The sequence below is a fragment of the Ixodes scapularis genome, unplaced genomic scaffold (assembly GCF_016920785.2).
Source record: "Ixodes scapularis isolate PalLabHiFi unplaced genomic scaffold, ASM1692078v2 PGA_scaffold11__112_contigs__length_91849675, whole genome shotgun sequence".
Classification (NCBI taxonomy): domain Eukaryota; kingdom Metazoa; phylum Arthropoda; class Arachnida; order Ixodida; family Ixodidae; genus Ixodes; species Ixodes scapularis.
Genome location: NW_024609837.1, coordinates 33,238,763 through 33,527,120, shown reverse-complemented (window position 1 = coordinate 33,527,120; position 288,358 = coordinate 33,238,763). Strand labels below are relative to the sequence as shown.

General features: G+C 45.9%; 4 protein-coding genes across 4 annotated transcripts; all 4 read right to left on the bottom strand.

Annotated features, from left to right (window-relative positions):
- Nucleotides 1–38,994: 38,994 nt before the first annotated feature.
- LOC8042435 (calmodulin-beta-like) lies at nucleotides 38,995–41,679 on the bottom strand. Its single transcript, XM_029973171.3, has 2 exons — nucleotides 41,389–41,679; nucleotides 38,995–39,171 (listed from the first exon to the last, which is right to left on the bottom strand). The coding sequence occupies exons 1-2, from the start codon at nucleotides 41,653–41,655 to the stop codon at nucleotides 38,995–38,997; spliced, it is 444 nt and encodes a 147-aa protein (XP_029829031.1). The 5' UTR covers nucleotides 41,656–41,679.
- A 28,904-nt stretch (nucleotides 41,680–70,583) lies between these two features.
- On the bottom strand, nucleotides 70,584–147,767 carry LOC8028838 (focadhesin). Its single transcript, XM_029973218.3, has 36 exons — nucleotides 147,548–147,767; nucleotides 147,355–147,429; nucleotides 144,024–144,181; nucleotides 142,976–143,080; nucleotides 138,592–138,693; nucleotides 137,374–137,539; nucleotides 136,198–136,395; nucleotides 133,625–133,715; nucleotides 130,608–130,885; nucleotides 128,848–129,051; nucleotides 128,110–128,214; nucleotides 126,700–126,914; nucleotides 126,007–126,133; nucleotides 123,124–123,182; nucleotides 122,392–122,605; nucleotides 119,094–119,238; nucleotides 118,027–118,212; nucleotides 116,976–117,094; nucleotides 112,893–113,083; nucleotides 106,920–106,961; nucleotides 103,742–103,967; nucleotides 102,548–102,796; nucleotides 101,034–101,107; nucleotides 100,459–100,603; nucleotides 98,534–98,650; nucleotides 97,684–97,806; nucleotides 96,647–96,724; nucleotides 94,052–94,220; nucleotides 92,348–92,428; nucleotides 90,227–90,343; nucleotides 88,548–88,663; nucleotides 82,259–82,396; nucleotides 81,129–81,433; nucleotides 74,462–74,609; nucleotides 71,464–71,637; nucleotides 70,584–70,798 (listed from the first exon to the last, which is right to left on the bottom strand). Exons 1-36 carry the CDS (start codon nucleotides 147,599–147,601, stop codon nucleotides 70,646–70,648), a joined length of 5,247 nt encoding a protein of 1,748 aa, XP_029829078.2. The 5' UTR covers nucleotides 147,602–147,767; the 3' UTR covers nucleotides 70,584–70,645.
- Nucleotides 147,768–150,076: 2,309 nt separating this feature from the next.
- LOC115314117 (DENN domain-containing protein Crag) lies at nucleotides 150,077–227,202 on the bottom strand. Its single transcript, XM_029973163.4, has 41 exons — nucleotides 227,076–227,202; nucleotides 220,116–220,248; nucleotides 216,052–216,497; nucleotides 215,108–215,294; nucleotides 210,800–210,856; nucleotides 210,640–210,709; nucleotides 209,395–209,564; nucleotides 207,705–207,937; nucleotides 205,790–205,856; nucleotides 205,129–205,184; nucleotides 198,407–198,551; nucleotides 196,743–196,836; nucleotides 196,563–196,644; nucleotides 196,427–196,469; nucleotides 195,122–195,274; nucleotides 193,050–193,191; nucleotides 190,182–190,369; nucleotides 186,798–187,055; nucleotides 186,428–186,468; nucleotides 186,200–186,344; nucleotides 185,611–185,739; nucleotides 184,617–184,866; nucleotides 183,635–183,772; nucleotides 179,136–179,294; nucleotides 178,070–178,238; nucleotides 177,049–177,283; nucleotides 176,123–176,638; nucleotides 175,084–175,140; nucleotides 174,624–174,969; nucleotides 173,626–173,814; nucleotides 172,516–172,717; nucleotides 169,309–169,360; nucleotides 165,284–165,548; nucleotides 164,345–164,547; nucleotides 161,411–161,591; nucleotides 160,193–160,386; nucleotides 159,460–159,543; nucleotides 157,322–157,439; nucleotides 155,793–155,850; nucleotides 152,595–152,764; nucleotides 150,077–151,945 (listed from the first exon to the last, which is right to left on the bottom strand). Exons 3-41 carry the CDS (start codon nucleotides 216,348–216,350, stop codon nucleotides 151,800–151,802), a joined length of 6,291 nt encoding a protein of 2,096 aa, XP_029829023.2. The 5' UTR covers nucleotides 216,351–216,497; nucleotides 220,116–220,248; nucleotides 227,076–227,202; the 3' UTR covers nucleotides 150,077–151,799.
- A 32,497-nt stretch (nucleotides 227,203–259,699) lies between these two features.
- On the bottom strand, nucleotides 259,700–278,571 carry LOC8042685 (lachesin). The gene is made up of 8 exons (XM_040217657.3): nucleotides 278,364–278,571; nucleotides 272,214–272,384; nucleotides 269,850–269,978; nucleotides 267,555–267,842; nucleotides 265,133–265,195; nucleotides 264,920–265,033; nucleotides 261,933–262,022; nucleotides 259,700–259,788 (listed from the first exon to the last, which is right to left on the bottom strand). The coding sequence occupies exons 1-8, from the start codon at nucleotides 278,554–278,556 to the stop codon at nucleotides 259,700–259,702; spliced, it is 1,137 nt and encodes a 378-aa protein (XP_040073591.2). The 5' UTR covers nucleotides 278,557–278,571.
- Nucleotides 278,572–288,358: the final 9,787 nt, after the last annotated feature.

Below are 288,358 nucleotides of genomic sequence, written 5' to 3'. Positions count from 1 at the left end.
ACACAAAAAAATGTGGGGAGGGAGTACTTTGTACAATAGACTCGAGTCGTTTGGAGTCGAAAGGTGCCCGTGTCTCGATGTAAGCGGAGATGACTGTGATACGACGCGATTTGTTTTTAATAGCTGCACAAACGTATTCATTAGTATCATTAGGGGCTACATCAACTACGTCATAAATAAGATATTTTCGTACACCTAATAACGCGCGGCTAATCCCGGATGCCTTTCTTGAGGCTATAAATGTATAGCCCGAAATTTTGAAATTTGAATAATCACTAATGTTAGGTTCTGTAATTGCAAGTGCAGGAAAGCGGTATTTCCAAACAAGTTGTTTGAAATCAGAAAGTTTTGACCGGAGGCCATTTGCATCCCACTGAAACACAGTCGTTGAGCTCAAACTATCTTGAAAACATTCTACTTTATCCAATTAAAAATAAAAGGAGTGAGGAGATCAAGACCTTTCTTGATTACTGTGGCCCATTCTGACTTTTGAGTATTCAGAAAACGGCGCACCATGTCAACAAACATTCTGAGTGCTGAGCTCCAGAAGGATTCGTCGGTTTTTTAAAAATTAGGTTCCGAGGTGTCTGATGTCCTCGATGTAGTATTTTGACGTACTTGGGAATGTTCTTTTTCTGCTGTTATGTCTGGTACTAGTTTTCTGACCGACGGTGAATTCTCTGATTTCTTAGCGTCGTTCTCTAAAGTAGGCGGCTGCCGAAAGTTGGTGGCTTTCAGAGATTCACTGTATGTGCGGTTCACAACGATGGGCCGCGACTGACCCGGGTTGGTTGGTTTTCCTTTCCCTGTGGGCGTTGATGTAAGCTGAGGAAAGTCATCTAGATTGCTGAGTTGAGGTTGTCGCTGATGGTGGTATCCTGTCGGACAAGAGTTTGGACGGTATCAGAGACTGTGGTGTGTCCTTGTTTGCGAACTTCTGCTAGCCTTTTTTGTTCCTCTCGTTTCGGGCATGCTTGAGCTAGAGCGTCGTGGCAGCTGCCGCAGTTGACACAGTTTGGCTCTTCTGACTGACAGCAGCTTCGGTCGTGCTTTCCTCCACACCGGCTGCACATTTTTTCTCAAAAACACGTGACAGATTTGTGCCCATAGCGGCCACAGTTCGCACACTGTAAGAGACGCTCCTCGAAGGGAAATACTCTGTAACGGACGTGAGATAGAAGAGCATAATCTGGCAGCTTTGTGGAAGCAAATTGCACCTTCACGATACTAGACTTGCCAAGTCTGCGAGCATATAAAACCGGCTTCGATTGAGCACTGAGTCCTCCTTGAAGTTGAGCGTCACTGACCTCTGGATCTACCCCCTTGATGACACCAACTGCAGCTGAGCGTGGGCTAGGCTCGTAAGCCTTCACGCCCACGTTACACAGGGAAGTAACCTTGAGCAAGGTTTCTGTAGCCTGCGCATTGCGTGTATCGACGGCAATCAAATTAAGGCGTGTGTTAGGGCGAATCATTATGATACATTCCTGACACAGCTGCTGAAGTGTCTCCGAAAGTTTTAGGCTATTGATCTTTGTCAGGGGGGTTTCGGGATCTACTGGAACAAAAATAACTGTCAAACCTGTTTGTTCGTTAGAAGCTGTCAGCTGACTATTTTCCCGTGTTAGGTCACTGTTTATAAGAGGACACTTGCGTTTGCGTGATGAGACGACCGTGAAGTTGGCCTCGTCGGTGCTTGGGGCTTCATTCATAGATTCAGTGATGTCCTCGGGCTCGTGTTGTGCAGGAGTGATGTCAGGAGACTGTGAGTACTTGGTGACGTTGCAATCAGGAACTATTTTTTCTTGAGTGGTGGTCGTAGTCGATGAGTAAGAGTGGTCCATCGCCTGGTCTGGTGAGGCGGAAGTCCCCTGATCTTCATGGCTTTGTTCCATCGCCGTTCGCTTTCGGGTTCTTGGTGGTTGGACCGGGAGCGTAGGTGCTCCTTCTTAGCCGGGAGATCTTGCAAATTAAGGAGCAGAATTGACTGTCTAGGAAAGCAATTGAGGACAAGGTCGCTGGAACGTCTGCGTTCTTGTCTGCTTCTTCGTCCTTCCAACGTGGGCTTCATATCTGAAGCTTCTTCTTTCTCTTTCTTTCACATTGCATAAGGTGGGAGTCAGCGTCCCTTCCTGTGTTTTGTTATCTTCCTCCTCTGCTTCTGCGCTGTTTTAGGTATGTCTTCTAAGCACCAGCTAGCTCAACTCTCTATGTTACTACGAGAACAAGCGCCAAATTAGAGCGCTACGGATCGGATTGTTTCGGCTACACCCGAAGCGGGATGGCCGAACGAGTCGAGGCCGATCCAAGGCCAAAAGAAAATGGCGGAAGAGAAGGCTCCCGCGCGCGTTCGCTTCTCGATCGACGATGACATTTATGTGATACGCGAAGTGTACGCCACTAACCCATTCCAGGATTCCAGGAGATGGACTTCAATTGTCGAAAGGGTCTCCGAAGCAATCGGAAGAAATTTCCCCACGCGGGCCATCCGCGACCGGGTCGACCTAGAGCCACTCGATATGGCAGCGTAGCTGCCAGAGTAGCGCCACGCTTTTCCCTGTGCCGCCTCTCACCGCGATTGGTCACACGCGGTACCATAGCAACGAGCTGAGCTGGCTCGGTTTCCGTAGCAACCGAGTGACGACTCGTCACGTGACCTCTCAAGAGCCGTGACGTCACCGGTAAGATGACAGCGCCCAGAGCTGGTGGATACGAGTTTGTTCGGTGCGCGGTAGTCGTAATGTGCCGCTGCTTGCCGACGATTTCGGACTTCGCCGTGCTCTCTGACGCAGGTATAACGTGAAGATCTGAAAAAATGTGACTTTCTACCTTTTCTGTGCAAGATCGCTCTGGATATTAGCACCTGTGCGACAGCATCAGTCATATCGCTGTAACGGTGCTCATATTCCTGGATGTGTTCGAGGATCGATGACATTTTGCATGCAATTTTCGCATACTCCTAGCCTTGTTTGAACGTTGGTATGTCTGACAATCAATGCGAATTGTATGCGTCGCATGTTGGACCTTGGGGAAGTTGTTTCAGCCCCAGGTATTCGCGTAATCACATACTTTTAGCGAGGAAGCTCCTGCGATCTTTACGTTTTGTACTAATCAACGATCTTACGATATAGCTTTTAGGATAACATTTTCGCATTTTCTAGCTTCCTTTGAATGTTGGAATTTTTGAGAATCAAAACGAAAGGTATACGTCGTGTGTAGGGCTTAGGGGAATTCGTTTCAGCCCTGGGTCACCGAATAATCACAGCAACTTTAAGCGAGGAAGCGGCTGCGACCTTTAACCTTTTGTACTAATCGACGGTTTTACGAATTGACAGTTCTGAAGATTTTGATATAGCGTGCTTTTTTACCAATAGCTTGCTTTTGATCGCAGTGTTTTTTGTTGTTTTTTTTTCAAGTGACAAGCTGGCGTTTGCTTAAATGACGTATATGAAATGACCTGTTCTATAAGAATGCGTCATCACACACTATTAAATTTATATCCTTAGAGGTGTGTTCGTCTTTGTAATTAACAAGTCACAGACAATTATTTTTTACGAGTGTAATATTTATTTTCTGTAGCTGGGCCCGTTTTCTACTCATTAATGTTCGTGTGCTATGATGCTATCATCATGTGTGTATGGTTCTAAATATCCTCTTTCCAATGCCTACAAAAACCAAAATGACGTCAGCCGACCCCAGCTCACGCATTTGACACGAAAACTGCGTCACTGGACGTATGCGCTCGTAAACAATCATTTCGTCGATGAATATTTGAGTTCGCGTTCGTGGCCAACGAGTGCACATGAGTGCACTTGCGAATGACAAGTTCTATGGTGTGCTTAAAAAGCACGGTGGAAGCTTGGGGTCATCGCACCGGTGCCCTAGCATGTCACGACCGCGTGATTCCACTGTTCTCTTTTGAGTTGAGGATTAAAGCTAATGAAGAAGAAGTTAAAGAATCATTTCATGGCCCCTTTAAAGCGGGTATGCGTGCTACACCAGATAAAATATTGACATTTTGCATGCCGGTAAACTTCCGGACGACCACTTGGCCTGTCGGCAAGAACACCTCATATCCGGCGTCCGTCTCTTTTGATGGCGTTAACAATCCTCTGTAGACCACCGTGCTGTCCTTCTTGGTTTAACTCCGTCGACTGTTCATCACCCAAAACTAGGGTGATACCGTCGTCGACGTCGCTCCCCGCCAGTCGGTGAGATAATCTCATCTTGAATGAATGATTGGGTCTTGAAGAAGTATGGTGCTAACCATACATTCTCTTACTATGGGGCAGTCGAGCAGCAGTCCTGTCCCAAGGCAATCGTCCTGTCCTGGCCGGCGTAATCGGATTTTGTTCCATAGGAGCGAAGTCGGAAAGTACAAAGACGGTACGTTCGTCCCACGAAGCCGCCGCCATCCCGGCGGCGCGGAAAACCCCTCGCCTTGTCCGTACACGCTGCAAATCGTCTCATTTCACAGAAGAACAGGCACCGCTCCTCCAGAGGCCCGTGCCGTACCACCATGCAAAGCGTCTTTTAGGTCTTTTACCACTTTCCATTAACGAATGGAGATATCAACTAGATGAAGGTTGCCACCCGGTGTCGCTAGCAGTACGGTTACCATAGAAACCTCCCAGGCCCAAAATGGAGATCACTATAGGCGCCTCTGATGTCGTGTATCTAGATAATTTTGCGTCGTGTCGCTACTCTGGCAGCTACGCTGCCATATAGAGTGGCTCTAGGTCGACCTGCTGCTGGCACAATTTAATACGAAGCACAGATTTCCCGGTTACTTTTCGTAACGCAACGTAAAAAAAAAAAAGAAAAAGAAAGAAACGGGTCTGTGTGAACGAGCCTTTAGCCGCGGAGTAGCAATACGTCACCACGTCAACAGTTACGACGTATGTTTAGGCTTAAGAACGGCCAGAATCAGGTACGATCTTTAAAATGGGGCGAGCCCACCGCTCATTCTTTGTGACTTGAGCGAGATTAAGCAAAGCGAAAGCCGGTTGCACTATTCATTGGCAATGAAATTGGCTAATACTGCAGCGACCATGACGAATTTGCACCGAAGCGAGCGAAAAGGGCGCCGCCATTTTTGCCGATACAACCCGGCCCCAAGCAATTGGGGGCCCCACGTTATTAGAGAGTTTTAGAATAGGGGGCCCCAACGCTTTGGGGAACCCAACGCTTTGGGGTACCCAACGCAACGACACCTCACGCAGCGTGCTTATAGACCGACACGCGGAGCGGCTCTGTTTACCAACACGGCCGGAAGGCCGCGCATGCGCGGTAGCTATGTGGGCATAAGCAGCCCGGCTCTCCGTGTTTTCGCCTTTGCGCTCTATGGCGTGCGCTCGTTGTTGACGTTGTAGGGACGCTTGTATCTTTATTTGTGCGTCGTATTTCCTCATAACGTATGTCGTATGCTATGCCCGACTATTTGAGCTCGTTGCCCGAGCCTGAACGGTAGCGGTATCGAAACAAACTGTGTGTGGACGGCGTTGCGTACGAGGATCCGTACGCAGTAAACAAGGCCTGCTGGGCTTCCGACATAAAGTTGCTGCCACGGAAGTCGAGGGCTCAGGTCGTCGTTTATTTAGTTTTTTCGCCAAGCCAGTTCACGGCCGACACGGTGCGGGCGTACAAGTCTCTCGAGGCCTACGATTACATCTAGTCGGTTTCCGCACTGCCGGCGGGATCAGCACACTGTGGGACTGCGGAAGTGTCTGTATTCATTAATTGATTAAATACACAGAGCGTCTTCAAGTCAAGGTATGATATTTTTCATACCCTCATGACCACAAGGCATTACAACCAGTAAAGGTTTGTCCGTTCTGCAGTCTTGGCGGTAACAGGTTACAAGTAACGGCGTTACCAGGAACGCGTTACTTTTTTTAGTAACGTAGTAACCTACTCGTTACGTTTTCGACACAGTAACGGGTAACGTACTTATGTTACTACTTCAAGTAACGTAGTTTCGTTAGTCGTTACTACTTCCCAAGCCTTAAAGAAATTACACTTCAATTGTTTCGTGTTTAAGGCACCAAGCCATGTTTTTCTTTGCGTTTTTTTTTTCTCGTAAGTATTTAGGTGAAACCGTAAAAAGAGATAAAGTAATTATGTTCAGTTTCTGCATGAGCATAATGTTTCTTGATATATGACCTCTATCGTCAAAACCGTAAAATGTGCTAAATCGTAATTTAAAAAAAGTAACGCAGAAGTAGCGTGCCTTACTTTTTATCGGTAGAGGTAAGGCGTTCCTTTTATTTTTAGATAACGTAGCTCAGTAACGCGTACCTTTTATTTGCAAGTAACGAGTAACGTATTTTGTTACTTTTTTTTTTTTTGGTAACGCCTATAACACTGCCGTTCTGTCGCCGATCTCCTTCTGTTCGGTAGCACGGGCGTAGCGAGCCTCCGACGAGCGCTTGGCCGGGGCGTTGTACGCGAACGCCGTGGGAACAAAATCGGGGTGGTCTCGACCAGACAACGGTTTCCCTGCACATAAGCAAGCCTCGGGACGGAGATTGAAATGGAAGCCTCACTTGCCTCCAAGAAAGTGTTTGCCGCACAAACGGTCGTTCGCGCGAGGCGACCATTCTTTTCGATCCACGGATATTATCCACCTTCTATGCCTTTCAGAGTCTGCCGGGAACTTGTGGAAACTCACTCCGCTGCTTTTCTTGTACATTTCGATGCAATTAATGGGAACACAGCTTCGCGGCATGCTGAAATGCTATGACGCCCATGCGAAACGTGCGCGCTTTTGCCCACACCCCCCGGCTCCGGCGCGATCGCAGCGCCGCCGCAGCTCCGTGACGTCAAGCATCGCGGCACGCTCGCCTTTTTTGCATGCAGCGCCACTGTGGACAACGAACGAACTTCTTAACAGTGAAAAATTATTAAAAGGCAAAACATTTGCGCTGAAACGACACTTTATTGTGGCTTGTGGTTCAGGTAATAGGGAGGGTAACACCAGTTGGAACGGCACAGCAAGACCCATCTGCCGACCGTCTCTGGATCAGAAGATTTACTTCTCTGGTCACAAGAGAGTGCACGCCCTCAAATACCAGGCTATCATGTACGCCAATGGAATTATCTGCGAACTCAACGGGGCCATTCTCCGGTCGCAGGTACGCCGCTGGTAGGTGTAGCTTGCTTTTAGCCCATCCTGTAGCTGAAGCAGCACGACAGTTATAGAGAGTTTTATAATAGGGGGTCCCAAAGCTTTGGGGCCCCAAACAAATAGGGGCTCAGCACTGCGCATGCGTAGAACCCAAACTCCGTTTGGGGTTTTGGGTTGGCCCGCGCCCTCAACGTGAAATTCGAGAAATAGCGTGGGGCCCCCAATGGACTACTTCCAAAACCGACGCGCCCCATTGCGGCGAAATACCGCGCAATGCACTCTGGGAACTAGTTGGCCACTCAGTTTCGGTTTCGACTTAGCAGCTTCATCTCATGCTATCACGCCGCGACCGAACGCGCTGCTTGCCTTTTCGGTTATCTGACTTATCACGAACGTACAATACACTTATTCTCGAGCGATACAAAACGAAGACCGGGGCACTTTCCTTGGTTCCCGAAACACCGGATATTGTGCGTGCGTATGCGAACGTAGTAAGTCGTGGCTTTGTCACCTCACCCCACGAGTGCATGTTTGAGCTCAATTTCAATAATCCCGTTTAGTACCAGTGAACTACAACTGAAATTTGGTCACCTTGAGCCCTGCACGTATTTTGTTTGCCAAACGTCCATTTCTTGTTACTTCATTGGGCGAAAAGCAAGCCGCATCCTCACAGGGTATCAAAATTGAGCCCAGCGTTTACGCATAAAATTTTAAGGAAACAGCAATAAATTCGACCTCACTACTGCACAAAATTGCTATGATGTCTTCCTCGTGTCATCATATATCTCCCACTAAAATTTTATGCTGATAGAAGATTAACTTTTCGCAAACGCTGAGATCGGCTAGCTACGACGGAGGCCCTAACAAGCGTCCCCTACTCCTCGCTAAGCCTTTTTGCACGAGTTTTTACTGACGCTCAAGATCTGTGCCTCAACGGTGTGTCTGAAATTATCTCGGCATACTCAGGCAGAAAGAAAACAAACACATAACAAATATTATGGCCGTTAGCAACCGTCAAACGCGCTTTGAATTCGTTCGAGCACTTGTGTGAAGAATGTCGCACCGTGCGCCGGACGGGCGTGAACCCCTATGCGGTGCGCATAGGGGTTCATGCCCGTCCGGCGCACTTCCGGCGAACGGTGCGACATTCTTCACACAAGTGCTTGACTTTTTCTTTCTTAAAACGGTCTGTATGTGGCATTGCAGGATAACTCTATGCGCATACGCGATGTTGAATATTAGTGGAAAGCAAGCGGGTGGGGCCTTCACTTCGTGCAGTGCTGCGGGTCAGTAAGAGATAAGAGGTGTGTTAAATTGAGCTTTTCAGTGGCGCCTCCAAGGTTTACCTCGCATACTCAGGCATATTAAGAAAAACGGTAATTGCAAAAAGTAATATTTCGTCTATGGACGCACGAAACAAACAAACTTCCTGATCAACAACACTAATGTAAAGGCGCGAGCTCGATGTATGCGTACTAATTGGTTGCTACAGCTCGTTGATTCGTTCACAAGCAAGATCCCCGAGCTTCGCAGCGTCGAGATCCCCAGCACTGGCTCGTCCACATACCTCGATTGGAGTGCTAAAAGGAAGGCTCAAGTACTAAAATACAACAAGCATGTGTTAAGCCAAGCTATACGTCTCAGGCTTGTGCTAAAGCTTCGAGGTCTGGCAATTTAGGTTAGTTTAGAGACCACAAATGACGCTCTCGGGACCAGAAAACGATCTCTTGTTGACGTGTCGATCGAAACCGAAACCATGCCACCCTCCTCCCTGGCCAACTAGTTCCCTGCATGCAACGCGCGCCGTGTTGCATGCAGGGCTTTATGGAAGTAGTCTATTGCTTGGGGCCGGGTTGTGTCGGCAAACATGGCGGCGCCCTTTCCGCTCGCTTCGGTGCAAATTCGTCATGGTCGCTGCAGTATTAGCCAATTTCATTGCCAATGAATAGTGCAACCGGCTTTCGCTTTGCTTTATCTCACTCAAGTCACAAAGAATGAGCGGTGGGCTCGCCCCATTTTAAAGATCATACCTGATTCTGGCCGTTACTAAGCCTAAACATACGTCGTAACTATTGACATGGTGACATATTGCTACTCCGTGGCTAAAACCTCGTTCACACAGACCCCTTTTTTACGTTACGTTACGAAAAGTCACCGGGAAATCTGTGCTTCGTATTAAACTGTGCCAGCAGCAGGTCGACCCGGTCGCGGATGGCCCTCGTGGGGAAATTTCTTCCGATTGCTTCGGAGATCCTTTCGGCAATTGAAGTCCATCTCCTGGAATCCTGAAATGGGTTAGTGGCGTACACTTCGCGTAGCACATAAATGTCATCGTCGATCAAGAAGCGAAAGCGCGCGGGAGCCTTCTCTTCCGCCATTTTCTTCTGGCCTTAAATCGGCCTCGACTATACTTTGTTTCACCTTATCTGCGAGCGAAGCCAAAGCTAAAAGCACGAGACCAGCGCTTTTTGCGTTTCTCCCCAGCTCGCGCGCTCGAGCAAAGCCTGAACGCACGGAGCTTTCGTGCTCGCGCTTCCAGCTTTGCCCTCGCTCGCACATAAGGTGAAACGAAGTATAGTTCGGCCATCCCGCTTCGGGTGTAGCCGAAACAATCCAATCCGTAGCGGTCTAATTTGACGCTTGTTTTCGTAGTAGCATAGAGAGTTGAGCTAGCTGGTACTTAAAGGAGCTGTGCAACGATATTCAATTGGAATGTTTTTCTCTCTACACGAGCTTACTGGCACACCTGGGACTCAAGGATACTCACACGCAACGCCATTGGCCAAGAAACTCCTTTGTTGCGGTGCAATTTCAAGGACAAAAGCGATCATTTTCATTCAATCTCTCCTTTGCAAATTTTGATGACGTAACTCGGGGATCGCAGTACACCCAAGTGACGATATTTGAATGCGGTTCAAAGATTGGACCCGAGCATTGCGTGGGCACTCGACTTGGGCTCGTGACAATTGCTAGCTCGAGAAGCATTCGGGTTGTGACCCGTGTCCAATCGCTGCAACGACGACAATAGCCAAGCCATAACAATGTCTGGAACTCAGCGCGTGTCCTGCGCTTTGCCAACCCCAGCGCGTGGCTATGATCAACACTGGCGGCATATAATCGGCTCCAGATCACGTGGCCACTTGTTCTGGCTGCGAGTTGAGGGAGTGAACGCTGCTCGTTTTTGTTAAATTTTTTTCTGGGACTTCTATTGCGTGGGGTGAAAAACGAACGCGTGTTTCATAGGTCATTAACGTTACGGATCCGCTTTAAGCGGTATTTGTGCACAGTACAAAAATTGTTGCATCGCTCCTTTAAGGCTGCGGTCCCACGGCAGCCATCTTGAACAAGGCGTTAGTTCAACCAATAGATGGCGACACGCACCCGTGGGGTGGCCGAAACATTGGTTCACAGTGGGATGGCTCGAGCACCATCACGTTCCCCTCGTGGCCTTGCTCGCGCCGCTGCCAGCTGTGCTCAGCTAGCTCAAGTAGCGTGGCCCAGCAAACGGATGTATGCGAGAATGTCAGGCTGGGTATAAATTGTTGTCTGATATAGGGAGATGCGGTCGGCGGTTGTAACGTGCTTTCGCAATAAATCTTACCCAGAAGGAATCAAATGTTGATTGACGTGTCAATATTCTATCAATGAAAATTTCCTCTGCAGGAATGCACGCTCAGTAGACTCAACCAGTGGAAGCGGACGTCCAGTAAACTGCTTCGCGATTTACGGTACTTACCTCACCATTTTAATCACGACTAAAAGAACGTCACGAAATATTGTGTTTCACGGGGTCCGGAAGATGTTGTAAAGGTTGTTACGCCGTTCCAATATTTTCGGAAGTACCGACACACATTATGTTGTAAGTACAACTTAGGGAAACCATCAGAAGAAATAGGAAGACGTTTATTTGCAATCAAGACGCTATGAATGAACGGCGTTTAGCGACGGCAAGTTATGAGCGTTCGGGAATTTATAAGTTGACGTGATTGCTAACCATGGACATGCGGACAATGAAGACCAGTTTTGTCGGGAGATGGTGTTGTGGTGATGACCGGATATCGGACGACTCATGGCAGACGAACAAGCAAGTTTCTTCTCAGCGATTGGTAAGTGTCCAGTCTCAAGCACAACACGTGGCTACCGACGTTGTCGACGTTTCGAACACTTACCGCTTTCTACAAAAGTCCTGGCACCTGGGCTAACTTTGTGGAAAGACTCGAACAGTAACTGAAAACGATCCACTATTCAGTCGGTGGGTGGCGAAACGTATCCACATCTGCGGAGTCATGTACGATGCGTACTCTAAGTGGCTGGAAGTTTACACGATGTCTGCCACGACGTCCAAACACGTCATTGACGTTCCACGGTCTCTTTTACCTACTTTTGCCCTACCGAAAATACTTTTCTCTGATAACGCGCCAAATCTTGCTTCAAATAAAATAAACAAGTTTTTGAAGAAAAAAAAAACGGCATCAGGCATCACATTAGTGCACCATACCATCCTGCAACTAATGGGCAAGCAGAACAGATGGTGTGCGAAACGAAAAAAAAAAATCCCTTTTGAAGCTTACGGAAGAAGCAGTTCAGTGAAGAATCGCCAGGTTCTTGTTCCGGCAGCACGCATCGGTCTCATCTTACACGGAAAAAAACCCGCCGAAGCAATATTTGGCGGAAGAATAGCCACACCCCTGGATCTCATGATACTATCGCTTACGAACAAAGATCGAGAGATAACCACATCGGGAGTAATGGCAGTTTATTCGGTCGGACAACTCGTCTACGTGAGGAATTTCAGCGGAAGTCTGGCCTTCCATGTAAAACTTAAGTATAAAAGGCTCTATGTTGGTTGACCAGGAGGTGTCATCTCTCTGAATAGGTTGGATATCAATGCCTTTAAGTGTAAATATAACTAAATCACAAACCTTTCTTTGTGTATTGTGTAACTGCCCTTGTATTTGATAGTAGAAGCTACGGTGGTGATCTGGACCTTTCACACCAGACTCCTTTTTCTTATTTTTCGCCTCATACTCCTTTGCGGTTTAAGTATGCTTCAAGAATCTTTTGGAACGGGGACACTTTACGTCAACGAGGCCATTTGTTCCAAGTAGTCAATCAGGGAATGCTGCTAGAAATCCGTCCCTCATATTAACGAATAAGCCGCGCTTCTGCACTGTGCAGTTTTCCTGTTCCACGTATAGTTGTAAAGCAACATCCTCATTGATTCTACCATATACTGTTGCGGGTGAAGAAAGTCTTTGGGTACACGATACTTGAAACAAGTCTGGCACTGTACGTTGTGGTTCAACACCCATTAATGTCGTCGTCCTTATAGAGCCTCATCATTTAATCATTACCTCGTCACCTCATATTGCTCTTCATCAACAGTAAGTACAATAGGCTACCGCCAGATTACAATCCAAGAATTGAAAAATTAAGTCGTTCAGTCCTTCAACCAGTTTATAATTTATATAAAGTTATTACGTTGCATTACCTCGAGACGATCGACGTCCATTGTCGATCTTCAAATACTTATACCTGTGTATAAATTAGACGCCCAAGGGGGGGTTGGTTGCCGAGTGCATGGTCTAGCGCACACCAGCTCGGAGCACTGGGAGCGAAAGCTCGAGCTGCAGAACCCACTCCGCCCCTGCCCGTTTCGATCTGGAAGAGCATCGTACCGGCGTGCGGTCGTGCATCACTACTGCGTGGCGCACGTTGAAGACCCCAGGTTTTCGGTTGTACCGCACTGGCTAAATTGCTCATCTACAGCTGAGACACCAGACGCCCACTAAGGCAGACTAACTTCCGGCTGAATAAACATACACACAACAATTTGCAATTAGACGCATAATAACAAAGAACACAGTGTGCCGCCTCTTTTCTTTGGATGCGGGGGATCGGTGGCCGAGTGGTCTAGCGCACACCAGCTCGGAGCACGTGGAGCGAAAGCTCGCGCTGCAGAACCCAGGGATCCTGGGTTCGAGCCCCACCCCTGCCCGTTTCGATCTGGATGAGCATCGTACCGGCGTGCGGTCGTGTATCACTACTGCGTGATGCACGTTAAAGACCCCAGGCTAGCGGCTGTACCGCACTGGCTAAATTTCTCATCTACAGCTGGGAGACTCGTCGCCCCTGTGAGGCAGACCAAGTTCTAGGCTGTATAAACACACACACAACCCAATTTTTTTTTTTCTTTGGATGCCTTTTTTTCTAAACCAGCGCAAGCTCGTGCGTTCTCTCTTTTGAGACGGTTAGAACGGTCGCGTATAAAACCCGCGTTTCTCCTACCCGCCCGCTTCCTCCTCTCATTATGTGTAATTGGTTATAACTAAATAAGCTATAATAATGGTGTATTATTCATATTTACTTTCACTTTCAGTCAGGGAAAAGGAGTTTCGCGGCAACTAGAGCCAATAAATGAGCTGCGCTTAGAGTATCGGCACTCTCTTCCCCGACAGTGTTGTGAACGCCGCCATTTTGGTGCTTGTGCAGAGCAGGCGCAACTGCCGATCGTCATGATTTAAAAGTGCGACATCGTCAGCATTAGATTCGGTGTTAGGAAGCTCATGTAATGTTGCTTTGCTTTGTCGCAAACTGTTTAAAGTGGGGGACGGAAAAGCGTTTCTTGTGATTTCAGATAAAGCTTCAAATAACTGGCAACCATAATTTTAAGCCATACTAAGGCCAAGCGTGGCTACTCTGAAGCGTAGCTTATTTAATAACACTATTCATGCTCTTGTTCAAGAGGCTCGTAATACCTAGGGTGCCTCAATGTCCTTCCGTTTAGGGTGATGCCACCCTCTGTAGTACCCGATGCCCACAGCACGCGCTCACGGGGAAAATACAAAGAAATCGACGAAAACAAAATGTCGCCATAGCACAATCAGCGCCACGAGCGCGTGCAGGGACACGCTCTTTCACGCGCTTCTGAACAAAAAATAAAAATAAAAGAAGGGGACAAAATGGCCAGATGTCGTGCTCCACCCTAAGCAAAGGGCACATGAAGTGCTCCACCCAGTAATACCTGGAGGGGCCATATCGTAAGCCCCGTGGATTCCACAAGCCACTACCTTTTGACACCTGCCTCTTCTTCATTGTTCCCGCTTGTGCCAGTAAATTAGCTACGGTTCAGAGTAACGACACTTGGCCATATTGTGGCTTAAAATCATGGTTGCCAGTTATATGAAGCTTTATCTAAAATCACAGGCAACGCTTTTCCCTCCCTCACAAATGTTTAGACCACCCGCGGCAGAGCATTGCAATATTGCATCAGCTTCCTAGCACCGCATCTAATGCTGAGGAAGTCGTACTTTTAGATCAAGATGATCGGCAGTTGCGTTTGCTCTGAGCAAGACCCAAAATGGCGGCGCGCAAAACAATTTTGGGGAACGGAGTGCCGATACTTTAAAGCTCATTTAGTGACTCTACGCATAAAGTGAACTCGGGTGTATTCTTTTCCTCTTCGTCTTCATTGTTTATTGATTTCAATCATATCGAATAATGAACACATTATATCACGCTACGCTTGTGTAAATATTGGTCTTAGATTTATTAACCTGACCCAGTACTTAAACCATTCAGTTATCGATAGTAAATCTTCCAATATATTTTTTAAATGTGAGGGTAAAAAGACACGGAGATTGATGATGATACAGACGCCAACGCCGCCCTCGGAAGTTTTTTGAACATTAGAAATCAGCAGTTTGTCTGCCATCCGCCAGGTAGCGCAACAAAACACCCAAGCAGTTTTTAATTGTTTTTAAAATTAGCTAAGCTCTACACCTATTAAGAAACCAAAGCAATATCATTGTGAAAATTTAATACATCGCAATGCATATCTATTCCAAACTATAAATGTTATTAAATGCCAATAAATCTGTTTGATGTCCAAAACAGATATGCGTCAAAAACAGGTAAGTTTGAAGGGCTCCTGGAGCGTTATGACTTTGAAAATGAAAAAAAGCCATCGTCCACCTCTTGGGCAACCATTGTAGCTCTAAATGTTATAAAATATTTAATCATAGTTTAATTATTTCTTCAGCGGCATTTGAACTACCATGACACGAAGCACAAAAAAGTGCTACGTTTGATATAAAATTTCTAAACAAAAAAAATTTACACAACATTAAATTTTTTTCTGCACATTACCAATTATAAGCACTACATGTGTAGCTGATTTCATTGCCGTAGCTCTTGTCATTAAAAACATATTTGTGCGGAAAAATGTCAATTTTAGGGCAATATTTGGAGGGATGAAAAAAACAAAGTAGTGCAAATATCAAAAAAGTGGATCGTTAGATTCTGCTCCGACATCATCTTAACAAAACTGCTATAATGGAACCGTTCTATCTTTAATGGATCGTTCATAAAACATGAACTAGCGGAGCAAGTGAGGATCCGCGCCATCATATTCGCAACGCAACAAATGCGCATGAACAGTAAAAACCAACAGATACATAATATCAAATGAAAGAGGATTGCATTGCCTTTCAAATGGCATCAATCCCACAAAACAGTATTTAAAAGGAGATGAGTAATGGCCTGCCGAAAAGTACCTAAACTGCCACATTCAGTGGGACCGTGGCCTTAAGACATACCTAAAACAGCGCACAAGCACAGGAGGTATATAACAAAACACAGGAAGGGGCGCCGACTCCCATCTTATGTATTCTGAAAGAAAGAAAAAGAGGAACCTCCAGATATGAAGCCCACGTTGTTGTTCTGTCTTCTAGTCACCTAGCTGTGTTTGGAGATTTGGGTTTGTCCTTTGTCCCTCTTGTTCCCCTTCTCCAGGGATTATTTTCATCGATCTTTCCTGTGTTCTATTTTCTTCCTTCTATACTTGCGCGCTTTTTTAGGTATGGCTCGTTCTCGAATTTTTTGGGGCGTTCGTGTGCGCTTGGACCATCTGCAGCCGAAGATTTAGGCCTTCAACTATGCCGAGACTGAGACGAACGCGAGCGCGCATACTCTGCGAGCAGCTCCACTATTTAGATCTGAGCTTGAACGACTTTGAAGCCTTGAAATACTTGTTTTCAAGGTGCAGGTATCGTGCCACGAACGAAATCTACTCGGAGCCACGGAGGAGCAATACGTTCCCATGTCAACGGTTACCGCGTATGTTTAGGCTTAGGAGCGGCCAGAATCGGGGGCGATCTTTAAAATGGGGCGAGCCCACCACTCATTCTTTGTGGTTCGAGCGAGATAAACCAAAGCGAAAGCCGGTCGCACTATTCACTGGCATTGAAATGGGCTAATACTGCAGCGACCATGACGAATTTGCTCCGAAGCGAGCGGAAAGGGCGCCGCCATGTTTGCCGACGCAACCGCGGCCCCAAGTGCCAACCCAAAGCCCCAAACCGAGTTTCGGTTCTGCGCATGCGCAGTGGTGAGCCCCTATTTCTTTGGGGCCCCCAAGCTTTGGGGGACCCTATTCTAAAACTCTCTATTTCTCGAATTTCACGTTGGGGGCGCGAGCCAACCCAAAACCCCAAGCAGAGTTTGGGTTCTACGCATGCGCAGTGCTGAGCCCCTATTTCTTTGGGGCCCCAAAGCTTTGGGACCCCTATCATAAAACTCTCTATAACTGTCGTGCTGCATCAGCTACAGGATGGGCTAAAAGCAAGCTACACCTACCAGCGTCGTGCCTGCGACCGGGAAATGGCCCGTCGAGTTCGCAGATAGTTCCACTGGCGCACATGATAGCCTGGTATTTGAGGACGTGCAATCTTTTGTGACCAGAGAAGTAAATCTTCTGAATCAGAGACGGTCGGCAGATGGGCCTTGCTGTGCCGTTGCAACTGGTGTTACCCTCCCTATTATTTGAACAGCAAGCCACAATAAAGTTTCGTTTTGGCGCAAATGTTTTGCGTTTTAATAATTTTTCACAGTTAAGACGTTCGTTCGCTGTCCACAATGGCGCTGCATGCGAAAAAGGCTAGCGTGCCGCGTTGCGTCGTCACAAACCCTATTCTATAAGCACGCTGCGTGAGGTGTCGTTGCGTTGGGTACCCCAAAGCTTTGGGTTACCCAAAGCGTTGGGGCCCCGTATTCTAAAACTCTCTCATGTATTTCGTCGTGAATCGGTGTAGCAACAGCCGTAATATCGGCATATGTTTTTTTTTGTATATAAATTGTGGGAACCATGGGGCTCCCTCTATCCCTATCTAGGCCTAGCTTCAAGCAGGCCGTGGGAGTCGTCGTCGCCAATGGCGTCGGCCTCCCGGATACAAGGAACCACGAGGCCGAATTCCCCGAAGGGGCCGGCTCTCCCTTGCCCTTTCTGGGTGAACGCGCCATCGGCACACCCTTGGGAGTGATTATGGACGCGTCCCGTTTTCGAGGGACCTTCTACCGGCCTCCCCGGGCGCGTCTATTTCCCGCAGGCTACATAAGCCGGCCACCCACCTGTGGGCTCTTGGTTAGGGGGGGCTACGCTCGACGGAGCATTCATCGTTATTTTACTGTTCCCCCTTTTCCGTGATCCTGCCAGTTAAGGCAGCGCGGACCTTTCTCCTGGTGATCCTGTCAATTAAGGCAGCGCCAACCTCATTTCTCTTTTGTTCCGCCTACGGGCGCAAAGCGTGTGGCGTAAGCCTAATAAACACGTTTCTACGATATCCCTGTGTTTCGTGTGGTCTCCCGTCCATCGGAGCCTAACGGCAGGCAACGGACGGACCCGGCCGTAGCCGCCATAGCAGCGACCTACGGAGTGCGTGTTGCCTCACAGCGATCAGCAAGGTAAGTCGAAACCCGCTTTATTGCAACCGACGAGTTAAGTAGTGGGTATTGGCCTCACTGAGGACTTTGGGGTAAACTAGAATCCCACAACTGGCGCCCCAACGTGCGGCCCGTCCGGCGTCTGCAAACAAAGCAGCACGTTCGCAATGACAGCGAACCAGGCCAATTTCCGGCCTTGGACTTCGTGGACGGAGGGAGAGGCGAACGCCCGAAACCCGACGCTACCCAACGGCTTAGTGGCCACGTCAGCCACGCACGGACACAATGCAGTGTCTTTTGAGCCGAGCTAAGCGGAGGCGACCCAACATGTCCGGAATGCGCCCGAGGCATCCCCCTCCGCGACGCGCCAGCCCACTCTGCTGAGCGAAGCGCACCTGCGCTTGTCGAGGTCAACTCCGCGCTCGCACAAAGCGCGGCGATGCAACAGGCAAATACAGCCTCGTACTGCGATGACCTTCTGACCCCAGACTGGCCTGCAGCTTCCGCACAAACGGAAGACACTGCCGCCGTCTGCGAGCAATGGCCCAGCTCAGCGGCTTTATGCGCAACGGGACACACGGCGGCACGCGGCGGCCCACAGCCAGTGTACAGCTCGCCAGCCGAAAGCGTATCTCATCAAAGAGAAAATGCGCTAAACTCGTACCAGCCACTGCTACATAACGCAGCACGAGTTATCGAGAGTTTGACGGGAGCGCTGCAAACAGCGACGAGGCCCCCGCCGCCCACGCGGCCACCGGTCAGAATTCCTATCCCGACATACCGAGGATACGGAGACCGAATGAGCGCCACGGACTTCCTCGAGGACCTGAAAAGTTATCAAAAGGCCATGGGAATGTCGGACAACGAGAGGCTGGAACGCATCCTGCCAATCTCGTTGGTGGACCAAGCAGCGCGATGGTTCCGTCTAACCGGAAACCAGCTGCTGACTATCGAGCAGTTCCGAAAGGCTTTTCGCCAGGAATTCCTCCCCGCTGACTACGAGCGCAGGATGAGGAGAGAGCTCGAGCGACGGACCCAGCACCCAGACGAGTCACTGTTGGAGTTCGTAAGGGCGATGCAAGAGCTCTTCGAGCTAGCAGAACCCTCCGCGCCACATGCAGAGCGGGTAGAGCGCGTCATTCGACAGGCGCACTCGACTTTTGCGGCGTACCTCCGAGGCAGTCGCTTCCGCGACCTGAACGAACTAGCCTCGGAAGCTCGGCGGATCCAGGGAGACATTCTAGCCGCCCGAGCGTACCGACCTCCGCCGCCTGCGTCATCGGCACTTGAGCCGCGCTGCGCATGGAATGGCGAAACGGCGCCCCGTAACAGGAGGCACGAAGCCGCCCGCTACGCCGACGGACCGGGTCGAAACACGTACGACATCTCCGATCGTGCGCTCGACCCATACTCTAGCCGCGTCCCACTAGAGCGACAGACAGCGACAAACGACAGCGACACACGACAACGAGCGACAGACGACACCGACAGACAGCCTGTTTGTCGAAGTCCGCCGTCCCACTTGGCGGACACGACGCAGAACACAGAGACAAGGAAACTTGTTTCCTAGTGGGACTGGAGTTGTCAACAAAACACTTCGAAATACACAGACAAACTGAGTCTGGCGACGCGGTTTTCGTGTTTTGCTCTTTGGGCATAAAACGCGCCGACAAACACGGTGTCGATTACTTTATTTCTTGATTAAAGCATTCACTTGTCTTTATTTGCCGTTGGCGACCTTCCGCAAACAGTCGTGACAATCGACACCAAGCTTTTTCCGAGTTAGAATCACCGAATCGTTCCTTTTTTGAGTCGTTCGAGGAATTCTAGGTGAGCGCCACGGAACTTCACGCCGATTTCGACGATTTCGAGAATGTTTATAACCTCGAATCCGAATGATCAAGGGCAGGCGTTTTTTTGGAGAACAATAAGGCATCCCGATTATCACAGAACGTGATGACAAGTCTCTCGTCTGCCGGAATGGCTTGCCGCGGAACGTGGTGTCCTACTTCGTGTTGAGAGGTCTTACTTTGGTTAGTCCTCGAACATGAGTGGGTATCCATCCTGATGCAGGGCCGTAGACCTCGGCGTCTTGAAGCACCACCTCACGCACCAAGTTTTCGCGAGCAAAACCAACCACAGCAAATTCCCCTTCGCAACCCGACCGCCCGGCGCAAGCAAGCAAGCCGCGCCCGCGACGAGCAATCGAGGGACCGGAACTGCGGGAACGAGGAGTGGCCGCCAAGGGCTTTTCTGAAGGTCTAGCGGCGAAGCGAGCCACGGGAGGACGGGAGGAAGGGTAGAAGGGTGGGAAGGGAGGCAACAGAAGGCACAACCGGGCGAGGAGGATACGTTTGGCTCCGAGACATGTTCCTCAGTGGGACTGCTTGCGGCGTTTCAAGTCCAACGACAGACAAGGACTCGTCCGTCGTCGATCGTTTGTCGGCGCGTGTCGGCGATTGTCGCGGGCATTGGTCGTTGTAGTGGGACAGCATCGGAGACACGGAACTTTGTGGTGTCGTCGGACAAAAATCGGTGTTTGTCGCTCTAGTGGGACGAGGCAGAGGCGAACAGCAGAACCCGCGCCGCAGTGGCAAAGGCGAGATCGGAACAGACAAGAGTTACCGACGCCCCGGGAGCAAACGCGGCCAATGCGTCCAAATGCACAGGACGAAAGGTCCGGCGCGCAGCAGAACGTGCGACGCGACTCGAGAAGGGTTGCGCAACCACGCTGCTTTCGCTGCAACAGCGCCGACCACCTGGTTCGACAATGCCCAGAACGGCAGAACCCCGGTTTCCAACAGTCGGGAAACGAGCTAAGCTGCCGATAACCAACCCGGTGGCTCTAAACGGCACGGAGCAAGATACTCTTTTGCCGTCCGCCTACAGAATAGGCTTTCCGACAGGCACGCCAACGCCATTCATAGCGTTGACGATCGTTGGTCGGACGTTCAAGGCGCTGCTCGACACGGGCGCAAGCGCATCGCTTTTCGGTGACGAAGTGTTGACCCACCTCCGGCAAAACTCTGTCCGAATGAGGGAGGGAAGCACGACCTTTCGACTCGCGTGCGGCACCACACATTCAAGCGGTACCGTCCGGTTGGTTGCGAGATGGGAGAATCGAGCAAGACGGCAACGCTTCGTTCATCTCCCCAGTCTTTCCGTTCCGATCATCCTGGGCAGAGATTTTCTCGCCAAAACAGGGATCGTGATCGATGTGAGTAGCGGTGGCTACCGAGAGGGCACTTTCGCTCCTCTGAAACCTTTCTGCGAACCCCCAACCCCAGAAAAACCGCTGGTTAATGGGGCAGGCAACAGCAGCCGAAACGAGGCAACAGCCTCCCAAGGTGAACCCTCTCCGACGCGGTTGCAAGCGAGCGCCGTAGCGTCGGAGATAACGCACCCCCTGCTGACTGAGTCATGCAGCGTGTCAGGGCAAGAAAAAGCCCGTCTGTCGGCATTGTTACGACATTATGACAAGATGTTCACAGATCGACCCGGGTGCACCAATGTAGTGCGACACCGGATCGACACGGGCGATGCGCTCCCTCGGAGGCAAAACGCACGACCCGTTAGTTTGGCTAAACGAAAGCCATTGACGTTGCACTGGATGAAATGATCGACACCGGAGTTGTCCGGCGGTCAAACAGTCCCTGGGGATTCCCCGTCGTGTTGGTCCCAAAGAAGGACGGCACTTCACGTCTGTGCATCGACTATCGCCGTCTAAATGACGTCACGCGGAAAGACGCATATCCGCTACCAAGCATTGACTCGATCCTGTCCAACCTCGGCAGCGCACGGTATTTTACAACCTTAGACGCCAGCCGAGGCTACCTCCAAGTTCAAATGGAGAGGGGTGACGAGGCGAAAACGGCCTTTGTTTGTCACCGCGGGCTTTTCGAATTCACAAGAATGCCCTTCGGTCTGTGCGGAGCGCCCATGACGTTCCAGCGGTTGATCGACCGCATACTGGGAGAAGCCAAATGGAAACATGCAATGGCCTATCTCGACGACATTGTCGTCTACTCGAACACCTTCGAAGATCATCTCAGAGACCTGAAGGATGTGTTCGACCGGCTAAAAGCCGCGGGAATCACGCTGAACCCGGAAAAGGCTCAAATAGCCGAAACCCGAATCAACTTGCTCGGCTTCACACTCGATTGCGGACGCATTGCGCCAAACGCCGAGAAGCTAGAAGCTATCCGGGAGTTCCCCGCACCAACGGACGTAAGCTCACTCCGTCGCTATTTGGGAATGGTGAATTTTTATCGCCAATTCATCCCGAACTGCGCCTCCCTCCAAGCGCCACTAACGCGGCTACTCAGAAAAGCCGTGAGCTGGAGTTGGGGTCCCGAGCAGGAGGCAGCTTTCCGCTGTACTTCGAAAGCACTCGCGGACACCGCGGAACTAAAGCTTCCCGACTTGAACAAGCCTTTCGTGATCCAAACGGACGCGAGCAAACTGGGCTTGGGAGCGATCCTGCTCCAAGAGCACGAAGGTGTGCTTCGTCCCGTGGCTTTCGCTAGCCGCTCGCTCGTGCCGGCAGAGGTGAACTACAGCACCTGCGAACAAGAGTGCTTGGCTATTGTATTTGCCTTAAAGCGCTTCGACATTTATGTCGACGGGACCACATTCACGATCGAAACGGATCACCAGAGCCTAATATGGCTGTCAAGACTTCGCGAACCCGCAGGGCGGTTGGCGAGATGGGCTTTGCTACTGCAAAAATACGACTATGTCGTGCGGTACCGGAAAGGCAGCACAAACGTTGTGGCCGACGCACTGTCGCGAGCCCCCGTAGACTGCGCAAATCTTTCCGCGGGGAGCCTGGCCGAGCCAACGGCACACGCAATGCCGCCCGGCGAAGCCGAAATTCAGTCCCAAAAGGAGGCAGCACCACTGACCTCCTCGGACGAGAGCTTGAACCACGTAGACGCAGTGAGCGCAGTGGGGATCGTGTTCAGCAAAGAAGAGCTACTGAAAGCTCAGCAGAATGATCCGTTTTGTCGAAAGGTGATCGACGGACTCTCGAGTGAGTCGGACTCCGTGGAGTCGGGCGGCGCGTCCGCCGGGCGTACGACTGCTGGTATTGCAGTAAACGCCGAGTGTCGGGATGTATCTGGTACTGGTACTGACACGCTGGATCAATTTCTGCTGAACGCCGATGGGCTCCTGCTGAAGTATATCCCATCCGAGAAGGACACAGATAATGTGTTCAAGGTGGTAGTGCCAAAAAGTCTGAGGTGCGCAGTAATGCGTTACTATCACGACTCGCACTTGGCCGGACATGCGAGCGGCTCCAAGACTTACACAAAGTTATGTCACATCGCAACCTGGCCGGGCATGAAAAGGGACGTATTCCGCTACGCCCGCACGTGCCACACTTGCCAAAGCTTCAAACCAAGAGGCGGCAAACCTCCGGGCCTAATGCAGCCGACCCACAGCCAAGAACCATGGTCTTTGGCGGCTTGCGACGTGGTCGGCCCTTTGCCGAGGAGCCCCAAAGGACACCAATATTTGTTGGTTGTCACGGATCACTTCAGCAAATGGGTAGAACTTTTCCCACTACGAAAGCTGACAGCCCGAGCGACCATGGAGAAGCTCATGGAGGTATTCACCCGATGCGGGTTCCCGGAAGCTCTCCTAACAGATCGAGCAAGCTACTTCGTCGGGACGGTATTTGTGGACGCTTGCAAAGCCCTGGGCATCAAGCACAAAACAACCACACCCTACCACCCACAGGCGAACATCACGGAGCGATGCAACAGAAACATCCAACCCATGCTGGCAGCATTTGCCGAAAAGCACCGCGACTGGGACGCATACATTCCTGAAATTGGGTTTGCTCTCCGTTCCACTGTCAATCGTTCGACAGGCTTCACCCCCGCCTTCCTCACATTCGGAAGAGAGTTGGCGAATCCCATGGACCGTGTCCTAAGGGCGAACGCCGGGGCAAACGACGCGCAGTCGACACAGACTGAACACGCGCGCTTGCTACAAACTCGGATGACGGAAGCCTTCTCGGAGGCCCGTCGCAATCTCGGGGTAGCGCGAGCTAAACAAAAGGCTCAGTACGATCGCTCTCGCCGAGATCTCCGCTACAAAGTAGGCGATCTCGTGCTCAGACGAAACCACGTTTTGAGCGATGCCAGCAAAGGCTTTTCTGCTTCGCTGGCACCAAAGTGGCTGGGCCCGTACGAAGTGCGAGAAATAGTTTCACCGCTCGTGTACAAGCTGACCGACCAAGAGTCACGAAAAGTCGGAGGGCCAGTGCATATTTGCGATCTCAAACCCTACCACAGAAGGGAAAACGAGCAGCAAAACCCAAAGCCACTCTTGCGCAAGAATGCACGTGAAACGCGAGACGATGCCAAAAACGAGGCGCCCCGCTACAATCTGCGAACTCGGAGAAACTAATATCCGGAGTTTTCGCAAAGGTAGTCCCAATAAGTGGCGAAATGTCCCACTAAGGGAAGCGCCAGGGCAAAGAATGCGCCAGCTGCCTTCGCGAACGCGTCAGCCACCATTGTTGGCAAGCCGTGACCTAGATACAAGGCCACCCCGTTCGCTCCCGGATCATCCCGTACGGGGATTCCCCTACATACGGCATCTGAGGGAAAGGGTAGGCCACCGCCCATTGGTCAGGTTTGTCGCCCGATGCTCTAATCTCGCCCACCAGGGAACACGAGAGGAGTTTTCCTCGAAGACAACACTCGACCAAAAGGTCAGTCGTCTTCTTGTTTCCGTCCTGCGATGTCTGCCCACCCCCAAAGGATGCGAGCCCCAGGTCGCCGTGGAGAGCGGTGCGATCGTGCGCCCCACCGGAACGGCGGTCGGTCCCGTTCTTCCCATGGGGTGCCGCCGGTGGAGACAAGGACCGTGACCACCTGGACGTACCAGGAGGGCCAGGAGCCACCCCAGTTCTTTGTCTCGGCGGCCCCCTGGGAGGAGCAACCTCGGGTGCCCAGGAGACCGGCGGAGGCGCAGGTGGAGGAGCCGTTCCGCGGCAGGACTGTTTCTGACATCGTTGAGGCGGGCCCCCTACCTCTACCGGCGGAGAACCTGGGCCTAATGGACCTCGGGGCCGACATGGTGCAGTTGCTGCACGACGAGGAGGACGTCCTCCTCTAACGCCCGCGGGGCAGCTTCAAGGTACCGGACGCGGTCGTTTTTTTTTTCTAAGTTCTTTTTGTTTTGAGAGCCGGTAGGACGTTTTGTTTTATTTCTAGTCCTAAGCCTTAAAAAGGGGGGAGTGTGGGAACCATGGGGCTCCCTCTATCCCTATCTAGGCCTAGCTTCAAGCAGGCCGTGGGAGTCGTCGTCGCCAATGGCGTCGGCCTCCCGGATACAAGGAACCACGAGGCCGAATTCCCCGAAGGGGCCGGCTCTCCCTTGCCCTTTCTGGGTGAACGCGCCATCGGCACACCCTTGGGAGTGATTATGGACGCGTCCCGTTTTCGAGGGACCTTCTACCGGCCTCCCCGGGCGCGTCTATTTCCCGCAGGCTACATAAGCCGGCCACCCACCTGTGGCCGGGGCTCTTGGTTAGGGGGGGCTACGCTCGACGGAGCATTCATCGTTATTTTACTGTTCCCCCTTTTCCGTGATCCTGCCAGTTAAGGCAGCGCGGACCTTTCTCCTGGTGATCCTGTCAATTAAGGCAGTGCCAACCTCATTTCTCTTTTGTTCCGCCTACGGGCGCAAAGCGTGTGGCGTAAGCCTAATAAACACGTTTCTACGATATCCCTGTGTTTCGTGTGGTCTCCCGTCCATCGGAGCCTAACGGCAGGCAACGGACGGACCCGGCCGTAGCCGCCATAGCAGCGACCTACGGAGTGGGTGTTGCCTCACAGCGATCAGCAAGGTAAGTCGAAACCCTCTTTATTGCAACCGACGAGTTAAGTAGTGGGTAATGGCCTCACTGAGGACTTTGGCGTAAACTAGAATCCCACAAAATAAAGTTCTCCTGATTTAATGTTTGACAAAGTTATGGGGTAAAAAATCGAAACTTTGTTTTCCCAAAAAAACTTTGGAGGAGAAAATCGTTCTTCTCAAAGCAATAATCAAAGAAAGAATAAAAACACTTAGGGACAATCACATACAGCAGAGTTCTTGAAAGAACTGTGCTGTCTGTCCTTGTCCCTAAGTGCTTTTAATCTTTCCTTGATTCTTGTATTTTCACCAACCCGCCCTTTGGTCTTTGTTGGGGGGGGGGGGGGGGGGGGGGGTAAAGGAAATGCTGTACATAAGCTAACGTGAAGAATTGTTACAGAAACAAAACTTGGTGCTTCACAGATTGTGATTTCAGGTGGTGTTCCTGACTGGACATAAATGGCTTTTTTTTTTTTTTCAAACCCGCATTTTTTTTTCAGTTTGCGCAATAAAACTTATAAGAGATGTTGGTTATGTCACAATCGCTTGGTTTTTTTTTCCCCGCTCCACTGAGAAGGGCCTGCCAAGTGGCTCTTTTTGCCAGCTCAGGCAATCGAATGCCACAAGCTTACTGGTGGCGGAATATTAATACTGTAGGGTGGGCAATTGGACGATTAACCTACCGAATAATGGATGGATGAACTAACAGCGATTAATTTTTTTAACTGGCTAATCGGTAAAATTTCGACGATAAAAAAAACGAGTAAAAATTAAACGCTTTAACCCCTTACACATGGACAAGAACACTTGCTTAAAGCGCAACCCTTAGGTAAAATTTGAACCTAAAGTAAAGGTCCGTTCACACTCTTGCAACCTAGTACGACCGAGAGAGACCAAACCGGTTTTTAAGCCTCTTGCGATCTCTTAGGACCAGCTCCGCTCAGCGCATCCGGTCCCAAGAAGTCTTTCTCGGTCGTACTCGGTTGCAAGAGTGAACGCGCCTTAAAATGCAGGGGCAGGATATGTAACTTCTGAAAGGTGCAGCAGGTTACGCATGTCCCACCCGGCCGCTTCAACGCCGTGCGAGTGCCCGTTCAGCTCAGCAGATGCTATTGTGAACAAAAGGGGGTCGCTCTTCGTAAGAGAATGTCAACGAAAATCTCTTTGTATCATGCAGCTGAACTAAGAATCTGAGAGTGTCAGTGTCTTTGAACCTGTCTCAACTACACATCAAGTTTGATTCCTGATCTGAACTCTATTGCCTCGTTTATCAGATTATCAACAAAGGCCAAAAGAAAAAAAAATACTCTTTAAATTATTATGCTGGAAAATGAAAGAGAGATTAATCGATTAATAATTCGGTAGGAAAGGTTGGCAATTAATCGGGTTAAAATGCTTAATCGACGCCCAACCTTAATAATGCCACGAATAACTGGCAGAGACACAGTTAGTGCAGTGGGAAACAAAACGTTTAATAGGGGGGGGTCGAACTTATGCCCAAAATAAAAACACTTAGAACATTCGAACCTCCACCAGACGACTAGGTTCTCGCACTTACGAGAACGCTAAGTTGAAAGAATAAATAAAAGGAGCTTCCACTTCCAGGAATCGAACCTGGGGCCTCCGCGCGGAAGTCAAGCACACGGTAACCATTCGACCACGCTTGCACGCGCGTGGCAATAATAAGGTTTTGGAGACCCGCCACTTCTACGCTTTTTTAAGCAGTGAGTGACTATGAATCAGTGAGTCAGAAGCACAGAAAATATAGTTAAGAATAAACAGTTGTATGGAAATATTTTCTATATGTATTTAAACAAAGCCAGTTTCTATTATGGGTATGAAACGCAATACTACACCTTCCGTTAGGTCTTGGGTTAGATCTGAAACCAAGAACAAAAAAATTCAAATCATAAAGCGTTTTTCAGTGTGTACAATCCCTTCGCGTGTATTAGAGTGTCATTCAAAGTTAAAACGCACTTTACCTAGTACGATTGTTCTCTTCTTCTTATAAATAATTCACGCTGCTATATGTCGTAGCTACAATTTTGTACCAAAAAGGCAGCTAAAACATATTTACCACTTTTCTACCAACGTGTTCCTTGTCAAGTGGAACTTCAGAAAATTTAGCAAACGTTGCCACTTACGCATTACGTGTAGCAGAGTCCACATTAGAGGCAACGAACGGCACATACTCGTTAAATACATTGCTCGAAATGTTTAGCCGAACAGCCCACCTTGTAGACTCATAAGCTAATGAATACTCGAGTTGACACGTGTAAAGATGCTCCATACAAGTGAATTGATTGATGTTCTCTCGGTAATTCAAATAATAGTGCTAGCCAGCTGTCCATTGTTTACCTCTATTCAACTAACATACGGGCATTCATGCCCGGAGATTAGCTGAATAGGGCTCAACTTTTGTTAGTGGGATAGCTCTATTGAAGTCATCTCTTGCTAATACGGACCCCCTTAGACTGGATACCACGAAATATAGACATCATTTTTCAGGACGAAGAAGATAAATGCATGTATTTTTGTCTCGTTAAATATGTTGAACGGAGGTGTCCATATTAACGAGACATCACTTATCTTAATAAACAACGGAATACCTACATGTTCCGTCCTTCCACTTGATCAGGCTGAAGCTAGCTTAATGAATTGTAATTATCTTAGGAATTATGACTTCAACATTCTTTAATATTTCCTTAGCAGGCGGATATCGCGCCTACGTTTTGTCCGCATTAAACATTCCAAAGCAATTGTTCACAAACTTGGGAGTAGCTTAAAATAGGACGTGGATTTTCCCCAAGACGTTATAAAAAAAAAACATTGTTTCCTGCCTTTCGCATACAAGCTACCAATACATCTGGCTGTTGTGACTGTTCGTGCTTCTATCATTTTGTAATATGGAGTGAACACTAAACAGTATTAGTGAAAGATCCCTGGTAGGATATCCAAACTCGGCCTCGATATATATTAGCACATATTATATGGTTTATATCATGAACGTCTTCATGTATGGATTTTCGTCTCTCCCTTGAACTGCTTTATTTTATTCATTCATTCATTCATTTACACATCTACAGCACCCAAGGAGCATCACAGTCATGTGATGCTCCTTCATTATGCGAATTGTCTGCGATAACGAGACAACAGTTTATGCATTTACCCAATTCGTCCCTGGAAATCTTGTATATATAGCGCGGTTTCCATATTAGCGACACACCACCGTATCTAAGGAATCAACAAAACTAAAAAATACCAGCTATTACCCACATTAAATAAGTAAAAAAAAAAAAACATGAACCGAAGTAGCGCATGGACATGTAGGCATTAAAGTATAGAACGCTTGTTGTTCACGACTTCCTTCAAAAGAGAGATTAATGGCGATCCATAAAAAAACGTGAATAAAACAATTAATCAAACATTTCAGTTAATTAGTCCAACGATCGTAACGGCTACCCCCCCCCCCCCCCCCCCCCTTCTAATGTTTGTTGAGCCCGGTAACCGCGCAGTGAAAACGAGACCTATGTGACGGTTTACCTTTCTTTGATATGTAGCAATTACAAACAAACACCCCGTATAGTATATGTAAAATTAGTGGCATTAGGCCTGTATAAAGAAATAACAGACTCCTTCCCGAACTCAGTGCCATTTAGTGGATCAAATATCAACCCAAATTCGTGCATGCTCATGACGGTTAAAATGCAGTACCTATTAGTCAACGGCAAACGTACGAAAGTTACGTTGTTCTTCGATGTACAGTTATTTTTCTATTAGTTCAAGTTTCGATGGAAACAACCAGTCTGTTCGACGCGCTTAGTTGAGTAAAACTCTCGATAAAATGATTTACATTTTATTGTCGTGAGCGCCTGGGTCGTGTCGAAGCCACGCATTCTAAAGATTTAGATGACATCATCAAAAGCGTAGCTCGTAGAAGCTTATAAGACTCGTCACGGTGGCGTCGAACAATACAGCGAAATAACGTCTGGAATGTTCAGGCTTCCCGTCGGTGCCTGTTTTCAAATTCTAGCTTCACCGGCCATCAAAGGCTGCCATTAGCATGTGCAGATGACATACAGTTAGATAATGATAGTTATCGAAATAAGTAGGCCGAATTTCAGAAAGTGTCTATTGTCGTTGAATTCGCACTGGATAATATTTAACGAAACGTGAGACGTTTTGAACCTGAGGATTCGTCGTCGGTCAAAACAAAACTTCGTGTTTGTGTTTATTATTCTTATTTTATTTGCAAGAGTAATATGACGTTTTCAACCTGCTGGAAAGTCATACTGCATCAGCTAAATTTGAAATCTACGGAATGAACCAATTTCGTTCTTCGACATTGGTTCATTTTCTTTTTTTTTTTATCAATAGCAGCCGAAGTGTGTTTCCTTAAAAAATGAGTTTTTGCCTTAATCAATAAACACTGGGCGAGATTCGAATCATTTCACATGTTTCTTCGCTTACAGAACAACGACAGCGAACATTGGGCAATCATTTTGTGATATATTTGAATCACCAGGGCTTGCACTCTATGCACTTTCTGAGTTTCGAAGCAATGCAAAACAAATTAAATACAACATACCCATAGCAAAGTTTTTGTTCGAATCCCGAATTTTAATGAATAGATCGTTTTTACATTTTTTTGCCGCATAAACGAAAACTACAACAGTTTATTAGAAGAGTTTTAAATAATCGACATCTCAGTACTTTTACGGAGGGACATTTCGAACCTGAGGGAAAGCAGGAGACAAGAATGCGCGGGGACATCAGAATGCCGAGCTCTGATTGGACGGATTAGTGGGTCGACTTTGAGGAGACAAAGGCACGCTTTACGTGTACCCACTAATCTATCCAATCAGAGCTAAGCGTTCTGACGTCCCTTCTCGTCTCCACCTCTTTCTCATTTTCTCGGCGCATAGCATTACGTGCCAAGTGGGTGTGAGAAACGGTGCGTACAAAATGAAGAGCACAACGAAGCGCCAGTTCTTTTTTTAAAGCCTTTGTTCTCGCAACAATTATTAAAGAGCTCGCGCAAGTCAAAACACTAATCCCGGCGCGAAGTAGTTGGCACACAATCCACAGAACTGTGTGCAGAAAGTCTCCGTCGCGCATTATAATCAAAGATTTGTTCAATTATCGGACGATTAGAGTGCATTTAAAACTCGTACCTGCTCCACTGTTTCAACAAGACTCGTCCGAATTTCTTGGGGGACTGTAGGGTTCGCCTGACGGCCGAATGCGATTCAAATCGAATTATCTAAATATATCGATAATTCCGAGTGTTACTCGGGCGTAAAATGTTTTTTTCTAAATGAACCAAATGATTGAGAGCAATTAAACTTTTCACAGAGCTGTCTTTTCGTGGTGCATTCATCACGCTCAAACTGTTTACTTTTTCTACGCACAGGGAAGACAACGGCCAAAACTGTCTGGTTAGGGTTACAACTACAAATGGCACAACATAAGGCAAAAACGTGAAAGCTTCATTGATACCAAGGCGCAGATCTAGCAGATCCCGGCTTGTGCGGTAACATATCTGATTAGCAATTTCGATTTCCAAACGCTTTTTTTTTTTTGTCTCTGCCGTTTGCCTTTTTGTGCATAGCACACACAAAAAATATTTCGACGCCTATATCTTGTTTCTGAAACCTACACTCATGAAGTTTGAGTAGGGTCGATTTACTACCTAAAGAAACATTTGTGAAAAGTCTTCTATTGCACTTAGTTCTTTGGTTTATTTATACGAATTCCTATACGCCCTAACAGCACTCAGGAACATCCTGTAGACACACTGCAGGTGATGTTATCTTTCAACACGCGGATAATTTTGAGGGCTACTCCATTTTAATTGATCAAGAGGTTTATATATTTGAAGGGTTGAGCGTGTTCGTGATTAGAACGAAAGAACAAAACAGGTACACTCCGCGGCACTGTTAGGTCGAACAAGCCATCACTTGTTTTTTGTTTTTTTTTATCTTAGTATCGAAAGTCTATCATCAAAACAACTGCGTGGATGATGGTATTCAGTCGATGTACTACCCTACACCCTAAAAAAAAAAAAAAATCCGTCCTTGAAAAGTTATTTGATGCCCCAAGAACTCTTTCAGCTAGTAAAAACGCAACTGGGTAAAAAACTCTTTCGTTAAAAACAAAAATAGATTAAAAGAACCCCTTATTAGGTTCTCACGAAGAACCCTTTCAGGGGGTGCTTAAATAAACCTTTCAGGGTGCAATATATGAAGAAGCCAAAAAAAACCCTAAGAGTTTTTTTTACGATCAGATATATTTTAGAGTGTAAGGGGCTACATTTTTATGCCCGCCAAAACCCTTTCGAAGTGAAACGCGCAAAGCCGCCGAAGGTGTGTTCGCACTAACAGTTTATCGCAGCGTACATAGAAGGCAATACAGACGACACGAGCTTTCTACTTTCAACAAAGTCGTTTTCTGGCATGAGCTCAATAAACGACTTCGTTGAAAGCTGAGAGCCCGTGTCGTCTGTATTGACTTCTACGTGTCTCCCACTTTTTTTATTATTATTAATATTGACGTCTTTACCGTGTAGGAATCTGTGAAACAAATAGAACGCGCACGCTGGTTCACAGACAGCTGTGCAGCAAGGTTAACCGAATGCATATAACTTTCAAACCGACTGTCCTAGACATGACAAAAAAAAAAGAGAGCTATGGACACTTTTAAAGACGAAGACTGTTTATACGAATAGAATAAAAAAAAAGTATTACGCATTGTTAAATTGGCAATGCGGGCGAGTTAGTGCATGGGTATAAACATTCAAACACAACATAAAAAAGCACGAACTGATGTAAGAAGTATACACAAAAACCCTGGTCCTGTGTACTTTTTTTTATCAGTCTGTGTTTTTTTGTACGCTCTTTTTAAACGTTTTTATAGACGTTTACCTTGCCTGCACCTTGCAAACGGACTGATACGTCCGAGGAATGAAAACAATCTTTGGAGAGGGCTGCTCGTGCTGTTTTATCTTGCAGTGGACCACAGCGTTGGGAGCCATTTCGGCCATCCAATCCAGTGCCGTGAATATATCACGTGGCTACGCTAACCGCGTGTCGCTGCGACCATCCCGAAGATCACGTGATGCTCATACCACATTGGATTGACTTCGATGGCTCGCGGCGTCACCTCACCCTTTCAGAAATTTAATGTCATCTAGCGGTTCAAATGTCAGTCTAAATTTATGTATTCTGATGGCGATCAAATTCCAGTATTTATTCGTAAACGGAAGACGTACGAAAGTTAGTGTCCTTGTACAATTCTCTCTCAACTCGTTTCAGTTTCAATGGTGTCACGAAACTACCGCTGTGTACGAGGCACTTACCTGAGTAAATATCTTTATAACATTCACCACATGTTATTGCGATAGGGAGTATACACATGGTACGCCATATTGTTGGACGTTGTTTACAGCGCATGCTCAGAACTAGCTCCCATTTATTTTCTTCTAAGAACAATGATTTCGATTCTGTGGAATGGATGTTGAACGTCCATTCTTGTGCACTCCTCGCAGGCAGTGCAGCCAAAGCTATGGATATCCGTGCGCTCGCGGACCCTGAGCACCGATCAAAGCTGCGCACGCGCGGTGTTCGCTTCTTCTAAAATGCCAGAAACAGATGTCCTCCAGGATCGTTCTGAGCGTGCGCTGCGAACAACGCCCAACAAAATGGCGTCCCTTGAATACCCCCTATAGGCGACGTGAACGATCGAAAGCGTCGCTGTGATCGGCCTTTCACGATTGGTCAAATGCTGGCTATGACGTCAGCAAAGGATTTCTGATTGACGGAAATAAGAGCAATATAAGAGCTTTAATCTTGACGGTGTTGGCAGTGCCATTAGAAGCACCATCAAACTCTTTGTTCGCAAGGTAATGACGTCACGAAAGGAAACTATAGGAGGGCGCCACCAAAACATCTCGCCGCTAATAGGCCGTCGGGAACGTGCAGAGCATTCCAAGGATTTAATTGGCACACTCAAACGCCTAGCGCACAAAAGTATATATCTTGTCACGCTGACATCAAACAGCAAAGCAACGGGTTAACATACGGAATGCTCATGTTCCGCATTGGCGCCCAAATTTTTCCTTCATTTGCCATTAAATGTTTGCGCTTACTTCTTTGTTTAAATGTGGTCTACGTTGTGCTGGCAGGCCGGGAATGCTGTCGGCGGAAATTTAAGACAACTAGTTTTAAAACGAATTAACAGATTTCGAAATTGCGCCTGCTGGCGGTCTGTGAAGCTCCGTTGGAATGCCGTCCCGTCATGGTCCTCTAGAGTTCTTGTTGTAGAGGATGTTTCCTCTACATCGCGTTTCGATCTGCATTATTTACAAGAACTTAAATGCCGTGGTCCGAAAGCATCTTGAGTCGATGCGGGGCCTCCTCGTTTCCCCGTGACCATCTTCTTCTGCCTCTCCGGCTGGTCACTACAGTACTTTCCCCCTAGTGAGGAGGCGGAAGTTACGACCGTCTCAGTGTCTGAGATGTCCGGTGTGGTGTTGTGATGTCTGTCGCGATACATGTTTTGAGTTTTGCCGGAACGGAAACGAACTTGACGAGTTTCCTGGACTAGTGTTGCTGCTGACTCGCAAAAGTCGGTGTCAAGATGAGTGGACTTCATTCACTGGGTCTAACGAAACGATTATGTCCTCACCGCTGACTAGCAGCGTCATAGTCCTTCGATCGCGTCGTAGGACCTGAAACGGTCCGTCATACGGAGGCTGTAGTGACTTCTTGACGCCGTCTTATCTCAAGAAGACGTGCAGCACCATAGTATATCACTCGAGTTAGAGTTGTACACTCTCAGAAAAAAAAAAAAAAAAAAAAGAAGCATATTCTTACTTCCCTTGTCCCACATACGACATCCCAAAACTTCAGTTCAACGTACAGCATGCTGGCGTCGAACAGACGGCACCAACTTTTACGAGGGACTTTAGAACGGTAATATATACATCATTAAACAGCTAAATTACGTATTAAAGACTACAAAAAAAATGATGTTTTTTAAACAAGAAAAGAAAAGTCCGATTGCTTTTTTTTTGCATTCGGTAACACGTGCATTACCTATTTTAATAAATTATACCACTCGGCTATCAAAATGACAAAGGATGCCAGTTGCCTTCTGCTTGCTGCTGTAGAACGGCTCCCACTGCGCCATCTGGGGCATCGACCGTGATGGAGACAGACCCCCGGCTCTTAGGACCCATGAGCATGGTGGCATTAGCCATGGCATCCTTCAGCGTCTGGAAAGCTTGATGAGCCTCCTGTAGTCCAGCGGCGACGTTTTCATATTGTTGCCTTTGAGGAAGTCGTGGAGGGGCTGACAGACACTTGCGCAGTGGGGAACAAATCGGCAGTAAAATTTAACTAGCCCAAGAAATTCTCGAAGCTTCGTTGCCGCCGTCGGGGCTGGGAAGCTCCTGATGACGTCTACTGTCTCAAGCAACCGTTGAATCTCGTGACTGTCAACATGGTGCCCAAGAAAATGTGGTTCTTCGACGCCGACTTCATATTTGATCACGTTGACAACGAGACCATATTCTTGCAGCCGAGAAAAGAGCTGTCGTAAGTGGTCGGCGTGCTCTTCTGGTGTGCGACTGAATACCAAGATGTCCTCGATGTAACAAATGGGAATGTAAAACCACGAAGTACTTGGTCAAGAAGTCGTTGAAAGGTACGAGCCGCGTTGCGAACTCCAAAAGGCACTCGCGAAAATTCGAACAACCCTAACAGAGTGACGATGGCAGTTTTGGGAATATCAGCGTGCTCGATGGAGATTTGGTGATAAGCCTTAACCAAATCTACTTTGCTGAATATAGTAGCGCCCTCTACGAGGCCTCCAAAATCCTGGATATCGGATATTGAATAACGATCGGGAAGAGCAGCCTTGTTCAATGCCCGATAATCTCCACAGGGCCGCCAGTCTCCTGCCTTCTTGGGTACCATGTGTAGCGGTGAAGACCACGAGCTGGAAGATGGTCGTACATAACTGAATGTAAGCATGTGATCAAACTCATTTTTGGCTATTTGAAGACGATCGGATGCTAGGCGTCTATAGGTCTTGCAAACACCGGAGGGCCCTTCGTCTCGATGTGATGAGTGGTTTTGTGCTGGGCGCTCTGGTCGGGCACCGACTGTAGTATTCTGAGTTGAGCGGTCGTACTATACTTCGTTTCAGCTTCGGTCCAGACGCAGCCAAAGCTACAAGCGCGAGCTCCGGGCTTTCAGCATCCCTGCCAAGCACGCGCGCTCGTGCAGTGCAAGCACTGTTCTGGGCCCCATGCTCGCGCTTGTAGCATCGGCTGCGTCTGGACCGAAGCTGAAACGAAGTATAGGTCGTACGGGCTTGAATTCTGAACCAGAGAAGCGTGCCCCACACGCAGTGTCGCGTGCTCAGCTCGTGCATGCTAGTATCGCTTTCGAACAGTTGACCCCGGGATTCGGAATAAACAAGTCGACAGTCACCGGTGTCCTTCCTCGCCCTCGGCGGGGCCCGCGCAGACGCGGGCCCCCGCCGTTACCGGGTAACCCTTCGCGGATGAGCCCGACGTCTACTCCCCGGCATCGACGACGGCTGCAGCAGCGGCTGCCACTCCTTTCCCGACATTGACAAGGCAAAACATCGCCACCACCGGCACTCAAGGCAATCCACGGAGCCCTGCGCCGGTACCCGACATCACCTCTCGGACCAACATCGGCCACCACCACCTCATAAAATACAATAGGAACACAGTTGGGAACTCGTCAACAATGAGCTTCCACGGGTGTCCACTTTCGCTCGTGAGAGGATAGGATTTAGAAGTGCTGACTGAAAGTTGTCGCTCAGCTCACCACAAGACCCAGGAGGAGCGTATACCTGGTTGAGTCGGGAGTCGCCTGGTCTCGGGTCACCAATATGTAGAGGACGTTTCTTCTACATCGCGTTTTCATTTACAATATTTACGAGAGCTTAAATGTATAAGCTCTCGTAAAAATAATAATAATAATAATAATAATAATAATAATAATAATAATAATTATTATTATTATTATTATTACTATACTTGCACTACTGAATAAATTTTATTATTTATTTCTTTATTATTTATTTATTATTGTTAATGCCGTTGTTTGAAAGCATCTTGACTCGATGCGGGGGTATCCCCGTGACCATCCTTTTCTTCTTCTCTGGCTGGTGACTATATGTGCTCCCTACGAGCCAGAGTTGCGCGTCTGTTTTCCACATGCCGCCGCGCCACTAGAGTACACTCTAGCGCCACTATTCGCCGAGATAGATCGCGAGAGGAGCCAAGAATCCCATGCCGTGCAGGTAAGTTACCGATATGGTCGCTTTGCCGACGTTGCACGCTCCCCGGCGTATGTTCCCCTGCTTTTGCCTCCTCTTCCTCCTTTCCTGTTCTTCATGCGCGGCGGCGCGCGCAGCGCCGCTATTCGCCAAGTTCAGTCACGTGATCGGCGGCAATCGACGGAGCACGGCTCCTACACGTGCGAGGAGTGGCTTTCCCACATAACTCAGGATTTCAAGGTGGCTAAATGCGCAACTCTGGCTCCTGTTGGGAGCCTGTACAGGAAATCTATGGGCCTCTAAAGCGTGTTTCACATGCAGCAATTTTGGCCTTAGAGCGGCGCGATTTCTGCCGTCGCGGCGATCGTGCCGGTCAACCGCTGCGGCTGGCCAGAGCGCCGCGACGGCAGAAATCGCGCCGCATGTGAAACACGCTTGAGAAGCAGCTACAGTTGGATCTCTCGACGTCGATACTGAAAATTGCAAGCTGAATCGGACCAAGCGAACCAGGCATAACAAGTAGGTGATCTCTTTGTATCTACTGTTTACACCAAACCTACTTACCCCAACCAACCTTCAAACTTAAACGTCTTTTGATGCTTGCATTTACTTCGTACTCACAACTACCGGGTATTGAAAGGAGCAGACGACAACACGCAGACATGTTTGAAAAAAACAGACGTCAGTTAGAACAATCAGGTGACCGTTTGAATTTGAAGACGCACTTAACGTAGTCCGCGGGCGGTCCGGACAGCTTGGCAATGTTTCCCTGTTCATGTTGGAACGAAACAAATAATCGGACGACAACAAGCACCCATGAATTTAACCCAAAGTGCTTCCCGCACAAGCAATCGTCGTCCGACAGCGCCTGGCTTTATTTTTCACGGCACTTATCCACTTCCTCCGACTTACCGGGCATGCAGAAAAAACATGAAAACTGATCTTCAAACATTTCACGACTCTTTTGGTACAGCCCCGGCCGAGGGGTTTTGACGAGAAGGCAGGTTTTAGTCTGGATTCTTCCAAAACAACACAGGAATGCACGTCCCGCATGGTGACTTCCGCCCACAGTCTCAGAGAGGGAGTGCGCCCGGCGCGACGTAACAAAGTTGAGTTCGTGTGTACCCATGGAAGCACTGCCGACAAATTAGATTTATCACACAGTTCAACGTTCAAAACATGTTTATGTAATATGCATATTTCATTCCCGCGGGCGGATGCTATTTCTATTCGATTAGACGTTTTAAATAAACACAGATTTTTTTTTACAATGAACTATCAAGTAATCAACAACAAACGTCAAAAGCCTTAATAATAGGATATTTTCAAAGCCCATCAAGTAACATTGATGATGTCAATTTCTTTGGCACAAAGCGTTTGACTCTGTCCGAGTCGAACGCTTACACAGTCGAAAGCTTATACTTGCTCCAAGTACGTGCCCAACCAATGGCGGGATTCGGATCATTTGCGAAGGAGCTTCTTTGTTTCACTGTACCACGACAAACAGTGAACTGTACGGCCTCTTCAAGCCAATCGGAGCGACAAAGGCGAAGCGCGTGACAGCCATTACCAGTACAGGGGCGAGAGCGCAACCAAGGCGTAACCCCACCTGTTGGGGAACAGGGGACGGAGCTCCCCTCTTCCCCGAACAAAGTAATTGCCCTGAACTCTCCTTCGTGTGTTCCAGACACCGCTTTGGTCCTCTTCGGAGATACGTAACCCTGTCGATCGAAATTCGCATAAAAGCGGCTTTCCTTAGTCCCGTTCGTTGCTTCGACAGCCCTGCCTGCAACTTGTGAGGTGAGGTACGGCCACCTGTCTCCCTCCGGTGCACTGACTGGCTCACTGGGACCATTGCCTTTGCCGTTCGCCAAGTTACGGTGAGGATAGATGGCGCACTTCTGAAAAAGGTCCACCCCATATAGACGAACAGACTGCTCCATGTACACACAGTTTAATGGTCAGGTGGAGGTCATGAGAGCCACAAACTCCTCGTAGTTTATCTGCCCGTCGCCGTCGACGTCGGCCTCGCGGATCATTTCGTCGACCTCTTCATCGGTGAGCTTCTCGCCCAAGGTGGTCATCACGTGACGCAACTCCGCAGCCGTTATGAAACCGTTGCCGTCCCTGTCGAATACCTGTGAGTCCCCACCAAAGCAGGTAATGAGACGCTGAAACACAGGACGCTTCTCGTGGTGTAACGTTATGTCATTATTCCCCGTTATCATTGTCTTGGAAGTACCACTTATCTACGGCATAAATTCAATGCGAAAAATAGAACGTTTGCATACGGCAATATACCAGAACGGGGGACCCAATGGATGCCTTCTAAAACCCCATCAATCAAAACTGTCGGGATCGCCATTCCTTGGGTTACGAAATTGCAGAGGGTGGGCAAATTGGCGAAGGAAAAAAATCATACTTTGGTTCTTAATTTCTAAACTAGGTTGTGCAACCTACCGACCGTTACAAAGGTTACAGCCGTTAGCATTCATCCATCCATTGGACACGAAACGAGACTGAATCCGAGGGGAGTTGCTATTTGCACAGCATCAACCGAGGGGTCGCCTGATGCTCCAATCACGTCGTTTCTCTGCGTCACGCATTTCTGTTGGTTATAATCAGATTTGTGCCTATCTCAAATACTCTATCAAGATACTGTATTTCAAATACGTTTTGAACTATCTTGATATCTTGCAAATACTTTTGACTGAGAGTATTTGATACTGTATTTTAATTACATTTCTGGGTATCTTGTACTCGTTATCTCAAATACATTATTTTTGACACTCCTTCTTTTCCCGAGTTTTTCGGTATGAAGTGGCGTGGGCGTGGCACGAGCAAACGTGAACATTCGAGCAACCAAATCCCGTTGCGAGCTCCGATAAGTTACTATGGCTTAGATTGAGCTCGCGAAAACATCGCTTTTGCGCCGATTGTTACTCATATTTCACCCCAAAGTTCGTACGATTAGGGTTTCCATTCAACTTCTCAAAGGCACATTTAAGTGTCCTAGAGTTTACCTCAAAAATCCTCAAACAAAAGATGTGGTTTTACGGAAGTAAAGATTGACACACTGGAGGCGCAACGCAGAACGGGAAACGACCCACGACAACAATGCAGGCTTCAGTGTCCAGAAAATAACAAATAGAAGAAAATGAGAAGTGGACACAAAAAAAATACAGTTTTTTTGCTTGTATATTTAACCCCGCCACAACAAAACGTCAATTTTTTTTTTCGTCAGTTCGGCATTTATTGGTTTCGTGAACACTGTTTGTAAGCGAACGTTGATAAGCAGAGAACAGGACGGGAAACGAACTTTGATGCGGATGACCTCTCAGAATGCCAACAAAGTGCCCCCAACGTTGATTGCCTTTCTGAAAGCCACTTATTGAAGAAGGTGCGACTAAAGTTACTGGATCTGGGAAAGTAGCGCCATTGCCTTCCCACTTGCTAGCCGGACACAAACAAAAACCAACAGAAAGATGACAAAAACTCTCAAGGTGATTGGTTCATCGCTGTCGGTTGCTATGATGATCGCCATTTTGGACCCTTTCAAAGCTTCCAAAGGGTCGTTAAAACCAGTCGCACCAAGATCGCTATGGAGCATCATCGTACTGGAAGCGTCCCTCGGCCAATATGAGCGTCTTTGGCACTGTGCATGCAATAAACCTATCACTCATGCTTATTTCCCCAGATCTCTTACAATTATGTTGCTCTTCTTGAGGGTTTTTAAGAGAGCTTAACGATAGACGAACCCGAATAACGCAAACCGACAAAGGGCGAAGAAAGGGAAGGTCGCGTGGCCCTCACCGGCAGAGATGCGTGACGGAGAGGAGTGGTGTCAATGGAGTGTCACGTGACTCCCTGGTTTATGCTGTGCAGATAGCAAATCCCGAATCCGAGTCCTCACTGAACGCTGACGTAGCACTCGTATCCAGTACACGCTCAGAATGCGTGCCCTAAATGGCAGACTCGCAGAATTGGAGCAGACGCTATTAAATGGCCCGAACCTTTGGAAAGGGCCTATTCCGCAACTGCAAGCTATCTGTCGTCAACCGCTGTTTGTGCGTAGGGGCAAAAAGTTACAAAAACGAAATATAGTCGAGTCGTCGAGCGTATCCTAATAGTCGCATATGAATAGACGGATCTTAATGGCTTCACGCTGCGGGCGACGTGGGTTCTGTCACATACCGACACGTTATGATGAAAATATGTGCGTAAGAACAAATATAACAGAAGATTGACCGAGCATGAAATAGAACGCAACGGGCAAACAAAGCATCAGGTTTAGCGTTCTATAAGGAACCAACAAAGTGGCAGGCTGTTAGTAACCCAGGACGCGGGCGGTTCACCTTGAAGGCTTCACGAATCTCGTCCTCGCTGTCCACCGTCCGCGTCTTCTTGGTCATCATGGCCAGGAACTCGGGAAAGTCGATGTTTCCCGAACCATCAATGTCCACCTCCGCGATCATGTCCTTCAGCTCGGCCTCGGTCGGGTTCTGGCCCAGGGCGCGCATCACGGTTCCCAGCTCTTTGGTCGAGATGACGCCGTCGCCGTCCTTGTCGAACAGCGCGAACGCCTCGCGGAACTCCGCGATTACCTCCTCGGACAGCTGCATGTTCTGGGCGGACGCCGGCGACGCGCCGGCGGTCACCGGTGTCTTCTTCACCGGCACACCGGGGCCCAGTGTCCCCGCAGAAATGACGGCTTTGGAGGTCGCCTTGAGAGTCGGCTTGGCGCCGGCGTTCGGGACGGAAGCGGAGCCGGGGACTGTCCCGGAGCTCGCGTCCGGGTCGGTAGGGGGGTTCGCGGACGGGTCCGCTGATGGCCCGCTTGGCGTGGACGAGCTCGTGGAAGTCGGCTTCATGGGTACGCACGTGGTACGAGACGCGAAGCACCGCAGTTCGCCATGTCGCTTCTTCTTCACTTCTTGTGACAGTGATGGGGATATTTATCTTAGCTCAGGCGGGCCGGTTCAATCCCCGCCCCTGCCAGTTTCGATCTGGATGAGCATCGCACCGAAGTGCGGTCGTCTACAACTTTTGTGTGATGAACGTTAAAGCCCCTAAGTGAGCGGTCGTACTGCACTGGCCGAATTCTCCATCTCCAGTGGGTAACAATGTCGCCATGTTCTGCACGACTAAACTCCTGTTGCGTAAACTACTAACGATTATTTTTTTTTTTTTTTTTAGGAGATACGTGGCGTTGCATGAAGGCAAGTCGCCCGTACCATGACCTCCGAGGTTCTTGGCGCTCAAAGCTCTCCTCGGGCCATTCCATTCGTCAGAAAATACTCACATTCCGAAAAAAAAAAAAAAAATGGCTCGAGGTTGTTTCCGCCGCGCAGTGGCTCTAGAGCCACTCTATATGGCAGCGTAGCTGCCAGAGTAGCGACACGACGCAAAATTATCTAGATGCACGACGTCAGAAGCGCTGATAGTGATCTCCATTTTGGGCCTGGGAGGTTGCCATGGTAACCGTGCTTCTAGCGACGCCGGGCGGCAACCTTTGTAGTCTAGTTGATATCTCCATTCGTTCATTGAAAAGTGGTATACAGTGTTGCCAGGTCTACTGATTTATCAGTAGATCTACTGATCTCGTTCCGGGTCTACTGATTCACTGAAAAACAAGAAAATCTACTGACTTTTTTTTTAGTAAACATATTAAAAATTTATTATATGGCCCCTTCAGTTCCCAGTGCCGCCCATCAAAGGAAACTCATAATGTCCCAGAATTAAAAACGAAGCACTAGCTAGATGACCCAGAAGCCCGTCCTATTCGAGTGACGTAGACGTATATTCATCTATCTATTCACCCAGAGCAGGTTCGGCAGGTTCGACGGTGACATCCGGGCCAGAGCCATATATGGAGAGAGTTTGGCTAGTCTATGATCTCGCCGTAACGTCCCTCTCCCGAGTGAGCCAATCAGCCCGTGGCGCAGAGCGAGAGGTGTTTGCGCATGCGCCTGAACTCTCGGCTGCTCCTATACTATCTACTAGAATAGCTTCGAGTTGAGCGGAGAGAGCCGCAATTTTCATTCATTCGTTCGGCGGAATGCATGGGATCGACATCCAAATTTCAGTTATTTTCTTTTATTTGGCAGGCTGTGGCAAGAAAATGATATAATCCTATTCCTCGGTGGCTTAAAAAGCTAACGAATGAAGTTTCGCCACGTTTGAACGCAAACTTTGGGTCAGGCGAAAAAGAAATAAGCCCGTAGCAGACAACGCGTAGCCTCAACAGTGCTCCGGACCAACAGCGTTGCTTCAAAAACCTTCCACAGTCCAGTGAGGAAAGATGGCAGCATGCAGAGGACTTCCATTGGACATGTTCGCGCGCACTTGCCGGAGCGTCTTGTTTCGGTTTTGTTTCAATAATAGCGACAGGTGAACGTCGCACTGTCGCCTTCATCTGTGATCCCAAAAGTGCCTCAGTCTCGATTCTAAAGAATAATCCTCGAAACAGTCAATAATGACTAAAACAAAAACATTTATGGTGTCATTTTAATTTGTCCTTCATATAAAGTTACTTGAGAACTGGTCTTGTTTTTTTTCTTTCATTTTTATTTGTATTTATTACCATGTTATTTGTTACCCTATACTATTTCTTTGAAGTGTGTATTAATGGAGATAGCAAAACATGGCAAAACACATATTTCGTGGAATCTACTGATTTTTGTGCAAATCTACTGACTTTTTGGGGATCAATCTGCTGACTTTTTTTTTCTCCATCTGGCAACACTGGTGGTATAAGACGCTTGGCATCGCGGTACGGCAATAACGTCTGGAAAAACGGTGCCTGTTTTTTCTGAAAAGTGAGACGATTTGCAGCCCGGAGACTGTCGGGCGACGATAGCTGCTATGGCATCGTACGTGCACGGACAAGGCGAGTAATTTTCGGCGCTGCCGGGATGGCGGCCGCTTCGCGGGACGAACGCACCGTCCTAGTACTTTCGGACTTCGCTCCGATGGAACAAAATCCGATTACGCCGGCCACGACAGGACGATTCGCTCGGAACATGACTGCTGCTCGACTGCACCATAGTGAGCGAGTATATATGTTTAGCATCATACTTCTTCAAGACCCGATCATCTCTTCAAGATGAGATTTCCTCACCGACTGGTGAGGAGCGACGTCGACGGGGTTCAACCGAGAAGGACGGCATGGTGGTCTCTAGAGAACTGTTGACGCCATCAAAAGAGACGGACGCCGGATATGAGGTGTTCTTGCCGACATGCCAAATGGTCGTTCGGAAGTTTACCGGCATTCAAAAAGTCAATATTTTTATCTGGTGTAGCACACATATCGGTGTTAAAGGGGCCACGAAATTATTTTTAAACTTCTTCTTTACCTATAATCCTCAACTCAGAAGAGAACTGTGAAATCACACAGTCGTGACATGCTAGGGCACCTGTGCGATGACCCCAAGCTTTCACCGTGCTTTTTAAGCACACCGTAGAACTTGGCATTCGCAAGTAATGATAAGTTCCGTCAGGGCACTCATTCGCCAGGAACGTGAATTCAAATATCCATGGACGAATTGATTGCTGACGAGCGCATACATCCGAGCGACGCAGTTTTCGTGTCCAATGCGTGTGTTGGGGTCGGCTGACGTCATTTTGGCCTTTGTAGGCACTGTACAGAGGATATTTAGAACCATACACACATGATGATAACGTCATAGCACACTGACATTAAGGAGCACAAAACGGGCCCAGCTACAGAAAATAAATATTACACTTGTAAGAAATAAATACGTCTGTAACTTGTTAATTACAAAGACGAACACACCTCTGAGCACCTAAGTTTAATAGTATGTGTTGATGCATTGTCATAGAGCAGGACATTTCATACACGTCACTTGAGCAAACGACAGTTTTTCACTTGAAAAACAAACCAAAAAACACTGCGATCAAATGCAAGCTATTGCAACGAAAGAAAGTTATATCAAAAGCTTCAGAACTGCCATTTCGTAAAATTGGCGATTAGTAAAAAAGGTTAAAGATCGCAGGAGCTTCCTCGCTAAAAAATGCTGTGATTATTCGGTGACCCAGGGCTGAAAAAATTTCCCCTAGGCCCTACACGCGCCGTATAGACGCTTTCAGGCAGCTGTGCATGGGCGCCGCCATAACCGACCTTCAGTTTTTGTTCCCTCTTATTCCGTTCGCTTCACTTCACCGTTGTCGCAGCAAAACAGGTCATTGCCACTTTAGGTGCTACTGTGTCCTTCTCCCCAGCATAGTCCCTTGTGGAGACTCGTCAACGCTCGCTTCGATGGCTCGGCATCTCGTTAAGACAAGAGAAGGTCGGCCATGGCGGCTCAATCTGGCGCGCGATGAAAGCGTCTATACCTTTCGTTATGATTCTCAGAAATTCAGACTTTCAAAGGAAGCTAGAAAAATGCGAAAATTTTATCCCAAAAGCTATGTGGAGCGCAAGTTCGTCTGCTTCTTTTTGCAGGGGTTGTGGTGACGTCAGAACGCCGAGATCTGAGTGGCTCCGATCGAAGGATAGTGAGTAGACCTAAAAGCGAGCTGCATTGAGGTCTACCCACTATTCTTTATTCAGAACCAATCAGAGCTCGGCGTTCTGACGTCGCCACAATCCCTACTAAAAGAAACAGACGAACTTGCGCTGCGAATATCGTAAAATCGTTGATTAGTATACTTGGGAGTTGTGTGAATATTTATACAGCGTGTAGTAGGTCAGCCATTTCAAAGTTGCGACGAGTCACTCGCTGTAGATGAGCAATTTAGTCAGTGCAGTATAACCGCTAGCCTGGCCGGGGTCTATAGGTCTTTAAGGTGCACCACGCAGTAGTGATACACAACCGCAGGCCGGTACGATGCTCATCCAGATCGAAACGGGCAGGGGTGGGGATTGAACCCAGGTTCCCTGGCTCATTAGTACAAAACGTAAACATCGCAAAAGCTTCCTCGCTAAAAGTTGGTGATCATGCGGTTACCTGGGGAAAAAACAAATTCCCCAAGGCCCAACATGCGACGCATAGATTTCGCATCGACTCTCAGACACTCCAACGTTCAAATAAAGCTAAGAGAATGCGAAAATTGCATGCTAAATTTCTTATCGATCCTCAAACACATCCGGAAACCCGAGCACCGCTAAGGCGATATGAATGATGCTGTCGCACAGGTGCTAATATCCAGAGCGATCTTGCACAGAAAGGGTATAAAGTATCATTTCTTTCAGATCTTCATGTTATACCTACGTCAGAAAGCACGAAGAAGCCCTAAATCGTCGACAAGCTGCGGCACATCACGACTAAGGGCCCCGAACAAACTCGCATCCACCAGCTCTGGGCGCTGCCATCTTACCGATGACATCACGGCTCTTGAGAGGTCACGTGACGAGTCGTCACTTGGTTGCTACGGAAACCGAGCCAGCTCAGCTCGTTGCTATGGTACCGCGTGTGACCAATCGCGGTGAGAGGCGGCACAGGGAAAAGCGTGGCGCTACTCTGGCAGCTACGCTGCCATATCGAGTGGCTCTAAGTGGCTCTAGGTGCAAGGCCGAAAATCGTCAGCATCGAGCTTGCTCGGCTAGCTGCCCGGATATAAAGGCGTTCGTTCGGCCGATTTATACAAATTAAGTATTATATGTATGTTTAGACAATTTGGACAATATCTAAGTGAGAGTTACAATAATGAAAATAAAATGTGCCTCTCTACCTGCACCACCAAACGGTATAACAGGGTCAAACCCATTCAAATAAATAAATAAGGTCTGATATGACCAAAGAGGAAATTTTGATTCAAAAGTCAATGAACAAAGAAAAATAGGGAGGCAGCGAAAGTACTATGTTTGGACAAACGAATGATAGTCTACCCTAGAGCCACTAAATGAGCTACGCTTATACCCTTGTTACACGGGCACACGTAACTGCAGTTACGCTAAACCGCAATTAGCGCACAATACTTGCCGACAACATTCTGCGGCGATGCAGCCAGAGCTATGGGCGGACGTGCGCTTGAGCATCTTGAGCACCCATCAAAGCAGTGCACGCGCTCTCTTCGCTTCTTTTGAAATAGCTGTCCGAGCGTATAGTGCGGCATCTGTGCTGCCACGTAACCGCAGTTAAAGCTGAGTTAACCGCGGTTAAGTGTGCCCGTGTAACAGGGGTATTAGAGTATCGGCACTCTATTCCCCATTGTTCTGTCCGTTCTTTTATTGTTTCTACAAGAGCCACTAAATGAGCTGCGCTTAGAGTATCGGCACTCCGTTCCGCGACATTGTTGTGGGCGCCGCCATTTTGGTGCTTGTACAGAGCAGACGCAACTAGAGTCACTAAATAAGCTACGCTTTCAGAGTACCGCGTTCCTTTTCTTTGGCATTTTTCCGACAATACAGTCGGTCTATTCAACAATATTCTGGTTCGCTGCGGCATCATTGGACAGCGGCAGTCACGTGAGTCGCCATCTTCATCGTCGCGTTTTTTCAGCGCCACCATCTTGGGTCCAGCGATCCGCTGCCTGCTGCTGTTTTAGTTTGTGAATGGGGCCAGCTGAACATAAAAAACACACAGAGAAAAAAATATAACATTCGCATTGCTGGACTAGCAACATTTAATGATGCATCTTTTTCCTGTTCTGCTAATCCTTGATTCCGGTTTTCCTTTTCTTTGCACTAACTTAGATGATTTTTTAATTCTTTACACTTGATTTACGTTTTCTTTTTCTTTACACTTAATTCTGAAAATTTCTTCCTTAAACGCATTGTCCACTCTGCTGTCGGAATGTTCTCATCCCTTTTCTTCTGTCTTCTTTAAGCGGTCTTCCTCTTTTTGATACTACGTGAGAGCATTCTTCCTCGGCAGACTTGCGTTGCGATTAAGAGACAGAGGTCATGCGGTTCAAGGAAGTTAAAAGAGATAAAAGGCGTGCTCAGTGAACTAGAAAGGTACCTTGTTATTGGCTTAAGCTGAGCAAGTTGGTTCATTGCTTGTGAATGGGGCCAGCTGAACATGAAAAACACAGAAAAAAAATATAAGATTCGCACCGCTGGACTAGCAACATTTAATGATGCCTCTTTTTCCTTTTCTGCTAATCTTTGATTCCGGTTTTCCTTTTCTTTGCACTAACTTAGATTTTTTCATTCTTTACAGTTGATTTACGTTTTCTTTTTCTTTACACCTTTAGTGTTTACTGCGCGCACACACTGAAGTCCGTCGCTCAGCATGCATTTTTTCCTTCTCACGTCGAGATACGAACAACACGACCTTGATTCGCTGTCACAGCTGCCACAGCAGCTGGCGCAGGCGACAGCTACAGCTCGGCTTGGCTCAGCTACAGTCACTCCTCCATCTGCGAGTGGACCCAAGATGGCGACGCGTAGTTTGGGAGTTTCGGTACTCTGAAAGCGTAGCTTTACGCAACTGCCGACCGTCATGATTCAAAAGTACGGCTTCCTCAGCATTAGATTCGGTGTTAAGAAGCTCATGTAATATTGCTTTGCTTTGTCGCGAACTGTTTAAACATTTGTGGAGAACGGAAAAGTGTTTCCGGTGATTTCAGATAAAGCTTCAGATAACTGGCAACCATGATTTTAAGCCACAATATGGTCAAGTGCCGTTACTCTGAAGCGTAGCTTATTTAGTGGCACTAGCCTCCTCTATAGGAGGTATTCACTGGACGCCATATTTGTGGGTGCTGTTTAGAGCGCATGCTCAGAACAAGCTCACATTAATAGCCTGCTAAGACCGGCAACTTTGATGGTGCTAAATGCACGCTCCCAAAGGACTGCGGAAGCTCGCCGTCAGCACGCGCTCAGCAGCAGCGCACACAGATATGGCCGCCAGTGCCTGGCAGATAGCCACGCGACGCGGCCGCCGAAAGTGGATAGGTAGAGCGGCAAGCAACGGATAAAGCCTAGTTCACATGCAGCGGTTTTGGCCCTAGAGCGGCGCGATTTCTGCCGTCGCGGCGCTCTGGCCAGCACCAACGGTTAAGCGGCACGAGCGCCGCGACGGCAGAAATCGCGCCGCTTTAGGGCCAAAATCGCCACATGTGAAACCCGCTTAATGCCTGATTCACATGGTGCGAATTTGCCTGCGATTTCGCAATTGCGACGCCGTTCTTGCGGCACAACGCAGTTGCGGTGCGAATTCGACTAATTCGCAACTCCGTATTTTGCCAATCTTTCCTTGCGAACGGCCGCTCTTGCGAAGGGGACGGACAGCCAATCAAACGCGGCTCGTGAAAGGCGTCACGGTGGTCATAGCAACGTGGGAATCAAAAATGCGAAAAATGCGTCACCTACGTCGTCGTCTTCGAAATTCGCTGCGGGGGTGGGGCGGCGGATGTTCTTCTTCCATGTGAATATTTTTCGCCGGGGGATGTAAGCTTCAGTACGGCATTAAAACGAACTGGCGTTTGCGTACCACGAGAGGGTTGTGGTTGCTTCCTTTGTAAAATCGCAGGCGATAACAATTGACGCTTCTGTTCGATCACTTTGCGTAAGGGACTCGTGGCATAGAAGAAAGATCCTTTCTTCAAATCTGTTTGCAGATGACGCGAAAGTCTGTCTAGAAACTGAGAAACGCTGAACAGAACCTTGTTATTAAAGCCATTTGATAAAAATCGAGCTTCACATTTTTACGTATAGTGAAAATAACTAATTGATATGTAAACGCGCTGGACGCGTGCTACGCGAGCGACACGCGTGTAAAATGGCTTTAATTACAAAGTGCCGATCAGCGATTCTCTGTTTCTGGACAGACCTTCGTGTCAGATCCCCAAACAGATTTCTAGAAAGGGTCTTTCTACTATTCAATGAGTCCCCTACGCAAATGTCACACGTGCCACGCGTGACATTTGTCATAGAAATCTTGTGACAATTTGGTTTTGTGCATAGTTTGCGATTATTTCACCAACATGATTGTTTTGGCTTTTTTTTTTTTGCATCTGAAAACCTGTGGTTTTTTTATTTATGTCGTTTCCTTTATCTTCAGTGTTTTTGTCATGTTCGCAATCGCTAATATTGTTTTGAATTAAAAAAAAGCTTAATATTTACGTTAGCTTGTTCATGCTGACCTACACTGAGGAAGTACAGAATGTGTTTTGCACGTCCAGCGTGTCGTTCATTTCATGAAAGTCGGCCGATAAAACGAATTCTGGTTTTGGTAAAGACCCGATTGGGCAGCGTAGGTCCAACGAAAACAGTAAAATAGCACCTTACCCTGTGGGGAATCAGCCAGTACTCTGTCGATCTACTTTGGGTTATACCTGCCACAAAAAGTGTCCGCCAGTTTGTCCGTAAAAGGGGCAAAGACCACAACCAATTTTCTACAAAAAAATTGACTGATTTGCAGGCAACAGGCCCGGGGTGGAAATGAACTAGAGAGATGACATGATGCAGGGGTGATTCAGAAATCACTTTTTTATTGCTGGCTTTAAATGTTGAAAGATAACAACTAACAAAAGACAAAAAAGATGCAATTACAAAAGAAAAAAAAATCAAGTACAGGCTCACCTTTTTGGCAGACATCAAATATGAATAAAGAGGAACATAACAGGTTGCTGGAGTCATGGGGTGCACCGGCGCCAAAAGGCAAATATTTGCATTGTGCGCCGGTGTTGCAAGGCAGCCCACTCATCTACGCACGCCACCGACGATCCGAGTACCCCTTGTCAATGGTCCGACGAAATCGACCCCTACGTGACCCGGAAGCTACAACGCAAGGCACGACGAGAAGGAAACTCGCCGTGCCTTCTGTTATAGTTTCGTCGTAACCACATAACCCCCTACAGCCCACTCCACACTGCAGAGAGGGCAGATGCTACGCTTCTTCGGCGTGTACAAACACACTCCCTCTCAACACTACACTACCTCCAGCACGTTGCAGATCTACCTGAACCACCTCAATGCACATACTTCCGGAGACTACTCAAATAACTCTCACACACCAAGTTAAAAGGAAGCTGAAGCGGTTTTGTATTTGAGGAAGCACACTTAAGTCGGCTTCATTTCACCTCCAGGATCTCGAATATCGAAATTATTTTTTTTAAATAATTTGGGGCATGGAGGTTGCAGAAAATCATTTTCAGAGTACCACCGAAGGCCCTCCTTCCAGGAGCGTGTCGCCATAAAAGGAGTTCTCGGAATCTTCCTTCCAGCAGCGTCCACCACAGCTATGCACGCGTACTCTTGCTATTTTTTTTTTTTTTTTTTAAGAAGGGCAGAAAAAGATGTTAACACTTGTGCCAGTACGGGGGAATACACCTGGCAAGCTAGGGATTGCATGCGCGGCCCTCGAGTGACACGAGCTTTGCGGCCGAAAGGTCCTCTTACGACGCCACGACAGGTCGGGTGTTTTTCGTGTTTTCTCGCGCTAAGTTACATTTTCGGGGAAAACGAACGCGATATTCATATCCACGGGATAAAGCTACGCTAGAATCAAGCTCTGTCTCATTTTTTTTTAAAGAAGTGTTCCGGCTTCCCTTTAAGGACTGCGCCTCAGCTCAGGATCTTGCAGAACGTGCACTGAAAACACTCGTCCCACTTATCCAACCAAGGATCTCAGAGGACTGTGTCACTCCTCCACGGGTGGCAGAGTATAAATTACGTCCACCCCTGGTTAAGCACATTAATAGCGTACATGAACAGGGAGAGTCCCTAATTTCATCCCCCTCCAGTAGCACCGGTCTTGGTACAATACAAATGTTTCACTTTCTCTGTTCAAAGTCCTAGTGGGCCTCACACGGAAGCCGTCTCTCACCAGAGCGCCCGTTCAAAAGTAGCGAACTCGCAGCGGCAGAATATTGTTGTAATGGTGGCCTCAGCTCCCTGTTCCACCGGAAATAGGTCAGACGATCCTCACACACAAAAACTTGAAAACTTCGTGATTTGTCACCATACCGCTGACACTACTTAGGATTTCAGTCCAGCGCGGTTCCTTTGCCATGACACTGCAGCTTCCTTTACCAAATACCTACGGTACAGGTCTCTCACTGCGGTGGCCACTATGTTGCATTTTCGGACAGATTGGTCGACGTGCCGCGATCTCAGCCTCGGTAGGTGGAGCAACGCGTTTGTCTGTTGAGAGACCTCCTTGCGCCACTGGCCATCAACGATGTTGCCGAAGTGGTCGACTTCAATCAGCATTGGCATTTAGCATGTGCAACTTGTCGTCTTGTAGGTAGTTGTACAGTACACAAGCTGCGCGGACGACTCCAGTGGCGTGGTCTGGGAGGAGGTCGATTGGCCTGCGGAAGATGCAAAATCTAGTAGCCAAAATTTCGAATGCGTTCTGGACGCACCTTCTGGAAATGGGACAAAGACAACACTGTGATTTTTGTTATTATAATGCAAGTGCAACAATTCTAAAGGTTACCTCGCTCTACACAGTCGATAGTTGAATATTTTTAGATAATCGCTGAGGTATCAACCAGGACAGGGCCTCAGAAAGTCCGACCTCAGTTGAAATGCCTCGTCTCCAATGAAGACGGACGCGGCGATAACATGGGAAGATGGCGGCAGATTTGGTGGTGGACAATTCAAGGCAGCTTGACGGAGGCACTGTCCTATCCTTGATGCCTTGAAGACGCCACCATCACTTTGGTGGCCATACGCTCCAGCGTCTGTGGCCATAAACCTCGACTTGCTGTCCACGACGGCCATCAGCACTACAGAGTAGGTTACCCTGAAAAGCCGAATGTTACGTCACTTCATGCGCTCTTCCAAAACATGATATGTGTTAAAGTAAATTTGTAGACCCATAAACAGCACCTTGTAGTTATAGTACAGGCTTCAAGAATCGGCAAGGGCTTCGATATGTCCGTGTTTTCCGTCAACGTTCCCCACACAATGAGGAAAATTCCGCCCTGTCTCAAAGCCCTTGGCAATTTCCCTTAGTCTGTGATTCTTGGTGGGAGCTAGAAGTACAGCACAAAGTTCACACATGGTTTTACGTTGTTATTTAAAAGCCGTTCATGTAATCTTTACCTATAGTAATACTGGTAATAAATGCATCCTCAAATATGAGAAATACTTGTTGACGCTTAACAATTGCGAATAATTTTGTAACTCGATCTGAAAAGCTGTGTGTCCGTCTTTTTTTTCTCCCTCGCTCCTTTTTTTCTACGTTCAGCTGGAAACTTTCAGAAGCATGTTTAGCCAACTAACCCAGCTCCAGGCACACACCACCTACTTTTGTAAGCTATCATATTATGCCCAAGTCAGGCTGGTGTCAGACTGCTTATACAAAAGACAAAAAAAGAGTCTGCAGACATCGATCGAACGCGACTCACTGACGCATCTGCGTTTCATAAGCCGCGTGACAGGCTGCTCCTTTCATTGGTTGCTGTGCGACATAAAAAAGCAGGGATGCTGCGGTGCCTCAAATTACTATTTGTCTGCAAACTGTATTCGTAGGATGCGTAATGTGTGACCCCGTCTTTCGAAGGTGGCGCAGTAATAGCATTGGGGCCCTCAACATCCTCAGGTCTGCAGCCCTTTCTTCCCAAGTTCGCCCCTAGAATCATAAATCAATGGCTCTCTGTTGTGTAAACTTTTTGAGAAACCATTTTTGACAGTACAGCTTTCAACATGATTCATTTAGATATTTCGGCTGCGAATAGTTAGGAGCAGCTGCAAAGGACGAGTTAGCTGCAGTGATTTGTACACCCGACTCCCATAATTATCTCCAGGTGAGGTGTGACCCCCCCCCCCAGGATGTCTTAAGCAATGTATATAAACCTAAAGCCAGCCCCTTCTAACACCCGCTTATTTATCTCCAGGTTGGGGGCGACACCCCTCAGAATTTCTTGACCAATGCATCTAGACCTAAGGCCACCCCCTCCAAACAGCCCCCCCCCCCCCCCCCCCCCGAATAATTGCAACACCCCCTGATTTAGAATTCTGGATGATTACGTGGTTTGGTAGTGTGTAGAAAGAGTACACCGGGGCAGGGGGAACTTGAATTCATCAATTTCCCAAGACCACCACTGTGAGTCTTGTTGTTCGTCATGATCTACATCTTTAAAGGCGGTATTTAGTGGACGCCGTATTGGCGCGCATTGTTCGCAGCTAGAGCTCAAAAAGAACTGCTACGTACTGCTGGCAAAGATAAACAATCTTGACGGTGTGAAATATACGTTGCAGAAGCGTTGTGCAGATTCACTAACAGCACGTGCTCTCAACAGCAACCAGCGCAAGCTATGGCCCCCAGTGAATACCGCACGACCGGAATACCACCTCCATTTTCAAGTGTTTTTTTCATTGCGAGAGGCCAGCGATTCTTTCACAGCATGCATGCGACACTAAGGATATGGTTGGTTTTGGATGAGGCGTGTTTTTATTGGCTGTCTTTTCGTACCGTCGCAGCGGCGCTGGTGACGTCTCGAAAGATGTTTGACAATTGACGCAGCTCCGATTATTTCATAATCGCATTGAACCTGCCTGTTTGCCGCAACAGCGCCGTCGCAACGGCGAAATCGCAACTAAAATCGCTCCATGTGAAGCCGTCCTCTTTTCCACAAGTTACCAAAAACGAAATCAGATTTCTTTGCTTACCTTCATGTGTTTTGGGTGAAGCACCTTTCATATATTCGGACATCTCTCATGCACAATGGATGCCCCTGTTGACACTCCAACCTTGAATTGCAGTGCAAGATCCTGCATTGACGTTGCCGATGACAGGTACCTGAATAAAAACAAAACATTGCTGTGTACATCAATGTCTGGAAGCCGAGAAACTAGTAATGAGTTCGCCATATAAACCAGTTTAATTGCACCTCGTATTCACTCCAAACAGTGAAGTTTAAAGAGAATACCATTTTACCTTAAAGTGATAGCAAGCCGCACCCGCGACGAAATGGGCTCTCTGACGACATATTGCTTCGTAAGCTTTGTTTCCAGGCGAGTGTGGAGTCTTTCAAAGGCGTTCCGCATTATCCGGTAATATCTTCGAAACTGCTCCGGGTCGCTGTGCAGCATAAAAAGGGTCTGCAGAGAAAAAGTATTCCAGAAACCTGCTCGCAGAAAAGCACAAGTCGACTTACCAATGAGTAAAACTCCGATTCTTTGGCTCTGTATTGCCAGCACGGCCTGACCCGCCATCACCGCGGGCTGCCGTCTAGGAGCAGGAGTTTCTTTTCCGCAGAAGTAGGTATTCCTTTTTACAGAGCAGTCTGAACTCGTCGTCATCAGCGGCCATTATGCTCCATGAAAGTAAAGACGCGCTGCTACTTGCCATCTTTCAATATGGAACATCGTCCACGTGACGAAGCCACCGGGACAACTGTTCGCCTTGCGCGACATGCCAAGCAACGCAACAACTAGCTTGCTCAAGCAGTTATGAGCTGTGACTCTCCCGGTGTCCTTGTCGCGTTCGTCGTACTCGTTGTTTTCGTCGTTTTCGTTGATGCGAATGCAGTCGATGCAAACGTCTGATACGGCCCTAAATATAAGTATACGGCGTACTTTTTACCAGAAGCTAATAAATAAATCTGAAAATTTTATAATTTTGTTAAATATCGAAATTAGTATCGCCAAACGAATTCAAGGGTTCCAACCATGTGCTTCGCAAGTGCGAAAAATCGCATATGTTCTCAATCAATGTGAAAGGAAACGCGAAATTTCGCATGTGCGGTTCATCGCTTCACCGATTTCGCAGGAGAAAATCGCACCATGTGAATCAGGCTTAAGGGGAGAGTCATGTAACATGCGCCCCGCTGTGGCGAGACGCCGAAACACACTATACTTTTTTTTCTCCTGTTGGCAGGAGTATACATGGACCGCCACCCCTACCCCGTTCCTCCGTTTCGGTTTCGTCTGTTTCGTTTGTGCTCGAAATTGTGCGGCACACTGCCGGGGCTGATTGATTACATTACCGATATTGATACACGGGAACAGCGTCGAAAGGTCAGTATGCAAGATGACGACGACGACGCTGAGAGGATGACACACCGGGCGACGGCAGTGCCTCAATCTGAGCCGTGGGCCTCGATTCCTCAAAAGCGGCAGCTTCTGCGTTGGCTGGGCTACCTCCTTGGAGCCTGATGCTTCTACCCCTGTGGACCCCAGTGAGCAACAACGCCATAATGTCCCTGGGGTTCCTTCATGCACCGATCGAACGGCGTGACAGATCCCCATGGCTCGCTGATCACCCGCCTCCACGAAATCTGGACTTATGCGAATCGGACTGCCATCCTCCCCAATGCCAACAAGTCATGTCGTCGTCATCTTGCATGTATATACTCGCCACATTGTTATGTTCACTAGACGCGGCACCGCGGGCCTCCATGGTACGGGCTGCAGCCTTTCCGCGATACCGCGGCTCTCCAGAGCAAAAAAATAAAGACTAAAGACTAAAGACCATTCCCTGCTTGGTGTTTTCAGCGGTCCATGCGCCATAGGGTGCACATAACTGCCGAGAAAACGCAGTTTATGTGGACGTCCTCAGTTGGTCGAGACGTCTTTGTCCCGACGAAGACGTCGTCGGGACGCCCGGAACTAGTCGGGACATTCTGGTCCGTTCAAAGATGTCTTGAGGACATTCTTCAAGTTCCCTTATTTAGGAAGACCAAAAAAGTCTTCTTCCGAATGATTTCCTATCGTACAAAATGCTTCTATGCCGGGAAGTGAAAACGAAATTAGAATGAGTACGAAAATAAATATTCGTTAAATGATATTTTTACTGAGCATTTTAAATGCGAATACGGCGATTGTGGCCGCCAAGGCCTGTGGCCTCGGCGGCCACAATCGTCTGTTTTGACATTAGCAGTCATCGGTTTCTCCCGAGCAAACAGTGTGTTTCGGGTCCCAGACGCTCAAAAGCTGTGCGCTCACTACCAGACTCCCCGTGAAATGTTCTGTGCTACCAGATCCTCCCGCTCTAAATCTGCGACCGGGAACTCTATGGTTCCGTCGTCGAACTACCAGGCTTTGTAAGTATAGAGGAGACTAAGCTCAAGGTTACTATGGATGGTTGATTGTCGTGGGCGCCGCTATCTTAGAGAATCAGAGCAGACGAAGCTGCCGATCGTCATGATTCGAAAGTGACACTAGTCTGCCCCAATGGGCGTCAGGTTTCTCAGCTGTAGATGAGAAATTTCTCAGGTTTTTCAGCTGTAGATGATGAAGAAGTGCAGTAAAGGTTCATTAACATTGTCATTCGAATTGCAACCGCGAAGCGAGTCCGCTCGTTTTCATCATCAAACGCGCGTGAAATTGTATTGAATCTTTAAGCAATCGCGTTCGCAACCGCTTTGCGAATGCGGTTCAACCGCCAGTGTGAATACGGCGTACCACTGCTAGCCTGGGGTCTTTAATGTGCACCACGCAGTAGTGACACACGTCCGCGCGCAGGTACAATGCTCAATCAGATCGAAGCCGGCAAGGGTATACTGGCAGGAGTGGGGATTGAATCCAGGACACGGTGACCCTAGTGCCACTAAATAAGCTACGCTTATTTAGTGGCTCTAGGTGACCCAGGACCCCCGTGTTCTACAGCTCGAGCTTTCGCTACACGCACACCGAGCTGCGGTGCGCTAAAGGGACACTGGCAACCCCAAAATCGATTTTTTTTAGAGTGCAGCTCTTAGGCGCCCGTTTCCGGCTTGAGCGGCGTCGGCGTCGCCGTCGGCGTAACCACGTGACGCCCCAGGTCACGTGGCGGGGGGGGGGGGGGGCTCGCGCGGTGCATTATGGGACATTTCCCATAATGCACCGCGTGACCAGCCCCCCCCCCCCCCCCCCCCGAGGTCACGTGACCCCCCCCTTCCCCCCCCCCCCCCCGGAGGACACTGAAGAATGAGGGGAGGAGGAGGAGGAGAAGGGGTATACCCTACACTGAGTACCCTTCCCGCCTCATCCTCAAGAGCTGCGCTCCAATTCAGCATTACAGGGAGTTGTAAAGGGCTTTCATTTTTTTACCGTCTCACACTTTTTAAACACAACATTTTTTTAAAAAGTCACCCCGAAAAAAAATATTTGCCGCGCGATAGAGCTTGTTAAAGGGAAGATGGGGCACTTCTACATTTGAGAAAAAACGCTTTAATTGCGTTCATTTGACCTTCAGAATAACAGATATCACAATTATATTTCAATGCGACGCGCCGGAGAGCCGTAAGAGCAATTTGAAAATAGGGCTGAAGCCCCGCCTCCCTAGCCTTGGCAAGCCAAAATATCCGTCGATGACGTCACGGACAGCGACTGTCTTTCGCGTTTTTCTCGCGTTTAACAATACTTGCGCGGCAAATGGTTTTGGTATTCGGGTTCACGAGGTAAGAATACACTAGAATTCACTTCTAACTCATTTTTTTCAAGAAGCTCCGTAGCTTCCCTTTAAAGGCGCGATGCAACGATTTTTGTATTTTGCGCAAATACCGCTTAGAACAGATCCCTGACGTTAATAGGGAGTTTTCGTAGATCGTTTTCGCCGTCCCGCAAGGCCCTCCGCAACCCGTTACAATAGCGGGAACTCCACAGTCAAGGCTATCGGCGCGCAGGCGCAGTAGCAACTTCTTCATTGCGGAACGCTTAGCGGAGGGGGCAGCGCGGTCTACGAAAACTCCCTAATGACCTGTGAAATACCCGTTCGTTTCTCACCACACGCAATCGAAGTCGCAGTAAAAAACAAAGAAAAACGAGCAGAATTCATCCCCTCAACTCGCAGCCAGAACAAGCGGCCACGTGATCTGGAGCCGATTATATGCCGCCAATGTTGATCACAGCCATGCGCTGGGGTTGGCAAGGCATAGGACGCGTGCTGAGTTCCAGACATTGTTATGGTTCGGCTGTTGTCGTCATTGCAGCGATTGGACACAGGACACTACCCGAATGCCTCTCGAGCTATCGATTATCACGAGCCCAAACCGAGTGTCCACGCCATGCTCGGGTTCAATCTATGAGCCGCATTCAAATATCGTCACTGGGCGGTACTGCTACCGCCTAGCTGCGTCATCCGGTTTGCGAAGGAGAGATTGAATGAAAACAGTCGGTTTAGTCCTCGAAATTACAGTGCAACGATGGAGTTTCTTGGTCAGTGGCGTTGCGTGCGAGTATCTTTGAGTACCACTAGTGCCAGTAAGCTCGTGTAAAGTGAAAAACATTCCAATTGAATATCGTTGCACCGCCCCTTTAAAGTTTATGTGTCCTCCTCCCCCAATTTGAGTTCCTCCTCGTTTTTTTTTGTTTTTTTTTTCTGGTGGCGTAATTGGCGAAGGCGCTTTTGAAAGCGTTAAGAGGTGTCGCAAGTTGTATGTCTGTAATAAATATTACTGTCATTAATAATTTCCTTTCTTTATGACGTCTGCAAAGGCACTGTAATGTTGACCTCGAAAAATAGATTAAAGATTAAAGGCGAAGCATCGGCTGTCTCCTAGCTTTTTCTTCATGCTGTCAACATGGCGGCACCTGGCGGCTGCGCTGGGGGCGTTGACAGGGGTGCGTACGACGGGGAAGTCGAGGACGGCTCGTATGAGTTCTTTTTTTCGTTACCGAATAACCTCACGTCGCTCACCAAAGGCTGCTACACATCGTTTTCTTCGCTATATTTTTTGAGAACGTTTTAGACCGACTAAACTGCTAGAGAAAGAGGCATTGAAATGCGAAGCGTCGTCTGCACGCGAAGAAAGGTCTCGCGAAATACTCTCGTGGTTGGCCGCATTACACGTGCGCGTGAAAGTTAAAAGGCACTTTATGTTTGAAGTCATCGAGAAAGTGGTTCGAGCCCCACCCCTGCCCGTCTCGATCTGGATGAGCATCGTACCGGCGTGCGGTCGTGTATCACTATTGTGTGATGCACGTTAAAGACCCCAGGCTAGCGGCTGTACCGCACTGGCTAAATTTCTCATCTACAGCTGGGAGACTCGTCGCCCCTCTGAGGCAGACCAAGTTCTAGGCTGTATAAACACACACACAACCCAATTATTATTCATCGAGAAAGTAAAGAAGGGCGGTAGTAAGCTGGGCTAGTTGGTATGCATTAAACACAATCATAGACCGCGCACAAATAGACAGACCAGACGGGATTTTCTTCCGTTCTCTTCTTACCTCGTCTGTTCTGTCAATTTGTGCGCGGTCTATCATTATGTGTAAAGAAGGACACCATTTCGCAAAATACGTCATAAATACAGGCGAGCGTTTCAATCAATATCGATTTTTTGGGGCCATTAGTTACTGAGCAGAAGGTCTAGAAAGTAACCATAGAAGATGCATAGTCTGCCGGAGTGGTCATATCCTCTTTAGAATCTCATGGGATTGTTTCTTCGGGGGCTTTGCAACCAACTGTTCATACGGATGACCTCTTCGTCACCTCTTCGTCCAAATAACGCCCTGTTACGCGGAATCGTGACGTACTGTGAATACACGGCTTTGTTCGGATGACCGAGTTTACATATGCCTTCTGTAATATCTGAGAGGACGAAAACGGCAGAGAGTCTTTCGAAGGCCCGGCTTCCAGCACGAGCTCCATGTTTTCCGCCGTGCTTTAGCTGCACCTGAACACTCAAAGGGGCGATGCAACAATTTTTGTACTTTGCGCAAATACCGTTTAAAACGGATCCCTGACGTTAAAGGGGCGATGCAACAATTTTTGTACTTAGCGCAAATACCGCTTAGAACGGATCCCTGACGTTAATGACCTGTGAAATACCCGTTCGTTTTTCACCCCACGGAATAGAAGTCCCAGAAAGAAATTAAAGAAAAACGAGCAGCGTTCACCCCCTCAACTCGCAGCCAGAACAAGCGGCCACGTGATCTGGAGCCGATTATATGCCGCCAATGTTGATCATAGCCATGCGCTGGGGTTGGCAAAGCACAGGACACGCGCTGAGTTTCAGACATTGCTATGGCTCGGCTATTGCCGTCGCAGCGATTGGACACGGGCCCCCTACCCGAATGCTTCTCGAGCTAGTAATTATAACGAGCCCAAATCGAGTGCCCACGCCATGCTCGGGTCCAATCTATGAACCGCATTAAAATATCGTCTCTGGGGGTGCACTGCGATCCCACCGTTACGTCATCAAATTTTGCAAAGGAAAGATTGAATGAAAATGATCGCTTTTGTCCTTGAAATTACACCGCAACAAAGGAGTTTCTTGGCCAGTGGCGTTGCGTGCGAGTATCCTTGAGTCCCACTGGTGCCAGCAAGCTCGTGTAAAGTGAAAAACATTCCAATTGAATATCGTTGCACCGCTCCTTTAATGACCTACAAAACACGCGTTCGTTTTTCGCCCCACGCAATAGAACTTCAAAAAAAAAAAAATTAAAGAAAAACGAGCACCGTTCACACCCTCAACTCGCAGCCAGAACAAGCGGCCACGTGATCTGGACCCGATTATATGCCGCCAATGTTGATCATAACCACACGCTGGGGTTGGGCAAAGCACAGGACACGCGCTAAGTTCCAGACATTGTTATGGCTCGGCTATTGTCGTCGTTGCAGTGATTGGACACGGGCCACTACCCGAATGCATGTCGAGGCATCGATTGTCACGAGCCCAGATCGAATGCGTACGCAGTCTTCGCGTCCACTGTGTGAGCAGCACTTCAATATCGTCACCGCAAAGCTCGATGACGCATTCCCGGGAATCGTACTGTTGCCATTGTCCCCACAGCTCCGTTAGCTCCGTCATCAAATTTCGCGAAGAAGCAAAAGGTGTCTTTGGAAGGAGAGACTGATGGTATATTCAGCTGGTCGTTTTTCGGCCTCTTGGAGCACTCTGGTGGAGCACCGCCAGTGCTGCTGGCGAAGCTAGCAGACAGCGACAACACCAGCAGCTCGGACTACGACGACGAGGACCGTGCTTGCGAAGCGAAGTTTGCCGAGTTGTTTGACGCACCTTGTACCTAACGTTGCCTTGTACGGTGCCCAAGGTCAAAGCTTATGTTTTTATAGTGCGAACCTACTCGGACAAAGCGGTAAGTACAAAAGTACGAGAGTTTTCAAGCTGTAATGTTGTCTTTTTTTTAGTTTCGCAGGAACTTCCGCTTGGCACGGCTGGCTTGCGAGGACCTTATCAGCGTTCGCGTTGACGGCTGCCATTTTTCAAGGATTTACGGATGGATGGATCACTGAATACTGCTCAACCCTTTGAATCCAAAGAGCAAAAGTTCCGCTAGAGGGTGGCTCGCGCCGTCCTCTAGTGGCGCACGCCACCCTCTATCCGCTCGGCTTGCCGCTCCGAAAAGTTGAAGAGCGTTCGGCGGGGCGAGCCGATTCTCTCGCTCCGATGCGGAGGCGCTCCGGGATCTGGTGGCTACGACTCGGATGATTGGAGTGCTCGAAAGTGACCAGCCGAATATACCATGAAAGAAAGCTCCGCTTTCATCCTTTGAATTCCGCCACGACGAAGACGCTTCTTGGTCAGTGGCGTTGCGTGCGAGAATTCTTGGGTCCCACTAGTGCCAGGAAGTTGGTGTAAAGTAAGAAATATTCCTACCCAATGTCGTTGCACAGCCCCTTCAAGGCTCACAAGACCACAAAGCGAAGGTAGAAATTGCTCTAGTGTCATTCACGATACCAACGTATGCAGCGTCTCCCCGACCCTCTCCACTTAGGCTGTCAATACATTTGCGGCCGTCGTTTACCGCCAAGGAGGTTAGATTCTCCATGTTTACCGCCACCCTGAAACCACCCAGGCCAATCCTCCAGGAGCTAGGGAGCGCGATTCCCACACCGCGGTACCACCATCGCTAAAAGTTGCGAATACTTTACTAGAGGGAATACATTCCACTCTGCTCATTTGCATTAGACAGAACGCCTAGAGTGCCGAATCCAGCCCTGACGGTATGGCGTCCGCGTCAGTCCACGCGCAAGTGCACGTGGATGTTCGCGGAGGCCGCGGCGGTGTCGTCTCTGATTCCACCTAAAGTCCATGTTTCAAAAGTAGCGCAAGGTGCGTCGATGCACGAGGCACGTGCAACCCTTGGGAAGATTATGGCGGCACAGCGCAGCAAAGTATTTAGCGCACCACTGAGCTATATTTTAGACGCCATGTTATAGGTGACATTCACTTGACGTCACTCGCTAGGTGCGCTGGCATCGGCCACCACGGTCGCCATCTTCGAGGTCTCCTTTTATCCCACGTAGGTGTCAGGTGCCGTCTGGCCGGACCTTTCAGCGCGGGCTAGCAGCATTTTACAACTTTAAAGGGTCTTTTTGGCCGAAACTAGGGGTTATTTTTAGACTTTGGGGCTTTTGAAGCGCCATACGAATATTTTTTGTGTGTGTTTTAGTTCGTTTTTGTCGCTATCGGACTTTTCCGCCGCGGCCGCGTTGCTCCCTCGGCTCCATGCAGCGCTCAGTGTCGCGCGCCGTGCCCACGGCGGTAGCTCTTTTGCAAGAACTGTGATTTTCTACTTTGGGGTTTTTGTAGCACGGTGTGATTACTCTTTGTTTTGTTTTGCTAGTTTCCTTATTGTTTTTTTTTTTTTTTTCTCTAGCGGATTTTCTGCACTACGGCCGTGTAACCGTGTTGCTCCATCGCCTCCGCGTCGTACGTCGTGCCTTCGGTGTTCGTTCAGTGCAGAAACGTACCGTGCGGCTCGCCGAGTGCGCTGCTAATGAAAAATGCGTGGCATTTTTCATTAGCCCGAACGATTTAATATTGCGTGCAAGCGATTTGGCGAGCGACGATACAAGCGACGGCGACCCGCTTCGCTGTCGCTCGGTCAATCGCGGAACGAGGCAAACCGCATGAAAGCGACGGAAGCAAACGACCAAAGCGATGAGCGCTAAGTTTTCTAAAAATCCAGAAACTGAGCTACGCGACGAGCGACAGTGAAGGGTGAACCTCATGTAAGCGATTTACCGAGCGACGGCGACAGCGACGGGAGTCGGCGACGAGCGACGGAGATTTCTCACGGTTGCTCGTCGCGTCGTTCGGTTTTTAGATTTCTGGAAATCGTCGCTCATAGTCTTGGTAGCTTGCTCCCGTCGCTTTCATGCGGTCTGCCTCCTCGCGCGAGTGAAAGAGCGACAGCGAAGCGGGTCGTCGTCGCTTGTCTCACCACCGTCGCTCGTCTCGTCTCGTGGCTCGCTAAATTGCTTACGTGCGGTTCAGCCTTTACACACGGTACTCGGCGGCAACAAAGGAATTAAAACGGCCCGCCCCCGAGGTAGACTGTTTTCTCTATTCTGTTCAACGAAGCTGCTTCAACGATATGAAATTAGCACTCAACCAACTGGCGACCGCATACACAATCCAATCAAACTTCAAATCGCGACCTCGAAGATGGCGGATCGACGGTGGCTCAGTGAATACCACCTATTCTTAGGAGTGGCGCGCGGCACGTGTCTCGCGCATCTCCAAAGCAATGAATTTGGTATGTAGAACAACCCAGAGCCTTTTATAAAAGGCTCTGGAACAACCATCATCAATATCGTCATTTACCGCTCGATAGCCGAGACCTCCACGACGATAGATGGCTCTCGCCAAACACAGAAAACCTGTCCGCGCCGAGGCTATTGTATTTGAGAGGAGTGGAATGTATTCCCCCTAGTAAAGTATTTGATACCTCGTTTCCTCCTCTCTTCGCTTCGCCCCCCTCAAAACGGTGAGGCGGAGGAGACGCGAGGCCGGCCCCTCTTCTCCGAGAAACATGACGTAAACATATCTGTCAAATGCGCCTTTTTTTTTTTTTTTTTTCAAATACGGTCATCTGTTTGATATCGCTGTACGAGTGATGTTTCGGTGTTTGTAGCATCCCGTTGCACGCTTTTGCCGCGTGTTTTGTGGAATCCAGATTTCGGTTCAGCATCTCTTTGGAGTCATGAAACTCTTTTCCAGCTTTTTCCTGTTTAGCTTTCCTCCTCAACTCATAAATCGCGCATTCTACCAAACACTTTTGCTCGGACTCTCGTTTGTGCACCCGGACACAGCCCATTCTCCCCCTAGATGATTTAGCTCGTCGCTCAAAATTCAGACAAGAGTTGCTTTCCCTACCCCGTTCACCCCGAAGCTGAAAGTGCTGTGAAAGATACGTGCTCGTTGGGCCAGCCACACTTTTGCCACGTGATCAGGCTCTCTCGCGCATACCCACGTGCAGAGAATGAGGTCAGGTGATGAAAGATTGGTCCGGCAAGCGCGTAGCTTCCACTGCAATGTCAGCTTAGGGGTGAAGGGAATAAGTATGGTTCGGTGTCGTGTGACGTGCGCTTGGGCCCGGCGATGCGCTGCGGGGACCACGGATGTATCGGAGTGAAAGGAACGAAGAGAAGGAGGTACAAAATAGTCTGCTCAGTTTCCAAATTTTCGTACCGAAAGTCAGGCTTTTGACTTTCTACCTTTTTCTCTTTTGGCCAACTGAACGATGTGCTATTAGTAAAATCCCAATATAAATTTATTTATTCCAGCCCAAAATTCGTTTCACGGGCCCTTTAGCTTACGAACTTCTTAGCTAAGTTGTAAGCTAAGAAGCTCTTCCTGAATCTGGCCTCCGTAAGAGTAGTTTGGATATGGGCGTACCAACCGGGGGGGGGGGGGGGGGGGGGGGGGGGGGGGGGCAAGGCATGTGTTTTGCTTCCCCCCCCCCCCCCACCCCCCCCCCGGAACAGCCGCCACTGGGCAGGGTAAACACTGGTCAGCGAAGACCACAGGATACCAAGGGCACCACCCTTGGGTGTGGGGGGGGGGGGGGGTCTGGTTTGCCCCCCCCCCCCCACCAAAAAACAAGTTGGTACGCCACTGAGTTTGGACCATACCCAAGAACTGGTTTATAACTTCGGCAATCTGAGACAGCTTTTTTTTTTTTTTACAGCGGAGCAGTTAAGGGCTAGTTTCCCCAGGATCATGTCCGGTACCAACCAAATGTCGACACAACACTCTGATTGCCGCCGTGGCTGATATAGACCGTTCCATTAGGGTCATAGCAGAGAGGGTAAAAGAGAAAAAAAAATGCACTCCCCCTCTCCCCCGCAAGCTGTCCGCTCCGCCGAGTGGGCTGTAGCTAGCGGCCGGCTGGCGTGCAAACTCTGTTTAAAATCGCGTCATTTTGGAACTTTCAAGCGCAGATGCGCAGATTTTGGTATGCCAGTTATCGTGTAATACTATGCTAGATAAAAAGACTCACAGGGTCCAATTGCACTGTTACCTGCGTGCAAATAAAAAAACAAAAATAGGGAAAACTGTGTCAGATTGGCCGGTCTCTTTGGCGAAAAGAAAATCCGGTTGCTGAACATTTTTTACGATACCAAAGTTCGTACTGGTGTAGGCCTTTAGCGACCATGAGTGGAAGTCTGAAATAATAAATAAAAACGTGCTCTCCTGCCGCAATACACGCAGTAGTTGAGGGTAGTACTGCCGGCTGACTCAACTGCTATTTAAGTAACGGAAAAAAGATATGCTAGTTTATCATTTAGCAAAATAGAACAACAGAGAGCTATAGGCTGATTTTGGAGTAGCCACAACTATTCTAAGAACGCGAACCACTTCACAACGGCAGCCACGAGCGGGAGTTCGGTGTTTGGTAGAGCCCGCCGATACAGCCCAAAGATGGAGAACGGCAACCTCCCGGTTTGTCGTCTGCTAGCGGAGTCGGCGGCGTGCCCTCTCTCTCGTTTTACCCCGCCGAACCCGATGAACTTCCCGGATGTGTGGAGAGGGCGCTGCGGTCGAACAAAATGGTGCCGCCCAGAGAGCGCTAAGTGGAATTTCGCGAACTTTTGTCGAACCAGATTTTTTGGTCGAACTTCCGGGGTTCGACTGAGTCGAACCGGTTCGACGAACCTTCGAACTTTTTACCAGATTCGACCGGTTCGACTTTATGGACAGTGTGGCCAGACCTTAATACAAGCATGTCTAGGTTTGGAGAATTTTTTTTTATGCAAGGGGTTATTTTATTTTGTGAACAGCTGCAATTAAAAGAAACTAATTCTAATCACTGAATAAGTTAATAACTTAATGTTTAGTACTGTATTGACTAAAATAGACAATCAGCGCTGCACTTAATTCATCTTTTAGCCATTACCATCCAATCCGAAGCCAACTGGTCAGCCTGTCGCGCATGCGCACACGAGTCGAACCTCAATACAAGGTTCGTCGAACTTTCCACTAAAAGTTCGAAAAAGTCGAACCTGGTCGAACTCGAACCGCGGCCGGTTCGCGACACCCCTAGTCTATACTGCGGTAGCTGTCCAGTGTTGTGTTTGCCGGTTGTCTGCTTGCTGCCGTCCCGTACGAAAATGTAAGATCGGATCGGTTCCAGTTCGGATCCGTCCGGTTCTAAACTTGTGGACAGTTCAGATCCGCGCGAATCCGACTTGGTACCGCGCGGTTCTGGGTGTAACCAGTCGGATCCAGTGAGACGCAACGCACTGGTATCGCACGGTGATGGGTGGATCCGATCCGTTCCCCTTGGTGCCAGAGGGTCTGCTCCCAGCCAGCGGGCGCGCACATGCGCGACCTGCGGTCTCTCGTAGGTCACATGTTAGGGACAGGTGCATCCGCTACGCAGGCGCTGCGAGCGGGGTTCTCCGCGCGCGCGCCTCGCTTTGTCTGTTGCAGTCGGCGGCAGCGCTCAGAGTTTAGGTTCTTCGCTCTCGTCGGACTGTCGGTCGGCGCTCTCCCGGCGGCGACGTTCGCGCTGCGGGCGCACGGATACTGACGCGCCCATCGTTGCCCTGGATGGATGCCCACTGACCTCGGCTTTGAATCTTCATAGTGTGAAGCTGCCGACCCATTGCACTTTGGCTCGGCATCTGGATGCGCTAGGCGCTGGTGTGCTTGGTGACAATGCTTGGACAACTCGGATACCGCCTGCCCGCCGGAACTTCCCGATGCGCTCAACACTGGATACTCTGCTTGTGCAAGCTGTGTGCGTGTACTGTGCACTGTGTTTGGTGACGACGCCTGCACGACCGTGTGCGCCGCCGGAATTCCCGCTGCGCTCACCATTGGACTCTACAAAAGTATTTCGCGCAATGCCCTTAGCCGTAACAAGCGAGATCGTCGCAATTTCAGACCCAGGCGGAAGAGCTTGGGTCTGAAATCGCGACGATCTCGCTTGTAATGGCTAAGGCATAACACGAAATTCTTTTGTAGAGTCCAGTGGTGAGCGCAGCGGGAATTCCGGCGGTGCACCGCCTGGGTTTAAAATTGGGGATGGAAATGCGCGGTTCCAGACTGGATACAAACTGGTGCCCCAATTTTGGGTCTAGTTGGAACCGGCATTTTTCATTCCGGCCTGATTCTGACATTTTTGTACGGGTGAGTGCGTGAGGGGTATGAGTGAGCGAGGGCCGTGAGGGCCATGAGTGCGTGAGGGGTATGAGTGCGTCAGGGGCGTCCGGGCCATGAGTGCGGGGGGATGAGGGCCATGTGTGCATGAGGAGCGTGAGGGCCATGAGTGCATGAGGGGTATGAGTGCGTGAGGACGGTGAGGACCATGAGTGCGTGAGGGGCTTGAGGGCCACGAGTGCGTGAGGGGTATGAGTGCGTGAGGATGGTGAGTGTGTGAGGCCGCTGAGTGCGCGGTTGCTGCTTCATCCCGGTACACCGGCGCGCGGTGGGAAAGCATACTCAATGAAGCTAACTGAAGTAACCCCTCGGAATAGATCAGGGCACGGTGGACCAAGGGCTCCATCTGGAGACTTATTGAAACAGTCGGCAAGGAATTTGATTGCCGCGATTCGCCGGTGCCAAGGTCAAGCCTGACGCCGGCCAATCATAACTGCCGGATTCCTTGACGACTCTTTCTCAAAGTGTCCACAGTAGAGCCCCAGGAACATCTTCCGAGTAACAGCACTGTTTGACTCGGAGATGAAACCGAATAGTATGTTCATTAAAAGTTCACAAGATTTGTACGAGCCTACCGTAACAATCCGACCAAGTAGTGGGACCTCACCGATTATATTTTCAATACTAATAGGGCAAAGTCCAGTTTTGGCACAGCGTACGCACAAATTCCTTACATTTTGGCAGAATGAAGCAGGGTCAGCAAGTTGGCAAAGTTTGTTGCAGATGGTGCACCAATCACACCAGTACATGCAAGGTCAGTCAGCCAGCACGTACCATATTCGCAAGTCTCGGATGACCAAATTGAAGTTGAAAGACAGCAAAAGGCAGTCCAAAGACGATTCAAACAAAAAGGAATAGCTCTTTAGCCTCTTGACATACCATAGAGTCCACCTGTGTTGACGCCAAGTCGTGCTGCAAATATAAGTGATATTTGTTTGTTTCATTATTATTAAACTGTCTTCACATTGCTGCTGCTTTTGGGTAAAACTGTGCTGCTGCCGCCATCGGCACGTCTGTTAAAACGAACCTCGCGTTGCCATCTGCTAAATCAAGCACAGTTAAAATGTGATTATGCCACACTATTTTCCAGCGAACCGGCAACTACCATGCGAGATTATGGTTTTCTTCCAGTTCGACATCAAATGCTCAATTTCAGTACTGTTCCGGGTTCGGTTCAACATTCTGGTTGCCGTATATTAAACTGTTCCAACAGACACAAAGAAGAGCAATGATGATTTACAGGGATACCATCACTGCAGCAAGATCGAAGTGATCCACCACCAAAAACTTCAGTCTTATAAACTACAACCTTTCCTACAGTTATAGCACGGCAGCAAACCAGCACATCAACCAAGCCGACATCCATGTATCTTTTTTTTAAAACAAATTCACTCTATCATGCAGGCTGCAGATTGCAGGGAAAGGCAAGAAAAGGATATGCAAGTTTTCCACTTTCCGTGGCCACTGCAGGCGAGAGGAGTACCGCATCTACAAGCGAGTCTTTGTCGAAACGGATGCAAGGCTGCTATGTCAGAAGTTCAACCACATACATTGGTAGATTGTCTGGGACAAAGGCACCCATTGTGTACTGGACGGCACAAAGCCCACGCGTCCTCTGTCACATTCACTGATCTTACGATCTTAGAAGCGTGGTCATGATAAACACTGTCGGAGCCATTGTTGGTGACGGCATAGTCATGCTCAAGCTGCTGCCGCTCGTACCGTGGTGCTTCGCACGTTGTGCTACTTTCTATTTGGTCATTTGCACTGTACATTTATTAACATCTCAAGGTCAAGCAAGTTGGGCAAGGCTCGCGTCCGACAACCAAAACTCTCGTTGCAGGACGCCACGTCATACCAGAACCCACAGATGCGTCGTTCACACTGTGTCTGCACAGGTGACACATTACTTGAGATGTGCGACACAAAGACTAAACGACCGCTTTCTTTGGCGCCTTCCTCTTGCCATCAAAAGTATCTCAATGTGTATACTGTGAAATACCCCTAGAACAAATTTCAAGGAGCCTAAAAAAAGTTTGTTCAACTGAAAGTTTGTTTAACAGAATGCACTGGACGTAACGAAAGGTTGCTCATCTGAATAGATTGCTCAACTAGAGTCCTTTCAAGTGTTATTTCACAAACGAGGTTGTGCAAAGAAGTCGCACAGCAGGGTTCATTTCCCTGTCAGCAACACGGTGGCAAAATCAGGTGAGAGTATGTGTTAAAAACATCGGCGTTCTGCGAACGTCCGCGGGCCCCGGTGTCGCCACTCAAAGAATACCTCGGGAAATGTTAATTTCAGGTGAACCCGAAGCCTCCCTGTCCGGTAAACAAAAAAGACATCCGGTTGCATAACAAGGTTCGCACACTTTTAGTAAAAAGAGAAAACTTTCCGCAGCAGAAATGGTCCTAGCAAAGTCCCACGTGTGGCACGGCCCGTGCCCACAATGACGGAGACTTAAACTGGTCCACGGAGCGCAAGGAACAGACAGATCCCAGAAGCAGGTCCTTGAATTCTTGTGGGATAGGCTCGTTCACGAGGCCCACGAGCCATTCCAGCACCTGGAGAGCATTGAAACCAGAACTTGAAATATTGGCTTGGGCCATGTTTCACACAGATCAGAAAAGATGGCACAAGAGCCTACCCCTTGTGACGGACAAGTCACTACCACTCAAACCTTCAGTCTCTCCAGTCACTGCAGATATTTTTGTGTTTGTCTTTTTTTAAGCCTTCTGGTTACGCGTGTTTAGTGGTCTGAGATCCAGAGGTTCAAAAGAACCAATGAGGGTATCCACTGTGCACATCCAGTACAAACGGCGAATACGCACTGACTGGAACTTGCGGCAGTCTCTGTCATGTGAGAACAACAAGCGTGGCCGCTTTTAGTCCGTGTGGCAGAAAATGGTTTCGTTTGCTCGACAGTGAAGCTACATTTCACAAGCAATTCAGGCGTGAAAAAGAAGTCGAGCCTTTGGTTCAGTGTATCTCCTGTCCATTCTGGCTTGATGCACTAAATGAATATTATCTACTTTTTTTCAAACTTCTTGTACTTGGGCACTTAAATATGGCCCATCCCAGGGGGGGAGGGCCATGTTTTAGTGGGCCTATATTGTGGTAATTCCATTTCTGCTCGAGGAAAAACGAGATCTGTATGTTACTCTTAAGTGTAGCATTTAGGGCTCTGCACCTATCTATGCGCTGCACCTAGGTTCGAGCTCCCACTTACCACTTGATTGATACCCTCCCATTTGGGAAGTCTGAGCAGACATCTTAGCGCCCTTGGCAGGAGAAGCAACAGGACACTGGCTAAATCGGACTGCTCGACAGCATTCTGCCGGATGTAGAGGCCTCCAAAAGCGATTGAAAACAGCGAAACAAGCTGGAGCTGGAATCTCAGCAACTGCAAAACAGCAAGACAGAGCCTTCAGACTAATTCCCACACAAATTCAAAATACAGGGTGTTTTTTTTTAAGTAAAACGTGTTAATTAACTTTTTATTAGTGACATGGTTCGAATTAGAAACTTGCTGAGCTTCATCAAAAACCATTATATCAGTAATTTCTAGAAAGACTAAGCAAGGCTACCGGTGTGATAACGTGCCAGTGCGCATTTTCTGGCCTTGTACCTGCCCCCTGAGTAGTGCCTTTAGCGCACTACAACGCACTCTACGAGCTCAGTGTTTTTGAAAATGGCTGATTTAATGGTTTTCAATGATGCTCAGCAAGTTTCTAATTGGAACTATGTCCAATTGCACTAATTAAAGGATTAACAAATTTTGCTTAATGAGCTGAATGATCATCACGATTAGCCCCCTATGCTATGACCCCCCGGCTATATAACTCACCTGTACAAACTGCATACGTGTAGCTTTTTTTAAACAAATCTGTTAAGCTGTAAAAAAGCACCCTGTAGTTTGTACCAGACACAACTTTGTACACCAGTGAAGACAAAAACTAAACCCGTGCCAACACTGGAAATCTAGTGGGACCTCTCAATACACATTTTGTATACCCACATACCCCGTTAATATGGTTGCCCCGCAATATAGTAGAAAAAACTTCTGGAGACAGACTGAAATGCTTTATGCTGAAAAAAAAAATTCTCTGTATTGGCTTATAGACTGACAGTATCCAAAATAAATAAAATAGTAATGAATAATATAGTGAAGGCATGAAAATAGCAAAGCAAAGTTGAAGCACACTTGTAACACGGTACAGGCATTTCAGGTGCCAACATAGCGAGACGTCTTCCTAAAAAAGCCGACTTCACTTAGGAGGCTTTACTTTACAAGCATCCAGCATTTTCTTTTCATACTCTTCAGAACCGGCCTAAATGCATGAAGTGCGCACAAATTTAACCCAAGCTGAAACCCACTTTCAAATTTTGGTTTGTGTTATCTCAAGCTTTCGAGTGAGCAGTTGTTCCGTGTTTTAATGAAATAATCAGGGTTGTGCAAATATTAGAAATTTCTAATAGTAGCAGTTTCTAATATTACACTATTCAATATTTGTTTCGAGATGAACTGCAGTATTCACGTTTTTCAAACTGTTGATCGCAGCGGGTTAGCCTTGCTGAGTGCGATTCTTGTTGAGCATGGGCGCACCATGGAGAAGCAACACTCGCAAAAGTGAGCTTCGTGGGTGTAGCTTATCCGCAGTGCACCGGTGCTCGCTAAAAAGCACACTGAACAGGGTCAACACTTGCAAAAGTATGAATATCGTAATTGCGTGCTTGGGAGAAAACCATGCTTTCAAAGCGGGACGGTGCATGCGTGAGTCCGGCGCATTTAAAATGAAACGGAAACTTTGTAAACGTTCTTATCTACATTGCAGCAAAATTTTCAAAATTACACTGTGGCTGTTACGCAAGAGTACATGTTAGGCAGAGATGCCCTGACAACCTGCGTTCATCATTCACGATTCCTCTTTTTCAAGATCAGGCATGAAGAGAGAATATTTGCATAGAGCAAGATTTGTAAATTCACTCAATTAGGTATAGCTGGGCATCTCTATAAGCATAAATCTACGCTAAATCCACTTCCTGAGGTCACAGTTCATAAATATTGTTTAATTAAAATTAGCCTATAAATGGACAAGAGGAAGCTTGGGAACAACCTTCACGAGTTTAGCTGGGTTTTCGTTTAAGGGGGGACACAACCCAGAAAAAAAGTTTTCTGAAAAAAAAAGTTTATTTTGAAAACTGCCCTATTTACATCTGCCAACATCTAGAGAGTATTCCCAGAAAGTTTTATTTGTTTACAGTGCATAGTTATTTTTTTTATATATATAATATAAATTATTGTCAGACCACTAATGCAAAAGAAAATGTAGAGGTTCTAGCACTTCGAATGTGTTTTTCTCCAATCCACTTTCTGGCATAAATCCCACCTTAATTAAACTATTGCTTCCGTATGAAACTATCGAGACACTTAATATTTGCAGTTTATATGCCGAAATGTTATAGAACCACTTACTATAAAATTAGACTTTGCATTTTCATGTTCCTTCATTATCGAAAATTGTAATTTACAAAAGTTGGTAAATGTAAAAAAAAATCCTCGTTTCATACTTTTTTTTTATTTGAAAAATCCATATTTTCTGAAATTTCCTTTTACAGCAACCGGCAACAGGTATTCCCAGTATGCATTCCACCATAAAAAAATATGCTTAGCAACACCATTTCTTAACGATAGGTTCATTCAGCATATTCTATGCAAAGCTATGCTTTACTTCGTTCTGGGGTTATAGTACCTCATAAAATTAGTTCACAAGGCTGAAACCTTGCATGGCCTCCTTCTACATGACTACAAACACCACCTGCAAATATCACACCGATTGAGTGAGCAGTCCAAAAGTTGACATTGCCAGATAGTGTCCCCTTTTAAGCAGGGTGCAACAGTAGTGAAAGGCTTAGAGAAACTATTCAATCTCCGATTCAGAAATATTCAGGCAAAACCACTATTCGCTTTGAACTCTAAATCCACCATTCGCTCAGGACTAGAAATGAGTTTTCAAGAAAACAGAAGTTAATTTAAACTGCCTTGTCATCAATGCCAAGTTGAAAGTGACACTGTTTTTGTCTGGCTCGGGCACTTCCGTAATGAGAGACTCGTATTTCCTATAACCTCACATTGTGCTAGCTTCAATGCATTTAAAACACAGATTAAAACCGATCACGAGGCAGGCCTGCCCGAAAGCCGCAAGAAAAGATGTGAAATTGCTCACCGCCACGTCTAGACTAGGTGACTGGGTGGTTTCTTTGACGGCCATCAAGCAGTCGGCAAACCACCCGATAACGTCCGACGTCGCACCGGCTTCGGAGCTCTCAAGGTCCAGACACGTTAACAGCATCCGAAGAACATCTGCTCTTTCTCTGTAAAAATGGTAGTAGTATAGTACCCACAACCGTGAAGCAATACACCCCAAGTGCAGCTCCGGTAAATACCGCCTTATTTAGACAGGATCAGGGTTCTCCCCACGGTGGGCGGTAGTGGCTTTGCCGCCCACTGCTCCAACTGACCGCCCATTGCTCTGACTGACCACCTACCGTTCGATTATGCCGCAGGATGACAATGCAATTTTCCCTACGCACATGGATGCAGCCCGTCGTACTCGGTATGCTCGCGCACCGCCACGTCATCGCGTGCTACTGCATTGCCGACTGCCGCCACTCCCTCAAACGGAGAGTGGAGCCAACACCTTCTAGATAACAAAGCCATAGTGCTAAATAAGACTGCATGATCAGAGAAGGTCAATGCTGGACACAGATTGGAAACGTGCACTGCCTCAATGCTCGGCTTTGTGTCAAGTTTGAGCCGACCAAAGACAAAATTGTTGCGTCCAATCTGTGCACAGCGTTGGGCTTCTTTGATGGCGTCATTTTATTCGGCCTTTCGGCTTTGTTATCTAGGAGGTGTTGGCGGAGCACCACCCGCAGTGTGGGGAGGGTGAGAAGGGGGGGGGTGCTTGTCCAAGCAGAAACACACACACAAAAAAGAATTGTGACGGACACGCGCTGCGCAGCAGTTCTCTCCGCAGATGGTGAGCGGCGGAAAGCAGAGCCAAGAAGACTCTTTTTAGGGGCGAAGCTCCTTGGGGGCTAGCCATGTCCATGCCGTACGGCGTGCCCCTGCTCGTGAGCTCACGAGCAGGAGCTAACAAGCTCCTGCTCGTGAGTTCAGCAGCAGCGAGAGCAAGAAAAAAAGTGAAAGCCGCTTACAACTCCCTGTAACGCCGAATTAGAGCGCAGCTCTTGAGGAGGAGGGAAGGGCACTGGGGGGGGGTTCAACTAACCAGGGGGGTCACGTGACCTTGGGGGGTCACGTGACCTTGGGGGTCACGTGACCCCCAAATGCCGATGATGTCATCACTGACGTCACTGATGACGTCATCAGTGACAATGACGATGCGGGTACCGATGACGTCATTAGTGACGTCACTGATGACTTCACCAGTGATGATGACGATGACGATGTGGATGCCGGTGACGACATCAGTGACGTCACTGATGACGTCATCAGTGATGATTACGATGACGATGCGGATATCGGTAACGTCATCAGTGATGATGACGATGACGATGCGGATGCCGGTGACGTCATCAGTGATGATGACGATGACGATGCGGATGCTGGTGACGTCATCAGTGACGATGACGATGACGATGTGGATGCCGGTGACGACATCAGTGACGTCACTGATGACGTCATCAGTGATGATGACGATGACGATGCGGATGTCGGGAACGTCATCAGTGATGATGACGATGACGATGCGGATGCTGGTGACGTCATCAGTGATGATGACGATGACGATGTGGATGCCGGTGACGTCATCAGTGATGATGACGATGACGATGTGGATGTCGGTGACGTCATCAGTGATGATGACGATGACGATGTAGATGCCGGTGACGTCATCAGTGACGATGACGTCATTGGGGGGTCACGCGACATCGGCGGGGGTCACGTGACCTCAGAGGAGTCACGTGACCCCGGTGGGGGGCTCGCGCGGTGCATTATGGGACATTTCCCATGATGCACCGGGGTCACGTGACCTCGAGGGGGTCACGTGCCCCCCCCCCCCCCCCCCACGAGGTCACGTGACCCCGGTGGGGGGCTCGCGCGGTGCATTATGGGACATTTCCCATGATGCACCGCGCGGTTACGCCGACGCCGACGGCGACGCCGCTCAAGCCGGAAACGAGCCCCTAAGAGCTGCGCTCTAAAAAATGGAAAAAACGTCTGGCGTGCCCCTGCTCGTGAGCTCACGAGCAGGAGTTCACGAGCTCCTGCTCTTGAGTTCAGCAGGGAGAGCAAGAAAAAAAGATGAAAAGAAAAAGAACAGAAAAAAATAGGGGGCTCTGAGATGCCATCCCATCTGTCTTCTTAAAAAAAGAAAAAGAAGAAAACCACACATTCTTCTACTGACTTGAATGAAAACGGCACCATCAGCACTACCTATGACCAAAAGCAGTATCAAGAAAAAAAAAAAAAGAGTAGGGGGTTCTGAGTTGTCATCCCATCTGTCTTCTTAAAAAGAAGAAAACCACACATTTTTTTACTGACATGAATGAAAACGGCACCATCAGCACTACCTATGACCAAAATCAGTACAGTGTAGACCGCATATAACGTATGTCGCGGGAGTTGCGAAAATCCGCACTATAAGCGGTACCGCACTATAACCAAAACATCAATTTTTCAGGCCAAAATACATGCCATGAGACAACTTACACTTGTGAAAAGAATTTATTTTATGTTAGATGAAAAATAAAGCTTAGTTTGAGGAAAGTCTTTATTTCACCTGACTAGTACAGTTCTGTCTCAAGTGTGTCACACATTTTGAAAGAAATGAGCAGCTTTTGCCTGGCGCAGCCTTTTAACGGCGTCGCGGGTTGCGGACGGACGTTGAGAGCGTTCAGGATTGCTAACCCTAATCACTTTTCTCCGGAGATGAAAACGTGTGAAAATTCGCATCCTTCACACGGTACGCGCCAGTAATACCTTGAACTTGAGCGCACGCATGAAGTGCGCCAAATAAGAAATCCGGGCGATGTTCGAGGACAGAAATGCTTAGAAATCACCACTGTAGTCGAAGAAAGCAAACACGACGACACGGACGTTTCTGCCGTCTTGAGAGCGCCGCCACGACATCGCCGCACGAGTAGGTGGATCTCCCCTTCTAGTACGTGCTGGGTTATCATAGCGACACACAACGAAAATTCACAGTCAAGGATAGCGCTTTTACGCGGAACGATGAGATGAACGCCGTCTACGACGACGATCACAACCGACGCTGTGTTTGCGGATAGAAGCAGCCGGCCCGCGACCGGCATGTAACGCGCGCAACACTTCTCCTCGACCTGCGATTGGTCTGTCGCTGCGGTTGTTTGTTTCCAACGCAGCGGAGGGACGCACGCACGTGAACGACACGTGCGTGCGTCCCTCCGTCGCTATGGCAACTGAAGCCTTTCGCTTCTTCCCGCTTCTTCGAGCAACTCGGCTCTGGAGCAACTGCCACGCGAGTGCCGCTCGCTGCTCGCGCCGTCAGCGCCGTTATCTAGTGTCGCACAGGGAAGCGCGCTCGCTGCTCCGGTCGTCGGCGCGGCCGGCGGGCTGTGCCAGAAACCGCACTATAACCGGTATTTCCCTTCGCGCGCCTGCATTTTAAGCGGTATGTAATTACATGGAGTTCTATGGGAGACGAACCAGTGGTTTAAAAAAACCGCGTTATACCCGGTCCTGCACTATAAGCGGTTACATTGTAAGTGGTCTATACTGTATCATCAGCACCACCCGAGCTTCGCCCCAATCAACATCATTCACCACGTGGAGATGCGGTTAATTTTCACTGCTCAATGTTAGCTCGTGCCCCGTGGCTTGCTTTATCTTCGCCTCTTCACTCGCTCCCCGCCTTTTTTTTTTCTTTTCTTAGTTTTTTTTTTGAGGCGTCTTGGTTTTTGTTTTATCACCACGGCTTGGCACCACTAACAGGGCCGCAAAGTTAGAGAGCCTACACAAAGTACGTTCTGTCAGCAAGTCAGATTGTGCCGCATTGCAACCCCTTGCCGCACGCGTGGTGGTCATGTCCACCCCTAGAAAATTCCTTGGGAGAATGTTGCACAGGATATATGAAGACCTTTCTTAGTTTACTCAGAGCTCACATACTGTAAACAACTTTTATTTTCGTGAGGACCTCAAATTCATGAATATTGCGACTTCCAAAACGTTGAAAAAATTGGTCTCGTGAATAGGTTCGCCCATGGTAACAAACACACGGCGTATCACTTTAAATCACAAAATTTTATGCCTACAAAATATTCCTGAAGCCTGCAAAACTCTAGAAATACTGAGCCTGCAAAGAGATAGTCGTTTACAATACTACCATGAAAAACCTATTACTTGTGAGAAAGTTGATGCTGCAGAGAGGAAGATTGTAGTACACATCTTATGCCTCAAAGGTGTGAACATTGTCGCACAAAGAGTCATTGAAGGAACGTTCTGGCAAAACACTCTTGCAGTCACGCATCCCGGCCTCGACTCCCACTATTTCACGTCTCCGTTTCCTCCGATGCACACGCTTGTTCTCTTCCCCTGGCGCTCTGCACACTCTCCCGCCACATGTGCGAGCAACCCCCTCAACACCGCCTAATAACAAGGTCGTAGTGCTAAACTTCCCGGGTGCCCTCTGGAGGCTAGGACAGGGCCACAATGCAAAATTTATATAGGTGTGGACATGGCAGGGGTTGCAGCTGCCAGATAAAGTCCTCTCTTTGCCTCGGTTGAAAGCGGCGCCACCAGATGGCTCCTCGATATGCGGCTATAGGCAGCCCGTTGCGGGCCCGTTTCCCGCGCTCCTCTACGGGAGGGATGCTCGTTTTTAAAGTTGTTTTCAGGGTGTGCCCCCTAATGTAGCCCTTGCCACTTGTGCTACGTGTCCTGCTTAGACACTGCTTCGACGTCGGTCATAGTTTTATATCTGACACCCAGGTGCCACAAAAATAAAACACTGTTTTTGCCTTTTTTTTTTTCCTCAGTTGCGTCGCCTGGATGGCGGGAATGCTGTCCGCTGTGGCTACTTGGGCATGCGCCAAGAAAACTTTATCTGTTCAATTGCGTCGCAGCATTTGCTATATTGCATATCCTTAACTAAATGCATCTTACACTGTGGGTCGGGTACATATTGGGTCGCGTACGACTGGCACTCATACTCAATCAAATTTGGCGACGCTCTCTGAAGTTTGACTAAAAACCCTCAGACTAGGACGAGAAGGGAACACCAAGTCTCAAACACAGCTCGCTTTGTGTTGGATTCCTGGTCATTGGGTTCATTGCGTGCTTTCAGTTAGGTATAGTGTTTCGGGTTTCGCCAGAAAAGTGTACATTTCGAGGGTTTCTTGAGACGTCTTTCTTTTTGGGTTTCTTTTGGGCGCTGCCGGTTTGGACAATGTTGAAATGACCATTGTATAAAGGAGGTCACTGCATCTCAGTGCTAATGCAAAAGTTGCAATGCTTTTTTTTTTATAAAGGAGGACATTGCTTCTCAGTCCTATTGTAAAGGTTGCTTTGTTGTACTGCTTGGAACACGGGATTCCCCCATTTCTCCCTCTCTCTCGTCTCTAGTGTTTTGTGTAGGATTTGATACCTATATAAACGTCCTTCGTTATTGAATAAAGTTCAGCTGTGTTTGAGACTTTGTGTTTGTCCGTCCCTTCTCATGCCAGTCTCGGGGTTTTTAGTCAAATGTTTAACCACCACTAGTTTGTGTGCGCCCTAATCTTTTGTTCATCTTCAAAATATCTGCGAGGATCCTTGTTACCATATTTGTTTCCATAATCAACACTCACATAATGTATGCATACCCCCACATCGGTCATTAATATCTGCATTTTCATACGTCAATTAAGCCACCAAGCGGCCAGGTCAAGCCAAGAGCAGCAGAATACACGCACGTTATGGCTGCGAGTGAGAAGTTTCAGAAGTGACCAACTCAGCAGCACGCAGATGCATTATGTCGACAAACAGGCCGTCGTCTGTGGTTTACTTTCGGACAGTGAAATTGTGAAAGTGGTTAGGCTCGTCGCTCTTCGCAACCAATTGAGCTGCTTTTTCTTTAGCAAAAAAGGTGCCGAAGGTACCCTAAAAAAGGTTAGCAATTTGTAGAGCACAGTTACTGTAGTGCACGCATGACCAGCCGTGGGTGCGCCTCCGTCGACGAAGACATGCAACAGTAACACCCCTGTCGGATGGGCACCTAAAGTGACATTTATACAAAATGTGTAAATGCCCAGAATTTCAACCAAAATATGCGTCAGTTTTACCGGAAAAGAGGTGCGTGCAGAAGTAGTATGTGATAGGGCAGACATCACCACTTTGCACCGCGGCACTTGAAGAGGGTGAAGAGGAAAAGCACCTTGGTCAGCTATACGAGGGCTCGGACGTCTACGAAGGACGTCCGATATGTCCTTTGCCTATAGTCTGACAGGCCAAGAACGAAGCGGAAGCTCCTCCCACCTCTTTTTTCTTCAGCACAGAGTAAGCCGGGGAGGAAGTAGCCTCCTCTCCAGCATTCGCTCCACTAAAGTGGAAAGACGTGCAAAAAGCTTCCGCTTCGTTCTTGACCTGTCACCGACTATAGTTTTGAAATGTTTCAAAAGTAGCATGTAGACGCTTGTTGTGATATGCGCTACCTCACGCATCATGTCACCATCATCATTTTTGACGACACGGTAACACATTCCGCATTTAAAACTGGGAATGCACCAGATGTGCGGGAGTGCAACTGAGTAACAGGAATTTCGCCTAGATACTCATTATCCTACATTAGCAGCAAGGACGACGATATCTTTGCGAGTGAACTTTCTAAAATTTTCATCAAGAGCCTCGTTTACCCCTGAGGCAGGCTGCAGGCTGCAGTGAACGGGTTGCAGATAGACCCGATGCTCCGCTTGCCCTTTCTGAACAACTGGCAGTGGAGGTATATCATGAGGGTCAGAGACTTCGTTCCGTCCAACAAGGTGGCTTGGGCGCTTTCAGGCAGCAGCACAAAGCAGTCGGCCAGCACTTCCGAGCGACTGTTTCCCAAGAAAGCTCGGAAGGAATTCTCCAGCCTGGAAAACAATTCCACCACTGTCTCGCAGACCAACAGCGTCGTACTTGGCTGGAGGTCCGAAGACTGGAGCACCTCTTTCAGACCCTGCATTCGAGGAAGGAACGTTGTCGTGAGGCTGACTGCAGTTCATAGCTTCTTTGCAATGCAGGCTGTGAAACCGCCAAAAGCAGCACGTTCGATTGTTGTTGAGCCGTCCCAAGTTCACAGCTTGCCTGCAATGCAGCAAAGACTATGAAACCTTTAAAGGTAACGCTTTTGAGCTAACCTGCTGTCCACCTTCAACGGCGCTTGCAGCCAATTAAAACTCGGACATTCCCCCAACCATCACATCTCGATGAAACTACTTCCTTTTTCGCACGATCTGCGCATCGCTACAGCACTTTTGAACTTCAACAGCTCACACAATTATAGAAGCATCTCATTTCATAAAGCATTACACCCATCGCAATAAAACCTACTGGTATGTACCTGCAGGTGCAATGCTTGTAAATTTCCAATACTTTGGACTATCTACCTACACTGGGGTCATTCGATTTACCTGCACCAGCCTACACCGATGCAGAAAAGTGGAGTGCGGCACAGGAAAGTGCAGGGCAGTGCACTTTTGGTCTGTGTTTTATGATTGGATGCACTCATAAATCGAATACGGCAGCGTGCACCGAGTGTAACTTGTGCAGGAGGTGTAGGTACATCAAACGAGCCTATTGTACGTCCCACCGTGGAATTCATGAAAACTTTTAAAGATATTATGCTTACAGAAATCTGTTCACTGCTTCAGGTATTGCACGGACCATTGTAGAAACAGCGGTGGGGTCTACAAGTACCGTAAGCGACTTTGATCCGTTACAATGCTGTGTGTGTCGGAACAGAAACTACTGCAGACTCCCAGAATGAAATGGGACGCTTTACCTTGACGGCGACCTCTGCACCTTGGCTGGAGGAGGCGGCCCTGATCGCCACGAGTTTCAGGAAAGGCCGTAGCTTGCTTGACGGAACCACCCTCACAACAGTGCTGAGAGCTGACACCAGAAGGTCCACACATTCAGGCTGCACAAATATGCATGCCCAGATAGTAAGTCACAAAAACCACATTGGTTATACTGCACCGATTGTTTATAACGAAGTCGGTTATAACAAAATAGCGGCTATTGCAAAGTGATCACAATTTCCCATTCCCGTTCGCACTTTTTCAATGTATTTGTTTCTGTTTTTAGCAAAAGAAATTGAACAGCTCCCACGAATATGACGAAGAGAAATTTTGTGATAATTAAAAAAAATATTAAGATTTGGAAAGTTTACTAAGTCGCAAACCACTGCACTTTGTGCTGAGGCTGAGCAGCCACCCAAAACGGACTGCAGACGTGCTACAAAAGCTGCAGGCGGCAGCCTCTGCACAGTCATCTGCTTCTTGCTTATTATCTGAAAAGCGGCTTTTCCACATCGTATGTGGAGAAGCTGTCGTGGCGTGCCAACAGGGACGTTCGGGGCATTAGCAACAACGTACCGACGGAGACGACAACAAGAGCCCAGATTTAAGCGAGGGAGCAACTCCAACCACCAAGAGCATTTGTAATGTAGTGGCAGATGCCTCCTGGGCAGATAATAGTGATGGGCCGAACTTTTGCCAAATCGAAAATTCGATGCTGAATCTTAGGATTCGGCAAAGTTGAATTTTCGTCGAACTTTTCTTGAGATGCGGCAAAGATTCGGCAAAATTACATTGTCGCCAGACCTAAAAGTTGATATTTCGTTTTTCCGGGCAAAACAAGTTTTTATTTTTTATTTTTAATGCATATTGACACAGTTGTTACTAGATAAGGTAATATTAAGGCCAAAGCCTTATATGTCTTATCATTCAGTCGACCTTCAGTCCTTCAGCGAAAACACATTGGCAACACGAAAGGTATGAAAACGAAAGGCACCAATGAAACGACGCCAAAAGTGCGTCGTCAGACAACGCGCTGTCTTCAGAGGTTCACTATCGCCAAGACCACAGCCGACACCACGATCCGAGTCAGCCAATGAAATGGCGCCAAAAGCGCATCATCAGAGAGCACGCTGTCTTCGGAGGTTCACTATCACCGGGACCACAGCCGACACCACGATCTCTGACGACGCCAAAAGTGCGTCGCCAGAGAGCGTGCTGTCTTTGGAGGTCCGCTGTCACGCTTACATCGGCGCTTGGGCTTTCACCTTCAAGTCGTCTTAGAGATAAAATAAGAGACCTTGTGAATTTTTCTACAATATAATTGTATTGGTGTCATTTTTGTGTGTTTACTGGCAATTTTACAGCAACCTTTTACAGAAGCGGTGTGACAACGAGGTTGGGTTTTGAGGCCTCATCGGAGTAAGCTTGCAAGTGTGTACATTGTTGAAATAAAGGTGGTAACACTGTGTTCTTACTTTTTCTGTGAGTCACCATTTTGTGCGCAAAAATGAATGCATTGGACTGCTGAGCCTTCACCAGAGGAGATAACAATGTTATTGTAAATATGCATGTTTGTTTGTTTTTTTTCCTTGAATTTGAGTCACTTCAGCTTTGCATGAAAGCGTGCGTCTCATATTCACGATGTCTCGATTCTAACTTTTAAAATTCTTGTTTCTGATGTTAGAACACATACGGATGTTTAGGAGTTAGGAATGTCGGATGTGCAACGTCGAGCATGATAGTTCTGTGTTTAGTTTTATGCAAACTGATGAAAACCGCAAAATAATGCTAATTAAAAAGCAATAATACTATGTTGTTTTGGCACAAACTTCTTGTGAGCGGGGAACAGGATTGCTATAATGGCGAGGAGTTGACATTGACAAGTACTTTTAAGTACTTGTCAATGTTACAAATAACTTCTGCACACTAAAAATTTCAAATAAAAGTCACGTTATCCAGAATGTACCGCATCATTTGTCACTTGCGCAGAAGACTGCGTTAATTCGTGGTCAATCTTCTGTTCTTGAGGCAGAAAATATTGAAGAAAACCACACTCACAAACACACAGCTACCATATACTCCGCACCTCAATGTAACCGCCCGTAGTACTACACTGTAAGATGATAACCGCACGGCGGCCATTTGCATTCATGGCCCCGCAACCCCATCGCGTTCTCGCGCGTGCGCAGGCATTTGCCGAATTTTTGCCGAATCTTTGCAGAACTTTTCTTCAAAAGTCTGGCACGGGCCGAACTTTGCCGAATCTGTAGTTCGGCAGATTCGACCCATCACCGGCAGATAGGCACAAAATTTGGTTGTTTCCCGGCCAGCGTGGTGAAGAAACCGGGCAGAGAGGCGGACACGTCTGCAGGAGATGAACGCTTTTGACTCCTCGCAGTCCACAGCTTGTTGTACAGACGCGGCCGGCCCACAAACCACGTGACGTTGATGCAGCAGTTGCCCCCTCTTTTAAATCTAGGCTCTCTATACCAACGAAACACGAACCTGAGAGCGAACTCGGTGCTGTGCGCGCTTTTTGTTTGCTTCGAGTCCCGTGTCAGCGTCGCTGATCGGTGTGGTCGCTCTCTGTGCGAAAGTCTAGCTTTGCTCAAGGACTGATTCAGTGATTCGTCGCCACTCAACCAACTCAACGACGCAATTCCCGGCCCTGCCAGCACCTCGACGGAGAAGACGAAGGCAATCTCCTTGAAACAAAAGCGTGCCGCCATCCTCAACGAAGTGCGCATAAATGTAAAGAATGCCATCTGCTGTCGGCATCCTCCTTAGCAACCGTCGCAGCTGTCGACACGGTCCATACGTAGCTCACAGTATCTTTTTTCGTTCGGAGCTTCTCGCAGTTGGCGAGAAGCTGCTCCAATCTAGCAGAGGGCGTGTGCAGGGAAGCCTTGACCGCTTTCTGCAGACATGATGAACATGTGCCCGTAACGACCCGGGTTATCCTTTTTTCTTTTTTTTTTTTCGTGTCACTTTGATGGAGTTTAGATATAACGAAGAAGCGGATATAGCGAAGTGATTTCAAATTCCCGTTAACTTCATTATAACCGGTCTCGACAGTAAATAGAGCACCCCTACAGAAAGTCAATAAGAAAAAATATTTACAATGTCAGCATTGATGCTAATCAGTACCTCAAATTCCTGCAGCAGGTTAACAAGGTGTTTGTGGAGAATAACATAGAGGACGAAAACAGGACGACACGTTTCTCCAACTGGCAGCATACATTTATTTTGACGCCCGTCACCGAACGCGACAGTCACCGCGCGGAGTTGGAAGGGTTGAGGAGGACAGAGAAGGAAGGGAGGGTGGGGGTGGAGAGAGGATGGAGATGGAGGGAAAGAGAAACATGTTTTTAGCCGGCAGCGCACGCCGAAGTCAAAAAAGGGGGGGGGGGGGGGGGGGGGGGGGGGGGATAATAAGGGAAGTGACCTTGAGGAGGGAAGGGCGACCCTACTTCAAAGGCGCCTACGTTTGTCGCAACTCCGGACGCAGAAAGGAAACGTCGGCGTCGGAGTGACAAAGCGATGGGGACCCGATGTTTTGCGGTGAATGGCGCATAGCGAAGGCTTCGATAATCTCGCGGCCGTATCTTGACCTGTGTGTGCCCACTGTCGTGGTGGCCGGAAACTCTGGTTCGCAGGAGGGGCACGAACCGACGTGCTGGGCAATTGGGTGCAGGGAATGGAGGGATGGGTTGGAAGCCGCCTGTTGTACCTCGTTGGCGTGCTCCCTTAGGCGGTCGTTTAGACATCGGCCTGTCTGGCCGATGTATTGCGCGCCGCACCCAAGCGGGATCGAGTAGACGCTGGCCTGTCTGCAAGGAACGAACTTGGTGGCGTGTTTTTTGGAGCACGGCTTTGGGGCGGTTGGGTTGTTGACCTTCCTGCAGAGCGAGGAGAGCCTGAGGCTCTCCTCGCTCTGCAGGAAGGTCAACCCAACCGCCCCAACAACCCAACCGCCCCAAAGCCGTGCTCCAAAAAACACGCCACCAAGTTCGTTCCTTGCAGACAGGCCAGCGTCTACTCGATCCCGCTCGGGTGCGGCGCGCAATACATCGGCCAGACAGGCCGATGTCTAAACGACCGCCTAAGGGAGCACGCCAACGAGGTACAGCAGGCGGCTTCCAACCCATCCCTCCATTCCCTGCACCCCAATTGCCCAGCACGTCGGTTCGTGCCCCTCCTGCGAACCAGAGTTTCCGGCCACCACGACAGTGGGCACACACAGGTCAAGATACGGGCCGCGAGATTATCGAAGCCTTCGCTATGCGCCATTCACCGCAAAACATCGGGTCCCCATCGCTTTGTCTCTCCGACGCCGACGTTTCCTTTCTGCGTCCGGAGTTGCGACAAACGTAGGCGCCTTTGAAGTAGGGTCGCCCTTCCCTCCTCAAGGTCACTTCCCTTATTATCACCCCCCCCCCCCCCCCCCCCCTTTTTTGACTTCGGCGTGCGCTGCCGGCTAAAAACATGTTTCTCTTTCCCTCCATCTCCATCCTCTCTCCACCCCCACCCTCCCTTCCTTCTCTGTCCTCCTCAACCCTTCCAACTCCGCGCGGTGACTGTCGCGTTCGGTGACGGGCGTCAAAATAAATGTATGCTGCCAGTTGGAGAAACGTGTCGTCCTGTTTTCGTCCTCTATGTTATTCTCCACAAACACCGTAACTTAACCAGCACGCTCCATTTCCACGAGGTTAACAAGCTTACCCAAACTTTACTGTATAAAATAAAGACTGTAGAAAGCTCATGACTGATACAGGAAGTTGAGATACTGACACAAAAAAAAAAAATAATGCCGGAACCATGTTTTCCTTATAAATTCTAACAGATGCTCAATCGCTATCCATAATAAGCAATAATATTTTTCGTAGCCATCAGGTTAGACCTCGCTGCTAAGTGACTGGTAGACTGGGTGACTTAGCTGAGGCTTTCAGTACCAATAAAAAAATTCTAATGGCCATTTTTCAACAATTACAACTACAATATGTGACATGGTAACCCTAGGGTGCCTACACGTTTCCGCGCTCCGCTGTTTAGGGTGGCGACAACGTTTGTGATACCTGTTGCCGACAAACCAGTGTTGCCTACCTCGTTACCATGGCAACCTCTGCTGTTTTCGTCGACCGTTTTGTCACACTCGCTGGTCGTGCGCTAGGAATACGCCGCTAACCCTCGTTAGGACTAGGGAGCGCTAACCGCTCTCGTTCCGATGGCGAGGTTTCGGCATTCAATGCCGATCTGTTGCGTTCCATTTTGTCGCGGGAACTCGCGTTTCGATAAAAGCAACGCACACTTCCTGCTTGCAACTTCAAAATATAAAACACCCGAATAAAGAGAGCGACAGCCACGATGACCACCATCCCGCTGAGCCTCCGACTCCTCTTATGAACAGAAACGGAAGTGGCCTCACAGTGTTGCTGGTGTGTCGAGACTACAGAAACTCAACGTTGTTTACATTTAGCGAAATAAGAAGTGGGAAAAAATGGCGGTGGTAGAGGGTCTGGGAAAGGGTAACAAGAAGTTGGCGCCACCCTAAGGCAAATGCGGAAACATGTAGGCACCCTAGGTAACCCTGGAGCCAGGAAAAAGGGGGAACGTAAAACAGACACAAAACTCCAAACACAGCTAAATATTTATTTCACCGTCACGTCCTTAAATAGACCTATGACCAAGCGACGCAGACACAAAAGGTTTGACAACAAAGAACCTACGTACGACTTCTTTTCCCCGGCTCCAGGGTCACCATGTCAGTATTGAACCAGCTCGCCTGCACCCTTGCTTTAGTTACAATAGGTGGGATTATGATTAAACAAAAAGCGGAGAAAAGGAGGATGGTCACGCAGCAAACAAATTATGGCTATCAAATGTTAAATTTCACAGTCCCACACTGTCTAGTCTTTGTATTGATAATTATGATTTTGACAATTTAACTTTCAAGGAATGCACTTATATTTTTGTACATGATTATCATTTTGGTTTCACGTTTTGCGTTTAGGTGAACTTTGGTTTGCATGCATATGAACTGCAGATGTGCAATGTTTCTACCCTATAAGTCGTCTTTTGTATATTTTCCGCATGCATGCGGTTGACCAGTGTAAAAGGCCCGAAGACCAGTCAGCTACCCACAGGAGCTTTTTTCCTTTTGGGCTCCACCATCATAATCAATGAAAATACTGTTATTATTATTAGTAGTAGTATTATGCAAGGCACCCTTGACACAGGCAGGTAGGAAAAACGAAGGAACAAGCTGCTCACCAAGAGTGTGTGGAGTACGGGGAGAGATGCGCAGGAAGCCAAGAATGAGCCCATGGAAAGGGAAGACACGCCATTGCGCACGGCAACGCCCAGTATCAGCGTGGCCAGGTCCGCGTCTACGTGGAGAGAGAGCAATCATCCACCGCATATTACACGCAGGAGTTGCAATACAGTGATACAAGATTCCACTCGCCACCTATGGTGTTCGGGAAGTGCCTTCACGGAAAGGGTGCCCTCACATAGATGAGAGAAAGAAAAAAAATTGTAGAGTCCTTCCACTTCACGTGAAGATGGAGGACCAGTGAAGCTGCTATTTTTACGTCTAGGACGATGCCTAGAGGAAGACGTCTAGGACGACCTCAAGGACGACCTCTAGGACGACCTCGAGGAGGATGCCTAGGACAACCTCTCGGACGACTTCTAGGACGCCCTCGAGGACGCCGCCTAGAGGACGACCTCAAGGATGACTTCTAGGACGACCTCGAGGACGACTTCTAGGACGACCTCGAGGACGACGGTTAAGACGACCTCGATGACGACCTCAAGGACGACTTTTAGGACGACGTCTAGGACGACCTTAAGGACTTCTGGACGACCTCAAGGACGACGCCTAGGACGACTTCTTGGACAACCTCAAGGACGACTTTTAGGACGACTTTTAGGACGCCCTCGAGGATGACGCCAAGAGGATGACCTCGAGGACGACCTCAAGGACAACTTCTAGGATGACCTAGAGGACGATGCCTAGAGATGATAACAAGGGATCAGGACCTCACTATCTAATAAAGGCAAGGAAGGCTGACTATTTATTCATATTTGCCATGACCAATGGGAAGTTTTCTGTCAACATCCGCGGACACATTTTTTTCCAGATCCTAGCGCATAACAGCTTCGCTGTAAAAAAATATTTCAGCTTTCTACTTTGCTTGGAGCCGCTATCAATCAATGTACTACAGTCATGCGACCGTTAATGTGCACCTCTTTGTTTCCCCCCCCCCCCCTTTCCCAAAATCTTCCATAATACGAGTCGTCCTTAGTAACAAGACAAAAATGCATGTACCCAGTTCGTCCCCGAAAATTTTGTTTATGTAGCGGGGCATCATTGTTAACGGGGTTCATGTTAACGAGACATAGCCACACTGGCAGACCCAGCTTTGCAAAGGGATTTTATCTACATAACCCTCCCCTGCAGAAAATTAGCCAGCCAAGTGGAAATCTGTTTGTTAGCCCACGTGTAACTTGTTCGTAGTTTGTAATCGAGCGCAACTCACTTGAAATAAAATTTGTTATAACAAACTCTTCGAAGAGATACATACAGTGGTACCAGAAAACTTTGGGTAAAATCGTGCTAAGCAAATAAATTTGCCATAGAAAGCTCCACTATACAAGTGGACAAACATATAGAAGATGTCTTTAATAAGGCACTTGGACTGCTTTAAAGGTGCCAAAGAAAACTGTAGCTTGTTATAAATGAGTTGTACAATATAAACACAAAAGAGAATGTGCACGGCACAAGAAAAGCAAGCAAGATGGAAGGATGTTTTGGGACAGCCCAAGCCTAACTAGGGAACTTTAAATAAACATTTATCAATAAGATCTCAATAAATGATAGAAACGTGTCTGACGCACATATCCGACGCACGAGTGAAAGTAGGTCTATGAACACCAATTCAACTTACCGTCGGTGTCCTTGAGGATGGGAGTCAGCAAGGAAGTCCAGTTAAACGGTGGCAGGGCACGCGGAAAGTCTTGGTTCAGGGCACGCAGGCACGCAAACACGTGGGCATTCACCAAGCCTGTGCCGTCAGAACAGTAGCATGCAATAGAACCATACAAAAGCGTTCCACCATTAACTCTTATTCCGCAGTAAAATGTTAATGTGTTTGGGCCCCCCCGAAGAAGGATATTAAGGAGGGACGCGGGGATTAAAAACCAAGAAATCGTGAAAAAGTAGATTTTTGGAAAACCACTTTTTTGGATTGTATATTCCATCAACTACCTCCTCTATAATTATCAACACCTAAATCACTGAAAAAAATATGTTAAAAAAAATTATTTATGAGGTTCAAGCAACCTCCAAATTGTACTAAACATACAAAATCAAGCTGGACTATGAACGCTTTTCGCTCTTGTTCAACTTGGTGCACAGCCGCGCCTCGAGATTGCAAAGCACTGATTAGCCAAAGCGCCCGCTCAAAGGAGAGCGCTACCATTGGCCACGACGTTTGGTTTCCTTCTGTTGCCATGTCTACCACGCTGCCGGGGTGTGTCTCGCCGCCTCGCGTCGTCTGCTTGTTCCCGCGCTTTGTCAACTTTGCTTTGCTTTTCGCCATCTTTATGGTCGTTTGCAGCACTTTGTTTTAGTAGCTTTGTAAACTTTGCCCGTGTGTTTCGTGGCCACAAGATATGCGGGGAATGAATTAGGAGACTGCATGCATTCAATGCACAGAAGCGGTTCATGCAAGTTTCTTTGCATGGAGATCATCAAAAGCAGCATTGGCAGCCTGCGTCTGCTTGGCGGAATACCGATGCTCATTGCACCGCTACTTCCGATTGCGATTCTTTTATCTATACTGGCCATCGAAACTAAGTAAAGACAACAGCGAAACAAAGAGAAAGAATGCAAGGACACATCCAGCTACTCCACGGGTAAATCCGTTTGAGATGGTGCAATCATGCTTGCGATTTTCGTGATTTTCGGTTGCAGCGTTACTTGCTCGAGAGAAAACAAATGAATAAAAGCCATGGACGGTGACTTATGAGCGTGCGTACGTATATCTTGGGATCTGTTAAGTGAATTTGCATGCAGTATTTTTTTTTTATTCCGTTCCTAAATACATTTGTGAGGGCATGACAAGCTTCCTTTTTTAGAAAATTATGTTAAAAATTTATAATACTCAAATTAAATTTGATATACAAGGATATGACCAACAATATAAAATTCAATGTTGTACAAAAATGTTTTTGAAAAGAAATTAATAAAAAGGTCTTTGTTATGCCCCAAGGTGCCTATCCAGGAATGCTTATGATAAATTTCAGATTGCCACTATGTTTTTCTATTTCTCCAGGCCTGGGATAAAAGAAGCAAGTGAACCATATTGAAATTTTTTTTTGTAAATCTGAAACTTAGCAGCTACTCTTATATATGTGCTATGAATGTACCCTGAGCATTTCATACACATAGCTCTAAAAATAAAAAAAAGTTTGTTTCATGCGAGCTTCCCTCTTTAAGCAGAGGTGTTAAAAGCAAAAGCAGCAGGAAAGCTGTTAGGAAACATCATAATCTAAACCCTGTAAAAATAAAACACCGGACATCACGACAGAAACTCAGATTTTGTCTCGTGTTGTTTGCTATTTTATCCCTCCGTATGTCAGGGCTTAGGTTATGACAGGTGCGAAGTTGTGCTAAGATGGAAACCACTCGTGCACATCAGTGAGAATTTCGTCTTCATCTGCTACACAGCAAAGATGATGGTGATGATGAAGGTGACGGTTGCACACATTTAGTGAAGCCATAGTAAAAGTCACGATTAGTTTGGCAGGCTTTCTATTCAAAATCTTTTACCACTGATGTAACGAGGATAGGCTGCAATCGCACGATTCAGAAACCATAACCTAAAGTGTTTGAATTATAAGCACATGCGCTTTGCTGTCTCGTCACCTTTTAACTATATATGAATGTTTTTATTTTACAACAAATCTGAATACATTGATGGCTGGCTCACAAAAAACATTTTCAGGTTCGCAAGAAAATAAAAAACAGTGCTGCGCAAAAGACGACGCTGAAGACAAAATCATACCTGACTTCGTGGCTGCAGACACAAAGTTTGTTAGGGGCCTCAGGACACTTTGATCGCTCAGGTAGGCATAGCTTGCCGGAACTGCAAGGTCGGGCCAGACAAAAAAGGGGCTGCTCATACTCATCTCTCAGCTCATGTCTGGCAACCTATCGAGCGACGTGAAGCACTAAGCCAATAAGGGCTAGAGCATAGACCTTTCCATATGCCTAGAGTAGAATGAGGATAATTGAGAATATAACGAGGAAACAACAGAAGCATACTTCCTGTTGCATTGCACAGAGCTTTACGATTCAACAGGGTGTTTCCTCATGACACCAATCTACCATTTTGTTGTTGGTTGTCACTTCGCGTCTCCCAAGACCGGCAAAGTGTGGTGGTGGGAAGGAAGTGCTCGGGGAACTCACTAATTGCACGTGCCCAACAACAAGATAGCGGAGAGGAGTGTGCCAATGAGAACACGTTACGTGCACAGCATGTGATTAAGCATGTGACATGTGATTAACGTGACATTAAACAAATGTTATCTACACAGGATCATCTCAATCTTGGTCAATTCAGTATTAATTTGGAGGTTTCAAGCTTACTCTGAAAGCTTGAATAATCTTCGTTTGAAGTACACTTTCAGTAATATATCCACTTACACAAAAGCTCAATATGTCCGGGGTGCCCATTAATATGGACACCCCGGACAAAATTTTCGGTGACCAATCTTTCGCCATGCAATTTTGTCCCATTTAGTATGGAAACCCACAGTTCAAACTACGGAGAGAAATTTCGGACACGATTTAGGTAAATACAGGCAATTTGTCAAGGTGTTATGAACAATACCCCAGTTGAAAAAACAACAACAGAAACTCTTTTATTTTAGTGAACCCAAGACGTCAATGTGCGCCTAAACGTTCGTTGCAAGTCTTGCGATGACAACTGCGCACCAAAAGGCGTTTTTGTTTCATCTTTTACGTAAAGTGGGTCATTACTGCTTGCGGCCCATTGTTGCTCGAGATTGTGCACAACCCACCAACAGAGACAAAGAAGGACGAACTCTAAAGCGACAAGGTAACCTCACTGTAGATCTTGTCACTGTTTGGAAAACGCGAGAAAGTAGCTTTGAACCCAGAAAGCTACTTTCTCTTAAGCTCCGTTTCGCCGTAACTCGGCAGACAGCCGACGCTTCAGACCGAGCGAGCCAATCAGCACACTGGAGGGACACACGTGGCTCACTAGGTGCGCGAATGTGCTGTCAAAGGCACAGGTGGGAGAGAGAAGAATGCTGCATCTCTCTACGAATTTTCGAGTGACGGGGGACAAAGCGATGTCTGGAGCATGCAAAAGAGGATTCGGACACGAGTTCCTCCTTCCCCTCTTCACCAACCGTTACGTACAAGCCACGTACACTCTTGCCCCCATACTTTTTTTTTGGTAAGGACTATCACGTGCCAATCCGTAATTATGGATTACTCATGCTATGGACGAGCTTTCTGGGGAACGGAGGCATCTGTGTTAACTAGACACGACTTTACCAGCTGTTTAACTCGAACCGGTACTCCTGACAATTCCAGATGGGAATGTTGGGGCCTCGATTCCGAAAAACTGAAAGGAACCCTCACCTTCCATTTAGCTAACTAGAATGCTTTAAAAGAGACCGAGCAATTGAACGAGAAATCAACGAGCCGTGACCAGCACTCCTAGGGCTGCCATGTTCACCTGAAGACGTAGACTGCGTCTGACCGCTCAGTGCAATGTGCAGCTGTCCCAGAATCCAGGCCGAACAGTTCATTAAGCCCGTGTCCTTGGAGACGTTCAGGAGGCTGGTGAGCAACTCGGACGCCTGCTTCAGGCCCTTGGTTGTGTTCGCCGATGGCTCTTCCATGTTCTGAAAGAAACAAAGAACCGAGCGTGCTTTCCTCACAGCCCTGGTCACTTCGGGTTTTGCTCAGTAAAGGTCCAGTAGTTCTCAAATAGTGGTGTCCAGGTACCTCGGGGTCCTTGAAAGAACATTAAGGGTCCAGGAAGTAATGGGCTATGCTACAGACAGCCTAAGAAGGAGTCTCCTATCGTTTTGGCTAAGAGGCTGAATTAGGAATCTGTCGCTGTCTCATGGGCCGGGAAAAAAGAGTATAATCATAAAAATCTAAGAAATACATAAATAAACCTCGGTAAACACTTGAACCCGGATATTAATGTCGGAGCCTTAAAAAAAGACTCCAAGGTTTATGAATACTCAAATTTAAACGACCGTGAACACCGTCGCTTGAACGTGGCGGTGTTTGCGATCTTCACCAACTAAGCTCTTTAGGGAGGCGTTATTTGGCAAGGTCCCGTTTGTCGCGGCCTTCGGTATTAGCAGAGACGCACGGAAGTTTCAACTGGAGCTAAAGTCAACATATTTTGTATATCAGATTATCAATATATCAAACTATTCTTTGATCCCCTTTGAATTCAATATATCCGGGATCGACTGTAGTTCCATCGTTCTACTTAGTCTTCTGCACTGCGTGAATGGGTCGAAGTTCCCATGCACCTTGATTTGTGCTTGGCGAGTTCCCTTGGAAACATTTCTTGTGTAACGTCCTAACCTCCTCACAGCACCGTCGACAAAACACAAAATAATTTAAAAAATTGAAAATGAAAAAAGTGAGCCGCATAAAAATAAACTTTTGATCCATAGAATTAAGCAAGCAACAAAAAAGAAACCTTACAAAATTCAGGCAGCAAAAAAAAAAGGGCAAAAAAAGAGAAAAAAAAAAAACGGGCAGAGCCATAACGGCGAAAGGAAAAGGTAAACAAAGATAAGGCATTCAAAGTGTGATTGCTCAACCGTCATTGTCAACTACGCTTGACAAAGACTTTTTTTTTTCTTTTTTTTTTTTTGCTTCTTTTGGGGCTAAGGAGTTGCGCAGCGACAGTAGTGTTCGAGGAAAGAGCGCATGCTACCATTCCAACAGTGGGCACTCCCTGTCCTCCCTACACGTGTGCGTGCCCTTTCCCTTGCTTTTGCCATCCTCCACTATTTTTTTCTTTTTTTTTTTACAGTTGCTTTTTGCTGCGTATCCCCATGCATGCGCTGTGCGTATGCTGGCTTGGCGGTCTGCCAGCCCCACAAAAGCCCCGCAACGCAAGCTATGTGCTCGCCACCAGCGCAATACGACCCCAGGAGAAGCGAGGCGGCCGTGCTTACTTTATCGAGTGTCCCCACTGTGGAGTTTGATACGGAAAAACAACGCTCCTATACTATGACATGTAACTTTCAAGATGTTTGGACTGTTCGTTATAAACAATATTTCCAAATACCTGGGTGCGATATAACTGGGTTCAGGGCTGGCTCGACTGTAATTTTGACAATGTGCAATAGTTGCGACAGAGGACACTAAGCACAATATACATGAGAGTGCAAAGGAATTCCTACATAGCTACACAGACATGAAGACAGGGACAAACAATAGTGACGCTGGTGATGAAAATGTTCAATTAATAATATGGCGAAAGGACCTGCATAACGATGTAATTTCCCTCATCTTTCTGGTATCTTCGTTTGTACATAGGGAGTGCGTCGCGGCACCATTTCTTTACGCGCACTTCTTTCTGTGCCTCTAGCAGCGGGTCTGATCGAAGTGGTCGCAGAACAGGGCTTTATTGAAAGGACCGTGGCCAGCCACGGGCCGGTCGGAAGACTTCGGCGGGATGGACGTGGCCCGCGGGCCGAGGTTTGGATACCCCTGGCCTAGAGCATTTCTCTCGGTGCATTTGTGCATTGCAGAGAGGCATGTCTGTACCCCCTTGAAAAAGCACGAAGCTGCTCACAATTTAGCAGCATGTACAACTAAAAAGAACCCCCCAAAAAATTAAGTACAATTTGATCTAATAAAAACTAAACAACTCCCCTGTATGTGTAATAATGTAAAAAGCTATACAAAAGTCACTATGCACATATCTATAACTGCATCAGTTTTGTAGAATTTCAAAAATACACCTCCTGAAGTTAAATATAAATTGTCATAAATGAAAGTATATACTGTAAACGACTTAGTTTTCACGGGCTCAATATTTAGCGATTTAGGTGAAAGCTAAGTTTTGAAATAATTTGCGGGTTCTAATTTCTGTGACGCCGTGAAATATCAATATTAATTCCAATATGTTTACATTTTACTTGGATTGTTTGCAAAACCTATTTTTCGCGAAATGTAGGCGATTCGCCAAATGTGCGAAAATTAGGTCCTTGCAAAAATTAAGTTGTTTGCAGTACATCAGACACATGTGACACGACGAGAATAAAGAAGAGACGCATCCACAGAGACTGACCATAAGCAAAACTCGACCTCCAGTCAGCAGGACACACAACCCCTTGATGGCTGCAAGCCGAGACAAAGTCGGCTGGCTCTGAAAATCAAAATATTTTGTCAGATGAATCGCTGCTATGCTCTCAAAATGCTTTGGTGAAAATGTTTGGATGTGCAATAAGTCATACCCACTGCATGCTCCCCATAGCCCACTTGTCTTTATTCTCCCTTAAGTATTACCACAAAAATAAATAACACACCTATTGCATTCGCTAGATGACACCAGTGCCAATAGTTAGCGAGGAAACTTCTTCCCCGCTCTGTCTTTACCGAAAGTAACCTTGTACAAGAAACAGATTAGTACAAAATTAGAATATGCCGCTGCCATAAGAAAACCGTCTTTTATCGCTAATCACTTCAACTGAATTCATTCAAAATCTCTCGGCACACTTCATCCCAAGCAACTATCATCCCACTGCCGGATTATTATTGTAAAAAACTCTTTATGCCTGTTGTTTTTTAAGCAAAGCAGTAAAATCCTTCATTCATGTTATTTTCGTGAAATATTACGTCGAAACACTATACTTTGTTATTAGCTAGTCGATCCACTATTCTACATCTCCTTTTGCATTGATCATTGTCATTAAGTTTGTAATCCCATTTTTAAAACATCATGGTTCCTTGAAAATTGTTAGTGTTCTTTTATAAGCTAATTGCTAATTGATTTGAACCGCCTTCCCCCTTTCACTGCTAACATTATCAATATTGTTTTCTTTAAGGACGCTCTTAATATGTGCACTTTCCAATTGTTCTTGTAAGATCACTCTCCTCTTTAACATATTACCTCCAGAGTATTTTTAATTAAAAGTAAATAAGGTTGACTACGACCTTACGAGCCTTTGACCAAAACTATAGAACACATGGGCGACATTTTGTACACACTTCACAAATTGAAAAGCTGCACTAAGATAGTAGTCAAAACCAGCACCAAACAACAACAAATTACGACGAAAAAATTTAAAAAACAAAAATTGTAAACATATGGTAGTAGTACCTTACCTCAGAAGCCACAACTGAAAGCCAGTGGCTCAGGAGAGAACTGTGCAAGATTTCTCCCTTGGAATGGTTCATCCCAACCATCGTGTGGACCAGGAGTCCCAGGGACATGGACGTTCCTGCGCACTGAAAGTGAGCGAAAAAACTACAAACTCGCACAAAGGAGAAGAGGTCGGGGAAAGTGTGGTGCATAGAAACACATCTTCGACTGGTGTGTTCGGTAACCCATACCGCCTGTGCAGTGAATGTAATCTCCAAGTAGCCATGAATTACGTCACGAGGGCCGGCATGTCAGACTGTCGGACGTCGCGACTTTGGCAGTTGGTTGTAGGCGTTCTGCCGAAAAAGTATGAGTGGATGCAAGTGTCGCCGTCATCACGGTTTGCAAACTCGTTGACGCCGGAGCTTCTGCAAACGGCAATGCAAAAGAGTGGCCTACGGCAGAACAAGCATCTGCCACACCCACCATCGCTACTGTGCCCGTCAGTATCACAACAGGTGACGTGACACTTGTACGATATCATTTGGCAGAAATCGAGACCAAAAATGAGGGCACTGTCAACACCAGCCGGAGGCACATTCCCGGCACCACACTGAACCCAGGTAAGCAAGCCACGAGTTAGCTGAAAAGAATACCCACAATAGAAGTAGACAGAACCCCAGGGTCTGGCAAGTGGGTTACTTCAGTCAACCTAAAGCAGTTGCTTCAAATATTCTGCAATGAAGGCACCTTCACCAAATAATATGACCTAAAGGTCTCTTTTCAATATCGGCAAAACATACACCAATGCCCCATCGTGCAATCCAAACATCGCTCGGGTCAGGTTGTTGTAGACCAGCCAGATTCGCACACCTGAGGATGCTCCTGGCGCCGCTTCTCAAACCAGAGGAAAAGCTCCTCGACGTTCTCGATCGTCAAGAGCGTCGACGCTGCGCTGCAGATCAGAATGCTGGTGCAGAGGCAGTGAACCTGCACACCAGACGTCAACACTTAGCAGTCGAATGAATCATAGAGTCTATGCCTTCGTTCGGGCAAATTTTTCGGGTGCCCAGCTTCCCTCCAAAATGTAAGTGCTGCCGTTTCAGCAAGGCAGATATGAACACACATACTACGCCGAAGCAATCTTAAACATGTGAGGAAAGAATGAAGATACAGGGTAGCTGTAAAATATAGCGACAACTCGACACCAAGATGAGGGTGGACAAAAATGGGTGCACCGCAGCACTGGCTTAGCTTAGGCAAAGGTAGTGAAGTTAGCTTGGTTTAGCTAGGGTACGCTACACCGAGGCTGTGTTCCACAATTTACTTGATCTTACTCCACAATAAGGGTTTCATACCTTAATGTTCGGACACCTACCTGCATCCAGCGTTTTTCTATCTGCGTTGTCACGCGACATGACCCATCGCAGTAACTCGGATCCATTTGGGTAAGATTCGAAACTCAGCCCAAGTGTACTTCCGTACAACAGCTCAAGTAACAGTTACTTTACAAACAAAGTAAGGTAGCACACTACCAGGGATGGGCAGTATTTCAAATACAAGTAATTGAAATACGTATCTTAAATACTTCGTGTATTTTGCATTTGTATTTAATTACAAATTGGGTAATGTATTTGACGTGTGTATTTAAATACTAAAACGTGGGTATTTCAAATACAATTGTAATTAAATACAATTTTGTGGGCGAAAATACATCCCTCAAATTTATTGTCACTGTCCAGAGCAGGAAGAAAACTACGTTCTGCATCGAATGCAGTGTCTCTCAATCAAGCACAAGTGTTTAGTGACTTTGTGATTACGGTGCTAGTCCAGGGCAAGAATAGTGACGAAATCGACGTTCACAGACAGACTGGCTAAATAAGTGCCTGTGACAACTTGTGATGCTTTCCAGTCCGATTTCCATCCATATTTTTATTTGGAACATTCTAAATGCGTGGGTCGTCCAGATTTTCTTAACTGGTGAGAGTTGCAACAATAAAAAATTCTCTAGCTAGTGCTGCGCGTCCTGGTCGTCTCCGTTCTTTGTTGGTCTATACCAAAATGTAATCGGCAAAAAAAAAAACTGCTTGAAGCTCTGTACTTTTTTCACCTATTACGTCCAAGCTGATTACATTTTTTGTGTGATTATATTTCTATTACGTTACTACAGCCTCGCACACTAACTCCCGAGTGTGCGATGCAAAATTAAAATGAGATAGCCAGAAACCCGTTGCAGGTGCCCTGAAGTCGCTGACGCAAATTTTGAGGAATGTATTTGGAAAAGTAATTGGAGGAGACCAAATACATTTGGTTGTATTTCTATCTTGTAATTAAATGCTTTTTTGGAAATGTAATTAGATTTGTAATTAAATACGTTTTTGACGAAGTATTTAGTATTTGTATTACGATTCATATTTGCATGTATTTTTCCCATCCCTGCACACTACCATAAACGCAGCTAAAGCTTAGCTACACCAAGTATGAATACCTAATGCACACAGTACGGCACTGTTAGCGTGAACAAACCATCGCCACATTTTCCCGTTTTCTCCTAAAATTGAACAGCTTCCTTAAAAAAAAACAAGTGTGGCAGAAAGTCCTCATTTCACGCAGTAACTTGCACTCTAAAGTTTGATGCTTATGAATACCCCGTTCGAGTAAAGACAAAAAAAGTGCCGACATGTCCGTGCCGACGGCGTTGTGCAGTGCTTGTTAGGGAAAACCTCAGCTCCCTCCAAATCTCCTCTCTCACTGGAAGTTACACAAAACAGAGAGTGCAGACACAAAATGGGAATTACCTCAAACGAACAAGACCTCGAGTCCATGGTGTGGAGGAGCTCGCAGAACTGGGCGCACGCCTTGAGGACCGTGTTCTTGAGGTCCTCGTCCCTCGCCTGGCTCAGGCCCGAAAGGCAGAGAGTGAGGCAGACAAGGTCGCCCACCCTGTCGAAGAGAGTTTACGGACACTGCCGGCATCGCCGATCCCGGCACGTGGCCCAGAACACATTTCGACCCGGCGCGTTTGGTGCCCCGTTCCACCCGTGCACCTAAAGCAGTCCCAAAGTGACAAAATAGTCGAGTCTTAGAAGCCGGAGCGCCGTGCTGTCGGATGTCGCGGCGCTCCAACTCCCAGCCGCCGAAACTTCCGTGAAATGTCGCGCCGGAGATTGACCCATAGCGGGACGGGCGTCTGCCACACCCACCCGTGCCGCTGCGCTACAGCCGTCGGAATCCTGGCGGGCAACGGCGCGACACTTCTACAACACCATCAGGCAGAAATCGAGCGACCACTTTTGGGGACACGGTAAGTGAGCGTACCAGTCGGAGACGTATTCCAATAACTATGGTCCGAACACCGGCTGGACAATCTTACCTCGGTTCGCTGTCCTCGCCTGCAAAGCAGGCTGCTGTCAGGTTTTTGGTCAGGTACGCCACGAGCCCTTTCCCCTGAAACCAGAGCGAGAAGGTGCTCCAGTCAGGCGCTGCAAGTACTTTGCGAGGTTTCAACGTAAGCACCTCGCAATTCAGATTTCCTTAGCAATACTTTTGTCACCGAGTGACGAAAAAATTCGAAGAGAAAAGTGTGCTGGTCAGGTAGCATGTCGAAAACAAACAAAAAGAGACAGAGAATGTTGCCTTAACAAGTGTGCACTTCTTTAATCCCTTCCGACATGCCGTGACGGAAGAACAGCAACTAAAACATGGGTCCTCAAACTGGGTTCCTGGGAACACAAAGTTTCCCCAGAGCACTCTCAGGGGTTCCTTGAGATGGGGTCCACCCACTGGTACTAAATACATAAAGCACAAGTAAAGAGAGGACATGAAGAAGACAGGACAGGTCCTGTCTACTTTTTCACAAAATGCGCCGCAAGACAAGGACAGAGTAAGTGACACAACATGAAGCGCTTGTGTTGTGTCACTTACTCTGTCCTTGTCTTGCGGCGCATTTTGTGAAAAAGTAGTCATGTACCAACTGGCCCATCTGTCACTATTGATGCTGTCCTGTTTTTTTTATGTCTTCTTCTGTACTATCTTGCATCTTATACAGTGATATTCTTTAATGAAAACAGAATTTTTAAAAGAGTGAAAACTGCTAGCTGAGTGCTGTCTTCACTAAGTGTTTCTCAAGTTCAGCAAACATTAGCTAAGGATATAATTGTCATGCCAAGTAGGCTTATTAACTAAATTCTGTTAATAGACTTTTTAATTAATGGCTTTACAGGTCATGTTGTACTTGCAGAGTTGACAACAATTACATTTAGAGGCCAGATCAATTAAAAGAATTTGCAAAATTTTATTCATTTTTTCAGATATTAATAAATCGATTTTTACATTATTTAACACAATTTAAAAATTGTCCGCAAGAAGTGCGCCGCAAGCCCTGCCCACAATGATGCTGAGAAGACTGACCACGCTACTCCTCCAAGCGTCATCGTGGTCAGAACTCGCAGCGCACTTTTTGCGCACAATTTTCAAATCCGGCTAAAAAACGTAACTGATCTCAAACACTAATAAACCTACAAAATTCATTACATTTGTCTGGACTCCAATAGCACTTGCCATCAATTCCGCAATTGCAACATGACCCATAAAACCAAAAGTTAATCGACAAATTTCAGTTAATCAGCCAACTTACCATGACAACCATTTCCTCGGCTAATGTCGGCCGAACTCGAGAAATGCCCGGCGAAGACGGCATTCAGCCAGCAGCTTGCACTCTTCCTTAAAGATTTTGTCTCTATTAAAACGTGCCACCCAGTGTATTTAGTATGTTGAACCTAATGGTGCGCACCTTAATATTTTAGCAGCCACCGATGCATAACAAGTATGGGCCAATATCGCTCCCTAGTATGCGAATTCTTGTCTACAAGGCACGGAGTCACTCACCCCGGTCCCTTCGGAGGTCTCGAGAATGCCCTCCCTGGCAGCAGCTTGAACAAAGGAGCCAAGGCCTATGCCCACAAAGAGCTGGGTGGTCTTAGACTGCTCGGTGTTCAGGTGGTTCATCATCTGCTCAAGCAGTATTGACAGGGCCTTGGGGTCCTTCTGGTGCAGGTAAGGCAGGATCCAGCGCGTACTTACGGCCGCACACCCGCGCAGCAAAGACGCCGCGCTTGAACCTGCCTTGGTCGAGTTCTAAAAATAAATTTGAAAATTTGCCCTTTTATTTTTTTTTTTCTAAGTGCAACAACACAGCAACGGCCAGTGCCTTCCAGTCATTACGGGCAGCTTCGCCATTTACTAGCTGAAACCCATTTTACATCATAGCTTATGTTGCAGAAGTCTTACTGTACATACTACTCTACTTATCTTTTCTTCATGGTATATTATGCCAAAACAACACGGACGAAAACAAAGGAAGAACTGGAAAGGACGCAGCGTAACTTTAAACTGAATGGTTTATTTTGATGACATACTTTTAAAAATATAAAAACAGGCACACTTGGCAGAACGCTTCGTTTTCATCAGTGTTGTTTCGGTGTATTACACCATGGTGTAAAACAAACTAGCCTAACTAGCCATCTTTATCTTTTCCTTTCAATAGAACGCCACTACGGCAGTTTTTGTCTTTTCCTTTGCCGAAACTCATTTTTCGTCTTTTCGCTTTGATGGGATGCCGTTGCTACTCTTTACTTGATGGAAGCCTGTTTTTGATCCGTTTGTTTCGATTGAATGCCGTCTCACGGCAGTTTTACCAATCCCGTGTTTAAAATTATTTTTAGGAATAGCGGAAGTTGCGAGAATCTTGCTACGCTTACTTTTTTGTTTCGACAAAATAACATTGACGGGAGTTTTTCAATACCACAAGCCATTCTGCTAAAGAAACTGACACTGTCACGGCAGTTTTACCAATCCCGTGTTTTAGCGGAAGTGGAAAGTGTCTTGCTACGCTTATTTTTTTGTTTCGACAAAATTAGATTGACGGGAGTTTTTCACTACCACAAGTCATCCTGCTAAAGAAACTGACACTTAAAAAGCTGTAGAACAAAGCAAGAGTCTGCAAAGTGACAGTAATCCTTAACTTGCTCGGCTATGTCGCATGTGCGAAGAGCTTAGCGGTGATCCGAGAATATTCCTTGCCTTGAAGATCCACTCAAACATGTTCCCACGGTAGTCTAGCTTGTCGTTCAGGCAGGCGGACACAATCTCCAAGCCGGCATTGGTCCAATCCGTCGGACTAACGTGGTCGGATGCGTGCGAAGCGTGCTGCTTAGAGGCTGTGTCGAGTCCGTTGTAATACTCCATCACCGTGACCAGCAATGCTGAGAGAGCCAGCAGAGCATTGCCTTGCAGAGAAGCTCGGCCTCTGAAAGAGGAGGAGGAGCTTCATCAGTTCTGGCAATACCTATGTGCCATAGCAGTACAGCTGAACAGCTGCTACACTGCATTCTCAATGCTATCAAGGTAAAAGAACTGTAGAAAAATCTCCAATATGTATTACGTGAAATTAGTTCTCGTGTTAGCAGTCTCCAGTAAGAGAACTAGCCTTTAGAACCAGTAAACTGTTGCTAAAGACTCCGAGAGACGATCCTTGCCCTGCAGTCCGACCAGCGAACGCCCTGGAGCGTCGTCGCCAGGTGGCTCCTGTCAGCTGCGCCTGGAAGCAAAGGGAGAGGCGCCTTGGGGTCGCCAAGGTGGCCTTTAACAAGCAATTATTGAGTTGCCTAAAAAAGTGTCAACACGGGACGTAATTATTATCCGGCCCCTAGTTGCCCCGACAGCCTTGGAGCACTCCTGGACAAAGAAGGGGGCTTTGCGTCCTCTCTCCATCTTCGAGCGTTTATGGGATTACTATCCCCTTAGCGCACAGAAATCAAGATGCATGCACTTGTGGACAATTATATCTTTGCCCCATCTGGACTTTGATGGCGCCGGTGAACGACGAGACTGACCGGCGACAGAGTGACCAAGGACCTTCAACCCCTCGCTGTGCATGACGCTAGTGGCGGTGTGTAAGGGGGAGGGGGAGGGTGGGGGTGGAGCGTGCCTGGACATTACAAACAATGGCCCCACTGCTTTGGTCGAGGTCTTGACCATAAGGATTCCCTGCTAGGGATATGGGGAAATGCGACGCTATAAAAGGAGCAGCAGGCGGCTGCTGGCGTGTGTTCTCTAGTGTTCTCAATCGCTCTCCACTTGATGTTGAACCTGTCAATAGGTACATAAACACAGATATACGAGACACTCCTCCTGCTCCCTGGTCCTTCACCATGAGGTCCTGCCCTGGTTCGGCTCCCTGATGCACACCAAGTCGCGGGCAACCGCTCGGTCGCAACAAAACTCACTTGAAATTGAATACTTTGTACTTGTCAACCTGTTTGTGATACCGGTATATTGCAATTTGTTTATTATTATCTGGGTATTCTGTGCAATATCAGTTGAGCTCTTGAGGTCAAACATGGCAGTTATATGATGTCATTATCTTTGTTATAATGGCATTATCCTCATTATGGTGGTATTATGCTCAATATGATGGAATTGGGGCATTATACAGGGCACCCCATGGAGCAGTAAATTTAGACTGCTCTGCTTTCTCTAGAGTAGGCTTGAAATAATTCAAACTTGGATATTTTGTACTTCTGGTTAATTCAAACAAACTTCAAAATTTGAGTTGTCTCGCTGCAACGACGAGCACTTACTAGCTGATTGTAAAAAATAGTGGGTAAGACCTCGAGGCATCTAGCCATTGAGGTCTACCCACTATCCTTTCAATCAAAGCCAATCGGAGCTCGGCGTCGTTCTGACGTCACCGCAGCCCCTGCACAAGAAGCAGACGACTTGCATCCACGTAGGTCCACATCACAACGTCTGCGCAAGATGCTATGAAAACTGCCACGCAATGCCCGTTTTCATTGCTCATGTGTCTCCCACATAACAGTCCAGAGCGAACAACTTTTTAAAGCGAGAGCCTTACGAGCAACACTTTGCAGGGATTTCACTCTCAGTGCTTGTTGTCCGTCGCCACAGCGGAGACGGAAAAACTCCTCTCTCCCCTCATGGCACGAAAAGAGAAAAGACAAGCATTCCAGCGTCCCCATTGGCCATGCCACGCGAAGAGGAGAGATCATGCGTCCCCCTCTCCGCTCGTTGCTGAACGTCAACGTTACCGACTCCCCTTAACGCTCAATAACACCGAAAAATCTGCGCCTTCGCTTGCGTCGTTCTTGCCGCAGACTTTTGCGCTGCCGCGCCAAGGCCATACTCCATCCCCGGGAGCAAGCGCAGAGGGAACGGCTCGCTTCTGCGGCCCCCGCCGGTGAACACCTTCGACGCAGCCAACCAGCAACGGGCATTTCACAGATTTTGTGCTTTGCTGATTCCGTGCTCTGTACCACAACAACTCATCGTAACCGGTGACTTCAACGTTGACCTCGGAGGCCACAAGAACGAGTGGTCCCGCAGCTTCGTCACAGTGGAATCGGGCCTTCGCATGGTGTCCGATGTCGGCGCACCGAGGCCGCGTGCTTACAAAAACATTAACTCGCGCATCCCATGTCTCGTCTTGCCCAGTTACTTCACTGACCACCGAGCACTTGTGGCAGTTGTCGGTTACGTCCATGACGCCAACCCTGTGGCAACGCGCATTGACCGCTTAGCGCCTCCGTCCTTGGATACGTGACACCGTTTTACACGCATTGTGCGACTGTGCTACTGTCGAGACCGGTTATAACGAAGTCGGTTATAACGAATTAGCGGTTACAGCGAACAATCATGATTTCCCATTCCTTTCTGCACTTCGTTATAACCGAGGTCGGTTATATTGAAATAGCAGATATAGCGAAGTGATTTCCGATTCCCGTTGACTTTGTTATAACCGGTCTCAATAGTATGACTATTGTTTTTACATTTTTCGCACGTTGCAGGTGAAAAAGGTGCCTTTTTATTCCAGAAAATTTAATTTTGTTTTGAGGTATCACATGCTGTCTAAACAGTCCACAATAAACAACTTTTTTAAGGAGTGAATAAACTTATGTTATCCATTTCACCAATGTTTCATATGTGGCACACCTGCTTAAGATTAGTAGGCCTGTGTTGAGGAAGTCATCAAATATATGCTTTGTATGTGTAACCATCCATATAGCAAATCATAATTTCATCTTGCATCATATTTTGATAAACTTTTGATAATTAAAACTTCTGGTGATTCAAACAAAACTCGTGGCTTCCTGGAGTTTGAATTAACGAGACTCTACTGAAGTTGACCCTTTAAGATTGAGTCTGGATTGAAATGACTGAGGAAACAGCAAAAGGGACTCACATGCAGCTTTTCCTGATAGCATCAGTCAACATATCCCTTGCCCTGAAAGGAAAGCGGTCATATAAACCAAGGGTTATGAACGAATGAATGAATGTTTATTTTTACGGAATCAACCGAAATGGAGACAGGGATTAAAGGCATGAAGCCTGACAAGGTCTCTGTCCCCATTACGGCACTTTCCAGCAGCACACAGTTTACTATGGGTCAATCGAATTGTTCCAATTCAAGACTCTCTAGACCTACAGAGAATTACTAACAATGACAGCAAGGATCAGTCAAGTAAAAAAACTTATATTTTGAAAATATATTAATTTTTTTAGCTCCATGCAACGTTATTACAGTCGCCGACCGATTTTTCGAACTTCGCAGGGGCCCAAAAAACGTTTAAATAATTGAGTAGTCAGAAAAATCAGCAGATTAAAAAGCTTGCCTTTATTACGTCTAAGCAGGCTTAAAAAACTTTCAGCCTTTCCACTCTGCTGAAGGAAGACCAGCGAAGCTGTACTATGGTGGGGATGAAGTAATGGTCAGCTGCAAGTCGGCAAGCCAGAATGGACAGGCTCGAAAGGTTGCCGCCATCTATGAGCGATGGCGGCAACGTAAGAAGGCATTATTTACACTCTGATGAAAACCAGAGTGGAAAGGCTGGAAAGGTTGCTGCCGTCACTCATAGATGGCGGTAGCTGTCCAAAGTTTTGTGTCGACATTTGTTTGCCCGCGAACACGATACTGGGGAAACTAGCCCTTAACAGCTCCGCTGTAAAAAAAAAACTAAAGTTCCTCGAAAAAATTTACGCTTACGAGTACTGCCACCATTGTTGTGGAAACGTGCAAGACAAAAGCCACGAGCGGGTGCTCTGCTGCCATTTGCTTCCAAGGGCCACTCCTTTCAGTGCTGCGCCGCCATTTGCTTCCAAAAGCCACTCGAGACATGAGCCTCGTGCACTTGAAAGACAAGTGCAAACACATTGAGGGGCCTTAACAAAAACCGTAGCATAGCGTCACCTAGCGGTAGGACTTTGCAGTACTCAGGTAGCGCTGTCAAACCAAGCCAATCCATGTTGTGTTTCTCGCTGATCGCTTGCAACGATTCTGTCCAAAAAATCTAACTTCCGGATTTCAAGTTGTTTGAAACATCTAATGCTGTGTCCGACTTCGTCCCAGCTTGACGTTTGATTGCTTTTGCAGGCCAGTGGTTTCATCTTCAGCGATGCAACAGAACTAAAACATGCCATTATCGCGAGTTGGTGCCTAAATAGTGCAAGAGAATTGCACTTTCGATTACGACAAGGACGAAATGTAGCACACCACTGTCGCAACACTTGCAACGTCGAGACACTTGAAAAGGTTACCCCGCTCGAAGCCAGCCTAAGCTTCATCATCATTGTTTATCAAAGGAGTTAATTTGGCTAGAGCAGTGCGTCTCTGTTCACTCGTTACAAAGAAAACTGCCAATGCAATTCGGTCCAAATCCAATGCAGTGCTAGTATTTGTCTAGAGGGCCTGAGCAGGCATTATACAAGGGAGTGGCCAACATACAAAAATGAAGTCATCACAACACAAACACAATACAAAAGAACTAATCTAATTAGGGGTTTACAGAGGAAGAGGGTAGCAGCTGTGGAAAGTCATTAGTGTTAAGGCCTGTACACTCAATCACCACACACATACATACAAACATACATATTAACATACATTATATGTTTATACACACATTAAGTATGGCATGCTAAAACAAAATTATTTTTTTATGTTCCCATACCTGCTACGGCCCACATTTGTGAGCCACGAAAACCTTAACCCCTTGCCTGCTGAAATTTTTGCTTCAAGGAACGTGCAGCAAAACTATATTTTAAACATTCAATTTGCATGAAACAAAGACAAAAACATTTCCTCAATTTCCAGGTGTGGTATTGCTCAAAATCAGGACTTCTGGTCTTGTATTAAGGGGGGACACTGGCTAGAGATTCAGCTTCTGAACTACTCAAGTGATTGGAATGAAATTTGCAGGGGAGATTTAACATCACATGTATGTGTATTGTGCAAACTTTCAGCACTCCAGGACAATTCAATAAACCTGGATAAGATGTGTCACTCTTCGTTAAGAAATCTATATTTAAATGAAGCTATCAACCCATTCACTACTGCACGCGTCGTGCACTGCCAGGCCGTCCACACCGCATGTTTTTTTACCAAAAACAGTTCTACACTAAGCGTGACTATTTTGCTTGTATAATAAGCTTTTACAGCAAAACCCAGTGCAGAAAACAAGAAAACATGTTTATTTACAAACTTAAGTGATTTGTTCAAGTCTATAAATTACTAGGCCCTCACAGATTCTTTCTCGTATGAAAGATCTTAAAGCACTCCATCCTCGGTCACTTAGGCGTCGCACGACCAGTGCGCTCTTGTCGTGATTCGGACTCGGAACTGCTATTGGAATAGCTCCCGTCAACAACAAAAGTCTCCGAAAACTCACTATCCCCATTAGACGTCCCGTCGTCACTGCTGTCAAAGAGGAGATCTATGATTTCATCGTCAGAAAGGCCACACCATACACTTAAAACTGCCATCTTCTCCAAGCAGGCAGCGATCGAGCGGGAAAGATGACACACAAAAGAACAACCTCAAACAAACACGGCGAACAGAACGACCTTTGCCATCTGTTGCTAACGCATCTAACTGCACTACCCCAAGTCTACATAGCGTGGTATCTATCAATGGCTCTTTAAAACAGAAATTTATGCAGCCCAGCGAATTGCCGGCTTTGGCAATATGGTCCCTGACGGCACGCCCAGCGATTCACCGGCTTTGGTAGCGAATGGGTTAAGCACCATTTTGACTGCTTGAATATGAGGGGGGGAGGGGGGAAGGGGGGGGGGGGGGGGGGGTGTAGGAATTCGGGCTATGTAGTTTTTATAACTTAAATGTGAATATCTCAGGAAGAGTCATTAGCTCAAAATATGAGATGCATATCTGTCCTATGTCAATTTCTGAAAACATTGTTTTTTTCTCAATGAGGACTTCTACTAAAAACAAAATAAAGTAGATAGCCCAATTCCCCAGTAAATCGTGGTTCCGTTGCCGCCGCTCAAGCCGGAAACGGGCCCCTAAGAGCTGCACTCTAAAAACAAGGAAGATAACAGCATGAAACTTCCTCGCCATTCAGGGATGGCGAGGTCAGGGAACGCCCCATATTCTGAAATGCAACCGCGGAGTGTAAGGTCAAAGGCCGCCTCCACAGAAGTAAGGTCACCATGAACCCGCTCGTTCTCCTGGAACGTTGCGACCATGGTTGGTAAGGTTGTGCGATGTTTGAGACAAAGTCAACAGGTAAATAAAGATTCGATAGAACCTCGTGTACAGACGTTTGTAGAGCGTCCCATTTCGAGCTCAGTGTTTGCTGATCTGTCCATGCCACAAAGCAATGCTGCCTCGCCCCGTGTTGATAGCACAACGTGCACGGACACACACATGTATGCACCAAACAAGAAAGTTGAGCAAGAGCCTGTGCCTTACAATTGACAAGGCGCACGACTTGGCCCGACGCCAAAGTATTTCCCTACGAGATCACCGGCTTTTCCGCTACTTCAGCATCGCTCTTCGTTGCTTCTTTCATCCATTCACTCGTTTGCTGCGCCTACCGTAAAATACCGGGCAAGCGCCCACTCAAAATTTAGAGATAATCGCGAAAAAATGGGGGATGAGCGCTTGGCCGGTCATCAATTATACATATCAATGTACTCTGCATATTTTCTCAGATCTTACAAATTTGCGAATGGGCGCTTAATGTGGAATGGGTGGATGCTCGGTATTCTACGGTAGTTGGTTTTTCTATTTTTAGAGTGCAGCTCTTGGGCGCCCGTTTCCGGGTTGAGCGGCGTCGGCATTGGCGTCGGCGTAACCTCGCATTGCATTATGGGACGTTTCCCATAATGATATCACGAGTAAAATTTTCCTGCTAAATTTGGCGGGAAAATTTTTCGTTAATCTGGCAGGAAATTTTTTTGACAAATTTAGCATGAAACTTTTTGCTGACAAATTTAGCGGGAAAATTTTTCCACTAAATTTCCCGCCAAATTTAGAGGAAAAGTTTACCCTTTTGACGTCACATAAGATTTAGCAGACATTATTCTGCTAAATTTAGCAGAAAAGTGTTGGTAAATTCCCGCTAAATATAGCGGGAAAAATTTCGCTTAATTTCGCAGGAAATTTAGCGAAACTTTTCTGCTAAATGCGAGGGGAGCAGAAGAGTACAAGGGGAGGGTACGGAGGGGGAGCAGGGGCATACCCTCCACTCCGTACCTTCCCCTCCTCCTCCTCCTCCTCAAGAGCTGCACTCTAGTTTCGCATTACAGAGAATTGTAAACGTCTTTCATTTTTCTTGTTGACTTTTTATTTTTTTTATTAATGAAGATAACATAGCGGTATTAGAAACATGCTTTCACAGAACAAATGTTCGCACTGTATGCCGATCGGCGGTATTCAATGCGCGTATGCAGGCAACAAACTTTGCAATGGTAGAACATTCTGTCACAACATTTCTTGCATAAAGCAATGGAACTAATTCGAGTTTTAAGTTTAATGTTTTTCTTGTGCAACCGCGCTCGATACGTACAAAGAAATAGGCGTTTTTTAACTTTTTCTTAACTTTTTTTGTGCTGACCCACCAAGACATGGCCCACCCCACTTTTTCACTTTTTCGCGGGTCAAACGCTTATGACCGCACACTTCTTTTACGGCGATAGCTGTTAGTGGGACACTTTGCGGTTTCGCGCCATCGACCACACTTTATATCGATGCAGGACATTTTCGGTACTTCACCAAAACATTTCATGGGCCGCTGATAACAAGAAAACAAGCAAGCAGGATAACATGCATGGTCATGCATGGCCGCAAGATAATGTGCATGGTCAGTAAAACAGCCCCGCCAAGCAATCTGGTGGTGCACTGGGATAAGTGCCCATGGGACTCAGAATTAGCACAAACAACAACTCTCGGGAGCTAAGCAAATAAAACTGCCTTAGAATTTTACGATGCATTCTCTATCAGAAAACAAGGGGAAAGCAAATGCATTAGTGCCCCATCAATGCAACTGACAGGTGCAGTTTTATTTTCTAAACGAAAAGCCAGACAGATGGTGTTAATAGCATGTGTTTGTTTCAATAAACCTTCAATTGAGAGTGCACTTCGTCTTGTCTACTTCCATGTCCCCATTTAATCGGCACTTTTCGTTTAGTATGTGTGACTATTTGTACCAAAGTGAAGTACGAAAACATGCCCCCCTCTTACGCAGACAGCTGAAATGCTCTCTACTTAACCCTCATTAGTTCCAAAACACTATGGAATTTTCGTCCGGTGTGTTAATCGGTTTGGTATGACACGCCTATGCGGACTCTATGGCGCGTGCTCGCACCTTTACCATTCATTCAGTATATTTTCTCTGAAATGACACCTTAGCCGCTCCGACGTCACACCTCAGCTGCCGCTGTGCTTCACCTTATGGGTTACCTAAGTGTTTACAATTTTTTCTTTTCCTTGGCTGAATGGGGCGTTTTTGTTGTTTTTTTCCATCAAACAGCAATACAATTGAGCAAACAAACTAAGGTAAATTGAGCAACAGGGGTGGTTCTGCCACCTGACTGAGATTCCGCTAAACAAGCGCCGAAGCCGAAACATGAGTCGCACTTGTGGCCGGCTTTTATGGTGCTGGCTGTGTGCTCAATCCCTTTTTTTTCCTGCTGACACCCACACAATGCAGTGCTAACTCAGTCCTGAGTTAGTACTGACAGTAGTGCTGACATAGAGCTTATATAGTGCTGACAGTAGTGCTGACTTTGCATTACCTCAGCGCTAAGATGCATAAGCGAATTGGCCTCTGTGCTCTCGACAGAAAGTGAAGGGAAAACTAATTTTTCCCTGCCTCCCACCCCTGTTCGCGGCGGAGGAAAACCGATATTAACTTGAACGTACCAGAGCCAGCATGTGCCGAGACGGGCTGCAACCTCTTCTGCAGTGCCGGGCAGTTTCCCATGGGACCGCAGGTACTCCAGCTCTGCCCTGCGGCTTTCCTCTGCTGCCCTGAACGCACGCTCCATAAAAAGGCACCACGCCGAAGGGACCAGGAAGGACCGATACCAGTCGTTCGCATCCAGGGGAACGTCCTGCGAGGCATATTAACCGAATCGCCGCTTTGTTACAGAATGTCTAATTTTTCAGCCCAGCTCTAACAATGTCTGAAGCTCACCCCATGCTCTATGCTTTGCCATCCCCAGTGCATGACAAGGATAAACACAGACAGTACATAATCAGCGTCAGATCACGTGGTGTTCTAATTGCAAGTTAAGAAGGGGAAACACGTTTCTTCCCTTACTTTTTCTGCGTCTGCCTTTGCTTGGAAAGGAAACCTAATGGGTGTCTTGCACCTTATCAACATCAGAGATTAGTTCTTAACGGCATTTTTTGAGAGTAGGAAAATTGTTGCATGACTTATTTTACGTGTAGACCCAACTGAGGCACCCAAACATGCTTTTATTGTTGCTGAACTGCCCCAGAAAGTTGTCCCCAAGAATAGAAGCACTGGAAGGACTAAATGTGACTTATCAATCCGACGTTACATAGAACTAGTGTGTACGAAGGGAGACCTGAAAAGAAAGATCCTGGTGACCTCAGAGAGAGAGCCAAACGTTGGCAGCCGCTCTAATGTCTCGCAGGAGCGTCATTCTCACGTTCTTCCCCAAGCTTCCACCTCGTCCGTATCTTGTTTAAACTTCGCAATTATTGGGTGCAAAATATAACAGCAATGGAGGATTACTGTTAACAGCTGACTCAAATATAACTGTCGAGTTAACAACTCCAAACGAAGGAATAAAAGGTATTTTCTCGAGAAACAACGAAAAAAAAAGTCAGAGGAGACCTAAGCACTTCTTATGAGTTGTGAATGCGAAAGCATGCTGCCTGCGGCATATTGCTTCCGCCTCACGTTGTCAAAGAGCCTTGTCTTCTTGCCACCTGAGACGCTTAGAATCGCAATCTGCTTGCGCCTCACGCTTTCGAAAGGATGTGTTATGTCTTTTAGCACAGTGTGCTGCTGCTTGTTCCCCCGTCGCTGGAGGTAAACGTCTCAAAGACCACATATGAAGTGGTCACGTAGCTAACATCCACTAAAAGAACTGCAGATGTTAGTAACTGTTACTAACTCCCGGTGCCACTTGCCAATTGTTGGGTAGTGAAGCTGCTTGACGCTTGCGCGGTTGTTGTGGCAGGTCCCACAGCGTGACCGTTGTCATGCCAAAGTTGCAATCTTTTGCAAGAGCTCGCAGAGCATCGACATATTCGGAAATGGTTTCGTGGGGCTCCTAATCACGTTTGTGAAGTCGCCATCTCCCGAGTAGTTCCGATGGACCAGACTCGAAATGGTGTGGTAGACGTTGCAGAACATCGTAATAGGAGAGCCCAAATGGCACTTGAGGGTGAAGTAAATCACGAACCCTGCCATAGGTTTCCTCTCCACATAGGCTGAACAGTAGCGCTCGCTTCTTCGTCAGCTCTGTGACGTCGTTGGCCTCAAAATAGAATTCGCGCCGTTCCTTCCAGGACGTCCAACCTATACCAGGAGTGTAGTCCAGAATTCGAACTTGTGCCATCCTCGCCGAACCATCCAGGTTTATCCTTGTCACCAGTGTTACGTGGTGGTCTATTTACATATTATTTACAAGAGAAGACTGTAAGAGATTGGTGGTGAGCTACGAGCCATGCGAACATGTCGCTGGCTCGATCAGGAACAGTGCATGGGGCGAGGCCCAAGCTGAGACCACAGGTCTTGGCACTTGCTGAATGAAGACGACGAAGTCCTATCGTAACATTTGCCCTGAGATCTATCCTGTGCGCACACAGTCCTTTTTGGTATACCCTCCGACCCGGCGTTTCACTGCCAAACAGTAAACAAAAGACATATTTCCACAGATCAGCTCAACAGCTGGCGTATTTTCGAGTATCGTCCTCTCGTGTCGGTCTCAAGCGGTTATGTGAACCATGTTGAATTAACCTGAGACTGGGGTAGAGGAGAAACATCAAAACATAGAAGAGACAGAAATTAGAGAGGACGACATTGAGACGTCGTCCTGTCTATTTTCTGTCCCTTCTACCTTTTAATGTTTCCTCTCTACCCCAGCCTCAGGTTAATTCAACACGGTTAATATTCACCAGCTCACCTGCCCCCTTAAGATATTTTCTCTGGTTATGTGAACTTCATAAAATCAAATTTATTGATGAGAATAAAAATATATTTAATTACTCACCGAAGATTTGATAACATCAACAAAGGGCTGATAACCTTAAAGGGCAACTCTGGTCAAATTTCGATGTTGAGAAAACAATGCAGTCCTACGTCGTATCATCTGAAAGGTCTCCACATAAAATATTACGACACGATTCCGCCTAAAAGTTTATTAAACAGGCCAACGAAGTCGCAGCGGCTCCACGGTCAACAAAATCCGCCCAACCTATCGGGGGACATGCAAAGCAGCGCAGTCAATGTTGTTGTGTGGACACAGCCAACACTGCGCGGAACGTCAACAACTGGAAGAATTGTTTTTTTCGTTTCTTACTTCTTCAGGTGTGAGGTGCAAGGGCAAGAGAGAAAAAAGAGAGTGTGGGGAGCCGTCCACCGCTTTCTTTGATGACATAGCGGATGTCTCCATATCACGTGATGTACAGTAGTTGACGAGCAGGACCAATGTTGCCTGCCACGAGCAAGGCTTCGGCTTCGCTTTGTGATTTTTGTTTAAATGAGGTTTGCGAGAAAACTATTTAAGTTTTCGGAAAATGAATGGCATAGAACCGTTTATTAGTAGTTTTGACATAATAATCACCTGTAATCTCAGAATTTTTGGAATTGACCAGAGTTGCCCTTTAAATACAGACATGATAAGTAAATGCACCCCCAGATTATCTGATTGGAAGTTGCCCTGCAAATCTTTTCCAGCATTTTTATTCTCGATATACACGTGTATTAGTAGTTTGAGAGAGCCTTAAGAAATTGCTGATTTTGAAGTTGATTGATTTAAATAAATATGTGTTTTAGATACATTAATACCTTTTTAAGCATATAGAAGTCTGTTCCTGCCTCTTTCATGTGATCAACATAAATTTTATGTGCCTGTCGGCTGGACAAAAAGAAAATACACAGGGCCACGTGGCGAAACTATGAAGATTACGCACGCAGATTGCCAGAAGGCGACCATTCGTGAATTTTGCAACTTGAAAATAATTACGAAAAATTGATCGCGAAAATATATTATTTTATGGCAACAAATACATACCATACTACTCCCATTCGCGAAAATTTGTGAATGCGAAATATTCCCACAACCCACACTTCGTGAGATTTGCAGAATATCAAGACCACAAAAATAAAAGCGTTCACAGTTTGTTACTCAGAAGATCGAAATACTCTGAGCACCTCCCTTCAAAGAGATCCCTTATCATGAAGGATGCTTGCAATAATATTGTCACCATAGCACCTATAACATAATAGAAATGAAACAATAGGTGCCAAATGGTCAATTGGATATTCCATGCATTTGTTTTCCTCCCAACCTATGAAAATTGCCAGCACACAGGTATGAAAGTATTTTTTTGATAAACATACTGCAGATTGAAAACCCTATTTATATGTTTTACATACGACAGAGCTTGCGGATAAGCACATGCCAAAGACGCACATAAAAGCAACCAGTACTCTATCTTCCACAAATAAAAAGGCAAATAAAAGCAAATGTGGCAAATAGTAAGAAGGTGAAAAAACATACTGACCCGTGTTTCTAACCTCTAGTTTTAGGTTTTATTCAGGATACTTAGCCTCAGGTCTTATTAAAAAAAAACACAGGTCAGCTTGCCAGGTGCAACTGTACTCGGGGACAACTTTTCTTGTCAATGAAGCCAAAGCTATGGATACTAATGCACATGCTGTCTTCACTTCTTAAGAAACGCCAGGAAAAGCTGACTTCGAGTGTAGCTACTTTCAAAGTTGGAGCAAATTTAGAGATGACCGACCTGAAGGAGGGAGCCCAACAGGTGCTTGTAGAATCTGTTCTGGTTTATGAGGGCATCCTTTGTTGGGTTCCCAGCAGAATCACACTGGAGGGGCGGTTCGTAAGTCAGCAGCGTTCCAACTGCAGTCAAACCCCCCTTCAAAGGTTAGACAAAGCTTCCCTCAAACAAACAAAACAATTCCATAACTTATTTCCACTGATATGCCATTACGAGCTAGGAATATCCATGTCAACTAAGAGCACATTGCCTCACTACCCGACAAAAGACAATGCTTGCACAATTCAGTCTCGACAAACACCAAAGAAATGCACTAAAAAGCAGCTATATGATCAGTTGCACGTGGCTCATGAATAAGACCCATTCATATTACCGAAATGATCCAATGTGTCAAAAGTTATGAATAGCCTATTTACAGCAGAAGGCCACTCAAATTACCACATCTGCATCATACCAGCACTATCGCTAATACACTGAAAATCACTGACTACTCGTCAAGTAGCCCAATCCATACTATCTTATTTGTTGGGCCCTTGTGCAGGGGATTGAATTCGTTTCGGGAGAAGCTCCTGTCGAAATATTTTGCCAGCGGCACACAGAAATGCGCAAGAAAATGCACCCTTCTAGGTGTTGCTTCCCCTCGGTGCACCCGAGCAAGCAGGGAGAAAACGTTCCCCCCCCCTGTGGCAATTCTCTGCAACAAAACTGCATGCATGGGACAAAAACATCTCTCAGGCACAAGCATATAGTAAATTAGATGCAATATTACCACGCCTAAATAGAGAAGCGTACATCCATGTCAATACACTAACACACCTGGATAACTTTGAGCCGAAATAATACGAAATCATAGTCGCAGGATTAGAATCGCGGGACAAGCCCCTCCGAAGAAGCTCTCCGCTTGCCACGACTGGTGCTTTCCTCCTCTATAGCATTCGCTTTGCTAAAAAAGAAAGAGCTGACGGCTCTGTGCAAGGAGCTTGTACCGCTCTTCTTAATAACCTGCAACAGACTATAGTTGTCCCAGCGAGGTGCACCAAGAATGCTCACATACTTGCAATGCTGCTCTGGATGCTTGGGTGTCGGTTTCCTTCATACAGTGAGCAAAGCAGTTGCGGCGCTGCCTTCAGGTTTCTGTCCTTCGTGTCGGGCCTCAATCGAAGATGTAGCGTCGAGTACGCAGAGCGTGGCATCGAGTTCACTTCGCTTCGCAGTAATGCCGACAGGAACTCCACGTAGTCTGCAGGTGTGAGCGAGACACCCGGGCTGTGAATATCGTTATGATCTCCTAGCCCCCCAATTAATATTGATTGTATCGTTATGATAGAGGCCTGAGCGAGCCGATGCTTCATTGTAGGAAGAAACAGCGCGAAAGGACGAGGACACAACAGGGAGACACGCAAGAGAGATGGACAGAAGGCGCTGCCTTACAATTTCGGTATATACCAGGGTATACCAGAGTTGTAAAACAGCGTCCTTTGTCTTTGTTGTGTTCTTGTCCTTCTATGCTGTTGCTTACTACAGTAAATTTCGGCAATTAACGAAGCCAGGTCTACAAGAAATAAACACAAGCTAACAATCATTGAACCATTGTGTAGAACCAAATTGTTTAAATCGTCCCTCTTCCCTAACACAATAGGCGAGTGGAATAATCTCTAAAATTGTTATCAATTTAGAATCACTGGCCATTTTAACGAAGCGCTACTCAAGCATTTTTTGGCAATTAGCTTGCCTGTATTGCATTGGCATGTTTTGTTTTTGTCATTTTTGTTGTGTGCATTGTCTGCCTTGGCATTTATAAAAAATGCCGGCAGTATACAAAAATAAGTAAATACTGACATACAGTATTGCTCTGCTTTTTTTTTACTTTTCAAGCAGTGCCAATTTTTTATTTCTTAGACACCACCTTCCCTTTTCCTCTCATGTGTTCCTCATCGTGCACACTTTGTGTGCACAGTGAGGCAAGACCATATCCCTAGTAGTAAAACTGTCATTTAATCAACTTAAATTACGAAGAATTCGAAAGGCGAAAATTCAGGTTCAGGAAAAATTGCACTAGAGTGTAACTTTGCTTAATGCTTAGAATGGCTAGTATGGTTGACCACAATGTATCTTATTCACCTTTCAGGATTCCAGGATCCTCTATGCTTTGCAGTAAATCAATGAAACAATAGCCCGGCGCGTAGTTCAGCACATCTTCGGGATTTCGTCCGAGGTCCATTGGTGTTGATATTTTAGATGCTGGGATCTTCAGGTTCTTTTTGGCCTTCAAGAAGAATTAAGTCCAATGTATTAAATTCCTATTATTAAAATCTTCAGCAAAACTTTCTTAAAAATATAACGTATTAGAAAAATCTTTGAGAAAAAAGTTGAAAGAGTTAAATTGGCTAAGAGAAAAAGACTCTACCCCCCCCCCCCCCCCCCCCCAAAAAAAAAAAGAATTCTGCAAAAAAAAAAAGTTGATTTTGCTAACTACCATATTTACATCCACCAACATCTAGAGATTATTCCCAAAAAGTTTTATTTGTTTACACTGCATAGTTATTTTTTTTATAAAATATTTTTGGTCCACCGATGCTAAAGAAAAGGCAGAGGTTTGAGCACTTTGAACATATCTTTCTCTGTTCCACTTTTTGGCTATCACTCGAGGAAAACTATTGTTTGGTAATGGGACAAAAGGAAAGGCTCACTCATTGTTTTTCCTCACTGGAATTTAATGGCCAATGCAAGTGTGGCATTGTTGTCTTTACTTTGTGGGTGTATTTTTATAAAAGATGCCAAGATTTTGTCAGCGACATAAGGTAAAAACTTCATATGATTTTTCAGCACGATGGTAGCATTAAAAAAATTGCTTTTTAGAAATATTGTTTTTACGGTTGCACTCTCCAGGTATTCTACTGCATATCTAGTGAAGAAAAATTTGGGGTGCTACATTAGGTTTCCAACGATAGTTTTTCTAAACAATGTCAGTGTGTTCCTGACAAAAGTAAATATTATTTCTTTCAAAATTCATGAACAAAGATGAAATTCTGCACGGCATACTGCCTCGCAACTGCCAGTATATACTGCAAATTTCATTCATTTTAAGCCAAAGGTTCAAAAGATTATCTTTTTAAGTAGCGTCCTTCCTTAATAGAATGAGTGCCTCTAAAACCACAACTGCAAAATGTCCAATATAACTAAATCCCCGCATATCTGCGGATTACCTGAGGATCATCTGCAGATATCCGCAGTCAACTGGTGGATGGGGATAAAAATTAATCAGATTTCACGGATTGCGGATTGGATGAGGATGCCAGGGGCTGTGGATGTGGATATCTGTAGGTCAAGATCTATGTTTTTGACGAGGCAGCCCATAAACAAGCGCGACTGCACAGTGAATAAGCGAGAGACACTATGAAGTGCATCGCCAAATGTTTTGTGGGAGCAAATTACTCACATAGAAAAAGAAGAGGTGTGAATCAACAAGAAACTTGTCCTTTACACCAAAAAACACCCGATTCTCACTGAGAATCGAGTTTAGGGCGTTCTATCAAGCCAAAAGTTAGAATAGCGCACACTAAAGTTTTGCGTACGCAAAGAGTAGCATCGTCGCCACTGCGCATGCGCCGAACGCTAACCACATTTTGCACTTTGCATGCGCTATTTTTCGGAAATTGCATGCATACGCAGAGTCTTCGCACTCCTCCTCCGAGGAGGATTCGTGATGAAAAGTACCATAGGCTAAAGCCAAGACGAGCACAGTTAAAAAATGGCGGCTCCAAGGACCATGGCTGCGGCTGCTTTGGCAGCGGCGTAAGCGTGTTGCAACGTCGGCGGCATCCTCGCGACTGCGATTTTCTATATGGGACGACATTGCACTCGGTTTGGAAAACCCAGTAAGGTGGGCAACGATCGCCAACAACTTGATGCCTGCAATGCGCAAACATTTCTCGGCAAAGGTATGGTGTGCGAAGGTCAGCACACGCTTGCGTCGCACAAGCGGACACGACCAGTGAACCGCTAGCGTCACATTCTCAAGTTTGAACAAATCTAAAATGTTACTATGGGCAAAAAAACTTGTTTGTTTTCTCAAGTTACATCATTTCGCGCATGAAATAAAAAATGTGACTGTATCTTGGCGGCGTTGCAAGCGCGAGATGCTTGGGCTTTTGCGTAGTGGTGGAGAAACGTTTTCTAAAACTCTCTTGCGTAGCGTGTACTAATGCGAACGCTACGTTTAGCGCTAGCGTGCGCTAAAACTGCGTAAGGTATTCTAAAACTCCCTAACGTGTGTGGATCAGATGTGAATACAATAATTTAACGACAGTGAGGATGAGATTTGAGTGCTGAAACAAAGTCTGCAAATACGGATCGGATGCGGATGATCAAAAAGTTATCCACGCAGGGCTCTACATAAAACTATTATTATTGTTACAATGTTTGGTGGGATTAAGAGACGAGACGTCTACTTGATGTCAGGTTTTAATTCCAACCGATCCCGCAGGCTCATGACTGCTGTTGCTGCCACAGCACCAGCGACAGCCTGTCTTCCTCTTCTTCATAGCAACACCAAAGTTACCAGATGCAAGACGTCGCAATTGCTGAATTAACCAACTTAATGCGACGGTTATTCCTCATCTAACATCTGCCAAGCCCAATTAATACGCACAAACTGTCAGCCCTTTTTAATAGATGTGAAGTAAACCTAAACAAATTTGGTCGTAACAACAAAAATGTTTTCTGCAGATGCATTTTCCATGTTTCAATGAAATAAGAAGTCCGGTAGATATCAAATGCTGACACAATTAGTACCCCAGTTCACCGTGTATAATGGGAGAAATTTGTAATGTTCTGCGAGCTGACAAGCCGTTGTTTTCTACTAGTACGACTCTTGCCAAACTCTAGGAAGCCGAACTGTGAGGGGCGCTTTGTCCCGCTTGTTTCCTAGAGGGCTTGATGTTTTCCAAACAGATTCTCTACGTCGTCGGCCTCAACAGAGCACAAGGCACAGGTTAGACACATCGGTACTGCCTGGGAAGGCACAACAAGTTGGCTTTAAATCGGATGCACCTTCCCAGGCAGTACTGGCAGAGGCATAATATTTTTAATTGATCTATAGTCCTCACCCCAACTCAATGTTTGACGCAAGTGCTGCGTCAGTGTTCGGCTGCGACTAGTTTTCGACTGGTGCTCCACCGTTCGAACGCGACCTTCAGCTAAACGCTGACGGGGCGGCATTCGTCTACATCAACCAAACGCCGTGTAAAAAAAAAACAAAAAAACTTTACGTCGTTGCTGTTTTTGAGGTTACAGTTCTCAACTTGGCCGCTGAAGGTGCGACGGTTAGATATCCTCGCCAATCGGTGCATATACGGTGGGAGGTTAAATGCAAATGATAAAAGAAGCTACTATATCTTAAAAGAAGAGCGGAACCTACGGCATCGGGTAGAACCTTGAGCGTGTGGCAGGAGGTCGAAAAAGCAGCCAGGGCCCTGTAGGCCCCACCAGTGGTCGCCGGTTCGTTGACTTTGTCGACGACCTTCCAGAGTTTGGCTGCCGTCTCCATCTCAAACTTCTCGTACTCGATGGAAGGCACCGACAGCACGGGCACCACGGACATCAGGTGGTAAAGGCTTCTCAGCACTTGGGGCCTTTGCCGACGCGTGCGAGAAAAGTTTGGGCGCAAATTGTCGACCGTCCGCAGAGTGGCCAATGTCGAATTCAGCTTCTCCAAAGATATCGCTCGTTTATAAACGAAAAGGATCCCAGCACGTTCGGCTGCCTCAGTTTGAGGAATAAATGCATAACAGAAATTACTCTATTAATAAATCGCAAATATAAAAAGTGCTCTGGCACTTGTAAACAGCATTACTATTAGCTTTTATGCACGAATTTCCAACTGTAGTTACCAACAGGATTAGAACGGCATAAGAAATCAATTCATTACAAATACGGAAAGATCTACTGCATAGATTTAGAGTTTTTAGACACAAATAATTAACATAATAATGCGCACTTAAAAAAAAAAAAAATCCAATGTATTTGGTTAGTTTAGTTTCAAAGTATACATTAATTCACAGTTCAAATTGCAAGTATAAAAATAAATCTGACAGTCACAAACAGTGTGAAAGGTTGAGCAAAACCTGCATACAATTCTCTGGAATCTGACCTTTCGTCCCTCCATAGCTTGGGGACAATCGCTGCTAAGGTTGTCTTCACATCTATCACCTGGAAAAGTAAACAAGTGAAGACTGAATGCTCCATGCTCATAAAGAAGAACACAGTTAATAATGAGCAAATAAAAAAAAAAAAAAAAAAAAATACTGGCAGAGAATTTGGTGCTATGTCAGCCCAATAATGCCCAGAAATACTTATCACAAACTGAAGCCGTTAGAGCAACCAAAAACAAGTGACCATAAGTTGATCTCGTTGTCATATATTCTCACTTTAATGAGAGGTTTTAAGATAAACTGGCCTTTTTAGCATCTACAAATTATCAAGTTAATTCTACATTAAATAACAAAAAACTAAAAAATTAAATTTTTGTTTTTAAAAATTACAATTTTGAGATTTTACGGTACCTCCGCACAAAATACAATTGCTGAATTCAATCTTTAGCTATTCTAAAAACACCAAGTTTCAAGTCTCAAGTCGCTGGATTTAAAGTATAAGAGAAATTGAGAGGGAATTTCTCGTTTTGACTTTTTAGTCAAAATCATGGGGGTTTTAACAATGCCCTTCTAAATGGATTTCAGGGAACTTGGTATTGCTGTTTTCTGCAATGACTTAACTGCACCCTAGAGCTCTACTTTTCACAATATACTCAATAAATAAAAAGTAATTAGCATCAACTTAAGGCACTTATCATTCCACCTGTTTTATTTTCACAATTGATTCATTTCACAACTGATTCATTTATAATAAATATTACCACCTTATAAATATTTTATTAGCTTTAGGATGTATGATGGACCTTTGGGAATCCCTATATATAATTAGAAAGAAAGATTTTTAGTGAGAAATTACCCTAATGACCCATAAGAAATAACCTATTGAGGCTTCTATATTTTGCCATTTTTTTTGTTTTAGAAAATATATTTCAAATCTGATTTCAGATTCAACATCATCATTAAAGGGACACTGACATTCCCCAAAAATGTTTTTTTATTTTTTGCCAGGCGCTTCATTATGGTGTCGGAGGACTACCCAATTAATATTTTGCAACAGAGTAGCGTATTTTTTTAATAAAGCCAAAAGACGCAACTGCTCGAAACCGAAACCGAAACCCGACGGAGGTCGGAGAAGTGGAGAGAAGAGAGTGAGTGGCGGAAGTCACGTGGCTACACCCGACTGTGCTTTTTTTTTTTGTTGTTTTCTCCGGTAGCAGACGACACGACATGCGGCGTGCGATGCGCCGTGCGGGAACTGCTCGTCGTGTGATTCTTTTGCAGTCATGTTTGTTCCGCTCGTTGTTCTGTACTCCAAGATTAGTTGTTTTGCACATTGAGGAGTTGGAGATGAGTAGTGAGTGCCCGTGGTGAATTTCCATGATCGGCTCCGAAAAGAATACACCCAAGATGTTGCGTGAAGAGCTCACATGTCCTGCGTCCGAAAAAAAAAAGGGAGCATTGTGCGACAGAGTTTCCGAAAGATCAACGGGATCGGGACAAATGGCTGGCTGCAATTCCTGTAGAACATATACGGGCACCTCGGAAAGCGGACGCTACCTGATTTATATGCTCCTTGCATTTTGTGGAAAGTGACTACATTGAGTTCGCAGGTGTCAAAAAGGAAATCCCATACCATTTAATTCAGCGAAGTGTCGTCCACAACATTTGTTTGTTTCTTCGGTGATAATTGTAAAAAAGAAAAAAAAAAGAAGAAATATGTAAACATAAAAAATGTAAAGAAAAAAAAAGTTTTACGGGGGATTGAACCCGGTTCTACCACGTGTGAAACGGACGTCTTTCCCACTGAGCTACTGCCGCTTCTCTTTACTGGCAGATCTCTTTCCTTAGTAATAATTCAGCCGGTAAACTGTACGTTGGAAAGTTTGCTGCCGATTTTCCTCTAGCAAAAGCGCTCCCGGGTCGAAGTCGGGAAGCACCACGCATTGGCGACATTCGCACCTAGTAAAGAAATCGTACGCGTGCGTATTCAACTCGAAGTAGACAGGTCGTGCTTGACGTTTGCGCGAGCGATGTCTTCAGCCACGAGAAGGGAGTGACGGCTCGGCGACGTCTTCGTGCAAATCGGCTTGGTGGTCGGGCGTGTCGCACGGGAAGAATGCCAATTCTTTTGATCAGTCCCAAATTTCCCTTTTACAGATAGACAGAATTCGCCGGTACCGCGAACGACAGTTCTGTAATAGAGGTCCCACGCCCGTCGTCCGCTGCCGTCGCCGTCCCCGCGAGTCCCACGACACGCGAAACGACGAACGCACAGAATGCTTCCGGTTGTCTGTGGAACTTTTTTTTTCAATCAACGTATTTACAGCTTTTTAGAAGCCACAAAAAATGGGTTTCATATTTTTTCTATTTTTAATACTGAGGGTGTGCCTTCAGTGACCCACGACTTTGATTAAATTTGGTGGTCGTATCGATACCTTAGAAAACGGCCCGTGACCGCGGAAAAGAGAGTGAGCGAGACTCAAACCGGCCAGTTCTTGATCGGCGGTTTTCGGGCGGAAAGGAACCGAATTTCGATCCACAAATTCTGTTCTGGGTAGTTGAGCTCTCATATAACACATACAACTAAAAACCTCGGCGAGCATAAATACCCTGTCAGTGTCCCTTTAAGAGATACATCTACATAGGTACTGTATTTGAGTGACATATGGTAATGAATAAAATATATATATATATATATATTTAAGAACCCTAATTTCCTCTTAAAAGATAAAAACCGAGGATAAAAATGACAACCTCTCATTTGCTCTTGCCGTATCATGCTCTATAAAAAGCCTGAGACTTTAGAAAGAGGCAATTTACACAATCAACCCGCACGAATATGCCGTCCATACACAAGCAGGCGAGCTTTTGTCTGGACACACCTCGGACTTGCAGAGGTTGTAGATGCCTTGCAATGCAAGCACCACAGCAGCAGACTGGTGGTACTTGCTGTGCTTGCTCACAATCAGGGAAAGCGGACCCAGCATGTCCACGCCATGCATCGAGGGGCTGCGAGCCAACAACACACATTGCCAGCGCATGATAGTGTGACCACTGCTACAAAGGCAGATGCACCATTTAACACTTCTCAAACTTTTTGGTCGCACGGAACCCGAGGAAGCCACAAAAATTGTGCACAACAAAGTACAATCGTAGGAAATTTTGCTTGTGTTGCTTTTCATACATCCCCACCATTTAAATTGTGATGTCAGTGCAAAGTGAGATGAAGGCGCTTTGCATGGCCCTGGGGAGGGAGGGTGCAATTTGGGTGTTTGCAGAACCCACAAGACCAGCTCACAGAAACCCTGTGTTTTGCGGAACCCAGTTTGAGAACCCCTGATTTAACGCACAGCACGCTATGCATTCCAAGATGACATGTTCTTCAAAAGTGCTTGACTTGAGGTCACTGATAAAATTTGCACCCCATTCGAGCAATCAGAGGGGGAAGGGGGGTTACAGCGTGCTTGGCCCCCTCCCCACGCCTGCAGGGGTGATGAGTACAAAAGGTTAACTGCCACATAAATGTGGAAGAATACACTGAAATAACGGCTGAGAGAACAACTCCCTGCGCTCACTCGTGTTTGATGACGTCGCCGATGGCAGCCGCCTTTGCGAGCAGCACGTCGTCGTAGCACGAGTCCTCTTCTTCTTCGCGCAGCGCCTTGAGCAGGAGGGGGAAGCTTTGCGGCTGCTTGGCGTAAAGCTGGGCCATGCTGGCGATGCAGCACGCCTTCAGCACAGGGTTGGCAGACAGGGCTTGCAAGGCATTGTACAGCGGTGGGATGCAGTACTGTTCGATTCCAAGAACAAGGGGCGGGGGAGGGGGTGGGGAACAGGACGACAGGTTTCCTTCAAGAGAAATGATCCAGTACGGCGTCTGCCGCCACTCGGTAATGCTACAGTACCACTTCGCTCGAAGAGTCAAATTGAAGTCAAACTTAAGGGTCTTTTGTAAAGAACCGACGAAGGGCAACTGGCATACCTTTGAGGGGGGGCTGGGGATTAGTTTCAACCACCTGGGGATCTTTTGACATGCAACCGAAACCTCGGTTGCACAGAGGTCCTCTCCGCAATCAGCCTCCGTGAGATTGCAAGCATCTTGGCTTTACTCGCAACAGTGCAAATGTACTGTTGGGTGTGATAGAACATCTCCCATAATAATTGCACAATGTTAACATCAAATTATTGTGTCAGCAGCTCCGTTCCTAAAAACAAATTGCTCGCTACTCTTCTAAAATGCTACGCCACAACATAAAGAAGGTTATGAGCAGACCTCCATACTTACAACGAGAAAAAATTTTGCGGTCATGCGTTAATCCACATTACGGTAAGAGCGATAGCTCCGACACATCACGGCGAAGTTGTTGGGCGTCGGCATCGCGTTCATGCACAGTGGGGTGTGTGAACAGATGCATTCGGAACGAAATGGATATCTGCTTTGCTCCGAACGCTTTTAGCTTGTTCCATTTGGTTCCGAACAGTTGTGTTTCTTTTCTTGTTCAGCAGCGCATGAAAGCGCATCTCCTGGCACGAGCTCTTGGCATTGACAGTGCTACAACAACATTGTTATCAACAATGTTTTTTTTTTTCTCTGAGATTGCGTGCAGTAAGCATCTGGTACTACAAAAAACCTGTATATAAGGCAGGTTATTAACGCTGTGGCTTAGCTTAGTGCCAACGCTTCCGCTTCGCACGCAGCAAACCCTGGTTCGATTCCCGCGGGTGGCGGGCAATCTTTTTCAAAGATATGGCAACATCGACGGCGGACACCCCCCCTACGCCCTATTACGCCAACTACAACAACATCAACTATAACATTGACAATGAACATCATTTCCGGTGGTAGGAAGATCCTATAACAGCTAGCACTGTAAAACATCACATTAAAGCTAAAAAAAGGAATTTAAATGATTTGCATTACAGACGACTTGGTATGAAGCGAGCTCTGTTGAACAATATTAGCGGTAATAGCAATTGAGACTAACTTTGTGGACGGCAGTCTTGGGGAGGCTTTTGAGGAGAACTAAGATTGTGTCGGGGGCCCTGCATCTGCCCAGCTTGTACAGCATCAGAGGAAAGACGGACGTTCCCTGAAACAAAGTGTTCCCATCGTGAAAATCACATAGCAGTTGAAAACATTGAAAGCAGCAGTCATGCAATGCAGCAAGTTTTTTTTTGTTCCTCTTTATAATTGGGGCCGAGTTTGTTTCTGCTGCATTCTCATAGCCTAATTTTCACAACCTATCTCGGCAAACAGACAAAGTATGCACATTGGCCAAGATGTTCTGATACTAAGTTAAATCATCAAACACAAAACTTACAAAGCTTCTAATACCCAAAGTTTGTCATACAATTACTTTGCTTTCAGGCACACTATACTCAATACCTGCAGACGCTACACCAAGTGTTCAAATTGCTCTTCCAAAACTGCACACAAAAAAAGCATATAATCCATATCGAAGTTAATGTTTGGGCAGCATACATGCTAAGGTAAATGCTACATGATACGATGCCACGTTTGTAAAAAATCACAGCCGTCTTTTCATTTCGTGCTGAAAAAGGCAATTCTTTCAATACGTCAGGCAGCACCATTTTGTACAGTACAGCAGTCCTAGAATTCCGCACTGAGTGGCACAGAGTGCCACAAAGAAAACGCGAGAGCCTTGTAAAGAGCAAACGTTCTAAAAAGTGCCGATACAAGCTGTAAGTATCTCGGCACTCACCAACTCGACGGTTGCAGAAATGGTGCTCAAAATGACGCCCAAGGCAGCACCAACCACGCCGGCGTCCTCGGTCGATGTGACAATAGCCGATGCAGTCAAGGCGATAAGGAAATTTGGGTGTTCTCTCGAACGGTGCATTCCACCGAGGGTCTTGATGAATGGTTCGCGTCTCTCACAGTCCAACTGATTGTACTCGTAGAGGACCTTGCAAAAAGGTTGAGATAGCAGTTCGCATGAGACGACAGGGTTTGCCCTTTTTGATGACATATAAATCCAAACATGCGGGTGATTAATTTTAGTGATAAAATAAAAGTGCAAGCTAGAAAGCCGCCATGAAAGGAATATTGGCGGGCCAGGATCTGAACCTAGGTCTTCTCCCTCCTTACCAGTGAGATAGCTCGCCAAGCGAGGTGTAGTGCAGGATGTGGTACACCTCACCAGTGATGAGCAAACCTAGGTTCTCAAATAAGTTGCCTTCTTAAACTTCTACTACAGCCACCGAAAGCCATATCCATATTATTTCATATCCTTCATTAGAATAAATAGCTTTCTAGCTGTCGCCTGTTGCATTTTTTTATTAGTGCACGAGTTTCTTAAGTTATGCTTTCAACAATTAGATATGTTTAACTTCAGTCGTGCAACTTTGCTATCTATGCAACCTCAACCAAGAAACAAGCAAGTGTAACGAACTAAAGCGCTAGCAGTAAGTAAATATTGAAAGCGTTAAGCCCATTCTTCGAAGTGTGAGAGTTTGACGCTCCTCTCATTAAATGGACAGGAGCGCTGCCAGAGACAATCGAGTGCGCTCTTCGTGTACCTGGTATTTCTCGGAGCGCGAGCGACTTTATTCGTGCTCCACGACGTCACGTCCACAAACAAGATGGCTGCCGTGTCGTCGAGACCGTCGAGACGAAGAGCGCAGCCGGACAACTGCCCTTTTTAGTTGAATAGGGGTCAATCCAGCAGGTAAAAGCAATTTGATTTAAAGGCCAAGACAGCAATTAGCGTTCTGAAGGTTAGTTTGTGCATTTCTCCTGAAAACTAATTCATATATCGAACAGTAGCGTGACGATAGCACAGCGACAGAGGAGTTGTTGAGCTGAGAAGACATTGGGACCGCTGCCCTTTTTAGAATGCTTAGCCCAGCGAATAAAAGTATTTGGACTGGAAAGCCGAAACATCAGTTAGTGCTGCAGAAAAGGTTTGTCCAAATCATTGCCCGATAACGAATTGAAGTGCTATCAATTGAACGGTGGTGTGCCGGTTTCGGCGTAGCACATCGACGAGTTCTATCTCGTGCTGCAAGACGGCACGGGACACCTGGCAAGTTTGACAGCTTCCTGCTCAAAAACAAGTGAGTTCAAGAATGTTGTCTTCCATTTAAACCTGAACAGCGTGCATGGTCAATAAATAGATTGGCCAAGGTAACTGTCAGCACATGTGCTCGAAGAGAATCTTCAAACCTTTCAGGAATATTAAAACATTCTTAGAAACTTTCTCGTGTCAGTCTTTTTTTACTTTATACTCCGCCGCTTCACAAAGGCCCTAATTAATTTATCTTCGGAGTAATTTCGACCTCTGCCACCCGTATCACGAGACGCCGGGTTCGTCATAACTGTGTGGTCGGAAGCGGCTCATGGAGCTCGTCTATAGTTTCGGTGTGTAAGCTATGCTTCGTTTAGTTACTGCACTCGGAGTATGACACTAGGAGCGTCGGAGTAGGAGTAAAGGAGCGCGGACTTAACGCACCCATTGAATACCTTGGCAACCAGCATGGCATCGCAGAGAAGCTCGCAAGTTCCACCAAGGTTCGTTAGCGGAGCGCGAAACCGGTGCGGCAATAAGGGCCGCTTCTTGGAATCTTCCGGATCAAATGCTTCCATCTGTTTGAGGAGTGCCACAGCGCTTGCTTGGAGTCTCGACCTCTGTCCGGCGGAAGGACCGGAGTCTGGAGGCTGAACCACCAGTTGTGCCAACGGCAAGGTGAGAACCCAAGCAACCAGTGAGGAGCCAGCATTCTGCTTCAGCAGAACGTCACCTGAAACATAGAACGTGAAAAAAAAAAAAAACGCTCTAAAAAATCGCAGACAATCCCGGGACACGTCGGCACCGTCTGCATGGACGGTACTAACATCTCCACAGAAACCATCATTTCTCAAAGAAAGCCATAGAATGTACCTGGCCCCTTCGTCACTGCCCTGAACTTAGGTTGCGCTGCACCCGTAAAGTTTGGTTTGCACGCTTGCGCTAAAGTTGGATCAACCGCGTTACAACTACAGTTGAATCTCGTTACAACTACAGTTGAATCTCGTTAATTCAAACTCGAGGGGGACCGAAAATTTGTTCGAATTAAACGAACTTCAAATTAGAGAAAGCTCATTAAATGAAGTAATAACATGCAGCGCTGCGTTGGGCAGCGCATGTGCACTGAGCTAACACATGAGTGACGGGTTCCGGGACATTTTTTTACACGGATCACGGACATTTTTTTACACGGATTTTTACACGGCCTGTGCGCGGTTTCTCAGTCGTGAATCAAAGAACACCGCTTGGAGCTTGGAGACTACCTCTAATGTAGCATTTGCATTCTCCTGGCAAGAGAAGTAGTGCACAGTTGTGTCCAGCATGTAGGAAGCAAGGCAATTTTTCAGCTCCCCGGATAGCCACTCTTTGCATGCGGCTCTGTTCACGTCCGCCTTCTTACCACGAACGGTCTTGAAGGTAAGGCCGTGACTTTCCTTAAACTGCAACAGCCACCCGTTCGATGCCGAAAATTCTTCAATAGCCATCTGGCTTGCGAACTCCATCGCCTTGGCTGCAATTATTAGCCCACTCAGTGGAAGGTTTCTGCTACGAACCTGTTTTATCCACCTGACAAGAGTGCCTTCAAGCTGGGGATGTGCTGACGTCTGCAGCCTCTTCCTGGCAGGTTTATGCTCCTTTTCATATCCAGCAAAGATGGCCTCCCTGTTCTTTATGTATGTTGATAGAGTACCCTTCATGATGCCGTGATTCTTCGCTATTTCCGTCTTGGAAAGGGCAGGCGCCTTGGTCAACTTCTTGCAGTATCTTTACCTTCGTCTTGAGGTCCTTTGGTGGGCGATACGTGCCCTGGCTTGCCACGATGCTTGGAATCGAGATAACGTCAGTCACGTGCCCACCGAAAACACGTTGAACCGCAGCTACGCGTGAGTGCAAGCCAAGAAACATAACTGTCGCACTCCCCCCGAAAACGCGCTGTAGAGCAGCGGCACAACAAACATCAGTCGCGCGCCCACCGAAAACATGATGAACCACAGCAATGCGCGAGTGCAAGGCAAGAAACATAACTGCCACGCTCCTGCTGAAAACACGCCGAAGAGCAGCGACGCAGCACTGTCACCGTGCAAGAGAGAGAATGACAACAGCCACTGCCAGCACTGCACCACTCATCGCAGCTTTTGAGGTCACCACGTGATCGGCTGTCATGGTTACTTGGAACTGGAGACAGGAGTAGCAACTGGTGCACGGAGTAGCGCGGCCACAAAGCCGGGTCGGAGGTGCCGTAGCGTGAGTTAGCCTGCTCCTGAAAACATGGGCAGCAGCGCGGATGTTTAAGCGATCGAATTACCGGGCGTTTTCGCACATTGAAATACATACAGTGTAGTACGAGCCACAGCGTCAGTTCAAATAAACCAAAAGTTTGAATTAAGTGTGTTCGAAATACTAATGAGATTCGACTGTACTTGTAATTGCTCGTGACGAGAGTGTGCGCTGGCGGCACCTGTCGGGCAGCTCCGGAACAATTCCGATCTGCCCATCTTCCACACTCCACTGTACTTGAAATAATTCCAAAAATCTTAAAAAGAGACCATTACTCATAGGTAGTGCATATGTTTGATATCGCATATAGTGCAATACCTCCGGTCTAGCTACTAGTTGGAAGGATTCCACGACTACGCAACAGTGGCACCAGTCTGTTTGAGTAGTATGTGCTCTCGTAAGCGGTTACGAGCGGCTGCAATGCAGTTGAGTCGATCACACTCAAGTGCAAACGTGTGAACCAGGCCCAAGTGGAGCAAAACCTCACAAGCACCAACCCTTTACTTGCGATGCATCGCGTAGCGCGGCCTTATCAGAAACCGAGTGCAGAAGCAGTTATATAAAGACACAAATTTATTTAGCAATATTACTGGCCCATTTCTGGGGCTGGAGTTGAATGGCTGAACAGTGATTGTTTGAAATATAGCATAGTGAGCAACAGTCAAATACCAAAATATGATAAAAAAAAATGTCCCACATTGAGACAAAAAATGACAGCAATTTGGCCTGTAGAATAGCGGTATGAATGAAATGTCTGCAATGAATTTTGCAAACCACTGAAACTCTCCCTCAATTCCTCGTCAAAATTTAGTTTACCCGTCTTTTGCCACACTGTAGATAGGTGCCTAGAGTGATGTTTCAGAAAACAGTCGAGCTAAATCTGACAAACATCTAGAGAAGATGACCCTAATCACTGTCTATCAATGATCCCAGACTACAGTATCTGGCATGGAAGCGTACACAAGTTACCCACAATGAACATGACAAAACAGCTGAACATGTTCTTGGAACGATTTGTTCAAATGATGAACAGTTGCAAAGTTTTGAATGGTAGTTAAAGTAAAGAGAAAAACCTTCAGTTACTCAAAGTCGCCTGGACCAAAGAGACAAACAGACACAGTTGTATTTTTACAGGCACTGAAGATCAAAAAGATGAAGGGCCCAGTAACCTTTTTGAAGGAACATTCTTACTCACATATGTGAAGAAGCCTTCCGATGTATGGCAGCGAAGCTTTTGTCAGGAAGACAGATAGCACAACAATGCAAACATCTGTCAAAAAGTCACACTAGAAAAAAAGAGATCCATACATATTTGTTCAACATACACATTATTAGGCCAATGAAAGACTTCAGAGTAACAGGCAACACTAGAATTATGATGTTGCTGCTGCCACATGGTGTTTATTATCATCTTGCAAAACTTTTATCAAACAATAACTCCAATCTTACAATCGCCCCCTAGTTTATTTTCCTTTTAAATTAAATTTTAAGTGTTTGTGATGAGCAAATTTACTTTCGTCGAACATGCCAGTCAATATATTTTGAAAATGAAGTATTTGTTAATATTTTAAAAGCAGTCTTAAAACACACTGCTACCAGAGTTTATAGAGTAGATTTCCTGCCCTGTGTGAGTAGGAAAAGAGAAATAGACCCAAATTAATAAGCAGAAAAACAATTGTGAAGGTTGATAGTTCTCCTTGGCTTTAATACATTTCCCCGAGGTTACCATTTTTTGTTCCCACGGAGGAACAAATATGGCTGGGACACTGCTTTGTGCAACGACTGAACTCGAGACAAACAAGCACACTGTTCGGGTTCAGCATGCAGACATTGCCTTCTTTACTTTAGCTCACTTCACTTCACCAACTTTCTTTCGCGACAGATTTTTCATGTACTGGGTTCCCTCTCAAAAGAAAGCCCATCGAGAGAAACCTAGGTACTATTCAATACTTTGTTTCGTTGCATGACGGCATGGCTGCCGGCACGCTAGCGTCAAAGCGTCGAAACATCCTTGCATGTGTCGTCTCGTTGAAAAAATTTTAAGAAAACGCAAGACGAGGCCCACGAGATGCACCAGACGACGAGAGGGTGAAACGAGAGATGCCAGGAAAACCATGCAAGACCGGATGGACAATTGACGCAGGGTCCTTTGTGTTGAGTGGCCGCTTGCACCACCTAGCCCCCCCGCACGCTCAATTATGGTGCTCAGTTTAGTTTCGGTTTTGAAAGGCGACCGAAATTGGTACTTTGGCACAGGCTTGGAGCAGATTACCATATTTTAGCAAAACGTAGCAGGGTGTAGCAGGGTTAGCTCCATGGCGCAGTCTGGTGCTATTGGCACAGCAATCACATCACTGCATGTTGGTCTAGATCTGGCACCCAACAGTTTCAACCCATCTTGGCACTGACCCTACAAGACCGAGGTAAGTGCCTTGAATAAGATTGTGCCAGATTTGTAAGCACTGGTCGCTAAATCCCTATTATTAGAAGGAGGAGATCTGTGAGCTCTAAGCTGGTGCCCCATCGCATTCCAGATGTATAGGATTGATATCTGATCAGTTAGTTGGCCAGGACATCAACTGGAATTTATCATGCTCTTCCATCTACAGTAGCACAATTCTGGCCCTGTGAGCATTATCCTGTTGGAAGATTCCAGTTCCGATGTGGAAGACAGGCCACCAATAGGTGTAGTAACTGGTCAGGCCTTTGTCAAAGTCGCTTAAATCAACAGCCTTTCTTATTGCCCGCGCACGTAGTCGACAAAATGATCCCTCGCATCCCCCGGTAGCCATCATGTACCATCTGCACCAGAAGATAAAAAATAATGCAGCTTCAGCTAGAGGTGCGCTCATTCCCAAAATGAAAGGATGGTCATAATGTTTTGGCTGCTCAGGGTATAACTATGGAACCTAAAGGGGCAATGCGACAATTTTCGGGCTTTGGTTAATTAACTGCGAGAATTAATCTGTGTCCCCTATAGAACGGAGAACAGAAAACCCATCTTTCTCGTGCGTGCTAGTTTTCATTTTGAAAAATTTTTAAAAATCGAAAATCAAAGTACCCTTCAACTCTCACGCTGTCTTTCGAGCAACGTCACTGGGGGGGACCACTTGGTTTCCCCCCATTGGGTTCTGTCTTCAGAGCCCTCTTCCACACCTTCCGCCGTTGTCGACTTTTCGAGGATCAGCATTGCCAAAGGTCGCAACGAGCGATTGAGATGAGACGGTTTGCCACGGTGCCAACGTCGAGTGTAGCACTTCCGCGTGTACCCCAGTGACGCGACGCTGGAATTGCCATCACCGCCACACGCAGCCGCATATCAACAAATCATTTATTTTATTTTTTTTGCGATTATGCAGCGGAAAAGCAGTCTTTCGGGAGAAGGTGGAGCGTTATTTCTCACTTGTGCATAGCAATATCAATAGCAATTTTCAGCGATTAAAAAATATGAGCTGCAAATTCTTTCAATGTTACAATCGTTGCAATGCCCCTTTAACTGAAAAAATTATTTGCCACGGGGGTAATATTTCTCATTTAATTCGTTGACAAGGATATTGACTCTCTCTCGCTTGCACATATGTTGCAGTCATAGCATACACGTACGGGCTTTTCAATGCAGTTTCACCGTGCCGACCGTACGAGTACCTACATAGGTGCAACTCATATACAAATTTTGTTCTCTAAAAAGAGTCGTTTATTGGGGTTGCGATTTATAAACCGGAAATTATGTTAAAAGCAGGTGGAAAAACAAGCAAGAAAAGCGGTCACCTCCTTCGACGCCTCGCAGAGCCTTTGCACCTGACGCAGCAACATGAGGCAAGTGACTTGATGTTGGTGAGCGTGAAGACAGACTGACAGCGTGTATGTAGCACACCAGCCACATAAATTAGGATAGTGAAGCTCCACCAGTGGACAAAGCTCTTCAAGTATCGCCACAACCTGAGCAAGTTCTGCAGCATCCGTCAACTGCAAGAAACAACGGCGGAAATCGGAGCTCCTGTGTGCCAACGGAAGAATATTTAAAGGGGCACTAAAGAGGTTTTTGAAATTGTCTACTCTCGCACAAACTCAACCCATGTGCCCTAAGCATCCTAGAAAACCTGGAAATACATTAACATGTGGCCTTTTTCCCTTTTAAAACTCCAACCAAACATCAGGACACTCCCCTTTAATAAAAAAAAAAAAGAGGGCAATCAGAATTTTTGGTCACGGAAAAAGGTGACACATGATCATAATATATTCAATTTTATAGGACGTGAGGGCACATAGTAAAGTTATAGTCATAAAAGGACAATCTCAAAATCCACTTTAGTGTCTCTTTAGGTGGACAGTCAATTGCAGTAAAAAAGTTCTACTAATTTTTTTAATGTTATCTATAACATATAACAAAGAACTAGTCACGTCTTTTGCAGAACTGCTGAACTACTGTAAACAACATTTCATGCATAATAAGAGGCAGCTCTTGAAAAACACAAATTCCGTTACTATTCGCCTGGGTTTCATTTCTCTGAATCAAAAAATTATAAACACTGATGAGGGATGTCATACATTAGGCTTTCATAAGCTGCACTTTCATGCTAGAGTGGCACACTCTTCAAACTTCCCATTTTTGGGTGAACACAAAAACTATCCCTGTTGTTTATCATTTTTGAGGCGTGTTAACACATATACCTCAGTGCTAACTAAGTGCCATATACAAAGTGCTGACTTTGTGCTACATCAGCACTGTATCAGTGTTCCATTGCATCTGACCCTACCTCTTTTAAAGCTTACATACACAATGCAACACTACCGTAACTCAGCACTGAGTTATGGTAGTGATGCACATTGACAACAGTGCTGATGCAACCCCAATTGTATTATCTCAGCACAGCAATGCAGGTGTAAAGTAGACCTGGGGGCTTAACAAAATGACGACATGTGGAGTCTCAGTAACAGGCTTACAGGTAGCCACTGCAGGGACGCCCTCAGAAAGGCCTCTTGCTGGTGGCAGAATTTCGGACCACCGATTATCCTGAAGAGCCCCATCCGCAAAGCAGCATGCTCCAAGGGCCATAGCGGACTGAGCAGCACATAGTCAAAGAGTGGCGAGAGCATCTCAAATGTCTCCCTGAAACAAAACATTAAATTCTTCCCTCCGTGAGACGGCATGTAAGAAAGCGACTGACAGAAACCATTTAGCAACATCCAGCATACAAAAGAAAAAAGGCTCCATCTTGTAAGATGGGTACAGGAAAGACAGATGGAGAAAATCGCCACGAGTGTGCAATAATTCAAAGATAATTTTAAATATTTAAACTATCTGACCATATTTGTTGTTATGGGTGAAGCTCGTATAACTTCAAATAATTTCTTTAATTAAGTCCAACATTTACCGTACAATAGACCCATCTCAACGGCTAGTTTGACTCCGCCACTGCTGCCGCAATGCATCAAAGAAATTTTATGTCTTTCTGCACGTGCAACCACCTCTCTGGAGCTTTGCGCGTGTAGAGCATGAAAAGGCACTGCAATCTGCCTCCTGTGAACTAAAGTTCTGGCGGCGTCACGCATGCACCGAACACTTGGTGAAACCGCTCCACTAAGCCGTCTGTTAGTGGGGATTTTTACCACTGGGATTAATGAAGCAAATCGACAACAAATAATGCCATGCCATTATAAAAAAATCATGAGAAGTATGAGGTACCATACCTGAGCTCAGGGTTTCTCAATCTTTTCAATCTCAAGGAACACTTATTTCCACTGATTGAGAGATGAGGAACCCCCCCTCCCCCTTTGGCATTATTGCAATAAAGCAGTTCAGATGCCCACAGTTTGTCAATATTAATGCCCAAAACAAGGGATTGTTTGGCCACACAACAAAACGAATTATGCACCCCTTGATCTCTAGACAACTGGAAGTAGCATGTTATGTGTATGTAGCTCCTTTCAAGGACTCTTTGAACACATCCTATAGGCCCTAAGTACAAGCCAGTATTGGGCGAACGGACAATGCGCAGAAATATTCATAGTGCTGACAATCCTGCAGCCAATCTGGGAAATGAAGCAGAAGTGTGTCTGTGCTAATCTTTCAATAACGGCCGTATGTCAGGGCTAGCGCCACATTCAGTTTGCTTCCCGTGGCATTGAAATAGTTCGTAGCCAGCAAAGTTCCTGCCTTACCATCCCTGATGTTCGTCGAACGAAAGCTGGACCACTTCCAGCACGGATCTCCAAGAATCCGGCTTTTCTCGGAGAACAAGCACAAGTGGATGTGTGGGGCTCCTGCAAACAATAGTCCAAACGGGACGGATCCCTTGCTGATCAACAGTGCACAAAAAAAATTAAAAATAATGGTCCTTCTACAAATATGTCACATAAATTTAAGATAGAGACGCTGTTAAATGGTGCATAATTCCTTCCCTTAAAATATCAAGAGCTACCTTTCTTTGAACTTAAAGGTCCTCAAATCAAACCAGAAGATTAGATTTTCTAAATTTCAACAATAGTGAAATCATAATGTGATGCATGAAGTTAACTAACAGCTGCATTATGAACACATTAGGAAATAAACTCTACAATAAATGCAAAACGAAACCAAATAAGCAATGTAGAAAGTGTCGATGCTCGTCTCTTCTCGTCATGAGCTGGAATCTTCTATACCTCCTATCTCGAGAAACTGGCTGATGCAATCTGCTTTAAAGCCACAGAACCTTGTTACACAATCTTCGTTTATATGTTTTCGCAACTATTAAGCTTACGAACGCTGGTGCCGTTGAACCCCCAAAGAAATATGTGTATCGATTCCCCGTTTGCAGTGTTTGCCTTCCCGCATGACTCAGAATTAAGCAGGTTTGAACAAGATTGGGGCTTTCGCAATCATCTGTTCATCCTTTGATTCTTTTTCCCATGCACACACATATTTTGTTTTTCCTGGTTCCACTAGTTTCGTTTCGGATGGAGTTCAAAGTTTGTAATCATGCACTGTGCACTCAGGGGGACACGAGTTGAATACATTGCATTAGCGGTTGTACTGCACTGGCTAAATTGCTCATCTACAGTGAGCGACTCATAGCAACTTTGAAATGACCAACCAACTACATGCTGTATAAATATTCACACAACCCCAATTATTAATACTTCGCATTGGCGTGTTAAAGGGTAACTGCAAAGAAAAAAAGTGTTTTTTTAAACAGCCCTATTGGGACAAGCATGTCAAAAAACAATTTTTCCCGAACAAAAAATATTTTTACAGCAATATTTATTGCGCGAGACTGATTTTAGTTTGTAGATATTTCGTCTGTTTTAATTCGCGCGCCACAAAGAGGGTATTATACGTCACGGAGTGGCTGCTATACTTTTCATTGGCTAAGAGAATGATTGACAGCTTAGATCTTGGTTGTTAAACCTTTGTGATATGTTGTAATTTCCTTTTGAGCGACATATTCTTATGTCTAAGGAATAACCCATGTAATTAGAGTTATTATTCTTTACAAAAGGTTTACAAGAAAGCACTTCCGTTTGGATTCATACCATAACGAACAAAAGCTTCACCATTTTCTTCATGGCCGCCGAAGTCCCTGCTCCCGCTTGTCTCGCCTACCTCGACTAGTCGTTTCGTCTAAGTAATCAGTGTTTCGCGTTGACCCAGCTGCTTGAGTGAGACTTCTTGAAGTGGACTATTGTGAGTTTAGCAGCTGTCGCAGGTGTTAGTGATAGGAAGCAACGCGGGGTTTTGGCTTTGATAGCATTGTTTGTTACTTTCACTTTCAGCTTTTCTTTCTTTGCGTACTATCCTTTTTTTTTTTTTTTGCTTGCACATGCAAATGTGGACTTTTTGGAGATGTCAGCTTCTCTACAGCGGCGTCGTTGCTCCGTAAAGTAATGCCAGATGAGTGATCTCGACAGCAAGTCTTTCAGCAGCCTTGTCGCCCCGAAAGATGGCAAGCTATGCCACTTGGCTGGAGGCAATCGGGCATTCGCATAGCGACAAACGTGTCCAGGTATGTTCTCGTCATTTCACCCCGGAGGCCTTCAAAATTTGCATTGGGTGCATTGAACATCCGCGACTGAGACACAGCTGTTACATAAAAAAACCTGGCGTAGCCAGGTTATTACGAGCTGTCTGCAGAAGCCTTCGAACGTCCGAACTCTGCGTTAGCCGACATTTTTTTTTTTCTCGGCTTCTGAACCATCTTACGTAAAGTTGTTCGAGTTGAATGTGTTATCGTAAATGTGTACCGCTATCGTAAATCTTGGCTTCTGATTGTGCCTTTGTAGATCATCTTCTTCGTTTTGCTCGAGACACAAACGACGGGTATAACAAAATTGTTTGCATATTCCACATACCTCGCAAGAGCACTTACCCAGTTACCTTCCGAAAAGTGTGAAACACGGAGACCGCACCGTCCTGACTTTCCAGTCTTTTACCTGCTTTAGAGCAGTTTCTACCTGCTAGTAGGTATGTCTATGAAACTGCAACTTGAAACTATGGGCAGTGCCAGAGAGAAAAGAAACAAAGTTGGGAAAGCTTGCTCGCTTTCCCCAATTCCTGAACTCTCAAGTGATTGTATCATAATAAATGCACCAATGCCTCTTCCCAAAATAAAGAAAGAGCACTATGTTCACTACGTAAAAAGTGGTCTCAGTTCATGCATCTGTGGGAGGGTGGGAAATCTTGCCCTAATTTATTTGCGCTAAATGATGAGCACAACAAACTAGCACAAGATTTACAGGAAAATATCGGTAGTGACTTATGTTTCCCTGATATTCTGTATAACCGGTCGTTTGCAGGACCGAATCATCTACTCGAGTGGTGTGCGTCGCTGTGCTAACATGTTGCTGTGAAAACACAGTACAACAACACGAAGCATAAAAATGGCAGATTTAGGACAACAATCCATAGTCCATTGTTCAATTAAAACGACATAATTTTGCTGAAAACGCCCGGCAGCGTTTTACACGGGGAGTATTCAACATTTTGAAACGGAACGAAGGAAGATTTACTTTCGAAGACGCTCGCTGCGTCTTCCCGTACCAGCTGGACCAGATGAGCTGACGACGACGGGACTGAACCCATTGAACCTCAACCCCACAACCGATCTGTGCTCCGTGTTTGTGTGGGTTTCTACTTACAAGCCCCGCACCACACACGACGAACGTTTCAGTTTTTGTCGCATCGCCGTGTTGCACCAAACAGAACGAGATCGCCGAAGTCAATGCAGCGCTGTCGTGAACGTTGGCTTGTGGTTGTGCACTCGTGGACCCTGTGACTCCCTTCACTTTCAAACCACACACGACGATTACGAATAATACTTTATGTCTTTCGGGAACATCACCGGGGTGCTTCACCGGTCACGTCATCGCAACATGTGCTCGCAAACCACGGAGATTCTCGCATCCTGTCGAAACAAAACAATACCGGCACCATGTTGAACGTGTGTTGTTGCCAGATTTTTTTTTCGACCAAATGAAAACAACAAAAGCGAACCGGCTCTAGCTTTCAGCGTATATCATTGGCTCCTTCTCTCGTCCCGTCCCCCTCCCCCCTCCCCTGATCCGTGGTGTATCTCCGACAAGACACAATGGAAATTGAGACGCTGCGTACGTCGTTCAACCTTGCAACCAAGCCAATCCAAGAGCAAATCCAAGAGTGAGGAATGGGCGTACTTCTTCTCCGTGCGGGTCGAAAGAGGAGTTTCAAATGTGGAAAGGTTCTGAATCCAATTAAATTACGTCCTGTAACGTAAATATTGCTAGAAAAATGTTCTTTTCATGGAAGATTTGTTTTCTGACATGCTTGTCCCAATTACGCTGTTTAAAAAAACACTTTTTTTTCTTTGCAGTTACCCTTTCAGAGCAGCATTTGATGCAGGGGAGCGTCTGCATTAGCTCTATGGGATCAAAATTTGTGCGCACTCTTTGCACATTCCTTGGTTAGATTTATTGATAGAACCCAACCTTTAAACAACAATTCTGAAAAAAAAAAAAAAAAAGAATCTTTTGTTTGAGTTTAAACGGTAGAGCTCCACAGCCATCCATGTGAAATAAACTGCTGTGTGTTTCCTCCTGTCTCATATATAGGCCCCAAAAATGTTATCACTTATGGTTTCATGGATTATGCATTCTTTTTATCACAGACCCCCGAAGAATGCATCAATAAGGTTCTACATACCGAAAAAGGCAAACCATGTTTTTCTCACCACGAGTATGAACTAATATATATATATCACTGAAAGCTCAGGCTAGACCAGAATGCAGCGCTTTACGTAGGGTAAAACGCCTTAGTTTCAAAAGAAAACATGGTGAATTCCAAAGTTAAAAGCAATTTTTGTACATTTTTATTTAGAGAAGGCTGTTAAGTTTTTGGTAGCATACACTAGTCCCCTCCACGTATTCATGCAGTCCGAAAACTGCTTCTATCTTTTTACCAAGCTAAGGCTAAGTTCTAAAACTTTTAAACTATTCCAAGCTACTAGAGCTACATTTAGGCAAAATCTAATCTTTTGGAGATAGGTAGAACATTACTTGTGGCACAAAAACACTTTACAGAAGGCTTGCAGCTCACCGAAGTGCAAACGGACACTTGTACTTTGCCTTTGCTTGTATTTCTCCTTGCATTTGAGTTTGGAGAAGCTTTCCTATGACCAAGATGGCAGCACCCGTGTTGTTTCTAGAAAAGATATCAGCATACAGCTTCCTAATGTGCTTCAAGAGACACTGTATTCTCAGTTTAACACTTGGACAATTGTAATGTGTTCAAAGAGAGGAGATTAACCTCTAGATATATTTTTTATTGAAGGAAGTGTTTTCTAACACTTATTAAACAAAGGCAATTTTTTTCCTTCTACCCTTTTCATCTGTAGGTCAGAAGGAATGCCATAAGCACATAGGAACACAAAGAAAGTTACTTGGATGAGTACAAAGCAGTCTCTGTCTACAGTCTGACTACAAATAGAGCCAAAGGATTAGGTAGTCAAGGCTATCTACACTGTCATGCCAATGCATAGTATGTCAGAACTGCACATGAAACATTTCTTTTTTATGTTACAGCAGTAAGGATATTTGCCACATTACTAGGCTTTGGGTGCCCATTTACCTAAGCATAAAAATAATAAATGAATATGTTTTTGGGCTTTATGTGCCAAACCAACAAAGGACATCTGGCATATTCCAGAGAAGGACTGAGGATTAGCTTGGACCATGTCAGAACCTTCCGGCACGCAACCGAAATCTGTCACCCACAATAAACCTCCATCAAACTGCGGAACCTTCAGCTGGGATTCAGACATACCAACGTTTCCTACCCATCCAATGATTTTAAGCCCATCCATTACACTGTCAGTGGAATACTAATTGTGTTGAAAAGCAGTTCCCAGAAAGAGGGGTGGGTGAAGCAGAAGGTGACGCTTGGTCCCGGTTTCTGTATGCTGTTATTCAGCCTGATCAATGTGCGCCTACTTGCCAATATTCACCCTGTTGTCAGCAACTCTGGACATACGCCATCCTTAATTCCTTATTGTTAAAAACCAACCCAAAATTTAACTCAGTGCCCCTTTAAAAGGAGGTGAAAAACCCAATTCTCCAAACAATGAGAACAAAAATAAATTGCTCACTTGGATGCATAGAGTGCTCCTAGTAGCTGAGTAATGGCAAACTTCCAGTCCAGGTGGCCATTCACGACAAGCGCAAGCAAAGCTTCACAGCAGTCGTGGCTCACTACAGAGTTGCTGTGGCAACAGCTTTCAAGCAGCAAGTCGAACTCTGCAGGTTTCTGCAGAAAGACAATTAGAAATGTGTCTTTTTCTTGTGTATGTACCCCGAGCCATCAGGAAGCACTGGTCCCTGGGCACCTGATGAATAAACGACTGCCAAAAATGCATTACTGATGGTGTTTATATTCAATAAACAGCAGTAAGGCAATACTCGACACTGCTCAAACTTTATCAGCACAATTCCTTGCATTGTTTCCTGGCAACAGGCATTTAGGGGCGTGATAGGACAAATATTTCTAATACGGCACATGATGCAAAATTGTGAAATGATGCATACACTATGCGCAGCCACCATTAGTTTGGTGTCATCGCTTCCGGCGTAAAGCCCATGATTGGTTCCAAGTTTGTGTCGAGCACTGACACAACACTCGCGTGGAATGCGTTTCGATCCGAGTACACTCTGAATGCTGACAAAGGGCTTGTGTCCAATGTGTGCTCATACTGCGTGACCAACTAATGGCAGTTGAGCATAATTTATGCATCATTTGGAAAAAAGTCTATTATGAAGGTCTTGTCTTACTCAAGCAATTAACAAACAAAAACACTGCTTGCAAACCTGACAAATACGACATGCAAGCAATAAGTCCCTATCATTTTGTAAAAACATGTTTCATGAAAACATGTTTCGTAAACAACTTTTTATGGACACATGTTTCGTAGACACTGAGATGTTTCATGCAAACTCGTTTCGTAGACACGTCCTTCTGCAACGTTTCATCGACGACATATTTTTTTACTAAGTGGATTGGATTCAGTTACTAGACCCATTTTGTTCGCTAAAAGCATACTGCACCTAAAGCAAACTACTCACATGCCTCCAGTAGAGCAAAAAGAAACTTGAAAGCCCTAATCCTAAACTCCCAAACAGTTCGCACCATGTGTGGACACCCCTTGCTTTGCTTGGGAAAACATTAATAGGCTCGAGCTTGCACTAGGCCTCATCGGAACCGCCAAGGCTCGGCAAGCTAGGATATCATCCAGATACCAGCGACCGGGCCGACTTAAAGGGGCACTCCGCCGATTTTTGAGCTACCTCAACTAACTATATTTTCTGACTCCCCGGCCTTTACCCTTTCTGGTATGCTATTTAGTATCGTGAAATTCATAATAGTTATTGCGAAATCGGCAAATGAAAATCATGCAAAAACAAACATTCAAATATACCCGCCCTTTTCAGGGCCGTGACGTCATTGGAAGGTCAGCTTGCCAGTCGGGCGAGCAGTCTAAAAAATAGAAGATGTCAATCATTTGTTCCGTGATGGAGCGTGGGGACTGGAGCTAGCTTCCAAAGCATTCATTTGACACCATGAAACTGCTTCAAATCAGTTGGGAACAAATTCTACAGTTCAAAGAGTGAACCCCTGCACTTCCAATGACGTCACTTTTTCATTGTTGCCAGTAGAGACTTTCAGTTTGAAAAACACGGTGAGGACCAAAATTGTAAATTCAATAACTTCATGAAAAAAAAATTATTTTGACCTAATATTTGGGATACTATTTTGGCGATGTTGTTTGGCGAGTTCAGCAAAATTTCAAGCAAATCGGGGACCATGAAAAAATCCGCGGAGTTCCCCTTTAAGTGGAAAGACACTTTTGACGAAACATCTCAAGATGTTTTCAACTTCACAGTGCACAAATATGTTTGTCCTAAATACATTCGTATTTAGGAAAAACAGACAACATACAGACCACACTGTCAGTATAGTATGCATGTTGTGTGTTTGTCTTACTAATCTGTGTGTGTGATATTTGTGCACTGTGAAGTCAGCAATATGTTCAACCAACCCTCCCAAGCTGCAGTTTTGACAAGTATCAAGGTATGTCTATGAAACGAATGCGGGAGCCTTTCGATGAAGTAAACTGTTGATTAAATGTCGCCGTGTTGACGAAAAAATCTGTTGATGAAACATTGTTCAACGGCTGATTGCCACCAGTAACTGTAAGCAAACTTGTTAGTGCTTAAAATTTCCGTTTTTTTTTTTGTTTTTTTTTCGTTTTTAATTTTAAGCTTTAGATTTGGTAGGAATGAGAAAAGGGAATCTTGACAAAGTTGCAGAGAATTTGAAGAATTTGGCAAGAAACATGACAAAACTTTGGTACTGAAAAAAAATTGCAAGGAACAAAGCACTTGTTACGAGTTGTGAATGCGAAAGCATGAATGTCGTTCTACCGTTCCCTTAGTTTGTCTGCGGTGTACTGGCCTGGACGGCCATGTTTCAATACTGCCAAGGTAGCAGCCGGCAGCCGAGCGTGCGCTCTCGTGAAGCGGCTGCCAAAGGTTATCTAGGAGCCGTTTTGCTCAGCCAATGGGAAAATGGGCATTTCTTTCGCGTTTTTTTGTGGTTACAGACGTCGCCGGCTCCACTCTATGGGATAGTTAATGCTTTTGCATTAAAAAATACCGGAATAAATGTCATGTGTTACATCATTTTAATGTGCTGTCAAAGGCCACGACAAGTGTGATAATGCAGCGCGATGCACTTGAACTGCTCCAGCTTTTTATTCAACAACTCTTTCCTATCACAACCACGCAGAGGTATCTGTCAAAGCAGTTTCTCAGTTGGTTTTCTAACTTTGTACTAGCCACCTCGCTTTCTAGCTCTCGCCCCGCACAGTGTAACTTTAAACTCAAAGCAAGTCATCGACCTGCAGTTTAAACAAAGAAATTATTAGGAAAAAAAAAAAAAGGAGGGAAATGTGGAGGAATATGTTAAGTATGTGCGGTATATGTGCTCAAAAGAGGGATTTTTTTGTTGGCGAACTATACTTCGCTTCGCAGCCGAAGCTACAAGCACTACAAGCGCGCGCATGTGGCCCTGAACAGTGCTTGCACTGCACGAGCGCGCGTGCTTGGCAGGGACGCTGAAAGCCTGGAGATCGCTCTTGTAGCTTCTGCTACAAGGAATGGCAGTGGCTGATTTTTGCACAAGGAATGGCGGTGGCTTGATAGTAACGACTGGCCAGAAAAGAACCATGTGAAAATAACATGTTAGCAAACAAGCAGTATTACAAACACGATTGCACGAGTCATCAAAAGCTGAATTTGATGTGCCGCTAGACAAAGTCTGGTACTACCGTGATGGCGCAGGCGAGCTGGGTATAAGTTTACCTTTGGTTTAACAAAATGGAAAACGTTAGGTGCCTGCATGTCGCGAAGGCCCGCAAAACTCACTTTAGTGCTGTCCGCTGCAAGCGGTTGTCCAGGCGCCACGCTGAGGGTAATCCGCTCGGAAATCTTTTTCACGGCCTGAAGACAGTGATAGTAGTAAGGTGTTAAACACCGTCGTAACTTTGTCAACTGTACTTTATTTTCGCAGGTTCGGAAAATGAGACAGCGCGCGATCTGGCACAGCGGCGTCACTTACTTTGCGCTGAACCGACGCTCCGTCAAAGTTCAGCATTGCCTTTAGGTCCTCCATTGCAGCGTGTTATTGCCGTTTATATTTGCCGTAGCATTCGATGCGTCGTATCGAAATACTCATGAGTTCCAGTTGAAACCGTGGCACCTCACGTGCAAACTTGGCGAACGTAGTTTTTCATGATGCCGCCATTCCGCGATGTCGCTTTCAATTGCCTGACTAGTATGGATAGAGCATTGCGTTGTGTGTCTTGTTTCGATTTCGGATCCACTACAAGTGCGAGTATGTTGTTTTCGGCGGCGCTTGCTCTCTACAAACGCGTGTGCACAGTAAAGCACGAGACCCACGTATCCTTTTTGTGAATATTTCCACAAAATCATATATTTTTCGGCAAATTAAAATGCCACATCTCGCAAAACCGTTTTACAGCGAAGCTATTATGCGCTAGGATTTAGGGGAAAAATGCGCCCGCGGATGTGAACAGAAAACTCCCCATTGGCCGTGGCAAGTATCAATAAATAAAAATTATGGTGCCTGGAGCGCGTCTTCGACTGGTGTGTTTAGCGTCCTATCCCGCCCATACATCAAAAGTGGTCCCGATGTGGCAACAAATGACGCGAGTGTCATGCTGTTGCCTGTCGCGATCCTGGCGGTTGGCCGTAGAAATGCTGGCAAAAAGCACGAGCGAACGCGAGTGTCGCTGTCGTCACGGCGTCCCTTTAGGCGTCCCAACTTCCGGCTGCACTAGCTTCCGTGAGCTGTCACAGTGGAAAGCGACCTGCAGCAGAACAGGCATCTGCTACATACACCATAACTGTTGAGACGCCACCAGGGTCGCGACCGGCGACAGCATGACACTTTTATGACGTCATCAGGCGGAAATTGAGGGACCACTTTTTTGGCCGTGGTAAACAGACCAGTCGGAGACGCGTTCCAGGCACCATAATAAAAATAAAGAGTCCTGATCTCTTGTTATAATCTCGAGGCATATCGTCCTCGAGGTTGTCTTAGACGTAGTCCTAGAAGTCGTTCTCCTCTAAGCATCCTCATAGACGTCGTAAAAATAACAGATCCTCCTGGGAAGTGGAAGGGATGTACAATTTCTTATATGTGCAGTGCACACTAAGTGCACATAGCTTCCTGTGGACATGCGCGCATTTAGAGTGTGAGGCTAATATATGTCCCTTTCCGCCTAGATATCATCCTATTAAAGTTGAGGTATTTGGGGAACAAAAGGGGCGAACGCCTACCCGCGCATTAATTCTTTCCTACCGGAGTTGAATTACTGCCACGGAAAATGCATGTTTTAAGATATGTAATCGTGCGCGAATAGGTTTTGGCCAAATATTTTCGAATCGAATATAAAATTCACTGGACGCCATATTTGAGGGCACTGTTCACTCGGCATGGCGATGAATACACCCGATAGTTTCTCCAAGCTTTTCACTGCGTTGCACCATATATGCTTGAACGAAAACTAAGCCAAACTCGTGAAGGTTGTTTCGGTTAATTTTAATCCGGACGGTGACCTCAGAAAGTCCGATGAATTGGGATGGCAATTAAACTACCGATTTGACATTACCTAATTACCGTAAATCCCGAGTCATCGCCCACCCTACGTTTTGGGTGAACAGATTTCCAGAAACACATCTTTAGTGTTGCACAACACTAAAGATGTGTAAAAAAAATTGTAGAGCCCTTCCACTTCACGTGAAGATGGAGGACCAGCGAAGCTGTTATTTTTACGTCTAGGACGATGCCTAGAGGACGTTGTCTAGGATGACCTCAAGGACGACGCCTAAAGGACGACCTCAAGGATAAGATTTAGGACGACCTCAAGGACAATGTCTAGGACGAGCTCTTGGATGACTCGTAGGATGACCTCGAGGACGCCTAGAGGGTTACCTCAAGGACATCTAGAGGACGCCGCCTAGGACGACCTCTCGGACCATACCTAGAGATAACAAGGGATCAGGGCCTCACTATCTAATAATGCCAAGGAAGGCTGACTCATGCTGGTTGCCCCCTTTTTTTTAATTCATTCTTGCCACGACCAATGGGGAGTTTTCTGTCAACATCTGCAGACACATTTTTTCTCAGATTCTAGCGCATAACAGCTTTGCTGTAAAATGAATTCAGTATTTGCAGTACTCAATCTTTTTCCGCAAGGCAGAAGCAGATGCAGCCTCTGAACAAACAAGGATATTTCACAAGAGTCAAACTATCATGAGGCACTATGCCAAATGGTTGTAAAGAATAAAAAATGTCAAATAGTAAAAAAAAAAAAAAAAAAAAAAAAATTAGCACTCTAGATTTCATAAAACAAACAGATTACAATTTTATGTAACAGAACTGATTCATAAACTAATTATACTAAACATTATTCATTTTCCCAGCTACGCCCTGTGGCAGGGTTCAATACGACATTCACATTTTTTTTCTATGTGATGCAGACTTTTGCCGGAACGAATTGGTCAGTGTTCCGAGAAACGCCCTACACATTCGATGATGCTCATGCAAGAGACCAACAGCATGTAATTACTGCAAACCATTTTAATTTCCTTATTCCTATTTGCATTCACAGATAACATGGACATAAAATGCCAACATATGTACATTTGTAGACAAGAAAAAAAAAAACGGGAGAAAACTTTATCATTACACTATCACACTTCGGACTACAGTCTGAGACAAAAGAACCCATGACCCAACCCTGCAGAAATGCAATTCCCAAGAACCCCCATTGTTGTTTATTTTCGAAGCCCGATATCCCGGGGAAATGTATTAATATACAAGAGAAGGTGGTAGTGGTGTCATATAATACAGTTGCAACAAGGGGCAATGTTTAAAAAAAAACGTTACAGGTGTAAAGAAAAGTGTAAAGCACACAGGACACACACACACACACACCAGTGCACGAGTCTCCGGCGCTACACCGGCACGGTTACACGATGCCTCCGGGCCAGTTTAACAGGAACAATGGCTTCAGGTTGAAAAGACATGCATCGAGAATGTCCACCGAGCCAACGCAACTTTTCAGGTAAACTTGGCAACGAGTTTAACACAGCACGGTCGCCGAAGTTTGTGAAGGAGCACCTAGGTAGGTGGTTTCAGTAGCCAGGAAACCACACCTGATCTTTTGGACACATCGCATCTAAGCTGCACCAATTTACGAGTTGTTTTGATTTGCTGAGGAGAGCGGCCCACGACCAACCAGGAGCTAGCTTCTGGTCGCACCCGGCCGTGTTGTACCGTTTTTGTATGTCGACGTTCGGCGATAAAACGGCGCGACGGTGGGAGAACGAAACGCGGTGAATAAACAGCAACTAGGTTAGTGATAATATAACATGCCGTCGACATCGAACTGTTAAAAAAGGGACGGCCGTATAAGCCGCCGGCTCACCGCGCAGGGTGCAACATTAAAAGAAAACTGGGCAGAAAAAAAAAAAATAAAAGCTGAACTATATTGTACAGGAATCTCCTAAATATTTACAAAGGCTAGAAAAAAAAACCAGAAAAACGAGCCTAGGCATGCAACAGAAAGCACATGCAAGTGCATGCCCCTACAATAACGTACCAATAACGGCCCTGCCGAAAAACGAGCAGAGACTCGGCGAACTCGTAAATAGCGTTCCTTTTCCTCTTTGCCGAGCCGGTACGTCAACTATAAAAAAAAATGAAGGACCAACAAAACCAAGCTTCGAAAGCCCAGTTCAACGATTTGCCAGCCATTATTTGATTACTTACACTGCAAGATTAAAAAAACAAAATTGCAGGGGGGAGAAACTAACAACGCCGTGTAACAGATCAAGCAACACCAACTGTTGGGCTAGCAAAAACAAACCACGGCCCGAGACTCGCTGAGCAATAACGATTTCCGACCGTCCTGCAACAAACCTCGGACTTTTCCGTTGTCAACCATTATGCGGCCAGACATATTGGTGCTTAGCCAACTAGTATTTTACGGGCCAACATTTCAACTTTTACCGTTTCGTGGCAAGAGCTCTGGTGGCAGACCGTTTCATACCTTTTGTGGCAGACCATTTCGTCACACTCCGATTTGGGGCAGACATTTCTTGGCCAACAACCGCTTTGCTACAAATCACGACGCGAAAAATGGCGAGGCCACACAAACGTTGCCTTGGAACCACAACAAAAAAGATATCTAGCAGAGATCCCTGGGAGAGCTTCAGAGAAACCTCGAACCTCTCAATCAAGGGATGGCGCAGGGCTACTGTGACTGTACTTTGCGACGCAATCACGAGACAGGCCACAGCTCCAGATCCCTGAAGTATTTGCGACACAGCATCGCACACACTGAAGGGTGCTTGTCGTACTTGAACAGGGATACGCGCTTGGCGGCCAGTTCTTCATACGCTTTCAGGTAGTCCAAGTAGAATGATTCTGCAAAGATACAACACCCAACAGAGCAATTAAGGCCTTGCAAGTATGTAGAATGTGATAGCACTGAAAATAAATGAATGAATGAATGAATGAATGAATTAATAAATGAATAAAAATTTGGTAACTTTTTTTGTGTCACACCAGTGGAGGGCATCTGGCACACCCCAGCGGAGGTCTGAGGATTCATTTGGACTGCCTGGGAATCTTTTGATTTGCACGCAAAATCTCGGTTCTCTGCAATTATGGTAGACTATCAGACTGCTGGTTCCTCGACCGGTACTCAAACCCGCCAACTAGGTATCCATGGCGTTACTGGTCATTACACTTTCCCAGATCATTCATTCTTTTATAGCGGCACCCCTGGGAACATCATCATAACAAATCAACATCCTGCAAAGCTTTGGAGTTTGTCACAAGTGGTTTGCACAGCACTATATTATCTCGGACACGAGACTTGCTGAAACAAAAATTACTACAAATACAAATGACTAGAAATATCAGAAATGCAACAGTGAGCTTCCCATAAAAATACCGACGCAGTAAGGACTTTCTGGCTTTGAATAAGTCAGTCTTGCTGAGAGAGGTTAACTATGGTGAAAGATGAGAGGTCCAATAAGCCTGACAATGATGTACGGCAGTCGACACATACGCTGGTTGATGGCATCTTTGCCCAGTGTGGCGAGCGCAAGGAACAGCACGTCCCTGTACAGGCTCGGCCTACGCTGGACGCTTCGAGTCTTTTGTCGCTCTGCCAGGAGCGACACCACCGCCTCCCGGACGTTGTTCTGTTGGACGCTCCAGAGCACTCGATCACGCAGACTGGACACAAAGAAAAGATACGAAATAAAAACACAGTGAGGTTACTTTGTTAACCAACACCGATGTTCGGAAGCAGTATGAATTTCCCAAGTACTTGCATTTTGCTTCAAGCATACTTCGGTAGAATATGTATACATTTTTCAAAAGTGGTCTGCAGAAAACGGCGGACAACGTTGAGGGTACCTGCTGCTTTGCAGTCGAAGGCTTTTTCTTGCACCCTAGAGCAAATATTTCCTCTCTTCTTTGACTCTACATAAAGGGGTATTTCGGTGTTTTCTTTACAGACCCCAATTTACCTAAAAATTTGCTAAATGCACCAACGAACATTGTTAAAATAGTAACCCAAATACTGGGCTAAAATTAATTTTTACAGCGGAGCTGTTAAGGACTAGGTTCCCCAGGATCGTGTCCGTGTATGTCGACACAAACCTACCTGGACAGCTACCGCCATCTATAAGCGATGGCGGCAAGCACACAACCAATATGGCTTCCGCCGTCGCTCATAGATGGCGGCAACCTTTCCAGCTATAATAGAAGAATGGATAGTTGGGCACGTTGGTGGGAATTCATCGTAGGAAACAGCGTGAAAAACAGACAATGACGAAGAAGAAGCACACAGTGTATCGAGTACAGCTCCGCTGGTCTTCTTTCTTCACGAGAGTGGAAAGGCTGAACATTTTTTTTAGCCCAGTTATTGAATTTACAATTCTGGTCCTCACCGTGTTTTTCAAAGTGAGTCTCTCTTGGCAACAATGAAAAAGTGACGTGAGGGGAAGGCACGAGTTCACTTTTTGGACTGTAGACTTTGTTCTGAACTGTTTACAAGCAGTTTCTTAGTGTCAAATGAATGCTAAGGAAGCTGGCTCCTATACCCACGCAGCTGTGCGATACAAATGCTTGGCATAGTCCATTTTTAGACTGCTCGTTTTACCTGCAAACCCGCATTCCCGACGTCATGCCAGTGAAAAGCACGGGTACATTTGAATGTTGGTTTTGGGGTCATTTTCACTTGACAATTTCACAATAACTATTCTGAATTCCGCAATACTAAATAGCATACCGGAAAGGGTAAAGGCCGGTGATTCCAGAAGTACAGTTAGTTGGGATAGCCGAAAAAAATCGCCAGGGTACCCCCTTTGAAGTTTAGAAGCTCCCAGCTACCTTATACCACACCTAAAATAGTTTTAGATGTACACCGCATGATACAGTTAGAACAAACTCAACATTGGCATTTTGCTACAACTAAGTGAACACACCAATACTGAATGCCACACTTTACCGCCTAAGCTAGTGTGAAACGAAATCACTCCGTCTTACTCGTAGCATTTTCAAGCTGTATGAAGATAAAAGAGAAAAAATATGGTAGCTGCGCGGTTGTGCTGTTTCACTCTCTACATGACAAAGCAATAATCCACAAACACTTGTGCATGGTTAGTGTTTTGAGCCAAGAAAATCTGTGATGTCATTACAGCAAATCTAAAAGCAAGGGGTGTGCCAATACTAAAAATTTCGAATATGAATCGAATATTTTCCTTATTCAATACATATTTGATTCGAGAATAGCATTTTCGAAATTTCCCGAATATTCGGCCACGGATGAATATTTAGGTAAATAAGGAATAATATTGTCAAGACCGGTTATAACAAAGTCAACGAAAATCGGAAATCACCTCACTATATCCGCTATTTCGTTATAACCGACTTCGGTTAAAGAGTGTGCAAAAGGGAATGGGAACTTGTGATCGCTTTGCTAAAGTCGCTATTTCGTTATAACCGACTTCGACAGTATGTGCAGTGTATGCCCTGAACATTCTGGAGTATCTCAGGATGTTTAGTCACTGAAATCTACACGCGGTGCATTCATTATCTGTTCTGTATCGGCTCTGTTTTCGTTTTGTATAAAACTCTTATTGTCCTCACAAAACAGCAATAGTTTTGGTTCGTTTTTTTTTTTATCAAGTAAGTTGTGTATTATTTTTTAGCGATATACATCATGTACTCTTTGCATAATAAAAATAGGCAAAACAATAAGCTCATCTCGATAATGTTTCCTCAAAGTATTTATAAATGTTTGGAAAGTAAAAAAAAAACTTTCAGCCTTTCCACTCTGGTGAAGGAAGACCAGCGGAGCTGCACTATGGTGGGAATGAAGTAATGGCCGGCCGCAAGTCGGCAAGCCTGAGTGGAAAGGTCTGGAAAGGTTGCCGCCATCTATAAGCAATGGCGGCAACCAGACAACCGGCAAACCCAACACTCTGGACAGCTACCGCCATCGCTCATAGATGGCGGTCGCTGTCCAGAGTGTTGTCTCGACATTTCATAGCTGAGGGACACGATCCTGGGGAAACTAGCCCTGAACGGCTCTGCTGTAAAAAGAAAAAGCTTCAAGAACATCGCACCGCCGTAGACAAGAACTCAACTACTGGACAAGATGGCTACCATCACCTTGTATGCTTTGTTTGGCAACTTATCAGCCACACTAGCTACTCTAGGGCGGTACCGTCCTCGTTCGAATGTGTTGTCAGAGTATAGCTTCAGCCGCAGTTGGTGAACCACCGAGCAGGCAAGGAACGAAAGCCGGAAAAAGTCTTCTCTGGTAATATCACACAAAACCCTCGCCGCTGACAGCTCAGTGGAAGTCGTGCAAAACTATTCTTCGAACGCCGACGGGAACATCTACAACGCTCCAAAACCACCTAAACAACAGCCTTGGTCGATAGAAGAATGTAAAAAGGACTCTGCAAGTAGGCCATCAGGGAGTGAACCAACACAACGACATGGTTCAACAGAGGCAAAAGACAGGTTGTTACCACTTCTGATTACTGCACATATTCAATTCAATATGCAAATTCAGTTTCTTACCATATTCATATTCAATTCATTTTCAAAAATTTCAACATTCGCACACCCCTGCTAAAAGCACCTCTGGCAGACACTGATAACTTGCTGCTAAAATTGAGCCTGAAGTACGGCACAACCAAGTGAGCAAAAAAGAAGGAAAAGAAAGAAAAAAGAAAGCAGGTCTCACCTTTTCATGGGTTTCTCATTATCCTCCATTGCCAGAGAGAGCAGCAGCGGCGATACACCTGTGGCACCATCACACGTAAAGAAATTAAGGGTGGTACTAAAGCTCAGACACTTCGTGGCAGAAAAAGATCAGGTTATGCACCTCACCTTCAGGCATAAAAGCCTCAAGGCCAACATCCCTTCTAAGACTAAAGAACACAGCTGTACCGACTGAAGCACCAGCACTAGTGGCAGGGCACTTTAGGCACCACACATCAAGAAAGTGGCGTGTGGTACGGTTGCAACAGCCTCAAAACTATCCAACGACACATGGCAATTTGCTTGTGACCCCGACGAGTGTCTCTCATGACACAAGACAGTCATGTCTGTACCAATGAGGTATGGTAGACTCTCGTTAATTCAAACTCTAGGAAGCCACAAATTTTGTTTGAATTATCAGAAATTCATCTAAATATGATGGGAGATAAAACTATGCTTTGCCATATGAATGGCTACATATACAAAGCAGATATTTCATAATTTCCTCTACAGAGGCCTACTGATCGTAAGCAGGTATGCCACACATGAAACATTTGTGAAAAGTACGACAAGCTCATTTACCTCTCAAAAATGATTGTTCATCGTAGACTGTTCAGACAGCACGTGACAACTCAAAACAAAATTAAGTTTGTTCATTACGCCAAGAAGTTGTCTAATGCGGACTATTAAGCAGGGGACACAAGAACAATGAAAACGGGCACCGTGCGGCAGTTTTCATAGCAGCGAACGCTGTGACGTGGACCTATGCCATGTTACCACGTCATAACGTCTGTGTATGTTGTTATGGAAATTTTTGCGTGGTGCCCGTTTTCATAGCTCATGTGTGTCCGCTTGAGCCCCGTTGAGTGCGCCTCCCAGCAGGCACCGGTGCATTGCGGAGAAGCAAAATCCGCGGAAGCAAGCTGCACATGTGTTGCTTCTCTGCAGTGCACTGGTGCTCGAAAAAAAGCGCACTCAACGGGGCCGCGAAAACAAAAAGTAAGAATCGCATGAAAACATTGTTCGAATTAAACAGCTTATAAATACATTAAAAAGATAGCGGGACAAAAAAAAAAAAATTTGAATTTGAATTAACCAGAAGCAGAAAATATTTGAGCTTGAATTATCGCGAGCCTATTGTAAAGAGGCCAATCAAGAGAAAATAAGCAAAACAATCACAGACCAATCAATCCTAGAGGGTAAGAAAAGAAAGCACAGTTCATGCATATTTTAAAGTATGTTCAATCAAACAGTTCATCTATCAATACTAAAGTAGAAAGGTGTACACTGAAATGCGCAGGAGGAAACTGGCATATAGTCAAACAATCAATCAATCCATTTACCAGAAATAAAAAAAATAAAAAAAACACCGAAGTGTTAGTGAAAAATCTGTTTCCTTACAATATTTCAGTAGGCAATTCATAACACAATTAAAAAAAACCCACAACTTAATGTGGATGAATAGATCGATTAGGCAGTGAATGGCTGTGCATGGCTAGACTGGCACTCAACTGTTTTTGTGGATCTGGGTGTACATGAAAGGCACCATGTTCACGTGCAGCCTCGGATTGTCCCAGCAACAGCTGATGCTCACCACCTTGCCTTCTGGAGACTTCCACTGCTCTGGAATCTGATTGGGCAACAAGGGGCAGCCACTCAGACGCAGGCACATGCTACTATAACTAGCGTTTACCGTAAAATATCGGGCAAGCGCCTACTCAAACTTTGGAGATAATCGCAAAAAATGGGGGATGGGCTCTTTTCCGGTCATCAATTTTACATATCTATGTACTATGCGCATTTTCTCAGATGTTACAGATTTGGGAATGGGCGCTTAATGTGGAATGGGTGGATGCACGGTATTCTACGGTACCCTTTTGTACTGCGTTGTCAAGGCTAGCAAAGTTTCTGTAGTGCTGTCAAAGCTTCTTGTGTGAGTGAAAATAAAATGATCAATGAAGCCATGCGTTCGAGCAGCAACGTGTGCCTACAGCACAGTGGAGACTACGCCGGCCACGAGAGTGCAGCACAACAGAGTCGACGCCGAGTGTTAATCTGGGGGCTGGCCATCAAAATGGAGTGAATGCTGCCACTGCAGTCGAACCTGGATAGTGTAAGCTCGTTATAACAGACCTTGATTTTGACCAAGGTTTCGGTCTGTTGTAAGAGGAGTATGTTGTATGCAGATATGAAGTTGAGCCAATGGTATGTAGAGGAAAACCAGCCAAACTTAACAAATCGGTAAGTTATATCCAAATGCCTGTTGTAATGAGCTTAGACTGTATATCGAACTCAAAGGGGATCGTAAAATAGTTTGGCACCGCAGTCAAACCCGGATATATAGAATTCAAAGGGGATCGTAAAATACTTCAACAGATCGATAATTTGATATACAAAAATATGTTCACTTAAGCTCCAGTTAAAATTTCCGCACGTCTCTGCTAATATCGAAGGTCGCGACAAACGGAAACTTACCAAAGAGAGCATCCAAGAAACCCTAAATACAGTAGAGCATAGTTTGCGCAGACAACGCACGCCTGGCCGTGACCTCCACATAGGGTGACAAAACACAATAATAATAAAAAAAAAATTAAAAGAAAAAAAAAAAAAAAACGAGATGCATAATAAAATCTCTTGATCCATAGAAGAAAGGTTAAGCGAGCAACAAAAAAGAAAGCTCACTAAAGTCAGGAAAAAAAAAAAAGAAAAACACAAACAAAAAGAAACAGGCAAAAAGCAATAACGGCAAAAGAAAAAGGTAAAGATAAACAAGGTGTTCAAAGTGCGATTCCACAACCGTTGCCAACACACTCGACATGCCGAAGACTTTTTTTTTCCTTCTTGTTGCTTATTTTATTTTGGGCCTAAGGAGTTGCGCAGCGACAGCAGTGTTTGGGGAAAGAGCACTCACTACCGTTCCGACCATCAGGCACTCCCTGCCCTCCCTTCCCCTTGCTTTTGCCATCCTTCACTTTTTTTACGGTTGTCCTTGTCTCTCCTCTTTCTCACAACCGTTCTTTTGCTACGTCTCTTCGTGCGTGTATGCTGGCTTGGTGGTCTCCCAGCCATGCAACCAACATGAGCGATGTGCTCGCCACCAGCACAATCGTGGCACAATCGCATCACGGGAAAAGCGATGAGTGGCTGGGCTTCGTGTGCTATACCGAGTGTCCCCACCATGAGAGTTGGATACAAACAAAAACAACGCTCCTACACTATGACATGCGATTTTCAAGGAGATGTCTGGACCGTTCGATATAAACACCAATTCGAAATACCCGAGTGTGATATATCCGGGCTCGGGCTCCACTGCCAAAATATAAGCACCCGCAGGAAAGCTGGTGTCACGCCACAAATAATCGAGCATAAGGAGCATCAAGCACCCAACCTAAACTTTGGACACGGACGACGCAAGAGCAGCTCGATTTGCAAAGCCCATATAAAACAAACAGAAGAAAAAAAAAAATATAGAGCACATGACAAAATGAGAAATTACCACTCTACCAACCCCCATCAAGTATACACCCTAAAAAACACAGCCGATTTTGATGAGCTAGCCAGCTCTTTATGGCGAGCGATAAGTCATCGTCATCAGCGTAATACCATTATCTTTTTTTTTTTTCAATAAGCAAGTGACAAGTGGCACTTACTTCACGGCCCCTCGTCAGAGAGGACGCTTGCAGACTGAGTTCAGGCAAGTGGCTGGGCAGATTCAGCCGCTTGAAATACCACATCTACAAACAAAGAAATGGCTTAATTGACACACACCCTGATATAATGCATATTTTGCACCCCAAAATTCAAATCCCGATCAGAAGCAAGAAGTGGCATTACATAACGCTTTAAATTTTGAGAACAGCCCTTTCGCCATCTGTTGGCATTGTATCCAACTACACTACCCCAAGTCTACATAGTGTGCCATCTATGAATGGCTCTTTAAAACAAAAATTCATGCAGACCGGCGAATCGCCGGTTTTGGCAATATCGCCCGACGGCACGCCCAGCGATTCACCGGCTTTGGTAGCGAATGGGTTAAATGGACCTCTCCAGGTCAAGATTCCAGGACCCCTCCACCAGTCTTGGAGAGGTCCCAAGACCGAATCCCAGATCGGGTGGATTTCTTTGAGCGACCGCCAGTAGCCTAGAGGGTGCAAGTTCCGCTCAATTTAAGGCTGAAGCCAATCTATTCTCAAGTAAATCTTCACCTCGAAGACGTCCCCTAAAAATCACTATATAGTATCCATAAATATTGCTGAGATTTCGTATTGCATGTATGCCCGTTTCACTCGAATTCTAAACTCTCCTTTTGGTTAGTACGATTTGTCTCAATGACGTTTACAATGCGAAAGAATGAGTCCGAGAGCCATGCGAGACAAAACACACCAGGTTCCAGTAGAGGATCGGGTGATGGTCTACGAAGCCGGGGCTGAGTAGGCACTCATCCCCCTCGTGCTCCAACACATTCTCCACTTCCTTGCGAAGCACGAGTGGGCTCAGGTACGGAACCGTCAGAGGATCCAGGGTCACTGAGGGCCCTGCTGGAACCGCCAGACTGGCCCGCGAACGCGGAAGGCTCCCTGCACGTCGAGAAAGAAAGGCAGTTTATCTATCAGTGTGTCAGTGAAAAATATTAATTAATCAAACATCTATGAGAGACACTCTCACACCACCAGCGAAGTATGTCAAACGAATCTGCTGACCTGAGACTGGCTTATGTTTTACCCGTGGAAGGAAGGGTGCATTGCTCCCACGTTTCAGGGTATGGTAAAAAAAACAACTCATGTTTATGTTTTGTGACAGCAAATACGCTTGACGAAGAGACTTGGGCTGTTGCATGCCCAGACTCTCCCATCGATGGAATAGTATAGAGGCGTCGACTGACGTGCGAGCAACCAACTTCATTGAAATGTCCGACGCGTAAACGGGTCTTGCGTTTCCATGGGGTGTCGAACAGGAGAAGGGCCACATACCTTTCGACAAGGCCAAATTAAATTAGAAAAATGTATGACACATTGCTAGGTTCCATACGTGAAATGTTACAGCATCACAAACGTTTATATCTTCATTTAGCAGCGCATCTAACCTGTTCAGCCAGACGCCTACTTTCACGACGCTCGACATCGGATAATTTAACGCGTGGCATATGTACACTTGAAATGATAAACCTGGTATCTTCCAGAACCTTCTAACCCACCCCTCCCCTCCCACCTCGCCTAATTCTCCTCTTCACTCCACCCCTGGTCACATGACCTCCCCGTTAACCAATCAGTGTCAAGCACCTCACTCCTCCCTTCCCACCCAACAACCAATCAGTGTTCAGCCTCGCGGTCACACTTTTATGCAGGCTTCAGCTTTAGTCTTCACGAAATACCAAACACCCAGCCAAAGGACGTTTCACAATAAAAAGCGCACATTCTTGTCCCCCTAAAGGCATTTGCCGATCGCACGTTCCGCAAGCAATCGCGGACCGCACACCTTGCGCTGCATGCTTTACTCTTCACTGAAACTACATCCTGAAATTGAACTTGAAACTGCATAGAGCTGACTCAATAAATGCTATGCATTTAGAATCGAAGGAACATGAGAGTGGACGTCACTGACCTGCCCCCAGCTTGAAGATGGGAGTGCCGCCCCCCCGCGGGCCTGGCGCCAGGAGGTCCCCTCCAACCCCCAGCAGTTGCGGCGACTGCAGTCCCAGTGGCCGGTCCCCTACCGTGACCCTCCGCGACCGCTCGTCCGCCATTTCCGACGGACCGCCATTGGAGCCCGACGAAGTTGCAGCCTGGGTCGGAAAAGCGACGGCCGTCGTGAAAAAGGAAAACAACCCAGAAAAAAAAAATTCTGCAAGAAAAGTTGATTTTGAAAAATGCCAGCCACCAACATCTAGAAAGTATTAACAGAAAGTTTCATTTGTTTACACAGCATAGTTATTTTTTTATAAATTATTTTCGGCCCACAGATGCTAAAGAAAAGGTAGACGTTCAAGCACTTGGAATGCGTTTTTTTCAGTTCAGCTTTTTGGCAGCAAATCCCCCCTCAATAAAACTATTGTTTCAGTATGGAACTTTAATATTTGCGGCTTATATGCCGAAATTTTATGGAGCCGGTTACTACGAGTTTCGATTTTGCATTTTCATGTTCCTTTATTATGAAAAATTGCAATTTGCCAAACTTGGTAAATGTAAAATTTGCTTTTGTTTTCATCAATCTTTTTATTTGAAAATTGCATATATTTTTTATTACTTTTCATAGCAACTGGCAACAGGTATGTCAGTATGCATTCAGCCAGAAAAATAGGTGGTTATCAACACGATTTCTCAACGATAGATTCACTGAGCAGATTCCATGCAAAGCTACGTTCTGGGGGTGTAGTACCTCATAAGATTGGTTCACAGGGCTGAAACTTTGCATGCCCTCCTTCTATATGGCTACAAACACGACCTGTAAATATCACGCCGATTGAGTGAGCGGTTCAAAAGTCGACATTCCCAGGTAGTGTCCCCCCATAAGAAAGGACGCTCGTTTGGTGCCCGCGCGTGACCACAAAGAATCTCTAGGCGTCCCGACTGACAACAAAGCCAAGGAACGTCCCCCAGTTTCGGCACCGACGCAATAAAGCGGTGCACAAGCCCACAGACCGTGTAAACGGTAATGTAAAAGGCCCGATCGAGAAAACGAAGAGCGTTTTTTCGACCCCGGTGGTAACAGAATGCGAAAGTTTGAGAACATGACGTTACCCTAAAGAAATACAGGATCCAGGTAACAATCATCTTCTCAAACTTTCGCATCTTGTCAGCGTCCCATTCTCACGGAGCTTCAGCTCTCCGAGACACACAATTTTTGCAGGCTGAAGAGCTGCGTCTTATTTCCTCAATCAACCCCTGTACAAACTAGGCAGCATTCGGCTCAAACTAAAAGCGCGCTTTGCTTAGGGACAGGGATGGTTGAGAGCATTTGGGAGCTTGAGGAACTCAACAGCACGATGGGGCATCTCCACATTCCTAGGAACTCGTTTGAGAACCCACGCCCTAGACCATTGGGTTGCAACACGAATTTCTGAAATAGGGGGCGGCTCGAAACGGGCAACTGGGTCCAACGATTCGGATCTAGATGCTTGAAGCGGCAGCAACCATTCACGGACAGAATGTTTTCGCGCGACTCTCCCCTGCGGCGATGACAACGATGATTGAACACTCTGCTCTGGTTTGCATTACACTGTTTACCGGACAAAATGGTTTCGGGGGAATCGAAGAGTATTCTCGACGCTATTTAAGGGGAAACTGAAGCCATTGTGTATTTGAGGAAACACACTTAGATCGTCTTCGTTTGGCCTCCAGAATCTCGAATATCGAGATAAAGATATACCGTATTTGCACGAATATAACGAGAGTTTTTTTTCGAAATTACGTGCTCCAAAACGCACCTCGCGTTATATTCGGAATCGAGTTCAGCCACGAGGCGCGCGAGTCTGGAGAAAGACAGAGGAGAGAGCCATCCCTCCGGCTTAATGCAAAATATTCGGTGTGAAAAGAAGTGGGGGTGTGGAAGGGAATTTATTAGCTATTGGGCCACGTGAAGGGGCGAATAGAAAACATAAAAAAGCATTTTTATCGGTTTTGTGTTTGCACAACGTGCGCACGCCGCAGAAACTCGGCGCGCGCGCCCGCCATGCGGGCACTGGCCAATTCGAGCCAAGCCAAGCCGGGCCAAGTCAAGCCAAGTCAAGCCAAGCCAAGACCACCAACCGCGTTTACGCAATCGTGCAACACGAGCACGGTGAACACGAGGCATTTGTTTATGCAGAGGGACCAGAACAAGAAGTGTGATCGTGTTTCGGATTCAGCAGTCTTTTTTTCTGCCTGCGCTTTGTTTAGTTTCTGCTCCCGAGTGATCTGGTGTTTATGTGTTGGTGCTTCTGCTTGGTGCCTTGTTTGAATTGTGGGCGGCCGAGGAGCTCGCACGGAAGAAAAAGGAACTACCAGACAAGCAGGTGCCGTGCTGCTGCTTATCTGCGTAGTCGCCAAGTTGGTTTGTAAACGGAAGGAGCTGAGCAGTGAGGATGAGTGCAGCCAAAACATAAACTGATATTTCTTCTATTTCCATTGACTTTTTACATCTGCTATGCCCCCGAGTGCGAGAAATTGACGCGGCTTCGGTTCGCGTTATAATAGTAATAATATTTTTTTTTTCTTTTTGAGGGCATCAAAACCTGCCCTCGCGTTATATTCGTGGTCGCGTTATATTCGTGCAAATACGGTATACACTAAGATCAACCTCCATCTAATTTTTTGAAAGAAGTGTTTCAGCTTCTCTTTAAAGACATAAAAACATGCTACCAACCCTTGACTTAGTGTCTTAACAGCATAGGAAAGCTTATAACTTTAATGACGCTGACAACAAGATGCAGCGATCCGAGCTTTAGCGGTTGCCGCAGGTGAATGTGAGAGGACTGTGTCGCCAAAGTTGCGACGCCAAGATGCAGGTAAAAACTGTACTGTCTGAAGCAGGTTTTCTAGCCGCGTCGTTGCAACCCACCAGCTCCGAGCTAGGCGGCCCATCCAGGGAAATGAGGTCTTCGGTGGCAGACGAAGATGCCGTGGCGAAGGGGATGTCCATAGGCTCCGACAGCGTCCGGGGGATCGAGTCCGTGCCCGAGACGGACAGGAACCCATTGTCTGCACGTTTGGGGCTGCCCAGCGGCGTTTCCGTGCAGGACTCTGGGGGTCTCGCGACGTCCGCTGGAACACATTGTTATGCAGAAAGTAATGCAAACGAGACTTTAAATGGATGAGCGGAAAAATAGTGTTTGGCAGAGAATTCCACAACCGGAATTCTCGGCCAAACGACATTCGGAGGAAACTAGATGCGTGGGACGAGACCGCCACCCCGGGAGAGCAGAAGGAAAGGAAACTAGGCACGCAAGCATTTGGAATGACAATAAAGAGACGGCGGTGCGAGCGTAGACATAGCCCACGCGAATCACACAGCATCAAATCTTTGAGAAACCTTTATTATCTACGTGAGAGTCTACTGATCTTGAAAATGGTGCCTCTTGATAACTAATCTACTGAACAGACCTATTGCTAAATTACCCAAGCATCAAGGTGAATGCAGGGAATGGTGTTCCATGTGCCGCACGTGCCAACGTCTGCAGCAGTAACTGTTTTAAAGCAAAAGCGCAAAACAATTGGCATCTTGCACGCGGGTTCGTCAACGATCTATTTCGGTTATTTACTTTGAACCTTTTATACGGGGAAGACGTGCGTCTGCGGCGGTGCGAGCATAGAGTTTTTAGTCACCACACACGAAAAATCCACGAAACTCTAGCCGTTGTGTCTGGCAATAAAAAGTCCCGTAACAGCTATCGCCGTTAAAAAGAAAGAAAAAAAAAGGAAGGAAACTGCAAGCATTTGGCCAACCCGTAAATTATGCTGTCTCGTGGGTTCGATGCGAGGGGAAATGGGCGAGACTGACCCGCGTCGGGACTCTCCTCGAAGAGCAGGAAGGTCTCGTTGCCGCTATCCACGCTCCCAGGCCTCGAGTTCCTCCGCAGTGCCTCCTGCTGGCCGGAGGGCGTGCAGGGGCTGGCCTCTTCCGCCACCTCTGGGGATTCCCGATGCGCCGAGGCACGTTCCAGCTGCGTCGGTCGCACGAGCGTTGGGGCGCTCTGCAGGCTGTCCGAGGACTGGGCCGGGCTGAGCAACGCGCTCCCACAGCTCTCTTCTTCCAGCCGGTAGTCCTGCGGAACGACGCCGAATCGAATGAATTGCCGTACAGAGAAACGAAAGCTAGAGCATAGGGTAATACCAAATTCATATATTTTTTGAGAGGCTGCGGTAGGAGGTGCGCCACGCAGAAAAACGTAACAAGCGTAACTCTTTTGGGCCGACCTACAGATAAAAACAGAATGCCAATGCCACGTGGCAGCTTATTTCACGTCGACTTCAATGGGCGTGAAGAACTATGATGTATTTATGTATTTAAATATCGACCAGCATTCAAAGTTGGCTCTAAAGGACTATCTTGAGATTGAATTGTGAAAATGCAACAGGCAATCTCCGTCAGCGAAAAAAAAAGGGATGTTGCAGCTCGATTTTGAATACCCCAAAGTTTGCTTTCTACAGTCCAAACAGTAGAGAAATTTTCCCCTTTCTCTAAGGCGACTCATGCAGCATAGCAACGGAAGAAGTAATTAACAACTCCATTTTAAAGGAGTTCGCACAAACTTAAGAATGGGATATTTTACAAGCCTTGTGGGTCTTTGAATGCCAAGCGTCACCAGTGCTATTACCTCTTAACGAGGACAAAGAAGAGAGATACAAGGGACAAGCACTGGTGACACACATGGAAAGAGATACACTGGACAGCGCTTGTACAGTTTCTCTCTCTCCTTTGCCGTCATCCAAGCCGCGCCGTTTTCCCCTATGAACTCCTAACAACTCGCTCAAACGTCCATTCTAATAGGTATCATCTAGCAAGATGAAAACGAAAGTTACTGTCCACTTTCCCCACCAATAAATAATATTTTTGACGAGTGTTTAGGCCCGAAAAAGGCACATAGCTAAAGAACCAGGAAAAGGCTGATTCGTAAATGTCTTTGTATGGTAGGCGTCAAATTTTGAAGTAGCAACATTTAAATGTAATCAAGTGAACTGCGCACTTTACCAACTTGCTATATTGTGGTGTGACTGTAGTAGCTGTCATGCAGCGAGACTCGCCAGAGAAAAACATACCGTATTTACCCGAAAATAGGTCGACCACGAAAATAGGTCGACCCCTATTTATTGAGCCCATCGAGAATAAAAAAAAATAATTCAAATATAAGTCAACCTTTCTTTTTTTTAAGAAACAGGGGAAAGTTAGGGCAAAAGGAACAAACCTTTATTTACAGCACTCTCAGCTAAATCACAGGGCGATGTCAAAAACTTATTCATCGTCAGAACTTTCGGACATATCATCGTCCGAAGCTTCGTCAGCTTGGTAGACATCCTCGCAAATTGGCAGCAATATCTCACCGACACCGTTGTAAAATGACGACAAGAAACGAAAGAAGGTGGAGACGGGCGAGCAACGAAAGACCAAATACAAAGACACGAGCAACGCTGCGAGCACGCGACCCGCCGAAAAAAACAAACTAAAGTACCTCCGTTTTTTTTTTTTTTTTTTGTGCGCGTTTGCGAGGGGAGGAATGGAGCGCATAGGAGGGCCAAGTGCATGGCGCATCGCGTTCTTCTCTCTCCCCTTCCCCCTTGCCCAGCGAGGGGAACGCTACAGTCATGATGGCGAAACCAACACCTTCTCTAGGAGGTGTTGGCGAAACCCGACGCCGAGGGAATGTGCGCGAGAGCCGTAGCCGGCGGCCACGGGCTGTCGGCTGCTGCTGTTCGGTTGTTTTTGTGCATCAAAAGCTTTTTGAAGCAAGAAGCCGCGCGGCTCTACCGCGACGCCGGCTAGGTGATTGATAGCTCCATACCCTCGGTAGCGTTTCAAATTTTGGTCGCGAATTAGGTCGAAATTTTTTGGTCACGATTATAGGTCGACCCTTAATTTTTGACAACATTTCCGAAAAAAAAAGGTCGACCTATATTCGAATAAATACGGTACTTTGTTTCACTTAAATGTGCATACAGTAAAACCTCGTTATAACAAAGTTGAAGGAGCGGTCGTAATTATTTCGTTATAACCATTAGTTTGTTATAGCCAATGTCCATTTCTTCCCACTATTAGTAAGCAAGGGGAATTATGATTGCTTTGTTATATCCATTAGTTTGTTATATCCCATTTTGTTATAACGAGGTTTTACTGTATTACAGTGTTGCTATAGTCAACTAACATGTACTCACATCGAGCACTGAACAGAATTTGGTTTTCTGATTGCGGAAGACGACTGCAGCAGTAGATTGGCACAAATGCGAGGAACTCCGTGGGGAAAAATGCAGAAACAAGAAAGAATCCCGACATTTTTAAACCCTGAAGGGTGGGGAATATTGTCTGTACACTTGCATTAAGTTAAAAGAATCTTGTGAAGTTTCTCACGCAGTGATGCGATTGACCCAAGTCATTTTGTCGAACCTCTTAGGGCAGCCAAAAGTCAATTATGGAGCGGTAAAAAGTACTTTTGCAGCACAAGCACACACTTCATTTTTATTCATACCACTGTGAATATAATATATGTTAAGATTTGCGTGTTGGTCTATGCAACTAAAAAAAACATGTATGCTTTGCCCTCACACTTCTGTGCAATGGCAGGTTGGTTTCCTTAAACATAGAACTAGATGTTTAGTTGCACATAAAAGCACTAGGCATGGCAACAAGATGCTGACCAATGATGAACAGTATGAACTGCTGTGAATGGTCATTTAGCTACAAAATAAAATGTAAACCAAATAGTACATTCCACTAAAATAATGATAGAATAATCTTGAGCACACAAATTGATGTCTCATTTAAGTTCTAAAGGTTGTAATAAAACAAAAATTCTTAATTCCGATTAAAAAAAAAATTTGACAATAAATTATGAAAATGACTGACATCTTGTATGTACAACCTCATAATAACAAGGATTGAGAAGTGAACGATAAGTATGCCTTCTTAAAAAAGTCCAACCAAAGTTTCTAAGGGTTGTTTCCCGAGCTTCCTCCTACTGCTTCATTTAATTTAGTTTTAGTTTATTCTACTGACTGTGCCTTGAACGGATAAAATATATATAAAGGTGACAACTAAACAATGAAGTTCAGATAAAAATAAGCTTATTTATTTATTTATCTGGTTCTTCGTGCCTCAAAACGACCAAAGTCTTTGTATGAGAGTTCGGCTTGAAGGATTTTCTGAGACCTATAGAGCACTTCATGTAAATTTTCATGCGAGTTCCCTCGCCAAATCACGAATTTGAAAAAGATGTTGCTAGAACACCGTAGTCTATCATAAAAAATAGCCCCAGTATAAGTCAGAAATGTTTACTTCAACTAAGAGTTGTCACATTAATGCTCACAAAGTCCCTTTTCTTCATATAGCTGACGCTTGGGTGTTTAACGTCCCGCTCTGGGGGAATGCACTTGGATGCACTGCGGCGAAGCAAGATAAGCAAAACTGCGACGCTTGCTTCCCACTTACCGCTTCACTGCAGTACACAAGAGCGCAATAAGAAGCGCGCTCAAAAAAGTTAACTTACATGCCAGAGCAGACTTGGAACATGAGAGATATTGCAAAACTCCAAGTAATGTCAGTGTTTGATACTGATAGAGAGATAGAATAGAATAGTATGTTTGTTGCAGGCTAAAATCGAAAGCTCTGAAAATTTGTGCAAGCCTACCGTAACGATCCGGACATGTGGCGGGGCCTGAGCCATTGTATTTTCAGTATTTAATAACGTGAAATCACGTTTTGGCGCAATGTTGATGCAAGTTCCTCACATTTGGGCTAAATGTAGCAGGATGTAGCGGGGAAAGCCCTTTGGCGCAGTTTGGCGCAAATGGTGCAGCAATCACATCACTGCTCACCTTGATGCTAACAGTGAGCAGGGGCACCAAGGTGTCGTTGCAGAAATAACACCTGCAAGGAAAGAAACAATATTGGAAGGAAAAACTTTCTAGTCTGACCTTAACCACACCTGGGTAAAGCCCCCTAAGCGCAACCTGGTAACTACAATTCCGCTTAGAAGTTCCACAGAATCACATAGTACTGTATTTGTACAAATAATAGCCACACTTCTTATGAACAAAGCCTGTGGCCCTGATCAGCAGAAAAATAGCAGTGATTTACGACACAAAAATAACGCCCTAATGCGAAATTGATATCTGCTCAGATTGAACTTTTACAGAGAATCGGGTTCTCAACCTTGTTATTCGCCGTTTTCTTTAAGCAGAACATAGTGATTGGCTGTATGTGTGCTTTGCAAGAAATCGACGCAAGGGCCTAGCTCGTGAAAAGTGCGGCTTTTCCTCGAGCAAATACGGTATTCATACAATTTAGGATAAAAGTTTAGTCCAAAAAGCAGAGCTGTAGCATAACTAAGAATACTCAAGCTACTGTAATTAGTTACACTGTTAGCAACTAAAGTACTACATAAATTACAATGAAATTTAAGTGACTAACTACACCTTAATTATACTTTAGGGGCTATTTCTAATTTGTATGCAAGTTCACCAGTATTTACCTATTGCATTTATTCAAATAAAAATCAACCATTTTTTTTTTCTTTCGGAAATGTAAAAAATTAGAGGTAAGATCTACCATCTTGACCAGAGAGTTTCTAACTACATTCGTGACCAAAGTCACAGCGGTGCTCATGTCTTTATATCTGGTCTTTCGTCGCTTCGCCCGGCTTCACCTCCTTCGTTTCTTGTTGTCGCCATTTTGCATGGTGTCAGTGAGGTACTGTTGCGAATTTGTGAGGATGTCGACGAAGCTTCGGACGGCTATGACATGTCCGCAAGTTCTGATGATGATTAAGGTTTTGGCATCATACTGTGATTTAGCTGAGAGCACTGTAAATAAGGGTTTGTTTTTCTTTTGCCCAAACTTACCTCTGTGTTTAAAAAAAAAAAGAAAAAGAAAAGGTAAATTTATGTTTGAGACGTTGTGCTGTGTTTGTCCCCTTCCGTGTTCCTGAGTCTTGGGTTTTTATTACCATGAATCACCACCAACTCGCTTGTTTTTTTAAGTATTGTTGAACCTATATTCCAATTATATATAAAGGCATCATGCTATATTCATGGTCAACTTATATTCGAGTAAATATGGTAGTCTCAATGTTAGCACTATACGGTGTCAGTGCTAACTCTGCCTTGTGCAGAGTGTTGAATGTAAACAGAACCATGCCAACATCTCTTCTACCTCGAAAACTGTTGCTCAGCAACCTCGGCACACATCTCGACATTGCGGGATACCTTAATAGCAATATAAATGCAACTTAGTTCCCATTTATAAGAAACCTGCACGGTAACGACATACATTTGTCAGAATGTAGATCTATCTAACTTAAGGGGGGAGGCTGGTCTTTAACTGTTCGTTTTTTATTTTTCATTTATCGTGCTGAAATTTACTATACTGATGTATTTCTCAGTGATGATTTCAAATATGCAATTTGTTTTCAGATAGCTCTACTAGATCTTGAGTTATTAATAAATTTGTAATTTTAATTAGGTCCTCCTTACGGGTCTTTACTACAAAATTGGTCAAAATATATCAGAAATTTTTATAGAATTGCATTCACCAAGGCATGTTTTGTGCGGTGATGCTATTTTAAACTGATTTAATGATATTACATCTGTAAAAAACATTTGCAACCAAGTTGCATAAAACGGGAAGCTATATCTTTTTGAGACTAAATAATTAAAATTATTGTATGATATATAAAGCAACAAAAATAGCATCACCGCACAAAACATGTCTTGGTGAATGCAATTCTATAAAAATTTCTGATATATTCTGAAAACTCTTACGCTAACGACCCGTAAAGAGGACCTAATTAAAATGACAAATTTATTGGTAACTCAAGATCTAGTAAAGCTATCTGAAAACAAATTGCATATTTGAAATCATCACTGAGAAATACATCAGTATAGTAAATTTCAGCACGATAAATGAAAAATAAAAAACAAAAGGTTAAAGACCAGCCTCCCCCCTTAACAATGAAAACTTTTTCTTTTCTTTTCGGGAAACAGTTTGCTTGAGATCAGTACCTACACTATGCAAGCCCCTGAAATACCCATGCGAAGCACAAGGTCGTCTGCTTCTTGCACATTGGTTGCGATTATGTCAGGACACTGAGCTCTTATTGGCCGATTTAAAAAAATATTGGGTATACATCAAGGCATCTAGCATTGAGGTCTACACACTATCCTTTTAATCAAAGTCAACCAGACCTCGGCGTCGTTCTGACATCTCAACTCCTGCGCAAGAAGCAGACGACTTACTCTCCGCATGGCTCATTCCAATTTATTAAGCCTACTTTATGAACTGTGATTGGGTCCCTTCTGTGCGCATCTCAAATTCAACATGGTAGGAGCCCAAATCAAAATCAAGATAAAAAGAAAAATCATGAGCCGTTCCACTGTGTGAAGGTAAATAACCAGCGAAGCTGTTTAGCACACGACACAGACCCGCCCTGAAGAATCGGAGGAAACTAGACATGCGCGACGGGACTGTCACCCAGCGGAAATTAGGCACGCGCGTGTCTACTTTCCGCCACCTGGTGGAAAGTAGACACGCGCGACGGGACCGCCACCCCGGGAGAGCCGAAGGAAAGGAAACTAGGTACGCAAGAGCTTGAAACGACGACAAAGAGAGGGCGGTGCGAGCGTAGACATGGCTGACATAGGTCGCACAGCGGCAAATCTTTGAGAAACCTTTATTATCTACCTGAGAGTCTACTGATCTTGAAAATGGTGCTTGTTGACAACTGATCTATTGAATAGACCTATTGCTAAATTACCCAAGCATCGAAAAGAATGCAGGAAATGGTGTTCCACGTGCCGCACGTGCCAACGTCTGCAGCAGTAACTGTTCTAAAGCAAAAGCCTAAAACAAATGGCATCTCGCACGCGCGTTCGTCAATGCTTCGTTTTGGTTATTTACTTTGAATCTTTCATATGGGGAAGGCGTGCGCGTGCGAACATAGAGTTTTTAGTCACTGCACACAAATTCTGCGGAACCCTAGCCATAAACAGCTTCGTTGTAAAAAGAAGAAAGAAATGGACGCTTACTTGGTGTTGAGGTTGGAATCGTCGGCAGACCAGCCGTCCATGATCTCTTCGTCGTAGAGGAGAGACTTGCACGTGTTGCACTGGGAACATGAGGTCAGCCACACCTCCAGAGCAAGCTTGGTTGCAGAGGTGGGCCGTTCAGACACCGCCTCGAGGCTGTCGAAGTTGCGGGTGGCCGGAGACACAAAGGCCGGTGCGCTACCTGCAGAGACATGGTACAATGCCATTTGCAAAAAGGTGTCGTTGCAAGTGGCTTCTGTTCTACTCGCAGGCCACCAATGTTTTCGGGAGTGGGCTTTGGTTATTAAATATGTAGCATTTACAGGGCCAGCTCTTAGCACACTTGGCCATCAGGAAAGCATGTGACCTGATGTTCTTTCCGGATGGTGATGTGACATAATTTCACGTGAGGCCGTTACGTCAGGTGACAACATAACAAAGGACGTATAAATGTTATGCAATTAGGGTGCCTTTCAGCTATACCAAAGAGACGGGCAGTTTTATTTACTTACTGCAAAACAGCAAGCAAATGCCTAGCCAAAAGTTTGAGAGAATTTTAAAAAACTGGGGGATGGGTGCCTTTTGAGTCTGAGAGCAACCTCGCAGGAGCAGCACAAGGAAAGCTAGGCTTCAACAATTTACACAGCTGCATGCACGTCAAGCCCACGCTCAGAAAAGCGGGGGTGATGCAGAGGAGCACCTTGGTTGGTTAGGTGGGGGAAAGTCTTGGGCCAGTGCACGATATGTGCATCTGCTTCCTTTTTTAACGTTTTAGAGCACTTGAATTTTGTTGTGTGGTCACTCCAATGATGAATAATGCTACTTGAATGGTAATGTGCGGTAAGAAAAAAACTTAGGATGCAATAGAACAATCATTGTTCCTCGCAGGGTCCTGCAAATGAACTGTGGTGACGTCCGAGGCTCTGCACTGTACACAGACAGAGTAGACACGATCACACTGCCCACAGATTTCTCCACCACCTATAAAAATTGATCAGCGTACAGCACACACTATACACATTATTATGATACAATACGTCATGTGGTGTTATCTGGGTTGGTACATTCCAATGTGCAACAGAGGGCACGCAAGAGCGCGGCAACACTTGCCCACTGGGTGGAGAGGCACGGAGTCACCGGTGAGGAGAGAGTCCAGGTCGTCTCCCAGAAGGTCCTCCCCTCTGCCCAGGAGGAGGTCCATACTTTGGCGACGACTGGACTCCAGGGACATGTTGCTGCCCTGGTCGTCGTCTTCGAGCAGCAGCTGGTCAAAGCCCCGCGGCAGCGAATACGACGACCCTGCACGCGCGGCGGCACCACCAAAGCCTCACTTCCCATTCATTAACACTGCACAATAATAACACAGCGATTTAGTAATAATGATGTTGACATACAGTTAAGGTTTCAGTTCATTTTGACAAGGCAATGCAGGATTGTACAATTTTTTAGTGCATATGCGAGATTGAGCGATTAAAAGTAGTTACCTTCAAAATACCACCATGTATGCAAATTGACGTTAAAAGTGACACTCAGAGAAGCAAACAAAATAAACTAGAGCTACCTGTACAATGTAAGGGGAAGCATGGGCTGGATATGCCACTAATCCTACGTCTAAAGTCCCTGATTTGTCTGAAAATTTTCTAAACACACCGACAAACAATGCTGATATAGTATCCCAAATTTTGGATAAAAATATATTTTCTTTTTTTTGCAAAGGTATTGAATGTACAATTTTGGTCCTCACCATGGTTTTCAAACTGAAAGTCTCTATTGGCCACAACAAAAAAGTGATGCCAGCGGAAGGTTTACTCTTTGGACCAAACTATTTTTTCCACGAGTTTGATTCCCGCCGGGGCACGTGTAGGTTTTCATTTTCTCTTCTCAATTTACCACCCTTTTGTACGAACTGTCCCCTGAAGTATGCATTACATGTTTCATAATGGTTTCCACAGCATTCCGTTAGACTTTACGCGGAGATTTCAGCCCTCAAACACGTTCTGTGTTAAAACTTGCCCGCAAAAAAAAAAAAAAAAAAAAAAAAAAACGTTCGGAAACGGTTAGACTGAAAAAAAATTTTCCGCTGGGTGTAGCAACATGGCTGCCCTCACCCCTGGTGGGCGTGTTGGACGTGGAGAGGGACTGCTTGATCTCGGTCAGCTTGGAGGCCATGGAGGTGGCGGCCAGCCGCAAAGAGTCCACCAGGTACTCCGAGTGCTTGGCCGACAGCCGAGGCAGGGCAAAGGTCGATGACTGCGGAGACTGGCCCAAGGTCGGCGTCACGCTGGCAGGGGCCTCTTTGGACAGCGGGGCCGCTGCCACCGGGGAAGGGGTGTAACGGCGCCGGGGGGAGTACGGCAGGGTTGACGACCTTGACAACCCCCGAGGGGCCCCCTCGAGAAGCGGGGAGGGCGGGGCTGCCGGGGGAGACACCGCAGGCGCCAGCGCAGGCTTCACCTGGTCGCAGCAGAGGGGAAAGGGCTCGCGCTCCACAATCCACCCGTTTGTCTCGCAACGATGTCTCTAATCTCTACATTTTTCTCGAATCACTTTTATTTTAAAACTTCATACCGTATTTTCCGGACTATCGTCCGCACCCGATGTGTAGTCAGCAAAGGCAAACTTCAACTGAAAAAAAAGTTTTTCCTTAGATAGTCTACATCCAGTGTGTAGTTTGCAACTATGCACTGAACTACTTTCAGCAAGCGTCTAATTGGAAGCATATGTTTATTTTGACTAATTAAAAAGTCAAATAACAAATTTTAGCTAACAATCTTACCACGACGATTAGCCCTCTATATTGTCACCCAGGCCTTACAACTGGAGCACATTGCAGGAAGTGCCTAGGAGCACGCTCTGGTGCTCGTTGCTGCGAGAGTTCTGCACGGACGCATTTTACTCGCCGTCCTTAAACTGCAGCCCTGCCCCTATCCATCTTCTTTTTAACTTCCTCGTATATATGCACACTGCGCGAAAATCTTAGCATGAATGAGCGATCGACGGTTTATAATGCTTTTTTCTTACTATTGATGGGCTGTCTTTAAAACTGCTACAGTGGTAGAAAGTGCTCGTACAATCCACCAAGCTAAGCGAGAAAATTTGATGCCCGCCAGTCTCTTTTTGAAGCAGACTGCGAAAAAGTGAAATTGTTCCATGACTGTACTTTCCAGTCAGCAACGTTTGTTTATATCACGCCATAGCTAACTAGCCACATCTACGCCGAGGCCATTGTTGATCCCAACACTACTATTACTCAGCGTGGGCTATCTTTTGGTGTGTAAAGAAATATAGCAAATCGAGCTAAAAATGGGGGACGAACTATCTTTTCGAGATAAAAATGGGGGACGAACTATCTTTCGGGGGTGGGGCATCTCTCAGGATTTTATGGCACCTGTTAGTTGTTTGCAAGGCATCACAAGCCTACGGGTGTGGGCCTGAGGCTTTCCGTGGTGACCCGACTCCCTAGAGTTAAACGAAAAATACAAATATACGTTCCGCATTAAAGCACAAGAGACCACCCTAATGACCCATTTCAAGACTATTCTTCGATCTCAGTCTTACGCGAGACACAGCCTCGCATATTTTCAAAACCCGGCACGTTAGCACTCACCTGCTCGGCGAGGCTCTCCATCTGCGATGTGGAGCGGGCCGGAGACGACCGCGCTGAGCTGGCCTTCTCCCTTCCACCGTGGAACGTCGAGCTCCGCGTCACCGTTGAGGTCATCTTCGATCCCAGTGAGAACTTCCGCGCTTTAAGTCCCAGCGACGACGAGAATGACGCCGCCGCTCCCGAGAAGTCGATCTGCTGCCAGGCATCGCGCAGCGGGCTCAGCGTCGAGCTGAGGAACTCGCGCGACTGCTCGATGGTCCGCACCAGGTTCGCCGGTGACCCGCTGGAGGTGCGGTGCTGCGACGCCGAGGAGCGCGACGGAGGCGTGGATCGCCTCGGCGGGGTCGACTGCTTCGACCGTGGTGGCGTTGGGTGCAAAGATGACGTTTCCGATCCGAGGGGTGTGTCGGGCGGCGAGTTGGGAAACTGTGGCGTCGTTTGAGGTGAGGCTTCGGTCTCGGAGCCGAGGTCGTCGTCTAGCAACGAAGGTTCGGGTTTGTCGACTGCTTCCCGCTGCTGGAAAAGACGGAGGCAAAAGGCATGAAAGCGTCAGCTACAGATGCACGAGATCTCTTATAGCGAGGAATCGGTATTCATATTTTTTCGAGCGTCGATTGCAGCGGGGCGGCCCCATAGAGCGCACTTCTTACCGAGCACCAGTGGAGAAGCAACACTCACGCAGCTCGCTTCCACGGGTGCTGCTTCTCCGCAGTGCCCTGGTGCTCGGTAAGAAGTACGCTCGATGGGGCTGACCCGCCGTAATCGACACTTCGAAAAAGTACAAGTATTACTTTGCACACAGGGGCATTGCGCTCCAAGCGTTTCTACTTATTGCAGTTACTTCCACTTTCCACCCCCAGTTTGTTTTCCCACCCCGTGATCGTAACACCCCTGCAATGAGTGCTCCGAAGCAGACAAAAGAGTACCTTGAGTGAAGATCCAAGCAGGTCATTCTCGTGGCTGCCCGAAAGCGAGGCATCTGCTGCCGATCTCTCGCATGGCGAGGCAGCCTCCACCAGCGGCGTCAGCCTAGACTCCTCCGGGGCCCGCGTCAGGCTCTCTCTACGCTCGCGCGTGGGGCCCAAGCCATCCGCGACCGGGTTCAACGACCTCCCAAACAACCGGGCGGAGCCCTCCCTGGCTTCCGTTGCACCACGACAGCTGCGAGAAGTTTAGGATGTCAAGAACAACAAAACGGGGATGTCCCAACAAAATTTCACAAATAATGTTTGACGATGCTAAAAAAAAGTCTTCGGTGTGCCACGACTAAATAACAACATCTATTCTTTATTTCTCCTTCCTGCATTTTGTACAAAAAAAAGAAAAAAGATTAGTTTTTTCACCTTTAACTTTACGCTGCCACAATGAACAAAGAACAAGGAAAGCATATGCTCTGCTGCGCATTCTCATTTCCCTTTTCACCGCGTAAAGCGAAGAGACTCGACTCCACTAAAATAGCACGCATATTTGAGGTGCGCACAATCGGCATTATAAAAATATCCCCAAATCAGCGACTTCAAGTTTCAAGGATTGCCAAGAATGGGCCCAATTTATGTTTAGCATAGAATGCAGTCAAAACTACTGCAGACAAAGCTACTGCTCGTGACCTCATCCATGGTCACCGACAGGGTGCCGCTCTCGCATCCCCGCCGTCCAGCACACGTTTGCTGTCTTTGGTCCAACTTTGGCTGCACGTACAAGCTCGAAGCTCCTCAGCAACTGAAAGACTCCCCGCCATTCTAATCCTGTCCTTGATCATTGCATCTCATTTCTGCACGAGTGCGCACAAATCAAATGCTACATCGAGACAAAAGGCTCAAGCCAGCAGCTTTGCCGGGTATAAAACGAGGGTATACTAATCCCCTTCTGTATAAAGAAAAAAAAAAAAAAAAAAAAAAACCCAGCAGAAACAAAGTTTTTGGCTTGATACACAAAAGAAAGACTTACCTGGTGCCGTTGTTGATGGTGCAGCCGGCTGCGTGGTCGTTGGCGCTACGGTGGCGCCGGCGCATGTGCAGGCAGCGCAGCGCTCCGACGCCGGTGCCGCCGTTACGCCGGAGGAACTCGTCGGCCTGCCGCATCGCCTCGCTCGTTATGAGTACGCCCGCTGACGGAACTGCACGACAGCCGTTCAGTAGCGGTTGGCGCCGCTTCGATCCAGCAGTGTACCGAGCGCTTCGCTTCATTGTGCATTTGGTTCGGTGGATGACATGAATCGATTGCGCAACCTTATGACTTGCAACTTTTCGCAAAGTTGTACACAGGTGAAGATTTGGTTTTAAACTTTTGAGCGTACGCAATTCTATAGGATGAGAATTACAAATCGGACCTAATCCTTTCTTGTGGCCGAGTGCTCATTTCTGTAAAACTGAGAGAAACGGCTAAGAAGACTATGTTCAAGTGAAGAAACGTGCAAATTAATGTCCAAGATTCAAAGAACGCCGCTAAAAATATTTCACAATGACATATCAAGATCACTAAAAAGTATTAACAATGCCAGCTCCTAGTTCATGCAAACACTGTTAAAGAAAAGAAATATAGGTACTGGCTCAACTGACCAATGTTTGGAGGAGCTCAAGAAATAATTGGCATTTTATTCATCGACTAGACTAAATATACTACTAGTCTTTAGTTAGGAATGGGAAAGGAGTAAAACATATCCAATGCAACTGCCGAACAGCTGACAGCACTTCTAAAATAGATAACAATGGGCTTCTGCGCTTGTACGATGCAAAATCACAATAATACAATCAAACACCGACACCCAAACACTACAAACTGTCAAAACCGCCTCTCAACTGGAACCAGAAACTGTCAGCGAAGTCACCGAGCTGATACCATAACCGGGAACAATGGCATCTCTAGCTGGAAACCAAGCGGAAGCAAAGACACCTCTAAACTTGAACCAGGAAACGGAACTGGAAGCGGGCGTCTCTAAACTAGAACCGGAAACGAGGAGCAAAGCCATCTTTAAACGGGTGACAGAATAAGGAGAAACAGCAGAGGGACCCACCGAGCGTGTCCGAGAACGATGATCCACTTCCGAAGACTCCGGCTGAGCTGCGGACCACGCTATTCACTCGGTTCCGGAAGCGGTCCGACTCTGAGAAGTCCAGCTCGTCGAACCGAAGACTCTGCACCACGCCGCTTCTTCGCTGTCTCTGGTGCGGAGCTGCAAAAAATGGTCCCCGGGTCACCCCACCCTTTTTGTGGAGTCCACAAAACAGCATCAGAGTCTCCTACTCCTGATCAGACCAAACCATTATTGCGGCAATCAAATGAATGCATGGAATAAAAATGCTAACAGTGTTTGCTAGTGGTTTTTTAGACTTTTTGCACACGCATAGTCCTTTGCTTACTTGGTGCCTCGAGGCTGTGTTACGTCTGACAGTTTGAGCAGCGAAACCAACTAAAACCAATATGTTCTTTTCTCAGCTGGAACTGTTGTAACTCTTTATGAAGATCACATCTTATTACAGTGTCATCTTTTTATATACATCCGTTAACCTCCCTACCGTAATATCCAGAATCATTGCCCACTCCCTGCTGCCTGAGATTCATTAAAAAAAAAGTGGGGTGGGCCATCTCTCGGTGGGTAAGCATGAGAAACATTTAGAAAAAGCTAGTAAAACAGCCATTTTTGCTGAACATATCTACCGCAGCTGCACAAGAGATACATTAAACTCAGAACTTGAATTAGCTTCACTGTTTTATGCAAGAAATACTCACAAAAGACTGTATTACTATCGCAAAGTCCGTTACTTGCATACGAGCGATAAACGCTGCCGATCGGTTTATTAAGCAGATGTTTGTTCCGTAAAAGCACGTTTCTAACACCACTACGTTCTCTTCATTAGTAAAAAAAAAAAAAAATTATAAAAAATAGAAAAACACACCAGGCGCAACGAGCGAGCGAGCCAGCGAGTGGGCAAAAGAAGCGACGAAGAGCGATGCTGGAGAAGCAGAAAATCCGACGATCGCGTTAGCAAATACTTTGGCATCAGGCCAATTTGGGTGCCTTGCCAATCAGGAGCAGGCACTTGCGCAACATTCTTGTTTGGTGCATACATCCGTGCGTCCGTGTACTATCAACGCGGGTAGGTTGAGGTGACACTGCTGCGTGGCGTGGATGGCACCATGAACACAGAGATTGAAAAGCTTTACAAACGTCTGTGTGTGGTATTCGAGCAAATCTATATTTACCTGTTGGCTTTGTCTCAAACATTGCACAATGTTGCCAACTGCGGTTACAACATTCAGGGAGAAGGAGCAGATTTGCGGTGACCCTATTTCGGTGGAGACAGACCTTAGACTCCGCAGTTATGTTCCCGGATGTAGGTCGTTCGCTGATATCGCAGAAAGGGTTACTGGTTCTGTTATCTTTCAGACGTTTTTTTTTTGTCCTATCTTTGTTGTAAGCAAAACAAAGTTTCTTTTTGTTACCTTCATGATTTTCCTTTAGCACGCATGTACTTCGACTTTGAGTCGCGAAAATCGAGGAGGAAATGCGTAAACAAAATGAAGTGTCTTTCTCTCCTTCGTTTTACTTTGTCACTGATCTTTTCCAACTGTTAACATCCGTGGCCGCATCGTTCGGGTAAGATGAATGTTTGCGGATCGCGGAGTCCGCGTTGTGTGTTTGTAAAGGTGGACGATCCCTTTGTCTTTTTGAAAATCGATATTCGCCCAAAAAGTGGGGTGGGCGACGACTCAATATTCCGGTAATCTTGTTCTCTACTCTTTCCCTCCTGCTTCCCCTTCACTCTTCTGGTTGCACACTCAATGGTGCCTTTTGGAAACTGGAAGCAGTCATCTGGAGGCAGTCTCTGGTAGTTGAAAGGCTGAAAGGTGTGGTATTGTAATCCCTTGTCTTACACATTTATTCTTTCTTTTGTTTTGTCCCCCCCCCCCCCCTCCCAAAAAGAAAACAAAGTAAGCTTGGGTGTAATATTTGTGAACACATATTACAAGTCTTCAAAGCTGCAAAGATCTATACAAAATAAATTATTGGGAGACAGTCACTCCCTCTTTAACCTACTACTATTAGCCCCGAGAAGTTCGCGTGGCGCCCCCTTACGGCGAACCGGGGTGACGTCACGGCGAGGAGAGAATTTTTCCCCGACCCGCCCCGCTCGCTCTGCGGAGGCTGTGACGACGCTAGCTGTCGGCGCGCTCGTTTCTATTTAATTTTTTTAGGCGTATTTTCCGTAGGAAGTGTAAATTTTTATATGTGCCTTTATTTAGGTATGGCCTGTAGCTACAGGCGAAACTTCAACCAACATTTTAAGCATGCTTGACAGGGCAGGCACGCATGAATCGCAGCTGGTATATGAAAATAAACAAATATGGCCACAATTGCAGCAGCATCATCATAGGTTTACATCTCGCACAATAAATGCTGTTGATGGTCTGAATAAATTGGCAGGTTATGTATTCTATTTTTCTTTTATATCTCTGTTTTTAAACAAGATCGCCGAAGCAGAAAAACTGCATGCTCCTCGAACAACATGCTAAATACAGTCTGGGCCATGGAAAGAGAATCACAAGACAGCCCAAGTGCAGGAGCAAAGTGAAAAAAAAAACAACAACAAAAAAACAAGGAACATTTAATATATACATTGCTCGCATTTAACCTTTGCTGGATTCGAATAGTATTTCAAAGGACTACACGGGTGATATTTGTGGACTTGTTTATATCAACCCTCAAGTAATGTATAACAAACGTAAGCGAAGGTGTCTAGCTCGTTATTAGTCCCTTAAGCACTAAAATTGAGATTTTACTTAAATCGAAGTGTCCTGAAGCTAAAATACCAGAAGCTTATCTCACGCAGGCTGTCGCCCTTCACAGGTTCCACATTTTCTGCTACTAGTGCTGCATCTACCACTGGACAGACGTTCGAATGCTTGCTGTTACTCCTGTTTTGCTCTGTTGTCAGAGAGTCCAGCTGTAGGGAGTTTGGAGGCTGAGGAAGATTTTGGGGACCTGCAGCAGTATCTTTTACTGGAAATGACAATTCAGACTAAACCGTGTATTTTTAATACCCAAGGCTGGAATAAAGAATGTCAGAAAAAAGTATAAACATTCCAAATTACAGCACTATTGCTGTGCATATTTTGGGCAGCTCAATACATATCATACAGGCACCTGGGGGCGATTCGGCCGTTTTTGCTGCTACCATACAAACTAACTTTCAGTAATTGTGCATCTTCTAAAAAATATGCCTGCATACGTGTATAAAGTATATAACTAATTCACGAAGAAGCTACATTTATGTAAAACAGCCCTGTTCCACGAGCACTTCAAAGATCATCAGACGCAGGGCCTTTAATACATCTGCGAACCAGCGCATGCAGAGTGGTAGCGCAGAGTCGGGGTCGCGAGCTAATTTGCCGACCACCCAAAGGCCCATGATATAAATGCCACTTCAAATGCCTTTGAAAGCGGGATGTAATATCGTCCTAAATCATGAACAGGCAAGGAACAGAATTCCAGCGTCTGAAACACTTGCGCCACCGCCTCACCGACCCCTCGCAAGATTGCCTTGTGTCGTGTGGACGGGCGGGAAGGTTCATCGGCAGAATTGCCTCCTCCGATAGCTTTCGGGATTTGTAACCCAATTTTAAAGGTAAAAGAGACGAGCAGGCTTACAAAATGTACGGAAGCACGTCAATGTCGGCCTAACTCAACGTCTTGTACACCGGGTAGACGAAGTCCAGCTCCTCGAAGAGCTTGCGGCACACAACGCCAAACCAGGAAACCGGTGCAGGGAAGCGAGCCGATGCGAGATCGCGGAGCGGAGTCCTCCCCCTGACGTCACGGTACGCCTCACCCAATCAGGGCGCGGCGACCGCAGCGACGCTTGTGTTCGCTCTCGGGGCTAATAGCCTCTCCAAGAGTGTCAACGGTTGCTACATTTTCCCAGATCACACTTTTTCTATTGCCGTCCCTCGAAAAAAGGCATAAAAAAAAAAAGGCTCGAGGTACACCTGAGCACTTCTTTTGAGTTGTGAATGCGAAAGCATGAATGTCGTTCTTGCTTGCATTCTCGTGAAGTGGCCGCTGCACCACACTCTGGAGTATGCTCGAACGGGCTCTCTGTGGGAGGCCCCACCAGCCAAACACTTCCTTTTCCCGGTGCGCTCTGGCGCGAACATGTAGCGCCATGAGGTGGCTCTCCTTGAAACTAACGCACCTCGGCCAATGGGAGCCTTCGTCCTTGAAACTGTGACGCGTGCCAGCCAATGGGAGCCCTATCCATCAAATTCCAGCTTCACTTGGAGAGGGGAATTTATTCGCCGTTTGGCTCGGCTTTTTGCACGGCTTCAAAGCTGGGAGCCTTCAGATTTCGGCTTCACTCAGAGAGGGTGCCATTTGGCACGGCAGCTGATGATGTCGACTCGCTCCATGGAACAGTTAATGCTTTTGCATTAAAAAGTTCTACTGCAGCCACTGACATCGACCCAACCCAATGGTTCCCCCATTACTGACCGAGGATTGGGACAAGGCCTTACCTGTCGGTTCTTTAGCTTGGAAAAGAGGTCCGGCGAATTCCTGAGAGCCCTCGACTGCATACGATTCGCTGGACTGCGAGGAGGACTTGGCATGCTCCTCCTGATTGGTCGAGCCGTACCCAGCGTCCGATTGGCCCCCTGTGCAGTTGTTGCCTGTCAGTTGGAAACCTCCCCCTAGAACTAGAGCGGCAGTGAAAAGCTCACCAATTTTTGAAAGGATAGGTAGGACACTTGCAAAAGTGAAACGGGAGAACACGACGACACAACAAAAAGACCTACAAATCCCGTTTTACAGTTGTACGAACACGTAAGGTGGATACCTAACCCACCTCTATAGCTTCACAAGTCTTGCTCACTGAAGCTATACAAGAGGTCGTCGGGCAGTTGTTCAAAATTACGGCCATGTCACAATATGTTGCCTGCATGTTGTTATTAAACCATTTAGAAAGTACTGTCGGTAAACCAAAACTCCCTACACATCAAAAGTGTAGGAAGTTAAATCACTTGCTAGAGGTTTATTTTTGGTACAGATACGACTTTGGCTATACCTGCCTCATACAGGACCGCCAGGCTAGTGAGGGAAGGGCAGTTTCATTGGTTTCGGCATCAACACGTTAGTGAGGAAATGCAAAACAAATTCATTGTTGGTACACGAATCTAACTCCAGCTAAAATCTACCGCAGCGGTAATCAAACTTTTCAATCTTGAGGAACAATACCTGCCTTGAATGGCAGCAAGGGAACCACTCCTGGTCCTGACACCGATGCAATAAAGCAGTGAGGAAGCCTCCATGACCTTATAAACATCATGATCATGCTAGGGAGCATTGAGCACATACACACATCATTGACTGAAATTATGCTCAAAACTTAGAAAAATTATGGGCAGGGATGGCAGAAAAAATTTGGGAACTCCGGCAACTAATGTGGGTACTCTGGAGAACCCCTGCATGCCCACAAACCCAGTTCGAGAACCCGCTCACCGGAGCTGGAGTGGTCATCGGCCGCCGTCCTTCCGGTGAGAAGGTCCGGCAGCAGGTCCGCAGGCAGAAGCCCCGAGTGGTCCAGGGAGGGCCTGGCTGAGGAGTCTTCCAGGCTGGTGCGACTGCTGGCCACACTGGTCCGCTGGCGCCGCACCAGGCCCTGCTTGAACTGGGACACCGCCTGGACCACGTTGCGCAGCTTGGCCCAGCGCGCGCTCTCCCCCGTCGGCCAGTCACACTCCAGCACCGCCTGCTCGGGGGGACGTGTCACGCACCCGCCGCTTTAACAGTCTGTTTGGCCCTTGCCCGGGGACGGAGACAGTTATTGGCGAATCCGAACAACAATCGCCCGCAATGTCGCGAAATGACACGCAAGTTGTCGGCTCGAAGAGCAGAAAATGTTACGTGTCAATAGGTCCACTTTGATGGCTCAACTGAAAATTGTTGCTCCAGTCTTTCTGAATTTGCACCACTACAGACTACTGTAGAAATAAAGTAATGTTTCTCCGCATCATTATCAAAGCCTTAGCTGTTCATGAATACAAAAAAAGAGAGTAGTAAACTAAAAAAAGACTAAGAGGCCATTTTTGTAAAAAACCCGAGACTGAGGTATTGACAGACGATGACAAGGAAGAAGAGAACGTCTCAAACACAGCTCTGTTTGAGACGTTCTCCTTCTCTTCCTTGTCATCGTCTGTCAATACCTCAGTCTCGGGTTTTTCACAAAAATGTTTGATATACTCCACCTCACTTGCACCCTTACATTCTGTTCATAAAGAGAGCGACTGCTTACGTGTATGAATGCGAAAGCATTCCTACAAGCAACGCGCTACGTCTTCCATTTTCACACGGCGCTCTGGCGGTGACATTACGCACCCCACTGCGGAGGCACGGCGAACCCAGCGGGCTCCACGGCTTCACACCATGTAAATTTTCTTTTGTGACACCCTGTACAACGTATAAATCCGGTACGAAATTAGTGAGGCAGAATTACCTTGTTGTAGTAACCGTAGGTGATGGCATTAGGTTGGATGCCATGCTTCTTCATGTCAAACAGCACCTTGACAGCCAGTGCCGGCTGGCTGTACTGGCCACACAACAGCATCAGAATCCGGTAGCAAACCTGAAACGTCAAAACAAAACCGTAGATACTTTCTCCCCCCTGTGCTGCCGCAGCCCACAGACAACAGACAAGAGCCCATAACCGCTATCACTGTAAAAGAACATAGAGCACTCACAAGCAATAAATGTAGGCGATGTGTGTTAGGCCTGCCACTTCCATCACCAGTGTATAAATGTCTTTGTAGTCCATGACAGGCTAAGAATACCTACAGCATGAGCTTTCTGCCTTTAACAGCACATCGGTATACATGCAACAAAGTACAATATGGAGATGAGTGTGAATTGAAGGCTTAACCTCTCCTAAGACATGTGGACATTCACTTAGTAAGCGCGATACATTATTATTTCAGTACATGGCCGAGAAGAGGAAGAAAAGCTAATACGCTCCCACATCAAGCCCAATCTGCCTAAAAAACAATGTCAGGGTGATGAAGTTTTAGAGGGGGGGGAGGGGAACGAACCTCATCTGGGGCTGGGAGCCTGAGGAACTGCATGCGATGAAGAACTTCGTCGGCCAGTCGCAGCGACTTCACCTTGGAAGGAAACGTCTTGGAGTACGCTGGCAGGTGCAGGAACCACACACTGTAGGTGGTGCCTGCCAGACACCTGGAGGGAACGCAATGCAGGTTTTTTTGTCAGTGAACGTGGCAATATAGGGAGTGGTTCACGCACGAGAGAACATCACTCACTTTGCCCACTGGACTGGATTTTCAGCCTGCATTCTTGCAGCCTGAAAGAGGCAGAAACCACATGACTCAAGATTGTAAAAAAGAATTTTACGCATACCATAAAATACCGGAGGAGCGCCCACCCCACTTTCACTGAAAACTGGGTTAATCCAGACATGTGCTTGTCCGATCAAATCAAACGGTTAATGTGTAATTTGCAAAATTCCCAAGTAATTCCGAAAAAAAACAAAAAAAAACAGAAGAAAACTTGCATTATATTTGAGCAAATACGGTAATAGGCCATTGCATGCCACACTTAATGATACTGAAATATGAAAACAAATGAACTAAATTTATCAACCTTGTCGAAACCAGAAATCTTCCGCCTTACCCTGAGCGCAGACTTCACTTCCTGTTTGGTTCGCCTGGCAATGGGACTGGCGGTCGGTGCGCCTTCGCTGGGCACGCTCAACAAAGATGTTGCGGGCTGGCGGTGGTACAGAGCCGGATTCAGGGAGCCGAAGCCGCCAAAAGCCACAGATGCGGCCGAAGCCACTGCGGCTGCCTGCTGTTTCTCGGACGGCGGCTGTGTCGACTCGGGCGCCGAGATGAACACCGTGTGTTCGTGGCTATGCGCAGATCCCGCCACCTGTGAAAGGCAAGCCAAAACAAACAGTGTTCCTCAACACACGTGGACGGCTACACAGAAGAAAATTCTAAGTATTTTTTTCAAGGAACCTTGATATCTCGAAAGATGTTCCAACCCCAAAAGATAACTCACCCCATATTTTTGGCACCAGTTGCTATTTTTTCAAAAAAACACCAAAAGATAGCCCACTTCTAGCAAGTACAGGGACCCGGTCAATGGTGACCGTGGCAGAAATGGCGTTTTTTAGCCAAGGCTAAGTGAACATTGCTGACTGGGAAGGACATTAGCCTTTGGTTCATCGCCCCTCCCTGCAATCACAAGTTTCGCAGGTAACAAAATCTAAAACTAACATTTTTGCCATTTTTTTTTTTGTCGCACACCGAAAATTAGTTAACTCCTTTTCTTCACCTGATTTGCTTTCGATTCTAGGTGGGCTATCTCTCAAAATATTAAAGTAGATATTTTTTTTTAAAATTTCTGAGGGCAGTTTGCAGTAGCACACAACGTTTTTCTACAATTTTTGGTTTCCACAAGACCGAGCGTGAAAAATCTAGACAGCCGCCGAAACCGCAACTTCAATCGATGTGCGAGAGAGCAAATGCAATGTTTTATTCATGTTCGTGCAAGCAATTGTGAAGACCAAAAGTTGGTGCACATTTCTGTCGTTTATTAGCCATTTTTGGGAAATTGTGCGTGTACGCAAACAGTCTTTGCACTCATCGAAAGAGGATTCGTGATAAGAGGTTGGCTAAAGCCAAGACGAGCACAGTTAAAAAATGGCAGCTCCCAGGACCATGGCTGCGGCCACTTTGGCGGCGTTATAGGCGCGACATCAGCGGCATCCTCACGACTGTGATTTTCTATATGGGAAGACATTGCACTTGGTTTGGAAAACCCAGTAAGGCGGGCAATGATTACCGGCAACTTGATGCTTGCGAGGAGCGAACATTTATCAACAAAGGTACAGTTTGCGAAGGTCGGTACACAAGACCTTTCTTGCCGAGGCAATGCAGGCGGAAACGACCGGTTGACTGCTCGCGTCACATTCTCATGTTTAAACAAATCTAAACTAATTCCCTGGTCCAAAAAACTTGTTTTAGAGCGCAGCTCTTAGGGGCCCGTTCCCGGCTTGAGCGGCGTCGGCGTCGCCGTAACCAAGGTCACCCCAAGGTCACGCGACCCCCAAGGTCATCCCAAGGTCACGTGACCCCCAAGGTCGTCCCAAGGTCACGTGACCCCCAAGGTGTGACCCCCAGAGGTCACGTGACCCCCCCCCTGAAGTCACGTGACCCCCCCCCCCCCCCCCGAGGTCACGTGACCACCCCCAGGGTCACGTGACCCCCCCGATGACGTCATCGTCACTGATGACGTCACCGGTATCCGCATCGTCATCATCACTGATGACGTCATCAGTGACGTCACTGATGATGTCACCGGCATCCGCATCGTCATCGTCATCATCACGAATGACGTCATCAGTGACGTCACTGATGACGTCACCGGCATCCGCATCGTCATCGTCGTTGATGACGTCATCGGAGTCCGCATCGTCATCGTCACTGATGATGTCATCAGTGACGTCACTGATGAGATCATAGGCATCGTCACGTGACCCCCAAGGTCACGTGACCCCCCCCCCCCCCCCCAGGTCACTTCACCCCCCCAGTACCCTTCCCTCCTCCTCCTCCTCAAGAGCTGCGCTCTAATTCGGTGTTACAGGGAGTTGTAAACGGCTTTCACTTTTTTTTCTCAATTTACAGCATTTCGTGTGTGAAACAAAAATTGTGACTGTATCTTGGTAGCGTTGCAAGCGCGAGATGCTTAAGCTTTTGCGTCATGGCTGTGAAATGCTCCTCTAAAACTCCTAAGCAGTGAGAAAGTGCAGGCGAGCTGGTAATTAATTGACATCTTATAAACCCTGAGATGGGGAACGATAAACAAAATGATAAAAAAATGGTTAAAAAAAAACGATAAAAATAAAAAACGATAAAGAACGGTTGTGTTTGTCCGTTTTTTTATCGTTCCCCATCTCAGGGTTTACAAGATGTTCTAAAACTCTCTTGTGTAGCATGCACTAACGGAAGCGCTAAATTAGCAATAGCGTACGCTAAAATTGTGTACGTTGTTCTAAAAGTCCCCATTATCTGTGGAACCACTCCTACATTTTACAAACAGTAAAATTGGGCTTTGAAAATCTCTTCAGGCATTGTTTAAAGAGTGACCAAAAACAGTTTCAAAGTGCTTTAAAACAATGATTTCCTAGATCGTAATAAGGCTCCCAAAGACAGCATATTTTGTCAGAAATTTCTAGGCCAGCTTCAAACGAGAGTTTTGTAAAACATTAGAATTGAGAGAATTGAGGCCTCTTAAATCTTCATCTAAACATTAAAAAAAACACTAGTGCGACATCGAAATCTGTGTCGGTACGTCTGAAAATATAGAATATGGGTTCATCGAACTGCATACAGTTTATAAAAGACAAATAAATTAACTCAGCTATGAACTTACCGAACTGCATATAGTTTATAAAAGATAAATAAATTAATTCAACTATGAACTTTTTCACTTGTTTTTAGAAGTTCAAGGAAAGTGTATCACTTGTGATTTAGTCATGTTTCTTCCCTTACTGTATGTACAGCCCTCCTAGGGCCTGTCGGCTGTTTGGGGCACAAACAGTTGTCGATTGATTATTGTCGGCCCTGTAAACATGAACCAGAGTGCCATATTTTCCAGACTACATGTTTCAAAGTTCAACTTTTACACAGTGCAGACCATCTGCAAATGCAAACTACACAGTTTTTTTTTAGATTGTTCATTACAAGGAGTTGCGATAGAGTTTGTGAATGACAAAGTATGATCATGATGATTTCATGTATGACACACGCTTCTTTGAGAGATAATAAAGCAGGCATTTGTCAAGGTGTCCCGTGTACGGGAATCTTTTAACATGCAAACTCTGTACACCTGGCGGAAGGCTAAGGAAAAACTTTCTTTATTTCATTTCCAACCATACTTTGCTTTTGCGGAGCACAGTCCGCAAAACAGGACAACTTTCTCTCGGTGCACCACACGACCGCCAAACGGAAAGCAGGGCGTCGAGCAAAGGAGCGAGGAGGGGAAGCTCACCTCGAGGAGCAGGTGCTCCGAGGACTCCCCGCTGGCGTCGACGCGCTCGGAGCACTCGTCGAAGAACGCCAGGCTCACATCCTTGTCCGAGACGAAGGAGCGCTCCTCGATGAAGCGCGTGAACATCTGCGTGTGCATCATCATCGAGTAGAAGCGGTGGTAGTTCTTGTCCCGGCTCTTCAGGAAGCCTGCAAGCGAGTTTTTGTCTTGTCACCGGCATGATCCGCCCGTCCTTCGCAGTCAACATTTTATGTCCAGTCAGTGACCACAAAAAGTCACCATAATGCGTCTCCTCGTGCTTCTTCGGAAACATGGGAGGTTCAGTTTACTGTAAACCACCTCATAATCGCGGGATCAATATTTTGCAAATTTCACGGATTTTGCGGAGGGAATAGTTTAAGGGCATAAAATTTCGCTATTCAGAGTTTTATGCTATGCATTCCTTGTTAGAGCCGATATATTTGCGCGATAAATTTTTCGCATCATTTCTTAAACTGTGAATTTCGCAAAAATGAAGTTTACGCGAAAATTAAATCGTTTACGCCATATAAAGAAAGATTTTTTTTTAATGCAAAAACAATTATTGGCAACGGTGGCTGCAACACAGTATAACTACTTACATTACACACATTTTAATTTGGGCATAGACTATCATGCATAAAAAAAAAAGAGCTAGCAGAAGGATGTCTCTTGCAATGTCACGGGATGTTCTCAAGTGCCATTCGGGCGTAAAAATATTCGTGCAAATAAGCCAGCGAATGGAGTGCCACGCCATTTTTCACAGAGGTGATTTTAGGTTGAGCACTGATTATACTCAAATTTTCTCGAGTGTAGGTCTCTGGAAAATGATCAAGAAAAGAAAAACTTGTTTTCTTCTCTGCGCGGGAAGAAAACAGAAGCAAACCGTCGGGTCAGTATCTGCTTTAGGGTGCTCATCTTTAAGATGACTTCAAGTGTTTGTATCATGTGGTGCCCACAAACCTACCTACACTCAGAAGATCGGAGAATGATCAATGCACCATCTAAAAACACCTTCGCAGCAGTTTTCATGGTACTCTGTTCACTTGCATATACAGTCAAACCCGACTATATCGAACCAGTTTACATAAAATAATTCTTTATATCAAACAATATTTGTGCACAGTAATGCTTACGTGATAACACATAGCAAAAACTATGGTTACATCGAACAAAAATAGCAGCCGCTACCGATATATTGAACTGCCAAGAGCGCCGTTTCGCTCTGCAAGCTTGCTTTCCTCCGACGCAAGCGGCCGCATTGGGGGAAAGCCAGCTTTCCCCCAAGCAGAGCACGCTGGCTTTTTTTTTTCTAAACAACCGCGTCAACTGCCTAGAAAAAAAAAAAAAAAAAAAAAACTTTGCGGAGGGAGCGGGGAGCAAATGCTTCGTGCTCCCCCCCCCCCCCCCCCCCCCCCACACACACCGTCCACAAAAGAGAATATTATTTTTTCTTCCGGACGGTTGACGCGGCCGCCGGAAGAAAAAAAAAGATTGAGGTACACCTAAGCATTCTTTACGAGTGGTGAATGCGAAAGCATGCAAGCCACTCGTCCGCTCCCTTTTTCGTCTGCTGCATACTTTTCGTTCGCCGGTCGGCGCGTGTGCTCCACTGGTGACCTGGACGCTCTGCGCTGATGGACACGCAACGCCATGGGGTGAGCGGTCGTGGAAACTGACGAACGCAGCGGCCAATGGGAGCCCCGTCGATGCGGGCCAGCCAATGGAACCAAAGGAAACTATCTGCCGTTTTCGCGCTTCAGACCGATGACGTCAGCTCGCTCCATGAGACCAGTTAATGCTTTCGCATTAAAAAGCCAGCTTGCTCTGCTAGCTGGCTTTCCCCTAACGCAGCCACCTGCCAACTTGCAGAGCAAAACTGAGCTCTGCAGGAGAAGGTGCTCCTGCTCGGACGTGCTCCGTGCTCTCAGCATAGTTCGGCGCTAATGCGCAGATATAGAAGGCAGCGACCTCAGCATTTTGGAGTCCATCGATAGCGTAGATAAATATTGCTTTTGCGGATACAACGTTGAAAAAGCAGCAAAAGATGCAAGACTATTTCATTGTGTAATATGTGAGCAGAAAGTGGATTTTTGAGAGTCAAATTCATTAAAATTTTTATATCAAATTACCCGCTATATCGATCTGGTAGACATTTTTTTATGAGTCCGATATAAACGAGTTTGACTGTAATTATACAAAAACTTTTTATGCCCAAACAACACTCGAGGACACTTTGCATATACGTATGTAGCTGCTTTCCATTCGGAGGTGCTATGGGGCCAAAGAAAGGTCGTACCAAATACAAAATTGACAAGTCTATAAGACTTTAAACAAATCAAGGTCATGTTTTGTATCTCTTTATAATAGCCGCCACAATACCGTAAAAGGCACAATTTTTGTAAACTTCACGACTTAAAAAACATTGCGAAAAATAGATGATGCATATATGTCGCCCCATGGCAAAACATAGCATGTCACTCAAAATCACCAAATTCTGTCTGCAAAATATTCACAAACTACATACTTCGCAAAATTTGCACTATTGAGCAAACGAAAATAAAGTTGTTTTTGGTATAATGCACAAGAGAAAGAGGCATGTACAAAATGTATCAATATTGCAAATGTAGGTCATAGTGCATTCAAGATAACCGTATTTGAGGATGTAAGGTCAAACATTCCGACGTACGAAACCACCGTGAAATACGGAGGCATCGCACATGTCGGTACAAGTGGTTGGTGTTGACCTTTACACAATTTGGTGATGTGTGCATAAACTGGCCAGCAAGTTGCTCATCGCTCTCTCTCTTTCTCACTCTCTGCAATTCACCAGGAGGCAATGCCACTCACCCTGGAGGTCAAACAGCGAGTTGGGGTCGGTGACACCCGGTTTGGGGGCGGTGGTGATGGGCTTGAGGTATGCCCGGAAATCCTTCAAGATGCCGGCCATGAAGCGCAAGAAAGCCTCCTGGATCTCCAGCTCCAGGCGTCTCTGTGAGAAAGAGTGAGTGCGAGTTAGAGAGAATAAGGGAGAGTGAGGCGTAGCAACTGCGTGCACAGTAAACCTACGACTCCGGGGCAGTGAATGGAACCTACGACTCCGGGGCAGTGAATGGGAGGTGTCTCAATCAGCGGCAAGTCGGTGTGACTGGGGGCCAAAAAGTGCAATCTTGGGTGGGCCATGCCACCGAACAATTGGGCGCGCGTGCTGCGACGGTTCCATGGGCACTCAGACATTTGAGTTTGAGACTGGATTCAATGATAATGACCATCAAAATAGTTGCGAAAATTCCACACAAAGTGGCGCCACCTGTCGAACCAAGGTTCATTGCCCTGTCGATATAGATACACTCACTAACAGTGGGATTGCCGATAACAATCACCTACGCTTGGTATGTGCACTGTTTGGGGTCTTTTTTTATGGTGATTCACTGTCTTAGTAGTTACAGCAAAAACCTCATGTCACTTTTTCCAGAGAAAATCTTTACTAAATCACCACACCAAACGCTGATACAAGCACTGTAAAATACCAGAAGAGTGCCCCACCCCTCTTTCACTGAAAACTGGGTTAATCTATGCATGGGCACTTGTCCAGTCAAATCGGGTGCTTAAAAGGGGGACACTAGCTAGAGGTTGAACTTCTGAACTACTCAAGTGATCGAAATGAAATTTGAAAGGGAGATTTAACTTCAGATGTAGGCATACTGTGCAAACTTTCAGCTCTCTAAGACAACATTACATACCTGCATAAGATGATGTGTCACTTTTCGTTAAGAAATCTATGATATGCAAATGAAGCTATTAAGCATCATTTTAACTGCTTGAATATAAAGTAGGGGATATGGGACTTTGGACTATCTAGTTTTTATACCTTAAAAGTAAATATTTCAGAAAGAGTGATTACCTCAAAATAAGAAATGCATATCTGACCTATGTCAATTTTTGAATAAATTGATTTTTCTCAATGAGGACTTTAACTTAAAACAAAATAAAGTAGATAGCCCAATTCCCCAGTAAATTTCAGTTCAGAAACATCTTGATTGTGGTATCAGAAAAATTGTACCTTCGAACAAAAGATTCCTTCGTATGAAATTTGCAGCAAAAAGTTGAACTGAGAAAAATGCATTCAAACATTGAACTCCATTACTTTGTTACTGCCTCACAATGCACTGAAAATATTTTATATCAACGCAACTATTTGGCGCATGGTCATGAAATTTAGTGTAAGGGTGTAAAATTAGTTTCTAAAACCAAAAACATCAAAATTGAAAAATGAATTTTTTTTTTAAAATTTTGAAACTTAGGCATATGACCCCCCTCCCTTAATGCACAACCTGCAGAATTCCCAAGTTTGGGAATTGTTAATAGTGAACGCCTGAACAAAGCGGGCGCTTCCACGGAATTTTATGGTAGTGTAAACGACTTGATCTTCGGGGGCTCGATATTTCGCAAATTTTGCAAGCGCAGCTTTTGAGACTATTTCGTGGGCACTAAATTTTGTGATCTGGTGCGATATGCTATGCATTCGTCACTATGGGCTGATAAATGCACACAATATATTCATGCAAATTAAATTTTATGAGAACCAAGTCTTTGCATCTCGAAAAATATTGCCAAAAAGTTACCGTGGTAATGAATGCTGCTCGTATCACTTCAAATCCCGAAACTTTTTGCCTGTGAAATATTCCCGAAAACCGAGCTTCACAAAAGTTTCAAAATATTGAGCCTGCGAAAATAAAGTCAATTAGAGTATTTCTACAGCTAACACATGCAGGTGATCAACTGTGAAAAGTTACAACACAAACATTATAATGACAACAAGCACCCAGACTGTTCCTGCAAGGTTTCAGCACAAAAATTGATACACCAATACAATCTGATGGCTGAAAAATTACTGGTATAGAAAATGGGATGGAGCTTACCTCTTTCTTATGAAGGACAATCTCGCGGTCAAAAGGCCCGATGTCGCCGGGAATTGCCTTCTGCGCAGCTGCGACGTTGGCAACATTGTTCTCGTACACACACACTTTTTCGTACAGAGTTTGCAAGTTGTTCCGTAATGTTCGTACGGCCTTCTGTGGAATTAAAAACAAAAGAGAGGGGAGGTCAGGGCAGAGGACAGTCAGTTAAATTTGCCACACACCACAAATAAAGCTGCCAGTTGAAGACAAAGCAAATAAAAGGCAGGCAAGTATTTGGTTGCAGCGTACATAAGAGTGTTTGAAAGTAAAACATAAAAATTCCAGACTATTAATTTAATACTTTGCGTACCCCAGTTTTTATGCAGTACTAATTTTAGAACTGTCACTACATCAAACTGCTCGGGATTTAACCAAAAAGAGTGTAACAAATTCCCAGCACATTCTTCCAGTAAATACCACACTGAACATACTTAATGGTTAGAACCTCTTGGGTGTGAAAACTCCGTGCGTGTTAGAATTGGACAAATATGGCATAGAAATACCGTATTTACTAACATTATGAACACAGCCCCTCCAACGGGCATCAATATTTGGACTTTTTTCCTCGCGTAATGAACGCACCTCCAATTTCCAGCTCTGCGAGTCTCAAACTGTGTCAAACTTAGCCAACTTAGCTAGCAACCAAGCCCACCAAGCCAATTTTCTTTTGCTGCCCAGCAGCCAGGGTAAGTCAAGCCAAGCAAAGCCGCTCTCGTAATGGCTGCAAGTGCATAGTTGTGGAAGTGATCGGTAGTGAAACCGAGTGGCAAGTACACCTGATGAAGCTGGGGTCAAGGAATTGCCCAGCCCCGGACATGCTTCGCCCATCGGATGCACTGATGTCAACAAACATGCCTTCGTCTGTGGTCAGCTTTCGGACAGCAAAATCGTGAAAGTGGTAAGGCCTAAGAACGGTCGCGTTGCTCTCTGTGCTGAGTGGGCTTCGTAGGGCGCTTTTCCTCGGGCAAAAGGCATGCCAAAAGCGCCCCAAAAAAGGTTTGCAATTTATAGAGCATGGTTAGCGTGGCGCGCCCACGACCAGCCATGGGCACGCCTCCGTCAGTGGAGACGTGCCACAGTACCCTGCATGTCATATTGGCACCTAAAATGACGTTTGCGCAAATTGTGTAAATGCAGAAATTTACACGTGTGAATTTTCCGGGAAAAAGAGTGTTCATTATGCGAGTACATACGGTAAAGGCTAATGTATCTGGAATGCTAAACGAAGGCAATGAGAGCTCAAAAAATAGTACAGGTCCTTTTTACCTTTGGTAGAAGCTTGAGGTTCAGAAAGCTCTTTTCTTCATTTCTAAAAAAAAAAAAAAAAGATATTAAAAAACAAGTTTAAGTGTGAGACTTTATTTTTTTTTTTTTTCCCCCCACATTTTATTAGAAAACTCACATGAAGATGGTGTTGGTGTCAAGATCCACACATGCCACTTCCTGGGGTGGGTCGTACATGTCAAAGTACCTCGAGTCCACACCTGTTGTAGGAGGTGTAAATGGGTAGCAATCAGCCAAAAGAACCAAATAAAAAAGAAGCAAGTCAAGTACAGTGGAGAAAACTCGGCAGTTAGCTTACCAACAATGAAAGGCACCGGAGCACTGAGCACATCCGAGAGCCCCAAGGGACAGAGCGGGATATACGGACATTGCCAGTGGAATGGAAACATCAGCTGAAGAAAAATAAAATTTTGAAAAAACAAGTTAAGATGGCATGAGATCTCACTGGTGAACAGTAAAACAGAGCAGACTATATCACTCATTTATAGTGTTGTGCAAATATTCAACATTTCGAATAGCAGCTTCATATATTAAGCTATTCGATATGCCCCTCGAGATGAACTGCGATATTCATATTTTTCCAAGTGCTGATTGCAAAGGATTAGCCCCGTTGAGCACGCTTCTTGCCGAGCACAGGTGCACTGTGGAGAAGCAACGCCAGCGGAGCTCACCCAGCGCCCTGATCGCTGTGTGAACCAGCACTCGGCAGGGTTGAAAAGCCTGTCAAGTGCTCACTTTTGGGACAAGCCGCTTACTTCTGGTGGCGTCAAACCTCTCTGCTCAATGCGCCAACCAGCCCCCTATTGTAGAGATCAGTGACTAAATCTAGTAACTCTAACTGTATCTAGCCTACTGTCGCGCATTCAATCCAATCCAATCCAAGGCTTGGACTAGATTTGTCGGCTGTCCCCTTTGCATCGGGTAGTTCACTCTACATCTAAGAACAGAGCCAACGCTCAGCTCTAAGCAGAATTTATTGCCTATTTTTATGCCCATAAGTCCTCAAGTCTTTGCTCAAGGCACTCTATGGCGTTTCCGGCTCATTTTCTCTGACTGGGCTCGCTTTTTGAAGATATCCCTGACAATTCCGTGATTTTTCCCAGTAATTAGAATTTCCCTGACAATTTCCGGTTTTCCCGGTCGTTAGACACCCTGACACTGGCATCTGCAGTAGAAAGTTTCGGTCTCATTTTCATCATCTACTTCCCATCTTTCTTACAGACAGGGTGAGCATGTGCAGCACATGTACCTACAAATGCAGCATCCTTTTTGGAGTTTCAATCATAGAGGAAAAGGTCTAGTCAAAATGTACCTCATATGTACAAAAAATTTACAAGAAGCGTGATCTCGTCATTTACGAATTATTGTGATACTGTTCTCCCAGGTGAAGGGTTAGCGTGAACTTATAGAAATTAACGAAGGAAGGACGAAATAAGTTAAAAACCGCTGACTAACAACTTTGCTTTAGTACATTTCTTCATATGACTTCTTCAGAGGCTATTCAGATATATGCAACCCCCCTCTCAAACGTTCGCTCTGCTAAAGTATTAGAACAGTTATAAAAAAATTTACATATTGATGATATTAACTTTAACATTACCCACGAAATTTCATCATACAAGTTACCTGGGTGTGGCACACCAAAAATACTTTTTTTGTTATGAGCGGTCAACTGTATTGTCCAGTCCTTTATTTCTTTTGTTTCTGTAAGCCCAAGTTGACCTTTCACCAACATGTACCAACTGGCTCAACAAAAGCCTGTAACCACTGTCCTCCATTAGGTTTTTACTTTTGCTACAACTGCTAGCAAAGGAGGCTCAGAAAGATGTTATCAGAGTACAAAAAGCATTCCGTCAATGAATCTGTTATCATTCCGTTAAATTCGGGTGAGTCCAGACTACAGCAAGGACTGCCACAACTGTGAGCAACACAAAGAATTTTTCTGTGGCAGATGCAACTCACTGCCACAACTGCTTCGGCAACGCTTGTCAGTACGTCGGGCCTCAAGGAGTGGAACAACATCTTTTGCTCGGTCAGCGCCAGCAACAGCACACAGAGGCAATTGTCCGGCCCCAATGTTTTCAGCAGCTCCTTGAAGGATGCTCCACTGCAATACAAGCAAGGAAGGGATGAACATGTCGAAAAAGCATAATTTACAGCGAAGCTGTTTATGGCTAGGGTTCTGTGAATTTTTCGTGTGCGTGACCAAAAACTCTACGCTCGCACCGCCACACGCGCTGCACCCGCACGCCTTCTACGTATAAAACATTCAAAGTAAATAACCAAACTAAAGTGTTGACAACGCACATGCAAGATGCCATTTGTTTTAGGCTTTTGCTTTAGAACAGTTACTGCTGCAGACACCGCCCCGTGCGGCGCGTGGAACACGATTTTCTGCATTCCCCTTGATGCTCCGCTAATTTAAGACGCCTGCACCGCCCTCTCTTTGTCGTCGTTTCAAGTGCTCATGTGCCTAGTTTCCTCTCCTTCCGCTCTCCCGGGGTGGTGGTCCCGTTGCGCGTGTCTGCTTTCCACCAAGTGGCGGTTTCGTCGCGCGTGTAGTTTGCTTCAGTTCCTCGGGGTGGCGATAGTCGTCCACGCAAAATAATGACCACCGATCAAGACAACAATAAATGTGTGTGCGTACCTTTCGTCAAGATGACCACCGATCAAGACAACAAATGTGCTTGTGCCTTTGTTCAAAATTCTGTCATGTCTGTGTTGTGCGCTAAACAGCTTCACTGGTCTTCCACCTTCACAAAGTGGAATGGCTCATGATTTTTTAATGCAGTGCTGCCATGATGATGATGATTAGGGTTTTAGTGGCGCATTGACAACGGAGGCCATATTGCGCCAATTCAATGTTGTTTAGCTTGCACTAAACAGAATGGTTCAAGATATAAAAAATTACAACTGGTGTAGGTAGCCAGTTTTCTTTAGGTATGCGGTGCTGCCATGTTAACATACTTATCACAATATAAAACAGCCCAATATGGATAGTGTTAAGATACAGGGCACTGATAGAGTACCTGTTAGCAGCACAGTGAAAGCCAAATGGATCGAACACACAATAAGGAAATTGCAGGAATAAACTTTGCAAAGTAGAGCTAAGTAATCTATTGCAAAGATGCAGGACGATGGTGCATAGTTTTGTGAAAATATTTAGATATCTTTCTTTAATCAAAGGTTACAAATACATAAACTTCAATTTTTTTTATTAAAATTGCCATTTTCCTTGCTTTAATAGAAAACACTATTGCTAGAGCCTAATACTAGCACATTTGATTTAAAGTATGGTGCTGCATTTTGTAAACTTTTATTTTGCATTTTTGAAGCCTGGTAAGGTCCAATAATTTTTATTTTCCAGCAAAGGCTAGTAAAAACAATTTTTCTACACTAAGGACTGAGATAGCCAAGATATTTAGGGATGTACGAATGCACTCTAAGTTCATTACAACAGACCTGGTTACAAGACATTTGGATATAACATACCGATTTGTGAAGTTCGGTTGGTTTTCCTCTACATATCATTGACTCAACTTCATATCTGCATACTCCTTTTACAACAAACCGAAATCTTGGTCAAAATCAGGGTCTGTTATAACGAGCTTAGAATTGGTGAATTTTCACTTCGTAGTGAATACGAAGTGAATAATTATTTTGAATGAATAGTTTCGAAGTGGATATTCTGCAATCATTGATATAGGCATGAGAAAATTGACAGAAACAGAATTTCAATAATTTGCACAGATATGGCTTGTCTAGCCAAGTCTTCTTCAACATGTTTTCTAAGCTACTGGAAAGACAGTCAGCAACAGATGCAAGAGAGCAAACTTTCCCAAGTTTACTGAATCTGGGTGTACCAGCCTGTGCCTCATGTCATTAGCTTACTGAATGTTACTGTGGATGAACACCAACTGCTCCACATAATCTGAAAGAAGGAGCTCCCTCCTGCTCGTGACGATGTTGCCCGACGTTGAAAACAGTCTTTTGCTTGAGACTTGCGTCGCCGGAACCGAAAGGTAAAGTAGGGCAACCTTTGCCAGCAGGGGGTACTTGTCCTTCCCAAACTTCCTCCACCAAAGGTAGGGGTACTCTGAGTGGGGCCTCACAGGTGAGTAAAGGTATTCCTGCTCACCTGTGAGGCTCGAGGCACCAGATGCTTGAGGTGCTAGTAGAAGCCAGAGTTCCAAAAACATCCCACACACCACTGGTGGTGCTGGCCGGTGGCGCAGGTGCGCTTTGGGACTCTTCGAAATTCTCTTCCGGGGGGAGGCTCTTCTCTACGGCTGTGCAGAGTTGGTTCCTTGCCCACTACTTCGCACTCTGAGCAGTGTAGCAAACCGCCTTGAACCGGGGGTCCAGTAAAGTGCTTATTAACGCACAAGCATTTTGTAACTTGATGTCTACAGATCGGGACTTGATGCTCCGAAGCAGGTTTCCCGCAAAGACTGATTCCTCTCCACCACTCTGCCACTGCTGAGTCAGCAGGACCTGCATACAATGCACTAATGGTACCACTTGCGAGAGAGTGGGGTGCTTCTCGGAGCACGATTCCCGTGTTGCCTCCTCAACGCATTTGAGGACCGATGTCACTGATGCCACATGACGGGACTCGCTTGAGGTCAGGTTATAGAAAGCGTCTTGTTCCAACAGGTCCAAGGAAATTGCTGGACGCAGCTTGAGGAGGCGGGACATCATGCCATACTCGCCGTTCCACCATCTGGCAACATCCTAAATGACCTCAAGAGGTTCCAAGCCCATAGGAATTTGAACCTCTTTCACGCGACTTCTTGCCAGAGAGCTTTGCTTGTAATGCCCTACAACTGCTCGGGCCTTGACAAAGAGCTCATCAAAGTCCGGCGTTTCTTTCTTGGCACTCTGTATGCACAACTGCAATGTGTGTGCAAGGCACTGTAGACAGGTTAATGTCATTCGTGATACTTCACTCAGAAAGTTCCTTGCATTGTCAGTAACAATGATGACCGGAATGTCCTGTGGAAGTCCCCATTCTGTGGCCAAATCAAGCAGGAAGCTCTTCAAGTTCTCAGCAGTGTGGCCCTCGGGCATAGGCTGGCACGCCAGGTTGTAGTTACGGGGCTGCTGGATGTGTGCATCGAGCACATATTGAGCACACATCGCCGTCGAAATGTAACAGTACCCCGTCCTTGACGTCCACCCGTCCGTCGTTAAGGTATAGCAGGGGTTCCGTTCTCGAAGTGGTTGTGCAACTCGCCTTTAATACACTCTTTCTTTGGCGTAAAGCTCCGGCACCACACTCCGGGGCAATGTAGTCTTTAAAGGGACTTAGTATTCAGGAACAGCAACGTGCATTAATGCCAAGAACCTTGGCTCCTCGACAATAGAATAAGATTGTAGGCCTGTGGCAACAAACAGTGTCTTTTTTTCGTCAGCGTTTTTGCTCGCTGACTGTCCTTCTTCAACATTGACTTGAAGGGTCCGGGAGTTGGGACACTGCCATCAGATTTCTTGGTTTCTGCCGTCATCTTTGCACTTTCAGCAGCACGCACCTTGTAAAATTCTTTTAACGATCTGGGATGACGTTTCAGGTGATTGACAAGGGTGGTGGTCGTACCTGTCGGTATTTTTAGACACACCTCGCACGAACGACATTTTGCGCTTTTGGGTCCTCGGTCAAAGAACTCGCATGTCGCACTTTGGCACATCGTCCATTGTGTTTGATCGTCCATAACTTGTCCAAGAAAGCACGAACTGCATTCACAGTTCGCATGAAGCAAAAGTGACTACAAAAGCAGCACATGCAAACCAAAAGTAGCGGGGGCAAGAACGTCATGAAACAGGCACGAACAAAGCAAGATAATGATGTATGCAGATAGACAATGGCCATTAATGCCATAATTTGAATCAAGGGCGGTAGCTCGCGCCACCTAGAAGTGTGCCCTGGTATGGTTGCCAGTTTTTAAAATTATAATGGCTTAGAGCACAGTGGTTTCGAAGCCGTCTGGATAGTTAAAACGCTTCAAAACTGGCACGGATTAAATTCTAGGAAAAAATTTGCAGTAGTACAAATTGAAGAAACTATCGGTACCGCTATCACTGTTTTCTATGTGGTCATGGCGACACCATGTACAGTAAAACCTCGTTATAACAAAGTTGAAGGAGCAGTCGTAATTATTTCGTTATAACCATTAGTTTGTTATAGCCAATGTCCATTTCTTCCCACTATTAGCAAGCAAGGGGAATTATGGTCGCTTTGTTATATCCATTAGTTTGTTATATCCCATTTTGTTATAACGAGGTTTTACTGTATGCGCTAGAAGTGCTGGACATGGAGAATGAGCTTGATGAAGTTTATTCGGAAGCAAAAAAAGAAGAAAAAAAAAGGACACAGATGTTGACACTGGCGACCATAGCATGCGGTTTATGATGTAAATCATTGCGGATGTCGTCTTTTGTGAGTTCTTTTCTTCCCTTTCTTTCGAATTAAGTTATGGTTTACACCTTTCTCACATTTTGAAAAACTTCGAAAATATGTGAAGTTTCCAAATAGTACTATTCGATTTGAAGTCTGAATCGAATATAGCATTATTTGCTTCTATATTCAAAGGTTTCGAATATTCACACAACCCTAAAGATACTGATATAATAAAGCAAAGTTAAAATACACCTTTAATATTGGTAAAGGCATTTGACAAACCAATTTAGAAAGTGAAAGGTGGCTTTACTATAAGGAGGCATAATACGAAAGAAACAATGCACAATTTACCCACACCTATGTTGCAAATTAGTGCTGTACCTTGCAAGCCCGATTTTGTTCCCTCGTGTTGGTATATAATATACTAAGGTAATACTAGTAACACCATGGCACGGAATACTATTACCGTATTTTCTCGAATCTAGGCCGGCTCCGATTCTAGGCCGACCCTACGAAATCGCAAGGTTGAAAAAAATAAAAAAAAAATCCCCGAATGCAAGCCGATCGAAAACTAGAAACACTAAACGATACAAGCCAGAATATTTATTTGAAAATGTAGTGACGTAGAACTGCCCACCGCTTCACGCGTAGTCGCTGTCGTCGTCGCTGCTGCTGCTTGACTCTTTGTCACTGTCTGCCTCCCACAACACATCGTCTTCCGTGCCGTCAAGCGCATTCGAAATAGAGCACTTTTGGAACGACTTTACGATAAGTTCCGACGGTATGTCGTCCCAAGCAGCGGCGATCCAGCTCGCCACCTGCCCCAACGAGGCGCGCTTGATCCGACCGGCCGGGGTTAACTCGTGCTCTTGTTCGGTGAGCCAGTCCGTGTAAAATTTGCGGAGCCTATCCTTGAACGGCTTGTTTATCGAAACATTTAGGGGTTGGAGCTGGCTAGTCATGTCTCCGGGAATGACGGCGAGATCCGTACCACCTTTACTCAGCACGGTTTTCACAGAATCTGTTAAGTGTCCACGGTAGGAGTCTAAAACGAGCAGTGAATCACGGCATAATAGCGCGCCTGGACGACGTTGCCACACCAACTTCACCCACTCCTCGACCATGGCACTGTTCATCCACCCTTTTTCGTTCACCCGCACGATGATGTTCTTCAGGAACACTTCCTGAGCAGGCAAGGTTTTCCGCTTGAAAACCACGTAGGCTGGCAGTTTCCTTCCATCGGCAATACAGCACAACATCACTGTGGTGCGCTGCTTTTCGTACCCTGCCGAGCGTACTTTCACCTCTTTAGCCCCTTTTTCGTTCACGGTGTATGCCACGGGCATGTCAAAGTAGACGGGAGTTTGATTGGTGTTGCCGATTTGTCCAAGAAGGTAACCTTTCTCCTTTCTTTTCGCTATCATGTACCGCTGAAACTCAATCAGCTTCTCTTCAAAGTCGCTGGGAAGCTTCTGGCAAACGGATGTCCGACGTCGCAGACTAAATCCGAACCTCTTCATAAACCTTTGGAGCCAACCCCTGCTTGCTTTAAACTCGGTTCGAGGTACGCCCCGTGCTTTCGCAAGTTCCCTCGCCTTCGCCTGGATGGTCTCTGTAGTGACGGGAAGAGCGGCCGCTCTTTGCGCTCTTATGAAGCTGGCCACTTCGGTTTCCACATCGTGGTGCCGACCTCTCTGCGGTCCCGAAAATGACTTTCTCGTGGCGGCACAGTTGAAGAGCTACTCCCGTTGCTTTCGCCAGCGGCGCACATTCTTTTCGTCGACGCCGAAATCTCGCTGGGCTTGAAGATTTGATGTTCGCTCCGCAACCAGAATCACCTTTCTCTTGAAGGCCGCCGTGTAATGAGATCGGCTAGTCAGCGCCATTCAGCCGGAACAATTGCGACACAGTCCGAGCGAAAGTGACTAAAAACGGGCTGATCTTCGGAAGACGAGGACGGCGTACCGATGCGGCGAAACAAGATGGCGTAATGGCGTTGCTTCCGCGATTGTGCTTGCTCATGACCGCCGCGAGGTGGCGTATTACGGTTACAGCGAAACCGCATCCTCGTATCTAAGCCGACCCCCCCAGTTTCGTATTCTCATTTTTCAAAAAAATGATTGGCCTAGATTCGAATAAATACGGTACCCTTCTACTTATCTATGAGACCTCTTACAATGAGAATGTTGACATAGTAATGATCATCCTCTGTCTAAGTGAGCCTGGATGCAACAAGATGTTTCCACTGCCTGTGATGGTGAGACGGTTCTGGTTTATGTGTGCTCACCTCAATGGCAGCGGCGTGTCTTCAAGTTGCGACAGCGAGACATGCTCATCTTCCAGCTGCAAGATTCCAAAACGCGTGCAAAAAGTTACTGCTGAAGAATTACCTGATAAAAAATTCGGTAGACACTTAAGACTGCTTACATGTAAGAATGTGAAAGCATTCCTACATACAGCGCATTCCTACAAGCAACGTGCCACGTCTCCTTATTGCACACAGCGCTATGGCGGTGACATCATGCTCCCCTATAGCGCAGGTCACAGCCAATTTAGGTGCCATTTTTTGTGGTTACGAGTTTTTAAGTGCCGTTTTTCACGATTACAGATGTCGCAGGCTCAGCTCCATAGGACAGTTAATACCTTCACGTTAAAACTAGCTGTTGCAGAAAAAAGTCTAGATATGGCATTGTTGGCTTTTGGTTAAACACACATTGAAAGTGCCAGCATCAATTGTTCCACCTGCTCAAGCTTTGCTGCATGATGCGCTGCAAAGCATTCAAGGGTACAATGCATTCTAATAATGTTTCTGTTTCCTGCTACAGAGTTTCTTTATAGCATTTGTTGAACAAGTTCACTCAATCAGGGATTTGTCTGTCAGCTTTCAACATGTCTAGCTGTCTCTCGGGAATAGAGGAACTCAAAATCCCAGGAAAACCGTGTCTAACCTGAATCCATATTCTTGGCCGCTGAACAGAGGGGAATGGGATGTCCAGCATGAAGTGAGAGATGTACCTGTCAAAACAGAACAACACAAAAGGTTATCTACACTGCAAAACTGAGCAGTTATTTCACTTGCGAGACCTGTACTTCTTACGATGTACGTAACTCATAAACTTCTTAGCTAAGTTGTCGTAGCCTAAGAAGCTCTTCGTGAATCAGGCCTCGGGCTTTCTACAGGCTTAAATTTTTTTCCAAAAACCAACACTCGTGAAATTTCAATGTGATAAATGCACCACCTAAAAGCACCTTTGAGAGAAGTTTAGTCACACTCAATTCATTAGTTTATTTATTTCAAAAAATGTTTTCTTGTCCTTAAGGCGGGACACGGGGCAAAAACGGCGATTTTTATCCCAAAAACGGGTTTTCAGATTTTGTTTGTTTTCGATTCCTTGGTTAATAAAGAATCTATTTACAAAATATTATAATGATCTGTGCCCTAGAACGCGAGAAAAACATGTTTTATTGAGCGTCGGTGGTGGACGCACTCCGCTTCGGAAGCGAAAAAACGGCCCGCAAACGCCATTTTCAAAGCGCGCGCGTTAGGCGTGGAATAGGCCTAGTGCCGTGCACGTACCCTCGTTGGAAACGTCATTCTTTGCTCTTTCAAATGTTCAGACTCTCTTCTGTCGAGGGTGCGCCAAAGCACGTGCAGCAACAAAAGAAGAAAACATGACATTTGAGAAATGGAGATGCCTCATTGGCTGGAAAAACAAAACTCGAGCTGCGGTTGGCGGAAAGGCCCACACATGTCTTTCTCGCCGCATTCCGCGTCGCCATCTTGTCCGGTGTTGTGACTTTCCGATTGCCCGGCCGCTTCGAATATCCCTGCCATTTCGGATGTGTATCTTTTTACCTAGAAAATGCCATCAACGAAAAGGAAGACTTTGCAGTCATTCGGAACGCGGCGTCGCTTTTCTAAGCCAAGAGGCCGGCACAGTAACGGGCGGCCAGTCGGGCTGACGCCTTCATCTCCATGTTCGCCTGCCAGACCAGCGAAAACGGATGTCTCACCTCTGTGCGACGCGGCGTCAACGGCAGACACCCAACCCCTTCCGATGGAGGATGATACTCTTACTGCCTTCGAACGGAAGGCAGCCTTACGTAAACACCCTTACCATGTGAAGGCCTGTCCAAACAGGATACTACAAAAATCGTGAGGAAACACGACTCTGTCAAAAATCGTGGAAATTGAAGAGTCCGGCAGTCCAATGTCTGTTTGGACACCGGCCAAGTGAACATCATGATTGTCCTCCTCACTTTTTCCGCTTTTCGGTGACCTTGGTTCTCGTCAGACTCGACGTTACATGCCACCTGCCGATGCTGTCCACCTATTCTGCCGAGCCCTCGAATCCTTGGCAGTGTTCCAATATTTACTCAATCTTACTCCAGGGTAAAAGTTTTATACATTTGCGTTCGAAAACCTACCCGCGTCCAGCATTGCTTTATCTGTGTTATCACGTGACACAACCCGCTGCAAAATTTCGAACCCCCCCCCCCCCCCCACAGCCCTTCCCTTTCCCGTTTTTGGGATTTGAAGAGCAGCGGAGGCCTCGAGCAATTGACCGACAGGCGATAGAGCTTGTTAGTGCCTGTCCGGAGCCACATGACAAGCATGTTCAAGGTCCCTGTGAAAGGCATGAGTGACCTTTGCCAGAAGAACTTCCCCCTCCCCGGCAAAAAAACAAACAAACAAACAAACGGAGCGCCGCACAATTTATGTCGGAGTCATACCGCCTCACGATTTTTGTAGTACCCTGTTTCGACAGGCCATGAACCGGCATCGCTGAACTTCAAAGGCGGACCGACCTCAGGCTGCCTGAACATGAATGTCTAATTTGGTTTAGAGAGCGAGATGCCCACCTCTCGACGGACACCACGGAGGTCTTGTTGAAGGAGAGCCGGTAGAGGAAGCGCAGGAACTTCTCAAAGGTGCGAAAGAAGGGCCAGTGGGACAGGATGCAGATGGACTTGTTGGCACAGACCACCTGGTCCTCCGACAGCGGGCCGTCCTCACCGGTCAGTTTCTCCCGCTGGCTCGGGGTCAGCAGCTCCTCGGGGATGCGCTCGTAGAAGGTGATCGACGCTCCGTACAACTGCAACGTCCAAGGCGAAACGTTTTGGCACCTGGACTTTGCTCCGAGAGCGTGGAAACAGCGCACAAAAGGACTGGACTAAAAGAAAACACAGACGACTGTCGGGTGGTGACTCATCACCGACATATATTAATGAAAGGAAAAAAAAAAAAGAGTAAAAAATAAAACGAGCAGCAAAGTAAGTTGAGGAATAAAACAAAGAAAGCGACCCGCTCCTTTTGATTGACCTTGCTGCACGGGCTAAACCCTTTTTTTTTCAATGTTCTTTGTTTGTTTTTTCTTGCTTTATTTTGCTACTTGTTTTCTCCTTCTCTCTTTCATTGAAATATGACGGTTGTGAGTCAGCGCCTGTTTGTCTTCTGTTCTTGTTTGTCCAGTCCTCATGTGCGCTATTTATGACTACCGTGTTTGCACGATCGTAACACGTTCCCAATTCCAACGTGCAGATAGATTTAGTTCCCGGATATTAAAAAAGTAAATTGCTGCAGATTCTACAGCACAGATACAGTTTAAGCTCATTACAACAGACGTTTGGTTATAACATATTAATTTGTAAGGTTCGGTTGGTTTTCCTCTACAAACCATTGACTTAACTTCATATCTGCATACTCCTCCTGCAACAGACCAAAATCTTGGACAAAATCAAGGTCTGTTATAACGAGCTTAGACTGCTTAACAATGAAGGTTGAACATATACCTTAAAAGAACAGATTTTATGAAACGGATGCCAATACAAAAATAAAAACCGCGCACTTGTCGCCGTTGTGAGAGTCCGACGATGGTTTTTCGCAGTCCACAGGTAATCCTTGCTTTCACCTAAAGTGTTTTAGGTGGCACGCTTTTTGCGCTAGTACGAGTGCATGGCCGTCACTTCTGGGAGGGACGTTTTCCAAACAACTTTGTGAGCTTGTTGGGTCGCTGGGATTGTGAGGCCACGCAGTGCTGCTCCGTTATCTTTTCCCGCCTGTGTGATGGCTTTTCATTTAAATAAAGCCTCCTAGTGTAATTTTTGTTTTGTCTTTCTGTCTTAAGGGCTGACAAGAGTACAAACACGCGAGAGAATGCACGTGATAGGGATACCAAAATGGCATATGTAAACAAATGTCACGATGGCAATGGGGTTAGCCACCTTATACCGAGTATTGCTTCGTTCTTTTTGAGTTTCGATTGTAATGCGCATGTATTTTTCGGCACTGATTCTGGTGAAAAAAGTTTTCGAATCATGCAGACAGGTTATGTTTAAGAACCAACTAGGTGCGAATACAAGATTTATTGTTCCTTGAAAGCATCACAAACAGCAGCACCTCCCGGGGTGGTGCAGCGTTACATTAGGCGAGAACGTTCGAACAAGCAATCGCTGCCGTACACTGCAATGACTGCCGGAGGGCCAACATTTTAGTACACCAGTTTGTTTAGTTTGTTTGAGACCGTCCGTTTTGGAACGAGCGCAATCCCACCTTCTCGGCGGAGTCCAGGGTGAGCACGAAGGTGGAGAAGGTCGGGCGGGGCTGGAGTGCCTTCCGGGGCCACAGTTCCACCGTCGCTCCCATGGGCAGGCAGAACAGCGCTATCTGCTCCGGCAGCGCAAAGCTTGCATAGTTCTCCCGGGGGAAGCGGTCCAGGATGCCTGAATTGCATTGTCGTAGCCAGACAGACGCAGAAGGTCACATCATGTTGAGACAAACACCAAAAGACACTTGACTCCCCAAAAACATATTTCTAACGTGCCCAAATGAAACATCTAAAAAAAAAAACCAATTAGAAAAATGTTTTTATTGCAAGACTCTTCCTTTTGGTTTGGGCTTGATTATGAAACGTGCTTCTCTTTCAAGACATCAATCCTGAAATATAGAAGCACTTTTCAGAATTGCTCCTAGGAACACTGAACTCTAGGGCTGCTAATTGATATTCAAATTTTCTAATACTAGATTAAAAAGATAGACCAGGGGTGGCCAAGCTGCGGCTTTTCGCGTGTTAAATTGCGGCTCGCGGCCGAACAAGTGGAAGCTTGGGAACATCCTTCACGAGTTCAGCTGGGTTTTTGTTTAAGCATGACGTGGAAGCAGAAGAAGGATTGGAAAAACTATTTCATATTCGATTTGAAAATATTTGCCCAAAACCGCTATTTGCTTCAAATTTGCTTTACTCTCAAAATCAATTATTTTCACATACCTACTGAACTCCCTCCAAAAAATTTGCCACGATAGGACACAAGTGTTATGAAATAAACTCCCCCAACCCCACACAAATGCACAAGAAAAAAAAAGGCCAACACAATATCTATGTTGCAAAACACGTTTGGACTTGGTAGCAAATTCAAATGTGGATCTTTTTTTAGACGTCGACACCAAAATAGAAGCATTCTTCAGAATCAATCTTAACTCACCATAAGTTTTGCAATATAAATATTGTGCTAAAAAGGTGTTTTCTTTTTTTGAGAAACCAAAGAGATAATTTTTTCAGAAAAAAAATATACATGTATTCGAGCTTATCCAAGGTTTCAGAGCTGCCCCATGTTTCCGAAAACACAGCGTAACTAAAAACACGGTCAGAGCTACATAAAAAAAACAGCAACGAAAGATCAATTGCATATCCCACAATATGTTCCCTATATTCCCATGCATTTTTTCATACTTAAAAAAAAACAAAAAACGTTTTCATCATTTTCTTTTTTGGTGATTAAGAAAAGAAATTTTTTTTACCTGGCTCATAGCAGATTAGGTCTGGCCTGTTCATAGACTTCTTGTAGCAGAGGAACACATCCGACCCCACCTGTCAAAAAAATGGTTGTTACAATGTTGGATGCAATTTGGAAATCAATTAGTATAAAACAGAATTAGAATAGGCGGTTCATGCTCTTACCATGCCCTTGTTGAGGTTACGGTCTATCTTGCAGAAAGCGTGTGGAGGCGTCTCTCCCTAAAATAAAACCAGTTTTGCCAACCTTAGAAGAAAACCTTCAAAACACATCCTGCATAAAAAGACGCGAGGTACAATTCATCTCAATAGATCTCTCCCATCGATCATATGTTAATTATTTAGGGGAAGTGCCCAAGGAGGATAAGGTATCTTCAAAAACAAATTGACTTTCACCGATAACAGAGCACTTCATCTCACGTGAGAGTCGCTAAAAAGACATGTACAATGAAGCAGAGGTTAGGTATATACACTAACTCCTGTTTACAAACAAACCAGAGTGCCCCTAGCAGCGCCACCGATGCCGCGCAATGGCGATGGGGGTGTGGGCAAGAAGCTCGCCGTCACCCATAAACAAAACCATTGGAATGGGATGTTGTCGGTGTTAGTGTGAGTCCCCGCGCTCTTTATCACGTTGAAATTGTTGATGCTACGTCTTCTTGGCAATGTCTGACTACTTGAGCAGCCTCAGCGAAATGAACAAGGATCGTTACAGCGCAAAACTTGGCGTGAATAATGTAACGTAGGCGATTCATTCCGCGTGGATGCCGCAGAATGGATGCTAAACCATGGTAAGGTTCTGCTCGCTATTTTCAGTCATGATGTCGCTCAGGCTACAAAAGCCTGAACCGTAGCTGAGATGTTGACGTCGATACTGAAAATCGCAAGCAGAATTGGATCGAGTGAATCAGGCATAACGAGTCGGTGATGGCCACTGGTAACCAATTATCAACATCTCCTTATATCTACCGTTTACACCGAGCCTACTTACTCGAAGCAACCTTCAAACTTAAATAGCTTTTGAGGTCTGCACTTCTTATTGCAATTACCGGGTCAACGTTTGGTCTACAGGCCGCCGTCGTTTGAACCAGCAGACGACAAGCAGAAACGTTTGACAGAGCCGACGACAGCTCGAACGATGAGGCAGCCTTTAGAACGTGATGATGCACTGAACGCAGTCCGCAGGTGGTCCATGCAACTTGATGGTTTTCCCGAGTTCAGGTTGGAACAAAACAAATAAATCTGACGACCACAAGTATCCGTGAATTCAATCCAAAGTGCTTCCCGCCCAAGCAATCGTGGTCCGACGGCGTCTGTTTTTCCTTCTTAATGGCCTCTGTTCACGTTCTCGGACGAACCGAGCAGGCAAAAAACGCATGAAAACTGACCTTCGCACCTTTCCCGACTCTTTTGGTAAAGCCCCAGTCGCGGCGTTTTGACGAGAAGGCAAGTTTTTGTCTGGTTTCTTCCGAAGTAACACAGGAATGCACGTGCCCCATGGCGGCTTCCACCCACAGCCCCAGACCAAAAGTGCGCCCGACGCGCCACCACTGCGCCGTGACGTAACAGAGATGAGTTTGTGTATACTCGTAACGCTGGTCCAGATATTTCAAATACTTTACCGACAAAGGGAAGGTTTCTTTTCGAACAAACTGATTTTGCCACGAAAAGGTTCAGTTTCACTAAACACCCCGAAAGGTGTCACCAAGAAGAGTCCCGTCGTCACTAGTATTCGCCCCTTTTTTGTTCGGCAACAAACTCTGTGGTGCCACCTGTTCAGAGCTTGTGTGCTCTGGGCGCGACGCGCCAGCCGGGCAGACGAAGCAGACGAGGGTAGACGAAGCAGACCCACAACGTTTATTACCCTAGCATCAAGTGGCGAAAAGTACCCCGCGTCTCGCGGCGCACGCGCTTATCTAGATCACGATGCGCTCCTGGCGCCATCTCTTGGTCTCCCCTACATCTCCCCCCGGAGCTCGTTACTGCACTCTAGTTACACAGTTCGAAAGAAAGCGACGTTTACAAGTCCAACCGTCTTGGTGGCTTGATGGCACGTCCATAGCGTGATCTTGTAACACCTTGCGGGGAAGATGCACGATCCAGAGAGGGTGAAGAGCAGCCCGCAGTGGGCAACTCCCCAGGCTGACCTTCTTCGGGTGGTTGTCCTGGAGGCTCTTCGGCAGCAGGAAGCTCGACAGACTCCCTCGCAGTAACGGTCGGCGAGAAGGGCACCAGGTGCCGGCGGTTTCGCTGTAGGATTCCCTTGGGAGTCTCTACGACGTACGACCGTGGTCGTTGGGCAGGGCTCAGGACGCGTGCTTGACAGCTGGCATCCGTGACCCAGACGCTGTCACCTGGCTTGAGAGGATTAAGAGAGCGAGCGTTGTGCTGGCGATTGAAGTCTCTCGCCTGCCTGACCTTATTCCTGGAGTCTTGAGCCCGGAACCTCTCGTGGCTTGGTTGAACTGGTGCGAGTCGCTGCGGCAGAGCAGGAAGACGCGTCTGTAACCGCCGATCCATCAGCAACATGGCAGGAGAGACTCCCGCGACGCCCGGAGTGTCCCGGTAGGTGAGAAGCGCTAGGTATGGGTCTTCGGACTTGTACAAAAGATCCTTCACCGTGCGCACAATGCGCTCTACTGCGCCATTACTCTGCGGGTACCGAGGGCTACTGGTCTCATGCTCGAAACCGTATGACAGAGCAAAGTTTGCGAATTCCTGTGAAGCAAACTGCGGACCATTGTCTGTCCGTACAACGTCCGGTATCCCATGTCGGGAAAAGCAGCTCTTGATAGCCGCGATAACCGCTGAGGCTGACGTAGAGCTCAAGGAGACGACTTCCGGAAACCGAGAGTAATAGTCCACCATGAGAACATAATCACGGCCTTTCAGCTGAAACAAGTCAATGGCTAGGCGTTGCCATGGCCGATCTGGTGTAGGCGTTGACATCAAGGGCTCCGAGTGTACAACCCTTGTTTCCGCACACTTGTCACAGCTGGTGACCAAATGTTCGATGTGGCTGTTGCAGTTAGGCCACCAGACGCTTTCTCTGGCTCTCTCCTTACAGCGGCGAAGTCCTTGATGGCCGTCGTGCAGAAGGGCCAGGACGTTGCTACGCAGAGCAGCAGGAATAACGAGGCGGCAGTCCAGCAGAAGAAGGTCCTCCGAGACTGTCAACCTTCCTCTCTCTTTCCAATACGGCACCAAGTTGGGAGGCAGCTTCCTCTTGTCTGGCCATCCCTCTTGGCAGTAGCGGACGACGAGAGAACATTCTCCATCTTCAGCTTGTCGACGACGAACCTCTTCCAGCCTGTTAGCGAGGGGAGGTGGAAGACCTTTAAATATCTCGCTAGCGAAAATTTCGACGGAGAATACTGTAGAAGAAGACCGGACATCGCAAGGGGCACGTGACAGCGTGTCCGCCGTGGCAAGAAGTCTACCTGGTACGTGCCGAACGTCGAATTGGTAGCGCATCAGCTTTATGCGCATTCGCTGAATTCGCGGTGGCAGCAACTCCAGCTCCTTTTTTCCCAGCAGGGCGACGAGAGGCAGGTGATCTGATTCCACGGTAAAACTAAGCCCACGCAGATACTGGTCGAACTGAAGAACAGCCCACGTCACGGCGAGAGCTTCCTTTTCTGTCTGACTGTAGCGTGCTTCAGTCGGAGTCAAGGACCTTGAAGCGAAGGCCACAGCACGACGAGCTCCGGACGGCTGATCTTGCAGCAGTACCGCTCCCAGGCCAAATGAGCTTGCATCTGCGGACAGTATCGTAGGATAGCGTGGATGGTACTTCGCCATGCAGGTTTCCGAGCTCAGCATAGCCTTCAACCGCTTGAACGAGTCGTCTTGGCTTGCTCCCCAGGACCATGCGCTTGACTTGTTGAGAAGTGAACGGATGGGGGCAGTTACGTCCGAAAGGTGCGGCAGGAAGCGTCCAATGTGGTTCACCATCCCCAGTAGACGGCGAACCACATTGGACGCTTCCCACTTCTGACACCATGTTCAGAGCTTGTGTGCTCTGGGCGCGACGCGCCAGCCGGGCAGACGAAGCAGACGAGGGTAGACGAAGCAGACCCACAACGTTTATTACCCTAGCATCAAGTGGCGAAAAGTACCCCGCGTCTCGCGGCGCACGCGCTTATCTAGATCACGATGCGCTCCTGGCGCCATCTCTTGGTCTCCCCTACACCACCTACTGGGTAGCCCCAGCACGCTTCCGGTTTACGTATATTTCCCAATTTTTTACTCATCATTCTATCATAAAAGTGAATTAAGTCCGACAGTGCTATAAGTGGCCATTTCCAGTAGAAAGCGTGCATATTTAATCTCGCAAATACTTCAAAACCCGCAGTCTAGTTCAGAACCGGAAGGGGTTGGGGCTATTTGTACAATGGTGCCACAACGCTTCAACTCGCGCGAGAGAGAGAGAATAAGCGGACTTGTTACAAGAGTGACCGAGAGTTTGCCAACCTTGTTGGCGAGGATGAGACAGAGGTCAGTGACCACCAGCTGGTTACAGGGGGCGTTCTCGGCGGCTCTCCGGTAGGTGAGGAACGTCCGTGACCCGCTGTTGTTGACGTTGGCTGGACGCCCGTACGGTGTCTTCTTGAGCACCTCGCTGTCAGCCATGATACGCTGCTTGTTTTCATACAGCACCCTGCATGTGGGAGACCATGAAAACAGCCGTTTAGCACCGATTTCGTCCATGCAACTGTGGTGTTGACAAAAGATGGGTGGATGGATGTGTATAGGTGAATTCTTTGAATTGGAGGGCAGCTTGTACCATCTAGCCAGTGTTTTGAAGATTGACAGTAAACCTCTACCTAATATACAAAACCTAAGGTTAAGCCTTGAGGACAATGACTAAGAGGGTCAGGCCTACATGGGACGAGACAAAGTGGGCTGGGCATAATCAAGGGCCATGTAATTTGATCAATACATTTTGAAAAGAATGGCCTAAATGGGGAAGAGTAAAACAACCAAGGCTACAAGTGTTACTGACACACTCTTTAAGCAAGATCCTCATTGTCCATGCTTGGTATTCAATTTCACCAAAAGCATACTAAGTTCACTTCACTTCACACAGCGAACCGCCCCGGGTGCAGCGTTCCAGGGGGTGTCGCAGTGGGTGACAAGGTGGGGGGTCATCGCAGGCCACCGGCCCGGGTGCCGCTGACCCTAGTGACGGCACTGACTTCGCCTACAAAATATACAAGCTCACTTCTAGTTACTCCACCTAATTCTCTTTTAAGTTCATCTAAGGTAGACTGGCCCCAACATGGCAAGAGCTCACTAAAAAGACTAGGTGAAACTCTCAACGAAGTGTCAAACATTGTTTTGCCCCCCACCCCCTTATGACACTCTCCCTTCGGCTAAGCCAACTGGGTACAAATCCGATCCAATCCAAGGCTCACCCAATGTCGACGAGAGGTGGCTTGTCCCTGCCCCTCCGGTAGCACAGATAAATGCTCGGACTCCGCAAGCTGCCGTGGTTCAAGTCTGCGGGAAACCCGAGTGGCGTCGTCTCCAGGCACTCGTATCCAGCGGGCGGCGTCTCTCCCTGGCTGCGGATTATCACTGCCAGGTCAGTCACCGGAAGCAGGGTGTCGGCCGCCCGCGGAGACTGCACCGCCGAGAAGTCCTCCTCCAGGAAGCGCGGATTCTCCGGCAGTCCCGCCACCACAAAATAGTCCGCCACGCGTTTCTCCTCCATCGTCGGCTGCGACCGAATCGGAGACTCGCACAGCGAGGATTGAGCCTGCTTGGCTCGACTTATAGCACGTCGCCGGCTCTAAGCTGGATGCAGGGCTGCGGCGGAACAACTCGGGACGGGTCGTTTCTCGCGCATCATTCTGGTTTCCTGTGGGGAAAAGAGTAAATTTTTCGTAAGTACCCGAACGAGCAATGGGATCTCCTAAATACATCGCAAAAAGTGAGCTTCAGCAATAAATCCATCTTTAAATATTTAATAATTTTCTGGATGCATTACAGCAATTCGATATATGGCGCATGATGGAGTCCAGAATGTCCACACCAGATTATTACCACAAGGTCACGCGGTGTGTGCGTGCACATCGTTGCCGTCTTCCCCAAATCACTTGGTGCGACCAATTTTTGTCACACCACCGCTTTGAAAAAAAAATTTCTTCCGTGACTTCTCATGAAAACAAAGCACATTGCCGACACTGCAGTCAGCTTATGAGATGAAGCATTGCTATCCTCATCATTGGTAAGAGGGTTAGGAAATGCAACTTTAAAAGGCAATCCCTCTGTGCATTGTCTGGAGACGCTTGCAAAAGGTGACCGAATCACAGCGCCAAAGTGTTTACAGACACAAGCTCCGGTGTCAAAGATTGCCCAAGAGTGCAGACTTGTGTGTTTAGCCTCATCAAAGCACGGGGAGAGTTTTGAGAGATAGCAGCTGCAACTGCCGAGGTCAAGAATCACAATGGAGAAGAACCAAAAGCTGTGCAAACATGCGAGCCTTAGTTAGATAAAAAAACACCTAGCGTCCAGAAAAAAAAAAAAAAGAATCCACAGCCTTAGGGGGAGACACTGCTCTTTGAGGCAAAAATATACTAAGAAAACACATTTTTGAAATTGTGTTTTTTCAAGATTTGCAGGCACTTATCTCATTCTGAAGGATATTTGTTAAACAAGTCTCGCTAATCTTGAAATATTGTCTTAAAAACAAAGTAAAATGGGTTTGTAAATGCTTTTTGATATAATTTCTGAGCTTTAAACCCTTTGCTATTTTATGGAAGCCATATGTCCATTTGCACCATACCGTAACTAATCTTCAAATTTTTCTTTCTCTCTTGTAGGTGTACGTATGACATATGCCAGGGGTGGCCAGGCTGGCTGGCCTAAGAGCCGCAAACAAAACCATGGAACTTCCAAGAGCCGCGGGGGGGGGGGGGGTTCAAACTTGAATTTTGTTCAGAGTCTGATTGTAGGTATGGGGGCACAAGGCTGTACGACTGTACGTATGGGAAAGGCTGCCAAACTGCAAGCTGCAGTGTGCTTTATTCTGAAATCTTTTTTTTTTTCCTGGGAAAAAGCGGAAAGGGGCGAAAGGGGGGGGGGGGGGGGGGGGGGGGGTCCCTTTACGAGGGATCCGCGAGCCGCACTTGGACCAGCAAAGAGCCGCATGCGGCTCGCGAGCCGCGGTTTGGCCACCCCTGACATATGCAATAAGGGGTACAAATATATTAAATTGGGTATCAGGCTTTTTTTTTTAGGTGGCTTTTAGGCATTCTGCAATAAACCATTTTTAGACTGGAAAGTTCAAAAGTGTACTAAAAAGTATATAAAGCATCCTATGGCTTTCATTTATGCCTTATTGGTTCCCACATACCTTTTAGCTCACTGAAAAATGTTTATTTTCTTATTTCAGTATTTCAATTTGCCTCAATCCTTCCTAAATTTTCAACATTAACAAAACTAATTAGGTTACATTAAAACCACGTGCATATTTGTAGTCAGATTGTAATGGCAAATAAGCTATGTAAATTTCAGTTGAATTGAATCACAAGTAATGTAAAAAAGCTCTAGAAGCAGTGTTGCCCCTTAAAGCAGTGACCAGCGTCCAGAAGAAGAAAAAAAAATCAATTCACAGCCTTAAGGCAGTGACCAGCAAAACGCCAAGTACAGTCCAGCCTCTGCTCTTCAACTTAACATGAAAATGAATCGAGGCTATAACCATAAAGCAAGGACAAGTGACACTGGGCTATAGACATGTGCCCTTGCATTTCCACCACCAATTTACTGCACTACATGCTATAGGCGACAGTTGACACTCATTCTCAAGTTCTGGCAGATTTGTTTTTTTCTTGAATTGCTGAAGAAGACATCCCACACCCAAGAAAAGATGTATATGCCCAAATCTTTGTCACATTCATGTTATCCATTCAACTTGTCCTTTTGTCAGATATGTTTTATCATCTATTGCCTGATGACAATAGCATTCATTCTTCAGAACTTTTACTAGCTGTTTAGCTGTTTATACCTCAATGCCCCCCCCCCCCCCCCCCCCCCCAAAAAAAGAAGCATCCATATTTGGTGTTGTGTAGCAGAAAGCAGGAGAATATGAAGTACAGATTTGTTTCTAAGATTCTAATGAGAGCAGTTAAACATGCAAAAAAAGTACTCAAGTTTTTTTTTTTTTTTTTTTTCACAATTTATTTTGTTTTTTTATTTAACTCCGGAGAGTTGGGTCACTCTGATGAGGCGTTACGCCCATACCGAAATGTTTACAGTGCCTCTTAAGATTGGTGTTTTAGTCAACAACATAAGAATAAGATGACATTCAACAGAAAACAAATTATGTCAATAATTTCTTGCACTTACTACTGAAACAGCTCTTATGTTTCTTTTTTTTTCCCCTGCTATATGTACTTGTATGATTTATGCAATGCACCAAGGTAGTGACAGATAGCAGAAAAGAAAAAAAAAAGAATGCAAAAAGAACTGAACAGTGTATTGGTGGCCATCAGGACATGTAGAAACAGGAAACAAACATAAAATGGGACAGTACAAGCACCTCTTTCTACATACCCTGAAAGAAGGCACGCACTGGTGACGTCAGATGGGATTTACGGCTCTCAGAGGAGCGCGGAGCAGGCTTTACAAGTGCCGCAGGCCAATGGTCACTAACACTGATAACTGCTGCCTGTGAGCGCAACTTTTACCGCTGCAGTGAGTACAGCTAGCTTCACAACAAGCACATCTGTGAGATTCCTCTCTTCCACCACATTATAAAAAAAAAGGAAACCTTGCATACTTACTTACAAACTAGAAACAAGAAGGCAATGCCAGAGCAACAAATCAGCACTCATATCCCATACATGCAAACTGCCCCACAGCTGGAAAAGCAATCTGAAAACTGAAATTCATCAAACTCGCTGCATGCTAGTTCCCAAAAAAACATTTACAGCCTGAAAATCGTAACAGTGTTTTAATTCAAACCATATTGAGATTTTTGTGCGGAAAGTTCCCATGTGTGGCTAATTTACCAAAAATTAGCGTGCAATGGTATGTGCATGACGCAATTTTCTTTCACTTTTAGGCTGCTTTTCCGGACAAGTATCCCAGCCTTCAAACACTTTCTGGTAAATAAAGTCGAGTCACACCATCGCAGAGTAGGTGTGCTCCCCCAAAAAAATGGATGGGTTAAGCCGGCATCGCAAGTGTGATGAAAAAGTGACTTGCGTAAAATTAACACTGAATCTACAAATTTCAATCACAAACACATGAAGCAGGGAAATCTGTGGCACCGTAAGTATAACAGAACAGCGATCTTCGTAAAAAGAACAATGGGTCTCCACAATTCAAACAAGCAAACAAAGGTAAAGGGGTGTCACGTTTGGTTACAAAATTGGTGGCAGAGTAAGCATAACAGAACAGTGTAAAATGAACAATGAACCTACGCAACTCAAGCATAAAAAGACAACTGCGAAGGGGTGGCACGTTCGCTTACGGAATCGATGGGCAGCTGCGAGCGTGCAGTCCCGGGCAGAAAATCGATGCCCACTTCCTGCTTCTTGAGCAGCTGATGTGCTTCCTGCATGGATCTTATCGGGACTGATGCTTGCTTCCGCCACACATGCCGCCTGCGCAATTAGGACGGCGAAAGTTCCGCGTCAGTGCGTCTGACAGAGATGCCCGGCTCTGCCTTCTGTGGGCAAGCATGCAGGCTCGTAACCTCAGGCCGACTCAGAGGTCTGACGTTTGTGATAACATGCAGTCAACATTCTCCTAGATCAACAAATTCCAGCATAGTTCTGATAAGAAGAGGTTCATTCCTCCCGATAAAGCATTGTCTAGATTCTTCTAGATGATCACTCGTTGATTTCAGATTTCGCTATCATACTGCCTCTGGGGTTTATCATGCACACAGGAGATCAGAACAGTGGCAAACTTCTGTTAAATGGAAGCAAGTCATTCAAGCAACACTCACTCATTGAAACAAACAGATTGCAGCAAGGATTCTTTGGCACCAGATATTATCTCACAAGATGCATAACATTCACCGGTTACAACCAACGCTACTAGATACCATCATTTGGAAAACCCCCCAAACACTTGCATGTAAGAGCTGGATTGGATTGGATTATGGTGCCTGAATACCTTGCACCGGGCAATCACAGTCTAAGAAACTGGATCTAGCTGTACCTTTCCCTTCCCCCAATGTTTGTCACTCAATGACTAAAACACCACCTTTTTGGCAGGTCGCAGCTGCTTTCAAAACTCATGTTGTGGAGATCTGTGACAGCGTGCAGAAAAGACTGCATTTCAATCAACTGATGACAGACGATCAAGAAGGAGGGAGTGTCTGTGTCACGTTGGAAGTTTGCCAACATCGAGTAATGCTGTAACTGAGTGACCACATTCAATAGCTAGAAAGGGGACCTACACTCATTTTCTAATTACGAAGCAACCACAAAGTTAATTTTCAAGTCACCTAATAAAACTACCATGTTACAAAAATATTTTGTTAATGCTGCCCTTATATATTATGGAAGCTCAAACTGTCCCATTATGGCCCCCGAGTGGAAGCTGCAGTATCTAGCGCATACGGAAGCAGCAGTGAAGATGGACCTTGCATTATTTCTGGCGTGTATTGGCACAAAAATTATTTTTCGCTGAAACGTGCCCTTGCACTGGTTCGTCAAGTTATATCACGTTACTTAATTAGCACTTCCTTTATACAGATCTTTCCATCCCTTCGACAAGTAATTATATCACCCAAAGTGTTGTAAAAAAAAAGTATTGTTCTTGAGCAGGATTGCAGGGCACCTAGGTCCTACAGACTGCAAATTGTAAACAAGGTACTTTTTGTGTACCTAAAATGAAATGTCTGTGTGCCGAAAAACTGAGGGAGGAGACCAGAGGTACGTCAGAACACCGAGCTCTGGTTCGAATGACTAGTGGGTAGACCTAAAGCCAGCTGCCTTTGTCTTCACGTTCGACGAGTGCGGTGGAAGCAAAGGCAGCTATAGCTTCAGGTCTATCAACTAATCGTTCCAACCAGAGCTCCACCTCTCCCTAACCTTCTTGGCACATAGTCACTGACACGGTGTTAACGGCAGAGAAGATCTTTGGTTGTACCTCCTTCAGCACAAGCTTCCTACCTTGGACAATGCTTCCGTGTCTCGTGCACCTCAAGTGCGTGCACACAGTTAAAGCATCCCTGAAGGCTGAAGCATGGCCGGAGGCATGCTGGAGGCTGGGCATTTGAAGGACACACAAACTGGCGTTCTCGTCCTGTCAGCGACTATGGTAACTACGACGTGTTGCTTTTCGGCAGGTACTTTTATGTTGCCTCTGACAAACTGAGGAGAGGCACCAGTCAGAATGGAAAGGCCCTAATATTAGGAACACCTTTTCGGGGTTGTGCTTCGACATCTGTAGAGCTGGAAGAGAGTCTCTTCCCCAAGATTCAAAGTTTCGAAATAGAATTAAGAGATGGTATGAGGTAGGGCTGGCTTAGTATGTTCTTCCAATACGCAGACATAGGAGAATGTGGAGCGCAGGTTTGTCTGGTTCTTTTGCAGGGGTTGTGGTAAGGTCAGAACACTGATCTCTGACTGGCTGTGATTGAAGGATAGTGTGTAGACCTCAAGGCACCTTGCTTTGAGGTCTACCAACTATCCCTCAACCGGATAGTTGGTAGACCTCGAATCTAGCCAATCAGAGCTTGGCATTCTGACGTCACCACAAAAGCCTGCAAAAGAAGTGGACAAACTTGCACTCTGCATGGCATTTGCAACTTTCAGCGATGGAGATACTGTGGTGTAAGTGTTGCGCTCGCTAGTTCCTAGATGATCACCTTCAGAATGAAGGTGCCTGCTTACACCATACTGGCATGGAACTACTACATAAGGCTCTTGTATCCCTCATATTTCACGAAACTGGAATTACATGCACAATGCAAACCTGACCTTGTACTGCTGTTCTACGATGAACATCTAGATGACTACCACTTTGATAGGAAGTAGTGCACCCCCTTATTGGCTTATTACATATATCAAATGAGCAAACTAAGGACAGCATCTCAGTGTTACTTGTAATCCTTAACAGTTAAAATGTTGCCACAAGCAACCGAACAATGTTTGTAATCAAATCATTTCTCATTCATTATTTATATATAAAAATAAAGGTATTGCGTGGAAAAGTACTTATGCATACTCAGGAGGCAACCACTGAGAATTTAGAGGTAAATATCTCAATCTGGAAGTTTTTGGTAAAGTATGACTAAACCACTGCAACCACAAAATCACTGAGACAACCGCACATTGTACACCGACCCAAAGAATAGCTATGAAAAGTAATCACAAATTAAAAAGATCAGCACCTATATTTTTGCATCTGTGATTATACAGTCAAAAGCAATTTGCCCAGCTCACCTCCTCGTTGAGCTGGCTGCCTCGAAACACACAAAGCACGGTTGTCCCAGTGGCATTGTCGTTGCTTTTATTTTGATTGTAGTGAACTTTTGGATTAGTTTTTAGGTACATTTCTGGAGTAATGTTTACAACTCTGTTCTTGCCATGACTCAACACCTACCCTGTTCTCAAAACCGTTACACATATTTTATCATTCTGACAACAATTATAAGTGTGACAAATTAGTCATCTTCATGCACTTTCTTTCAGTTTGTCAGAGCAGGCCTTCAAAATTAAATTTAAGGGTCTTACATACCAATCCAATGCAGGGCACAGGTAGACATGCCCCAATGAAGAACTAATTTGGAACCCTTAGGGTTCTTCTCACATGACTGGAACCTCAGTTATCGCCCAGAGAGACTCTTCACATAGACATTTTAATCAAAGAGAAACAACACATAAAACATTTTCTAAGTTTCTTCAGTCTTATTATTTAGAAGCCTTAGCACATTTCTCTTCCTACTCCGTAACACTTCTTTGACATGCTGCTCAAATTTATATTTAACATTTTGGAAGACAACCCAACATGTGTTCTTTGCAGGTAGAACATCACATCTGAAGAATGTCAAGTGTGAGTTGAAGAGAGGCACAATAAAACTGAAAAAAAAAAAAGGCCACATGCCTATTTTTATGGCCACACACAAGTACCGAGAAATAAGAGGTTGCAGCTGCAGGCATCATATGCGAGTCTAGCATCTAGCATAACCAGCTGCAACTTCCACATGTAGCTTATCAAACAATATCCAACAAAGTTTATCAGTTGTTTCAATTATACGCAGCCTCATTTGCGTTCGTTTAAATGATGTTCTATTCAGCTCAGACCAAAGAGCTTCTCTTCGAAAGCGTCTTCCGTCGCAGCCCATCAAATGTGGGGACAGAAAGAGGGGCATTCACATCGCATGTGCGATTCACACCGCATAAAGACTGGTTCACACAGCAGCCTCCTTGCGTTATGTGCAAGTCGCCGAAATATTTGTGTCTCCAATGTCACGTGCCAGGCCATGTCCTTGAACTGGTAGCCACACTTAAAGAGCTACTACAACGAAATTTCGACGATTATTTCTTGGTCTATACATGTTCAAGGGAATAGCATCACATAGGACACGCCAATCTCTTGTTCGGAAAGACACGAAAATGAATTTTCAAACGAATTAAACCATTAGCAAAGGGTAACCGGTGGATGTTGCTAAAGCCTCGTTTGTAATGGAACCTAGACAGGTAGTGACAATGCCTGTCTCGCCTAGAACTATACGTGCCTCGAACCTAACATAATCTCACCAACTTTCAGGCCACCACGAGAGGGGGAAGGAGGAACTCCCCTCTCACCGGAACCCTGTTCTGTGTGTCCCAGACATCGCTGTTGTACCTCTACAAGATTATGGAAGATTAATTCGTCATTCAAAATTCACACAAAAGCAGTTTTTGGGGTTGCTTGCGGTGTCCCGATCAATGGTGTGCTTCGGCTGCTTTGGTGGCTGGAACGGATAGAACATCCTGTCGATGTCGGCCTTGTTGCAGCTTTTCTCGTCCTGAGACAATTTACATCGCAATTGCGCCAGATGTCCCGTGATCTCCGCTCGCTACTCTCCGAGCGCTTGCCAAAGTGGGCCGTTTATAACGAAAAATATAGCCATCAGGCTTAAGATACAAACGTGCAATTTTCATTTACGAATACTGTGGATCATATTCAGCCTATTTCCGAACACGACAGGTATATTTGAAATTTCGTTGAAGTATCCCTTTATTGTAAAGCACAGATAACCTGGTGACTTGTGGCATAAGCAGACGTTAGCTTTCGTTATATAATGTAACGTAAAAAAAAAAGGGCTGTGTGAAACAATTTTAAGAGAAGGCTCTTGCCAGATTAAAATGTGGCATAAGGTGCAACTTGTGGGTGGCTAGACTGCATGACATTATCACAAGATCTCAGACATGGTTTCGGCGAGTCAATACGCCAACGGCTGCAAACGCAGGAACCAATGAAAGTTATAATTAGCCACTACCTTGAATAGAAAACCAAGAGCCACTAAGTAAGCTACATTTCAGAGTAGCGATGCTTTGGCTATTTTGGAACCTAAAATCATGGTTCCAGTTGCCTGAACCTCTATCTAAAATTGCGGGAAACCATTTTCAGTCAACTTGAAATGTAATAACAGTCTGAACAAGGGCTGTATGACATCACCTGTGCTTTTTGACACTGTGTAATAAGCTCAGGAAGTTGCATTTCCGAGTAGGCAGGAAATGGTTTTTAGTCAAATTGAAATGTAATAACAGTCTGAACAAGAATTGTATGACATCACCTGTGCTTCCTGACACAGTGTAAGAAGCTCAGGAAGTTGAACTTTCGAGTAGGCACCAAAATGGCGGCGCCCACAAGAAAGTCGGGAAATGGACCGTAGCTACTCTAAGCATATCCTATTCAGAGGCTCTAAAAAAGCCAGAAGATGGGAAATGAGAGAAATAACAAACTATTAAAACCGAGGTGCTCTTTCCTTCCCATTAATGTTTATTCTTTTAAATGCCGACGCATGTTTAGAAGCTAACTGGTTAACCCATACTTTTAGAAATGTGATTTACATTAAAGATTATATCAAAGTTGTTTTTTTTTTTTTTTTTTTTTTATAATGCAATTAAATGCAAAGGTGCAAGCGAGCTGGACAAGAATGACGAAAGTAATCCCTGGAGAAGGGGAACAAGAGGGACAAAGGACAAACATGTTTGTCCTTTGTCCCTCTTGTTCCCCTTCTCCAGGGATTACTTTCGTCATATCAAAGTTTGAACAATCACAATGCGTTTGGAAACTAGCCCCTGGACAATAATTTAAGAAATGGACCAAAAGCCAGAGAAACATCATTATAACATTACGTCAATAAAACATTCTCAACGGCATTAAAAAAAAAGAGAGAAAGAGAGAGATCAAGCGAACACAATTGGTTCGATTAATTGGGATAGTGTAGATAACCGTGTCGAATCCATTTATAGACACATTTCGCCATGCCATCGATTTGTGCACGCAACCGGAGCGCACTTGCAGGGGTTATGGTGTCATACAGAGGACACAGAACGTCTCAGCCGTGTTTTAAAAGCTACGACTTCCCAAAGCAGTCCGACCTCAAACCGTCGTCGTAACAGCAATTTACGGCTAGTCACCGAGACGTCGCTCCAAGCCAGCGTCTGACCCAGACTGGCCGCGGCTCTCCAAACCGCCCAAACAAGACGATGAATAAATCACTGCAAATTGCGTTGCTCGAGGACTCGGGGAAGCCAAAACTGGTCTACCGGCGTCCCTGTTCGTACGCGTTTGATTTCACGGCCACAGGAAGATCCCCCCTGCAACCAGACATCGCGAGCGCATGTAAGGAAGCTTCGAACGCCGCGAAACAAGAAAAGAGGCGTTCGGACCTAAGAAAGATTCAGTCCGAGGACGAGTTGACTTCGAGACCACCAATTTAAGAAGAAGCATCGTCTCTTTATCGGCAGGTCGAGTAGTGTTTTGATGGGAAACGCAATTTGTTTTGCTCTCCTGCCGAGTTATCGACGGAAGCGAGCGCCCGATAAAAACTGTCGGTTTATCAACGCCTGGCCGCCCTGTCGACGCAGCCGAGGCGCCGAAGTGACGACTGTCGACTGAGGAAGTTAATTTCGCATGCGTTTCAGAAAGCATACGCCCCACGCGACGGGTCCACCCGTCTAATAAACAAGTGCGGTGGGTTCAGAATGTCACGAAGACGGTGCTAGCGTCGCGTGACATCGTCGACGCACGAGACGCTCGTGTACGCCGAACGTGAAATGTCAATCGACGTGCACTGAAAACTGATTTGAGGCGGCATTGAGTGGGATTGGAGTGAATGAAAGCAAATTTGAATCCCAGCTACGTGATCAGTGCTCTGGCCTGGCAGGCGACGCTGGCGTCTTATAAGCCTAGCGCCCGTGCCGATGACGGCGGGGAAAAACGGCTCGGAAGCGTAGGACAGGGTCGAAAGGATGTTTACCTTGTAAGGTCGTGGGTGAATTGGGTATCCTCGGAAGATATTTCGCGTTCGCAACTTCGCACACGACCACAACCACACAAGCTAGACCACACCGTATGACTGCATGACTCATAACACCGTAACCCTCGCATCCATCCATCCAGCATGCCTGCCAAGTTTAGCGAGTTTTTGATGATTCGCCCAAGTGGCACTAGGTGACACTAGTTACCACACTTGCAATCATCATCATTGTTTAAAAGAAATATTTTTTTTTACAATTTGTATTTGTTATACAGGTTTATATTTAAGCATTTAGAACATTCATAAATATTTTAAACTAGTTTTATTTCAATAGCATATTGTAGGCGGGCTGCGGCTAAAATGCACAATTTTGAGACGTACTAGGAGACAAAATCAACTATATTTTGAAACCGAAACTTCGCGTGGCAAGGTGTGCAAAGTGTGGGTTGAGTTTGCTAGCGCCGATAGATTCGGTTCACTTGAGAAAAATAGTGTTTCTAGGTTACTGAGGCATCACTTTGAAACAAGACCTGAGCATATGACCAAACAGAAGTTGAAACCAGGCAATTTTCTGCCTCAAATAGTGGCCGCATGTGCTGCCGCACATAGCGACAAACGTTACGTTGTGTGCCAGACGTTTTATTACAGTTGCAGTTCCACGGACAAAGGTTATGTCACCTTGAAGGTGGCGCCCTGGCACCTCCAATCACCATGCAACGTCGGCCAAATTAATCAAACTTACTTCAAATAAATCATGACAAAATAGTTTTACGTCCAAAGACACTGCGATTTGCTCGAATTTAAAACGCATTTATTTTGTTAAAAAAAAATTGTTTAAAAAAACTTAAATTTATAAGTAGAATTTCTTTTCTTTTTGAAATACAATGTGGGATCATTGTTTTCAGTCAACTCAAAACCTAAATGATTGTGTGGGCACCCAGAAATTCTATTGGAAAAAGAGAACGGAACCAGAAGTCCAAATAAATTTCCTTCGTCACTTTACTGATTTTCTTTATTTTGTTATACACTACGACCTTAAAATCCTTATCATTAATTCACATAAAAATTCTCGCTTTCATTTGCGACCTTATATTGAAGCAAGATTACTCCTCTGTGTATTAGTTTAGTTCTAAATACAATGTTTATCGCCGCGACAGAGATGACACTTGCACAGGGCACAAGCTAGGCGGTGGTCTCTTAATTGCTGCTGAAATTTCCCTTGTCTCGCATAAAGGTTCGACCTCGAATCCTATCCGGAATGTGTTTGGCACCTATCGTATTTTCCGGACTATAGTCCGCAAAGGCAAATTTGGGGTAAAAAAAAATATGTTTAGATAGTGCATCGGGTGCATCATCTGCACCCGATGCATAGTCCGCGCCTGGTGCTTAGTCGACACGAAAATCTTCATATGGACGGCACACCTTGACAAATGTCTCCTTTGTTGGCTCACAAAGAAGCAGATATAATGATATATATATATATATTATATACATAAATCATCATTGACATACTCCTCCATTCACAAAATCCGTCTCACCTCGTCATGATCAACGCTATTGAAAAAGAAAAATTCTGTATAGTCCTCACGCGTAGGTAGTACGCACAGCCTAAAATTTCAACATTTCAACATGCGCAGTCCGCGGATTATAGCCCGGAAAATACGGTACTACTTCCCGCCTCTTTCAGATCAGGCTGTATTTATTGAGCATTTTGAGGCAATCAGTAAGCGAATGGATTTTGATGAGTGTCGAGTTCATATGGCGATTTTAATTTACCAGGTGTACATTGGTCCTTAGAAACTATGAATAGCACCAAGGCCATTTCGTCTTTGTTTGTTTTTGTAATAACTTTTGTGGCCTCGAATTTCAATCCAATCAAAAATAGTGTAGGAAATGTTCTTGATCTTGTTCTTTCCAATATGCCAATTTCAAAATTAAGTTTGTCTGCTCATTATCTTTAGTTCAGATTGATTATTTCCATCCACCTTTCACTGTCGAGTTTTCGCTTCCATTCAATCCACGCGAGTTGTGTAAATAGTTTAATTACTGCTTTTCTAAAGGTAATTATTTCACTCCATATAGGCTCATGAAAACTTTTGAATGGGACAATGTCCTTTTTATGTAAAGTGCTGATCACACTACCTCTCGACAGTTTTGTTCCAAAGTGTTCCAAACATCAAAATTGCCCGTTTGGTTTTCTAATTAACTAATATTTTGCCTTAAAAAGACGGGACATTTTCACAGACTCTTTAAAAAAAGACCGGTTTTGTTCTCTGGTACACGAAGTTAATATCGTTCCTTATAAACAACTTTTCAAGCGTGATCAATGGCTTCATCATGGCGTCATTGAAAACAGTCTGAACTGTCGACCTGAAATTTGTTGGCAATTTGTGAAGCAGCGTACACGTGATGCTAGTCCAAGTATCTGCTTGCGTGATAAGTCAGACAACGCTCCCGCTTATCATTCACCACCTGCTGAGGTGGCAAATATTTTCGCTGCTTATTTTAGGAAGTGTTAATCTGTTGGTCCACCAGGCATTTCAGCCTGGGGACAATAAGATAAACTTTCATGACGTTTTGTCTTCTTTGCGCGTTGATTCGGGTGAAAACGCCGAAGCGATTAGGAAGCTGAAACCAAAGTTCCCGAGTGGTGCTGATGTTATACCGAGTATTATTATCAAAGGATGTGAACTTTTCATTCCTATTCTGAAACATATTTTAATATGTCCCTAAGTCCGGACACGTTTCCTTAATTTTGAAAAAAGAAAATCGATTCTAGATTGGCGATGCCTCCGTTAATTGGTACAGATTATCGTCCAATTTCTTGCTTTGTGGATTTTCGAAGGTTTTTGAGTTTGTCGTACGTGCGCGAATGCTTCTTTATTTTCGTCAGAAACTTACACTTGTGCAGCACGGCTTCGTGAGTGGCCGGTCGGTGGAGACTATACTCGGCGACAACTTTTCTTGGCAATGCAGTGGAAGGTACAGTCGGGAGCAAAAGTTTGCGGGGCACGGGAGCGCGTGCCGAAATGCATCGCCGCGCCGTCCGACGGCGCGCCGCCGCATTAAAGAGACGCGCTTTGCGCATGCGCGCCTTTCGTGTTCGCATTCATGTCTCTTTCGCTCGTTTCTTTACGACGCACTCCTGATAACAGGAGTCGGCGCCAGGGGCGCGAGTTAGTGCTTCGCTAGCTGTCATGCTGCGCGTCTGCTTCAGCCGCCGCGCTTTGTCACGGAGCTCGCGTAGGGAAGGGGGGAGGGGGTTAACCAGGCGCTCCGTCACCCAGCGCGGCTGCTGTGGCGGCTGAAGAGGACGCCAGGCATGACAGCCAGCGAAACGGCAACTTGCGCCCCTGGCGCCGACTCCGGTTATCAGGAGTGAGTCGGACAGAAACGAGCGAAAGAGACATGACTGCCAGCACGAAGGGCGCGCATGCGCAAAGCGCGGCTTTTTAATGCGGCGGCGCGCCGTTGCACGGCGCGGCGATGCATTTCGGCACGCGCTCCGGTGCCCCGCAAACTTTTGCTCCCGACTGTACGTCCCACGTCCCCTCTCCCATTTTGAGTGTACGCAGGCTCTCCTCCTCTCCCCAGAAATGGGGGAGGAGGAGAGCCTTTGTACACTCAAAATGGGAGAGGGGACGCAGGACGTACCTTCCACTGCATTGCCAAGAAAAGTTGTCGCCGAGTATAATTTGGGTGTAGGACAATATGGCCCCGGACAATTTGGTCCCGAGTGCAAACCTGGACAAAATGGTCCCAAGTCAATTTTTCGACACTTTTGACGCACTGTATAAAATGTCGCTGGTATCTGCAGCGATTGCTTTTAAGGTGAGTGATAGAAATGGAATAACGGTCCATTCGTCACATGTCGATTCATCATACGGGGAATAAAAAAGAAACACTTTTTCGTGCAGATGCCGCATTTTTCGATGTAATGTTAGAAAATAACAACGGAAATAAACATGCTTATGAACAGATGAAAAGGTGTATTATGTTTATGTTCCAACAAAAGGTCTACGATCTTGAAGCGGCACTTAGTGTGTGAACGTGTTAATATGGCCCACGCCCTTCAGAAAGTCATTCATGGTACGGCTCCCATGTACGTACTATACGCAGAGTGTTTGAAGTCGCTGTTGCATTTCTCGGTAGACCCTCTTCGCCTTCTTCTTTTGCGGATGTCCAGCCAACTCTTGCTTCAGAACTGTGGCGACAGAAGCCTATTGAAAGTGCAGGGCATCGATCGCTCTCCACATAGAGGGATGACAGCACGGGTTTCCCCAGGAATTAATTAGGGGGGGGGGGGGGGGGGGTCTACATTTTTAAAGGGTTGGGGGCATTGAGAATATAGGAGTCGTTGTGAATGAAGGGGGTGCCCTCGGAGACATAAGGAGGGGGGGGGGGGGGGGGGGGAATCACTGGATGACAGTGACCGACCATGCTGGAATATTTTCTATTCCACGCCTCCGCAAGGTTGTTCGTCCTGTGGGCAGAACCCAGGATCCCTGGGTTCTGCACTGCTGCGACATGCATGTTCCAGATGCCTGGAAGAAATTTCGGAGCGGATCTCCGGAGCCTCACCGTTCCATCGTTTACATACGCGCTCATAGGCGTAGACTTGGCGGGGGGGGGCATCGGGGCTCTTGCCCCCCCTGGTGAGATCCGGAGGAAGCACCAGTGGGGTACATTTTTTCTTGTCGTATTCCAGTTTAATTAATACATGTCCTAATGGCAGCACACACAAACCACCGAGAAAACCATGAGTATCGAACACAGGTCTAAAGGCAGTTTTCATATCTCAATTGCTCAAAGGACAAAAACATTCAGAAATTACTCGACTCATAACCTACTTGGAATTAAACAGGTAAAAACGCTTTAGTGTCTTCGTCCAAAGTCAAAGACGGCATGCTTATACAATCCACGGTTTGCAAAAAGCTGCCGCGCATGCGCGAGCAGAGTGTGTTGTTGCTAGCGCCCCCTGTCTGGTTGGAAAACAAATGGGCGTGCCAGCTATTCCTACCCTGCGACATAGGCGCGAAAGCGAGTACGGCCGGGGCCCGGGAGAGAGCTTGCGAGTCGCTTTGTTTGTCGCCATGCCGGCCCACTGTGTTTCGCTTGGTTGCATGAATTACTTCTACGGCAAAGAGGACGCCAAGTTTTTTTAGATTTCCGTCGGCCAGGCTGTATTCCGCGAAGAGAGAAGCCCGGATAGCTGGCGTGAGGAGAAGAAACATGGACGACTCACCATGGCAACCGAACGAGCACTGCCGCTTCTGCAGCGACACAAATCCCGTGGCCCAAAACGGGAATGGGACACTGTCCTCTTCCATCACTTTGAAGCACTCGGAAAGGGAGAAGAGGTTGCTCGGACGGGCAGCTTGAGTGCACGAGCTTTACGCCCACGTGTTTCAAGGCAAACCAAAACCATGCATCACGAAGCCTAGTTGTTTTCTAACCACATTCCTGCCTCGCACCCAAAATGTCGAAGTTTCCGGCGTTGCGCGACAGGTGGCGCGCACTATTTTGCAAATCGTGGATTTCCGGCTTTCGTAATCCTAATTGTCTCCTTAAAGGCCGGCGACCAGACTCGAGATTCTGCAAGGCAGAAGATCCTCCTCACCCTGGGGGAGGAGGAAACAGGCAACGGTCGACAGGATAGAAGGGCGGAGAGGAGGAAGCGGGAAAAAAGTGGAAAGCGCAAACTGGTCGTCGGTCTTTATCACCCTTTTAAGCTGATATTTTTCTTTACCAAGTACAGTCGTCTGCTTCCAATACGGGTAACAATTTCCACATTCACTCAGATGTTTCACAATTTATGAATTGGCAGGAGAAGAATTAACCGCACTTTTGCGCTCCATTATTTGGTCGTTGAGGCAGCGGGCGGTTTGACCCACGTACGAGAACCCACAGCCCATTGGGATCTCGTATACTACTGCCATCTCACGAGTGGTTGCCGCATCTTTATGGTTTTTTTTTTTTGGCAACCTTGCTTAGCTCGGAAAAAAGAGTTAACCTACTTAATTTAAAATCATATTTAAAAACAACTCGTACACCATGACTTTCTGCCAATGCTTTCAGGTTGTGTGAGACACCATGAAACAAGGGAGAGCATACCCACTTGCCAGGCTTCTTTCTAAGCTCTGCGGTTTTGTTCAAAATAACCAGAACATGTTGCAACACACCTAATCCAACGCTTAAATTATACCCTGAGGCACCCAATCTCGACATTTGAAAGGAGAGGCTTTCTTGAACGTAGAGGGAGCAGGACTTATTTAAGGCACTTTTGACGAGAGAACACACTACCCCACTTTTGACTGCTTTCGGGTTTTTATTCTCACTCGCCCTGTAACACTTCACCACTTTCTCAGATCTAGTCATTGTATAACACCACCGCTCTACCTCACCTGGATATTTTGTCATACATTTGTTTGCACCGGAACCAATTGAATGAGCACTTATCTGCCTGTTAATTTAATCTTTTTGTTGCTTGGTAAACTTTTTTTTTATTGCTTGTTGGCGATGGTGTACCAAAGTGAAGACCCTCTAGGTTGCTTTTTTTACACCTGAATAATAATAATAATAATTATTATTATTATTCTTGTTACAATTAATTGCTCACAAATTCACGGTCCTGCAGGCAATTTCCACCAATTCATGGCCCATCATGCACATGTTGGATGCCTTGTAATGCAAGCAACACACGTGTATACGCACGGACGCTGAAAATGGCATCGACCTAAAAGCCCTGTATTAGAACGATGTATATTTTCTCAAACAGAACACATATCACCTATACACTCCGTGCGGGAACTATAGGGGGCGCTTTGAAAAACGCGCGCAGCGCCGCTAGCGGAGGAGCTGGCGTTCGACTGTGAGGCGCGTTCAGCTGCCCGCGGCGCCTTTTCGCATACCAAGCTGTGGCGGCGGAAGCGAGCACGGACGAAACTTTTGCTTTTTGAGCCGATAAGTTGAGGGTGACGTTGCATGAGTGCTGGGGCAGAAGGGCATTTAGCTGTTCTCCACTTCTTACGTATTGAGTTTGAGTCGTTATTAGGGGTAATTTCTCTAGTTGCGGCCGAAAAAGGAGTTGGAGCTATTTTCCGAAAAACAAGACGGCCGCCACCATAATTGCTCTGAGTGGGAAATTTATTTCGCTCGTCGCTGTAAACCTAGGACTGCTGGAACGATGATATTTGGAGGCGAGTGAGATGTTCACTAAGTTTGTGCACGAAGAGTGACAAGTTTCTTTAAGACAGCAGGTGTGAAAGTTATGTTTCTAACGAATAAAGAAATAAAGCTGTACGGGATTTCCAATATTGGACCCAAAATGTTGTGTTATAGTGGGCTGTGCAAAGTGCAGATTTGGGTACACAGGTTCTTGGACTTGACAGTAACATGACACAGCACTTAATATACAAAAAAAAAAAGTGGCATAGGGAAACCAGGTGAAAATTTGGTTTGGACGGCGTAACTCAGTGGGAACCGGTTTTGACCATGAAAAGGCTGTCAAGAAAATACCACTGGTCGGGGGAGGTGGAGACTTTAGAGGTAGGAAGGGACTAGTGGACTGTACTTCCAATTGAAACAACTTTACGAAAGGTTGTTCCAAAGCCGAGAAAACAAAGTTGTCGGCCAACACACGGTTTGGCCACCAAGGGCTTTTGCGGTCAGCTGTTGTGTAATAACCTGCTGTGCGAGGTGCTGATTTTCGGCGCACAGGTACTTTGACATGACCGCCGCTTGGCACAACACTTATTTTAACAAAAAGAGTTGGCATAGCGAAACCAGGTGGAAATTTAGTTTGGGCGGCGTAACTAAATGGGAACTGGCTTTGACCGTCAAAGGCTATCAAGAGAATACCACTCGTCGTGGGAGGTGCACAATTTACAGGGGGGAAGGGACCAGTGGACGGTACTTCCAGTTCGAACCACTTTGCGATAGGTGGCTCTAAAGCCGAGAAAAAAAAATTGTTGTCTACAGAACTCGGGGTGTCAGCGTTTCCACATCCAAAAAGGAGGCTGATCAAGAAAGAAAGCACACCACATAAACTTCTATACTCAAACGTCGATTCTCCAGTGATTCCGGGTTTCATTATTGCTTTCTTTAGATTTATATTTGTCACTTTTTTTACCGTTCGAATCTTTCTTCATGAAGTACATATTGCGTGCCATACTCGTCCGGAAATGTCATCGACACGTGCGATGGGGACGAAACTTCTTTGGCGAGCATTCCTCCAACGAAATTGGCACTTCATAACCGCGAGTGTGGGATGGCATTTAAGTTCGTCCCATCGGCGCTGACACATGTAGGCGTTACTGGTACGAAACCAAACGCAGAGCGCAAAGCGGCTGTGTAGAATATGTCAGCCGTGCCGACACAGTGGCAGACATGATCGGGAGACCAAATTTCTCGCGTCGTACGGCACGGCTCCATCGTTGTCGCTGTCCCACAAAACGTCGGCGAGGTGAAAAACTGTGGAACTTTGTCTCCACGAGATACGACGCATAACTATTGAAGCACTTAATGACGCAGCACAGGCAGCACTTCATGCTGTGAACCCAGCGCAACCGCACCACTCCGACTTCAATGCGTACCAACGTACGCGGCGTGGTTTCGGTTTCGTTTTCTCTGGGGTTCTCACTGCCTACCTTCGGTACCGGCCGCGCGGCGGCGCGCCAGTCGCGTCGCACGGAGTGTATAGACCATTCCATTTAGCGCTCTCTGGGCGGCACCATTTTGTTCGACCGCAGCGCCCTCTCCACACATCCGGGAAGTTCAGCGGGTTCGGCGGGGTAAAACGAGAGAGAGGGCACGCCGCCGACTCCGATAGCAGACGACAAACCGGGAGGTTGCCGTTCTCCATCCTTGGGCTGTATCGGCGGGCTCTACCGAACACCGAACGCTCGCTCGTGGCTGCCGTTGTGAAGTGGTTCGCGTTCTTAGAATAGTTGTGGCTACTCCAAAATCAGCCTATAGCTCTCTGTTGTTCTATTTTGCTAAATGATAAACTAGCATGTCTTTTTTCCGTTACTTAAATAGAAGTTGAGTCAGCCGGCAGTACTACCCTCAACTACTGCGTGTATTGCGGCAGGAGAGCACGTTTTTATTTATTATTTCAGACTTCCACTCATGGTCGCTAAAGGCCTACACCAGTACGAACTTTTGTATAGTAAAAAAGGTACAGCAACCGGATTTTCTTTTCGCCAAAGAGACCGGCCAATCTGACATAGTTTTCCCTATTTTTGTTTTTTATTTGCACGCAGGTAACAGTGCAATTGGACCCTGTGAGTCTTTTTATCTAGCATAGTATTACACGACAACTGGCATACCAAACTCTGCGCATCTGCGCTTGAAAGTTCCAAAATGACGCGATTTTAAACAAAGTTTGCACGCCAGCCGGACGCTAGCTACAGCCCACTCGGCGGAGCGGACGGCTTGCGGGGGAGAGGGGGAGTGCATTTTTTTTCTCTTTTACCCTCTCTGCTATGACCCTAATGGAACGGTCTATAGCTACTCCATTGTGAAAAAAAGACAATAGTCTATTATATCAAACTCTTTTTTTTTTACGATTTATTACAACCGCTTTTTCAATTCATTTGTCACAAGCTTCAAGATGTGTGCGCAGCGTGTCTCTCAAGAAATATACGGTGCGTTCTCTTTTTGTTTTATTGCGAAAATAAACTACGCATTGCCGAACGCTCCGTATCGGCAGAAATGTAGCGCTAGCGGCCCAAACCAGATGGAGAGGATTCAGAACTGACCTTTGCCTTATTGAAAAGTGATGTCGTTTTTTTTATATACTTTTAGTGGGAGATTAAGGCCCTTTTCCAGTAACTGGCGCCATGCACATCCATGTATTATTTGGCTTCGTCGGCCGCCACCATTTTACCATTACACTAGAATATGCAAATATAATCTGGAGCCCGCACCAAAATTACCTTGTTTAAAATCTTGAGGCCTTGCAAAGTAAAGCCGCCCGTTTTATTTCTGGAAATTACTCTTATCAAACCAGTGCCACGAGTTTAAAACAAAATCTGGGTCTGTCGTGTTTGGAGATAAGAAGGAAAATTTCACGCTTGTGCTTTTTTCATAGAATTTATTACAGTGACTCTACTTTCAGACAAACTTTCTGTAGGCCTGCAACCCATATTTCGGCACGATGTGATAACACCCAGAAAGTGGAACCTTTTGCATAACGCACTAATCTATTCCTCTCATCTCCGTTAGTTTTGTGTATTTCAGATTGGAACGCAATCCCAGACTCTGTGGTAACTGAACGTGACGAGTTGTTGTTTAGAAAAAAATGTAGCGAATTATTGTTGAATTAAGTTTCCAAGATGATAATCTGTTTTCGGTTTGAATGTTTTTGGCATTGTGTACATTACTTGAGCCAATCAAGGGTCCCTCTGATGTTGTTCTTTCTTTTTTGATTGTTTTTGAACACCAAATTTTATATGTATTATGTTTTTGTATGATTTTTTTTCCCCCAATCCTCGGGTTTGATAGTTTTTGAACCCAAAGTTTTAATATGTATTGTGCTTTGTATGATTTTTTACCAAATCCTCGCTCATGCAATACGTCCGAAAGGATGTCTTTGAGCAACAATAAATGAAATGAAATGAAATTGAAAGTTTTAGAAAATATCGTTTAGAAACTTTTAATAAGATAACGGTTAGTTGTGAAACTTCGGCGTCTGGTCCGAACCACTATATCGTTACATTTAGTGGGAAAAGGAGCGTTCGGCATGCGTAGTTTTCTTCTACGGTAAAATATACTGCGTACACTTTTTCTTTCGGAGACAACCCTGTATACCGGGAGCTTCAGCTAATATTTTCGAAAATTTCAACCAATTGAGTGTTTGAGGAAAGATAAAAGAAAAATACTTGTTGCGAACGAATTGCCAGATACGGTGGACGTCATGAGGTTGGAAGAACAGCTTAATGAGGCTAAATGATTAAATAAAGTTTGCTCATTAACTTTATAATTAGTGATAATCGACATATGGTTCGAATTAGAAACTTGCAGGGCGTTATCGAAAACCCTTAGATCAGACAATTTTAGGGATTAATTAAGTCTTCTTAATATTGACGATTATGGGGTTTTTCGGTGACGCTCGGCAAGTTTCCAGTATGAACCAAATGTTCATTTTCACCATTCAACAAGTCAATGAGTAATTGTTTAAAACTACTAAGCTAATTAGCTCTTTTTTTTTTTTCCATCTCTGACGTCCACCATGGTTTGCAGTTTGTTCCCGAAAAGAGGTGCATTTTTTCTCAGCCCCCCCTATTGGCAGGAAGTTCCGGGAAGTCCTCGGCTGAAACAAACGGTATACTCGTATTTCTGCTAAAAAAAGATGCCCCAGGAATCAAGTGACGCCGCTACCGCATTCCACTGGCAGCACTTGGCACGGGCTGGCTCGCACACTCGCGCTGCGCATCCGGCGACACTGGCACCGGATGCTCTACTAGAGGAGTCGGGGACACATCAGGCAGACCGCCTCGTGGAATCCGAGACGTGAAGCCGCAAACAACTCGCCGCGGGATCGACAACAAACGACGCGACTGACGTCAAGGACGCTGGCTGTGATCGGTAGTGTGCAGTTCGAGAGCCTGTGTAGCGTCAGATGACCGGTCAAAGTGACGGGCACAGTGCCAACAAGGTACTGCTGGAGTTTCCTACGTCATCTACTGAAGGCCCGCGAGGGGGCACATATTTATTTATTTATTCGTGGTACCTCAAAGGCCCAATCAAGGGCATTACATGACGGGGTACATTCAGCGTAAGCGTCAGTTAGAAAGTGCATTCAGCGTTGGATCTAATCAGTGCCCCTCGCTGGCCTCCACTAGATGACGTACGAGCTCCAGTACTCCGGCCTTGTCGTCTATGACGTGACGAGAACAGCTAACAACGCCTTCTAAACACTAAGGTCTTCGAGCGCCGCTTAATAACGTGAGCTCTGCCACAACAGCTAGGCCGAGCACCGAGGGCCAACAGTTAGCCTTCAGTACCGAGCACCTGCGACGATGCTGACGCGATGCTCGCCAGGTTTTTCGGCGTCAGTCATTTTTTTTCTTCTTTTTCGGCGTCGTCATTTTTGCTGTGTTCGTTTAAAGCGGAGAATATAAACCCGTGGTTTTGATTGTAACAACTAAATATAAAGAGAAAAAATATGGTAAGGGTACAGGCGAGCTAGTGAATATTAACTATGTTGAAATAACCTGAGACTGGGGTAGAGAAGAAACACCAAAACGTAGAACGGAAAGAAAACATACAGGACGACATCGTCCTGTTTATTTTCTGTCCCTTCTACATTTTGATGTTTCTTCTTTACTCCAGTCTCAGGTTAATTCAACATGGTTAGGTATAAGCAACAACGAAGAGAAAAAAAAAATACGCGACCTCACGACAGAACTTATCAGCGAGACAGCAGATTTGCGACGTAGAAGGTCGCTTGATGTGCGAAGACGAGACACGAGCCTTGGTTCTCACTTCATTCTTCGTCGACAAGAGTGTTTACATCAGATGTGAGAGCCAATACCTTTCGAGTGATTGATGCCGAGGTAATCAAGGTAATGGGCCGGGGAGCCGAAGTTTCAAATTTTATTTCCCAACGGACGAGCAACGACACGACCAATGGATTAAGGCAAAACCCTAACAAGACTTTCAAGTATAGCCAGCCGGCAACGGCCAGGCAGCGCTAGCAGTGTGAGAGCCCACGGTTAGACCGTGTCTCGTTGTGACTTGTCAGAGGGGAACGCTACGCCCTACATTGCGTTCCGGCGGCTTCGATATGCGCTACGTATACGGGCGCTCATACTGGAGCATGACGCAGCGAAAAGCCTTCTTCGCAGTAAAAGCGTGCACGGGCCCCATTCCGTCGTTCCGATTGGCCCGCAGGGGCCGTAGCTTCCACCGTACTGGCCTTTATTTATTTTATTTAAAACACCACTGGCTCCACTTTAGGCACCATAGTAGGTTACAATATAAATTTAACAAAACGCTAACCAAAACAACATTCTATAAAAAATGAAAGTCAACTGCCGAAACAAAAACTGACCAAAATGTGGTAAAATGATAATATTATCCTGCCCAAGAAGAAGAAAGTATGTGCTCCAGCTCTCAGCCCGGTTCTCTTGCTGGGGGAAGCGTCGGCGCCGAGGAGTGTGACAGATGTGCTCCAGGGAGGACCCAAGTACAGTGTTCCACCGAACCCCAACCCGATTGAGAAGCTGTGCATTGCAAGGGCTCTGGCAGATAGAGTCACGCCAGAAGAAAGAGAGAGGTATATCTCGGAGGCCGTCGACGTCCTGAGATGCAAGTCGGGCGGGCAGAAGAAGGCACCAAGGACGGGACCAGTGGTTTCTTACTTCCAAGAGAACAAGCTCTACCTCCTGACCGCCGATAAGGAGGGCGGCTTCGTCATGATCCCTGAGGGCCTCTTCGGGGAGAAGTCGCGGGCGGCTATTCAAAAGAACTTCAGTCAAGTTGAAAATGTGTCACTTAACAAGATCAAGACAGCGGCCAAGCAACTTTGTGAAAGTCTTGAATTGAACAGTCTGGCGAAGAGGGTTCAGGCTTCCAAGAAGTTTAGCCTGGAAGTGTTTTTCACTGCTAAAACCCATAAAGCTAATATTCCTTTTAGGGTGATAGCGTCGGAAAGGGACTCATGGCAACGTGAAGTCGGGGGGTTCTTGGGCAAGCAGCTTGCGGGTCTTGATTTGAACGATCCGTTTCTGATTTGTAATTCAGAAGCGGCCATCCAGTGCTTGTCTGCAGATGTTTTCTACTCGGGCGGGTTCTCCATCGATGTAGAGGACTTGTTTTATTCCATACGGCATGACGAATTGTTCTCTGCAGTTAGGGAGTGCATAGAGCGTAACAACGAGACTGCGTTTAGGAACTCTACTGCGCTTAGTGTGGACTCATTTATAGAACTGCTCACATGTTACCTGGATTCTACCTTTGTGTCTTTTGAAAGTGACTTGTATGTTCAGAAGCATGGGATCTGCATTGGGTCACGAGTCGCCCCCGTACTGTGCGATATTTTTTTTGGCGCGATTTGGCCGGGAAGTGCTCAGCATGTCTAAAAGAAAAGGGGGATGTTAAGATACTAAGATACGTGGATGACTTTCTGGTGCTGGTACCGCAGCCCACTGTGTTGGATGAGAACCTCACTAAAAGAGTGCTGGGAATTTTCGGTTTTAATTCGCGAGGACTAAAGTCCACTCACGAAACAATGGCGTCAGGAAAGCTGCGATTCCTGGATTTAAGTTTAGATTTTCAAGAGCAGCACGTGTGCTGGGAGTACAGACCACGCTCAAAGAAAACGGTCCTGCCCTTTAATTCAGCACACTCTAAGCTGGTTAAGAGAGGGATCGCTTCCTCCCTTTTGAAGGCATCGTTGGCCAAGTCGTGTCAGCACGCCGTGAAAAGTAGTTTTTGCAACCAGGTGGAACGCCTAAAATCGTCGGGATACCCTGATCGCTTTCTTCAAGAGGTGGCTGAAACACTTGTTTCCAAGATGAAAAAGAAAGAAGAGGAAGCACAGGAACCCAGGAGGAGAGTGAGACCCGCTGTTATACGGTATATACACAGGTCTCACGCAACCTAAAAAAAGTGGCGGCACACTTTGATTTGCCGGTTGTGTTTTCGGCCCCGGAAAAGCTGTCCAGCCTGTGCCAAAGAATTAACAATAAACAAGAAGGAGGTGACGTTTGCAGAAAGAAGCACTCTAGAAAATTCGTGGAATGCGCATCTTCGGTCGTATACGAAATTCCAATGACATGCGGAAAAGGGTACGTGGGCCAAACGGGCAGATGCGTTAATGAAAGGGCAAGAGAGCACGCGCTATCAGTAAAGAATTCCCCCTCGGGCAACTTAGCAATTCATTGCGACAGATGCCCTTGCGCCCTGGTACTAGGAAAAACAAAAATTCTGGGAAAGCTGAGAAGTAAAATCTCGAGAGAAATCTTCGAGTCATTTAATATTAGAATGCAGGGGGATTACAAGTGCATTAGTGCCCCGTCGGTGCATCTGACAGACAAAGAATTTGAATTCTTACTTGAGAAGCCCGATTAGGTATATAAATAGTGTGTTTTCAATAAACATTCAGTTGAAAGTAGCGCTTCGTGTTGTCTCACTTAGTCTGTCCTTGTCTTGCGGCGCATTTTGTGAAAAAGTAGTCATGTACCAACTGGCCCATCTGTTACTCTTGAGACAATATTGTTTGTGACTTTATTCGAATCGTGAATTGCCCGAGGAAAGAAAGAATATTGAAAACAGTTATTTTTGAACCTTTAGTGTGTCACTGTCCTGGAATGGTTAAAGGGGCCCTGAAATCCTATTTAAGCGTCTCCTTTTTTGCGGTTTTCACTTCTCCTGTGGTTCGGGCAACCCATCGAGCACGGAGGGAGTAACTAAATTGCAGTGCGTCGTATTTTAACCGCACGACTCGGAAACCTGCTCCTCCTACGGGGGCGCCCCGTGGTGTCGAACGCGCGCTGCAAGTGACGAAATCGTGACGTTGTTGGTTCTGGTCAGCTGAGGAGAGAGACCTGCCCCGTTCCAACACCTCCTGGAAATAAGGCCGCAGCGCTCTTCTCGGGACGTCGCAATGGAAGGCCATCGGGGGCGCGCGTCAAAGCGCGTGGATCGAACGTCGTAACGCGCTTTTAGTCACATACGCTCATCATATTAGCTAAAACAAAAGTTGCACAAAGCAACGGGTCTAGAAAACATTTTATTACACGGGCAAAACATTACACCTCTAAATAATCGTTACGAAATGGCACGAGGTATGCGTGGAAGACGTCTATAGAAAAATGTGATTGTTTTAAGTAGAAAACATTGAATCACGAAATTATTGCTGTACAAATGCTTTTTTATACAGAAATACTTCGACAAAATGGCGAGACACGCAGTGATCGGACACAGGAAAATAGATCACAGTTAAAAATCAGGTAGACGCAGTCAACACGGACACGCCTCGACAAGTGTCACTTACGATCATGTAAGCGATGTTATCGCGTGCAGTCACTAAATTCTTTCATTATGTCCCGGGCCACATGGCAAAATTAATGTAATTTTGATCGAATGACATTATGGGGTCAACAAATTAGCTTGCGACGCTTGTATAATCACTCGAGACCGCGAGCTGATTAAACCCCATATCATTTAATTAAAATATATCAACTTTTCCGCGTAGCAGGGGCACTAAACTTACAATTTAGTCAACTAATTTACTTCTCCCTATTGCATCGAGTTGCCTTAGAGCAAAATATAACTTATTTTGTATAAAATAAAACAATTAAGATTCTATTATAAACGCGGTAAGACAATGAAATAACCATAGTATAAATAAACACAAGCACAAACAACGCACTTTCAATAATCACACAAACTTGTTGCTCACCTTCCAGTAAAAACTAGAATATTACCACGCATATTTACAAGTGTCGACGCAATAGCACACGGATAACAACGAACAAAATTCCATTCTATCACAAAACTTTAAAAAATAAAAACCACTGCGGCACTCGATTCGCGTCCTACATGACCGAGAAAGCCCGTAAATAAGTTGTTTCTCACCTGTCGATCGTATCCATACGTCCCACAAAATCCGCGACGGACACATTTGAACACGAACTCCAAGTAGTCACTCTCTGCTGAGAGAGAGGTCTATCGATAATCGACCAGTGTCATCGTTGACTGGTTGCCACACACGTCACTCAAACCGTGGCAGGACTTGTTCCACGAATTCACGTAAATGCCGTAGTGTCAAGCGAACAAAACAAAACTACCCAAGACAAACGACGGGAAGAGGTAAACAAGAGTCAAAAGAACCACACACGAGGCACCGGCAGCAGGACGACAAGCTTAACGTTGTCGACCCATCTCCTGCTCGTGTGCGCTCCCTGCGGCGATGACTGGATTTTTCTTCGGTTCCCTTCCCTTCTGAAATGTCTCGGCGTTCCTTTTCAGACAGCCAGCAGCTCACACACAACGTAAATTTACCAGAATTGGAGCCCGTATGAGAGAAGATGTCGCATAGCAGCCGGTTCATTCGAAAAGTCTGGGGAGCTGCGGGACTACGCGCAGTCCCGCAGCTCCCCACACTTTTCGAATGAACCGGCACCGAATTTCTGATGCGACATCTTCTTCCCTCATACGGGCTCCGATTCTGGTAAATTTACGTTCTGTGGGAGCTGCTGACTGTCTGAAAAGGAACGCTGAGACATTTCAGAAGGGAAAGGAACCAAAAGAAAAATCCAGTCATCGCCGCAGGGAGCGCACACGAGCAAGAGATGGGTCGACAATGTGAAGCCTCTCGTCCTGGTACCGCTGCTCTCGTGTGTGTGTGTGGTTCTTCTGATCCTCCTACCCGTCGTTTTTTGTCGTCACCACAGTCTCGGGTAGTCTTTTTTTTTTTATGTGTGCTCGCTTGATACTACGGCATTTACGCGGATTCGCGAAACAAGTCCTGCTACGGTTTGAGTGGCGTGTGTGGTAACTAGTCAACGATGACACTGGTCGATGACCTCTCTTTCGACAGAGAGGGACTTCTTGAAGTTCGTGTTCAAATGTTTTCGTGATGGATGTTGTGGGAAGTATGGATGCGATCGACAGGTGAGAAACAACTTATTTACAGGCTTTCTTGGTCATGTAAGACGCGAGTAAAGTGCTGCAGATTTTTTTTTTTAATCTCGTGATAGAATGGAATTTTGTTCTTTTTCGTTATCCGTTGTGTCGACATTCGTAAACATGAGTGGTAATATTCCAGTTTTTACTGGAACGTGAATAACAAGTTTGTGTGATTATTGAAAGTGCGTTGTTTGTGCGATTATTGTGAGTGCGTTGTTTGTGCTTATGCGTATATTTATACTAATGTTATTTTATTGCCTTTATCGCGTTTATACTATAATCTTAACTGTATTAAGGTAATAGTATTATTGTATTCAAAATAGGTTATATTTTGTTCTTAGGCAGCTCGAGCCCATATGAAGAAGTAGATTAGTTGACCGTCAATAGTAAGTTTAGTGCCCCTGCCACACAAAAAAGTTAATATATTTTCACTAAATGATACGAGATTTAATGATCTCTCTGTTTTGAGTGATTATACGAACGTCGCAAGCTGATTTGTCAACCCCATATTGGCATTCGATCGAAATTAAATTAATTTTAACTCAGTGACTTCACGCGATAACATCGCTTACATGATCGTAAGTGGCACTTGTCGAGCCGTGTCCGCGTTGGCTACGTCTACCTGATTTTTGCCTGATCTGTATTGCTGTGTCCAATCGCTGCGTGTCTCGCCAATTTGTCGAAGTATTTCAGTATAAAATATGCATTCCTACAGCAATAATGGCGTGACCTAATATTTTCGACTTAAAACAATCACATTTTTCTATAGACGTCTTCCACGCATACCTCGTGCCATTTCGTACCGATTATTTAGCGGTGTAATGTTTTGCCAGGGTAATAAAGTGTTTCTTAGACCCATTGCTATGTGCAGCTTTCATTTTGGCTAATAAGACACGCGTATGTGACGAAAAGAGCGTTACGACGGTCGATCCACGCGCGTGGCCTTCGCTTCGACGCGCGCCCCCGATGGCCTTCCTTTGCGACGTCACGAGAAGAGCGGTACGGCCTTATTTCTAGGAGGTGTTGGGTCCGCGGGCGCGGGAAAAGAGGGGGGGGGGGGGGGGGGGGGGGGGGGCAGAGGACCAGGGCTGTCAGGAAGGAGGTTATTTTTTTTATTGTTTTTGTAACTTTAACATGCCTATAACTTTTAAAATAAAACGAATTTTGAGAAAAGAAAAAAAAAATCACTAAGTTACTACGTTCAATGCGTGCAAATGAAGAAAGAGCAAAAAGTCGTTGCAGGGCCCCTTTAAGTCGGGAGGATCCTGTTGACGAAAATTTTAAACAACTGGAACTTTCTATGCGGAGGGAGCCATTTAGAATATCGTAGACAATTTTTTATTATATTAATCTTTGCTCTCATTTTTAATGTCCGCAGCACAGCTCGTTTCTGACTCCGTGGCTGATGATTTAGTGCTGTAGTTACTAAAAATAAACCAAGCGAAAAGCATTTTTAGACTTCTTAGTTTATTAATGCCATCTTTCGTGAAAGGGTACCACACCTAGTTTTCACATTCCAATATAGGTCTTATGAAACTATTGTATATGTGATAAGTTTAACACCCGAATAAGACAATTTTAGTTTTCTTCTTAACGCAAACAATGCGCTTCTGACTTTGGTGCATATACCTCTAACGGAATGTATTCTGGGTAAAAAAAAAAGTGAAAAAAAACGCAATAAAAAAAAATTTATACAGCGTATTGAAATAGAACGAAAAGTGAAAAACTTCTCTGTTTTATTTTTATTATTTTTTTATTTATTTTTATTTAGGGATACTACCAGCTCCAGTCAAGGAGCTATAGTAGGAGTGGTTCCAACACAAACAAAGTACACACAGCAACACCAAGCGAACATTAAATAAACACGTTAATCGTAGCGTTCCGCAGCCGCTATAAAAGCATGAACAGAGGTTAAGGTGACAATATCATTACTTAGATTATTCCAGCCGCGAATTGCCCGAGGAAAAAAAGAATACCGGTAACAGTCATTTGTAAACCTGTATTGCCTTAAAGATCTAGAGTGGTTTAATCGTGAGGACCCGGACAATGATGGCTGTAAGTAACTGGTGCTATCAATGTGAATGCTGCCATTTAGTATGTTATATAAAATTTTTAACCTTTCGACATCGGCCCTTTTATCCAATGATTGAAGCTGGGCCCTTGCAAGTAACTGAGTGGGGGATGTATTCCTGTTAAAGTTATTATATATAAATCGGGCTGCTTGCTTTTGAATACTTTCGAGTTTGTTAATACCAACCTTTGTGTAAGGGGACCACACTGATGAGGCATACTCTAAAATTGGTCTTACGAATGCTTTGTAGGCTATGAGCTTAGTATCAGGATCGGCAAATTTTAATTTCCTTCTTAGCGCAAACAGAGTACCTCTTGCTTTGTTGACGGTCGTTTCCAGGTGCAGGTTCCAGTTTAGCTTGTTATTGAATATTAATCCAAGATATTTGAATTCATTTACCCGTTGTAATGATTGACCGCTGAGATTGTAACTGAATAAAATTGGTCTTTTTTGACATGATACTGTCATAACAGCTGTTTTATCATAATTTAGTTTCATTTGCCATTGAGTACACCATTTAAATATTTCGTCGAGTGCTTTCTGTAACTTATAATTATCATCCAGGTCACCTATTTTTTTATATATTATGCAATCATCAGCAAACAAACGCAGGGGAATGTCGATGTTATCAGCTATGTCATTAATGAAGACTAAAAACAAAAGGGGACCAAGTACAGACCCCTGAGGTACACCGGACGTGACAAGAAGTTTGGAGGAGTCAACTTTTTTGTAATGAACATATTGGGTCCTGTTTGTTAAGTACGCCGTGATCCAGTCAGTTATTTGAGAGTTTTTTTAGTACATTTGAAAGCTTGACTATTAGTTTTGGGTGCGAAACCTTATCAAATGCCTTTGAGAAATCCAAAAATACCACATCAGTTTGTCCCCGCTCGTTAATTGTTTCCGCCAAGTCGTGAGTTAGTTCAATTAGCTGGGTTGTGGTCGAAAGCGATTTTCTGAAGCCGTGCTGTTTTTTATATATAAGGTTGTGTTTGTCCAAATAACTTGCGATGTGTGTAAAGATGATGTGCTCCATTAATTTGCATGTTGTACTTGTTAAAGAAATGGGCCTGAAATTAGATGCTAAGTTAGAGTCGCCGCCTTTGTGCACTGGAATTACTTTTGCCGTTTTCCAATCACTAGGAAGGGCAGCGTGCTCAATAGAAGCTCTGAACATAATGACTAAGTACTTCGATACCCATTCGGCATATCGTTTAAGGAATGTGTTTGGTATCATATCAGGGCCCGCACTTTTCTTTGTATCTACTTTAGTTAGTAATAAGTTGAAAACTCCTTCCTGTGTTATAGTTACGTCATCAATTTTAGGAACTAGACTAGGACGAAAACCATGGGTCAGCCCGTCGTCATCAGTAAAAACAGATTTAAAGAAAGCGTTGAACTCATTCGCAGACAGGTTACTTTGTACAAATGACTTCCCCCTGGGTGAGATGTACCGCCAAAATTTTTGTGGCGAGCTTTTGATGAAAGAACGCAAAGTCACATTGAAAAACTTTTCTTTCGCTGTACGGATCTTCTTTTTAAGGCTTGAGGTTAGACCAGAGATTAGCTGGCGACATGATGATGTCCTATTTCGATTAGTTTTCTTCCTCACTCGGGCAATTCGACGCTTCAAATGCAAAATATCTCTATCAATCCAAGGGTTATAAACATGAGTCTTTTTCATTCGATAGGGCACATATTTCACAACGCATTTGTTCACTATATTTTTAAAACTAAACCATAACGCCTCAACGTCTGCACCACATTCAATAGACAATTCTTCAAATGTGCCAAGAGACAACTCCAAAAAATCTATTATAGAAACATCGTCAGCTCGGTTGAAATCGGGAATTGAAACTACTGTAGTGCGGGATCTAGGTGTTTGGCCTAAAGAAATTGACACATGTACCATGTCATGATCTGAGATACCCTCTACCACTTCAAAACTGTATTCTTTTGAACCCAGGTTATCAGATAAAAAGACCAAGTCTTTTTATCTGATAACTATTTATAATTTGTTTGATTATTTATAATTTGTTTCTCAAAACTCGCACGTGATTAAGACACAAAATTTACATAATGTGGAAGGCAATGAAAGGTTTTACGTGGGGTATTATTTTAAAAGAAAACTAAACATAGTCGACTAACAAAAAACTCCGCAGTTTAGGTCACAGTTGCTCGCGGAGGCATGTTTGAAAATTCTTACAAAGATTGGATCGACGAATAATAAATAGTAGTTGGAATGTCGTTTTACCGACTTGCATATACAGGGTGCGGCCGTAAAAACTTTCACATTTGGCACGCCTAGCAAAAATCGAATTTCAAACATACATACCTGAAATTGGGCACACGAACGTCGTTTATTCCAAAGTTTTTTGCCTATTTTTTTCAGACGTCATCTCGGCAGTAGCGAATTATTAGAAAGATAATAAAAATGATAGACGTGCATTTCCTATGGCCTATACCCGCCCGTTCGCAGTCTGCTATCTGGTTCGCGACGCCGCTCCCAGGTGGCGCACTGAACGCAAAAACGCGGGAAACGCCGCACGAAAGGCTGGTGTCGGGCGAGATAATCACGATAAAAAGTGATTTGAACGAAATATATGAACGATTGTTGAAATTACCTGTTTCAAGTCAAGTTTTGACTGATCGTCATGCAAGCAAGAAGACACCATGATGCGACGAGATCATCTATTAACAGCTGCTCGTCTTGTTGACAATTGCGGGTCGCTCTCGAAGACAGCAAGCACCGCTTCAATGAGCTCCTAATTTTTCACCAGGCTCTCACGTTCACTGACTGGATTCTTCTTTTTAAAGTCTTCTCCACTCACAAAACGATCCGCCCAAATCAAAACAGTCGGGCGTGAAGGTGGGCGTTTATGAAATGCAGTGCGAAATTTTCGTTGTGCTGTGGCCACCGAGTTCCGCTCCACGTACCACTTGACTGCCTAGGCACACTCGCTTGCCGAGCATTGCGACATCGCAGGGCGGCGCGGAAAATATTTTGGTAATAACTGCAGAAGATAGTGCAACAAAAACAATAAATAGGAACAATCAAGATGCCTCAGCAGCGGCACTCTTGATTCCAAAGTTGAGCTTTCACCGGGAACGGACCCGTCAACAGATAAGCAGACGACAAAGGAAGACACACGTTCGTCTGCTCTAGAACATATCTTTATTTAACGAGGGCGTCCGCCAGTTTCAAGTAAAAGGGCATAATTGTTCACATATTTCGGTAAAATCACGTTTTATCGCGATTATCTCGCCCAACACCAGCCTTTCGTGCGGCGTTTCCCGCGTTTTTGCGTTCAGTGCGCCATCTGGGAGCGGCGTCGCGAATTAGATAGCAGACGGCGAACGGGCGGGTATAGGCCATAGGAAATGCACGTCTATCATTTTTGTTATCTTTCTAATAATTCGCTACTCCCGAGATGACGTCTAAAAAAAATAGGCAAAAAACTTTGGAATAAACGACGTTCGTGTGCCCAATTTCAGGTATGTACGTTTGAAATTCGTTTTTTGCTAGGCGTGCCAAATGTGAAAGTTTTTACGGCCGCACCCTGTATATCACAATACAAAAAAAATATAGAAGCTCTCTTTTGAATACTTTGAGATTTTACATTTCGGTGCGATTGAATAAAAAAGACGAGCAAAGGTGTGCAGAGCGGCCGTTGAAAAAAATTCTTCAGCATATGCTTTCTTGCTTAGACGTAAAATTAATATTTTAATGAAGGCGTCATTATTAATTATTGCTTACCATCGAAATAAATTGTACTGAATTTGTTTAAAAAGTTGACATTGAAGTCTATTTTTCTACGTATGTGCGCAACATTTCCAGGAGCCCTTAATCATCAACCAAACGCGATTGATGACAGTACTGAAAAACCATCGAAGGTGTATTAAATTTAAACAAACATATTTCAGACCTGGTTCCTCTGGTTTCATAAGGGCCAATTAAATATTTGCAGCAAGGCTGTCCTCAAAAATATTTATCATGATTGTTTTCACTCTTTCTTACCCAATGGGAGAACACCTGCAATTAAGTTCTCCTTTGAGCTCTGAAGTATATACAAGACTGCCGATCTGTTAATCAGGCCCTCGAGTAAATAAGAAGCTACGGGCCACCCTGCCTGCGCGCCGCCCGCACTGCCAAGTTCGCCGACTCGGTCGCTTTCCCGCGCGCTGGACTATAGCTACCGTGATATCACGGAGAGGTTGCGCGGGCTTTAATTTTAGAAGGTGTTGGCACATTTGTACATTCAACGTGTTTGTCACTTGGGGCGGATCGGGGACCCAGGCCTTCTCTTATATAGGTGGTATGGGTACAGGCCTGGTCGAAATGAACCGCTCCATTGCTTGTCTCAGTATACCACTACGACGCTGTTATTGGAGTACTAGTGAAGTTTCTTTTATATACTTCTTAGAATGGATGCTTGGGCGAGTTGGATATACATGTTGCAGGAGAAGCGCTGAAGTAGACTCACTCACCCTCACATTCACACTCACACCAGAAAAACGGTCACTCACGTCGCGCTGACTTTCAACTTACGGAAAAAGAATTGTTATATCTAAATTCTCGAAGGTAATTGTGCGATAGACGTTGCTAATGGTTTCTTACAGAAGAGAAAGAAGTGAGGTGACAAATTTAACACGGGTAAAAGAAAAACGAAAGAAGACGAAAATACAATTTGAGTTGAAAGTCAGCGCGACGTGAGTGACCGTTTTTCTGGTGTGAGTGTGAGTGTGAGGGTGAGTGAGTCTACTTCAGCGCTTCTCCTGCGACATCTTTTATATAATTTTTTACATACCATAAGGTCCTCTACGCTGTGAAGTATGGCGTGTATCGGTGTAGAAGGAAGGAGAAAAAAAAAAGAGGGGTAGGGAAAGAAAAAAAAAAAAACATGGGGAGAAGGGGGGGGGGGGGGCAGACGTGATAACGCACGAGCGCTCGAAAGGGCTTTATTTTCTTCGCAAATTTTACTTTAAAGCCTCAACATGAGAAAAAAAAAAAAAAAGGCACGGCATGAGTAAAACAGCAGCCCCTAATCCTAAAGCTAAGTACAAAACTGCTAGATGAAAACCATTTTTTGTGATGAACCAAACCGTCAAATAATCGGCATTGATGCAGCAAGCACCCCGTCATATTTTTTTATCCGGTCTTGTCAACCGCACACCGAGTTGTTTTCCACACAGGCAGAGGCGCTGTGTTTGTGTCTATCTTCCACTTATCCCGGTGTCGCTTTTAAGCATTTTTTTGTTGTTGTTTACTCCGGGTATGTTTTCGACACGAGAGCTACGTCATCGTTCGACGTTGAGTCGGACCCAATCACACGCATCGTACCAAGTGGATGGATGGATGGTACCGACTATCTCTTTTGTAACGGGCAGTAGCTTGTGCCACCTAGCGAAGAAGTGGCAACAGCCAATGTAGTGATCGCACTGGAGTCCGGAGAGCTGAAATAAAAGTGTACTTACCTGTTGTGTTTGTGCGACGAACGACTTTCCTGCTATGTAAATGCTGAGCTTCAATTCGTTTCGAGATTTCCACCTTTTTCTTTTTTCCTTTTTTAATCCAGCATACGTTAGGGGAAACTATCCTATTTTCTCATGTAAAAAAACAAACAAAACAAAACAAAAAATATTTTGGATAATGCGGTCTAAAAGGTAGTCCGCACTTTTATGTGACCATTGGGAGAGGCTTAAAAGGATATTTACTCTGTCTAAAAGTTTTTGCCTGACTGGAAAATATATTGCAAGTCTGTATTCAAGCAAATAGGATAAAAAAAAAAAAGAAAAACAGCAGCCACATCTAATACCTATGTAAAACAAACCTGATTTCGAAGTATTACATAAAAATGCTCTCATCAATCCTCTTTTTAACCTTTCGTCTGCGACACAATCTTTGTGCTGCCCGTGTAGATCGTGTTGTAATAGCAAGATAATGAACCGACAGGTGAAACACTCTTCGTGAAAGATGTGCATCGTGACGCAAGCTACTTCTCTGTAAAAAAATTACTGAACACTTTCAAGGTACTTCGGGTTTCGCAAGTTTTGTTTTTGCTATAGACCGTTCCATTAGGGTCATAGCAGAGAGGGCAAAAGAGAAAAAAAATGCACTCCCCCTCTCACCCCGCATGCCGTCCGCTCCGCCGAGTGGGCTGTATGCGTCCGCCTGGCGTGCAAACTCTGTTTAAAATCGCGTCATTTTGGAACTTTCAAGCGCAGATGCGCAGATTTGGGTATGCCAGTTGTGTAATATTATGTTAGATAAAAAGACTCACAGGGTCCAATAGCGCTGTTACCTGCGTGCAAATAAAAAAAATAGCAAAAACTGTGTCAGATTGGCCGGTTTCTTTGGGGAAAAGTAAATCCGGTTGCTGCACTTTTTTTACTATACAAAGTTCGTACTGGTGTAGGCCTTTAGGGACCATGAGTGGAAGTCTGAAATAATAAATAAAACGTGCTCTCCTGCCGCAATACACGCAGTAGTTGAGGGTAGTACTGTCGGCTGACTCAACTGCTACTTAAGTAACGGAAATAAGATATGCTAGTTGATCATCTAGCAAAATAGAACAACAGAGAGCTATAGGCTGATTTTGGAGTTGCCACAACTATTCTAAGAACGCGAACCACTTCACAACGGCAGCCACGAGCGCGAGTTCGATGTTCGGTAGAGCCCGCCGATACAGCCCAAAGATGGAGAACGGCAACCTCCCGGTTTGTCGTCTGCTAGCGGAGTTCGGCTCGTGCCCTCTCCCTCGTTTTACCCCGCCGAACCCGCTGAACTTCCCGGATGTGTGGAGAGGGCGCTGCGGTCGAACAAAATGGTGCCGCCCAGAGAGCGCTAAATGGAATGGTCTATAGTGCAATGCAACAGCACAGTGCAAAAAAAGAAAACATGCCTTGAAGTCACATCAGCGGCGGTTATGACGTTCATGATGCTGAGCGTGCACGTTCTAAAGCATTCAGATTGGGCAACCGAATTTGTCCTGCTCAGCAAAAGCAAGTAAAAACGACCACATAGTTCTGTGCCGTCACGTACAAGTCAGGTATTGCGAGTCGACAAGAGGGCTGCAGTCGCAGCTTCACGGCACAGCCAAAGTAACAAATCAAAGTACATAATTTTATTTTCATACTCTTCAACAGTGTAACGTTTCTTCCCCAGATATGTACAGAGAGATGACATCGATCATCCGGGACACGCACGCTAGCACGCACTGATAAAACACGGGGACAGGGGATTCGAGGTTATGTTTGTGTAAGGCAGTCGAGTCATTCATTCTAGAGTCACCCAATAGGAAACGCTTCAGAGTAACGACAGTAACGCCACTTCCACCATCTTTGTGACGAAATCATTGTTGCCAGGTTATCTGAATCTTCGTCTGAAGTTGGAGAAATCGGATTTTCGTCCACCAGAAATGTGAAAAATCTGCGACAGAGAAATAAGGCTATCGTCTTAGCTTCATGACACCGCATCTGAAGCACAGAAGTCGTAATTTTGAATTGTAACGACCGCCAGTTGAACCCGCTCTGCACTATACACCAAGATGGCGCCGGAAAATGGAGGAACGGAGTGTCGCTACTCTGAGTGTTGCGTGTTGAGTGTATCTATGCCATTCCAAACAGGTTTCAGGGTGACATCGTTGACAGTGATCTCTTTTGGCGTTGCAAACGATTGAACCAGCTGAAATGCAGAGAAACTCCAGATATGTCAACACTGCCCGGTGCACACGACTCTCTATGTAACTATGAAATGTTTGTTCTGGACTGTACATATATACTCGTTGAATGTAGCTTGGCGCGGTTTGTTCAGAAACGGCACCTGTCGGATATGAATTGAAGTATTGTGCGTTGCACGAAGATTTTGAACTAATACCGTATAACTGTAAATCCACAGCAATCGGTAATTTATAGCAAATTATATTGTGAAGATACAGCTACCCTATATGTACCAAATGGGTCAATATAATTTTAAGCGGATTGACAAAGTCGGTTTCATAGGGTACAACAAAAAGCTATAATTTACCCAGGTGAAAGTCTAGTCAAATTATTGCGTAAACCAACTTCACTTTGGGATCATCTTCTAAATCCTTAAAATATAGATATAATTTACCGCAGGTGTCAGCATAGAAGGTGAATTTGGCTCGTGAGAATACAAAGTGAAATTAATTTGCAGAATTTTTTACGAAAAAAAAGCAAACTAAGTTTTTGTCAATGCATTCATTTAAAATACGTTTTTAAGCAAAGATAAAAAATTACCTGAGCTTTAAATATACACAGAACACAATATAGACGACAACATATCTACAATCTACATATCGCAGTTTGTAGATTTATCGTGGTAAACGTCAACACGGTTCTTCTTAACTTGGCCAAATAACCTCGACTCATATATTCTTTATTAGAAGACTGTTTTGTTTTCAAATGATTAGCGAGCGAATATTTGAAGAATAGAAATACCATGGTTTTGTTTTGTGTGCTTTCGGTTGTATACAAACAGAATCCAAATAGGAGCAGAAAATAAATATTGAGAAAGTGTAGCTTGGAGCGGTTCGGGAGTAAATGCTAATTTAACTTGGACAAAACTACAGGTCACGACAAAACTGGTGTTAATGTTTCCGGAGTAGCGTCGTTACAATAAACCTTCCGTCACAATGCTTAAAGAAAGCGATATGATTTCGGCCCAATATAAGTTGGGAATACGTTATGTAAAACATGCGCACTTTGTTGTTTCAGAACACATGTGTCGTAACCTTGCTCAATACAAAACATTTGATTTTTATAATTTTCTAAAGATGATGATATGTCTGAATTTGTTGTTCAATGTAGAATGTTTGGCTGTTGAACTCTACCTAATAGTTTAAAGCAAACCATTTAGCTGTAACGTTGTCGTGAGCTTCAATGTTACTAAATAAAGATAGAAAGATATATTCACATTTCAGTGCGATCACTTAAATTTCTATAAATGCAGTCCTGAAAAGTATCAATAACAACAAACACCATAATTACAAACTGTATAAAAGGAAAAACTCCGAGAAAGAAAATATAATAACAAATAACGGAATTCCTAAACAAAACAACATATGATTGTGCTTCAAGGTAACAATATAAGAATCACAAATTATTTTTATATGTAGAGGTATATCTTGCCCATAAACCACATTCTAAAAACAATTCAGCTCAAGAATATTACGACTATATCATAGTTAAAAGTAAAAAAAAGATACTGGAAAGATGCACTTCTGCTTTGACAACGACTCTTACACGCAATTTAATAATAATAATATTAGTAATAGTAATATTTATTTTTACCCAGGAGGGTTCAGGTGTGAAAGAAATGCAGGAGGCCGTGGCAAAATGCTGGACGCAACCAATATATATTCACTCTAAATAATTTCAATAATGACTTCAGAAAATGTGTCTCGTTAAAAAGTACTAATACAATCTTAAATATAAGTTTCCAACGTCATATTATGATGAAAGTGATGTTTTACCCACGATGGTGAGTCAAGAAGGCGTCGCCATGAGCTAAAAGCAGACAAACGGCCGTTCCAACCTTATAGCATGCATACTCTGACCGCTTGAGCTCTCAGTGGAAAGGAGGCAACGTATCTGCTGCATTAGTCAACAATAGACCACTTGCAGTATTCCCAAGCAACCCGGCCCGCACTCAAGGATTCATGGGAACGGTGTCCCTTCAGCTCCCTAGTGATCGCTAATTTTCGACAACTCCATGGTTACACAGCTTTCGAGCGTAATTCGAGATCACTCTAAACAAGCACCTGATATACCCCAAGGACCTGTCATAACACTTTTAAAAGTGCTCGTCAACGTCAGCATTTTTGATACTGCGCATGCGATCCACCTTTCAACCTGGCCTGAGCTGCAGAAATCTCTTACAATATTATCATTTTCGTGATTGTTGTTTGAGCAGGAATTGCTTAAAAAACCGATAATTAACAAAAACAAAAACCAGGACTTACCTCGGAGTCCGCGGGGTTGTTTATAGCATTTTTAGCGTTTCTAACGTAATATCAGCATGATAATAATGTAAAAGATTTTTGCAGCCCATCTAAGTTGAAGGGTGGACAGCATGCACAGTATCAAAAACCCTGACATTGAGGAGAAATTTTAAAAGCGATATGACAGGTCATTCGGGTATAGCAGGCGCTTGTTCAGGGTGACTCCGAATTACGCTCAAAACCTGTGTAACCAAGAATGGGGTCGAAATTACCGATCGCTAAGGGGCTGAAGGAACACCGTTCCCATGATTCTTTTAGCGCGGGCCGGGGTACTTGGGGGAAATAGCAAATGGTCTATTGACTTGCTGCATTCTCTGAGAGTTAGTATGCGCGGATAGCGCAGACACGCTTGTGCCGCAAGCTAGTGGCCCAAATTTTATTCGTGCGAAAACAAAATGTAGTAGACTGCAATAGGGCGGAAAGTTTGGCGAGTTGATGGTACACGACTAACAAAAAGTAAAACAACGCAAAAGAAAAGAAAGAACAGAGGACAAGAAGCCGAAGTGTACAAACAGAGCGCTGACTCTCAAGAAGGAAACACAAATCGACAAGTATCACGGATCATAACAAAAAAAAACAAAAAAAAAACACCGTCACTGCTTCCCCCCCCCCCCCCCCCCCCCCCCCACCCCACGTGTCAAACCTGTTCAAGGATGCCAACTCTTTGTCAAATAATGCGACAGAAGACGAACTGACGCGCCTATCTTTTTGCTTCGAAATGTAAAAGGCCTCTAAAATTTCTCTAGTCATCTCATGACTGTATCGTCCTAAGATAATCGTCTTATCAAGAACGGGTTTGCAACGGCACCTATGCAGTGTGCTGCCAAGTTGCCTACTGGCGATAACCTAACCGATAAAGTACGCTCTATTAACCTCTCGTTCACACATCTGCAGATCTGTCCGATGTAAACATTGCCACAGGACAATTTATTGTTGTAAACTACACCGACAGCGGACGGCACGTAAATTACCCTGTGGTTCTTTCCACATACAGGACTATTTACCCTACTCCTATCCATCCAAGCGCAGAGACACTCTATCTTCGAATGCGCCAAAAAAACTACTGGCCCTCCATGACGTTGTGGTTTGTGTTTTCTTCCAATAAATCAGTCGAGAGTCAGCGCTTTGTTTATACACTTCATCTTTTTGTCCTCCGCTTTTTTACGCTGTTTTACTTTTCGTTAACCATGTAGTAGATTGATTTAACGTGACTTAAGAGATAAATATTTAGTACGTTTCGTCCACTTCAATTTAGTTTCTTAGAAACCACCGAAGGCTCCCCTAATAGCCAACTAGCCTTGGTATCCTGTTATTAAATGTGTTTTGATGTGCCCCGTAATTATATTCTATAAGTTTATATCTGCATAAATATATTTTAGTTTTACCTATAACAAATTACATTAGATAGAGCTTGCCGGTCGAAATAAACTTCTTCATCAAGATTATATTTTACACATGTCTGGTTCTTGTACGTAGCAGTTTGCTCTGTTCTGAATGTATGTCTTTTGAAGTCAGAGAATGCGGTCTCATCTGCTGAAGTGCTTCCGCCCAATAAAGTGACCGAACTCATAAATAAACGACAGGGTTCAGACCCAACAGTCGCTCGAGTGCCTCCTCCATGAGTTATAGTTCTTGTTAACTAATCTCCAGGGCTAGCGAACAGCCCACACTCCCAGAAGTCATCGTCTTGTTACGTGCAGAAAGTAACTGGTGTTTTCTTTGTTCTTCTGCCAGGATCCTGACGGTTGGGGGCTTATTCCTGCGGTCTTTTCTGCGGCACGTTTTCTTCTCATGGCGCGCCACTTTGACTAGGGTATCTCACGGTGTACACGTAAAAGTGACGCCATCAGAAGAACAACAATACTGGGGCGCCCAAACTAGGAGATGTCATCAGAAAAGGTTCCAGCGGCTCCTCAGTCCGTTTATAGTAATACGCAACGTGTTTGAGCCCCTCTATTACAATGTCCCGACTTACTGTGTACCCTTGTAGCTGTGGGCGTGATGAATAACAGAAAGAAATCAAATCACGATTATGATAAGGACTGGCGGAAAGCAATAAAAAATAAGTCTCCTGGAGACCTCATGGTAGCTGCCGACGTTTCGCTAAGACATTTAGATTTTTAGCGAAACGAAAGCCGGCACTGTTAAGCCTCCAGGATAGTTTTTTTCGTAAAGCAAACACGTAACCATCACGCGGAGCCTTGGTATGACGTAATATCCATAAGACTACAAAAGAAAGCAATGTAACTTAAACGCTGTCTTTCTTTTCGTCTCGAATTATTCTCTTGTTTGGTGCTTGTGCTTCCCAGTGAGAACGCAAACAACGACTGTCGGAAAACTGAACCCAATAAAGCTTAACAGCCTTATAATTGTCAGAAATAATTGAAATTGCATGCCTACAAAATAAATAACAATTAATTTGATAAGGCCCTAACAACGTGGAGAGATTTCCAAAGGTAGCTTAGTTGGACCGGATAACTACTTTTGTTTTATGAGAGAGCAAAGTGCAGTTTTTTTTTTATCGAGACAAACATATATCTCTGGTCAAAAAGTGATAATCGGTTGACTCAGCTGAACATGAGTTAAATGTCAATTAGTCAATTTTGACTAAATAAAAGAACAGGACAAAGCTTGCTCCGAAAATTGCTCCATGCGGATCGGGCCTTCATACACCCCGAGCGGTTCTTGTATCTGAAAGGACACGCGCTCGTCTCGGTTCTAGCGGCACGGTGACGTTTTCCAAGTGACCCTTGTGTAGTACTGTCAGTTGGCGATAGCACAGTTCTGAGCACCACGTGTGTATCTTTGTCTTAGAGCTATTGCACTTTGTTGGAAGTGGCGTGAGCAAAGCCGGTCTCTTCCTCCGCGGCTTGCCTCCTCCTCCTGCTCTTCTACAGCAACCTGGAGACGCAATACAACACTGCACACCAAAAAAGGACGTGCGTCGAATTCGAGCTTGCGCTTCTGGACGAGTTGGAGGCTGAAAAGATATATATAATACAGATAGTTAAATGAGAGAACAACGGAATAGTAAAATTTTGCTTCGGTGTAATGGTTTTGGGGGGAACTCTCCGAAGGTGGGGACAATCTACGCAAGAATAAATTGACTTTCGCTCTACTGACGGTTAGCACCTTGGTTATCTCAGTTAATAGTTAGTCTTGGAGAGGCCCATAGAGTGGGTCCCGGACTAGGCAGATTTTTTGTCAGCGACGATCAATTGCCTGGAGAAGGTGCGGGTTGCACTTAATTCCAGGAGAAAATAAACTTATTCTTTCGTAAAATGATCCTAAAATCTTAGATTTAGGCAGAATGAGAGCTGAGGGAGTTTTTAGAGCGCAGCTTTTAGGGGCCCGTTTCCGGCTTGAGCGGCGTCACCGTCGCCGTCGGCGTAACCGCGAGGTCATGTGCCCCCTGAGGTCACGTGACCCCCTAAGGTCACGTGACCCCTCTGAGCCCACGTGACCCCCTCCCCGAGGTCACGTGACCCCCTGACGTCACACGACCTCCCCCCTGAGGTCACGTGACCTCAAGGAGTAACCTATCCTTCAGTACCCTTCCATCCTCCTCCTCTAGAGCTGCGCTCTAACCCGGCGTTACAGGGAATTGTAAACGGCTTTCATTTTAGAGCGCAGCTCTTAGGGGCCCGTTTCCAGCCTGAGCGGCGTCGCCGTTGGCGTCGGCGTCGCCGTCGCCGTCGGCGTCGGCGTCGGCGTCGGCGTCGGCGTAACCGCGCCCCTCCCTCTCCTCCTCCTCCCTCTCCTTCTCCCCCTCCTCCTCCCCTCCTCCTCCTCCCCCTTCTCCTCCTCCCCCCCTCTTCCTTCTCCCCCTCCTCCTCCTCCCCCTCCTTCTCCTCCTCCTCCCCTCATTGTCCGGCTTGAGCGGCAAGGAGGAAAGCAGTACGAAGGTGGAGGAGGGGGGGAGGAGAGACGAGGAGGCGGAGGCGAGGGGAGGGGAGGAGCTTGAAGGACGAGGAGGTGGTAAAGGAGAGGGAGGGGGAGCAGGAGGGGAGGAGGACTAGCAGGCATGATCACAAGGGAGGAGGAGGAATATACCCTCCACTCCTCCTCCTCAAGAGCTGCGCTCCAATTCGGCGTTACAGGAAGTTGTAAACGGCTTTCACTTTTTTTTCGCTACATTTAGTGGGAGAGGTTTCCTTTTATATTCAGCGGCAAAATGTCATCGCTAAATTTGACCAATTTGTCGTAGGAACCAGCATTATCCTGTTTTCGTACCACCTCCTTGTTTCGATCTGGACTTGGAAACTAACCACAAAAAAACCATTCTGCTTACAAAAATCATATTGAAAACAAAATATATTACACTCTTAAGGATGTAAATCCGATCATTCCTAGAGCTAACGACACACTAAGGGTGTTAAAGAAACCCTCCCCTGGCATGCTGGCTATCAAAGCAAAACGACGGCTGCCACTCTGAGACATTCCAGAATGTTAAATTTTATAAACGCAAAGTCCCGACTACCTTAGTGCTTAGTTTCGCGTTTCCCTGGATAGGCAATTCAGCTGAGAATATAGCATTAGCTTTTGGATCGAACTAAAGTTGATTGGGTGACTCATTCATAATCCGCGCAATGGTGCCGCGTCCCTCAATTTTTTTATAACATAAAAGTGCCCGATCTCCGCATGTGTCTGCTATACAGTGTGTGACTGTATTATTAGAGCTTTGTTATAACATTTTCAAGTACACTCGAAAGATAACGCCGTAAGAACTTGACATATGCGTATTTATTATTGGTTTAAAACAATAAAATCTTCGCCTAAGACCAGTAAACCTTACGAGACGTGTCTCGTTCAACCTGCTGCCGCCACAAAAAGCAGAACATTACATGGTAGAGTGGCACCATCGGTGGTCAAAAACTGTCGCTACTCTTACCTTCTTGTAATCAGAAAGACGAAAAAAAATATTTCTAAGTGTTTTGTTAATTGTCTGCCAATGCGATATGTTGCTTCCTTCGTACCTACTCAAAGGGAACGTCTTTCGACATATTTACAGATAAATAGCATTTAATTTTCACCACCCGAAGTTCTGAACGAGAGTAGCTTACGGTGTGGGCCCGGTAAACTGCCCAACAGCTGGAATTGAAAAAAAGAAAGAAAGATACTCACATGATGCCCTATTCCTTCCTGATGGTTCAAAATGGACGCGGTCAAGCATGTGGTTGCCAGATCGACTTTTTTCATTGGAGGGCAGCCCTAACAGGAAGCAAAAAAAAAAGTATCAACCCAATATTATTTTAAATATGATCGCTCCAAGCGTTTTGAGATACGAGTATTTCTTGGTAGGGTTTGTATGAACATGGTGAATACGCACTTAAAGACATGGGACGCACTCGTGTAGACTGTGTTATCGGTAGTATAAAAACATAGCCTCCTATAGGGAGTATACACTGGACGCCATATTTGTGGGTGCTATTTAGAGCGCGTGCTCAGAACGAGCTCACATCAATAGGCTGCTAAGACCGGCACTCTTGATGGTGCGGAATTTACATTGAAAAAGAATTGTGGAGGCTCGCCAACAGCACGCGCTCAGCATTCGCGCACACAGCTATGGTCGCCAGTGAATACTCCCTATACAACGCTGTCAAATTTGCTCGTGCGAGTCTGTGTTCTGATCCAACGTTACTAGATCAAATAAATTAACAAGCTCAAAAAAAAAAAAAAAAAGTGACACGTTGCCATTTATTGCCACGTAGCGGCGCTCGTGCCGGAGCCCGCCCGACCCGCTTTTCCGGCTTGGTTCACAAAGTGTATTACAAACGACTGTTGCCAGTGTGATAATGTCCGGATTGAGACAAAGTTCCCCGGGGCTTTTGAGGTAAATTGACGCCCACCGGGCCTTCGTAGTTTTGGAAGTCTTCGACATTAGGCACCAAGGCATGCAAGCTCAGAGAAATGGCTGCCGTCTATCGTGGTTTCCGGCCACTGGACCGCTGTGTTTTGGTCGTTTGCGGACTGAAATGCCATAAACTTCCTCTTCTGTATGCTGTGTTTGTGAAAGAAGTTTAAGCATAAACTGCTGCATACATTCCGCAGCCGCATTAGGAAAGAATACCAATTTGAAGACGTCTTCGTCATTTGAAGGGAGCGGGCTGTTTTTGTAGTTGTGTTCGGCTACGTCGGGAGGCCTACTACTAGAGCATCTGAGGTGGATCTGAGATGGATTGTGGATGCTGGTCATAGACGAATATGAGAGACATCAGCTATGAGATAAATCCCGATTAGCCTTAATATTTTACGAACAGGAAATAGCAATCGGGAGCTCGACCCAAAGCTGGGCACATACGCTGTTATCCGTTTCATTATACCGTCTAAAAACCGAAGAAATCGTAAGCGTGCATGTTTACAATCATATGGCTGCAGCAGAATATACTTGCAACGCCTACTTAAAAAAAAAAAAAAAAAGTGCACAAAGGTTGCCGACTGCCTGATTTTGCGATGAAAAGCCAACGTCACATGCTTGCCCTGAGGTGGGCCGGCCTCGCGGACCGGGCGTGATGTCACGACAGCGCCAACAAGCTGACACGAACGGAGGGCTACGCATTGGAGCTTGACAAGCTCCAATGCGGAGCTTGTCAACCGAGTTGATCCAGTAAAGTTGTTCTGATCACCGTGGCTCTGATTTAGCGCTCAGTTTGCACGCGCTCTTGTCCAAATGAGGTGATATACTCCGTAGAAGCTGATAACAAACCGCAGAGAACATTATTAGAGGCGCCCTCCTGTGATTTCCTCTCGTGACGTCTGTACTGGCGCGGGGATTACCGCGGAGCTGGAAGACGACAAAGTGTGAGCAGAGACATGCGCCAGCTGGGAGCACGAGCATGGACTCCGAGAGCATACGGCCGTTCGAGCCTGTTCTATCTTTTATCATTTATTAATTGTGTGAGTTTGCTGTGATATAGCGTTGGTCTCCATACATAACAACGTCATTACCTTGCGAACAACAAGTTCGATGGTGTTTGTAATGAGCATGGTGGAAGCTTGAAATCATTTCGCTTTAAAAACAACGCTGCCAACACCGCCAAAATTGAAGTTCTTCCACTCCTTTTATTTTCGTCGAAGAGAAATCTTTTGCTGACGTCATAGTGAGCATTCGGCCAATCGCGGAAGCCCTATCCCAACGACGCTTTCGATCGCGCTCGTCGCCGATAGGAGTCATCGGAACCGATCCCCGGAATGCCTTCACAAAAATTATGAATAACTGAAAAAAAAAAAAAAAAAAACTGTACGGAAAATTGTTTGGCAGTTGTGTTGCATACGTGAAACGTTCTAGCATCACGTGACATCAGGTCACGTGACGTCGGTTTTTCTGCTAAATTTAGCGGGAAACCTGAATTGGTGTGTAGGTCACTTGACGTTAATTTTCCCGCTAAATTTAGAGGAGAAACTAAATTGCCGTATAGGTCACATGACGTCAACTTCCCCGCTAAATTTAGCGAAGAAACTAAATTGGTGCGTAGGTCTGCGACGTCCCTTAATGCAACACTGCGCGCGTTGCATTATGGGACGGCACAAGACACGACTTCAAGAAATGCGGCTTCACGAAACGCGGCTTCACGAAATCCAGAGCCAAAGAACGTTTCACGTTATTAAATCCAATAGAGTGAATATGTCACGTCACCTTCGGCAGGGACACAGCGATGCGGGGGAGCGCGTAATCAAGTGCCACGTTTGCAGCGCTGGATTGGTTAGAACGGCTCGTAGCGACCGTTCATGGTAACGTGAAAGGAAGAGTACAGGTGAAGCCACGGGCTCGCGCCGGTAGCTTTAGCAGCGTCGTACTCCAAGTACAAAACTGAGCGCACGGAGATTAACTAAGGGAGAGGAGAAAATGAAAGCGCGGGAGGACGTCACACCGCCGAACTTTGCTTGGAAGGACTAGTGATTAGGAGCAAGGGCTGGCCACTTTTGTCTGTCCTCGCTGTTGAAACACGTTCGAATGGCGAACGCCGGCGTCCGCCGTTTGAACGCGAGACGCTGCGCTCGGAACAAACGAAGCGATTGTTCGCTCTGGTTGGAGGGATACGATGGGTAGAGAAGACTCTCATCTCCACCTCTCCCCGAGTTTCTTTCGGTATAGTGGCAACTGATGGGATTACCCTGCTGTACGGAATCTTGGCTTTTCTCGTCTAGGAACGATTTGGTCGCCGGCACGGACAGGTCCGCCTGCGCCCGTAACCGCAGGGGATCGTCTCGCCCTGACTGTCTGGCTGTAATTCAAAGATAAATTTATAACTGCAACACATCTGCAACGTTTGATCACGTGTCACAATGCGTAGTTTTAGCGAGAACATGGAAGGTGAGCTTACTTTTGGGAACCACTGTTTCTGCCGCGGCGGTCGGCCTGGCAAGCGTTGTTGGGTGGGGAATATCTGAAAAAAGTAACGTATCTTATATAATTAAATATTTGGTCATAACAAAACGTCAACTGCAGATATGTTAGAAATGCAAGTATTGTTAAGTTTCCTAAATTTTCTAAGCAACCTCACTAGTTACTTAACAGAACTATTCATCTCTTTCCACTTTCTGTCGTCGTCCTTATATGATCCCACTTCAAATATAACGACATAATTCTAGTACAATTATTTCATCTTAATAGTACAAACGAGGAAGTGCTATAGTAGATACGTGATATATAATTTACTATCGTCATTTTATAATTGATAATCATAATCTCTGGGCAAGTGTTGACAGCATTTTTGCAAAACTCTTTCAAAACGCGGTTTTAACACTCAAACTGGCCGGCTTTGGCTGGCGATTTGTTGAAAGCTAAGTCTCAGTGTCTGCTGTGCATTTGCGGGCATGCAAACCAATAAGGAGGCAAACAATTGGCACAAAAAAAGATTCAAAAATCTACGTAACGTCATTGTGACGGCACAGTCGCACGCTACAGAACCTTGGAACCTTAGATCAATTCCATGGCTGGTTCATATATATTTTTTTCGTAAACCTAAGCGCTGACAACAGGGAAATTATTAGACAACATGCTCTTGTTCGCTCCCCAAAATGATTGTTTAATGTCTTTCAAAGAAATTTAAACGATCTCTGCTTAAATATTGCATTTCACGCGTTAGTGAACTTTAAAAATAGAGGTCACTGCCAATTTATTCACATTAAGAGTTATTCTGCAAACAAAAACAACATCAAGGTTATGTCATTCATTGGCAATATGGCAAATCCTTCAGTCCATTTTTTTCCGAATTTTCGGTATGAGGCTGTTGCGGCATGAAGCTGCAAGGAAGTGGCATGATCGAGTGCCAATATTTCTTTGAATGAGAACTCAACATCCTGTTAGATCCGTCGAGCTAGATGGTAACCTAGATTCCCGAGACATCGGTTTGTGGCCATTGTGACTTATATTTTGCCTACAAGTTAGAACAAAGAAGCTTCTCATCTCTCCTTCCTATTGGCATCTTTTTAATGTGAAACGTTCTTTGACTAGGTGTTCGGAATTTCGTGAATCCCAAAAGCGAAGCCTGGATAAATCGTTGCCGCGAGGCTCGACAGTGATTGGTGGAAGAGTGGGAGAGGAGGAGTGAGGTGCTCGATGCTGACGGGAAAGTCACGTGACCAGAGGGGTAGGCGAGGAGGAGCTCGACCACCTGTGCGCGCTGAGGAAGAGGAGCTCGAGAGCATGGCAGGCTCTGAAAGACCGCCACGTTGATCAACCCGATCAGCGGTAATATCGCTTCGTTCTAGGAACAACTATCAAGTGTACACATGGTACGTAATATCTGAAGAAGAGCGCCGTGAACGTAGGCCTCTGGCGTCTGAAAACTCAGAGTATCGCTAGACGTTTGCGACGCTACAACGTTTCACGTATGCAACACAACTGCCTAGCACTTTGCCATTTCTTGTTTACTCGAGTTTCCTGCCAACATAGTCCTCAAACCAAGTCCCCGACATGAGGCGTCACTTCTGTCGAAAGAGGTGGGTTGCGCCCGCTCTGCAGTTGGGAACAAAATGGCGGCGCCATCAGAACACCGTTGAGAGGGGGTGCCGACACTTATTCAGTAGCTTTATCTGTTAACGTGTAGAGTAACTACAACCGGCGGAGTTAGAGTATCGCCTTTATTTTCCTTTCACTCCCAGCTCCTCATTGGCGGAGAAGGGGACACATGAGTCAAACTTGACTACAGTGATTGCGGGGAAGCCGCCTTGAGGAGCGCCGCCGGCCTGGAGCTAACATATTTTTCACTCTGCGTTCGCGAAATGCAGTCCTTACACTGAAGTCTGACGAGCAGGAAGCTTCTTGAACCTTCGGACATAGTGTGTGCCACTTGAGCGCATCTAATTGCGTTCTGTTTGTAACGCAAGCGCTGTTTCAAAGCGGCCGTGTACAAGCAGACAACACAATAACCGACAATGACGCGCGCTTACAGTCTTCAAGGAACTGGCAGACCCAAGACGGCGCATACACGCTGAACCGGTGCCTCATAACGTCGCGCCCGTCGCGTCTCCTGCAGGAGCGACGGTCGCTTCTCCGCTTTGCTTAATGCAAAAAAAAAAAAAAAGGAAATAGAAATAGAAATGAGACCGTTGCGATATTCTGCTCCACTAGCGTAGCAGATATAGTAGGAAGTTTTCGTAGACCACGTTTACCCTTCGACTACTGCGCCTGCGCGCCGATGGCCTTGACTGGAGAGTTCCGGACATCGTAACGGATTGCGGAGGGCGTTCAGGGACGGCAAAAACGGTCTTCGAAAAGTCCTTAGTGCCTCTAGCTGTTACCGTGTAGCCTGATGAAGCCCTCCTTCTCGCCGAAGGTGTTCTTGGCGTGGCACTTGTAGTGTCCGTAGTCTGCCTTGTTGAGGTCCGTGATCTGGAGCCGCATGCGGATCCGATAGGAGTCGGCCTCCTCGGCGACGCGGTATTTCCTGCTCTCGAGCAGGATCTGGCCGTCGCTGCGAATCCAGGACGTGAGCGGCCTCGGCGACGCCTCGACCACGCACTCGAGGAACACCGAGCTGCCCACGGCAGCGCCCACCAGCTGCTCCGAGACGCGGATCTTGGGCCGGACTATAAAAAAAGAAAAAAGTAAGAAAACAAAACAAGAAAAAGAGACATGACGAATTGAAATTACGCATATACTGTCAGATACATTTATACCCTAGTCACAAAGAAACCCTTAAGCGCAGTTAGGTTTGACCTCGGGCACACTTAACTGCGGTTAAGGCCGTCCGACGGGCATCCTGAACCGTAGTTACGCTTTAGTATGGCAAGCACTCACTGCCAACTATACCCTAGTTTCACGGGCACCCTTAACCGCCTGTGAAGACTTCCGTCAATCACACTTAACGGCGGTTAAGTGTAACAGTGGAAGTAAGGTAGTAGCCTTTATTCTGAGAAGTGAGCATGGCTGAAGAAGACAAAAGTGTCTGAACAAGCCTTGTAAGGCAGCAACGGCTTGTAGAGTTTCGCGCATTTCGGCAGGGGCACTGTCGGTTTAGGCCCTTAGCACAGGCAAGGTCGCGAGCCACGCGGCTTTGTAAACGTATGCGCGAATAAGCGCGGTTCTTTGAGTGGCTCTCCTCCACCCCCCGATGCCCTTTAAATACCCCTAGACGTGTTGTGCCATCTCACTTCGTTTGAAAAAAACGCGAGCGAACCTTCGCCACGCTTGCTTTATGGCGAGGCGGTACGGTACACACACTTCTCCCTTTCTCTTCTTTCACCATGACACTGGCAATCCGCGAGCTGCTGCCGCCCAAGTGGGGAACATGATTAGGGGCGAGCTAATATAGGTAGTTTAGATTATAACTTCTGTTTTTATTTAGGAGCAAAAACAGGTAGATTCAGGCGACTGCCTGTTTATGTTGGTTATATCATGCTACACATACGTCCTTTTAAACTCCATGGGAAGGCAGTGAACTAGTAAAAGTTGTATTCTATTTTTGTTATAACAATTAGAAATGTACGCACACAGAACAACATAAATGTAATTTTTTTCACGTCACTCCGGATTTCTTTTAATTTCCTTTTTTTTATTTTAAAGCTCTAGCTATTGTACTAAGAAGCTCGTCAAAACTAAGTATTCTGTGGTCGATGATATGCCTGTATTACGATATATACAAACTTTTCTTTTTTTAATATTCTCGTCATTTCAGCAAAAAATAATAAAATAAAAACAAAAGGAATGTGAATCAATATTATACTATCAAAGAGAAAGTCGTTACCAAAAGTAGTATATTTTTGTTATTTTCGTGTTTCAGCCCATTGAAAGCAATAAAAAAAGACGGCTTTAGTCACGGCAAATATATTGCACAGAATTTGGAAAGTAACAATAATTATGAAAAGATCACACAAGCTGCAAGAAAGCTTCTTTTCAAACATTTCTCGAAATCAGTTATAATACTTGCCGGGAGATACTGTAATCAGAGTCGCGGACAGTTTAAGGAACGCAGGGCGTGGCTTATTGATGAGATAAGGTCCTATTGGCGCGCGCCCCAGCAGCTCCGCCGTTCAGACGGCGCAGCTAAGAAAAGAAGAGACGAACGAAACAAAGGAACTGTTTTGTTCCCGTGGCACTCGGGCGCGTGCTCTTTCCGCTCGGAGCGTCTCCCCGGACCATGACGGACGCTGGCCCGACCACCGCGCTATGAACCACGCCAGAGATCTGCGCTTCAACGCGTTCACAAAACTGATATTGCCGCTGTTAAGGCACGAAACTAGGGTCAGTGACGAAGCAGTGCCCAAGCAATACCAGCAGCGAAAGTGGCAAGTTATACATGGCGTGGTGCGCTAGGAAAACGACGGAGAACCGGACTTGCGGCAGGTTTCAATTAGCCGCATGTCGAGGAGCCATCTGGTGGCGCCCTTGCAACCAAGGCAAAGAGAGGACTTCATTACGCAGTTGCGACGCTCGCGGCTTCCCTAACTATAAGTACCTTACTCAATTAAAACTTGTTGTTGGCCTCTATACTGTACCTTACTCCATGGCCTTTTTCCGTAATCTCGTGTCCTACACAAATGTAAACTGAAATAAGTATATATCTATTTTAGGGGGGGGGGGGGGGCAGCACTTACAGTTGACTTGAAGCAATATCCTCTGGCTGACCGACGGTGGTACTCCGTTCTTGGCAATGCACAGGTAGGCGCCCATGTCTTCCCGGTTCACCTGGCTGATGTTCAGGAACTCTCCCTCCACCGTCATGGCTGCCAGGAGCGTGTAAGGCCGAGATCACATTGCTTACACATCGCACAAAAGACGGTCCGCAGGCACTTACTGTGTCCCAAATCTTACCGAAATGAATCCGAGTTACTCCGGCGGGCCGTGTCACAGATTGAGAAACGCTGGACGCGGGTAGGTTTTAGAACGCGAGGGTACAAAACCCGTACCCTGGAGTAAGATCGAGTAAATTATGGAACACGGCCACTGTCTCAAGCGTGTTTCATCGTTTTATACAACGTTAGTATAAGAACTCAGTTGGGAAACTGCATTAGGTCTGCTTTGAAAAAGTGGCTTCGATCCGTACTGGAGAACTGAACTAATGGCGATCGCAACACCGCCATTTCTCTCGCAGCGGCCACTCCGGGAACTGCACGTCTGCATGTATCGGCTCAGGTCATAGGTTCAGGTCGAGTCGCGCAAGGGCCGGTGGCGCTATCTCGCATTGCCATTTCACAGTAGCAATATAAATGAACTTCCATGTTTTGACTAGTCGCTAAAGAGCGGCGCTGTTATCGTATTTAGTTTGTTCTCGGTGGACGCGAGCGGTGCGGGTTTCAAGGGTGAGTTTTCCAACTGAGTGTTTCAGTAACGTTGGTTGTATATGACGGCCCTGTCACATTGGCCATAGAAAAACTGTCTGCAGACGCGTTTGAACCGTATGCGATGTATGGATGCTAACGGCCGCTCACTTTATATCGGGTGGTAGATTGCGCCACCTAGACTGGAAATTAAGAACCAAAAGTATGATTTCTTTCCTTGGCCAGTTTGCTTACCCTCTCCAATCTCGTATACGTGTATGAAGCGAACATGCTTAGAACGTGCTTAAAGGGTCTACGATTATAATTGAATGGTCGTTTCTGCAACGAACGTCGCGTCTTACATATATGATGCACATCGGCAGTGTGAGCGCGGAATAATGCTTCTACGAAAACAAACGGCAGCGAAAAGAATCGAGTGCCATGATATGTGCAAAAGTTCCGCAGCTAGTGTGAGCAGCGACTAGAAGCTCGTGTTGATGTTTAAAAGCTGGTATTAACAGCCGATAGATTGAACGCGTTCTTATGAAATGAGGACAACATTTACTCGTGCAAGACTGCCCAGAGCCAAGGTAGTAGTGCACCCTGGACGAATGTAGTGGGTCGGAAAAATATTGAGAGAGTGATTTTCCAGCTTAAAACAAGTTTCTGCTTCTTGAGCACATGTAGAGCTTCCACAGAAGTGTATAATTAATTTCGCCCGTGGTTATACAAAAAGTAATATTTATATTCAACAACGCGGATACATATCTTTTATACAAACAAAGGATACGCAAAGAAAATTTACACATCTAATAACAATATATTACACACGATGAGAGGTGGGCTGCACTACTGCGTGTCGCCTATTCAGTTTTCTTTTTTTTATTTGAGAGGCACCAATTTTTAAGGAGAAACACACACAAAAAAAACACGCCTAATTCCTAGCCATCACAATGATCGACTATATGCGCATATCTTATACGATTCTTTCTTATCATTTTGTTTCAAAATTTGTGACGTGATTGCTTGCGGAGAACGATTTTCTTCGTACAACTCATCTATGTCGACCGTGCTAATGGTTTTACTTGATTGCTCAGTATATACGTGCACTAAAAAAAAAAAAAAATGAAAGCCGTTTACAATTCCCTGTAACGCCGGTTAGAGCGCAGCTCTTGAGGAGGAGGATGGAAGCGTACTGAGGGATAGGTGACTCCTTGAGGTCACGTGACCTCAAGGGGGGGTCGTGTGACATCAGGGGGGTCACGTGACGTCGAGGGAGGGGGGTCACGTACCTCATGGGGTCAAGTGACCTCAGGTGGGTCACGTGACCTCGGAGGGGGGAGAAAGGGTCGCATGACCTCAGGGGGTCACGTGACCTCAAGGGGGTCACGTGACCTCAAGGGGGTCACGTGACCTCAGGCGGTCACGTGACCTCAGGGGGTTACGTGACCTTAGGGGGACCTCAGGGGGTCACGTGACCTCGCGGTTGTGCCGACGGCGACGCCGACGCCGCTCAAGCCGGAAACGGGCCCCTAAAAGCTGCGCTCTAAAAAAAAAAAAAAAAAAAAAAAAAAATATATATATATATATATATATATATATATATATATATATATATATAAATTATTCAACGTAAAGTGGCATTGTGTCAGACGTGACAAGGTGAGAAGGATAAAGAGGGTAGACAAAGTTGAAACCCACCGGTGCTCTTGCGACCGCTGTAGCGCTCCAGGTTGATCTCTCGGCCGTCCTCTCTTCTCCACAAGATGGACGGTGGCGGGTACCCCTGCGCTCGACAGCGCAGGCCCACCCTCGAGCCTTCGTCTACCGTCGAGTCGGAGCTCGTCCCCTCTTCCAGAATAGACGGTGGAACTGCGTCGTCGAAGCGAAACTGGACTGAAATTCGCAGCCCTTTCTCGGACACAGAGTTAGCCCGACAACATTAAATGACTAAATTTCACTAAATTTGGAGGGGGCACTGGGTTTCCCGGACATGGATGGACGAATGAATAGGGAAAGAATTGCGGTAACTAAGAGGAGATTGGAAGATTGGTAGAAGAGATCTAGGGAAGGATAAAAAAAAAAACATATAAAAATAGGCAATAAATTCAATTTAAAAGAGAGGGGGGTCTGTTATAACAAAATGCATACAAATTAAAAAAAAAAATAGTAGAAGGGATGACGAAATGTTAGGCTAGGTGACGCAAGCTGCCGCCCATTACCATTCATCCACTAAAGACGTCACAGTTCCTGTCTGCGCATGGCACACGACAGATGTGCCCAACAAAACGGCAGCTGTCCGCCGAGCTAGGGCGTAAGCAACGTTACTAAAACACTCAGTTGGGAAACTCACCCTTGACACTCGGAGCGCGCGCGTCCACCGAGGCCAAACTAAATACGATAACAGCGCCGCCCTTAGCGACAAGTCAAAACATGAAAGTTGATTTTTATAGCTACTGCGAACTAGCACTCCGACATGGCGCCACAGGTCCTCACGCCGCCACGCCTCGCAAGTGGGCTCATTTTCGTCTTCTGCGCATGAGAAAGGAAGTAGCGGTGACGTCAGAACGCCGAGCCCTGATTGGCTGACCGCCACCCCCTATCTCAGCGTCGTCTGCTCCTTTGCAACGTCGTCTGTTCGCAACATCGTCTGCGTCTGTCTTATCTTTCCTGCGACCTGCGAGCTAGACTTCGCCTTTCAGGGAAACGTTATTTCAGACGAAATAACTCGAGCGGTACGTTGTTTTTGTCTAACAACTAGCAGACGCGCATCAAGGAGGGAAGTCAAAGGACTCACTGGCGAGGTGTCCTGAGGCGCTGAGGTTTGTTTGCTAAGAACCGAGAATGAGCGTGTTAGTGTCCGCAAGTTCCCTCCCAAATACTTTTTCCCTCCTTTCGTGTGCGGCGAGACCCATCATTCTTTAACGGCGTCGGCGGGTTGGCGCTGTTAACGTCGTCTGCTTTACGTCTGCTAGTCGAAGCGATGGCTGCTTTACCTTTCCTGCGTCTGTCGGAAATTCACCGCTTTTTCACCTGCGAGAGTCACCGTTGCCTCGGGAAACAAGGAGATAACAAGAGGAAGAAATTGACCTCTTCATCTAAAATTGAGGTCAGCGATCAAAGTATAATACGGGAAGGGTTCACAAGGGTCGCGCGGGCATATTCCATTGAGCACGCCAGCCGGTCGTGGGCAGACGGTCGCCGAGTCGCGGAGTGCCTGCTAGGCCTAACTGCCGAAGCTCGCTTGGTCGCGTTCGGTGGAATCGTGGCCATTGGAGCTTCTCCCGGGTGTTTGTGGATCCAGCGTTCTTTTTCGTCGTGGTCTGTTTCAAGTACTTTTTTTTCGCTGCTTGCAGTCGGGACGCGTGAGAAGCGCACGTAGAAAAATAAACGTCCGTGGGTCGTCGCGACCGCGACGCTGTCGGCCATGCTGATTTGATCGTAAGAAGTGCGTAAGACAGCTTCGGAGCTGTCGTAGGATTTTGCCGTAACCTGCGCAAAACTTACGAAAATTTCGTTTCGTGAATAGGAAATTGTTCTTAAGTTTTGTCTTACGCACATTTTTGGCGTAAGATCGTTTCGTGAATCTGGCCTCTGCACTTCCAAAAGTCACCGGAAAGGCAAGACAGACGCAGACGACGTTGCGAGCAGACGACGCTCAGAGAGGGGGTCGCGATCAGCCAATGAGGGCTCGGCGTTCTGACGTCACCGCTACCCCCTGCCAACGTTATTAGATTAACTCAGTTACGGAACTGCTCATAGACGCTGCATGCACGAACAGTACCCCCCCTTACTCACCACGACTCGCCAAGCGTCGCTCGACGCGCCGCCGGATGGCTGCCTTGGTAACTGCAGCGTATCTTATGGGAGTCGGGCACGGTGAAATCGGGTCGGGATCGCTGGGATCGCTACGTACGTTTCGAAGCACGGCGTCTAGATGGCGCTTCATCTCTGCTCTTTGGAACGCACAGTTATGAAACGAAAATCTAGATGGCGCTTCGAACGACACTTGGCGGATTGAAGTGATTGAGGGGGGGTACCCCCTTCCGCTTGAGTTCCACAACTGAGGTAATCTATTAACGCTGCCCCCTGCGCAAGAAGCAGACGAACTTGCCCTCCGCATACATGCAGCTTCCGGAGTGACCGCTGCGGGAGAAATGGCGGCCTGCCCCGTCACAACGGTCATTCAAGCCCCGTGAGCACACGTGTTCAATTCACACGTATGTATACGAGGCAAACACGATTTTGATGCGCTTGAGTCGTGCGCCTCAGGATAATTATGTCAATTTGTCTGTAGTGAACGCCGTGTTTGTTTTTCTTGTATTTGTACAAACAGCGTGACTCCGACCGGAGCGTTTAGCGTCCCATCCCTCTCGTACATCAAAGGTGGTCCCCAAAGTGGCAACAAATGACGTCGCGAAAGTCGAAGCTGTTGGATATCGCAATCCTAGCGGTTGGTAGTAGAAGTGTTGGCGAAAAAGCACGAGTGAATGCGAGTGTCGCTCTCATCGCGGCGTCCCCAACTTCCGGCTGCACAATCTTCTACGAACTGCCGACACTGGAGAGTGACCTGCAGTGGAACTATGGGGCCTGGAGCGCGTCTCTGTCTAATCCGCGTACAAAAAAGTGGTCCCTCGGTTTCCGCCCGATGACGTCATACAAGTGTCACGCTGTCGCCAGTCGCGATCCTGGCGGCGTACCAACAACTGTGGTGCATGTGGAAGACTCCCGTTCTGCGCAGGTCGCTCTCCAGCGTGGCAGTCCACGGAAGCTTCGGCAGCCGGAAGTTGGGACGCCGTGACGACAGCGGCACTCGCGTTCGCTTGTGCTACTCGCAGCTTTTTCGTTAGCATTTCTACGACCAAAGGCCAGGATCGCGACATGCAACGGCATGACACTGGCTTTCAGAGACGTCCATTGGTTGCCACTTTGGGACTACTTTTGATGCAAGGGCAGCGTAGGACGCTAAACACACCAGTCGAAGACGCGCTCTAGGCACAATAGTGGAACGGGTGTCTGTCAGCCACTCGATGGAAGCTAAAGCAGCCATGCGTAGGGACGCCTCCAATCCTGCGTCGCCTCAAATCCTTTTCCCGCGCTTCTACAGTCAATTGGCGGAATCGCGACAATCTGGTCAATTACACGAGGACCTACAGACACTTGTAGGCATGTCGGCCCGACTGGTGCCCCATGAGTGCAAGTACGTGCAGCTTGTGCGTGAACATAGCTTTAGCAAGCTTGATATTGCAAGGGCTTGCCCGTACGTGAAGAGACATGGCGGTGGCCAGTGGCATTGCTTGCCATCGTTTATATGTAAGCTATTTTCGCCGTTTTGAAGGCGTTCCAATTCAGTGGCTTGGCCATGAATATATTTCGAGGAAGGCAAGTGGGTGGCGAAGGTAAGTTTGAATATTATGTTTGGGATATTCATAACTTGGGGCTGGCGCTATGCTTGTGGACATCGGGTTGACTACACATAAAAATAGAAAAAAAGGGGGGGGGGGTGAAAGCCTCTCTCTTAGCCCTCAACGTACCAGCCGGGACGTGTTACAAGCACCGTAGTTTTTGTTAGACAGAGGCCATTTGGATTGGCAAGTTACCGATTTGTTTTTTCAAAGCTTTCTGGAACTGAATGTGCAAGCGTTAAAGAAAAAGTGTTTGCACAATACTTAGTTCACGAAGTTGATATTTTTTTTAAGTGAAAGGTTCCCACACAATAAATGTCAAGATTTCAGCATGTTGGTTCACAAAAAAGGAAAACAATACCTACAGAATGTCACGCCCGAACAACAACAAAGCTTGTGGCGGGTTAGGTCAAAAACAATATTTTTAGTGTTTTGTATGACTCTGTATAAGTGAAATTATTAGTAGTAATCTTTATTAGTGAAGTGAGTTTATATATGTAGTTAGTTCATTGTGCTCTACTTTGAACTCTGAATGAATCAAATTCACAAGGAACAACATCTTAGGAAGAAACAGCGGCAAAGAAACTTGGACAAGAGTAAAGAAACATGCACAACAGGACGGCGCCGTCCTGTCGTGCATGTTTCTTTACTCTGGTCCAAGTTTCTTTGCCGCTGTTTCTTCCCAAGGTGTTCACCTCAAAACAACTAGCACAACACTTCACCTTGTCGCGAGGAAGAAGTTTAGACTAAAACTCCGTTGGTAGTCAGCTGTTTGCCCTCTCCTCTCCTTTCTTTCTTCGTGTTCAAGTATCATTCTAAAGTTCAAGCTGATATATTTACAGGAGTGCACCGGCTAGAGACATAAAAGGCGGATTTGGAAGGTGGGCCTCTCTCTCCTGTTTCTACTTCCATTTTCTAAACAGATTGCGCATGTGTCCTATTCTATCATAGAGCAGAACCCGCTGGTGATGAGTCACGTAATCATGGCCTTTTTGTGTACACATGAAGGGCGGGCGAACATTTGACGGGACCGATTGATGATTAGGCAACACACACACACACACACCTATTGTTCCTGACAACATAAGAAACGAAGCACCTGTCTAGACCCGACATTCTGACATCACAATGGCAGCAACGGTGCAAAAAACACAAGGACAAAAACGAAGGAGACACACGGAAGGACTAATAAGGGCGCTGACTTACTACTCATTTACAAATTATATGTTTCTCCTACTACGTCTTTGCGAGAAGCAATAACATGATACAAGGACAAAAAAAAAAAAACCGTGAAAGATACGCATAATAGGGTGTTTGAATACCGAGTCTAGATTTAAAATGGGCCGTAAAAATTGGCGCCTCGCTGTAGGAATCCAAACTTTTCGGAAAAGGTGTATTTTACAGCTGAATTTTACCTTGTAAAATTACAAAGCGTAGCTCCCTTTCTGTAAAATATAGGGCCAAAATCTTGCCAGGGCGAATGGCGGATGGCGACGTAGACGATCGAGTCGAGTGGTGGGGCGTGTTTGGCGCACGCATTGATAAATGGCGTAGGAAGAAGATTCGGAAGGTTTAGCCAACCAGCGAAAGGAAGCAGACGGCGCGCAAACAAAGTCCGTGGGCAGCAAGGACGCCGTCGTCATGCAACCGCGTTTTTCGTTTGTCACTTCAAGTTTTGCCACTTTTCTACGCATTCATACTTAAACCAAAGGTGCATTACGAAAAAAAAAAATGTTTATTTGATTAGAAAACGGTCGTCGCGAACTGTATCGATAAAGAGGTGGCGCCATCTATCAATACACGCGTCCCGCCACTCGACTCGGTAGTCTGCATCGCTGTCCGCTGCTGACCCTGGCAAATTTTTTTGGCCCTCCCTATTTGTTACAAAAAGGGAGCTACGCTTTGTAATTTTACAAGGTAAAACCCACTTGTAAAATCCACCTTTTAGGAAAAGCTGAAATAAACGGGTGGAGGCGACGAATCTTACGGCCAATTTTAGACCCTGCCTCGGCATTTGAAACACCCTATATTATTGATTATTTCGCCAAGTAGTTTAATTATTTTCCAGATAGAGGCACGGGAGGGGCGCTAACAGATCTATCATCGAGCCGCGCGATTTTCTCACGCCTCAATAATCTCTCGCACAAAAACTAGTCCAAGCTTCCAAATTGACACATTTTAAAGCGTTCTGCAGTTAATGAAATGATTTGTTAGCGGATTAGAGCGGAAAATAAAGAAAATTCCGAAGTAAAGAGTGGGAACATGATAGGCTACGCCTTGCTTTTCTAGCTTCTGCTTCACTATTTGCCTCCTAAATAATCGCCGATGCAACCGCCGATGCAACCGCCGATCACCCCGCCTCGCTAACAAAGTTGTTGCTCTGTTGTTGCTTGTCTCTCTGGCGTGTCGAGGTCCTTGGGAGTTATCTGTGGCGCGGCGAACGCACCTAGGACGTCGAGGAAGCCGACCTCGGTGATCATGGGCTCGGTGTTGATCTGGCACATGTAGAAGCCCTTGTCCGAGGGCTGGGCGTTGCGGATGTGCAGCAGCCACTGGCGCTCGTTATTGTCGCTTACGCGCAGCCGCGGCTCGCCCACGATGATGTGCCGGTGGTACGTGAGCAACGTCTCCGTGTCCATCTTGATCCACGCCACCTGCGCGCCAGTGCAATGCAGGGTTGAGTACAGTCGCTGAATAGAACCCATATAGGCGCTGACAGCTAGGAAACACGTTAAACGACACTGATACTCTAGTGCCAGCCTCGTTTAACGTAAAATCATTAGCAGCGCGGTTGAACTAAAAAAAAAAAAGAGAAACCAAGTAACCCAATAATGTCTTTTCTGTCAGCGCGTGTCTTCAGACTTGAATGCACCGCATGGAGGAGCTCAGCAGCGGCAATTGCGTGAATCATGCGTCTAGAGTTCGTTCCTCACGCAAGCCCCACGTGCTGCTGCCTGCAGTTGACCGGTCCAGCGATAGATCAATCTTCAAGCGCTGCGAAAACAAGATTGCTCCCGTAACGATGACTCGTAGCCGTACGATACTGTATGCCGTTCACCCGTAAGCTGACAGTGCGATGGGAGCTACGTGCTCGCCGGGCGAATCAACCGCCTCCCTCTTATCTCCTGGTCAAGCTCTCTGTGCGTCTGTACGGATGAGAGCGTGATCACGTGGCGATAGAGAAAGGTATGACTGGTCTAGCGAGCTCGTAGCTTTCGCCGCACTGCCAGTTTATACGTGAACGTAGTATAGCCGTCACAGCCCCAGCGAACCGCAACGGAATCAGAACACATGCGGGAGAGAACGATGGCCCTCGCATGAGCGATTCCTTTGAAGTGTTCCGGCGTTCCCGCGGGCCGCGCGGAGCCTTGAAACTAACCCACACTTGCTCTTCAAACATTTGGTTGGGGGCAGCTTTTGTGGGAAAAGGTGGGAAGGAGTTTGGATTATGTTTCTGGTCAATGTTTTTGGGTGGCGTGTACCGTAACAGCAGGCGCTCGTGCCCTACACAGACTGAGACCAAATAAAAAAAAAGAAAGAAAATGAGACCAAAATAACTGAGTTATAAGAAGAAAAAAAAGAACCGAGACAGGGATGAAGATAGGAACAAGAGTTGCTAAAAGAGGACTAAAACCCGAGAAAAGTAGACGAAATGGATTAAGAAAATAGAGACGGATAGGTGATAAGGGGCGAAAAGAGAAAAAAAGGGAAATCTGTTTCAGGCGTACAAATAAAATAAACGGGTGACACGCAGCGCTGAGTGAGTGGGGGAAGCGGAAACACCGAGAAGACAAAAAAAAATATAGTTAGAAAATAATCTAAGTAGAAAACTTAGGGAAAACACATGAAAGCCCGAACCGAAAAGGAGAAAAGCTACAGTTCTTCAGTAGCATTTTAGCGTTTCAATTTTGGGTCCTTTTGTTATTCTCCCAATTGACAGCTCCCCACTCCATTCGACGCACTATATCTTTCCCCTCCCCCTCTTTTTCTTCCCCTTCTCCCTCCCTTTCGAGTAGTCCTCTCTTCACCTACATTAAGAAAAGAAAGCGAAACGACAAAAGCTTCCATTTCTCCTCTCCCAAATAGGGGGTTTCCCCAAACTCCCTCAGCCTTCTTTCCCAATTTGGGGAAGTTGGCGGAGGCACCGGGGAAAAAAAGAACGAAGCAAAAAGGTGTACGTGCTGATCGCGGACACGGAGAGTAGGACTCGGGATAGACCCCAGACGATGTCGGCGACGGGACGGGGAGAGGAATTGGGAGGATGGGGAGAACGGAGAGGAGGAGGCGGCTGTGCTTCCGAGTTCCCGAAATTGAGGGGAGTTCGTCCGAGCGTCGCTAATTTGCAGGAGCCAGCCCTCATCATGCTCTGGTGCCGTGAAGCGCGTTACTGGGCTGGCATCGTTTCGGGCTAGGTCTGTCTCTGTTCCCAGTGACTCACTACGAGTCTCCCAGGGTCGCTTTTGGTGTTCCCGCTAGTTTTCCCCTCAGATTCCCGTCTGTCTATGTTGCTTCCCCCGTTCACTCTATATTTGCTATATATAGTGCTCGAATCCGTTTACAGTACCGTTGTTTATTGTGCGTGTTGCAGTGTCGAAGACGCAGTTAATTTTTGGCTTTGAAATGTAGGTTTTTACAAAAACAGGCGATGTTAATTGGAGGAATGGTTTTCATCTGGTCTAAAAAAAACGTGGACGCATTAGAAATTGGTTCTGCTTATGATAACAAACTATACAGGGTTTATCTTGTTTAGCATGTTGGAAAAAGCGGTCTACATTATTAACCTACAGTCTCTTTAAGCCTGTTGAAGTTTCGTGCGGCGGTTTCATGGGCTTCTCAGTGACCTTCGGATAAATTTCATTCAGATAATCGGTGAACCAGCTTGCATTTCGGGCTCTTCGCGTTTCTTGTGACAAGATTGTTTTTTGATCTTTGTTTGTGTTTGATTTCTAGGCTTTCTCTCGGAAGTCCTACTAAACTCCGATTGTTCTCAAACTTAGTTTCTAGTTAATGATAAGCGTGAGAGACTATCAAGGCGAATGACTCCCTATTGGCGTTCCCAAGCTAAATTGTGGCAAATACTAAAGGTTCAATGTAAATTATGAATAACTTTTTGGCAACGAGAATATCTTTGTTATTTTAATTCTTATGTTACTCAGATTTTAATGATTTGTTAAAGTTTTGCTTTAATAACTAGAAGCCATGTGGCCTTATCCATTTCTATCTTGAAGCAGATGGCTGATTTGCAGAATCTCTTATTAGCGGTTCCGTCTAAGCAAATGACGGCAAGCACCTGAAATTTAAAGTGGTCTGGCAGGGTCCTCACGTGAATTTACCATCGGTCAACAAACTTTTACACTGCAGGATAGCTGAACTGCGAATCTCTCGAGTAAAAAGCTAAAATTGCGCACTTGGAGATACTACTAATGATACTAGACACCATAGCGAAGTGTTTTAACAACCTACTTTAATACATTAATATTTAGCCGCGAGCCACAGTTACCATTTCTCTAATCACATGAATGCATCAATATCTATCTTATATAGATGTTTGAACGTTCACGGGGCTATGGTCAGCGCAAGCAAGCTAACCAAATAGGCACAACCTTTTGTTTATTACCGAATAGAACATTAATAGTATCCTGAGAAGACTAATGCACCGTTCTAATTTAGAAAATATTATGCCAAAGCATGAAGCCGTTCAAGTTTGTTGCAAAATGACTAACAGAATCTTCAGGATGGCTGTGATTAACTTAGCGAAGTACAAAACCATACAGTACGGCATTTACGGAAAGCGTGCTTTGTTACATATAAGATATAATTGAGGGAAAGCTTATCTAAAAATCTGACGGGGGCGGGTCTTTACAGTGAAGCCCTTAGATGCCACAGGGTTAGCGTTTATTAAACACAGATGGTGGGGAAGCACAATTTAGAGCACGTTTCAACTAGGGATTACTTTTTCGGCCTTAAAATCCGACGTTTTATTGTGGTTGTAGCTATGCGGACATGTCTGGCAGCATATACATATTCGTACTCTAGCCGTTCGTACGTTACCGAATAAAACATTCGTAGAGTCTGGGAATTCATAGCGCATCACTATATTTAATAAAATTTAATGTACTAATTAATCTATTAATGTTCATTGTGAAATGATTGACGGAAGCTGCCAGACCGCGGTGATGACGGCTTAATCCAAAATCGTCACGATGCGGCATTTACGGAGAGCGTGCTTCGCCACATACACATCCTTAATGAGGGAAAGTTTACCCCAAACCACAGGGGCAAACTGTCACATCGAAGCCCCACGCCACTACAGGTTTGACTTGAGCTAGTTGGTACTAGGGCAAAGCGCACATGAAGGCACCCTAGTTGGTGCATAATGAATAGGGTCAGCTGAACGGTTAAAACGTAGAAAAACCGAGACAGGGAAAGACATACACACCGCTGACTATCAACTTGCTTGCTTTAATACTTTGTCTTCCTTTTTTCCCTTTTTGCTAACTAATGCTAGTGATAAAAAACATTTCCCATGTCCTCGCGCCGCACCTATTAGGATGTTGAGCGGCTCGTGCCGCATTCACCAAGTATTGTCTCTTTTTCGCGTGGACCGTGATCGACGGGGTGCTCACGCACATTTTGCCACTTTCTTCAATGGCCAGGGGTTCAATTACATCGCGTGTATCTGCGTTCCGGCGTCGCCCTTTAATGGTAAGTTGTTAAAATTAGGAGTGCAATGGCAGGACTGGTACTGTGCAGAGAGATGTCCGGCCGATGTTCCTTTAACAGAAGCTCGATCGTTGACACACTGCCCAGTTTGCCCCATGTAGCACTTGCCGCTGGAAAGTGGTATATGCTACACAACGTCCATTTGGCACGGGGTTTACCGAGCCCTGTTAGCAATTATGCATTGTTTCTTGATTTGCACTTTGGTTTGTTCTGCGGCACATGGAGTACGCCTTGTTTGGCGCCGAGTACACAACCCGAATATCATGCCTCCCGGAAATCTTGTTTTTTTTATCTCACACACACACAACCTAAAAAAGATTGCTGAGAGGCATGATATTCGGGTTGTGTTCTCGGCACCAAACAAGGCGTACTCCATGTGCCGCAGAACAAACCAAAAAGAAATCAAGAAGAAAAAAAAAAAAGCACAATAGCTCACGGGACGCAGTATACTCCGTGCCAAATGGGCGTTGTGTACCACATGCCACTTTCCTGTGGCAAGTGCTACATAGGGCAAACTTGGTGGTGTGTCAACGATCGAGCTAGAGAGCACGCGGCTTCTGTTAATGGAACATCTGCCGGACATCTCTCTGCACACTGCGGGTCCTGCAATTGCACTCCTAATATTAACAACATTACCAATACAGGTCGACACCGGAACGCATATGCACGAGAAGTAATTGAAGCCCTGGTCATTGAAAAAAGGGGTAAAATAGGCGTGAGCACCCCGTCGATCACGATCCACGTGAAAGAGAGACAACATTTGGGGTGTGGCACGAGCCGCTTAACATCCTAACAGGTGCAGCACGAGGACATGGGGGATGTGTTTTATTACAAGCTGTAGTTAGCAAAAAGGAAGACTAAGTATTAAAGCAAGCAAGTTGATAGTCAGCGGTGTGTATGCCTTTTCCTGTCTCGGTGTTTCTACATTGTAACTGTTCAGCTGATCCTATTCCCTATGCCACCCTCTAAATTAGCGTTTATGAAACATAAATGGTGTGGCAGCACAATGTAGTTTACGTCTTAACTGAGCTTCAGACTTTTACCCCCAAATCTGGCGTTTTAGTATGACCATATAACTATGCAGGCGTATCTACGCGACCATACGCCTCTGTACGCTCACTGCGAAACCATCAGTTTCAACAGTTACGACAAGCGTGCTTTGCCACATACATTGTTATATTGACAGAAAGCTGATCCCCAACACTTACAGGGGTAGGTTTTCAGAGCGAGTCACTACAACGCCACGGAGCTTACGTTGCTCAAACACACATGTTAGCACGGCGCAATTCAAAGCGCGTCTCAACTCTGCCCTCGTCAACCTCCGATGCAATTCGTCGCAGGCGCTGACCCAACCCCGTTCGCGCAGCGTGGCGTCATCACCCAAGACACAGCCAATTTTCCGACCCTTCCTTCCTCGCATCCTCTTCCTCATCTCTCTTTCCTCTTCCACTTCATTCGAACTCCTCTCAGAGTCTCTCTCTCTTTCCCTCTCTCTATCTGGATGATTCTGTCTCCGAGCCGCTTTCACCTGGGCAGAGCGTCCTCCCTCTCCGCGCTGAATGAGCTGTCATCCATCGTCGTAAGCGTTATTCAGGGAGATTCTCCTCGTCCGGGGAAGGCGCCTCAATCAACCATTGTCTTCACCACGCCGACGGAGCTTAACAAGCCTTTAAGAGAGCGCCTTAGAGGCGACCCCCCGCTGCAATTAAGGGGTCCTCAGCCGCGAAGGAAGGATCCATTGTTCCCGAAGCGTGTAGGCAATCGCTTCGGTGGTGACGGCGACGGCGGGTGTCGCGAAGGAGCGCGCGTCGCTGCCTAAACTACGTGGCGGTGTCGGAGAGAATAGAGTTTCGACGTTTCGTACGATATCTGTGTTTCACTACTGTCGTGTGGGGCGAGTACGTGTGTCTTCGATTCGGTTACGGTGGTGGGGAGCGCGCGCAAATGCAACGCATGTAGAACACATTGTGGTGTGATTGGTTTATTGTAGGTGTCGACGGCATCGGACGACAGCTGTGTTTTAGTACTCTCGTGTGTGACCAGTTTTGATGTTTTGAATGCGGCTATAGTGGTACGTCGGAATTCGAGTATTTAAGGCACGAAAGAAATGCATTGGAAGACACTGTAGTTTGATGATTGGTTTGGTATAAACGACGGCGCACCGATTTATTGTGGTTCGGAAGAACGACGATTAATATTGTGAAGACATGTTCCTTGCAATTAGAACACAATAGCCTAGCAGCATTGTGGTTTAATGATTGGATTATTATAGACGATGGCGCACCGAGATTGCCCAATTCGGAGGTACGACATTTATTATTGTAACGCCATGCTCCTTATAATGCGTGCTTAGCAGCTTGGTGATTGTCGTTACTTTGAGCATAAAAGTGGGACGCTATTAGTGGTGAACAATAGTCTGCACGACGTCATGACAGGCAAGTGTATTCAATAAAATTAGAAAGATACACATCTTCCCATTAAAAAAAAATGTGAAGACTTCCTTACATTTGGATCTAGGTTACGCTATGAGCTCACTATTTTAAACAATATCACAAGACCGCTAGAGCTACATCAACGGGCAGTTTGTTTTTCTTCTGGGACTCGTGTAGTTCCTTTGTGCAACGCTAACAGCTCGTCTTGTTAAAAAAATCGTTTTTTTTTTTAAAATAGATACGTCATCTAAAACGTGCTACCCGTTAATAAACGTGAACGCTGACGGAAACATTTTACGTGTATTACTTTAGCCCAAGAATGTTGGGCCTTTAGCTCACCGATGAGAAATTCTCACCTTATTTTTCCCCAGGTTCTCGATGAGACATTCGAGCGTTGCTTCTCGACCTTGGGCGACAGTCACGTTTTTAATGCCGCTCAAGAACCGAGGCCGACTGCTTCCTCTTGCGACCCCTGCAGACAAAAAAAAAAAAAAAAAAAAAAGATACCGGTTTTGTAATTATTGAAGCATACTAACGGCCAGTTCAAGCAGCGAGTGGTCAGACTGTAGAAATATATACCAAGACCAAAAATAATCTTGACGTTATCCGGCAATCACTGACCATACTTACAATTTATATTTTTTAAGCCATCGATTTTCTTGGGAGACGATCATGCTTGACGTCACTCTCGGCTAATAACAATTAAAAATAGTTGAGATCGGTACTTCTCCTTTCATCGTTTGTTAGTAAATACCTTAACATTTGTACACGCCCCAATTTCTAAACGTAGCCCGTTGCTCCATATAAAGCTTGTTTCAAAGCAATGCCACATTTGGTAAGAAATAAGAAACCAAACTTAAATAATAAAATAAATTACAAAATTAATAAATATTAAAATAAACTTAAGAAATACAGAGCGTGGCCTTTATAGGTTCACGATTCTATCCACTTTACTTTGTTCCTCGGCGCTGTTATTGCCTAATAGTGCGGTTGAATTGACTACAGATCAATACTGAAATCCTCAAGGCTCGCCACTCCCTGTGCTTCTTAAAGTGTCAGTGACTATATTTTCTAAGCAATGTTCCGAGACTAGTTACTCTAACATCGCACTCGACGAAGCTTCACGACGAACCTCGTCGACTCGTACAACGAAAAAGCCGGTACAACCCTTCAGTTCGCTTAATCGTAAAATATGACGAGTACAATCATAAAAAAAAAAAAAATATAAACCTGGCGCAATTTACGCGGATGAATTCTCGGCGAGTGTCAGTAAGAAATAGGATAAAAAGACAGTAACAACTAGTCTTCGTCATTCTTTAAAAGAAAAGGAAAAAAAAAAGAAGTGGCAACGAGCGATGAGAAGACAAAGGCCGCGGTGGTGTTCTTTATGTCGGCGCAAAGCGTGTGACAGTTTGAGAGGCGAAAAGGAAAAAAAAAAAAAGCGCAACGGATGGGTCCTAATTTCATTTTAATGCAGTGCCGCTGGCGAAGGAGAGATAAATGGAACTCCCTTCAAACCCGCACATTCTTTTTTCTTTTTTAAGTTTGTCTTCTTTCACCTTTGTATTACCGTTTTGTTTCTTTCTCTCTTCAATTAAACCTCCTTGTTTTTTAGTTTCTTTATTTTAGTATGCAGTCATACTCGTTCATACATGCACTCTAGGAAATGTAACTTTTTTTTTGGGGGAAAAAAAAAAGAGCCTACTCGGAGTGAACCCACCTGTTCATTTCGCTCGTTGGTGCCAAGTTGGGGCGACCGGAGGCTGCTTTATCAGTCAAAGAGAACATCCTCTGTGCCTGACCCTAAGCCGCCTTTACACTGCAGATACACCACACAAAAGATAGTCTCACAGTGTCTGAGGCGTGTTTTTTGAATGGCGATCTCGTGACGTTGGTCGTACAAAGACTGTCGGCAGACATGCTCGAACCGTATCCGCAATTAATAGGGAGTTTTAGCGAATCATTTTTGCCCATCCGATGCGGTATGGTGGGCTTTACGGTACGAATTGGGCATGCGCTGCCACGGAAGACTCGCGCATGCGCAGTTCGTACGGGACGGCCTATTGTACCGTATCAGATGGGGAAAAACGGTTCCCTAAAACTCCTTAATGACGTCATCATACCTGCTCCGAACACTGTTTCTTTTGTGTGATGCACGAACAGTGGGACTACTTCTTTGATTAGTCGCACGAACCCAACTTTTAATAGCCATATCTTTAATATGGTTTGTCTCAAAGAAACATATTACCGTATTTTTCGGTTTTTAAGTCGCACCGTTGTGTGACCTGCGCCTTCCCCTAGAAATAGTAATTTATTTTTTTATTTCAAGTTGAGGTATAACTACAAATATGGTATGAGTCGCACTCATACTATATTTGTACGGTCGCGCGCGGCGAAAGTGTATTGTAACAATCGCGTAAGCACATTGTGATTGCAATATATGCGCAAGTGGGCGACAGGTTCACCCTTCTCACCAAAGAATCGAATGAGACACAAAACTCTGTCGCAAATATGCGCAGTTAGGGTCTATATTTGTAGAAAAATCATCGTATATGAGTCGCGCCGTTTTATAAAACTCACCGATAAAAAACAAAAACAAAATATCAAAGACCGCGACATTTAGGCCGAAAATACGGTATTCATTTTTTCCCCTATACTTCTGCTCTTGCTGGATTGCTGACTCGGATGTACGGTACCTTATGAAATATACCTTATCGTTGCAGCTTTTTATTTTTGGGTGAATGGCCACATGGCACAAGAAATGAAAGCATTGGTTTTATTCCTCATAATTCTGTGTTCCGTGGCTGTTGCGGAAGCAACACTGGGCAAAGCGTTGCCGCCTGTGACGTCACGTTCGTTCAGTAATTTATTCACTGTGCCTTTTGCGCTGTCTCAGCGGAGAGAATTAGCCCTGCTTTTCACGCTTTCTTCTTTTCTGCTACTTTTTGCCAGTTGTGAAGTTCTGCCGTACATATTTTTCTTTTACATATATTTGTCAGATATCATATAAACTCGCGCACACAAGTGTGCAACTACCCTTGTTTTTGCTGCTCGTTGCTTGCTGACGCGTGTCGCCAGAGACCGGCCATATTTTGCAATGTCAGGCACGACTTGTGTTGCCGGTTGTGCAATCAATGCGCGTCGCAACTCGGATATACGTTTTCGCGAGTTTACGCAACGCTCGAAGTTATAGATGCGGGTCGATGTCATTCGATGGACTTTGGAATGCCGTGAACTCCAGGCGCCGGAAGATCAAAGTTCTAGTCTGACGGTTTTACGACGGCTG

Coding starts and splice junctions, on each gene's coding strand:
- LOC8042435 (XM_029973171.3), bottom strand. CDS start 41,655: ATGCAGCTGTCCGAGGAGGTAATCGCGGAGTTCCGCGAGGCGTTCGCG. Junction 39,172..41,388: donor AGATTCGTGAAGCCTTCAAG/GTGAACCGCCCG, acceptor GGGGACTCACAG/GTATTCGACAGGGACGGCAA.
- LOC115314117 (XM_029973163.4), bottom strand. CDS start 216,350: ATGGAGGAGAAACGCGTGGCGGACTATTTTGTGGTGGCGGGACTGCCG. Junction 187,056..190,181: donor CGGAGCACCTGCTCCTCGAG/GTGAGCTTCCCC, acceptor TGCCTTTCACAG/GTGGCGGGATCTGCGCATAG. Junction 183,773..184,616: donor CGATGACCACTCCAGCTCCG/GTGAGCGGGTTC, acceptor ACAACTGCACAG/GGGGCCAATCGGACGCTGGG.
- LOC8042685 (XM_040217657.3), bottom strand. CDS start 278,556: ATGGACACGGAGACGTTGCTCACGTACCACCGGCACATCATCGTGGGC. Junction 262,023..264,919: donor AGATTCCGTACAGCAGGGTA/ATCCCATCAGTT, acceptor TTTGCTTCCTGT/TAGGGCTGCCCTCCAATGAA. Junction 259,789..261,932: donor AGGAAGGAATAGGGCATCAT/GTGAGTATCTTT, acceptor ATATCTTTTCAG/CCTCCAACTCGTCCAGAAGC.
- LOC8028838 (XM_029973218.3), bottom strand. CDS start 147,601: ATGGAGGACCTAAAGGCAATGCTGAACTTTGACGGAGCGTCGGTTCAG. Junction 122,606..123,123: donor AAGCTATGGAGGGACGAAAG/GTCAGATTCCAG, acceptor GCGTCGGCAAAG/GCCCCAAGTGCTGAGAAGCC. Junction 119,239..122,391: donor TCAAGGTTCTACCCGATGCC/GTAGGTTCCGCT, acceptor TTCTTCTTGAAG/GCCAAAAAGAACCTGAAGAT.